Genomic DNA, 288,358 nt, shown 5'->3' with positions numbered 1-288,358 from the left:
TTGCTAGAGAGCACTGAAGGCTCCTCCTGGGATTTTCTCCCCCCACATGTGTGGAGTATAAACTGCAGTCCAGAAGGATTCCTTGAGAAACAGAGACACTAGGAGGAGTGTCCACAGCTAGAACCAGGGTTGTGAGTATATATGGCACCTGCCTGAGTCTCTGGGGAATGCCTCCTTTTGTTGGTAAGGAGCAAAATCTTGTTCTTGGGCTTTATTGTTTTACAAATACAGATCATCAACCATTTGTACCTGTTTCTGCATTCTGGAGATACTGTGCAACTGAGCAATGAACCTGTGAATAATATTTTATATATTTGTATACAAGTTACATGGGTGACAGGATTTTTAAATTAATAAAACAAATTATATTTTGTCTATTTCCTGCCTGCATCCTTTTATCCATAACATTGAATGGCGCAGCAGGCTACAGTGTGCTCAGTGGCACAGTATCTCCATAATATGTGATGTGAAATCAAAGACGTTGATTTGGAATGGACTAAGGAAAATTGGAATCGAATGGGCTAAGCAAAATTGGAATCAGATGGGACTAATTTTACAGAAATTAGAAGTGAGTACCACAGAGCTTTGCTGTGACTCAGTGACTGAAAGGTTAATTATAATCCTGGGATCCTGTTTAATTCAGGCACAGGAACAGTTTAAAATGTTCCTGAAAGAGTCACAGGAACAAGTTAAAACCTTCCAGAAAGGGTATGAGGAAAAGATTCGGTAACTGGAAAAGTAACTGAAAAGCAAAAAAATACAAGCAAAAAACCAAAACCAGTGGTACCCTACACCCACATGTCTTGCTGCCATTCCTGTGGCAAAGAGCCAGCACCCAAGAACCCAGAAACAGCAAGTGGAACAGGAAGCCTCCCATGTTGCAATCTGAACTTCAAGCCCCGTAATACTTTGCTCCAGTTAGCACTTTTGTTTTTGAAGCTGGCGTGACTGCAGCATAGTGTGAATAACAGCAGCATGTTCAATTCAATTCATGACAGCAGCTTTACTAAAATCCATGTACTCCGTATCCACAGCCTTTACCTCATGCTCTTGGTAGGTCACTTTATCATAGGAGATCAGGTTTGGCAAGCATCATCTATCTTTCATAAACCCATGGTGACTGGGTCTAATGCTCTGGTTGGCCTGGATGTGTTGCATGACAGCCATCAAGATGATCTGCTGCATGGCCTTCCCTGGCACAGTTTTCTGGATCCTCCTCACAGCCTTTCTTATAAATGGGCATCACATTTGCCAATCTCCATTCAAGTGAAACTGAATAATAAACTTCAATATTGTCTGATATTCTTAGCCACATCTTCTTTGTCAAATCACCACCAAAGCATGCCAGTTTTTGTCATTGGGGACAGTGAGATAAAGAGAATGGCTTGTTCTATGAAGGGAAAAACAAATCCTTGCAGATAAAGAGATTCATACTCTTTTGTATCCCCTGACTGTAACTGTCCCAAAAGCTTACCTTAGCACTGTGGCAGTACCTACACACACTGAGATAACTTTGTTAATCCTTCCTGTAGCTGCTCAGAACTTCCATGCAACTATCACCAGGCTTCTCAGGAGCTGTGATCTTTCTTCCTTTCAGACTTTCTTTCTTACTTTCAGGGACTGACAGGCCTTATAATTAGAGACTAGGCAAAGATGACATCACTAATCATGCCTTCTCTGTATCGTTCACCACCAGAGCATTCACCTCATTCAGCAGCAGGACCGTATTTTTCCTGGTATTTCTTTTCCTGTTAATGTATTTGAAGAAGCCCTTCTTGTTGTCCTTCACATCCTTTTCAGTTTTAATTTCAAGAGGTCCTTAGTTTTCCTTGTTGCATCCCTATGCTCTCTGACAATATTCTTATACTCCTCCTAACTGGCCAATTCCTTTCATCACATGCTGTGAACTTTCTTTTCCATTTGAGTTTTCACAGCAGTTCCTTACTCACAGAATCACAGAACACTAGGGGCTGTAAGGCACCTTGAAAGATCATCTTGACCAACCTTTCTGCCAGGGCAGGATCACTTAGAGTAGGTCAAACAGGAATGCATCCAGGTGGGTTTTGAATATCTCCAGAGAGGGAGACTCCACAATCTCTTTGGGCAGCCTGTTCCAATGCTCCATCACCCTCACAATCAAAAAGTTTTCCCTTATGTTCACGTGGAACCTCTTACGTTTCATCTTAGACCTGTTGCTCCTTTTCCTATCATTGGATATATTTTAGCATGTTCCAGTGTCCTGAGAGAGAGAACAAATACCAAACACAAGACAGGAAAAGAAATTGTGATGATATATCCTAATCAAAACTATTCTTTTGTAACTAGCACTGATGACAATTAATTCCTTTAAATAATTTTTACCTTTAAAATAAGACAACATTAATTTTAAGGATTTAGTTAGAAAAGACAGACAAACCACCCCATATGTTGAGGTAACAGCAATCTTGGGATTATGGAGAGATTGCAAAACAGAAAATGGTTTCAGGTCAAGAAAACCTCTCCTTCTAAGGACAATGATATTTTTATTATCAACCTTTACAAGCCTAATTAATCAGCACCTTACTTTTCCAAAACCCAAATATTTTCTACTGTTATCTTTTTTTGTTAAGTCTGTGTGCTTGTTGAAATATTTCCAAAACTGCAGGTTGTTAACATTTTGATATATGGAATACAGACTTTGTTTTGTTAAGAAAGTAATATTCACCTTAAGCAAGAATATTCACATACTGTTACTTCATATCAGATAAAAAGAACCCCTTCGTCTACTAGTTTGTGCAACTGCAGTATAATAGCCACAGTAGCAAAAATGAGCATGTTTTATTTGCAGGTTACAAGAAGCATGTAGTTCTCAATATCTGTATCTGTTTATACAGCTCAAAAAAAAATGTTTAGGTCTGGGCTAAACAGAACTTTCATTTATTAAATCTGCTGACACAACACGAGGTGATAGTAAAATATTCGATTCCTAGAGTCTGTAGACTTCTTTCCGCAAAGTAGCATTTAGTGTTACGGATAAAGAGGGGTAAGACAGGGATCATCATCACTGGTGATAGATCATTGCGATGATACAAAACTGGGGGGTTGCCTGACATCCTCTCAGGCTGTGCAGCCATCCAGCATGACCTAGACAGGCTGGACAGCTGGGTGCAGGCAGACCTCATGAAGTTTAATAAGGACAAGTATAAGGTCCTACATCTGAGGAGAAATAACAACAGGTACCAGTACAGGTTAGGGGCTGCCCTGATGGAAAGCAGCTCCACAGAGGAAGACCTTGGAGTGCTGGTGGACAGCAAGTTCTCCATGGAACAACAATGTGCTCTTGTGGCCAAGAGAGCCAATGGGATCCTGGGATGCATCAAGAAAGGTGTGTCCAGCAGGTCTAGGGAAGTTCTTCTACCTCTCTACTCTGCCCTGGTGAGACCACACCTGGAATACTGTGTCCAGTTTTGGGCTCCCTAGTTCAAGAGAGACAGAGACCTGCTGGAGAGAATCCAATGGGGAGCCACAAGGAGGATTAAGGAACTTGAGCATCTCCCCTATGAAGAGAGACTGAGATCCCTGAGGCTATTTAGTCTTGGAAAGAGAAGACTGAGAGGGGATCTGATCAATGTCTATAAATATTTGAGGGGTGGGTGTCAAGTGGAGGGGGACAGACTCTTTTCGGTGGTTCACAGTAATAAGACAAGAAACAACAGGTTCAAACTTGAACATAGAAAATTTCACCTCGACATGAGGAGAAACTTCTTTACAGTGAGGGTGACAGAGCACTAGAGCAGGCTGCCCAGGGGCGTTGTGGAGTCTCCTTCTCTGGAGACTTTCAAAACCCACCTGGATGCATTCCTGTGGGGACTACCCTTAGTGATCCTGCTCTGGTAGGGGGATTTGACCCTATGATCTCTTGAGGTCCCTTCCAACCTCTGATGTACTGTGATACTGTGATATATTATTTATTAATTTAGCTTCACCACCCATGTAAAAAGTTATGTAATATTACACAGGTTCATATATTTGATTGAGAATATCTTCAGAACATGGGAATGGTTACAAATAGTTTGAGAAAACAGTATTTGTAAAAGATATATCCAAAAGCAGTATGTTACCCCTAATAACAAAAGCAACTCTAGGAATATTCCAATTTACCCAGTATGCTCCTTGCTGGTATCTCTTTTTACTGGAAAATAATATAAAGAAATAATAATATAATAATATAAAGCCACACATGGGGGGGAAAAAACCTGAGAGAGAGAGAGCTCTGCAGCTCACCCATTTTAAGCATCCATGCTAATTTGTGTCATAAGGTACTAGAAAGTATGTCACAAAAGCTGAAAAGAGCAGAAAACTGATTACCATCAGTTCTCTGCTTAAACATGCCCAGGTTTGCCCCAGCACGAGGGTCTGTACCTGGCATAGGGGTCTGTGCCTGACACACTGCTTGGGGAGTAGGGACCATTTGCGTCCACTGACCTCAGCCTTGGGGAAGGGGAGATGCCTTCCTCTGTTCCCTTTTCCCAGCTTCTCTCTTTTCCCCCGATATTGGCTCCATAGGGTGGGGGAGGGGGTACTGCCACACTTACTAACATCAAAAAGTAAGTTTTTCTATGTTACTGTACAAAGAGGGAAGCAAAAGTCACAATGGAAAGCAGGGTATATGTGGAACCATATAGCTGGATGGACCTGAGGTAGAGGAAATAACATCACAGAACAAAAGAGAACACATTTAATAAAAAATGATCCTGGGTCCTTTTTAACTGCCCCTTACTAATTTAGGTCTTAGCTCTCAGAAGGTACAAATTTTATGAGAGTATATATTGGGATACAAAACTAATTATTTAATGAAGTTTATATTCTATAGGACCAGTATTCCGTCTGGACCCATTTATACAGAGTATGGGGGCAAAATCCCTTGGTAGTACACAATGCATGAAATGCTCTAATTACAGTACTACTAAGGAAGTGTGCTTGTAGCTTCTACTGTATCAGAAGTGAGATTCTTAGCAACGAGAACTTCATCTCAATTTTAGAACAGAACACATACAATCTGTAAATTACACATAACTGGGAAGCTTTTGAAAGTCTGGCAGAGGAGTTGTTTGGTTCTCTGAATCCTTGCTATCCTGTTTTATCTGAAAACCCACAAACTGAACTGGGTTGATCTGTGTGTGCAGTCTCAGCCTCCAGAGCTTCTCTGTCTCCACGGCAGGTCAGAGGACTGGCATGGTATGGAGTGATGGCTTCTGGCGAGCAGAAACCGAGTGGTGCATGGAGAGCGGAGTGTCCCCTTCTGCTTCCCTGAGCTGGTAACTCTTGTGAGAGAGGCAGGCAAAGCATGGGTGCAGCCACAGCTGCAGTGGGTGATTTAATGCCCCAAGAGTGCTGGGACCTAAGATCCCTATGCAACCCAATAAGCTCAGCAGAGGAAGGCCCTCTGTCACCTGGGTGTGTCGCTGAAGTTTTCTCCAGCTTGGTGCTGGAGCTTACTTGAGGTGTGATGGTGGCTACTTGGAGGAGGAGCACTGTTTTCCCAGCACCCACTAAAATGAATCTGGGCTACAGGCTGTGAGGAATGCCACAGCCTTTCATGGGCAACAGGAGGCAATGGTGACTGTGGTTGTGTGTGATATGAACAGGTTCATGACCTGCTCAGATGGGTGGCACAGCTCCAAGATGAAGTGATGGAGCTCAGGGAGGAGATGAGTAGGTTGAGAAACATCAGAGAGAGTGAGAGGGTAATTGATTATTTCCACAAAATGATCTCTACCAAAATGGAGTGAGAGGTAACTCTTAGTGGAGCAGAGTATTCCATATCCTCTCATCAGCAAGTCCCCCTGCCTTCTGTAGTATCCTACAGGAGTAGAGTCAATGGGAACAGGTCTCTGCCCAACAAAACAAATGGAACAAGCATGTACCATTAAGAAGCACACCACCTGCGCCTTGTGGAACGGGTATGAGGTGCTGCAGGAGGAACTGCTTTTGAGCAAAGACGAGGGAAGGCCAGAGGTGTCACCAAGGCTGACTTGCCATAGGCAGGCCATAAAAGCTGACCATCAAAAGGAAAACAGACAAGACATTTCAGTAGGAGACTCCCTCTTGAGGGAAGTGGAAGGCCTGATATGCAAACCAAATCCACTCCATAGGGAGGTCTGCTGTCTCCCTGGTGCTCAGGTACAGGACGTCATAGGAAAAATTTTCACCTTTGTGAGGCCTTCAGATTATTACCCACCTCTGGTCTTTCAGGTGGGTAGTAATGATATCAATGAGAGGCTCACAATCAAAAGAGATTTCAGGGCCATGGGGCAACTGGTAAAGGGATCAGGAGCTCAGGTTGTGTTCTCCTCCATCCTCCTGATATCAGCAATGGACAAGGGAGTGTATAGCAAGAGCCAACAGGTCAACTGATGACTCTGGGACTGGTGCCATTGACAGGACTTTGGGTTTTACAATCATAGCTCAGTACAGAGGGCTCTGGAGTTGCAAGTAGCAAATGGGTTGTCCCATGCACTTGTCCCAGAGCAGGATAAGGAATCTGGGGTAAGACTTGGCAGGGTTCATTGATAGGGTTTTAAACCAGATTTGAAGGGGGAAGGGATTAATAATCTCATGCCTGCCTGTGACACAGAGTGGGGCAGCACAAGAGGGGCAGAGGGATGGAGTCCTAGTATGGGATTTCAACTTGTGACCCTAAGTCAAGCCAGACACTGTACCCAAGGGGGATTCGCCTAAGAGGGTGACACCACCTGCCCAGCTGAGTGCCTCTATGCTAATGCACAAAGCTTACACAACAAACAGGATGAATTAAGGGACACTGTGCTGCTAGAATGCCATGGCATAGTGGCTGCTGTTGAAACTTGGTGGGATGATTCCCATGACTGGAATGTAAAACAGATGGGTACAAGCTCTTTAGGAAGCACAGGCAGGGTAGGAGGGGAGGATGTGTTGCCCTCTACATCAGTGAGCAGCTGGAATCAGTGGAGCTCCACCTGGGGAAGGATGATGAGCTGGTTGAGAACATATGGGTGAAGTTTAAAGTGAGGACAGGGTAAGGTGATGTTACAGTAAGGGTCTGTTACAGGCCACCTGACCACTAGACTAGCCCTATATAAGTAGATATAAGTGGTGTCATGTTCAACAAGCCCTGGTGCTCATGGGGGATTTCAATCACCTTCACATTTGCTGGAGTGGCAACATAGCAAGGCACCAGAAATGCAGGATGTTCCTGGTATGCATAGATGACAACTTCCTCCTCCAAATGGTGGAGGAACCAGCAAGAAAAGGTGCTATACTAAACCTTGTTCTCACTAACAGGGAATATGAAGCTCAGAGACAGCCTTGGCTGCAGTGACTATGATGTGCTAGAATGTAAGTTCCTCAGGGCACCTAGGAGGACTTATGACCCAAGCTTATAACTCTGAACTTTAGGCATGCGAACTTTGATTGCTTCAGTGACCTGCTGGCCAGAGTATCATGGAACAAAGCCCTAGGGGGAAGGGGGGCCCAGGACATCTGGTCAGTATTCAAGGATCACTTTCTCTCTGTCCAGGAGCAAAGATAAAGGCAGGAAGGAATGCTAGGAGCAAGGAGCTCCTAGACACACTGTCACACAAAAAGAAACTGTACAATGAGTGGAAGAAAGGACAGCTAGAATGGGGGCATCTAAGGAAGCTGAGTCCAGTTCTGGAACCCCTATTACAAGAAAGACATGGAAGTGCTAGAATGTGTCCAGAGAACAGTCATTAAGATGATGAGCTGGAGCTCCCCTCCTGTGAACACAGACTGAGAGAGTTGGGGCTGTTCAGTTTGGAGAAGAGAAGACTCTGATGAGTCTTTATTGTAGCCTTCCAGCATCTGAAGGGGGCCTACAAGAAAGCTGGCAGGGGACTTTTCATGATGTTGTGTAGTGATGGGACTAGGGGGAATGGATCCAAGCTAGAGGAGAACAGATTTAGGTTAAACATTAGGAAGAAGTTCTTCACCATAAGGGTGGTGACACTGGAACAGGTGGTGAAAACCCCATCCCTGGAAGTTTTTAAGGCCAGGCTGGATATTGTTCTGGGTAACCTGATCTAGTGTGAGGTGTTCACGCCCACGGCAGGGGAGTTGGAACTGGATGATCCTTGAGGTCCCTTCGAATCCTAATAATTCTGTGATTCTGTGATTTACTATCCAATAACTGTCGTAGCCAATCAAAATTAAATATATTGTAGAAAACATGAATTCATTATTTGGTTTGCATGGGGAAAGGGAAAGATTCAACTACCACTTAGGTTAGAATCCTTCTTGCATTTATATCAATGACATAATTCCCATTCACACTAATGAGAGTGCAATTACTCATGCTAATGGTTGTTTCTGTGAGATTTTTGTCTTAGTTTGCTGTTCAAGAATAATGTGAATTTCCATTACCTTAACCATTAAAATTTTAAGCCTGCAATATTCTGCATCTAATATTAACCTCTCTCCATTTAAGAGAGAATTGTCTTCAAAGAAAATTTTTAATTTAAAAGCTTACAATCTTTTGTGTGTTTCAGCTTTTGAAAGATCTGATAAAGTAGAAGGCAATTAAATTATGGTTATCCACACAAAATGCCTTAAATTTGTCACTGCAGTGTTACTGTGTTTTATTACTAGTAACTGCTCTTTTAAAGATTGCGTGCAATATTCAGTGAGTTAGTAATATTATGTGTTGTGGTATTTATAGCTTAAGATGCAAAGAAATGGTGGAATAAAAAATGTTGAGCCCGTTATAGTGCTAAATTACGGAAACTGTTGCAGTCCATTATAATGGCAGCATAATTAATTCCCAAACATCTGATATGGGCTTTGTTTTAATCTTTTCTTGAATTATTAATATATTTATCATTACTAATTTGTGAAATCACAATGATTAAAAAATGTAAATAAATCATTACAGTTGCTTCTAGTATTTCACAGAAAAAATAAGTTTCTTTACTATATTCTTGCCATCATATTTTGAAAAATATAACCTGGTATTTTTTCATATAATATCAATGTCTATTTTTAATCGAAAAGAATTTATGCAGTTGCAATCCTCTAAGAGCAAGTATTGTTTTACATCAAAAGAATATTAAAAATAGGTTATTAATTAATTAATTTCTATTATAATAAATTAAGCATATTTACTTTCACTTGATATTCTTATACTATAAAATACATTTAAAAAATAAACTTCCCTCTGAGCAAAAATCTACTGCACTGTTTCTTTGTATCTCAGTACATTATTTATCATAGGCATTAAAGTGACATTTTAAATAAAATAAAATAAATAAACTATTTTAAAATAAGTAATTCCATTATTTCCAATAGAGACAATGTGCTGTATTTCACTGGAAGATAGTGCTTAAAGCTATTTTAATTAATCATCCAAATTACAAATATGCTTATACCTGGTGTGGCATAGAAAGTGCTTATGTATGAGTATGCTGTATCATGATGAATTTAACCAAATTATTTGCATGTAAAACATACAAACAGGTTTGCACAAGTATTTACTCAATTTTTCTTTTGACTTTTTTTAAAATGCCACCAACTGTCCAATTATGTTGTTAATAATTAAAATTGTTTTCATGTAGGTGCAATTTGGGAATCCACATCAGAAACCCACTGTATGAGATAATATTCAGGTACATAGACCACTGTGTCCCCTTTGAAGAACATACTTGCAGTTTAAAACCTAACTGCAGGTTAAACCTCAACATTGCTTATTTTCGTTTTATTAACCAATTCAAACTTGGAGTAGTAAAGTTAGTATATAAATTGATTTAAAGAAGACATTACTTCCTCTTCCTCTTCCTCTTCCTCTTCCTCTTCCTCTTCCTCTTCCTCTTCCTCTTCCTCTTCCTCGTTTCCTTTTCTCTTCCTCTTCCTCCATGTTTGTTTCCTGTTTGTCAGCTAAGTGAGTTTTTGTCTCTATGGGGACACCCTGCCCCTGCTCTTCTAACACTGTCTTCTTGAAGAATGTCCAGCCTTCCTGTACCCCTTTGCCCTTCAGGATGGTCTCCCAAGAGACATTCTCAATCAGTGTCCTGAACAGTCTGAAGTCTGCCCTCCAGAAGTCCATGGTAGCAGTTTTACTGACCCCCCTCCTTCCTTCACCAAGAATTGAGAATTCTATCATTTGTGGTCACTAATCCTAGCACCCATGTAGTAAGCAGTTTCACAAAGAGTGCATATCAGAATCTCTTCGGAAGCAGTAATCCTCTCTTCACTGAAGGCACTACTATATTCAGCTAGAATATCACACAAGAAGCAGGAAAGATCTCATATAGGAAAAAATGTTTTAATGTGAGCGGAAATAGACTAGGACTATTCTATGTAGAAACATATTACTAGGAACAAATAGCATTGTTATTATTCTTTTATATGCTGTGGAATTTGTGTTATATGATTAAATGAAAGAAAATACAGTAAAATATCTTTAAATATTTGTCTTGACCTGATCAGCTAATTTAAAACAAAAGCAAGAAAAAAATTAGAAAAAAAAGACCTTAAACATAAAACACAAAATAAGTTCTATGAAAGAAAATAAAAAAACAAGCCAAACAAAGCCAAACAAACAAAAAAAACCCAAACAACAGTTGAACTATCTATTACTGTGGTGGTAAGGCTATGACACATGGCCCAGCACAAATCCCGACAGGCCTTAAGATGTCTAGACAGATGCCTTTCTAGGTCCCTTTCTCTCCCTTCCTTCCTGCAGGAAAACAGGGCAACGTGGGAAAAGGAACAAAGGGGACAGGACCCTTGCCTGTCTGGTAAACAAGATGCTTATCTGGGGTCAGAGCATGTAAGCTCCCCCAGATACAAGGTCCTTGCTTCTGCCTTTTACAGCAGCTTCTGCCTTTTATGGACAGCTACCCGTTAGCTTTAGTGCCCCTTTGGACCAAGTGACCACTGGCATTTTGTATGTGTACAAGTGGCTAGGTAACCTAGCCTTGCCTTGCTCATGATTGTCGAAGCCTTGCTCCAAGCCCTGCCCTGCCTCGAGTGTCTGGTCCAGAGCCCTGGGATGAAGCTACAAACCATACACGTGCAAGTCGGAGAAGTCAGCACGTAGACAGCCAGAGAAGCCAAGCCTGCTTCTTTGCCACCAAAATCGTGCCATGCCTCAGTTTACCCACACAGGAACCACGCAAGCGCCCGTCGCAAAGAGCGACGTTAACAGCCCACTGTCCGCTGAAGCCAGACCAGCCTGGGACCTCACGGTAAACCTTTCTTGCAAGCAATCAGCCATGCTGCACCCACGAGAGCGCCCCTAAAGCCATTACAGCAGCAGTATCCCTTATATGGGTAAAAATAGCTGTGAGTAACTAATTCACTGCCCTTTGGGTTTAACGGTTCTTATCGAGTCTCCTCCCCACTATAACTGAACACTCTTTCCAAGTTGTTGCCTCCTAATTTGCACAGAATAGTTTGTATTTGCCCTGACTGAGATTGCATAATTCCCTCTGTAAATATATCTTCCAACCGTACAAACGATCCTTTAATGTGTTTTGGCATATTTTATAATAAAAGGTTACTGTTTTATTAATACCCACTGCCATATCATTTTATTAATTATTGCTGTAAGGGTAATTAATAGATAAACCTCCCCTCAACCGCAACAATTACCTGAATTGTTCATTACTGATATAAATATGTAGATATACATTAAGGGATGTATTTCAGAAAATTAGCCAGTTTAGTAAAAACCATCCTTAATAGATGCATGTGGAAAGAAATATTTATGATATTTTAAAAAGATAGTGAAGAAATGAGAACAAATAAAAATAAAGCAAAGTAAAATAAAAGAGAAAAAAATACTGAAAAATTGAGAAATATTTTCTGCTAGTCTCTGAATGTAATTTTACCTCAAGGATGTCAGTTTAAGTAGCAGCTGAAACAGCTTTAACTCAGATTTACTTAAGCACGAGAAAGCTTAATGCTTTTGATGGTCCCCTAAGAGTTAAAAATTTTCGAATGAATAGTTTGAGGGCTTGTTTATGTCATTGACATTTCCAGAGCTGCTGTGTACCATTTCCAAGAGTCACACACAACACAGCACTTTGCTGTGTAAAGAGAGTAACCAATGTCATTCTTTACTACTTAATTTCTTCTGCTTATTCACAGGTGAAAAATCCTCCTAGTTATCACTGGAGAGATGGAGAGGTGAGACTGCTCCTGCTTCGCCAGCCTTAGTTATGCAATCCCAGGTTCCCTGAGAGAATAAATCTAAAGTAGATTTAAATTCTTTGTATTCCTGTTTGCAGTAAATATTTTTGTAGTCTGATGGAGAAGAGAAACTTACAACCTCGCTTATATTTTAACAGGGTGAAAAAAAAAGTCTTATTTATTTAATATAAACAATTCTATTGGGTCAGTCTTAACTTTTTACAGTTAATAAGATATTAGCACTTCTAATGGCACATCTGTTCACAGTTCTCTTCCTTTGCAGTCAGGCACATCTCTGGCCTTGAAACTGTCAACATCAATAGATTAATGAAATCACAGAACAGCCCAGGTTGGAAGGGATATTGAAAGAACACCTGGTCCAAACTTCGACGAGAAAGAGGCCTCATATGAAATTATCTATGTGTGTCACATCACATCTTGAAAACCTTCCATGATGGAGACTCCTCTGTGTTGCTGAGGAGGTTCCACTGATTGCTCTCATTGTAAAAAAATTCTCTTATGTTAAGATGAGATTTCTTCTGTGCAACAGGTACCCATTGCTCCTTGCCTTCTCCATGTGGCTTCTTTTGAAGAGAAAGCCATCGTTGTCTTTGTAGCTGCTCTTTAATTGCTTGAATACTGTGATGACGCCTCCCTGATCTAGCCCTTTTCCAGAAAGAGGAAACTTAATATTTTCAGTCTTTCCTCATACGACAGGTTCTTCAGATATTTGATTTTCTTTGTGTCTCTCCTTTCACCCTCCTGCAGCCTTTTTTGAGTAATGGAGAACAGAATTGGATGGAGTACCCCAGGTACACCGTGACAAATGCCGAGTAGAGTGGTGTGATCATTTCTCTGTCCCTGCTAGTAACACACCTGAGGATCCAGCCCAGGGTCCAGTTTGCCTTGGTTGGTGCAGTGGCGCACTGCTGATTCACATTCAGCTTGCCTACCAGGACCTTTAGATCCCTCTCAGAAAGACTGCTTCCTAGAAACAGAGATCCAAACCTGGGTTCTTTGGTTGTGGTCCTAGGTTCAGGACTTACACTGTTAATCTATGTTTCTTGCTAGCCCACTCTTTCAGCCTGTCCATGTCTTTCTGAAAGATGATTCTTCCTTCTGACACGTCTTCCTTGCCACTCAGTTCAGTGACATCGGCAAACTTGGAAAGGATACTTTTATTTCCCTCATATTTATAATTTATGAGGGTGTTCTAGCAAGTCAAAAGCTGGGGAAGAAGATGAGGGGGAGACAGGACTGTCAAGAAGGTCCATTTCTTTTCTTGCACCAGTATCATGCAATGTAAGTCTAGAACTGAGGAAAACATATTTCAGTGAAAAGCACCCAAGTAAAGGCATATGTTGCCACTGATGATGGTGAACATCTGAGGTGTTTTTAGTTTAGGTACTGCAAGATAATTTTCTCTAGGAGATGGACAGTTCTTCCACCATGCAAAAACCCATTTTTTTCTGTGGAACATGAGAAAGAAACAGGACAAGTTAAGGGCCACTGTGCTGCTAGGATGCTATGACATAGTGGCTATTACAGAAACTTGGGATGATTCCCATGACTGGAATGCAGTGATATATGGGTACAAGCTCTTTAGGAAGCACAGGCAGGGGAGGAGGGGAGGAGGTGTTACTCTTTGTATCAGTGAGCAGCTGGAAACAGTGGAGCTCCACCTGGGGAAGGATGATGAGCTAGCTGGTCAAGAGCATATGGATGAAGATTAAAGGGAAGACAGGGGAAGGAGATGTTACTGTAGGGGTCTGCTACAGGCCATCTGACCAGCAGAACCAAGCAGATGAGGCCTTCCACAGGAAAATAGAAGCAGCTTCCAGGTCACAAGCTCGGGGCTTTGTGGGGGATTTCAATCACCCTGACATTTTCTGGAGAGTTGCTAGGTACAACACAGCTAGGTAGCTGTACAGCATTCCAGGATGTTCCTGGAATGCATAGATGACAACTTCCTCCTCCAAATGGTAAAAGAACCAATGAGAAAAGGTGCTATGCTGGACCTTGATCTTACTAATAGAGAGGAGCTGGTGACCAATGTGAGGCTCAGGGATAACCTTGTCTACAGTAACCATGATGCAATAGAATTTAAGATCCTCAGGGCAACTAGGAGGGCACATCCCCAGCCTACAACCCTGGACTTTGGGCATGCAGACTTTGATCACTTCAGAGATCTGCTGGCCAGAGTACAGTGGGACAAAGCTCTAGAGGGAAGAGGGGCCCAGAAGCAAAGTATCTTCACAAAGAGGAAAGCAGGAAAGAATGCTAGGAGACCTGCCTGGATGAGCAAGGAGCTCCTGGTCACACAAAAACAAACTCTACAATGAGTGGAAGAAAGGTCAGCTAGAAGAGTGGCATATAAGGAAGCTGCCCAAGCAGCAAGAGACCTGGTTACAAAAGCTAAAGCTCAGTTAGAATTAAATCAGCCACAGAGATCAAGGGGAACTGTAAAAATTTCTAGAGGTATATTAGTGGTAAAAAGAAGACTACGGAAGGTATAAATCCTGTGAGAAAGGAAACAGGAGAACTGGTGACAAGTGACATGGAGAAGGCTGAAGTTCTCAATGACTTCTTCACCTCAGTCTTCACTGGCAAGGGCTCCAGCCACTCTCCTGGGATCACAGCAGATAATCTCAGGGACTGGAAGAAGGAACTGCCCATTGTGAGTGAAGATCAGGTTTATGACCATCTGAAGAACTTGAAAGTGTTCAGGTCCATGGGACTTGACAGGATACACCCACAGATGCTGAGGGAACTGGCGGATGAGGTTGCTAAACACCTCTCTATTATATTCCAAAAGTCATGGCAGTCTGGGTAGGTCCCCACTGACTGAAAAAGGGGAAACATAACTCCCATTTTCAAAAAGGGAAAGAAGGATGACCCAGGGATCTATAGACCAGTCAGTCTCATCTCTCTGCCCCATAAGATCATGGAGCAGATCCTCCTGGAGGTACTGCTGAGAGAAGAATAATGAAGAGGTGATTTGGTACAATCAGAACAGCTTCACCAAGGGCAAATCCTGCCTGATAATCCTGGTGGCCTTCTATGAAAAGGTCACAACATGAAGGCTGTGCAACTGGCATCATTTACCTCGCCTTTTACAAAGCCTTCAACACTGTCCCGCATGACATCCTGGCCTCCAAGCCGGTTAAGTCTGGGTTTGATGGATGGACCATGAGATGGATAAATAACTGGCTTGATTACTGCACCCAAAGAGTGGCTGTCAATGGCTCCATGTCCAGGTGGAGGCCAGTGACAAGTGAAGTCCCTCAGTGCTGGGACCAGTCTTGTTCAACATCTTTCTTAGTGACATGGGCAGTGGCATTGAGTGCACTCTCAACAAAATTGCTGATGACACCAAGCTGTGTGGTGCAGCAGACACGCTGGAGGGAAGGGATGCTATCGAGAGGGACCTTGACAGGCTGGAGAGGTGGGACCATGACAACCTCATGAGGTTCAACAAGACCAAATGCAAAGTCCTGCATCTGGGTCAGGGCAATCCCAAGCACCGATATAGGCTGGGCAGTGTCTGGCTTGAGAACAGCCCTGAAGAAAGGGACTTGGGGATGCTGGTGGATGAGAAGCTCAACATGAGCCACCAGTGTGCACTTGCAGCCCGGAGAGTCAATCACATCCTGGGCTGCATCAAGAGAAGCATAGCCAGCAGGTCGAGGGAGGTGGTTCTCCCCCTCTACTCCACTCTGGTGAGACTCCACCTGGAGTACTGCATCCAGTTCATGAACCCCTATTACTAGAGGGATATGGATGTGCAGGAATGTGTCCAGAGAAGGGCCACCAGGATGATCAGAGGGCTGGAGCACCTCTTCTATGAGGACAGACTGAAAGAGTTGGGGTATTCAGTCTGGAGAAGAGAAGGCTCTGAGGAGACCTTCTTGTGGCCTTCCAGTATCTGAAGGGGGCCTACAAGAAATCTGGGGAGGGACTTTTTAGGCTGTCAGGTAGTGATAGGACTAGGGGGATTGGAGCAAAACTAGAAGTGGTTAGATTCGGATTGGATGTTAGGAAGAAGTTTTACACCATAAGGGTGGTGACTTTGCATCATGCTACCACTGTCTTGCATTCCTACTGTGAAGCTTCTTTTTTTTCTTTTCTTTTTTTTTTTTTGTTTTGTTGCTTTATCTTTTTCATTACACTACATGTGGAATAATATTAAAACATACATTGAAAGCTGAAACTTCAAAACTGTAGCCCTGAAACAACAAGTAGTTGAAGAACTGTAAAACTAGGATTGGATTAGTCGTAGAGACTTACTGATTCCTTTAAAGTAATCTTTTATGTTTATTTTAATGAACGCTATTTACATTTTCTCTGATGAATTTGTTTTATGAGATTGAGATTTCCCCATTAACTAAAAGTTAAGACAGTGGCAGATCTCATGTGAGGGAGAATACATCTCTGACTAAGAAAGGTTAATGTGAAAGCTGCAGATACTGTAAGAAAAAAACCCAACAACAACAACTAACAAAAACAAATCCAAAACCTGAGAACTGCACATAGGAGCATAACTTTTATTTTTATATATACTCTGCCTCATGCTGAAGAGAGTCACTTCTGCAATGCAGCTCTGTGTTGCAATGACACAGAGCAGGCAATATTTCTGCTGGAAGAGTGATATAAAGAAAAAGATATATAAAGTAATACCAGAGTTTTATCAATGTCTAAGACTATGAGAATGCCATTACCAAGGTGAACAAGCTAATCATCCTAGGAATTCATGTATTTCAGGTCAGATGACCTGGAGAGCTAAAGATCACACCCTAGATGATAAATGCCATGTGTCTCAGGTTAGAATACAGCAGAAAGGCAGTGGTAAGAGTTAGGCATAATATTTAATTTCTTTCAGCTTTTTTTTTTACAAATGCTATGCTATGCTAATGAGGCTCCTGAGCTCTTTGTACATGAGTAGTTAATAAATCATGTAACCAAAAATTGAATTTGACTATTACTTGTACAAGGTAATTATAGACTTTATATTTCATAACTAAGATGATGTAAAATGCAAATATATTTGCAAACTGATGCTCTTCTGGTTCACAACCTTTTTCTTCATACAGCTCCTGCCATTACCCAAAATATCATCACAAAATATTTTTTAAATGTTGCTAATAATCTTTCCTTCTGAAAGGACAGAGTATGAGATTGGCGGGGTGGGGTGTTTTTGTTTGTTTGTTTTGGTAATATTTTATGTAATGAAGGCTTTGCCCTTGTAACTGCCAGAGACGTGTTCAGCCTTTCATAGTAGTTTATTTAGGGGTGTGTAGTAGTAGTAGTAGTAGTAGTAGTAGTTTATTTTGGTGTGTAAAAATGCACTGAAATGTTTTAGTTTGTTCCAAAACAGGAAGCAGTTTGGGATCTAATAAAGAGAGAAAGACTGGTCTTCTTTACAGTTTAAAAATAAAAATGAAGAAGGGAAGTATCAGAACTACAGAAAAATACCCATCACTAGTCATCTGTTCTCTAAGATACTAGATATTAAAAATTTCTATATTCAACAGAATTTTCATTTTTCAGTTTATTCAGTAGGATCTAGATGTCTCTGACATTTCAGTCAGAGATGTGTTTTTACATTTTTAGCTTCAGAGATACAATTACATGGACCATGAAACAAATTCTCAATTCACAAATCTCGGTTAGTACATTCTTTATTTGAATGATTCTTATGAAAATGAAATAAAAATAACATTGTTTTCTATTTTTTATCACTTATATAGTAAATTTAATTAAAGTACATAATAGCTGCCATTTAAAATGATGATTTGTGAATAATTTTAATTAAGTTTGCTGTGTTAATATTGGCATTGCCAGTAAGTAAAAAACAATTATCTAGTAAAGAAATTAATCCTTTTCTATCAGTAGCAGAATTAAACCCACAAAAGATAGCAATATGAGTCTATAAAATTGCTTCAGTAAACTCGCATAGACTTAATAAGTGAAGGAAGATGATAAATTATAAACTCTTGAGTCAGATATCAAGAAAGGTTAGAAGAAAGAGTAAGGATTGCATCAAATGTCTTCCAGATACAGCCATTTCACATGAGGACTTTTAAAAAATGGTTAATATATCTAAAAAAAAAAAAAAGTTAATTAAATAGTTACTTCTTTTTGGACAGTTTAGTTTATTTTGCACTACATATATACAACATTCAGCTCATTTACACTAGACAGGTTGATGGCTACACCACAGTTCAAAAATATCCTTTGACTTATAAAAAAGGACCGTCTTATTCATGACTTCCACTCATTAAAGCTGATTTCAAACTGCTCTTGTGTCATCAACAAACACATAAAAATTCTAATTGCAGCAGAAAATCTATTGGTGCTCTATGTATACATGTTACATATAGTTTGTATATATTTTTTGCAAATATGAGGTTTTACACTCTCCCTGTCGTGGACTGACACTGCTTTAGTCTAGTGCTTGGACTTATTGTTAGCAATATTGCATCTGGGAATAGTATGTTCATCACTAAACATAATCAACCTCTTCTTTACCCACTCAAGTTGTTCTTCTCTTGGGCATCATCACCATAATGCGTCTACATTTTAGTGACATCTATGTCCTTGTTTCTTTCCTCTTACATTCCCTTCCAATGGTCTTTCTGCAGAAAAGTGGACTAAGAGCTCAATTGAAATAGGCCATAACTATATTAATGGCACTCAGGAATAGACATTGTGTTTCCAGTAGTACATATTTACAATACATTTATCAATTTGTTTGTATAAAGCACTGTTATAGGTATGCTTCATCTGTAGAGAGTGTTCTTTTGGACAGGTAATTCAAACCTGGAAGAAGCACATAATGAACATTCAGTTAAAAACAATCACGTTTGTTGCCTTCTGAATGCCAGGTCACTGCTGGAATAAAACTTGTTTTCAACTTCACATATAGTCACAACATTGAAAACTTTACTCTATTCCCTAGCAGGAATAAAGCACTCAAAGAACCTGAAAAGATTCCCAACCTTAAGAGTGTCCATTTGGTATCTAAATTTGGGGTGTGCATTTTCTCCCAGAAACTTAGTATTACTATTTTCAACCACCACTTGTTAAAGGCAACAAGTGGTTGTATTCAACAGCAACAATCACCTCCTTCATTTTCACTTGTTCTTCAATGAATTAGAACCATGATTACAGGGTTTATATTTTAAGCTTTTCTTCCTATCTATGATTTCTTCAATTTCATTTTTACTGGAAAAAAATTAAAGAGTGAAGAGCTGGAATTCTTACTATGATATAACAGAACTTTAAAATAACTACTGAATAGTATTTTGAAGTGGAACAGAGTGAAATTAATTTTTCAGGCTTGTGCTTCACAGAGGAAAATTATCCTTTGTAGCACCCTCTCTTTATATAAATTGAGAGATGTTAAATGACACATTCTAGATAGTAAAAGCTTAGTGAGATGCATCCTATCCACTTGCAAATTATTGTATACCTGTTTGACTCAGAGATCTTTGTTCAGTCACAGACTCTTTTGGGTTGTTATGATTCTTTTTTTTTTTTGTTGGTTTGAATTTTCTTCAACAATTCTGTTACTTTGCTTTTGGGTGGGTTTTTTTGGGTTTCTTTGTATGTTTTGTGGGGACAGAGGGGTTGTGGCTTTTTGCTGGCTTTTTCTGGACTTTGTGTTTTGTTGTTGGCATGCTTTGGGGTTTTGGTTTGGGGTTTTCTTTGTTATTTTGGTTTTGGGTTTTGTTTAGTTTTGTTTCTTTAATGTCCCTTAATAATAATTCCCAAACAGGGTAATATTTTCAAAATACTTAAAGGCCTGCATAAGTTTTCTGATATTTATTGACCCATGGACTTTTAATTCCACCAATTAATTTTTGACTCCAGAGATACTGCAGAAAGTGCTCTTCTCCTTTAAAATTTCTCCAATGTCCTTGCCTAAAAGTAAGCCTTTATTTCAGTGTTGTTGTCTCTGGCTGGTCTTTTATTCTGTGGTAAATTTCAAACCTTAAAGGAAATCAAAGAAATATTCGCAATAAATTGTATAATTAATAATTGTGAACATAGTATTTTACAGTTTGGATTCATTACTTACAAATGAAGAATTTCTGTATGTTAACTTGGTGCAATGGTTGTTGTGTTAATGTCTATATGAGACAACAATTACAGACAATTTTGGGGCTATTCACTTTGACATTCAACAACAGCAATGTGATAAATGCATCATTGCACTCTGGTTTTCACTGCATCCCTGAAGTTCCTTAGCAGAGAAAATTAAATTAAAACTTATTTCTTTCAGTTATTTACTCCGATGTAAATGCAGATGAGACAAAATTTCCTTCGTAATCTACTATTAAATAGGATATTTTTGCATCCTGAATCAACAGGTATATGAATCTGCTTTGGTGTTGGAGAGTGTGTGAAGAGCAACAAAGCTGGTAAAGGGCCTAGAGCAGATGTCTTATGAGAAACAGCTGTTTGTTTAGCCTGGAGAAAATGAGTTTGGGGAGAGATCTTCCAGCTCTGTAGAACTACCAGAAAGGAACTTGTCATGAGGTGGGGGTCCCTTTCTTTTCCCAAATAACAAGTGAATAGGACAAGCACAAATGGCTTCAAACTGCATCAAAGGAGGTTTACATTAGATATTAGAGAAAATGTCTTCACTGAAAGTGTTGTAAAGCACTGGAATAGGTAGCTTGGGGAAGTGGTTGTGTGACCATTCCTGGAGATATTTAAAAGACAAATAGATGTGGTGGTGTGGTTTAGTTCTAGGTTGGCAGTTGAACTTCATGATCTTAAAAGTCTCTTTCAACCTAAATGATTCTGTGATTCTATGATTCTAAAGTACCTTTGCTCGTAACAGATATCAAGGACCATCAAGATGCATGAAAAAGTTTGTATGTAAATAGCAAAATGAATATACAGATATAAAAAGAGAATATGAGAATACTTACATACATGGAAAAGTTTGACTATATAATTCACTAGTTAGCAAAGCTATGTTATTCTTTAATGTAAATGTCTTGCAGAAATATAAATGCAGGTCTCTATGTAATTCCTCTTTGGAGAGAGATGCACATAGAGACATCAGAGGATACAACCCAGACCAAATCTCAAATCTGTTAAGAATGCTAGGAAAAAGGAGGGAAATTTCTAGTTCGTTGTTTAGAATGATATGAAATGATATGCTCTAATACATTACCTTGATTTCCATTTTAAACTTCTGCATGGGTTCCTGTGTCTGGTGGCTCTGTCCCTTTGGAATGTGATGCAGGGACTTCTGGAAATTAAATTAATATAGTTACATATAACTCAGTAAATCTTGTAAGTTAGAAACAGCCACCCTCTCAAACAGAAGTTCACAAGTGCCTTCCTTTCCCTTCTGTGATGGTTTTAAAACTGTCTTTTTAAGTTTTCTTCACAACGTTTGAGCAGAGAAAATGAAAGAGTGTAAATAAATCACTATTGGGTGTAAGAAAGCAAAATAATGATTATTCTAAACACTTCCATTGGGGAGATAGAAATGTTTAAGAATCTCAAAACAAAGTTGGGGAGTTGGGCAGTCTCAGTCTCAGCTTGCTCAGTTTCTGTCTGCCTGCTTCTTCTTTTCTGGCTGAAGATAACACACTGACCTTGACAAGCTAAGTCTAACAGCCTCTCTGCTTCTTGACTCTCTGCCTTCTGCCAGAGGGGTCTGGGGAGATTCCTTCTGGCTGCGGGGGGAGACTTCTTGGGGAAGGCCCCTTGGGGGAAGCAAAAAGGGGGCTTGGTTGTGTTTTTCTGTTGATTGTACATATTTGTAAATATTGTGAAAAGTGTATATTTGTACTTATTCATTTCATTTCATCACAGATTGTAGTTTTGCTTGCAAATACAGCTTTCATTTGCTTCCAGGCTGAGCTAGCCTTGTTGTTGTTGGTGTAAGAAGGGGTTTTCAGCTCTCACACTGTTACACCTCCCCAAGAACACCACCAAAACCAGGTTTTGCATTGCAGAATTATAGAAAAAGCAAGCCAAGGATTTGAAAAAGGTTTTGTCCTTTCATAAGACCACAAAGTCTTAATTTCAAGTCATGAATATTTCAAATTTTTCTTCAAAAGAAATTACCTCCTCCTGAATTCTGCATATGCTGTTATACCAAATGTCCATAGATTCTGGGTGTCTACCCTTGAACATCCACCAAGATATTTAGACACAATATACAAAAGACACTTGATTTTCAAAATGACAGAGATACAAAAGAAAAGATGAACAGTGGGGCATAAATGTGTAAGCCATACATTTAAAAGCCACAACTCAGCATTAAAATTCAAATAGTAATTCATTAAAATGCACATATATAACAATGTTTCACAGGATACCTTATGACATGACAGCAACATTGTTTCTAAATGCCTGTTACTGCTCTATTGAGTTTTTCTTTTTTTCAAAACTGAATTGGCAGAGGATAATTAGTCTTCTATGAGTTGACAAGAGGATTTCTCACCTGTCAAAGCCAGATAAACGCAATCTCTTTTAATCCAGTTGGGGATTTCCCCTGTCTGGATACAATCAAACACAATTTTCTCTGTTTCAACATATTCTAAATCAGACTTTGTTTTCCCAAGATTTCTGAAAAGCTTCATTGATAATTGTGCCCTGCTATTAAAAAAAAAAAAAGTTTGTAAGGAACATTTATTTTTTAATATAAATATTGATCCTATTTTGACGATTTTTACTCCATGAATATTCATTCATTACAATATATTTTCCCTCTGTGCAAACAGTTCATTATTGTTATGTATTATTTCTATTTTTTCATCATTAACTATTAAATATACCTTTTATCATCCATAGGTTCATTTCCATAAAATACCTCATAGGACAGAATGTCTGCTTCAGTGTTATTAAAGGCTTCTTTCTGATCAACATTTTCATCCTTATTCTTCCTGATAAGCTGACTGATGTATTGTTGTGCCTCAGGAACATCACAATATATGGTGTGAACCTACCATGGATTGAAAATTACATATTTCCTGTAAAGCTCTCACAACTGCTTGTAATTCATGCCATTCACAAAACATCTAGAAAAATAGAAAACCTATTCTTTTTCACCTGATACCATTCTCATGTTTCATTGATTTATCTTCTAAAATAATGCCAATTAAGTTAGTCTAATTTGTTTTCTGTAGGCTAACATTCAGTGAGTATTTGTAGCTTTAAATCCCTGTGTTAGTCTGAAAATCTCACCTGTAGCCTTTTAAAAAGTTTATATGAAAGACCTTTTCCATTTCAAAAATATAACAACAATAAACCTGTACTTTTTTCCTTATTGACTTTTTAAAAAATCCAGTAATCAATTTTCCATTTTCTGCAGTGATTGAGCTCTTACCTTTGTGACAAGAGTTTTCAAGAAAGATAGCACTGTCCTTTGAGGTTTCATTGTCTTGTTATACCTTCTTTCAGTTTGTAGGAGTTCAGTGACTTCTCTCTGTTGTTTCTGTAAAGATTCCTGTATCTTCTGAAGCACAGTGTGTGCTTGCCAAAGGTATCCATTTTCCAATGTCCATTCAGGCTTCTCTTCTTCATTAGTTACCTGTGGGGCAACAAACGTAACTATGCTAAACCAGGATCAAGATTTTTACTCCTTTTATATCGAATCACCATTGAGCAAAGTAGAGCAAAAATGGAGAAATGCAAAAGGAATATCAAATAAGGACTGCCTAGTTTCAAAATTCAGAATGTAGTTCTTTTATGATTCTAAGAAGTGCATCTTTAAAAGATTTTGAAGACAAATTTATACCATTCAATATTATAATGAGAAAAACAGCACGCTAGAAGTGATTCCAGGAGAATAACAATTCGTTTCACTACTGTGGTGTTTTAACAATTTATCCCAAATTTATCATTCACAAGCCATGTGTATATTTGCACACAGTTTTTATTACTAGTCCTGTGATTTACTTCAGCCTTTGCTAAAGTTGGCCTGATAGCCTTTGAAATACCCACAATAGTCCTAAAGGCAATAAGTTGCATTACAATTTGTGTGCTCACTTGTTCTGTTTTTAATATTGAAGCCTCTGATGCATCTGCTTTTTCTCCTTCTGCCTTTTCAGACTTCTGCTGAAGAATTTTTATTTGGACATTCATGTGATCCTGCACTCCTTCCACATATAGACTGATGTTGTGAAGTTCCTGCAAAGCTGAATTGAAAACAATAGAAAAAACAGGTAAGACAGCTTAAGCATGTTATCTAGGCAGGCCAAATTATGTCCAGTTAGAAATCAAGAATTATCATGACCTAATAAATCTTAATTTATTTATAAAAACTCAATTTTAAAGGGAGCACAGAATCATAGAATCATAGAATTGTTAATGTTGGAAGGGACCTCAAGGATCATCTAGTTCCAACCACTCCTGCCATGGGCAGGTACACCTCACACTAGATCAGGTTGCTCAGAGCTACATCCAGAGCCTTAAAAACCTCCAGGAATGGGACTTCTACCACCTCCCTGGACAACCTGTTCTAGTGTCTCACCACCCTCATGATAAAGAACTTCTTCCTAACATCCAATCCGAATACACTAATTTCTATTTTTGTTCCATTCCCCCTAGTTCTATCGTTAGCTTTAATATTCTAATAGCTTTAATATTTTTAAAGGAAAGCTACAAGTGATGAAAAGAAATTGCTGTAATTGTGCTAAGGAATATGGAGTTATGGAGTTATGACATATCTGTATCTTCACTGTTCCTTTATTACTCTGAGACACAGTATTGTAATAGAAAAGCTTATATGGACTTCAGCTAGTATGTAGCTCAGTGTAAACAGAAAGGCAAACAGAAAAGAAAGCAGAGAGATAAACTTTCTGTCTGAAATATGAAACTTCCTGTCTGAAATATGAAACTTACTCAATATGTGCTGACTATAAAGATAATCTAGGTTTTCACTCAGATTTTCTAGAATCTGGACCTGCAAGACAAGAAAAGAAGATGGTAGGATATCAATGTTACCAGTTTCCAAATCAGTTTCTTAGGGATGATAATTAATAATAATTAATTAATTAATGTTTCTACCTATAGGCACAGCCTACACAAATAGGCTGTTGTGAAGTAATTGGCTGATACTAGAAAAGAAAATACAGAGATAAACCAGAGCATTCAGTTTCTAGTGTTTTCACAAGAGCCTATTATACCAACATGTCAAACAGGCTGCCCAGAGAGATAATATATGGCCCATCCAGGCAAACAATCAAGGTCAAGATTGGTCTCTGAGCAACCTGATCTAGTGGAAGATATCTCTGTTTGTTGCAGGGGTATTGGTCTAGATGACCTTTAAAGGTCTCTTCAAATACAAAATATTCTGTGGTCTATGCTTTTGTTTTCTTTAAAATTTGTCCACATTACCAGAGTGAAAGCAGAGATAAAAAAAATACAGAAACTACTGAAACATTTGAAGAAAAACAGTTTTTGGAAGCACCGTCTTAAGGCAACCCAGAAGAAAATTTTATATGTAAAATCCTATCAGACTGTTTGGTGAAACAGAAGGTATTCTTTCTTCCTACAAGCCTTTGAACATTGTATCGTCATCACTCTTCATTATAATATTGTTACATTTCCTTGATATATAACCACTAGGCCAAAGAATTTGTAAAACCCACGATTTTTATTGCATTTTATCTATCAGTAATAGCCTATTATTGTGATGACTGTTCTTCAAAGTGTTTGGAAAGAGAAAAACCTTAAATACTGGTGCTATGCAAAATTTAAGTGAAAGGTGATGCTATGTCATTTGAAAAAAGAAAAGTTAAAACAAAACCCAATACTTGCCTGAGACCTTCACTCAAACATCATGCAGAAATCTGCGTTCGGTTTCATAAATGTGAAAAACAATCTGGCTCTGAGACTCCTCCCCTCACACTCTGTGCAATAAGGTTAGCTAAGACCTGCCTGAAAACTGGTTGTTCTAAAGCAATGCTGAAGATTTGCAAAATTACAGAAAGACCTGAGCATTCTATATGGAATAGAACACTATGCAGAAAATAGCAATTATCAGACCATGGATTCTATCTTGTGGAGTTAGATAATACCTGCATTTGATGGTCTTAAAGGTCTTTTCCAACCAAAATGATTCTATAAAATTTCTTTTTTTTTTTTTTTCACCTTTGTAGCCATTTCAGATTTTTAGTAAATCAAAGCTGCATTATTGCAGAGAATTTTGGAAAATGTGAGGAATTTTAAGAACATCTCTGTTTTATGGCAACTATTAAGTGAGGAAGTTTTTCTTCTGGATGAACTTGTTTCATTGCAGTGTTGCAGGGGTGAAGGTTTTAATGCTAATTGCTAACTAAAAAACTGTGACTTTAATATTCTTCAAAACACATAAGAAATTAAATGAGACAAATAACAATCTAATAACTTTTATTGGGAAGAATGCGGTATGACAAAAGAAAAACCATGTCACTTTCATTGGTGTTTAAATGCTGAAAAACTACTTGACTGCTCTGCAAAAAAAAAAAAAAAAAAAAAAAAAAAAAAAAAAAAAAGGAAGACAGGGGCATAGCAACTCAGTCTGAGATTATTTATATGTACACATCTAAATGCAGACAGAGTGGTTTCCACATCCCTTAACACGTGGAAGAAGCACATACTGGAAATTATAACAAGAACATTAGCTACAAAGCCAAAATTTTTTCCCCCAAAAGAAAACCCTTTTTCTTTACCTTTTCTTCTTCAAATTTCTCTGTTTGTTTCTTCATTTGGTGAAGAAGATCTTCCTTCTCTTGAATTAGTTGTCTGTTTCTTTCTTTCAGGTTCTGAAGGCAGCACAAAAAGGCAAAAGTGATTACAATTTCTACACCAGTGCTTATTTTTTGAAAAGGTCTACTATTCAGGATTTTTGTTCCACACATGTTGAGAAATTAAAATAATTTTGTACCAGGCAGCTAAGTCCTAGGGACCTTGCACAAAATTAACTAAAACTGACTGACTTACAATGACCTCATGTGAATCGAGGTGATCTGATTTTAAAGATCCTTAAGGCATGAATGTGCTGAACGTTTTCCCCAGTAGCAGGAGTAATAGGATAAACTTTACTATCTACTCATCCACAAAAAAAAAAAAAAAAAAAAATTACAAGTCTTATATACTCTGTGAATAGCTCTGTATTTTTGATACACAAATCCATAGTTATTTCCAAGTATATAAATACAGACAATATAGGACACCCCCACACTGAATTTTAACTATGGGCGTTAAAATGAGCCAAGCTACGAAAACTGTTTTGGAAATATACAGCATAAGAATTTCTTCATTTCCAAAAGCAGATAGACATAGTTATGTATGAATTTCACAAACTGTTTCTTTTCATTTGGCCACCTGTCCCTGAGGAGAAACCATTACTTATACAGCCTGTTCCTGCAGCCTTTAAATACCTGCAATTTTTACCCCCATGTAAAAATTCCTGGTTACCTTAACTGTATCTTGCCACTGTGTATTGCTCTTATTCATCAGTTCTTGGTAAGTTTCTAACTGGGACTTCAGATGCCTCGTTTTCTCACTATAATGTTTCTTTATAGTTGTTATAGTCTTCTCCTATATGACAAAAGTTTATTGAGAAATTGAATAATGAGTGAAAACATGAAAGCCAAGCATGGTAAAGAGAACAATTTTCACAACACATAGTGCCTGCTTCTCTTTTTTTCAATGTTTTTTATCGTGTGCAGATATTTCTTATTGATCACAGGAGGATTGTATTTTCACCTGCTGCAGACTTTGAGCACAATTTAACAATTTAATTGCCAAACGAATTTATTTATTTATTTATTTATCTACCTATCTATCCATCTATTTATTTATTTATTTTTGGTAGAAGTGAAAAATGAAAGACTTTCATAGAGTAGAATAGAATGAGCTCACTTTAAGCAATGTGCCCTTGTGGCCAAGAAAGCAAATAGTATCCTGTGGGTATTAAGAAGAGTGTGTCTGGCAGATCAAGGGAGGCTCTCCTTCCCCTGTATTCTGCCCTAATGAGACCTCACCTGCATCCAGTTCTGGGCTCCCCTGTTCAGGAGGGACAGGGTTCCACTCAAAATAGTCCAACAGAGGGCTACAAGGATGATTAAGGGACTGGAGTGTGTGTCTTATGAAGAAAGGCTGAGACCTGGGACTTTTTAGTATAGGGAAGAGAAGACTGAGAGAGGATTTAATAAATGTTTATGAGGGATGGGTATCAAGGAGGAGGGGACAGCCTCTTCTCACTTGCACCCTGTGACAGGACAAGAGGCAATGGATGTAAACTACAGCATGGGAAGTTTCACCTCAACATGAGGGAGAACTTCTTTTCTGTTAAGGTGGAGCACTGCAACAGGCTCCCTAGAGGGGTTGTGGAGTCTCTTTCTCTGCAGACTTTCAAGACCTGTCGGGATGTGGTCCTGTCTGAGCTGCACTAGATTATATGGTTCTGTTCTGGCAGAGGGGTTGGACTCAATGATCTCCAGAGGTCCCTTTCAACCCCCAGAACCATTGAATAGAATCACAGAATCAACCAGGTTGGAAGAGACCTCCAAGATCATCCAGTCCAACCGATCACCCAGCCCTATCCAATCAACTAAACCATGGCACTAAGTGCCTCATCCAGTCTTCACTTGAGCATGTCAGGGATGGTAACTCCATCACCTCCCTGGGCAGCCCATTCCAATGGGCAATCACTCTCTCTGTGAAGAACTTCCTCCTAATATCCAGCCTATACCTGCCCTGGCACAACTTGAGACTGTGTCCCCTCATACTGCTGCTGGTTGCCTGGGAGAAGAGACCAACCCTCACCTGGCTACAACCTCCCCTCAGGTAGTTGTAGACGGCAATGAGGTCACCCCTGAGCCTTCTCTTCTCCAGGCTGAACAACCCCAGCTCCCTCAGCCTCTCCTCAGAGGGTTTGTGTTCCAGACCCCTCACCAACTTCGTTGCCCCTCTCTGGACACGTTCCAGTACTTCAACATCTCTCTTGAATTGAGCAGCCCAGAACTGGACACAGTACTCAAGGTGTGGCCTGTCCAGTGCTGAGTACAGGGGAAGAATAACCTCCCTTGTCCTGCTGGCCACACTATTCCTGATACAGGCCAGGATGCCATTGGCTCTCCTGGCCTCCTGGGCACACTGCTGGCTCATGTTCAGCCTACTGTCAACCAGCACCCCCAGGTCCCTTTCTGCTTGGCTGCTCTCCAGCCACTCTGTCCCCAGCCTGTAGCACTGCTTGAGATTGTTGTGGCCAAAGTGTAGTACCCTGCACTTAGCCTTGTTAAATTTCATCCCATTGGCCTCTGCCCACCAATCCAGCCTGTCAAGGGCCCCCCTGCAGGGCCCTCCTACCGTCCAACAGATCCACACCTGCTCCTAACTTGGTGTCATCTGCAAACTTACTGATGATGGACTCAATTACCTCGTCCAGATCATCAATAAAGATATTGAACAAGATGGGGCCCAGCACTGATCCCTGGGGGTCACCACTAGTGACTGGCTTCCAACTGGAAGTGGCACCATTCACTACCACTCCCTGGGCCTGGCCCTCCAGCCAGTTTTGGACCCATTTCAGAGTCAATCTGTCTAAACCACAAGCTGCCAGCTTTGCCAGTAGCTTGTTGTGGCACACGGTTTTCTGAAGTCCAGGTAGACTACATCCACAGCCTGCCCCACATCCACTGGGAGGGTAACCGGATCATAAAAGGAGATTAGGTTGGTCAAGCAGGACCTGCCCCTCCTAAATCTATGCTGGCTGGGCCTGATCCCTTGACCCTCCTGTAGGTTCTGTGTGATTTCACTCAAGATGACCTGTTCCATAACCTTGCCTGGCACTGAGGTCAGGCTGACAGGTCTGTAATTTCCCAGTTTCTCCTTTTGGCCCTTCTTGTGTACGGGCATCACACTGCCCAGCTTCCAGTCATCAGGAAGCTCTAGTGAGCCAGAACTGCTGATAAATGATGGAGAGCAGCTTGGCCAGCTCATCTGCCAGCTCTCTCAGCACCCTAGGATGGATCCCATCTGGACTTGTGAGGATCCAAATGGCTCAGAAGGTCCCTTATTGCTTCCTTCTGGATTACAGGGGGACTATACTGGTCCCTGGGTCCATTTACCAGATCAGGAGGCCATTTGTCCTGAAGATAACCTGTCCCACTATTGCAGCAGCCAAAATGAAAGCGGCTCTGTGAAGAGAGATCACCACAGTTTCAATTCTCTCTTGCTATGCATCTGTGTTCTTCCTCTCTATCTGTGTTCTTCCTCTGTATCTGTGTTCTTCCTCTCTCTCTCACCCAGTGATCTGCAGACTCAGCTGAAAGTGTAAGATGCAACTGTGCAAGGGTGAGAGAAATGTAAAACTAGGCAATTTTTTCTGCAGGGAGTGGCAAGGAGCTAAGAGTTAGCAAAGAAGCAGTTTCAGATCACAGTAGGGGAAGGGGAAGAAAGCAGAAATGCTGAGCTAGGAAATGCACAGCTACAGCACCTTTAGAAAGGGGAAAATGTTGTCCAGATGTCCCTTTTCCCACTGACTCAGAGATCTGGGATCAGCAGTCAATGTGGGTTCCTTTAATGCCTGATATAAGGCAGCAAAGCCAAACCACGGCAGTAAAGGAAGGGGCACGTGGCAGCAGTGCTGTCGAAAAGCTGTTAGCAAGGTAAAAAGACTTCCACCTGCAGCAGCGAGACCATAAGCAAGTCCAGCAATGGCTGTGGGGTCCCAAAGCATGACCTCCAGCACTGCTAACACCACTAATCCCACGAGTGCAGTTTCTGTGCCAACTGCTTCTGCTTCTACCAAACCAGGTGCAAATTTCCAAGTGTCACCAGTGTCTGTAAATCTGGTTGCTGGTGTGGAAAAGGATCCTTCTGATCCAACTCCAAATCCACCTCAAGTAAAGCAAAGGCAAACACAAACAAACCAGTCTTGGATGACCCTTTAGAGGGTATGTCTAAGGCGACAGCTTTACTTGTTCCATTGCAGACAAGAAAGCCAGCCAAGAAAGGTGATAGTGATCAAAGTGATGATAAGGAAGAGAAAGTTAATTTTAAAGATATTGCTGAATTAGTGAAGCCACCAATAGATGATAAACATGCAAAACAGGGTAAGAATTCTGAGAGATCAGGAAACAAGGAAGGTGATTGTGAATGTAAGGGGATCCATTGTAGTAGGGAACCCTGGGAAAGAGGAAGATAAAGAAGACAAGGATGATATACAGTCAGCTGGTCCACCCAGGGAGGAAATTAGGCGTGTAAGAAAAGATTATCTCAGAGGAGAAACTGAACTAATAATGAGTTGATTGGGAAGGTGCTATGACAGAGGTGCTCCTCTTATAGTAGTAGGCAACAAGTTCCATTGGTAAAGTTTCCCTGTGGACTCGCCTTTTATTGGCTATGCTGATGAGTTATCCATCCAGGGATGATTTGCCCTGGAACCCACAGAAGTGGTTTATAATATATGAGGGAATCAAGCTTTTGAGAGGGTTTCTTGTGAGAGAAATAATTCATGGAAATCCTGGTATGCTGAATCCTCATGAAATTCCTGTGGGAACAGGTCTTGCCAAGAAACTCATTAAACTTGTCCCTCCTAATTATGCTTTTTATTTTGGCAAGCAGAATTGTGGCAACAAACTATGGTGGAATGCCTCCTACTGTTGGGTATTATACTGACCAAATGAGGCAATTGGAGGATAGTCTCACACATGTTTCTTTGGTTTCAGCCATTAAAACTATGACTGGAGAGATAAAGGATTGCATGAAAGAGTTGAAGCAGGAATTTGAAACCTGCATATCCAAATTGGTAAAGGGCAATGAGATCGTTCCTCCCTCTTCTAAACGGATACAAGTTTCAGCTGTCAGGAATAGATGTCTTCCTAGAAGGCCAGTTCAAACTAGGCCAATCCAAAATAGGCAGAAGCAATCACATGGGACTCTGTGGATACTCTACGTCACCAATTTCTTGAAAAAATGAAGAAGTGGTATGGTCAATCCAATTCTGTTCTTTCCAAGAGAGTGGGGACTGCAGAGTGGCAAAGCCAGAGATAACAATACCAGGAGGGTAGCTGCCACTACCTCAGTTTCCCAGAACAACTCTAATTGCTTCAACAGTGATTCAGACACTAACACTAAGCACTGTGTCAACTGTACATGTAAATGTAATGCCCATAATTTGGGGTGCCCTGTCTCCCACCATTGGCAGGAAAGGGATAATGGAGATAACAGAGTCTATTGGGATGTATACATTCAGTGGTCTGGCACTTCAAAATTCAAGAAGTATAGGGCCTTATTTGATGCAGGAGCTCAGTGCACTATAGTCAAGGGACAGAGTCTATAACTATTTTAGGAATCACTGGTGGGTCTCAAGACTTGACAAAGTTGCAGGTTGAAATAAGTTTAACTGGGAAAGAGTGGAAGAAACGTACTATTGTAACGGGACTTAATGCACCTCATATTTTGGGAATTGACTTTCTGAAAGAAGGGTGTTTCAAAGACCCTAAGAGTTACAAATGGGCTTTTGGAATAGGAACTGTAGAAATTGATGGAGAAAAATTAAGGTTGTCTATTAGGCCTGAGCTTTCAGATGAATCTGCAGTTATGGGAAACTTGAGGTAGGGGATGCGAAACTGCCAGTTGCATCTCAAACTGCATCACAAGGAAGACAGAACCAACTGTGACTCTTTCATGCCCAATCACAACCTGATTCGTCGGTTGGAAGGTCAGAAAGTCATCAGCAAATCTCATTCACCTTTCAACAGTCCAATTTAGCCTGTATGAAAGTCAAATGGAGAATGGCATCTGACGGTTGACTTCAGTGCCCTTAATGAAGTAACTCCACCCACGAGTGCAGCTGTACAGGACATGATGGAACTCCAATATGAGCTGGAATCCAAGAAGGCCAAATGGTATGCTACCATAGATACTGCTAATGCTTTCTTCTCTATTCCCATAGTAGAAGAATACAGGCCTCAGTTTAACTTTACCTGGAGGGGAATCCAATATACACTCAATTGTCAACCGCACGGGTGGAAACACAGTTCCACAATTTGTCATGCAGTGATCCATGATGCTTTGGAGAAAGGTCGAACTCCAGAACACATTCAGTTCATCAATGACATCATCATGTTGAGTAAAACTGCTGAAGAAGTCTTCAAGAAAGGTAAAATCATTGACATTCTCTTGAAAGCTGGTTTCGCCATTAAGCGAGACAAGGTGAAAGGACTTGCCAGAGAAATCCAGTTTCTGGGAGTGTGGTGGCAGGATGGTCACCATCACATTCCAATGGACGTGATAAACAAAGTCTCTGCCATGGCAAATGGGTGCAGTGGGATTTTGGAGACTGCAAATTCCTAGATACAGTCAGATTGTTAAGCCTCTTTATGATGTGACTTGAAAGAGAAACAATTTTCAGTGGGGTCCTGAGCAACAAACAGCCTTTGACCAGAAAAAGAGAGAAGTAGTCCAGGTTTGGGACCTGTTCAAACTGTTCTGGACATTAAGAACATTCTACACACAGCTGCAAGTGAGAATGGTCCAACCTGGAGTTCCAGGTGAGACACATGGATGTCCACTTGGTTTCTGGAGTTGTGGCTACAAAGGCTCAGAGGCAAATTAGACTCCAACAGAGAAAGAGATACTATCTACTTATAAAAGCTGCTTCTGAAGTAATTGGAACTGAGTCACAACTTCTTTTAGCTCCCAGACTACCAGTTTTGAATTGGATGTTCAAAGGTAAAGGTTCTTCACCACATTATGCAACAGATGCCACCTGGTCTAAGTGTATGGCTCTGATAACACAGTGAGCTTGAATGGCAAGTCTGGAAAGACCTGGTCTTGTGGAAGTGATCACAAATTGGCCAGAAGGCACTGACTGTACAAAACCTCCAGAGGAGAGAGTAACTTGTACTGAGGAAGCTTCTCCTTACAGTGATCTGTCTGATGATGAAAAGAAATATGATTTGTTCACAGATGGTTCCTGTCATCTTGTTGGAAACAAGCAGAGATGGAAGTCTGCAGTGTGGAGTCCAAGACACAGAGTTGCAAACGCAAAAGATGGAGAAGGTGAATCCAGCCAATTTGCAGAGGTAAAGGCTGTCCAGCTAGCTCTTGACATCGCTGAACGTGAGAGATGGCCAAAGCTTTATCTCTACACTGATTCATGGTAGCCAATGCTTCATGGGGTTGGCTAAAGGACTGGAAAAAGACTGCTTGGCAGAGGAAAGGAAAGCTTATCTGGGCTGCAGATCTGTGGCAAGACATTGCTGTTCACATTGAGAAAATTCCAGTGCATGTGAGACACTTTGATGCTTACAGACTTAAGAAAACCGCTACTGAAGACCACCAACATAATCGTCAGGCAGATTTAGCTGCAAAAGTTTCTCAAATAGATACGAACTGTAATCTTGACCTTGATAGGAAACATTGAAGTGAACTATTTTGAGCTTGATGGGCTCATGATGCATCAGGACATCAGTGCAGAGATGCAACCTACCAGTGGGCTCATGACAGATCAGTTGACATTTCTATGAATGCTATCACACAATTCATAAACGACTGTGACAATTGTGCTGCTATTAAGCAGGCAAAGTGAATTAAGCCCTTGTGGTATGGTGACTGATGGTCCGAGTACAAGTATGGTGAAGCCTGGCAGATTGATTACATTGCTTTACCTTGTTCTGGATCTGGTAAACAATATGTGCTGACTATGGTAGAGGCAAGCACTGGATGGTTGGAAATTTATCCAGTTCCTCATGCTACTGCCCATAACACCATTCTTGGTCTGGAAAGACAAATCCTGTGGAAACAGGGTCCTCCAGAGAGAATTGAATCAGACAACAGATCTCATTTCAAAAACAATCTCATAAAAAACTGGTCCAAAGAACACGGTATTGAGTGAATATTCCACATTCCCTATTATGTACCAGATTCAGGAAAGATTGAACATTACAACAGTTTGCTGAAAACCACCCTGAAAGCAATGTGGGGTGGAACTTTGAAAAACTGGGACAAGCATCTAGCACAAGCAACCTGGTTGGTAAATAGTAGAGGTTCTGTAAATTGATCCCGACCTGTGCAATCAGATTTGTTATGAAAGGTAGAAGGTGATAAAGTTCCTGTTATTTGAGAAAAGAATCTGTTAGGCGAAACTGGGTATTTTCTCCTTCAGGAGAAGCCAAACCTGTCTGAGGGGTGGTTTCTGCTGAAGGTCCTGGTCACACTTACTGGGTAATGCAAGACAATTGTGAAATTCAGTGTGTTCCATGAAGAAATCTAACTTTATCTGAGAGAGCTTCAATTCAGAGTGCATAGTACAAGCTGTTAGGAGTTTCTGTTTCAGGTACAACATCATGCCAAAAGGAAGAATTCATGAGGAATCTAGGGAACATGAGCATGAACCCCGAGTCACCTGGGAGACCCTATTCTTTTCTTCATCTCATTTGCCAAGAGACAAACTGTTTTCTTATTTCCTGTTATTTTTAACTTTTGAATAATCTACATCTGAGATAGCTGGAAGGGAAGAGGAGCTGAAGATATGGACTTTACTACTCATTATTGTAGATATCATTTTAGATTAGATGGATAGCTTCAGCAAAAATTGGAATTATGTAGAAGGGGTGGATGATTACAGTTTGAAGGGGGAACTTTAGTCTAGTCCCTGACTGCAAACAATTAAATTACCATTCAACGTAAAAGGAAAATAATGGCAAGGTCTATATAGTTCTTTGGATTGTTAATGGGAATATAGAGTAGAGGCATAAACAGTTTTTTCTCTTTTCTTCCGACACTTCTGGTTGCAACTTTCTTCTCTCTCTGCTGTGGCCTTTCTGGAGAATCATTGTTTTGACTACTGTGTGTGGTAACGGGAAGGAGAGAGGGAGGGAGGATGGAAGGAGGTGAACGAGTCCCATGGACCCATCCAGGGGAATGTGAGGAGTTTCTGTGTTGTATATATATATATTGCATATATTGTATATTTTGTACATATTTGTTGCATTTCATACTTCTAGATTGTAGTTTGCTTGTAAATACAGCTTCAACAGCTTCATTTGCTTCCATCCCAAACTGAGCTAGTCTGGCAATTTTATTTTGAAGGGTAGTTTCTCCAAATTAGTTGGGGGTTAATTTCAACCCACGACACACAGAAACATGTTTACACAAATATTGCAATGCTTGAGTAGACATGATATCTTGATAATAAGATGAAGTCCTGTTTCCTGCAAAATGATACCTAGCCTTTGTGTACTTCACACAGGGAATTCTCTCAAGTTTGCTGGGCAGTCTTAAGAGTTTGCTTACTTCCTCTTGGAGGAATTTTTGAATTGTTCTCTTCTGTGCACTCAGAAATAAAATAATTATTGGATGGAAAATGTATTTGCATAGGAATTAAGTGCTTGTGTTACTCTGAATCAGATAATGAGAATGATGTGACCAGTAAGTAGAAGGATGAAATAGTGGCTGCAAGAAAATATTTCTGAACAGTGTAGCCAAAGATGATATGGGCAATACATTAGTTTTGGAGAATTACTGAGTAATGGAATGAAGAAATGCTTCCATTAAGGAAAGCATGGTCACAGGACTGACAGCTCTGGATCCTCACTGTATCCTTGCCAGGGGTTTATTGGTGGAGTAATTCTGCTATTCTGTACACCATGTTGTAAAAGCTAAGTTCAAGGTGGAGGAGGCACTACCCTGCTACAGAGGAAGAGGCTGTAAAGCTTTGTCTTTGCTAGCAAGGGAAGGCAGTATGTCTTGGCACAACCCATTACAATAATGTAATTTTTGAGAGGCACAGCTTGAGTAAATGTGAATGTTCTAACCTCAGTGTCAGTTGTGGCATTTAAGAGGGAAGTTTAATAACAAATAAAGTTTAGAAAAATCTCTGCAACTGTGACAGACAAAAATTAAAACCATATTCCACAAAATTATAAGATCAATTGCATTTAAAGGTATGCTGACATTATTTCTAGAGATTTAGAATGAGTACCTGAATGTAGATGTAAATGTGAATGAAGTAGACTTTACCCCTCTGTGTAATTTTCACTAATGGTATGACAGAACAGTGGTGCTAATGCTCCAGAATAATTACCTGGTTTTCTTTCCTTATATTGTCTAGTTGTCTGATTATCTTCATGTGTTTTTTTTTCATTTGTTCCATATCTTTCACAATCTGTAGAGGATAAAGGAAATTGTCAACTCAGAGTAATAGCAACTCCAGTTACAGCGAACCAGCAAGCAAGTTCGAGATATGGTTCTCAAAACAACAGATACAGTGAAGTTTGATCTTGAAAACAGACAAATAGCCAATAGGACTGCACTCCAAAGCTTTCAACAACTAGAATATATGTTATGTTATTTAACAACAATCCTTATATGTCTTGAAAAGGATTTTCTTTTCCCATCCTGGAATTGCATCTTCACAGCTTCCTTTCTAGTATGGTGAATTGAATATGAAAGACATACAATTATTCTAAAGTTCTTAAAAACAAACAAACCGAAAACCCCAGCATTTTGAAGCTTATGACTAAGGAAAAAAAAAAGTGGCAAAAAGGTATGGCAAAGTAGAATATTGCAATTATTGCATTTAAGAGTTAGATTACACAAACTGGTGAGAGAATACACTTAATTTTATTTTGTACTCCACTAAAATTACCTGAAAAACTGAAAAACGTATAAAAATTCAATGTCTACTACAGGCCTTTTCCATACTAATGAAAAAAGATGTACACATGATGGAACACCAAAGTGAGTTTTTCTTTCCTATTTGAAAATGAGTCAGCTAAGCTTAAAATTGCATCAGGATCCTTAGTGAGTATATTTTATTAATTTTGTTGCTAATCTAATTCATAACAGTCATGGAACAAAGATTTCACTCTTTCCCACCCCAGCTTCTTCTGTTCATTTTTCTTTTGAAAAACTTCTCTGATAGGTATAATGTTAAATTACACAACACTGGTACTCATGCATCTTAAATGAGGCTAACATATACCTCTGGATGCATTATAGCAAGAATGTGCATGATTAAAGGTAAGTATAGAGCTTTTCCACAGATTTCCTTGATGTTATCTTTCTACTTAAGCTTAATATGATGCAAGTTTTGATTACAATGAGCAGCTCAGCTGAAATAAAACTAAAAAGGGAAAAAATAAAATCTGGGGGCTTTTTGGGTTTTTTGGGTTTGGAAGCTTTTTATAGTGGTGACTTGTACATTATTTGTATATAGTTGTGATTGTTAGCATGGATCTATGATAACAGATGAAATCTCTGTGATTATTTGCATGTAAATAATATAGGAGTGAAGAATATTTCCTATCTGACAGCAACAATGTTCAAACAATGTAAAAATAGTAAAGCAGAAATGTGGTATTGAAATCCACCATTCTGTTTACGCCCATCAAAGGCACTATCATCGAAGCTGAGGAATTTTTAAGTGACACAATTGAAAGGTTAAGGCATAAGTAAAGCTTTGCCGTGGTTCAAGCCTAGGCGGCAGCCAAGCCCCATGCAGCCGCTCACAGAAAGGCCGTCGCAGCTGCCTTTGTGGGACAGGAAGAAGAATAAGGAGTAAAAAGAACACCAAAGCCTTGAGAGGAGATAAAGATAGTTTAACAGAACAATACAAAAAGATAGCACGACAGACATGTGCTTACCTTTCCCAAGCCCAGAAGAGAGAAAACATAAGGGAAAACTTAGATAAAAGAAAACCAAAAGCAAACAATCAAACAAACAAAAACAATAAAAAAACCAAAACAAACCAAAAACCCACAGGAAAAACAAACAAACAAAAAAACCCCAGCACTCCACCCCTGGCCATCCCTTCTCTTATATAGTGGAAAATGATGTCTGTATGGTATCGCATAAACACTAGCTGGTTCAGCTGGCTGTCTTACATTTGATCCCAGCTTCTTGTGAAAGAAACAAAAAATTAACCCTATCCTAGCTGAACCCAAGACAAAGACCCAGTTTTATTTATCCCTCTTATTACCCACAGACCTCCGAGTCATCTCAATTGCATTGCTTTGTGTACTTGACTTGTTTATTACAAATCTAAGTGGTTTGAAGCCTGCCTCACAAAGGTCACTACAGAAAATGTTGATGCACAATAAAAGAACAAGAGTAAAAGAGCATATTTGATGGAGTAAATAATGCAATGAAACCAGTAAAACAGCATGTATATACACACCCATGCACACATATACACAGAGGTATCATATAAGCAGAATACCCAAAAATATGCTAGTTACTGGTACCAGAAATACTGTAATAGCAATAAAATCTCACTCTGAAAGTCAAAAGCTACTTCCATCAATCAAGAAATATGATGAGAAACATATGGGAAGGCAAGTGTTTTCTCCGTATACAGTTACAATTCAGTTTGTAATCTTTATACAGCCACAAAGTTCAAGCTACTTAATATCTGGTCTTAAGATGGCATTTCCATTTTAATATTTGTATTTTTATGTCAATATTCAAAATTCAAGTACACACTTTCACATGTGAGAACACCTACTAATCAATAAGGTGATGTGAACTGAATTTATATGACAAAAATAATTATCACAATTCATTCAGTATATCCTGCAAAAATAGGCAATTCTGTCAGCAACTGTTTGTATTATAAATAACTCATTCATGCTGGGTTTGTTTGTTTTTGTGGGAACAGGAGAGGGTGTTTGTTGAGGTTTTTTTACCTTGATGATATATAACATCGCCAACTTGTATGGAATATATGGCACTTTAGTTGTACATTCCTCCACCTCAGTTGTTTTGTGATCAGCTGCAGAACAAACTCCAGAAGTGTTCAGATGATCTATGGTATATCAAAAATTGCTTTATCAGTTGAAGTACTGAACTAAAATGTACGGCAATTCTGAACAGTATAAAGGTTTTATTACTAAAGCATAGTTTTTACATGCATCTTTTTTCTTTTTAATTTCTTTTTCTTCTTTCTTTTTTTTCCTGGTAACAAAGAAACTGGATATTTAGGAGAAGAATTTTAGCAATTGATTTGTCAGCTTTGATTTGTGGACACCATCATACACAATTATATGATTTTACAATTCTTTGTACCTGACCATTCTGATGTTAATTACATGCATGTATTTTTGTCATTAAAACTAAAAATGAAAACTTAGATTTTAAAAAAATCATGTAGAAATATGATGCCTTTTAAGAAAATTGACTTATGTCACAGCTAAGAAGAATGTACTTTAACAATTCTTTCAAAACTACCTCTAAAAAAAAGTAAAATAAAATCTTTACATTTCTTTTTATCTTCTTTTTTGTTGATTTACAATGATGTTACTTTTCCCCTTTCATTTTTAGTATTATAATCATTAACTAAGTATCACAATTAACTAATATATATAAGGTCAAAAGAGACTGATCTGATTACCTAGAATGGTGACTTGCATAAATCTAAGCCACACAACTTCATTCAATCAAAGCTCACATTAAAAAAAAAAAAAAAAAAAAAAAAAGAGCAGTGTTTCTCAGCACTTGTTCCAGAAAACAAGAATAAATTTTGCTATATAAATATACCTTTTCCTAAAGCTCTGTTTTGACTCCATCCAGTCAGGGAATTCAGAAACGACCACTTGTTTATATTCATTCCAAGCTTGTGCAACCATGAATTTCCATCTCCATCTGTTAACATAATTCAGGTGCTAAAATCAGGTGCAAATCACTGCAAAAAAATTCTCTTGATTCACTAATACAAGCAGTAAGCACTAATTCTGTTTGTACCAAAGGATTTTTAAATGAGTAAAAACAACACAAAAGAATGAGAGACTGGGAAGATACTGAGAGGATGCAATACTTGCTTGAGACTTGAATGTTTCCACCTGATCCTGAAAATAATATTGAATCCAAAGGCTGTACTCCAGATGTGTTTCTCATCTTCTGTCAAAATATTTTCAAAATATAATTTTGGAAAATTACAAAACAAACTGTATTTTCCCCAATACAGAATCATATAAACATAGAATGCAATGGATTGGAAGGGACCTCTGGAAGTTATCTAGTTCAATTCCCTTGCAGTAAGCATGGACATCTTCAACTAGATAGGTTGCTCAGAGCCCCATCAAGCCTGATCTTGCCTTTCTCCAGGGATGGGGCATTCACCACCTCCCTGTCTTTCAAAGTAAGTGGTGGATCACATGAGCAGCTTCCCTAAGTGTTACAGTGTGAAAGAAATCTTCTGACTCTTTGAACTGCCTGAAACTATTATCAGAAATTCAGAGGGTTTGTCCACTGGAGAAACCTAATTGTATAGCTACCTTTCTTCAGATTCTGAAGTAATATTAATTTACTTCCATGGTGCAGTGAATTTCTACAACCAAATATCTGCCCCTTCACGTTGGTTTTATTAGATGTTGCAGCAGACGGTACTGTTTTAAAATAGTCTATCCAGGTACTAGATGGAATCACCACCACCTATTCCCATACAGCCATAAAAGTCTTATTTTTCAAAAGCCAGATTTGTTGATTTATTAAATATGTAACTAAATAAACGTGTTTAGGATAGTACCTTTAGCTCAAGTTATTTTTTTCTGAATTATTTCCATCACCATATATTACAGTGGAATAGAAGGACACCTATTCTTCCACCGAGTAGGTCAGGGGCCTCATTCCTCTGCTGACCACTTACAAGAAGGCCTGAGTGCTTGTAGAATCAATAACAGAAAAATGGCTTGACCACAGTCTCACTCTTCCTGTTGTACACAATAGTAGAAATAGTGCCCTTGTTTCTTATCTAGCATAAGAATTTTGATACCAAATAGCAGTGACCCATTGATGGGTTTGCCCTCCTTGCCCCTTCCCACCCTGAACAGGCAACTTTCAGGTAAGAATTGTGACCTTGGTTTTGTCAGCGTTATGCATCAGAGATTTTATACTAGCAATTACAATCATATTTTAGAGCTGTGTAGGCCATCTGCAACTCAGTGTGTTGATTACTGTCAACCTTAAAGAATCTGGCTGTGCTGCACATGAACAAACTGTACAATTCATGCACGCAGCTGCTTCTTTTGAATGAAGCTGGACCCGCAGCAGGTAGGCTGTTCCTGCACGTGATGTCAAGCCTATAGTATTAAATATTAAATTGGCATATCTATTAAGAGGTAAGTCCAGCCATGCCTAGCCCCTCTAATTTCTGAAGACCAGCTAGAATGCAAAGGAATTTGTCTCTTATTCTTCACTAAGTGCAACAAAGACATCATCTTAAATAATAATATAGAATAGATATGTCTTTAAAGAATTCATCTCTTAGATCTACATCCTTTTGATTTATGTTTGACTTTCTTTCCACCACCTTTGAGACTATTTGAAGCCACAGTTATTCTTGAAAGAGCCCTCCTTCACATAATCCTGGTTGAGACAAAATTAACTACTAAAGCATTAGTGCTTGCATGTCAAGAGTGTACAGTCTATCTTTCCATCTAGGATAAAATTAAACATAAACCTTTAAGGGAGAACAGACATACAAACAATGTTTCCTACTGGAAAAAATGCATGGGTATATCACCTGCTGAAATTATTTCAATCTCCCCTTCAGACCGTAGAATCCTATTGGAAGAAAGATATTGGAAACTCTTACAAGTTAACTAATGAATGTTAAAAATCAGTCTACTTGTCTTCTCTTGAACTTGGCCTCTCATGGAGCATGCAACCCACAACACTACTGAATATGCCTGTTCACACCACTCTTGTGAGATAGATCACACAGAACTCTGTGGTATGGCAGGGACAAGGCATCTGTAACAGTTCTTTTGTTTTCAGTGCCATAGGTCAGAATGTCTCTCAAATGTCATTCAAAACACCACGGCACTTTGTGGTTTAATCCTTTTAGAATGTAAGCTTCCTTAAAACAGGGGTCTCTCTTTTCTGTGCATATGGAATGAACTTGGCATCCAAATTGCTGTTTCTAAATGGCTGCAACTGTATATTTTTTATTGTCAGAATTTAATGAGCCTGGTAGGTTTCACACCTTGGTTTAGAAGTTACAGATACAAAATCCATTAAAAATGTAGTTCTGTTTTGGTCACTTTGGTTTTAATGGGCATAAAGCCAATAGGCATCTTTTGTACCCAAGTACCTTGAGGACTGCTTCCATTACTTATATACTGAATAATGAATGGAACTCTCCCACTCATGAGAGTACACTCAGTCCATACTCATATTCATCCACACTGAAGCTTTATCAGTATTGATGATGCAATATGGATTACATGTACTTCTGCTTCCATGAGACTATAATATGTTAATGGAGTACCATTCCTTCCTTTTGTGGAAAAGAAAAAACTATACTCTCATTCTGAACATCTGAGGCACAAAGTACAGCTTACCCTCCTCCTCAGGCTTGTCATCAGTCATAACACTTTTAATCACACATGAAGCATGTTCTTGTATCTCCTCTGAATAATCAATAACACTGCCTGGTAGAGGAACAGATGAATGAATGGTGGTCTGTGATTCAGTTTGATGATTAATTCTTACTGAATCTTCAGGGACTTGACAGTCTGAAGGTATAACTCTTTGAAGCCTTGCTTCTGGAAAAATAAACAAAATAATCAGTGTTTTAAAATACTAGGAAAAAGTATTCATTTAAGTGGTTTAAGAATGGATATTGTGAAACAAGACCAGATTTATAAGATCACGCCCCAAAATGAGTTTAAGATAAATACATTACATAGCATCAGCCAATTTAGAAGTGAGTATGGAGGAATTTCATAGATAATAATGAGAGCGTACCTATAATTTTGATCTTTTTCTTTCTGTCTCATTTGAAATCTGATATGATTTGCTGATTTAATCTGGTGTGACATTCACATTTAGCTGAATTGGCAAACACATCAAGGTCCATGAAATAAAACTTTTAGAATTCGCTATCTACCCTGAATAAAACCTGCCACGTCTTGTGCAGCTTCCACCCAAAAGCATGTCATACATTCCTCCATGTGTAAATTTTGGCCAGCTTTTTTCTCTGGATCTCTTTAAGAAGTCTACTTCCTTGTTATGACAAATTTCCAGTGTTGCCACAAAAAAGTTTTTCTATTTGTGTAATTAAAAACAATAACAACAACAATTAAAAACAACAACAATTAAAAATAACAACAAAAAACCCCTATGACCACTCCCCAAAAAAAACCCCAAGCCAAACCAAACCAAACCCAAACCAAAACAAAAACAAGACACAACAAAAAATGACAAAATTATGTTTTAGTGGAAAGGGTGGGGTTTTTTTTGGTTTAGTTTAGTGCGGTTTATGTTTTCAGTTGTGTTTAATTTTGTTTGCCTCCTCATAACTTCCATACAGAAAGACACTGTGTTACCAGCTCTTCAGGGTGTCTGGCACAGTTAGATGTAAAGAAGGAAAGTGAACCACTGTCTGTGGCATCATCTCCAGTGAGATGGTTAGGGGACATAGCTGGCAGACTGTACAGAGAAATAGATTTACTTGGTTTGGAGGAAATCTTAATTTATATCTTGAAACTGTTGCCTGGGGAGCACAGATGGATTTTTTTTTCCTCCTAATAAAAAACCCCAATCACAATTTAAAATAGAAACAGTCAATCTGCTGGTGTATAGCATTCTCGGTTTATAGCTGAACCACCTCTTGCTCATATTTTGTGATTAACAATTAACTCTACATTTCAGATGCAATTGTAAGCTGAAAATGTCTTCTCCTATATCACACTACTTTTGTGCTCTTTACTGCTCTAAAATCTAGAGGTGACCTGCATAAATTCTGAGGTTTGTCATGGAGCTTTATCACATCCCACATTTCACTATTTAGCTGTTCCTTCCTATGTAACAGGGTATTTTTTTGTTCTTGCAGAAGTGGCTGGTAGCAATTCTGAAAGATGGATAGAAAGATGAATATATTCATAATACTGTTCAAAACAGGCAAACAAGATGGAAGTGGACCACTTATTCTGGGTGATACAGCTCCAAAGTCACATCGCTTTTATTTATAGTTTTTTTACCCAGTGCCAGAGAACTTTTTTCTCTAAAAGAAATAAAGACAAAGAAGCATACCAGCATAAACCCCACTACTATATCATTATTAAAATATTAATATTATTATATTGCACTATAAGAACACATTTTTGTAATGCTATAAAAGTATTTGAATATCAGAATATGCATTTTATGTGACCAAAACAAAGTAAAACATAAAAAAACATCATTGCACTGCATTGCCAATTTCCTCTTTCCTCACAATTAATACCTCTTGAAAACAGAGAAAAGATAAAACAGATGTTCCATGTTGTGTGCCATTACATTAAGAGAATGTTTCAGAAGATCTCAGGACAAAGGAAACTGGTCTAGCACTTGTTTTCTTTGAAGTTATTAAATATTCCTTATTTTTTTTATGCTTTGTAGTAACTTTGTTGAAAGCTATAAATGTTGCTATTGTAGTTACAGGAATAGTCAAAAAGAAAAAAACAGTTTATGACAAAGAAATTGTGTGTGATTGCTCTCATTAGAGCAAAGGAATGGTATTTTTGATTTAGAATTGCTGGCAACAGGACTGTTTTGATGCTGAATTTCATATTGATAAATAATCAATTTTTTTTTTTTTTCTATAACAACCAACCAGCCGTACTCAGCTACTGGAGAAAATATACAGATCAGGGGGCTGGAACACATCTTCTATGGGGACAGACTGAGGAAGCTGGGATTGTTCTTCCTGAAGAAGACTCCAGGGACACCTAATAGTGGCCTTCCAGTACCTGAAGGGGGCCTACAATAATGCTGGAAAGGGACTGTTTACAAAGGCTGATAGTGATAGAACAAGGGGCAATGGTTTTAAATTAGAGAAGATTTATGTTGGATGTTAGGAGGAAGTTCTTTACTATGAGGGTAGTGGAACTCTGGAAGAGGTTGCCCAGAGAGGTGATTGAGGCCCCATCCATGGAGACATTCAAGGTCAGGCCTGACAGGGCTCTGAGCAACCTGATATTATGGAGGGTGTCCTTGTTCACTGCAGGGATGTTGGACTAGATGACCTTTGGAGATTCCTTCCAACCCAAACTATTACATGATTCTATGATTCTATAATTCTATGATTCTATGATTTAAACCTCAAAAAATGTGTGTTTGGCAGAACTTCTAAGATGACAGCAATCAACTGAAATGAAACACAAAAGAAAAGCAATAGTTTGTTGCACCAAAAGTACAACCTGGATAATGCATACATATGCATAAATTCTGTGCATTTAAAATCTGGGGTTTTTTCATTATAACATCAAAATCTTCAACATTGACTCATATTCTGAAGACCTTCCTGTGTTCTCTCTCTTCAAGCAACACTTATTTTGTGAGATAGAAGAAAAAGAAAAGGTGGGGAAAAAAAAGTTGAAACGTATCAGGAATATTTTCACTGTTCTAAGGAAGTGTATCACAAATTTAGAGTTATTTGCTCTGACTATATCTAATCAGCTTCCAGCTATGGTCTGAGGGAAAATAGAAAGGGCTCTTGAAAGCCATAACTTCTGCCCAGGAAAGACTAATAATTGTCAAGACTAATTATTTCATGAATGTAATTTTTTTCTGCCTGTAAAATACATATAAAAATTAAGAATTAAATATAAAGTCACAAAGTCCAGATATAATAATTAATATAATTTTATTTGTCCACATTAACATCATATGAAGACAGACTGCTATCTTTTGAAAAAGTCACCATCACATTAAATATTTATGAGTGCTTCTTTATATCATCTGTCTCAATTTTCAGGAAATTCTTTCTTTCAGGAAAAATTACTCTATCGAAAATTCTCATTCTCTACAGGTAGGATATTTATATTGTCTATTGCATTGTGCAATATAGTTACAGAGGTCATGAAAACCAGAGCTGGATGTTAACCAGTCTTTACATTTAACTCCAGGTTTATCTGTAAGTTTATTGAGAAATGGAAGAAAGATAGAATAGGATAACCAGTTTTGGTAGAATTAGAGCCACATAAAGCAATCCTCTCAAAATTCCTCTATTATCAGTATCTCAGCAGCAAAGGACCTTTCTCAGGACCAGATTTTGTGAGAGGAGAGGTTCACACCCAGAAATGCTGCATGCCATCTCCATCATTGAAACAATCTTTAATTTAAAAGCTCAGGGACGTGGGATTAGACCGTGTGTATAAAGCTAGTGAGGTCTGCAACTTCCTTGAGATAAGAGTAGCTGTAATTTGAGTCAACATAAACAGAGGTAGTCCTCCTGTAGTTACAATCACTGTACTTTTAATGATCACAAGCAGTACACAAAAAGCACTGGCAAGTCAAACATCTTGTGCCGTTGTTGCCCCATAATACAAACCTATGGGCATCAACTGTGAGAACTTGCCTCAGGCCTATGCATGCTTTGCATACTGCTGCTGCAGAGTATTAACCGTGTTCACACAGGTGGCAGGTGTGTTTGTGTTCTGTCCCAAAACTACCTAGGGACCCACCTAAGTTGGCTAGTTGCAGCAAGCTGAGCATTTAGTCACTGAAACAGATGCTGTTTCATACAGTGTCATAATTTTCCACTGAAGCAGCACAGTGACTGCTAGCAGACAATTGTCTGATCCTAATACACAAAGGTTTAGCTGGCACATGAAAACAATGGGTCAGAGATTACTGTAGCATACATTCAAGTTTTCGCATTAGTCTTCCATTCTGAAAGGTCTATCACAATGCCAATGAGCTAGTGAGTGTCATTCTAAAGTCATGTCTGAAACTGATGACACAGCTAGAGCCTATTCTTCCAAACGGTCTTTTTTCCTCTCACACGCACACTGAAATATAAAAAGAATGGTTGAGAATTTGCTTGGAACCCTGGACATAAATTAGGACAGAATAGATTAGCTTCATGAAAAAGCTAGACTAGTATCAGTAATGTTCAAAAACTCAGATATGTGCTGTTGTCTTAGAGGTACTTCCTCCAGAGTAAGGAACAAGAGACCTCAAATCCATAGTCCTGGAGCTTTCCAGTCCAGTTTAACATGATGCTCCCAGCTCCACAGGTGTTATAGCTGTAATTAGAGCAAACAGGCACTACAGTTTAGATACTGAAAGGAGTGGTTCAGATTATCAAATAAATTGGACAGCTTGACATCTCTTTCTCAGGCTGTGTTTCAATGGTTTATAAAATTGTTTAAACTATAATTAATAAAATTCCACATCTTCCTTATAGCAGTGCCTTTAAACAGTTTTCTAACCATTTGGTATGTGTCAATGTTTGGGGGGAAAAAAAAGAAAGAAAGAAAACAAAGATTAACATTACCTGTTTTGCTTTGACTTTTATCAACAGAAGAAATTAAATTATTCTTCTTCCAGAACCAGGATTGTGAAGACAGGGGAATATTTTCTTCAGAATGAGGGTGTTGGTCTAAGTAAAAGCGAAAAGAAAAAAACAAATTAAAAAATAAAACGAAACACCAGCATGAAAGCCCAACTAAAAGATAGGACACAAAAAAATCCACCAAATCGCATTTTCTGAAGCAGTACTTTTTATTTCCAGTGGTTAGTGGAGATTTGTGTTAAAAAATAAAACAGACAGCACAGACAGCAATTCAGACAAGACAATTTAGAAATGATCATCAAGCACTCTGACAGACCGTGTTCATCTTGTGCATGTGGGCAAGAAAAAATTTAGTATTGTAACCCCACACACAGATTTTATACCTTTGGGCTAGTTTTAATATAATGTCTCCACAGTATGTCATCTTTTGCATACAATATTGACAGCTACAACATGAATTAATTTAATGCCTTTCAGATAAAAAAAACCCAAACAAACAAAAAACACAACCCGCCCTGAAAACCCCAACACTATAGAAAGTGTTAGGATATTAGGGACTCAGAGTCATCTCAGAGATGTACAGTGTTGCTTCTCAGGAGATTCCCTACAGAACAAATTCAGATGAATCTCGATAATCTAAAGCTAACTGAAATACCAACAGTTTATGCAAAATGTCATATAAGGAAACACCTAAAACAGTTCAGTGCCCTCAAAATCTGGGTAAGCACACTTCAAGCCTGTTCAGATGAGATTTGATAAAGGTGCTTTGTGAATCTCTGTATATCATCTGATACATAATCTGTTCAAATAATAAGTTTTGCAAGTGTGTCACATGGCTGGGAACTGCTGGAACTGCTTATATCTACTGAGAGGTGCTCCAGACATCAAAGAAAGGATGCTGTTAAAGGGTTAGAGAAAGAAGTCAGATTTGCATGGTATATATCATTGACTCTGCAAATGTGGCATTTAAATGAATAATGCACACGGACAAGCTGGAGAGGTGGGCTCAGGTGAACCTCATTAGGTTCAACAAGAGCAAGAGCAGAGTCCTTCACCTGGGCTGGATCACTCCCTCGCTATCAATACAGACTGGGGGATGAAGTGATAGAAAGGAGCCCTGAAGAAAAGGATGTGGGGGTGCTGATGGACAAGAAGCTGGACATGAGCAGACTGTATGCTTGCAGCCCAGGCCAATCACACTCTGGGCTACATCAAAAGACATATTGCCAGCAGATCCAGAGAGGTGATTCTGCCACTTTGCTCTGGTGAGACCTCACCTGGAGGACTGTGTGCAGGTCTGGAGCTCTCAATATAGGAAGGACATGGATCTGATGGAGTGGGTCCAAAGGAGGACCCTGAAAATGATCAGGGAGTTGGAGCACCTCTGCTACAAGGACAAGCTGAGGGAGCTGGGGTTGTTCAGCCTGGAGAAGAGGAGGCTCCAGGGAGACCTAATAGTAGCCTTCCAGTACCTGAAGGGGGCCTACAAGAGGGATAGAGAGAGACTGTTTACAAAGGCCTGTGAGCACAGGACGAGGAGCAATGTCTTCCAACTAGAAAAGAGCAGATTTAGACTGGACGTTAGAAACAGGTTCTTCACTGTGAGGGTGGTGGAACACTGGAACAGGTTGCCCAGGGAGGTGGTTTGGGCTCCATCCCTGGAGATATTCAACGTGAAGCTTGACAGGGCTCCAGGCAGCTTGATGTAGTTGAGGATGCCCTGCTTACTGCAGAAGGGGTTGGACTAGATGACCTTCAGAGGTCCTTTCCAACCCAGGCCATTCTGTGATTCTATGATTAATGCATCTCACCATATATGTATAATAAATCTCATACATACTAATTTCTCTATGAAATAGACATTTCAAGGCTGTCACATAAAAGAAAGGGAAATTAAAAAAAAAGAAAAAAGAAAAAAAAGATGAAAAATCAAGAATATCTCTATGGCTGCTTCTTGTTAGTAGTATTTCACTGTCCTTGTACATCTTACTTTGTTATCTATTGTATGCCAAGGTATAAAACGCTGCAATTTTCATCAAAATGGCAAAATAGTGGAGTGACTTTTGGAATTCACGGAAATTTCTCAAACCTTACCAATGAAGGAGTTTGTGAAAACTGTGATTTGTGAGGAACAGTTGGGACAAATAAACAGTGTTTTGTACTGGTCCTACCTATATGTTGTGAATAATTCCTCTAATTTTACTTACATATTTTTAGGGAAGTAGCAGTATATCAAAAAACATTATCTGCAATGACAGAGTAATATATATAATATGTAAAACAAATTTGTTTAATAAATGTGTATGGAGGGGCTGAGAGTAAACTTTTTTATTGCTCCCTGTTAAAGGACTGCTCTACCAATGCACAGACTTTCTGCAATCCAGTATTATCCATAGTTCAAATGTGTACACTAGGCTTTCCTATATCATCATGAACAGGCTGAATGGAACTTGTCCTACGCTCTGTACTCTGATGCAATACAATGAAGGGCTGTGAGAGAGAGGACTTTCAGGATTTGGTGGGAGTGTCCTTAAAGTATGGTTCAATAGAAGAGTCATAGGAAAAAGAGAAGACTGCTTCTGTGACCTGGGCAGATGTACAGACTTCTTTCCCCTTTAAAATGCAGAAAATGAGTCTTGAAACTCAATATGGATAAATAATAACTGTCCTTGAAGCCCTGAACAAATACATTGTTTTAATTTGTTCCTAATAAAAAAAGTGGAAATTGTAATTTTTATTGCTATTGCTGGTAACTCATATGAGCAGCCAGAATACAAGTGCCATATTCAGTACTCCCTGTTTTGGAAATGGGCCTTTTGGGACCTTGTCTCTTGTTTATGGGTGGAATGGTAGCTGCCTCTCCTATATACAGAAGGGATAGTCTTAGTCTGGTTCCTCTTTCTCATTAGGCACTGCATCACATTGACAACAGGTTGTTCTAGGATATTTAAATCTGCATTTGTAACAGTGATTGCTGCTTTATGAATTCTTCCTTTGTATTGTTAATATGAAGACTCAGCCTTTGAGAAGCATCTTTTATAACTCCATCCGATCAACTGAAAGTAACTTAACCATGAAGCCTGACATTATTTTACAGGTAGAAGTTTGTTTACACTGTCACCAGCTAGAACTCAGATTTCTTACAAATGCAAATTCATTATGCACACTTTTTTCTTCTTATTCATTCTAGTCAAAGCACATTTTTTTCTCTTAACATTCTCAGGTTACACTGCCTTAAGCAACAGTCTTGCACAATGGCATTACCTAACAGAGCTGGCAGTGAAAGGTGTGGTTTAACTTGTTATTCTTAACGTCTGGTGTGTCAGAGGGTTACACCAGAATAGTCACTTGCCTTCTTCTTTTAACATTAAAAATTCTTAATTATCTTAATATAGTACATGAGCATGAATTAAAAGACATATAGAGGTTGCCAGCTAACAATTTTGAAGAAAACTTGATGTCAACAGTTAGTATTACAGCTTGTTACCACAGACAGCAATATTTTTTTCCAGCTGTATTATGTCAGCGTTACCATTATTTTACCCTGAAAATCAAACTAAAAGCGTATATTTCATGGTATAAATCACAGAGATTACACTGGATTACAGATGAGAAACTGGATTTAACTTTCCTTGGAAAACTGTGTGCATTTGTATGTATATTTATAAACATAGGTATCACATTCATAATAGTTATATTTAATATTTCATGACATTCCCAGCCTTTGGTCATCCATTAGTCAGCTGCCTGAGAATACGAACAGATCACAGTGCCACACTAATGGAGTGCTATTAATCTCTAAATCATCCACAGCAAACATCTTTTAATCTTTAGGAGTATAATTAAATTTTAAGCTTAATACTTGAGAAGTATATTGCACATCAAGAAAACATAACTTTCATTAATATGTTTGGGAAAGGTTCAAAAATATTCTTTAATATTAGATAAGAGCAGACTGTTCCCTCTGCAAGTTGCATAGAAAAAGCCACAAATCATCATCTTTCTGTTACACATCTTCTCAGCAGCCTCCTCCCCAAGGCAGGGCAAGGTTCACTGTCTTGCCTTCATTACAGGCTTTGCATAACTGTTCATTTATTCTTCAGTTATATACCCTTGAACAGCACACACAAAATCTGGCCTTCTCTTTTACTTATCCAAACCTCTAAACATATATGCAGGAAAAGCCTCAAACTAAAAACAACTGTAAATGCTAAATATTTTAATTTTATGGCTTAACATTAGTTACCTGCTAGTCCCCAAATATGGCCACCTCAGGGTGTGTATAAAAAAAAAAATTAAAAAATTGAACACATAAGTGGTGTTCTATGTAACAAAAATTATTTTAACACTACAGGTGCAATTTAATGTGATTTTAAGATGCCACAGTTAGATTGTGTTAACACTGTGGAAAATCTAGTAGAAAAAAAACCCACTAAATTCAGAAATATACAATTTTTTATCCTTCTGTTGGCATTATGTTCTCTGTGTCATTGTCCTCTAGTAAAATTATTTGCCTCACAAATTATTTTTCAGCAAACAGATTTTAAGAATTTAAGGAAGAAATAAAGAAGAGGAACAGAAAGATCTGAGCAAAGATCTAAGCTTCAAAAAAAATATTCCTAAATAAAACACAAAATAAAATTAGGACTACCTGCTTAGCCTGTTAGAAACAGTTATACTCTTCATATTTTTTCCTCAGATTATTTAATGTAATATTGGTATGGCTCCACCCTTCTACTCTCAGCAACTGTGTGCTGTAATATAACATGCATGAACAGGGATATTTTACTAAATACACATTATGTCCTAAAAAATTACCTTCATCCATTATAACTGGTATGTTTCTCAGGGCCAGTGTTCCCACAGAAGAGTTAACTTCTGGTAATCCCTGACAGCCTCCCAAGCTGTGAACATAAATATTTAATCTATAAAAATGCAAGAGCCTCACTATGCTACAGGATACCTGCAGAAAGTAAAATGAGATATATGGATCAGGTTTCTTCTCCCTGTTTCTTGTGACTAGCAATGCCTGTTTTGCCAGAAAACCAAAACTTAGCAAATTAGTCTCAAAACTGTAGACAACTTAAATATAGCTGAAAAGAATGCAGGCTAATATTGTATACCTGAAAGCATAAATACACACAAGACTAGATGAGTTGCATTAGAATATATTTCAAATGTCCACACTTCCTTGTTTCAGCAGGAAGAATGTGAAATAGGATACTCTTGCTACATTTCCAGTAGTGGTGAAACTGGTAAAGATATAAAGGTTGTTTTATGATATTTCAGTCCTAATTTCACATAAACAGAGTTATGAAATGCTTTCAGATGAAACTGTTACTACATTAGAGCAAAGTTTGTCTGTTTTGGAGGATTGCTTCATAAAATAATATTGCTGACTCCATCTTCTGCTAATTAAATGTTTAAAAATTCATTTATTTGTGCCAATACCATTGTGCTGAGACTGGTCTCATCTAATGAGTCAGGCAGCTCATCTTGAACTGTAGATCGAATATGCTGTGCTCTGGAATAACTCTGGGCTCATAACTTGTAATCTATTCCTATATTTAATATGAACAACACAACAGCAGAAGCTGGGAGAAGCAAGTACTACTCAGCACTTGCAAAAGCAAATACAGGATACATTTTGCAGACTAGTGTGATCCACCTTAGGCAGGTAGAGACCGGTGGCTCAGGATTTCTACTTCACTGCCATTGTTCTGTACTCCACCCAGGGTCTGTCAAAAAGGATTAAAAACAGAAGATTGTCTTTAGGTTGTAGTCCAAAAGGAAGTTTTTTGGTATCACTAACTCAGCAAGCAGTTTCACTGTGGGTTTTTAAGATGGAACTTCACTGGGAATCTTCCGAATAATCCACAATTAATTAATTGTTATGACTGGTTTCTCAGGTGTTCTGTTTCTAATATATTATAGCTTCACTGGAATGTGAATAATATAGTATGTAGGCAAGGGGGAAAAAATGTTCTGAAAGAATGTTTTCCTTACATAAAATAATTTTTTGGGGGTGATTTTTCTTTTTATGAAAACACAAATATGAAGCTACACTTTTGCCTTATTTCCTCCCCCTTTGCCTCTTGCTAGAGGGGGAAAGAAGGCAAAAGAATGGAAAAGAAAAAGAAAAAAAGAAAAAAAGTAGCCAATCTGGACAACTGAGGGCATTTGATTTTAAAAAATCACAGTCTAACAAAGTTAAAAATTTTGACAGATTAAGTTTCAAAATTGAATTTTAAAATTTATTGTTTTAATTTTTACCTAAAAAAACCTTTAAATAATTCCCTTAGTAATAAAATATACTATATGTCTTTAATATACTATATGTATTTTTGTGAAACCACCATCATCTTGGGACTCATTATTCTATTCTGACTCTGGTATTTTATTATCAATAATATTTCATGCATAATTATGTGAAGGTAAATTTCTAAGTTTAAGAATCTTATGTTTCTCATTGTATATCTTTAATCATTTTGATTCTCTTGAAAACCTTGTAGCAGATCCAGGGATAAATAATTTATTTTAGTATAAAATTGAGCCACATTAGTAATGTGACACCTGCACCTGTCACATTAATGAAACTCAAATCAAGGTCTGAGTTCTGTACCTTTAGGCAGTTTTATAATGGGACAAATTACAACAGATACAAACATGCCTTGGAGTTTCTTCTCTTTGAAAGAAACTTAAATCTGCTCATGAATAAGTATGGGCTTGAAGATGTATTCCATTGTGTTCTATGTGGTATTCCCAAACAGCAACAGCCTTGAAGCAGCCCAGGCTGCCCAGCAGTTTTCTCAATTTTTAGCTGGAAAAACAACAAGCAACAGAAGCTGATAACAAATCTCCCCCATGCATATTATTTTGCTGAAAATCAACAACTAGCTTATATTTAAATTGAGAAGAAAAGTATGTAAAATGGAGTAGGCCAGAAAAAGTATGTCTTCAGATTGGTTATAGTTGGGGGGGGAAGTGGGGGAGGGGGCAAATCCAACCCACTACAAGATGAAATACTGCAATTTAGGTTGTTCTCTATCTGTACCTTGTTTTTGTGAAGGTTTGAGGGAAAAGCACATTAAGAACTTAATTTTGTATGAGTTGAAACTATTCTAGTGTTACACAGAACCTAATCAGTTATGCAGGCACTGACTAGTTGTGAATTGGATCTGTTTGTGCCACACAGAAATTTCATTCCTAATTTTGGCAGTTAAGCTACCCAGTGAAATGATAACACCCAAGCAGTCTGGAGCAGCTTTGTCTAACCACAGCAACGCCACATTAACAAGGAAACATTGTGGTTACAGAGACTGGGACGGTGTGCATGACTGGAACGCTGTCATGGATAGCTACATATACAGACCAGAAAGACGGAAGTGGTGTTCGCTCTTTGAGAGAGCAACTGCAACGTATCGAGCTCTGCCTAGTGGGACGTGAAGAGTATGTTGAAAGGGAGTAGGCTAATATGGTTGACACTGTTGTGGGTGTTGCCTACAGACTATCAGATCAGGAAAGGGAAGTTGATGAGGCCTTTCACAGACAGCAGAAAACAGCCTTACACATTGTCTATGTTAATTCTCATAAGAGACTTTAACCACCCTGATATACACTAGAGAGGCAACACAGCTAGGCACCAACAGCCCATGAGGTTCCTGAACTGATGATAAATTTCTGATACAGCTTTCAAAAAGGGCAGGAAGAAGGACCCTAGAAACTACAGGCCAGACAGTCTTACCTTCACCCCTGGAAAGGAGGTGGAAAAGTCCATTGTGGAGTTCTTCTCCAAGCATGTAGAGAAAAAGAAGATTATCAGGAGTGGTCAGCGTGGATTCATGAAGGGAAAACTGTGCTTGACCAGTCTGATAGCCTTCTATGATAGTGTGACCAGCTGGGTAGATGAGGGGAGAGCAGCGGGTGTTTTCTACCTTGACTTCAGCAAGATGTTTTACACTGCCTCCATTAAAACACGCTCACAGAAAGCTTAGGAAGTGTGGGTTAGATGAGTGGACAGTGAATTGAGATCTGGCTGACCAACTGATCTCAGAGTGTTTTTGTCAGTGCTGTGGCATCTAGTTGGAGGCCTGTGGCTAGCGGTGTTCCCCAGGGGTCAGTATGGGGTTCAGTCCTGTTCAATATCTTAATCAGTGACTTGGATGAAGGGACAGAGTATGCTCCCAGCATGTTTGCTGATGATGAAAAACTGGGAGGAGTGCTTGACATATCAGAAGGCAGTGCTGTCATTCATCAAGACCTGAACAGGCTGGAGAGTTGGGTGGAATAGAATCTCATGACTTTTAACAAGGGCATGTGTAGAGTCCTGCACCTGGCAAGGAATAACCCCACGTCAGTACAGATTAGGTGTTGATCTGATGGGAAGCCACTCTGCGGAGAAAGATCTGGGACAAAGAACCTGTCCTAGTGGACAACATGTTCCCTGGTGTTACCCAGGACTCAGCACTGGGACCAGTTCTCCTTAATATCTTTTTGACTGACCTGGACAAGGAATTCAGTGAACCCTCAGTCACTTTGCAGATGACAGTAAATTGGGAATGAGTGTCCTCTACTTGAGGGTAGGAAGGACTTACAGGAGAACCTGGACAGGCTGCATCATTGGGCAGAGGCCAGTAGTATGAAATTCAACAATGCCAAACCCAGGACCTTTATCTGGGTCACAACAATACCTTGCAACATTGTAAATTTGGGAAAGAGTGGCTGGAAAGCTGCCCAAGAGAGAAAGACCTGGGGGTGTTAATTGCCAGTCAGCTGAACATGAGCCAGCTGTGTGCTCAGGTAGACAAGAAGGCAAACAACATCCCCTGGCCTGAGTCAGGAAATAGTGTGGCCATAGGAAACAAGGAAGGGTTTGTCTCCTATATGCTCAGCACTGGTAAGGCCATGTCTTGTGCACTGTGATCAGTTTTGAGTCCCTCACTACAAGAAAAACATCAAGGCGGATCCAGAGAAGGTCAACAAAGCTGCTGAAGCATCTGGAGAACACGTCTTCTATTAAGCATCTGAGGGAACTGGGGTTGTTTAGTCTGGAGAAAAGAAGGCTGAGGGGAGACCTTGACTTCTACATCTAACTGAAAGGAGGTTGTAGCAAAATGGGCATTAGTTTCCCTGGTAAGAAGTGATAGGATGAGAGGAAATGGTCTTAAGTTGTACCAGGAGAGGTTTAGACCGAGTGTTAGAAGAAACTTCATTGCTGAAAAAATTATCAAGCATTGGGACACCCCAGGGAAGTGGTTGGATCACTGAACAGCAGTGGAAACTGAACTTGTTTTCATCTGAAGTGATTCTAAGTTTATGATGAGTCAGCAATGTGCTGTTGTGGCCAAAATACCAGTGGTATCTTGGGGTGCACTGACTGGGACCAACAGGTCAAGGAAGATTCTTCACCCCCTCTGCTCTGACCTAGTGAGGCCACATCTGGGCTCCCCAGTTCAAGAGAGACATGGAGCTACCGGACGGAGCCTAGTGGAGGGCTACAAAGATTGGGCTGGACTGGAGCCTTGCTTTTATGAGGAGAGAGACCTGGGGCTGTTTAGCCTGGAGAATACTGAAAGGGGATCTTATCAATGCTTGTAAATATCTAAAGAGTGATTGTTGGGAAGTGGGGCCAGTCTCTTTGCAGTGGGCCTAGTGATAAGACAAGGGGCATTAGTCACAAACTGTATAACTCAGGAGTTTCCACCTAAACATAAGGGAAAAGTTTATTTTTAGGGTGATAGAGTACTGGAACAGACTGGAACAGCAGAGAGGTGGTAGAGTCTTTTTCCTTGAGACTTTGAAAACTCTCCAGGATGTGTTCCTGTGCAACCTGGTCTATCTGAGCCTACTTTAACAGAAGGATTGGACTAGATAATCTCCAGAGGTCCCTTCCAACACCTACCATTCTGTGATTACCAGAGACAATTTAATGTCTAGTTTGCTCCGTATTTTCTGACTGTTCTTATCACACCTTGAAAGTAAACAATGAGCAAAAGATAGTTTATTATTATTCATTTGTTATATCATTCCTGTTTCAGTGAGGTAATGAGAGCCAAGCCTGGGCTATGCCACTCCAAACAAGCCTCAGCATGACTTGAAGTGGTTCTGAAGCTTCAGAATATGATACTCTACTTTGTAAACAGAGAGTAAGATATGCCTTATTGTTTTAACTTGGGTGTTTATTGTCAATAGACCCACTCACTGGTATGCATTTCAACATAGAGAAACAACTAAAGCAGCACAGGAGATATTTGGAAATGTTTAATACATTAATTTTCTTTAAAGGAAACTACTTTGGAGAACCAAATCAATTTCACAATGCCAAATAAGCTTTAAATCCCCAGATAGTTGAATTTGACTTACATATTGCAATACCACAGGTGCTGCTTCTGCTCATTAACTTCTTCCTAGTTGGTGTTGCTTCTTATTTCTTTAAAGTTACAACAACATATTTATATAACAGAATTCAGTCTGCTTTGAGATACACAGGACTGCTCATCCTGCTTTTTAGTCTCATACAGGACAGTGAAAAACCTATGCATTCCCATTTGTCTCCTTAGCACTTCCTGGCTTGTGTTGAGGGAGTTGTACTGAGTAATACTCTCCTCAGTTATTTACTATTTTTTGTCACAACTACTTCATTGCAGAAGTCTGTCTTGGTTTACTCTGATTTGGAGAAGAATTTGTGTAATCGGTTTCCAAAGGTGTTGTTTGGTGATTTGGTTTGGTTTCATTTTTTTTGTTTGTGTTTTGTGGTTTTGTTTTTTGTTTTGCTTTGATTTGCTTTGTTTTGGTTGTTGTTGTTGGTTTTTTTCCTCAGAGGTTTCCTAGAAGGTCTAGATTTTCCTCATCTAAATTACTTTGGCACACAATCACAGTGGAGTCAGGGCTTATGCCTGGAAGGCAGTCTAACAAGTTGAAAAAGCTTCTGGAAATGTTTCTCAATCTGCATGCCTAAGATGAATTCTTGGTACTGTTAAAATGGATAACAAAACTTGAGATCATTTAAGCTGAATGGGACTTCCAGTTCTCATAGAGATGATTTCCTAATATGACTTCATACAGGTATTCTCTCCATTTCTATTACAGCAAGATGAGCTTTTTTTTTGTTCTTGTTTGGGTTGGGGGTTTTTGTTCCTAAATGTAGGTGGCAGTTCATTAACATTTATATTATATGGATAACCAAGATTTGGTTTAACATCAGACTGAGACATGCCTTTACATTTCTAGAAATCTCTGAGGGTACAGAAAATTATTTAAGCCAAATAACTGAATAGTAAATATTGGAAATAGTGATTAAAGCATAGAGTTCCTGTTGCCAGAGAATCAATGTCAATTTGGTATTTCACAAAGCACTAATGAAATACCAGCCAATCCATGAAGAGAGAGGTGAATGATAAATATTTTGTGTGGCACAAAACTAAATAGAATTAATCCCAATTAAGAAATACCCCCCCAAATATTTATGAACTATATTGAATCAATATCAAGATGCAAGTGCACATTATCTGTATTTTATCTCATTTGTAAGGTTTTGAAAAGTCTGCAGCTGAAACAGGGTCTGGAAGGAAAATAACACATTAACCAAAATCAATCTTTTAATAAAGAAGAGATATCATGCAGTTTTGATTACGTGTCTTAAGAATACATTTTGTTGTTGTTATTCTTTAGATATGAAACTAAAAGAAAACAATAAATATGCATTTAGGTTTGAAGATCTATGCTACTCAGCCCAGGATATAGCATCATGGAGATATTAATGATCACAATCTGACTCTTGCAGATTAGGTACAAATGAAACGTGTAGGTGTTTTCACTGAAATTTAAATCTTTTTTTTTTTTTTTTTAATGTCAATGGAAGAGATGAAAATCTGAGAAGGCACTATACCCAGTTTTCAGAAAAGATATTTTTCTGAATAATGATGCTGAAATATGCTTCCTAATACAGGAATTCATACAGGAACCGCTAAATGTGTGTTAGTGGAAGAAGTACTGGCCTTGCCCTGGAATGTCCTATTGGAAGTATTACTGCTGTAAGGTAGTCCTACTGCTGGTAGGACTGCTGTAACTGAGACAGCAGTGACATTGCACTCTTCCTAGATATACATTGCCTATATCACTATCTCTCTTGAAATCTGAGAACAGCCAATTACCCTGAAGGTCCTGTCTGTCTCAGGAAGTGGAATAATATTTCTCCTCAGTTTCATAGGATGTGGATAAAAGCTACTGAAGATAAAATGAAGTCACAAGGTGCAAAATATGAATGAGGTAAATTCTGTGTGGCTCTGGCTTGAAATTAGCTGTCTCAATAACTCTTATGTTAGAAATTAGGTGTAGCTCTGTTTTATGACTTATTGTCTGACTCAGTACATCAAGGAACTCCTGCAGGATAATGCTATTTCATAACAATGCAATTTGTTAACATCAGTTTCCACTTAATGTTTATCTCACAGATAACATCAAGATTACTTGTAAAATGTAAAACATATTCTTTGGCTGAGCATGAGTCGAATGGTCTCTTCTGAAATACTCCAAATCTTAAGTCTTCCTTAAGGAATCCCAGGTAGAACAAACACACAGCTACAGCAAGTGAGGCATCACTCTTAAACAGATTCATAGATTGCATTGGGTTGGAAGGGACCATCAAAGGTCATCTTGTCCAACACCCCTGCAGTCAGCAGGGACATTTTCAACTAGACCAGGCTGCCCAGGGGCCACATCAAGCCTGATCTTGAATACCTCAACTTCATGATTCCTCAGCCTGTATTGATACCAAACCTTGCCCTGACCTAGGTGCAGGACCTTGCACTTTTCCTTATTGAAGCTCATGAGATTTTCCTCAGCCCAGCTCTCCAGCCTCTCCAGATCCCTTTGGATAGCATCCTGTCATTCAGTCTTATGAACTGCACCTCTCAGCTTGGTATCATTTGCAAGATACAAAGGTTGCTAGAGTGAGAGCAGAGAAGGGCAATGAAGCTGATGAAGGGCCTGGAGAACAAATCATATGAAGAGCGACTGAGGAGGCTGGGAATATTTAGTTTGGAAAAGAGGAGTCTGAGGGGAGACCTCATTGCTTTCTACAACTACCTGAAAGGATGTTGTAGAGAGGCTGGTGCTGGTCTCTTCCCATAGGTAATTAGTGATAGAACAGTAAGGAACCGCCTCAAGCCATGACTGGGTAGGTTTAGACTGGACATTAGAAAGGTTCTTTTCACAGAAAGAGTGGTCAGGCATTGGAATGTGCTGCCCAGGGAGATGGTTGAGTCACCAACTCTGGATGTGTTTAAAGGTTGTTTGGATGTGGTGCTTGGGGATATGGTTTACGGGTGAACTTTGTAGAGCAGGGTTCTCGGTTGGACTTGGTGATCCTGAGGGTCTTTTCCAACCTGAATGTTTCTGTGAAAGCAGATTTTATAGAAGTCTTCCAGTATTTCAAGGGATCCCACAGGACAGCTGGGGAGGGAATTTTTGCAAAGACCTGTAGTGACGGAATAATGAGAGATAACTGCTTCAAACTGTAAAAAGCAGATTTAGGTTAGACATTAGGAAGAAATTTTTCACCATGAAGGTGGTGAGGCACTGGAACAGGTTGCCCAGAGAAGTTGTGGAGGATACAACCATGCAAGAGTTCAAAGCCAGATTAGATGGGGCCTTGAGCAACTTAGTCTAATAAGATATGTCCCTGCCCATGGCAGGGCGGAATTGGAACTAAGTCAGCTCTAAAACCCATTCCAACCCAAACCATTCTATGATGCTATAGTCTCTCTCTTAATCTCCAACAAAATTCCTGACTCACTTTACTGTCATTTTGTATGGGATTAATTGCTTGGGGAAAATTCATCTGCACACTTGAGCAGTTACCATCCTCAAAAGAAATATTTGGAAAGGCTAAATTTGTTAGCTTACCAAAAGCAACTGTTCTTTTTTAATTTTTATTGAACATTCCTGTTTTTCTCATCATCAACTGTATTCCATAATACATTGACTTTTGTATCAAAATAGTGATACTAGCAGTATCTGAGAGATTTCACACCGAGTAAAAAAAGTAAAGAAAAAAATATTTTGTTCTCATTTATAATATAACAGTGGCTACATGCCTTGCAACTTCTGAATGAACAATACCAGGTCAAAAATAAACAATATATAAACTGTTACAACTTTATAAACTGTTACAACTTTATAAAACAAATGGTGGAGTTACTAAAAAAATTAACAATAAGCACTAAAGCTTCCTTCAATTAAGTTGCATTTTTCAACCATAAGCATTTTGTACAATAAAGCTATCTGGCTCAGATGGTGACTCACTCCAGCTTCAGGAAGATGGTGAGTCAACATCTCCCCACCCATTAAGAGAGAGAAATGCAAATGCAAAGAGCTCCTACAATGAGTGGTAACACAATGCCTTTGTGTCAGATCACTCTGAAAGTAGAATTACAGGCCTGAAAAACAATAAAATAATGAAGTAAAAAAATAAAAAAAATCCCAACCAGCCAACTGAACAAAAAAAAAAAAAAACCAAACAACCCATACCAAATACTACTATGATGAAAATGGCATAACAGCCAAATTACTGAGAAAATGTATTAAAGAGTTAATGTCTAAGTGTGTATTACTAAATTGTAACATACTGATTCCTACCCTTTCAGGTCTGCAGTAAGTGCTGCTGATTGTTTGTTTGGTTGTTTTGTTTTTGTTTTTGTTTTCTGAGAAAATGCAAAAACCATATAAAGATGCTCTTAGCCTTTTAAAAACAACTTTCTAGGCTATTTCCTTATTTCAAAAGACTCAGCTAGGTGCACTGGGGATATGCCTGGATGCCCAGCTTTTCTGTATAAAAAGACTGTAATTACCCATGCTCACTAATAGACAAGGAAAACTGTCTCAGAAAAAGAGTGTAGACAGGAAACATCTGACATCAGTGAAGTGGTAGTGTTGTACTGACATGGAAAGGGGAAGGCAGGAGTTTTCTGAACTTCACACATCATAATTAAATAAACAAATCCACATGAAACCCAACATCTTACAAGTGTCTCTTCTAATGCTACCCAGCATTTTATGTACGTTTATGAGAGGCAGATCAGATATACTTCCTCATTCTGTTCTGCATAGCAGCAGGGCCAGATCAGCAGATAGCAGAAGACAACCAGCTTCTTCTGTTAGTTTTAAATGCTTCTGGTTCAGGAAGTGGGCATCGTGTTTTGAGCTAATCTGTGACATTAGTGATGTGGTGTGCCAGATGTACTCTGGAAAATGTGTTTTGCTGGCCTGGAGAGAAAGTGCTTGCAGAAAACTGCTTCTGGCAGATTGATAAACTCTGTCATCTTGTGCAAACCACTCTTACTTTGAACTTCAGACTTTAATCTGATTGCTTTCACCTATTTCTAATTATGTAGGAGCCAGTTATTCCCCTTCTATTAAGCCTACCAGTGTCTGGGTGTTTCTTTTCCAAAAATAAAAAAAATAAAATTAAAATATTGAGGTTAGGTTTTAGTCATGTTTTATTCCTGGGGCATTTCTGCCATGGGGTTATATGAAAAAGAAGACCTTACAACCACCAAAGTTCAGTGAAGAGTGGAAGCCACTTTGACTGTTATAAACTCTTTTTTCTCTCAGTGTCGGAGATAATACATCTTGATATATTGCCTTTGAACTGGAACAAGAAATATCAAAAGTGAAAGGAGGAACTTGATTTTAATTTTCCTTTTTTAAACATTTTTATCTTATGATCCTCTAAAGGTCCCTTCCAACCCAGTGCATTCTCTGATTCTAGCCTGAAAAATTTATGGCAATTTACTACATGCAGAGATGTGGCCATGGCAGAGGAGGAGAGCTATTACAACACACTCATTGTATTTTCCCTTCTGAAGTATGCTCCTGCTTTTTCCAGCACATAGTTTTGCAAGGCGTGTTTGTGGTTTGGTGGTGGTTAGGGTTGGTGTTTTTTTTTTTTTTTTTTTTTGTGGTTCTGGACAGTACCCAGATTTAGCTGCTACAAAGAGCGGATGGTTGTTTGGGCTGTGGAAACACTGGTTGCTAGGTGGGGTCTCCTGCACAGACATAAAAGCAACAAGAGGCCATCTCTCTCTTTCTTCTGACTGTGCCACCCTGGAAAGCACTATTTTGAGAAACAAGGTATGTTTTTGTAGTTGTTTTGTGCTCTCTTTAGATCTGACAAAGTTTAAGAGCTTTACACTAAATTTGTCAAGTAACTTGGTGCTGTTTTCTGTGGCTTGGATTTGCTGGCAAGGTAAGAAAGAAATGGGTGTGGACAGGAGAAATTTTTTGTAACTTTTCAAATATGCAAGAGGGCTTGGGCAATTACTGCTTTTCTTTATGCAAGCAATTAAAACAAACAAAAAGTTTAAAAGATTAAAGGTAAACTCACTTAAATTTGACTGTTTCCTATGCTGCTGCTTTGCTTTTGTAGTAGGCTGCTGTGGTAATCTGCTGTTCCTGGAAAATTATTGTGCTTTCTGTGGAAACTTAAAAAAGAAGCAGCTGTTGTTTCAAAAACTGGTTGTGGCTTTAGGACTGTAAAAATGTCTTTGTTCATAAAAGTGATGAAAATGAGTCAGGAAAATCTTTCAGAAATATAAGAGCAAAAGCATGAGTTCATGACAAAGAATTTAGGGAAAACTACATAAACTGCATCATCTGGAATTTGTTCTGCTAAAACTTTCCACTGAATTTTCCAAGGATGAGGTTGTTTTTCAGTCTGATGGCTTCATTCATATTCAGTAGAATTTCCACTGCAAAATAAATTATTACTGAAATCTACTGCCTATTTTTCTAATAGAGTGCAATGACCTTTTTTACATCAAGATCCTGGTAACTATTATTGAAGGGTGATCCAAGATGATATATTTAATATGGTTAAATAAGCATGGAGAAATTGTGTCATTTGGGAGAAACTATAATGTAGACTGTAGAGTCTAGCTTATGCCTTTAAATATTTTCAATAAATATTGAGTATTGAGTTTTCTCAAAACTTTTTAAAACATACATGTACCTGTGTTAAAGGGACATTATTCTGGGGACTGGGGGTCAAGACTGGGAAGCAACATTAGAGTAATTCTTGTGAGGCAACAGTAGGGCTTTCAGTCTGTATCTGTTTTTTTGTATTCCAGTTGCAATGCTGATCATTCTATCTGAGAAAAATAAAATGAATGAAAATTGCCATGCTTTTCAAAATGAGAAATTTTAAGTTCTTGATCCTCCTTCTTTTTAAATGGGATGTTCTAGAAATTCAAGTTTGGGAACTGGGACACATAGCTTGGACATTATTTTATTAAATGGAATAACTCTAAAATTGTTATATGATAAAGTGCAACCAGGAAGAAGTGTCTCACTCTTTTATGGTACCTTTTGTTTGTACCACTGTCAACATACATACATTTTTTCCTTTTCCTGTTCAGAGACTTCATCCTAAACTCAAAAGCAGAGGAAAATATCTGGCAGAAAGCCATCAGTTCTTCCAGTTGTTTGCATACAAAATTAAAATCATATTTTGACTGAATTTATCCCTCCTGGATCCGGGTATTCTTTACAGAAGCTGTTTGCATTTAAGAATGACATGAGTCAAAGCAGTGGGAAAGACCTTAACTTAGTCAGGGGTTGGCTGACTTCATAGATTCCAGTCTTCTTTTGTCTTGGTAGCCATAGTTTCTTACAGTTTCATACGTAAGGCTTAATTTTCTGAGCCAATTCAAGCAGATAAGCTCTTTAGTCCCTCTTAAGAGCCATTGCTTACTTTGACTTCTATATCTATTGCATGATTTGTTTACTAGATGGAAACAGATGGATCTACCTGCCAAAGTGTCTTTATTTAAAAAGGAGGGGGGAAAAAGAAAGCAGATTTGTAACACAGAATTATTTCAGTATTTCTCTAGTTAAAGTAGCATAGACATAGAGATTTAGGAGGTTTAATAAATTCAATTCAGTGTATGCTAGCAGCCTTCTGTTCTACTCATCCTCAAGGACAACAAAACTTCCTGAGCTGGGTGTGAGCTGTAGGAACAGGCAGAAGAAATGGAGATGTTAGCAGTTCCCCATGAAAGCAGACTTTCTCCAAGAAGTATTACACTATCAATCAAAACCACTGTTTTGGTCCCACTTTTTCTCTGATCTGGTACTGTGAGACTGAATGTTGTTCCTTAGTTTTAAACAGTTATACACTCTCTGAATCCATCAGTCAACAGGCATACCTGTACACGTCACTGTTGGTGAGTCAGTGCACTTAGTATGGAGGCTGCTTATGCCTCTTTAGGGCATAAATAAGGCAAGCGTGTTTGCAGCTTAAGCTGCATTATTTTATGTACTTGTGTATATGAGTTACTTTATATGAGTTATGCCCTAAGACCACCAATAACAACTTGTTTCTTTACACAAGATTCAAAGATATTTCGGTTTATCCAGCAACATTACCTTTAGTTTGTTGTTCATAGATAACACTTTAAAACCAACCCTTCCCTGAAGTCTGCTATGAAAGTGTGTTTTGGGGAAAAAAAAATCTATTTTGAGCAGACTGAAAGGACTTTATCTGTTAAAATATTATTTTTTCTCTATGTTCCCTCACTGTTTCTATTAGCAAAATGAATATTCATACAAAGGGTTGTTATGAAGCAATCTATTAATTATTTTTGAGTGCTCAGTGTCAAGCAACATCACCATTGGTCATTATTCCCATTCTGCATGGTATCTTATGGAAAAGCTAGTAGGATTCTCATTTTGAGTGATAAAAAGCAAAAAAAATTTTTTTTCCCTACTTATTAAAGGGACGATTGTCAATTCTTTTGTAGAAAATGGACAAAATGTATAAGAAATAAGGAACAATATGACTGAAACTGTCCAACTTTATTTGTCTTCATTAGGATGGAGCTACTCAAAGAAATTACATGGGAGTGTATTTAGCAAGGGAATATCTTCTTTTTTTTAAATATAATCTACAAGAGTTTCAACCTCAGTACATAATTGGTCAAGAACTCTTGTTTACTCCTGAATTTGAATAGGGTCAAATATTTGGTAAGCTAAATGGTTGTAACTGATACCATAATTAATGGGTAAAAACATAGTTTAGTTTGTTTCTGGTAATGTCCTTTTGTAAGTCAATGATAATGTTTAGGTATTGCCAAAATATAGTAAATAAGCAAATAGTCCAATTAGTTTACTGTTCTTGTTCTAACTTAAAACTTCTCCTAGCACCTAAGAGTGTCGGAATGGGTGAGCAGTTTTGGAGCATTGCATCACTGGACAAACATAAAAGTTACATGTTTCCAACAGCACAAGCTAATTACTGCTTAGGAAACTAACTTCTGCATATCACAGTTCAAGAGAAAGGATTTTGAGTGGGGAACCTTAAGTTGCACTGTTGATGAAAATGATGAAAGAGTTTTGTAACTTAATGCATCTCTTCCCAGAAAATCTGTCAACATGGCTATGGTATCAGAATTCTTGAAACAGGCATGGTTCATGGAAAATCAGGAGCAGGAATGTATTGTAAGTATTACCACCTTTTGAGATTGTCATGTATATGGGGAGCATCATGTTAAGGGAAGTAAAACAGTAATAAGATTCCAGTGGGTTAGAACTGATTCCAGTTTTATTGTGGTTTATAATCTACTGTAATGTAATAACATAGTAAGTCTACTATCAGATGAAAAACTACTCTTATTTGCATGTATCAATCTAGTTATCAATCCAAATTCCTAGGCAGAACTAGTCACTTTAGTGAATTTATAATTCCAAGAGGCTGATCACTGAATGACTCAAGCTGTCATCTTTAAGATAGTCATCTGATGCACAGGTATGTGAACATGTTCGGATGATATACAGGAGAAAACCAGAGGCTCTTAAGCTAAGGTACAGGAAGCGATGATTTAGAACTCAGGAATGTAAAGGAGGAAATAAAGTCACTAGCATATGTCTTAGTTATCATGTCATGTGTCATGCTTACGGTGGAAAGAGTCACTGAATGAAATATCCTAGATGTTCAGCATAGATACTGCTTAGGAGGGAGGCTTGCAGTGGTGAGACATCAAGAGTTATTGCACAAAGTATTAAGAGTATTTGTGATAATGAGGTTGATTAAGATTTCAAAATGACTGTCAGGAAAGTTTAAATAGTGTAATGTGAATTTCTAGGAGATGCTGAAAGATCTTGAGAAAAAATTAACACAGAGGTGAAGATTTAGTAAATAAATTTTTCTGCTCTAGATGTTTGTGGATTTTGTAATTTTGGCTCCACTAAATTTTGTACATAAACCTTTACCTCCATCATTCTGTCCCCAAAGCACTATCAGGGTCCTGAGGTTACAGGCTTTTTTTTTTTTTTTTTATTGCTAGCAAATAAGTTTCCCATAGAAACCAGTATCCAAAAATTAACCCAGTACACCTGGGAATAAGTTCGATTCTGCTGTTGGCTTATCATACAAGTCACAGTGATTTTTTTTTTTTTCCAAACTGCACAAAACAATGCTTTAAGGGTGCAGTCCCTCTGCTCTCTTTCAACTCCTAGTGCTGTAATTGTGAAGGGTAATGAATATTTAACTATCAGATTTTGAAACTGTACAGAATTCTGTGTGTAAAACATTTATCTGTAAAATCTTGCTATTTCTCTTGGACTATTTAGGCAACAAAAGATTATTTTTAAAAATGGTGAGTTGTTGAAACAGGAGAAAGAGTTTAGACAATTCTCAAAAGGTTTAGCTAAACTACTGCTGTTGGGTTTTTTTGTTTTGTTTTGAATAAAATATCCCATCGTATATCACATCGATGGCAAATTTATATAAATAATTAATTCAAAATCTTAGGGCATCTTAGAGCTCCTATGAAAGAAGAGAAGTTTGTTAGGTATTGTTATTAGGTAATAGGTCCTACCAGTAGCTTGATGTGTCGTGTTGCTGATTTAGGGTAGGGCACATAATCTTATAGTATAGTGAAATTTATCCCCTGTAGTTATTCTCAGACCCCTTTAGAAATTGACTAAGGAGTGCCCAGATAGGACTGGATTCATCAAAGGTGACCCATAGATAACACCTGTGAAGAAATTGTGGGTTTTACCTCAAGTTTCAAAGAGCTAGGTAACAGTTCTCTCATTCCTTGTAGATTAGGCTTCAGTTCTTATCCAAGATCTTGTATGTAAAAAGTGCTATAGACATATAGCTATAGACATAAGTCATCTGAGAAGTCTCATAATATGATGCACAGTCCATTTGCATAAGAAAAGCATAGTGATTATTAGCACTTTATTGGCAGTACTTGTAGTATTTGGTTGTGGGTTTAGAGTCTTTACAATTTGGACATAATTGTGTATTAGGGTAATTAAGTATTTTCCCATGGAATCCAGGTTACCCTGTGGAACAGTCTTCAGTTACCTAAAGCAATATACTAAGTACTTTCTGTTATATGAGAGTTGTGAAAGGAACAGGTTTGATAAATATCCATTACTAAGTCTGTGTAATTCTCTGTAGTTACAAAACTGTGTATGTTCCTTGATAGTCCTAAAATGGTAAATCCCAAATATATGGTTTAGTAAGTATCTAAAATTATCTCTTTGCAAAAATATTCTGTGGAATGAGCATTTGTTTTTCTCTTTAAATTATTCTTTTTCTCCTCTGCAGAAAACTTCAAAAGGTGGTCCTGGAGTACAGTCATACCCAAATTTCAATCCATCAGCTGATGTTGTTGCTTTGGACAAAGCTATTACTGTAAAGGGTAAGAGGAGTAAATATATAATGTGCTACAATAGAACTCTTCCTTGGGAAATTCTGAGAATGACACTGAATAAAGTATCAGAGTGAGAGGCAAGAGCAAGCAGGAGAGATACCTCTTTTTCAAGCCTGGCAATACATAAAATTATGCCACTTGGTAAAGAATCTCAACTCTTTGATATCCTGAGGTTATATTACAGTTTTGGAACCTAATACTACTTTAAAGTCTTTGAATATGTTGACAGAAGGGTAAACATTTAATTTCTAGACAACAGAAGAGTATTATAACATTGCATATAGTACTAGTACTTTTTGATTTCCATAAAATCTCTGCAGGAGGCAGACAAAATGCTGATAATGTGCTATATAGTTCTATTGCATTTTTCACTTTTAATAATGAAATTCACATTTGGCGTTTTATCAGTAGCTCAAAACCTTTTTGTTTGGTGACTCATAGGTGTGGATGAAGCCACCATCATTGACATCTTGACTAAAAGAACAAATGCTCAGCGTCAGCAGATCAAAGCGGCCTATCAACAGGCTAAAGGAAAGGTAATATATATATATTTTCAACAGAAGCCCAGAATATCAGTGCTGCTTCTGGCTCAGATGGCCTATACAGCTTTAGCTTCATAGAACACAAAAGTTACATTCTTCTGACTTTGTGAAAATCATGACAGAACGGAAATGTCCTAGAACTATATTGCCAGTGCTGAGCCTTTGAATACAGTGCCCACTATTTTGAAATAGTAAAAAAAAAAAAAAAGTTTTCATTTTCCAGCTTTTTGAAAGCCATAGATATCCTTTAAATCACTAAATCACTGTGAATAAAGATATTTCACTACCACCTAGGAGACAGTTTGCTGAGAGAAAGGTAGAGATGAAGAAAAGTACTTTGAGGTATCTCTGAGTATTTAAGTCTAGAGGGAATACTAAATAGTGTAGGAAAGTTAAAGGACCATAACAATGTTTCATAAATATACCAACACTGGTACAGGGATGAGTGTACAAAGGGCAGCGTTGTTCTGCCTCTGAGTGATAAAGACTCCTAGTCCTTGGAAATAAGAATGCTGAAAATCACTGTCTATTTCTGGAAAAGGTTTTAATTGCTCTTTTATCTATATCAAATTTTCTCTAGCTGAACTTCTAGCTTTGAATTGTAATTATAATTCCATAGTCAGCACACCAGAGCTACTAATCATTTGCTCCTTGGAAAGTGATTCCTTTTAAAGACCAACTTAGAAAATAAGTCTTACAGCCCAGATTTCCTGTTTCTATTCAGGAGACTTTACTTGTGATTATCACAGCTGTCTCCCCCATCAGAGGAAGTTCCAGCCTTGCAATTGTATTTTTTAAACACATAAATGAAAATATAATTTCAAAGACACAGAATGAATAATACATTTAGATTGTTAGATACCCTGGTACCTGGCACATTATCAAAACCAGAACAGAACTACAGACACACTCCTTGCTTCTGAAATAATGTCTTTGAGTTAGGCATCCTGACAAAGGAAGTTGGTCTTCTTACTCTTACAGTCACAATCTGAATGCATAACTGGTGAAGAGAAAGACTGCTGAGCATTTCCAGATAAGAGGCAGAAAAAATCAGGGTGGTTTTTTGTTTTGCTTTGTTTTGGTAGGTTTGTTTGGTGTGTTTTTGTTTTTTAGTTAAATGTAGATCACATTAAAATATAGCCCAATTCTTAACATCTGGACTTGAAGTTTCATAAAGAGTGATATTATGCAATGCCCACAGAGTTTCTACTGCAAATTCTGTGTCCCTTATACAATAAATGGGTGAACTTGAACTAAGGTGTTATCCAGAGAAGCAACTCAAGTTATAATTGTAACAGCAATAGAAGATTACCTTGTCTCAAACAAACAGAAGAACAAGCACCCTTATTTGACTCATCTTCTGATACTGTAAAAGGATGAATAGGACTGAACTGAAATTTATGAAACCACTCCTGAATACTTACTGATGAACTCTGACACTATGACATAAAAGTGATAAATCAAAAAATTCAAGTAGGGCTTTATAATTCTTTCTAGTAGCTAAAGGAGTGATGTAGATTAACATTCATCAGAGATCAGACTAATTTTTTTTTGCTGTGGCTGAACAGCAGCTATTAACCATTCGCTAGTTTTTCATGTTTCTTATTCTTGGTGTCACAGAGTCTGGAAGAAGCCCTGAAAAAAGTTCTCAAAAGCCACCTGGAAGATGTTGTTGTGGCTCTGCTCAAAACTCCAGCTCAATTTGATGCTGAAGAATTAAGAGCCTCTATGAAGGTAAGGATGAAATAATAATATTTCATGGAAGTTTATTTTTTTCTTTCTTTTTCCACATGGGGCTTTTAAAGTCAAGTCCATAATTTTCATCTTATCATTTTCTAAATTTTAAGTTTCCTGTGTCAGACATCTCTAAAAATTCGATCATTTTATCAGGGGCTCGGAACTGATGAAGATACCTTAATTGAGATTCTAGCCTCAAGAAACAACAGAGAGATCAGAGAGGCCAGCAGATACTACAAAGAAGGTAATTCAGTGGAAAAAAAGAAATACCAACGGTATAATACTGTAGCGGACAGATTACAGTCACAAAAGCACTTCTCAATACAAGAAGGGTGCTCCAGTAGGCAAGTAAAGCTTCACATAGAAGTGAAAGATTTCTAGGGAAGGGAGGTTGTAATCACTTATTTTGACTTACAAAGATCCCAATACAAATTAAAAAGGCGTACCATTACAGGCAGAACTGTGGATGTATCTTGGATTAGGCCATTAATTTAGATACTTTCTAGGATGCAAGCAAAACCCAGCTACTTCTCTTCTAACTAAGCCTTGACTGATTTCTTAAGATCTCACTAGGCTTGAAAAAAGAAGCTTATTGTTTTAGGACACAGATAGCGTTAGTAATAGGAGCAATCAGTCAACTAAATAGGGAAAATCTTTGAGGATGTAACTAAAATGCAATGTAGCATTTCTTGTATTTGTAGTTAATACATACATATTAACTGCAGTCGATCAATGTTGTCTAAATAAATCATGTTTCGAGCGGTTATGGACTAACTTTTCCAAGCGATTTCCATTGAAACAGTCTTACTTAGAAGCCCAAACATACAGTTTGATTATTTTCAGAAGAGTTTTGTGACTGAGTTCAATGCTTATGAGAACAAACTGCAATAATAATGAAAGACAAGTGGATAAGGAAAACTTTCAAGCTTTTTTGTAGTTCACAAGCAAGTGTCCAAGACAGTGCTACCCACAAAACCTTAGATAAAGATTTTCTTTCAGGATATTTGGGGGTTATCCTCCAATTTCACAGCACATCTCAGGAATTAGAGGACATGTTACAAACACACTCCTCTAGAAGCCAATGAGAGAAAACTGAGAAAACTGCGCATCTAGTGGTCATACTTGAGTGGAAGATCAAGAAAGTCTGAAAATAATATAAGCATAGAATAGTTGGAGTTGGAAGAGACCCTAAATGATAATTTAGTCAACCTAGTTGACTAAAAACATCAAATTCTTTTGATTTCAGTGCTGAAGAGAGATTTGACGCAAGACATTGTCTCTGACACATCTGGAGACTTTCAGAAGGCTTTGGTTGCTCTGGCCAAGGTATGCTGTGCTTAAGTATTTTGAATGACACTACCCATAATAAAAAAAACAATGCGGTCAAGACTGTTTTTAAAAAGATATACAATAATAAGGAGTTAGGTAGTATTTATTTCCTTGCATAATTTTTTTTTACGTATTGTGTGCCACATGATATGGTTCTTAAGATATTTTATTTTATTTGTATTTTAAAAACATGGGTCTTTATTATTTTTTTATCAGTTATGCTTTTAAGAATTTTTTGTGGTAACTATAAGTACTTGAAAAAAACAACAACAAACATAGTGTCATGTTAATTGACTAGAAATAGAAAAAGAAGGAAGGCTTACAATTAGAGAAATAAATGGCTTGGTTTATTTCTTGCTGTTAAGATATATCTCTAGTAGTTAGATAATAGGGCAGAGTTATGGAACTAACAAGTGGACAAAATGTTTCGTGATTTATATTCCATAGTAGATGAGCTTAACACTGAAGCTGCCCAAGAAAAAGACCCTTTGAAAATACAGAAATATTTGATTCTGAGGTTGTTGAATGCATGCATATGAAGCTTGCACATGCACACAAGATATTTTTCATTATGTCCATGTGCACAATTTTTCAGGTTTTGGTTTCAAACCAGCTTGAAAAAGGTCTCTCAAATGGTAATCAGGGAGAAAATTGCGGCTTCTAAGCCTGTAACTTCACATTAGGAATCAATACTTTGATGTAGATTTTAATGTAGGACTTCAGAATTATGATGCTGAAGACCTTAGAAGTGTGAGTTCTGTTAGATTACAAATACCATAGCTTTATTAATGGAAAGATTGTTGTAATTGTGTCTATCTGCAAATATGTATTAAATTATGTATTAGAATGGTGGGGCAGAACTCTAAAATGCTGAGTTTTGGTGAATGGAATGATTGTGAGTACCATTGTAATCTTACTCGCTTCTTTATATAGGCTGACCGAAGTGAAGACCTTCATGTGAATGATGATCTTGCTGACAACGATGCCAGGGTAAGATTATACTTGGCACCCTCCAGAGCTTCTTCATTTAGCTTGAGTTTATGAAGTCTGGCGGTGATTATTCACCCCGAATCTTGTGTGTGGCAGACCTCACAGAATATGTATGTTATGTAGCAATTGTCTCTGAGGATACTATTTTACAAATTTCATGTAAGCTGTGCTATCTGAAGGGAATTAAATCTTCACCCTAATATCTAGCTTCAGAAACATTTCTGCAAGACCTTTTCTAGTTCATTGTGATGCAAAGAGACTAGACTACAAGGTTCAAGTAAAAATTTATGTGGGCTTCATTTGCAGGTTTGCCTTCAAGGCTCAAGCAAACAATTTGAACTTCGATACAATGGGAGAATGTGCTATTACAACTATTACAAGAATGGGCTATAACAACCTAAAAAGCACACTGAATATTTCATGTGTGGTATTTAATCACCTGTGATTACAAACTTAGAGCATGATAAATAATCACTTACCCTCCAGGAAAGGGCTCTCAATCCCATAAAATTGACATCGGCCAAAAATACCTGAAAATGTGTTTTCTATCTGCATGGTGTTATCTAGGTACTGTATATAAGAGAATTATGAAACATTGGTAAAGCTGCAGTTAGTTTGGGGTTGTTTAGAACCATAGAATTGTTTAGACTGGAAAAGGCCTTCAAGATCATAGAGTCCAGCCATTAACCTAACACTATCAAGTCTTCTACTAAACCGTGACCATAACCACATGTCTTTTAAATATCTCCAGGAATACTAATCCAACCCCTTTGCCTAGGCAGCATGTTCCAGTGCTTGACAACCCTTCCAGTGAAGAAATTTTTCCTTATCTCCAACCCAAACTTCCTCTGGTACAACTTGAGGCCATTTTCTCTCATTATATCATCCATTGGCTTTGCTATAATCTCCTTTCAGGTAGCTGTAGAAAGCATTAAGGTCTCCCTTCAGTTTCTTATTCTCCAGACTAAACAACCCCAGTTGCCTCAGCCACTCCTTATCAGTCTTGTTCTCTAGACATTTTGCTAGCTTCATTGCTATCTCTGGATCACCTCTAGCACCTTGATGTCTTTCTTCTAGTGAAGGGCCCAAAACTGAACAAAGTGCTTAAGGTGTGGCCCCAGCAGCTTTGAGCACAGGTGAACAATCAATTCTCTGGTTCTTCTTGCTGTACTGTTCCTGGTACAGGCCAGAATGCCGTTGGCTGTTTTGTCCACCTGAGCACAGTGCTGGCTCATACTTGGTCAACTGTTGATCAACAACCCCAGGTCTTTTCCTCCTGGGTGGCTTACCAGCCACTCTTCTCCAGGCCAGTAGAACTGCTGTGACCAAATTGCAGGACCTGGTATTTGGCCTTACTAAACCTCATACAGTTGGTCTTGACCCCTTGATCCAGCCTGTTCAGGTCCCTGTGTAGAGCCTGCTTACCTTAAAGCAGATCAACACTCCCACCCAGCTTGTTGTCTTCAAACTTACTGAGGGTGCACGCAATCCCTTCATCTGGAGCATTCATAAAGATACCAAAGAGAAAGGGTCCCAATACTGAGCCCTGGGAAACATGACTTTTAACCCAGTGAAGTGTCCACCCATCCAAACCATAAGCATCTAGTTTCTTCAGGTGGATGTTTTGGGACACAGTGTTAAAGGCTTTACTATAGTCCAGGTAAACCAACATTGAAAGTTTTACCTTGAATCACTTAGCAGGTTACCTTGTCATAGAGAGGAGATAAGCCCAATTGCCCAGTTGTCCTGCATGTTCTCCACAGTGGAACTGAAGATTATTTTCTGCATAACCTTCCCTGGTAGTGGGGTCAAACTGATAGGTGTGTAATGCCCTGGATCCTCCTTCCAGTCCTTCCCTTCTTGTAGAAGAGTGGCACATTTGCTCACTTCCAGTCAACTGGGACCTCTACAGTTCGCCAGTACTGCTGATATGTTATGGATTGTATCAAGGGCTAGAGTTCATTACAAACAATGGCCTGCCTCTGATTGGTAGTCTCAGAAGTACAGTATTTCTGTTTGGGTTTTGCTATACTGAGGTTAACTTTACTACATTATTTTCTTCATGACAGGCCTTGTATGAAGCAGGAGAGAAAAGGAAAGGAACAGATATTAATGTGTTTATCACTCTTCTAACTGCAAGAAGCTACCCACATCTCCGAAGGGGTATGTTGTATGAAACTGTCCTTTGCTGGAATGATGTTTTGAACATGACCTGTTCATAAACTCAGAGAAGACAAAGATTATCAACAAGTGACTCTGATGCTACAAAGATTTTTCTAATTGCACGCATACTTGCTGATTATGGATGCAGTTGGCAGTTTGCCTGTTCTTTCCACACTATTGATGGGCCCTATAGCTTAGGTTGTTATCAGAACTGTTACAGTGAGATCTCACATAGCTAGTGATCAGTGTGGCAGATGTTCTGCATGCTTTGCTATGTGATCTTGACTCTCAGCCAATTTACCGTGAGTAAAGAGATACCACCTAGTGTTACAGGCTTCAGTGAAGTCATTGAACCATCTTTATCTCTACCAAAGGGCACGTGAACCCTACCATCCTAACAAAGTTCCATCCTGCACCAGTCCATGTGCTAATACTGCACTTTACTGTGCAGTGTGATGGGTGAAGAAAATTAGAAAGATGGCCACAAATAAGAGCAGAATAAGGCAGAGGCAATGCAGGGAGAATACTATATTTTCATCACTATTCTCTGAAATTTCCTTCACTTACTCAGTTTTTCAGAAGTACACCAAATACAGCAAGCACGACATGAACAAGGTACTGGATTTGGAGCTAAAAGGTGATATTGAGAACTGCCTGACTGCCATTGGTAAGTGGTTCTGCAGATTGTAATCTACTAAATATACTGACCACATGAAAATGGTTTTCATTTCTGTCATGTTGATTCTGATGTATGATAATTCTGCGTTTGCCCTGATTCACTGAGAAACTTGCTAAATAATATTTTGGAAAATTCTAGATCTAGAATAGTGAGTTAATGGACTTATTTGTAATTGGTTAATGAATGGATAGAAATGTATGTGTAGAAATACTCTTCTGATATATAAAAGGGTGATTTGAGGAAAGCAGATGTGTCACCAATATAGGAAGAACTTTACAAGAAGCCAATAAGTCAAAAAAAGCTATCAGAACAGCCACAATTTATATCAAAAATCCAATGGTTTTAAATCTGTCTTCAAAACCACAAAACTAAACCCACTCTTTTGTAAATTTTATTTTTCAAAAGCATTTATCATTATTAAAAATGTAACAAATGACTTTTGATGTTTTGTTCAAGAAAATATTCTTATAAGATTTGTGATAAGACCCTTAACATTACTGTTCCTCATGAACAATAAGGGGAGGCAGTGACTCAGTTATATTACCCTTATTAGTAGACCAGGAATGAAATCAAGAGCTAGACACCCATCTTGTTCTTGTATTTTGTATTACAGTTAGGCATACTTTAGATGAAAAAATATGTCCCATCAGACCCCTCTTAGTATCAGAAGTACTTACTATATCTTGGTTTACAAAACGTTAAATTACAACCTCCAACTCTGCTTTAGAGGACAGAAATGCTTTCTCATTTTTTCTTGTAATCCACAATATATTTCATAATGTTGTGGTTGTGAGCTAATTAGCACAGTCTTATCTTTACAGTCATTTTTCTTCCCTGACTAAATTGCTTTCTGATTAGACAGAGGAAAAGGAGCTGATGCTTCTCCTGTGTTTTGAAGACAGATAACAAGGGAATAGATAAATAGGGTATGCTGGTAGGAATGCTGAGACTATTTTTAAAGTGTTTTCTTTCCAGATGTTTGAGTTGTTGCACGTATAACAGTTGTGACCTTATCTCATTATTTTATTACAGTGAAGTGTGCCACGAGCAAGCCAGCTTTCTTTGCTGAAAAGCTCCATTCGGCAATGAAGGTAACCTAAAGAAAGAATTCATCTTCTTAAAGAGGGTGGGTGCTTTATTAACTGAAACATAGCAAGCTAGCCAGAGATCTCTAAGCTATTTCTCTGATAAAAAAGGACTTCAGAAGAATGTTCAGTGTATGTCTTTCTCTTCTTCTGTTCCTTCCTTTGAAACCTCTAAGGGTTTTTCCATAGGAGGAGATGTCTGTTTGCTATAGACAAAGGCATCATTTACTCTAGACAGTGATAGAAAGCTAACTGCAACTTTTATTACTTACAAAACCACAAACATATTAGTTAAAAGTAAATAGAGCTGTAATTATGTACCTGGACAAGAACACTGTAGAAGTCTAATCTTTGACAAGGAATCCATGGTCCTTCCAGCAAATTGGGAACCTGAATTGAGTGAGGGAGCTGTTGGTCCTCAAAGAGTCTAGTAAGCAGGTCTTTTCATTTCTCCTGAGACTTGGATAGGAGCAGTACATGAAAAATTGAGCAAAACATTATGAAAATACACTCTTTAAAAATAAGTTTTAAAAGGCACTGAAGTCTAGCCTATATCTGGTGTTTAGCAAGCACAGTGAAGGATTGTCTCACTTTATGAAGCAGCTATAAGAAATATATAAAGAAAAATCCAGGGATGCAAATAGCCTGTCAGAAATTATTTATGCTCATAAAGAACAGAAGGGACCTCCCCCCCCCATGAGAGGTGTTAAAGAAACAGGATGTGGGCTCTGTTCACCCACAATGAGATCTTGATGTAAGGTGTGGCAATTATATAAATAGGCATAAGTTGGTATAAGTTTAGCAAGGGGGTTGGACTAGATGATCTTCAGAGGTCTCTTTCAACCCATAACAATTCTTGCTTCTGTGATAAGCAGCTTTTTTTTTGTTTTGTTTTCTTTTTAATTTTAGTTTTCTTCTTACTCTTTTTTCTCTTAACAGGGGATGGGAACACGGCACAAAGAACTCATCAGAATTATGGTTTCTCGGCATGAAGTGGATATGAATGAGATCAAAGGCTATTACAAGAAGATGTATGGCATCTCTCTCCGCCAAGCCATTATGGTAGGTTTTCTCTCAGGTAACATATGAAATGCAAAACAACCAAATTGTTTTGGAAGTCCAGTAATGGTTTGCTAACTCTTGCTCCTCAGTCACCAGTTCATCCTGAGTAAGTCATGAAGCTGAGTAACTCATGTTACCCATGATCCATAATTCCGTTTCTAGGACAATATTTATGTCACAAAAGCTATAGCAATTTGTTAGTGGTGGTACATGTGTCAGGATAACTTCTTATAGTAAAAGGCATGAACTGAATGGAGACTACAGTATCCCCAGGTTTCAGTACTTGGGCAGATATGAGATATATTGGCAGGAAAATGGAGATGATTGTACTGACAGCTCTGTGGGACCTATTTGATGCAACTGGCTATTGATTTTAACATTTGAAGTACATCTGCAAGTACCTTGTTCACTTGATATTTCTTTGGCCTGCTTTCCAGGTGACTTAACTAAGTAAGTTAAAGTAACAAAAAATATTTTTTTAAAGGAGAGGCCACCCAATGTATTTCCCAGGAAGTTTAAATCAGTGACTTAAAGCTAAACTTGTAAAGCAGCTTTGTGAAGACTAGTAGACAACACTAAAAAAAGAGGAAGTCTTTGTTGGACTAGAAACATACACCCTACATGTATCAAAATGCCTTTTTTTTTATTGGTGTCTACTACGTTTTCAGTTAGGCACCAAAAATTGCTTTTATTCTTCCCTCAAAAATTACTTTTATTCTTCCCTCATAAATTCATGTGACCTGTGATTTGGTATGCAATTATATCAACTCATGGTGTTCCAAAAAGCTGAGTGTATCCAAGCAGCTTGAGGTGTAGTGTGGTTAGACTACACAATTCATATGTCTCTGCAAAGTAGATGGAAATTTGAGGGAACCTAATATGTTAGTAGTTGCGCTGCATATTTAATGCATGCTACCCATTTTTTTCCCAAGCTGAATAAGCAATCCTATGATGAATCGAAAGTCACTGTACTATCAGGCTCTGTTTGCAATAATCCTAGATACAATATATGTAGTATTTTAATATTAATGAACAATGGACATCACTGGGCAAATAAAGCGTCTCATCACTTTATCTGGAGAAGAAAAGCTTAAGCTTCTGAGTGAGCTGAAATCTTCTGTTTCTCTTCTTTACTTACATCATGAGACCACCCAGCTTTGTCTGCCTCTGCTCCACTCTGGAAATGCATGCTTATTTATAGGTCATACAAATAACTTCAGTGAAAGTACTTCGGTCAAGCTCAGTCTGTGGCTAACGTTTCAAGTGATTAATTTATTTACACGAAGGACTGATATTTACTTCATACATGTTGAACACTTACTGAAAAGTATTTCACTTGAGACCATTATCCTAACAATTGTGGGATTTTTGTACTTGAATTGGCAGGATGAACTCAAAGGAGATTATGAAAACATCCTGGTGGCTTTATGTGGAAGTGATAACTAAGTTTCTTGTTCCTGTGAGGCATTCAAGACCTGTTGATGAAGATACTTATATTTGCCTCAACTGTCTGTATAAGGCTTTAAACAGTGAGTTTTCTCTGGAATGGTACTTAGTCCATGTATGTTATGTCAAAAACCTGTAACCTCAAATGTATTTTCTCAGTATCTTCATTCTGAGTGGCTTTAATACCTCTAATTGCAATTATTTATCCAAAGTCAAAGAATGCCACCAAGTTTCTATTTGCTTGATTAATTATGACAAAAGTAAAGTTTTTATCTATGCTGAGCAAATAAACTTCTAAAAATAAAAGCAACCTGAGTGGAACTTTGTATGTTTTTTGTTGCTTTTCTGCACTTCAAGTTGTCTGTGTACAGTGCATGAGAGAAAAATCAGTAAATAGCTAATCAAGCAAGCATGTGGCAATGTAAGACGGTATAGCTGAGAACGTGTCTTTTCATTTAACTTCAGACAGGTGATATGTAAGCAAGATCTAATAAAAAGAACTAAAAATAACTACTTAAACAGTTAACAATAACTCTTGTTAATTTTTGTTTAAATTTCAGAGTACATAAACCTGTTATCTTTTATAATTAGGAAAAAAAAGTAACTGAAACCCCTTTTCTTACCCCAGACAGGACTTTCATCTTTTTCCTGATGAATGATGATGCCATTTTTTGTTATCTCTGAAGTAAAAACAAATACTATCACTACCTCTATTTTTGAACAGAGTTCATGCTTGGCATTACCCTCCTGATTGTTCCAGATGATGAATAAATGAGTTCATTATAGTCCTTAGGTGCGCTGATGGAATTAAATATTCCTTGGTTCTTTGTTACATGCAGACATTGCTGATCTTTGTTACTCACTTGAACAATGGCATTCCCCAATTCAAGGGATAGAGATGTGCTGGAGAGACTCCAAGGGAGAGTCACAGGGATGATTAGAGGACTTGAACATCTCTCACATGAAGAAAGAATTAGTGACCTGGGGCTGTTTAATCTTGAGAAAAGAAGACTGAGAGGGGATCTTATCAATGACTATAAATACCTGAGGAATGGGTTTCAAGATGAAGGTGCCAATCTCTTTTCAGTAGTGCCCGGTGATAAAACGAGGAACAATGGATGCAAGTTAGAACACTGGAGGTTGCACCTCAACATGTGAAGACACTTTACAGTAAGAGAGATGGAGCACTGGAACAGGCTGCCCAGAAAGGTTGGAGGTGGGGGGGAGTGGACTCAATGATCCCTAGAGGTCCCTTCCAACCTCTAACATTCTGTGATTCTGCCTACAGCAGGTTAAACTATTGGGAAATCAAAGGTCATCTTGACTAATTTGCAGGAATCACTGCAGGCCCAATTTGGTTCACATTGGGATGGTTTAGGATAACAGAATAAGGTATCTGGAAAAGGAGAAGTCGTCTTCTAGAAGAAATATTTACATTAGTAGAGTTGAGAGAAGATTCCCATGTGCTTTCCACAGGGCCAAATTTTAATCTACCTCCATTATTTTGCAAGTTCTATACTTCCTACCCTACCATAGTTTATTTTGTCATAAATGCATGCAGCATGGGCAACGAACAGGAGGAACTGGAGATCTGTTCAGTGTCAATGCCATGATCTCATTGAAATTACTGAGACACAGAGGGATAGGTCACGTGACCAGAATGTTGTCATGAACAGCTGTGTACTGTTCAGGAAAGATAGATCAGGCAGGTGAGGCAGTGGTGTTACTCTTTATGTATGTAAACAACTGGAATTTATTGAGCTTTGCCTAGGTGGGGATGAAGAACCAGTTGAAAGTTTATGGGTAAGAATCAGGGGGTAGGCTAAAATGGGAGATACTGTTGCTGTTTGCTACAGACCAACAGACCAGGAAGGAGAAGTAGACAAAGCCTTCTACAAAAAACTGGAGATAGCCTCAAGATAAATGCCTTGGTGCTTATGGGCAACTTCAATCACCCAGATATTTGCTGGAAAGGCCACACATTTAGGCACACACAATCCAGAAGTTTCCTGCAGTGTATTGATGATAACCTTCTCACACAGGTGGTGGAGGAGCCAACATTGAGAGGTGTGCTGCTGGACCTTGTAATAACAAACTAAGATGGATTGATCGGGGATGTAGAGGCCAGGTTTAGCCTTGGCTGTAGGGACCATGATGTGGTGGACTTCAGTATCACACAAGGAAGGATAGGCAGGATTACAACCCTAGACTTTAGGTGGGATAACTTTGTTCTCTTCAATGACCTACTTGGAGGAATTCCATGGGCCAAAACTCTAAAATGTAGGGGAACTAGGACAGGTGGTTAATATTCAACTTCCTCCAAGTTAATGATAGGTGCATTTCTTTGAGTAATAAATCAAGTAGAGCAGTCAGGAGACTTGCATGGATGAGTAAAGAACTGCTGAGAAAAGTGATGTGGAAGAAGTTCAAAGTATGTGGAAAGTGGGTCTGGTCGCTTGGGAGAATAATAGGAACATAGACAGGTTATGCAGAGATGCAGTGATCAAGGCCAAAGCCTTCTTAGAATTAAATCTGGGGAAAAAAAGCAAAAGGGCTTCTTCAAAGACATCAGTGGTAGAAGGAAGAACGGCAAAAATTTGGGCCCACTGCTAAATGAAGGTGGGACCCTGGTAACTGAGGATGCAGAGAAGGCAAAGTTACTGAATGCCTTCTTTATCTCAGTCTTCACATCTGGGACCACCCCCTAGGAATCCCAGCCTCTGGAAGTAAGAGAGAAAACCTGGAAGAAGAAGGTCTCTACACCTGTCAGAGGGGATTGGTTTAGAGATCATTTAAATTGAGCATACCTAAATCCATGGGCCCTGATGGGATGCATAAATGGGTGATGAGAGAGCTGTCTGATGCTGTTGCTCTACCACCCTCCATCATCTTTGAAAGATTGTGGAGAACCAGAGAGATGCCTGACGGGAGGAAAGCCAGTGTCACTTCAGTCTCCAAAAAGGCTAAGAGGATGGACCCGTGAAACTACAGACCAATCAGAGTCACTTCCACCCCTGGAAGGGTGCCAGACTATTCTTCAGCTTATTCTGAAGGTCATTTCTAGGAACATGGAAGAAAATAAGATTATCAGCAGCAGCCAACATGGATTTACCAATGGCAAGTCATATTTGACTAATCTGATAGCCTTCTGTTGTGTGTCTGAAAGGGCAGACACAGGGAAAGCAGTGGGTGTTGCCTTCCTTAACTTTAGTGAGGCTTTTGACACTGTCTCCCATAACATCCTTGTGGGAAAGCTCAGGAAGAGTGGCTTGGAAGAGTGGCTCAGAAGAGTGGACAGTGGAGATGGATCAAAAACTGGCTAAACAACAGAGCCCAGAGGGTTGTAATCAATGGAACAGAGTCTAGTTGGAGACCTTTAGCAAGTGGTGTTCCCCAGGGGTCACTGCTGGGCCCAGTCTTGTTCAACAGATTTGTTAACAACCTAGATCAAGAGATGGAGGTTATCCTCATCAAATTTCCTGATGATACCAAACTGGGAGGAGTGGCTGACACACCAGAATGCTGTGCTGCCATTCGGTGAGACTTGACAGACTGGACAGCAGGGCGAAGTTGAACCTAATGAAGTTCAACAAGAATAAGGGCAGAGTCCTGCACCTGGAGAGGAACTCTTGAAGGCGCAGGAATGGGCTGTCCCAATGTGCTGGAAGATGAGCTGACAATGGAGACAGCTGGACTGGATGGGCAAGGAGCTTCTAAAGGAATTAAGGGGAAAAAAGAGGGCATATCACCTTTGGAAAAAAGGGGAGGTATCCCAGGAAGAGTTTAAGGACGTTGCTAGGTCTTATAGGAAAAAAATTAGAGAGGCAAAAGCCCATTTAGAACTTAGACTGGCCACTGCTGTAAAGGAGAATAAAAAATATTTCAGTAAATGTGTTAATGGCAAAAGAAGGGAAAGGACAAGCTCCACTCCTTATTAGGTGTGGAGGGGAATATAGTAACAAAAGACGAGGAAAAGGCAGAGGTACTTAACACCTTCTTTGTCTCAATATTCAATAGCGGGACAGGTTGTCTTCAGGACAACTGGCCGCCTGAACTGGCAGATGGAGCCAGGGACCAGTATAGTCCCCCTGTAATCCAGGAAGAAGCAGTAAGGGACCTGCTGAGTCTCTTGGATCCTCACAAGTCCATGTGTCCAAGGGCTGTTTAGTCTAAAGAAGAGAAGGCTACGAGGGCACCTTATCAATGTCTACATACCTATGAAGGGTGGCTGTCAGGAGGATGAAGCCACTTTTTTCAGTGATACCCAGTAAGTCAGGGGGCAAAGGGCATAAATTCCATCACAGGAAATTCCATCTCAACATGAGAATTTTTTTTTTCTTTTGACTATAAGGGTGCCAGAGAGGCCGCTCAGAGAGGTTGTGGAGTCTCCTTCTCTAGAGATCTTCAAAACTGGCCTGTGCATACTTCTGTGTGACCTGCCCTAAGTCACAGGGGGGATGGACTAGATGATCTCTGGAGGTCATTTCCACCCCTAGCATTCTATGTTTCTATGCTAAGTGGAAGAGAAAGATTCTGACATAAGTTTATGGAACACACACATGGTAGGTATCAGTTAAAAAAAAAAGCACATAAACAGCCAGGCATATACACAGAGGTCGTGGGCTGAGGGATCTGTTCGAGTTAATTAAAAGCTTCAGAGAAAACAAAACCAAACAACTTTGTATGCTTTGAGTGTGGCAGTAGCAAAAGATGCATTTTTTAAAAAGGCAAATATCAGGAGAATGCAGTTCCCCAGTCCTTTAGTCCATATAATGATGAGTTGGAGGGGTTGATTGTGATAATAAAAGTTGATTGGAAAGTCTACCTTCACTGAATGAGAAATGAAGATTGCACTTTGATTTTTTCCTAGAACACCCTTGCTTCTTTTCTTACTAAAGAAAATGCACACAAGGGAATAATTAGCTGCAGTGGTGGTTTCCTTTAGAACTTGTTATGATAATCAAATATGTTTTGATTATATAAATTCATAAGAAACATATATGCTTTGCTGACTTTGGTATGGCTAAGAACCTTTTAAAAGTCAAGAACCTTCAATGAATGGAATTCAAGATACTGCCTGTGTTGTTGGCAGGACCTTTGAAGAAATAAAAAACCCATAGAACAAACCTGTGCTCAGTGGATAGGCTGTAGCCAATTAACTTGTAACCAGTAGATTATTAGGACTAATGGTGAAACTTCTGTTTCAACATTTCAGTCATTGTGAAACTGAGAGGCACTGTAGCTATGCAAAAGGAAAGAATCTGGTTTCATCAGCATAGAAAAGAATTTTTTTCAAGAGATATACTCACCAAAGTCGCCAAAAATCCATAAAAAACAACATAGTAATTAAAAAAATTATTCCAATTAAAGTTGAAGAGGTGACTGAAGATTTAAGTTTATTGGAAGTGACCACTTTCCTTTAGACTGAGTTTAAGAGGGTCTCAGCAGCAGCATGTTTTTTGTGAAAGTCCAGCCTAACTATTCAACTTTAAAATGCAAACTAGAGCAACAAGGATTTACCTTTAAAGAAGAGATGGTTTGTAGTTAAACATGTTGTTAATATAAAGTTTTCTTACATGATCATGATTTTTTCAGGACTGTACAGCAGAAAGAAATGATTACTGTACACTTTACAGCTCTCCCAATTTTAAGTTATTTTGCTGTTGTGAAATTTTGTGCCCAAAGAGGCAAGAGTAGCTGAATTTGCATTGTACTTTATTTTGCTAATGACACAATACTGGCAGGAGTGGCTGATGCACCTGAAGGCTGTGCTGCCATTCAGTGGGACATAGGCTGGAGAGATGGATGAAGAGAACTTAGTGAAATACAACAAGGGCAAGCATAGAATCTTGTAACTGGGATAGAGCAACCCCCTGGACCATCATAGGTTGGGTACTGACACATTAGAGAGCAGCACAGAGGAAAGGGACTTGGGGGTCCTGGTGGATTGAAGGATCACTATGAGCCTGCAATGTGCCCTTGTGGCCAAGAAGGCCAATGGTATCCTGGGGTATATTAAAAGAGGTGTAATTAGTAGGTTGAGAGAGGATCTTCTCCCTCTCTGCTCTGTCCTGATGAGGTCACATCTGAAATATTGTGTCTAGTTCTGGGTATCTCAGTTCAAGAAAGACAGGGAACTGCTTGATAGAGTCCAATGATAGGACAAGGGACAATGGGGGCAAGGTGAAGCATAGGAGGTTCCATGTGAACCTAAGGAAAATCCTTTTCACTGTGAGGATGACAAAGCACTGGAATGGGCTGCCCAGAGATGCTGTGCAGTCTCTGTCTCTGGAGACATTCAAAACGGTCTTGGACACATTTCTGTGTGACCTACTCTAGGTGATACTGCTCTGGCAGGGGGATTGGACTAGATGATTTTTTGAGGTACCTTCCAACACCCAATGTTCTGTAATTCTGTGGTTCTGCGATTCGACAAACACAAATGCTGCTTGTTTTGAAGAGGAAGGATTAGTGGAGATCTGTGTCATGGTAAAGAGTCACAGCTGTACTATCACTGCAAGCCAGCTGAAATCCCTTAAGCATTCAATTCTGTCTGAGAGGTGCACCTTTCTATACAGCAGGGATACTTGTATACATGTGTAATAAAAAAATCCAGAATCTTCTAAACAGAAGTTTTACTTATATGGACATTTTACAAGTGTCTTACATGTTATGACACAAGTCCTTATTACTGTGGGAAATTTGCAGAAATATTTCCAAGTATTGCAAAAGTGGAGCTTGGGTTAATACTTGTGGAACAGAGTGATTGCAGCACCTGTTTCACTGCCAGAAGCCTCCCTGATGGCCTGAGTCAAAAGGGAGGATATTTCTAAACTAAAAATAAATATGGTTTTTAGTTATAGCAACACTTAAGTAGTAAGATGATTTCTTGACATTAAGAAAGGCAATCCTTGTCCTAACAAGCTATGATGCATAATCAAGCAGGGAGAGAAAGAGCTGAATGGGTTGACGCAAATAACGCAGTGTTGTCTATACAAATGAATCAGAGCATCAACAGAACAATGTAAGCAAAACTAAGTATAAGTCACTCTAGTCAAAATATTGTAAGAGAAAGTGGGTTACCAAAGAAAATAAGTAAACAAAGGTCATTTGCACTTTATTGAAATGTAAGTCCCTAAGGACTCAATTTTGTAGCAGGCTTTTGCATTGTACCAAGGAGGGATGTTTGCATGTTTTCTGCAGCTGTTTTCCTAATCTATATTAGAAAGTAAACATTGGTAAAGGAAAAAATGAAATTAAGGGGGAAAAAATGTTCAAGTCTTTCTAAACTTATCTCAAAACCAAACAAAAAAATCCACCACACCGAAGGTAGACTGTGAAGAACCATTCAGTACTCACTCAGGCTGTCTGGAGGAAGGCTTGCTCAGGCATAAATCAGCATGCTGGAATTTTCACCAATATTTAAGTAAAACACCATATATGAATTTTGTTTTTCCTCTTCTGAGGTGAAGGAAGTAATTTATAGCAGCCTACAAAAATAAAGAAGCCTTTAATCAAGTGTAAACAGGCCATAAAAGGAAAGAAGCTCATGATGTTTTGAAGACTTTTTTAGGGAAGATATGCTTTAGTCTTCCAGGAGGGTGGGGCATTTTGCATTCGGCTAAGAATTCTGAGTAATAGTAGACCACCCACTTAATGAGTAACAGCCATCCATCCATTTAAAGTTTATGAAGGGGAGGTGAGGACTGAAGTCAGGAGGAAAGGAAATGTCAGTAAATACACCACAGTAAAGGCCATAATGAAATTCATAAAAAGGTTTCCTTGCATTGATATAAGTTGATGGGAAGGGAGGTGAACAAATGGTCACAGAAAAAGCACCCACGAAGATTGCAGGGTGAATTTTTCCATCATTGTGCACTTGTAGACTATAAGCGGAAAAGGTCTGTGAGAACACAGCTTCAAAGCAGCTCTGTAAATGAAAGAATCATGTTTCATCTTCAATGATGCAAGACAGAAAAACCTTTTTTAAGGGACAGTGAGTTTTAAATCAGCTAAAACTGCAAATGTTTGAGTAAGTTTTACATGTTACTTTCTGATCAGCCATTCCCTGCTTCAGTTGGACTGTTCTATTGTTTCTCTTTCACTGTGAATGCTTTTTCTAGCCTTTTTGGCTATGCACTGGCAAAACAGCAAGAGGCTAAACAAACACATCTGGAGTTTCTGTATGGTGTTTCCAAAAATTTGAGCTCTGGTGCCACCTCTTTGAATTAGTCGAGATCAAGAATGGGAAAATGTGTTAGGGCAGAAATTCAGACTCAAACAAATGAAGACCTTATCCAGGCACTGTTTTTCAGGCTGTTGGAGTGATAACTGAAACAGTTCATCTCATAGAAAATAGAACTCTTTTTCTTTTTCTTTTTCTTTTTTTTCTCTCTGATTTCAAGGAAAGGGGAAAGTGTACTAGAACTGACTAGCCCAACTGACTAACCCTGTTCATCCTAGGGAATACAAAGAGAGGCTTCTCAAAGCACACATAGTCTCAGAATATATATGTATATAAAGCAAAGCAAACCAAACCAAAAACCAAACAAAAAAACGCAAAACACAAGAAAACCAACCAAACAAAACACCCAAATGCAAGAAACAACTAAAAACCCCCTACATATCCCCCCACAGAATTAACTAGATTGGAAAAGACCTTTGAGATCAAGTCCAACCTATCACCCAACACCATCTAATCAACTAAACCATGGTACTAAGTGCCTCATTCAGTCTTTTTTTAAACAATTCCAGGGACTTCCAGGTGACTGCACCACCTCCCTGGGAAGTCCATTCCAATGGCCAGTCACTCTTTCTGTGAATTGCTTCCTAATACCCATCCTCAACTTGGCACAGTTTGACACTGTGTCCTCTTGTTCTGTCACTGGGTGCCTGGTAGAAGAGACCAACCCCTTCCTGGCTACAACCTCCCTTCAGGTAGTTGAAGAGAGTAATGAGGCCATCCCTGAGCCTTCTCTTCTCCAGGCTAAACAAACCTCATAGGGCTTGTGTTCCAGACCCCTCACCAACTTTGTTGCCCTTCTCTGGACATGTTTGAGCATCTAAATATCTTTTTTAAATCGAGGGGCCCAGAACTGGACACAATACTCAAGGTGTAACTGAATCAGTGCTGAGTACAGGGGAAAAATGTCTTCCCTGGTCCTGCTGGCAACACTACTCCTGATACAGGCCAGGATGCCACTGGCCTTTTTGTCTACCTGGACACACTACTGGCTCATGTTCATCCAGCTGTTGATTGGTACCCCCAGGTCCCTTTCTGCTTGGCTGCTCTCCAGCCACTCTGCCCCTAGCCCATGACCCTGCATGGGGTTGTGGCCAAAGTATAGAACCCTACGCTTGGTCTTGTTAAATCTCATCCCATTGGACTCTGCCCATCTGTCCAGCCTGTCAAGGTCCCTCTTCAGAGTCCTTTTACGCTCTAACAGATGGACACTTGCTCCCAACTTGGTGTCATCTGCAAACTTACTAATGGTGGACTCAATCCCCTCATCCAGATCATCAATAAAGACGTTAATCAGGATTGGGTCTAACACTGATCCCTGGGGGACACCACTAGTTTCTGACTGCCAACTGGATGTGGCATCATTCACCACCACTCTCTGGGCCTAGCCCTCCAGCCAGTTCTTGACCCATTTCAGAGTGAATCTGTCCAAGCCACAAGCTTCCAGCCTTGCCAGAGCTTGTTGTGGCAGACGGTGTCAAAACCTTTTCTGAAGTCCAGGTAGACTACATCCACAGCCTTCCCCACATCCACCAGGCAGGTAACCTGAAAATAAAAGGAGCTCAGGTTGGTCAAGCAGGACCCGTACCCCCTAAATCCATGCTGCCTGGGCTTCATCCCTTGGCCATCCTCTAGGTGCACTGTGATTGCACTCAAGATGATCAGTTCCCTAATCTTGCCTGGCATTGAGGTCAGGCCTGCAGTTCTCTGGCTCCTCCTTCTGGCCCTTCTTGTGGATGGGCATCACACTGGCATCTTCCAGTCATCTAGGACCTCTCCAGTGAGCCAGGAGAGTGGCATGGTGAACTCATCTGCCAACTCTCTCAGCACCCTAGGATGATTCCCCCTGGATTACAGGGGAGCTATGCTGCGCCCTGACCCCATCTACCAGCTCAGGAGGCCAGCTGTCCTGAAGACAACCTGTGTTACTATTGAGAATTGTGATACTTGGTCTTATGGAAAACTGAAGGTTTTGTTAGTCAATCACAAATCAACTAGGTCTGGAAACAATGCTATAGTTAGACGGTTTTCCTTTGTGTCAAATGAACATGTGGCAAATCACTTAAACTTGTTTAATTCCACTACACAAAATGTAAATCTTAGAATCTATCTAGTTCATTTCATCTGTATATGTATTTAGCCTATTAATAAGGAAAATGCACAAAAAGCATGTGAAACTTCTACAAATAATCAACTGAAAATTTACAATGACAAATTCTGCTCTCCATAGATCAAATTGCACAAGATAAACCAAAAACAAAACAAAACAAAAAAGTCCTTTCAATGCTTCAATTCTGTTCTGTTAATTACATCACTCTGCATTGGAGAAGATTTTTGTCTTTCCCTTTAAAGCAGAGTGCAAAATGCTTTCCTCACAGGTTTTGGCTGGAGGAGAAATTGCCTATACCGCTTTGAAACACTAGATGTAGCTGTTGACATTTAGAGGAGAAAGTCGCTTGCCAATCATTCCCACCCCCCCACCCCGCCCTGCTGCACCCCTCTAAAGCAGGAGGGTTTATGTGATGTTTTGGATATTTTTTTTTTTTTAACAAATCTTCATATTGCGACTTTGTTTAAAATATTAGGAGACATCTTTTGCAGTCAATGAATTTGTCAGTTCCTCTTCCATTACATGTGATATAAAAAGGTAAAGTTTGAATTGTGTTCATGGAATAATTTTAAAGTAATGGTGCTGGAAAAGAAATTAGTATACAGGATTCCAGCCATTGGCTTGACATTATAGATAGAGTCCGTGTAGCACTGGTTTCTCTTGCAGCAGCAATGCATTTTAGCATACAGCAGTAATCCGATCAGCTGCAATTGCCACAATACCAGATGAATCCCTAAAATTAGAAGCCTTCTAGTAATCTGTATAAATTATTGAATTCAGTGAGCAGTTGACAATTTATTTGGGAATACTTGCAGAACTGAGTTAAAATATGTAATGAGGTTTTGTTTTCAGTGAAATATAGAGGTCTTTCATACTCTGTTCTACTACTTTCATGTGAAATGAGTTTATAAGAATATCCAATCAGCTATACTGATTTTTGAAGTATGTTTACAGGCATGTGTATTTGTATTTAGTTGCTTTTCTAATGCATAATTGTGAAATGTATCTTTAGGGAGAGAGACAGAAAAGATGAACATGGTGGTAGACAGTGTTGTTAATTTTCCTTGTCGTTATGCCTCATTCATGTCCTGTGAATAAAAAAAGAACTGAAGCCAGAGGTCTGATATTGCTTTTCATTTCTAGCTGATAAATGCAAACAAATAATTACTATAATAAAGTGGCAGGCACAGAAGAGCATTATTGACTGACTGTTTTCAAGCACGTGTACTGGTAGATCTATGAATATTAGTAGGAGAGGTGTTTGAAGATTTGAGTTTAGTTTAGTGTTAGTGTTCTTTTGTTATTAACATGAATTACATTACACATAAAAACTAATAGCTGAAACATGACATCGACACTTCTGTCTGAATGAAAACAAACACTTTGAGGATACAAATAGCCTGTCATGCAACACTCATCTGCTACCACGTGTACTTGTCCCTTGAGCCCATCTCCTGTTCTTAGCTGTGCTTCTGTGACTGTTTTTAGTAGAGCTCTTGTGGTACAAATACACCTATATCAACATTTCTAGATCTATATGTGATACTCAGCCTCCACTGTGCCCAGCTGATTTGCACAGAAGCACTGATAGCTTGTCTGGACATTGGATGGCTAATGACTAGTCCAGGCAGAAGTGCAAATATATTGTCAGCACAAGGTTCTGCTACTCTCCTCTCCTCTCCTCTCCTCTCCTCTCCTCTCCTCTCCTCTCCTCTCCTCTCCTCTCCTCTCCTCTCCTCTCCTCTCCTCTCCTCTCCTCTCCTCTCCTCTCCTCTCCTCTCCTCTCCTCTCCTCTCCTCTCCTCTCCTCTCCTCTCCTCTCCTCTCCTCTCCTCTCCTCTCCTCTCCTCTCCTCTCCTCTCCTCTCCTCTCCTCTCCTCTCCTCTCCTCTCCTCTCCTCTCCTCTCCTCTCCTCTCCTCTCCTCTCCTCTCCTCTCCTCTCCTCTCCTCTCCTCTCCTCTCCTCTCCTCTCCTCTCCTCTCCTCTCCTCTCCACTCCCACTTCCTGTCCACAACTCTATTTAAGTGGGATTTAGCTTCCTGCATCTTGCCCTTTCTCCTGCCTTTGGCTCTGCAACATCTTCTGTGGCTGCTGTTGACCACATGGTTTGGGCCTGCTTCATGTGGCCAGGTCTGGCCTACCTCCATGTGTTTGGGCCTGCGTCAAGAGAATCCATTGCCAGCTGGTTCTTGTTTTGTATGCATATTTTTATTTATCTCTTGTCTTATACCTCTGTAACTTTCCTTTCCCTTAATTACTATTTATTTTTTGTTAAAATTACCTTTCCGACTTCCACATCAGTGCAAGGCTGCTCTTTGGTTGGTTTACCTTTGTTTCCTCTCTTGCCTAACTTTTTCACATGGGGAGAAGGGGAAAGGGGGGGCAACCTAAATTCTGTTCTATTGGGCTTTTGGGCTCTGGGAAAGCTTAAATAGCTACATCTACTTTTGTAAATATTATTTTGATTTAACTTCCAAATTCTGTGCAAGTGTTCTTATTTACTCCTCCGGGGTAAATCCCAAATTCTGACTGGTGCAAAACAACCAGAGAAATCTCCAGTGTGATGTCTGCAGAGGTAAAATAACCAACTCTGTTTTTAAAGCTGAAATTCCCCGCTCTGTTCCCACTTCCTTGGAGCTTACTGATGCCAACAGAATTCTATTTGCATAACTCTGCTGTTACTAAAAAATCACTAGTCTGTGGCAGATTTAAGTTCATTTGGTTATTACCCTTCTGTAGTGTGCTTAGAGGAACACTATACTGTGCTGTACTGAGTTGTGTGAGATAAAAGTATCTCTGAGATACTTTTATCTCACACATAAAAGTATCTCTGTTATTCACTGAGATAAAAGTAAGAGTACTCATAAGCAAATTAAATACTAGAGCTTGCAGAATCTGTTAGTGGCATAATACATCAACTAGTAACAGATAAGCCTGTCACTACTAGGTTGTTTTCAAACACAGCAACAGAAATATCTGCAAACCAGGAAAGCAGCAGGTTGCAATGTGACGACTTGCTATAGAGGGAAGAAGTTGTGGGTTTTTTCAGGTACCTATGTAGAAGGTTCTTGTTACTGTCTTTTAAGAGTCAAAGTTGTCCCTTTTTTTCCAGCTTGTAATTATAATGACACAAAACCCACACAGGTAGTCAGTTGACACCCAAAAATCTATTAAAACACCCTAAACATCTTTGATCTACATGCCTGACATTGGCAAAGTGTTAGAAGTATGCATAAAGCAACAAGACAACAAAAAAATCTCAGCAACAAAGAATTCCTGTGCTATTCTTTTTTATCAAATAGAAAATCTGACTGTAATAAAGGATGGTCTAATCAGCAAGGAAACAAAGTGATCCTATGTCAGTCTCAGTGAATGCCAGCCTGGCAGGAAATACATTTCAGCATCTTCCTACCAATTCTTGCAGCTGATTGCAATGGCTTTTGATTGTAATGGTTTTTAGTCATTTCATATTATGGGAATTGTGAAAATCTGAATTGTACACATATGTTTGTAAAAATACTTATTAGGAATTGCCACTAACACAATCTGTAGCCTTCCTACATACTAGATGGAAGTAATCTCTCACCACATTTTACCCTTCATTTCTGCATTTCTCTGTCTTTTATTGTGCGATTGTAATAATTATTTGCTTTCAACAGTTTCATTCTGAGGACCATTGTGCAGATCTGGGATGTTCCTGCCAGGAATAAAGTCTGTTGTAACCTAGGAGCAGAGCCTCTGGATGATATGTAAATCATGCAACAAAGGTTACACAAGGATCACATTTTTGGCCTCCAGATGACACATGATTAGAAAAGGAGCATTTAAAAAATGCTATTTTTTGTATGGCCATTTCCAAGATGTTGTTATGTCAGAAGAAATACTGACAAAATACTACGGCGCACTCTTAAAAAAAAATTCTCTTCATCTTCCTTATGTCTTTTTCTCACTATGACTATTTTCTTCTCTTTCTCTCTTTCTTAGAACAACACGGTAAGCTATCTTTAATCTTTACTTGTCTCTAGCATACGACATATGGTTTTAACTATACCACCATTTCTTAAGTTCCTGAGTATGACAGTGTGATGAAATAGTTCCCCCTGACCAAGCATGCAACAGCACAGTAGAAAAAGACCAGCACCCCAAAACTGGAAACCAGAAACTGCAATGAGAACAGGAAGCCTCATATTACAATCTGAACTTTAAGCCTTTACTCCAGCCAGAACTTCCATTTTGAAGCTGGTTTGGCAGCAGCATGGTATTGAATACACATGAGCTGATTCAACTAAACCCATGACAGACAGTGAAGAGAAATTCCATAAGGGGTATATTAGCTATAAGTTAGGAAAAAAGTAGATTAATGAAAAATGTTCAGCTACAAATCCTATAAAAGTTGCATAACCCAGACTAATCTTCCATAGTGTGGAGTAAGATATAAGAGGAATATATGACAGCAGTGTGTCCAGGTAACCAAGAACGCCAACAAGATCCTGGCCTGCATCAGGAATAATGTGGTCAGCAGGGCCAAGAAAATGATCATGTCCCAGTACTCAGCACTGGGGAGGCTGTATCTCAAATACTGGCTTCAGTTTAGAGTTCATCTCTTCAGGAATGACATGAGTTGCTCCATCATGCCCAGATAAGGTCAGCAAAGCTGTTGAAGGGCCTGAAGAATAAGCTGTACAGGGACAACTGGGATTGTTCATCCTGGTGAAGAGGAGGCTCAGGGTAGACCTTACTGCTCTGAAAGGAGGTTGTAGTGAGGTGGGTGCTGGTCTCTTGTCCCTAGTATCAAGTGACAGAATGAAAGGAAATGGCCTCAAGTTGTTCAGGGGAGGTTTAGATTGGATATTAAGAAAAAAATCTCTATGGAAGAAGTGGTCAGGTGTTGGAATAGCCTACCCAGGGCATTGGTGGAGTCAGTGTCCCTGGAAGGGTTAAGAAAGTGTGTAAACATGGCACTTTGAGACATGGTTTAATGGTCATGGTGGTGCTAGGCTGAAGATTGGACTCAATGAACTTAGAAGTCATTTCCAACTGAAACAATTCTGTGATTCTATGAATCTAAGATGTAATAAGAATTCTTTATGTATACATCAGCCATGTATTTCAATGGGATTTGCTAGAAATCATGAGAAAATTTGCTAATCACTTCTGTTCTAATTGCTTCTGCTTTCATTTAAACAATTTTCAGTAATGTAGAGTTGTTATGGCCACAGTATGACTCCAAATGATCAAAAAATGTGCAGCTGTTATCAATAAAGCTGTCTGCAAAACTGGAAACATACTTTCAGTACAATTTGTCAAGACCGAGTCTAGCTCTATTAGAGAGAAACTTAAAATGCACATTTTTCGCAGTTCCAAGTATTTTCACAGTTTCCCCAAAATGTTTCCCTGCCCTTCTCCCTTTATTTTTCTTTGCAGAGGAATAATAGGCTTGTTAAAGGAGAGTTATAAAGCATTATACTTTTCTACTGCATTTTCAATGGGAAAAAGAGGAAAAGGGGAAAGAAATTCTCAAAAATGCAAAATTCAAACTTAAATGATTTTTTTTATCTAAGGAAACATCTTAACTTCTTAGCTGAAAATGATTAACAGAAATACATTCAACTGCTCTTAGTAATAAAGATTTTCAACAGAGAACAGATTCCTTATCATGTACTAACAAGCAAGGTAATGTTCATATTCAAGAATAGTTATTAGTATTATTTGCTTAATAGGTTCTTTTCCTCAATAATTATTATAAAAGATGCATACTTAGAATGTCTATTTTAAAATGTAATAGTAACAGTAACAACAATAGTAACAGTAACAATAATAATGAACTCAGCCCTGCATTGACAGTAAAGAAAATCAGCATAACTACTGACACATGTAATTTGAAGAGCAAGAATATTTCAGCAGTATGACTTTTTTTCTATTTTGTTATTACAAGTTTGAGTCTATTTACTAATATCTATTGAAGAAAGGAGGCTTCTGAATCTAGAAAACAGGTTTATGGATTGTTCAAAAAGTGAGAACTGTAATTGTAAACTACAACCCGGTCTTTTCAATTTTACAGTTTGAAATAATGAATTGCACCATCCTTATCTACTCCCTCTCTCCCATGAGCCTATGTAAGTTCTCTTGGTTCTTCTCCAAGCTCTTAACATCAGCCAGGCTCCATGGACACCCTGAGAGGTCTGTCTTAGATTTTCTACATTTTTCCATCTTCAACAATTAACACTGTGATAAAAAGAGTTAGAGAGTTTTCTAGTGAGGCTCTTTGTCACCACTTATATTTGTCTTTCTCTAACATAGAAAGCTGATGTTATTTTCAAAATCCAATGATATTCTTCCTTTTAAGATTAAAAATTAATCACACACCCCCCTCCCCCAAGCCTAAATAAAACTAAATCTAAAACATCCTTCCTCTTGCCCCTCTCTGTGAAGACTGGTAACTCTGTACTCTGAACTGTACTCCAGATGTTATGGTATTTCATGTGCAACAGTAGCATATAATCAAAGTTGAGAGTGGAAATTCTAAAGAAAATTATTTTCTATTCAAGCTTAGAAGTAATTAGAGAATCATTGGAAAAAACATGTATCTAACACAGAACTTGAAAAAAATACTCTGTTGTGCTCTCTCACTATTAAAAAACCCTACTTACTCGAAGAGACTCTCATAAAGGGAAGAACAGCAAGTAATGTTTTCCAAAGCTTTATTCTTTTAAAACATATGTGAAAAAGATGAAGTTGCTTTGTGTTTGTTGGTTTTTTCTTTTTTCTCTTTAACCATCTTGAGGTTTCTTTTGTAATGATACACATGTAGCAGTCAAGGCGAAAAGAAGGAAAAACAACTTTTGATTTTTAGGTGTATAGCAAAGCTCCATGACTGGGCTAGAGGATGATTCAGAAACCTATGAGGAAATCATAGAAAGAGAAAACTGTCTGCAATCAACATGTAAAACCCCACACAAACTAATAAAACACCAAGAAATCTGAAATATAATTTGATACCCCTGTGCTTTGTCTTGCAATTCTTAGTGTTGAACCCAGCAGTAATAAGAAAACCAATATTACAGTGTTGCCCTCATGACTAAAACAAACTGTAGGACTGCCTGACTTACAAAAATTCTCCATCTGCTTCCTTAGCACACCTACCTAAAATAATGGCAAAGCAAGGGCAGGGCAAGCACAGTCAAGGGAAGGCAAGGTGAGGCAGAGGTATTTCATTGCAGGTCTTAAACTGAAAAATTTTTGTGACATTCAGGATACTAAATGCTGTATGTGAATTTTTGATATTCCAAGTAGAGGAAAACATGCTTTCACAGCAGAACACAGATAATAGAGAAAGACTGTAGGATTTGTAAACAAACAAGAATCTGGACAAGCTTTAGGTACTGTAATATTACCTACCACTGTGCTGGTACTAGGCAGTGGGCTTTAGCTTTTCTTTGCTGAAGGAATCAGATAATAATGATGGAGAATATGAAAGTTTAGTAAATAATCCCAGCAAGAGCCATGGAATATAATTCCTATCTACTTTCCCATTTTGTGAGAGAAGATTAATAGAACTGCTTTTTCCTGCTTTTAGGGCTAATGTTCGGACTAAGAAATTCTGTTCATTCTGCCAGATGATAACAGACTCCAGTAATTCTTATGGTTGATTTTTTTTTAATCTTAGATTCACGTAAAGGGCTTACATAGAGCTATTTCAGACTGCTGTGAAGGACTTGGACAGAGCACCTGTCTCACAGCCTGGCTTTGCTGTTCTACCCTCTAGGAGTTGTTCCTTTGTGACTCCCCTATTATAAAAATGAGGAAAGTGAAAATTTTCAGATTGTTTCTAGAACTGTTATGGTGGCAATATTCTTGATTTAAAAGAAAAGATATCCGAGTCGCATTGAAAGTGATAAATTCACTCAGGCTGAACTGGGTTTTGGCCTTGTTTTGAGTCTGCTTACATTTACCATTTTAAGAACCCCTATGTTCTCACTCAAGCTCATGCTCAAGCTAAATTTGCTTCTTCCCTTTCCTTATGTGAAAGGACAAAGTTTCTGATGTGGCCCAAGCCTAGTTCAAATTCATTCTCTGACTGCAAACTTGAAGCAGTTAAAAAATTACAGGTATTTTTTCATGGATACTTCCTAATTTCTAGTTCTGAGGCATGGGATCCTTTTGATTGGAAAACAAAGTGAGACAAAATTTCACACACAGGAAATTAAAGGCTCTCTATTTTTGAATGTTCAAACCCAGAACATTATTGTGCAAGTCTTTCAACAGTGTTGATGTTTTTCTTTCCTGCTCTTTTCTTTAATTTTTTTTTTCCAAATGAATCTTCTCTCTCATTTTTAAATTGATGCTAAATATGAGTACAATAATATAAATATAATAAATTGTATTGATGCTAAAGTAATTTTGATTTTCTCTAATTTTTGAAATTCTGACACATTCCTGTCAGACAGCTAGACAGCACATTATTTTTAGAAATTAACAGTACTTGCAGATAAATTATTTAGAAACAAACAAACAAAGAACAGTGTTCATGTGTTTCAAAACTAGTTAATACTTTATTTTCTGCATTTCTTTTGTTGCACTTATTTATTAGAGGATATCTTCTGCAGTAGCTCATTTGTGGTGAATTAGATTGAATGGTAAAAGATGATTCAGAAAACAAGAGGATAAAGGACACCCAGTCTGCTCATTAGGAATGTAAGACTACAAATAACTACCTTTTGCCCTCTAATACACATATTCAACTTCCATTGAAATCAGCAGCACAGAGATCAATGGAAAGTGTGTGTGTGTATATGGGTGGATTTTTTCTTCAATCAAACGTTTTGTGCTTTGTACTTTGTATAGGAAGAGATTACAAAAAATCAGAAGTTTTCAGAATGGTGATATAATCTATAAATCCCCTTAATCCTGCTGTTTATACTTGACTGTACTGGAGCATTCTTGACATATATCTACAATACACATTAGAACAGATTCAAAATAGACATATCTACAAACACATGCAGCACATTTCACCTATGCTATATTTAAGACTTTATAGCAGAAAAGAGAGGACAAGTTTCTACTATTTCTTTTTACTATGATTACTTTTTTGTTCTTTTGCAATCTGCTACTTATGTTAGAGATTATTACTCTTCTCACTTGGACTGTATTCCTAGTCCCTCAGACTTTGATGGTGAGTTTTGCTTGCACAGTGATACAAGATCAACCTTACCTACACATGCTAGAATGTCTGGAAAATAATTCTAAGAGACCACCAGAAAACATGAAATGGTACACAGATCAGTGGAGAATTTAGCAGTAATATTTAGCTTGTAGAAATCACAGACTGTTAGTTATTCCTTCACAACCTTATTTACTGTACACTTGGACTTTTGAGTGAAGGAATGGCAAACAGTTAATAAAACATTTGATGAGTATTAATTACTTTCCACTTAATTACCTGCCATGTGGATCTTGTTGAGCTATTGATTACTGGCAAACATACATCCCACTGGGAATAGTGTGATTTAACTTCATCCAATGAGTCAATTAGTCCAAGCAACACTGGGAGAGCAGGGGATTTGCCTCAGTAGCTGGGGTTTCTGGCCAAGAATGGCAGATAAGCTATGTATTTGTTCATTAAAACACAGTACTATTGTCAACAGGAGGAACTTACCAGGTGTTACTGAGACTGGAAAAATGTCACTGTTTCATCAAAGATTAGCAGCAGTTTGTAGCTGCAAAGTAGGTGAAGACTCTCCTCTGATTTGAAAGCAGATTTGAAAGCACAGATGAATGAATGAATGAGATCAAGATGTTAACTGCTATTTGCTTCTGATTTGTGAGAACTTCATTTACAAATTTGCATCAGCTTTCCAAAGTGAAAAACATTTTTCATTGTCATTAATTCAGACTCTGAACAGTGGCATGTGACATTCAATTAATATAACCAAGAGAGAAACACTTGCCATGACCCCCAGCTAACCAAAACCAAATACTTCTCCATTATTCACAGAATGACAGAATTGTCAGGGTTGGAAGGGACCTCAAGGATCATCTAGCTCCAACCACCCGGCCCTAGACAGGGACTCTCATTCAATGTGAACAATATCCCTACATAGCAAGAATAAACTGCTGACTTCCCATGAATTAATAAAAAAATGAAAATACCTTTTTTTCTACTCCTAACTTGTGATTAAAATTACAGATACAATAAGCCATATTTCATATTATTTCTCCTAGCATATAACGGAAGGTACAAAACCCACCTCTTGGATGGAAACCATTAAAAAGCAAAGGAACAAACTAAGCAAAGAAAACCCAACAGAAAAATATAGCTACAGAATTAAGTTTGTCCAAATAATTCTTTAAGAAGACTATGAATGGGTTCATTTTAAGAAAGAAAATGGGTGTTCTAACCTGAAGATGTCTAGAGAAATTAGTTTGTTTTTTCAGTATGAGGATTTAGTTAAAATATAATTTGGACATGTTTATATATAGAATCATAGAATCAGTCAGGGTTGGAAGGCATCACAAGGATCACCTAGTTTCAAAGCCCTGCCATGGGCAGGGACACCTCACACTAGATCAAGCTGGCCAGAGCCTCATCCAGCCTGGCCTTAAACACCTCCAGGCATGGGGCCTCAACCACCTCCCTGGACAACCCATTCCAGGCTCTCACCACTCTCATGGGGAAGAATTTCTTCCTCACATCGAGCCTGAATCTCCCCACTTCCTGCCTTATTCCATTCCCCCTAGTCCTATCACAACCTGATAGCATAAAAAGTCCCTCCCCAACTTTCTTGTAGGCCCCCCTTCGGATACTGGAAGGCCACAATGAGGTCACCTCGGAGCCTTCTTTTCTCCAGACTGAACAGCCCCAACTCTTTCAGTCTCTCCTCATAGGAGAGGTGCTCCAACTCTCTGATCATCCTGGTGGCCCTTCTCTGGACATGTTCCAGCACCTCCATATCCCTCTTGTAATAGGGGCTCCAGAACTCGACACAGTACTCCAGGTGGAGTCTCATCAGAGCGGAGTAGAGGGGGAGAATCACCTCCCTTGACCTGCTGGCCACACTCCTCCAGATGCAGCCCAGGATCTGGTTGGCTTTCTGGGCTGCAAGTGCACATTGACAGCTCATGTTGAGCTTCTCGTCCACCAGCACCCCTAAGTCCCTCTCTTCAGGGCTGCTCTCCAGCCAGTTACTGCCCAGCCTGGATTTGTGCTTGGGATTGCCTCAAACCAGATGCAGGACCCTGCACTTGGTCTTGTTGAACCTCCTGAGGTTGGCTTGGGCCCACCTCTCCAGCCTGTCAAGGTCCCTCTGGATGCCATCCCTTCCCTCCAGCGTGTCTGCTGCACCACACAGCTTGGTGTCATCAGCAAACTTGCTGCAGGTGCATTCAATGCCACTGTCCATGGCACTGACAAAGATGTTGAACAAGACTGGCCCCAGCACTGACCCCTGAGGGACTCCACTTGTCACTGGCCTCCACTGGGACATGGAGCCGTTGACAGCCACTCTTTGGGTGTGGCCATCAAGCCAGTTCTTTATCCATCTCGTGGTCCCCCCATCAAACCCATGTGTCACCAGTTTGGAGACCAGGATGTGGTATGGGACAGTGTTGAAGGCTTTGCTCAGGTCCAGGTAAATGACATCAGTTACTCTCCCCTCATCTATTAATGTTGTGACCTTGTCATAGAAGGCCACCAGGTTTGTCAGGCAGGATTTGCCCTTGGTGAAGCCATGCTGACTGTACCTAGTCATCTCTTCACTATTCCTCTGTTTCAAACACAATATACCTGAAAGATGAGATAAATTGTCTTAGTAGTGGTTTTACAAAGTTATTCCAGGGTTAGGATCTTCTAGGAAAACAAAGCAACAAATCAGCACCCACCAGAAGTGCTGGTTTACATTAACTTAGGTATATAAATGGTTTAATAAAAAAAAAAATACATAGGAAAACATCCTTAAATTTTTAATTTTCAAAGAGTCACAGGGCAGATTTATTTGACAGTGACCAGCACAAGAGTTTGTGTTTTCCATATCCATGAAAAATACTGAGGAAAGAATCCAAGTTCTGTCACCTGCCATAAATGAATGACATAGTCTACCTATACTTTATATACTTTGTATTGGCACTGGTATTAGTGGTTTTGTTTCATTAAACCCATTTGCTTTTCATCCCATGGGTCTTCTGTCCTTCTGCCAATTCCCTTTCTCTGCTGTGTACACAATATCCTGTTGAGATCTCCATTTAGACATCAGTTTGCACTTTAGAGCCTTTTGAATCAATTCTTTAAAAAACACGTGGTTTTGTTTTTTTTTTTAAGTATGTTTCCTGTGTTTGTAAAACTTTACATGGTTGTAACAGGTTTTATAAAGCTAGATATGTAAGTAATGACACATTCCTATAAGTTACATTATTTACACACACTGATGCATTACCTAGAATTTTGGATTGTTACAAGCAATTGAGAAGGATTAGGCTGCAAACTGTTGCTAACTACAAGCATGATTTATAATACTATTCAACAATGTACTGGGTTTGTCTGTGCTAGAGGTAGCTTTCTTTGTAGAAAGTGTGTTTTGCACTGGTGGCAAGAACCCTGTTGACAGCACTGTTTTGGCTATTGCTCTGCAGTGATCACATAGTATCAAGTCATGTTCATCAAGCACCCCTTCCTCCAACAAGGCTAGGAGGCTTGCCAGGAGACAAGAGTCTAAGAGTAACCCCAACTGACCAGAAGGATACCCCAAGACATATGACATCATGCTTAGCAATTAAAGCTGTGGGGAAGGAAGGAGGAAGAGAAAGAGTCAGAAAGGAGCTAATGATATTTTTCTTCCTGTAACAGTGTGAGAGCTGAAATTCCCCCCACTGACAATAACCAGGCTAGCTCAGTCTGGAAGCAAATGAAAGCTGTATTTACAAGCAAATCTACAATCTATGATGAAATGCAATGAATATGTGCAAATATACAAAATTCACAACATTTACAAATATATACAACCAACAGGAAAGCACAACCAAGCTCCCTTTGCTTCCCTCCCAAAGGAGCCTTTCCCAAGGCACCTCTCTCCAAGGGGCCTCCTCCTCCCCACACGCCCTGGCAGAAAGCAGAGAGTTAAGAAGCAGAGAGGCTGTTAAACTTAGCTCGCCAAGGTCAGTGTGTTATCTTCAGCCACAAGAGAAGAAGAAGCAGCAGCCAGACAGCTCAGCAAGGAAGTTGAGAACTCTGACTCCAACTGCCCCAACTCTGTTTTGAGTAGTGGTTCTTAAACATTTCTATATATCCAATGGAATTGTTTAGAACAATCATTATTTTGCCTTCTTACACCCAATAGTGACTTATTTACATTCTTTTGCTTTCTCTGCCTGAACTTTGAGAAGAAAAATTAAAAAGACAGTTTTAAACCATCACACTTCCCAAGCAACTCCTATGCATGTTAGGACCCTGCTTCCCAGGAATTGGTTGGACATCTCCATGATGATGAACAGCAGCAACTAAATTACCACGTGCTTTGATTCCACATATGACATTTGCTTTTGTGATTAAACTGCCTTTATCTCAACAATTGAGCTTCTCTATCTTAACGTCTCTTTCTGTGCTGTTGAGAACAGAGAATGAGTGAATGCCTCAGTAAGAGTCTGGTAAGGTAGCCAGCCAAGGACAACCCATCACAAATATCTATGACTGTAATTTGCTCTTGGAGGGTTTGCACACAGGGAGTGAATACATGGTCTGTATATTTATGTAACCAACTCTCATTTTCTACTTAAAGGTATTGGAGGACATTAGCATGTGATATTTAGTTAAGTCATAGCCTTCTCTGCAATAAAACAAAGCTCAACTGGAAAGACATGATCAATAAAATATTGCCTTAACTGCTATAAATCTCTCTGACATACTCAAGGCATAAGGATAAGAGTGGAACTTCTAAAAGTATCTATTTTATGTAATTTTTAAATGCAACATAGGTCTCACTGTATCATAAAGCTCTGGAAAGCTGTGAAATAACGTAGGTGAGAAGCAGGGGATGAGGCAGAAATTACTATAAAACATTCTTGACTCCCCAAGTATCAAGTTTCTGTGGTGGTAAATTAGCATGTTAGAATGAAAGCAATTGACCTATTTTAGATTGTGGTGGAGTCTGTGTGTATATTGTGGAGGAATTATTTAGTGAAGTGTTGTGCTTTAATGTGTTTAATGGTAGTACAAAAGGGGAAAGGGACCTTGTTTTCTGCTTATGCAGTAAACAAGGTTTCAGGGGAAATCCTTTGAAGTGCTGAGATCTAAGCTGGTCGGTTTTGAATACCCCCTGAGGTACTACAGAGGAACAGTAGGTATCTGATAATGTTTGCACTTCGAGTAAATCTTTTTGGGCATCAAACACAGTGTTGACAAACAAGATAAAAAGTGGATTATTTAAAAGTGCTGCTTAAGATAAATAGGATAGTCATATGATCTGTGGTCCTGAAGTTTTTAAAGTCTCTTAGAAAAAAGAACGTAAAGCAGTAAAGGACTAGGTTTTCAAAGGATCTCTGTTCATGTTTTCACACCAAGATCCACAGCTGAGTGTTTGAAAAGACAAGGATGTATGCACAATGAGGTGTGCTACTGACATCATCGTAGGATTTCATACCTAGATTGCTTATCTCTTTCTAAAAACTAGATGAGAAGCACAGTGGCTTTCCCTGACTCTTGAATATTTCCAAGGATCTGGTATGAATCCCAGCATTCCTTCCAACAATCCTGACACCTGCCTTTTTTTGCACCGTGTCTGCCTATTTAAACACAAAGAGAATAGTAGAGTTACAATGCTGTGGTGTTAGTACTAAGATGGAAGCATCACTGATGTCTGCCAGCAGGGAGCACCATCGTTTAAACATAGCCTCTCAAGAGGGCTTACAGATTTTCCTGCAGACAAGCATAACTTGCACCATGATATTACAAGCCCATTGTCTTTTTCTGTCTCAGTAAGAGTTTCTTTCCTACTAGCACTGAAAAATAAAATCATAATAAACCACTGGCATAAACAGTTGTGAAATATTAGGTTTGATTGTAGTTATTATATTGTTTGTACTTTTATGAACATGTTCCAGTTTGGTTGTTTGCAGGATCACATCAGTACCCATATATAAGGCAGGAATAAGCTTCTCACTCTGTACTGTTAAAAAATCATAACCAATATTGTCCTGTTTATTGGCAGGACTATGAAGTTTTCATTACATCTTCCATAAAACTCTCCTGTGATAGGCTATTATTTCTAAGAGGATGTATTTGACCTGTTATCCCAGTAGCATCACCAGGTATCTAAGAAGATGAAAATTATGGAAATTGTAGCTAGTGGGAAAAAATCAAAAGTCTTCTAGAGGACAGGTTTTCAATATTGCCCCAAACAGTAATTTGTGGCTCAATCATAACTGCTGATAGAGACAGTAACCCAGCAGTGCACAATGTTTCCACAGAATGAATTTTGTTGGTTTTTTAATGTTAATGCCACTTATATTCACAAAACAAGTGGTGAAATAGAAGATTGTATTCTCAACTTCATTTCATTGCAGCAAGACACAGGGCTCCAAATTTTCAGTGTGTTGAAACCAGTATGTAACAACTTATTACAGTGTTGTCATGGAGAGGGGGATTAGTAGGGATGGAGGATGACGGCTATTAATCATGAATTATGAAATAGGAATTATTAAAATTATTATTTATTAATTATTATAATTATGAATAATCGATTAATCACCTTTTATATATTGATTCAGATGCACGGTTGTAACAATATAGTCCATAAGTGGTTCAGTATATACAATTATACCCAATTACAATATTTACAGTCAATTTCTAACTAATGGAACGAAAGGTTGCAGTTCCGCCGCTTGTCCACTAGATGGAGACTCGACAAGACGCTTGCAGCTTGTAACTATGTACAAAGATATTTATAATGTTATCACGAGGCAAGTTAAGCTGGAAATATCACGCGGCTACTCGCGGGCGCTTTGAATAGAATGTTACTGAATATTGCACACATGGAAAGATACATTCTGTCTTTGTAGCGAGGCAAATTGCTGGATTACACAGGCTTCTTGTCTGCTGCCGGCTTTCTGCCCGGGGCTGGTCCCATCCGGGCGATGCCCTTCCTTCTCCTCCCATCTCAGCGGGTGGGGTGAGGCTTGCTTTCTCCTCCTGCGGTCACAGGGAGGGGCAGCTTGCTTTCCGCCTATCGGCGGTTTCCCTTAGCAGGGTTGGAGCGTCTCCCTGAAAAGAGGATGGGCCCGGCAGGGCCGGTCCCGGGAGTGGTCTTCCACGACGGGGCCGGGTCAGGTGACGGTTTCTGGTAGGCAGGGTCAGCCCTCGTGATCGAGGTGGCGGTTCCCGGTAGGCGGGTTTCAGCAGGGGGTGCAATAAAGCGACATTTCCCCCTCGGCTCGGCTCGAAGTGAGCTGATTCTGCTGAATATCGGCGACTGCTTTCTGTTATGGTTACAAAGCAATCTTGGGCTTTGACTTAAAAGGAGGGGATGTTTTCTCTCCCTCTTTCTCTCGGGGAAATCCCGGGTTGCATTATCCTGGCACTGCTTTGCAGAGCAGAGACAGTAGGCGGCTCCTTTTCTCTCCCGCAAACGGCGGGGGTTGTGCAAGATGAGTTTCTGCTTTATTAGCTGTTTATGGCCTGCACCTGGTAGATGAGGCACTGGTTCATGGGAATGAGATAGTACAGAGGTTATCCTCAAAATTCTGGAGCCAAGCCATCACTGTCTCCACAGACCATGTGTCCTCATCCAATTAATACACCATCACTAGGATGTTTGAGTATGATGCTGGAGCATGTTGTATCGCTTTCGTCCACACAGCATATATGTATGTGACATCCTATGGATCTGTGGAGACATTCTGATTATCTCACCACAGATAACTTCCAGCACTTCTAGTTCTCTTAGGCATTGGATCCCTTCATCTGCAGTGTTCCACCTCCCTGGATCGCTCACAAGGAGTACCTCCTTGCATGGGTACCTTGCTCTCATGCTTACCAGGAGTCATCTCCAGAGGCTGCATATGCCTGTTCCTTTTCCAATTCCTTTTTTAATCCCTCTGTTTCTGGCAGTGGGTCCCAGTTGTTGGGCCTCTTTCCCTTCTAGCAGTTGACTATTAGCCTCATTATCCCAGCACTAGAGCAGCCAAGCAGCAATGTGCTCTCCTGGCTGGAAGCTACAATCCTTGAACATGTCTCTCAGCTCTGCTGAGGTTAAGGACTTAGTAGTCTCTTCTTCTTGCTTGATCTCACTCAATCCCTCTGATCTCCCAGCTGATGGACCAGCCACTTGATCAGAATCTTCCTCATCTCTTACTAATCGATGATAGGGACCTGTTGACCTTCTTGCCCATTGTTTTTTTTTCACTACTGGGGCAATCACTCTGGTTGCTGTTTGGGTCTTCATCTCAACCATGGTATCCTCAGATGATGTTTGGGTGCCCGCCTCAGCCACAATCCTCTTAGAGTACTGAACTGTGACTTGGTAAGCACAGGACAGGCCCCGGTAAAGTGCAGGAAGCTGCTAGTTTTCATTGGGGTAAGCAAGGCACCCTTCTATCAAATGGTGTGTCAGTTTACCAGGATTGTTTGCCTCTTCTGGGATCAAGTCCCAGGCTATGGGAGGTGAGATGCCCAAACCTGTCCACACCCCCTGCTACCCAGGGACTGGCTGCCTCAGGGCAAATTTCAGTATATCCCCACCCAAGGGCTGTGTCCTTTCATACCATGATGGCACCAGATTCCACAAAGCCCATAACATGCCAGTGATGTTGATCAGCAGTATTAAAGAGCTCACGTAGGGATGAATCAAAATCTTGGGGGCCTGCATAATAAAATCATCTTGATTCATTTCAGGTGGGGAGAAGGGAATTATAATCTTTCCAGCATAACTTCCACAGAATAGCAGGCCTACAATCATGAGAAACACATTGCCATGATTTGTATCATCATGTTCCCAAACAAAGGAAATATTTCCAAAACAAAGCAAATGTTACCAACAAGCCATGTGACCAGCACAGAAGCTTGTGTCTTAATCTGGTTTATAGCAAAACTACGGCTATGTTTTAGTTGCCCTGGTTCGTTTCCCAATCAGGGAACCAAAAGGACTGTGGTGGTTTGGCCCTGGCTCGGGGCCAAGTGCCCACCAAAGCCACTCTATCATTTCCCTGTAGATGGACAGGGGAGAAGGGAAAATACAACAAAAGCCAGCCACACAATAGAAGCAATTTAATAATAATGATAAGTAAAAGCAATAGACCATGTGGAAGTGAAAGCAGAGAGAGAGATGTTAGCCTCTACTTCCCATCAGCAGGATGATGGTCGGTCTCGGGAAGCAGGGCTCTGTAAGCTTGGTGGTTCCTTAGGAGGATAGATGCCATGGACAAATCCTCCCACTTCCTTCTTTCACTTTATTCTTATATCTAAGCTGACATCATATGGCATGGAATACCCCTTTGGCCAGTCTGGGTCAGCTGGCCCAGCTGTGTCCCCTCCCAAAGTCTTGCCCACCCTCAGCATACTCTTGGGGCAGGGAAATGCTGGAAGAACATAGCCTGGATACTTGTTCAGCAGTAGCCAAAACACTGGTGTATTATCAACTACTGCTGAAAAACACAGCTCTAGAAGGAAGCTTTGAAGAGAATTAACATCAGGTCAGCAAAACCAAATACAGCCAGCTGGAAGTGAAGACAGAAAAGACATAATGAAATGGTCAGATTGATCCAGAGCTACAAAAGGCACACTGTCTTCAGCAACTCCTGTCACTTCAGAGACTTCAACAAACATGGAGATAAAAGGTTAAAATGAATCCTGTTACTTGGTCCTTTCCAAATATAATGGACACCTAAATGGCAGTGATATATAATTCTCAGTTGGATTTACAGTCCTGTGTGAAGTATATTCTCTAGCCTTTGGGAAGCATGATTTTGCAGCACAGTGGACTATACAATGGATAAGGATTTCCATTCCTTCATTCTGTTGAAGAAAACACCACAGGTACAGCTATTGACAGTTCTGGCTTTAGTGATCTCTCCTATGTCATACAAAAGTGGAAGAAAATCTCCTCTTGGACTGGTAATGTGAGTTGTCTGTGATGGTTTGGACTGAGTTATTGTTCAGAGGTGCTGCAGAAAGAAAGACAAGAAGAGATTCAGACCTGTGAACTGGTCTCCTAAAAGACATAATGCATCCATAGCTATTTCTCCTTAGTCTGGGCAGACTTTTTGAGGAAGTTTGCAATGTTATTTTGTGTTTCACACATTAGGACAACCCTTGCAAGAATCAAGAGTATCAAAACCTCAACCTAAGAGAAATATTCCCCAGGCTTATACAATTTGTGTAAAAAACCATTACAAGTAGATAAAAGGATGCTGTATGCTTTCAAAATTATTGGAGAACGCCTTTCTTGGTTGCTTGCTTTACTCCTTGCACCACAGGTAAACCCTGTCACCCTGAGTTTACAATGTTACAAACAGATCCTCCCCAGACAGCAGAATAAAGTGAGAAAATTGTAAAGCTATGTTGGCATACAGGCACTTTGTGTTCTGCTACTAACAGTCACATACAGCCTTTTTGTGAGATGTAAATTATTCACATAAGTAACAGTACAACAAACAAGTAAAATAATTTACAGAGATGTAAATTATTCACACAAGTAACTAATATATTTTATAGCTTCTGAGATTGTCCAACAGCTCTGCAACATCTGTGAAAAAAAAATGAGTATTTGGAAATTGCACTGGGAGTTATTCTAAGAAAATATTTTTGGTTTTAGAGAAGTCCTTGGAAAACTATTGATTTTTCAGAATCTGAAATTAATTTTGCTAGTCATTTAAATCATGTTGCATCAAACTGCACTCCTACATGGTCAAGTACTACTAAAATTGTTCACTTTCAAATTGTGTATTATCTTCTCAGTGATGCTCAACAACAGGACAAGGGGCAATGGGTGGAAGTTGAGGCATAGGAAGTTCCATGGCAACAAGAGGAACAAATTTTTCATTGTGAGGGTGATGGAAAACTGGAACAGGCAGCCTAGGGCAGGTGTGGAGTCTCCCTTTCTGGAGATATTCAAAACATGCCTGGATGTGTTCCTCTGTGATGTGGTATAGGTGATCCTGCTCTGGCAGTGGGGTTGGACTGGATGATCTTTTGAGGTACCTTCCAACACCTAACATTCTGTGATTCTGTGATTGTCTACAGCCTACCTAACTGTACCATGCACTTTTTATGAGATCAAGAGGACCTTCAGGAAGAAGTTGTGAAGTGTTCTGCCTATTGTATGAAAGCACCAGATCACCTATCACAGAACTTGAACCATCCTGTTGCTTGCTTCCAGCTCTTTTTTTTTTTTTTTTTTTTCCTCTTCTCTTTTTTTCTTTTTCTGATCTTTCTGCTTGGAACAGTTTATGGCAATGAGATGGAACTTGGTAACTGGATGTGTAAAGTCCTTCATCAAATGCTATTGGGTGGAGAACCAAAGACCTTAATACATTTTAAAGTTATCCAAAATATAATCAGGATACTTTGAAATGGACAAGGTGTGTTTAAAATGTGGTTGTTTTAAAAAACACAGGACAAAAAAATCCCCTGATAATTTCATATTGCCTTACTGAGAAGCTCAAGTTTTCGTCAAGGAGAATATTGATGGTTTTCTTGCTTAAAAGAATGCAGGAAATAAAGTGGGATTTCAACATCCATTAAAAATTGTACTCAACAAAAGTCCTCAAAAATGTTTTCATATATTTACACTCAGTTTTGCTTACAGAAAACTATGATAAAATCTAGTATTTATGATTTAAAATTTTGAATACTTGAGACTGATTTAAAACACAGACATAAATAGAAAAATGTTTTTAATATGTTCACTTAAAATTATGCCTATATTACATAGATAAGCTTTTTAAATCTAGGAGAGTAGCTGTTAACAGACATATATACTTTACCTTTAAAGTATAATAGGATGAGACTTTGTGTAAATGAGATGTGGAGTTCTAAGAAAGATTTTATTAGTGTGTGTTCAAAACATATTTCATTGGAGCTTAGCCACTGTAGAGACTCTTCCTGCAGAAATTCCAATAGATTTCTAACATGCTACATGTAGTTTATTTATATTCAGTATTTTATGACCAAATATTTTGGGAAAACTGCAGAGTTTATACTTCTAACTAGCTCTCCTGTACATATCTTTCTACCTGCCAAAAGCAGGCATCATAACCGTTACGAGGTGAGGAGAGCAAGAAATTCATACCAAAAATTATTTGCAGTGATCTGAGGAAGCTTTCTCTAAATTACAATACCTGCTAAATATATCATCAGTGTATGTATAAAAATAGCCTATCAACTACCTTTTGAAAAGGAGATTCTGTCTGCAGTGGAGCCATCCTGGCTACAGCTTCCACAAAAATTTCCCTTCAAATATTCCCCTAAAAGTGAAAACTGAAAAAAAAAAAGAATTTCCTCAGAAATGGCAAGATAACAGCAATCAGGCTCTTCCCACTACCCAAAGCCTTCAAATGCTTTTTTGAAAAAGCACCATAGCTTTGCTGGTCTCACCACATTTTGAAGACATATAAGAAAACTGCTTTGGGGTGAGCATTTTGGCCATTTCATTTTCAATTACTTGTACCTCATGTACCATGTCTTTTGTAGTTCTGTTTGTCTGTTTGTACCATGTTGGAGTTATGTTGATTTATATAGTTAAAGACCTGTTCCACAGTATATAAATCATATCTATCCAGACAGACGTAGCCACAGAAATAAACATTGTATCTTGAAAAACAGATTGCATGAAATGCAGCCTTTGAGAAAAAAATCTGTTGTTTAAAGCAAAGACAAATGCAATTAACACTTAGAAGTTACCTCCTCTAAACAGTTGGTCAGCAGGACACAGTATACTTGCAAGAAATATGCAATTCCCATTTGTCACCATAAACACTGTGGGGTTTACATCTCTATGGGTGAAAACCAAAGTCTGTTAGCATACAGATGTGTGATACCTTTTAAAATTGCTGCAGTATCTTCCTACCTGCTGTGCTTAATTTCAGATTCAAGTGCTGTCATTAAAGGAAGGGGAAAAAAAAAGAAGGCAGAAAACTCTTTTCTCCTTTATCAGCACCTTACACTGCATTGGCTTATCCTCCAATATTTTCATGGTGCTGTAGGTCCCCAACATTTTATGAATATTTGATCTTTAGACCCCAGCTCCCACTTTACTTTTTCAGCTTAGCACATGTCTGTCTGACAGATAAAATCACAACTTTTAAATTGTTCTCTTACAAGCAACTTTCTTGCAAGCCTGTCTTGGCAACATTCTGTAGGGGGGGAAAAAAAAATCTCTACTGTGAAGTTTCTATTTAGGATTGTAAAAAACACTATTACAATCTGGCAAGCCATAAACTCCTTTCAAAGATCACTTTCACTAAGTCTAATTCTCGTTTTGATTTATTTGACTTTGGATATAATGGTATTAAATTAGCAAAGACAATCAATGAACAAATTCCCTGGAGATGAATTAGCCATTGTATCCAGTCCATTAATCTCTTCTTCAATTCTTGAGAATTGTGGCTCACCCAGACCCAGAGATCAAATAAAATGCCTAATTGGGAAAACCTTAAACAAGCGTATCCTGCAGAGCTTGAATTTATTTGTCAACTGTTCAAACAACTATGTTGTTTATATGTCTTTAAAACCCTGATACTTTTCCACCATTATATCTTAATCCAGATACTTTAAACACAGGAGGGTGATTTGGAATTGTTTTCAATTAACTGGAATAGGGAGAGATACTTATTCTAAAAACAGATAGTTGTGTTGTGAACATTCTGCCAAACATGCTGAGAATTTTAGATCCAAACATCGGTTTTGAGGGATGCTCTGAAAACTCTTTGAGAGTAGTAGTAAACAGAGCTAATGGATATTCTCTTCTTTAAGTATCATTTGTGTTAAGCACAGTGATTCAATAACAGGAAGAAATACAGACAGATAAAAGTTCATACCTGGTTTTGAGTCTAGTAGCATTCCATATTCCCATTGATACTAAAAGAATAAATAATCATTAGTCATCTAACATGAAATAATAAAATTTTTGACAACATTATACTCATTAGTAATCTATCTCTGAAATAAGAAGTGTATGGAAAAATCCGTGGCCAGAAAACATACGATGAGGTTGTTGGGTTTTTAACCCCTATTTATGCTTTGCAGTCAAAATCATATGTTTAGATTTCATATGACATAGAGTGCGCAAGTGCTATATGAGTTAGTGTCTCTTTCTTGCTATAGACTATCTAATGCTCTTACTTTGCAGTAACAGTGATCATGTGATTAAGTTAATTTGCTTGAAGGTTGTATAAGTTACCTCCAGCATGATTTTATTACATATTTTAATGGTATCCAGAGGACGATCACTGGCAATTGTTTCCCTAAACTAAAGGGAGGGCCACAGAGATCTATGTATGACAACCCTGTTGTTCAAGTCCATAAACTTCCAGACAGATTACTTTGAAACAATCACATTAATGACAATCTGTACTTCAGGATGGAAGAAAACATGTCAGGGTTAATGTAAGTGTAGTTTAGGACAGATTAAATGACTACTTAAAGCCCCTTCTTCCATGCTGATTCTTTAATGATTGCATATCTTTATGTCTATCAAGTAGTAGTTAAGTAATGAAATAATAAATCTAATAAGTAGTAACTTTACAGAAACAAAAAGGGGCAGTTGGATCATACGCAACTGATAACATATGTATTGCTCCCAAATGTCTCCACACCTCCTTCAGTGTATGCCATAAATACTGCTCTGTGAAGTCTGCCTTGAAGTGTTAAATTATCCTGTTGTATATTGTAAAGTATAACATGTTTTGACTCTAATGACACATAGAATTTATTTATATTCATAGCCAGACATTCAAGGGACAGCAAATAACATTCAGAGTTTGCTTGCTAACAGGAAAAGATGTTCTCAATGTCAAGTGCAATTCATATATTTGTACATATACAATTGATGCTCTCTTGTTTCCACACTAGTAAATCTTTTCTTTGTTGATCTGTGACTCTTGAATTTGTCACTTGGAGAACTATAGAGTAGTTGCCAGGGCATATAGGAAGACAACAACGAAAGCCAAAGCCCTCTGACAAAGGAAGTTAAACAGAACAAGAAGGGCTTCTTCAAATATATCAGTAGCAAAAGGAATAATAGGGGTAATGGATATACACTACAGCACAGGAAGTTCCACCTCAACATGAGAAGGAACTTCTTCAATATGTTACAGAGCACTAGAACAAGCTCCCCAGAAAGGTTGTGGAGTCTGCTTCTCTGGAGACTTTCAAGACCTATCTGGATGCATTCCTGTGGGACCTGCACTACATTCTATGGTCCTGCTCTGGCAGGAGGGTTGGACTTGACCATCTCCAGAGGTCTCTTCCAAACCCTAACATCCCCTGATAGTGTAATCCTGTGATCCTGTGTGAAGGAGTTTTGAGACTATACACTGGAGAACTGCAACATCTTCTTGGTACTCTTCATGTTGTTGAATTTATTTTATTTCTTTTACTTCATCTCCTATTCCACGATATCTCCTCAGAAAGAGAGAAGGAATCTACAGAAAGAGAGGAATTCAGACACAGCTGGAGCAGTGAGCACTCCTCTTGTAATTTGAATATCTACATTTCATTTCCACCTTGCCCTTATAATCAGAGAATGCAAAGGGCTTGAAAGATGTCATAAAATACATATTTATATTTAATATTTTTGGTGGTGATCTCTTCAAGCACTGCTGTATCTTATTTACAAAGTATACTTACAGTTTTTTGTTATTCGATTGTGGGTAATATATTCCACATACACCTCATGTTTAGGTGAAATCTTCTATGTTCAAGTTTGAACCCATTGTTCCTTGTCTTATCACTGTGAACCACTGAAAAGAGCCTGGCCCCCTCCACTTGACATCCACCCCTCAAATATTTATGTTGATTTGATCCCCTCTCCGTCTTCTTTTCTTGTGGTGATTAGGGATGGAGGATGGTTATTAATTTATGAATTATGTAATATGAATTATGAAAATATTATTGTTTATTAATTATTAAAATTATTAATTACTGATTAATCATCTATATATTGATTCTAATGCACAGTTGTAAAAACACATTCCATAACTGGTTTAGAATATACAATTTGACCCGATTAGAATATTTACAGAATTAATTTCTAATTAAGGGAATGAAGGGTGCAGTTTCGCAAGTTGTCCACTAGATGGAGACTCGACAAGACTCTTGGCGGCTGTAACTATATACAGAGATATTTATAATGTTATCATGAGGCAAGTCAATCTGGAATCTCAGGCAACTAGGCACGGGCACTTTGAATTAGATGGTACTGAATGCGGCACACATGAAAAGATGCATTCTGTGTCTTTGTAGTGAGGCAAGTTGCTGGCTTATGCTGGCTGCTCACTGTCTGTTGGCCCGGGGCTGGTCCGTCCAGGCAGTGACTTTCTTTCTCCTCCTGCCTCTGCGAGTGTGGAAAGGTTTTCTTTCTCCTCCCGTGGGAGGGGCATCTTTCCACTGATCGGTGGTTTCCCTTAACAGGGTCAGCCTGGCAGGGCCGGTCCGGGGAAGTGATCCTGTGCGACAGGACCAGGTCCTTCAGGGTCAGGACTCATGATCGAGGTGACGGTTCCCAGTAGGTGGGGTCAACTGTCTCTGATCCCAGAGACAGGTTCGGGGAAGGGGAGTAGTGAAGAGGCGCTTCCCCCTTGGCTCGAAGTGAGCTGACAATGCCGAATCTCTTGGTGACTGCTTTCCATTAAGGTTACAATGCAGTCCTTGGCTTGATGTCAAAGGAGAGGCTATCTTTCTCTCTCTCTTTCTCTCAGGAAATCCCGGGTTACATTACCCTGACAGCACAGGGCTGCGGAGTGGCTATGGTGGGCAGCTCCTCTTATCTCCTGCGAATGGTGGGGGTCATGTAGAATGTGTTGCTGCTTGTCAGCTGCTTATGGCTCGCAGCAGTTCTGGACTGCCAGGCTTGGGCTAGTCCCTCCCTTTCAGGGCTAAAGATTACCCTTGGGGTGTCCAGTCCTCTCAAAGATGCTACTTTATCGGCTTTATTTTTTACTCTATATTGAAAAACTATATTAAAGCAAAATTACAGGCCTAGATTAAGACAAAATAAACCAAAGTAAAGGATTATGTTTCATTCTCAGCCCATTTTACCATGTTTGAATCTTTATATTGCATGTTTCTGTGCTTTCCATTATTGGGAACAAGACAACTTCACTTAGAAAAAAACACTGTTTGCCATTTGTGCTTGCATTATATTTTTGTAGTGTTTTTATTATTCAGTGCATGCAGATCTTGGATGAAGGAGAAGAAGGCTAGAGGAGGGAGGACTCTCCACAAGTCAGTGAAGACTGGGTTAGGGATCAGTTACACAAAATGAATATTCACAAGTCCTGATGAAATGTACCCAAGAACGCTGAGAGAGCAGCATGATGTTGTTGCTCTCCCATTCTCCGTGATTTTTGCAAAATCCTGGCAGACAGGAGAGGTACCTCAGAACTGGAGGAAAGCCTATGTCACTCCATTCTTCAAAAAGGACAAGAAAGAGGTTACAGGAAAACACAAATCAGTGAATCTCACTGTGCTGGTTTGGGGCCAGACAGATCGTCTCTTGCCCCGAAAGGGACAAAAGAATGAGACTCACACAAACGGATTGGAGAGTGATGGAAAGTTTAAATGGAAAAGCAATTGGTGAAGCTACAGAGAACTACAAGCTACAAAGCATAGTGACAAAGAGTATCCCAAAGCGTACAGAGCCCATTACATTAATTCCCAAAGCTTCCCAATCCTTCCCTTCTTCCCACCTGAGGGTAAACCCAAATCCCCCAGGGCTCTTTCTTCCCCCTCCCACTGCTAGGCAAGTCTCAGGCTGGCCAGGTCTGAGACTGCCCCCCCCTCCATTCTCCTCCTGGCATTAGGCCTAGACAGGCCTAAGAGGCCTTGAGGATACTCCCCCGGCATTACCCGATAAGAGAGGACATCTCCCGTGGGAGCAGAGAGGGAAGAAAGAGGAAGAGAATGACTTTGCAGATGGCCTTATAGGGTGCAGGATTTATGGGTACAAATATGTCTTTTCCTGTGTCCACCCCTGTGGGTGGGCACCCAGGACACCAGAGGTGTATCTCATGCGGCAGTGGCAGGGGGCACCCAGCCTAAACTGCCACACTCACCTCCACCCCTGGAAAAATGATAGAGCGGCTTGCTCTGGAGGTCATCTCTAGGCACTTGGAAGAGAAGGAGATGCTCAGGGGCAGTCAGCATGGATTTACCAAAGGGAAATCATGCTTGACTAATCTGATGGCCTTCTGTTGTAACTGAATGGGTAGATGCAGAGAGACCAGTGGATGTAGTCTACCTTGACCTTAGTAAGGCTTTTGACACTGTTTCCCACAATATCCTTGTGACCTCAGGAAGTGTGGGACAGAAGAACAAGCAAGGAGATGGATTAGGAACTGGTTGCACAGTACAGTGCAAAGCGTGGTGATCAATGGTGCCAAGTTGTGGTGAAGGCACCATATGCCCAGAATTACGCCCCCAGATACCAGCAAATTTGTCCCAACAGGTTTTGGTAAGGCCCCCCCTTTTCCACCCTCCTGAAAGGAGAGCAGGACAAAGGCCCAGGCACCAACCTGTCTCCTAAGGGGTAAACAACTGCATGCACCCATCACATGGCATGCTCATGCTCTTTCCATCTAAGGGCATAATTCTAGCTTCACCCTTTCCATAGGTCAAAGCAGGTTGTTGACAAGTGTGCCCATTGGCCAGATCCAGCCTTGAGAAATCTATAAGTACTATTCCATTTGTTTACCAACTTGCTCATTCATTTTGCTTTCTCTCGCTACATAAGTCTTCTCACATGCAAGCATACTAGAAGCCTCTGCAACACGGAAAGAAGCCAGCCCACTGAGCTGCTTGAGGAACTAGCACAGGATGATCCCTTCGCTGAGCTACAGAGAAAGCCAGTGTCGTAAGCCCAGTCGAAAGGACTGTGGAAAATCCCAAGAGGGTGAGCTTTAGCCCAGAATGGGAAGGACTAGCCAAGCCTGGCAGTCCAGCACAGCTGCAATCATAAGCAGCCATAAGCAGAAATGCATCTTGTGTGATCCCCACTGTTTGCGATAGATAAGAGAAGCCGCCCACTGTTGCCTCTCCGCAGCCCCATGTCGTCAGGGTAAAGAACCTGGTATTTCCTGAGAGAAAGAGAGAGAGAGAGAGAAAACATCCTTTCCTTTAAGTCAAGTCAAAGACTGCATTGTCACCTTAATGGGAGCAGTCAAGGAGGGATTCGGCACTGTCAGCTCACCTCGAGCCGAGCCGAAGGGGAAGCGCCGCTTCACTGCACCTCTTTCTGAACCCATCTCTGGGATCGGAGACACCTGACCCTGCCCACCAGGAGCCATCATGTTGATCGCGAGGGCTGACCCCTGGACCGGCCCTGCTGGGCCAACCCTGCTAAGGGAAACCACTGATTGGTGGAAAGTCGCCCCTCCCCGCGGCTGCGGGAGTAGAAAGCAAGCCGCTCCTCCCATGGGAGGAGAAGGAAAGTCATCCCACCTGCTGAGGCAGGAGGAGAAAGAAAGGCACCGCCTGGATGGACCAGCCCGGAGCCAACAGGCAGGCAGACAGCCGACAGACAGCAAGTAGCCAACGTAACCTAACAACTTGCCTCACTACAAAGAAAGACACAGTGTATCTTTTCATTTGTGCAACACTCAGTAACATTCTATTCAAAGCGCCCACACGTAGCCGTGTGATATTTCCAGATTGACTTGCCTCGTGATAACATTATAAATATCTCTGTATATAGCCGCAGCCACCAAACATCTTGTTGAGTTACCATTTAGTGGACAAGAGGTGGAACTGCACCTTTCTTAATTAGAAATTGATTCTGTAAATATTATAATTGGGTAAAATTGTGTATACTGAACCAGTTATGGAATATATTTCTACACCTGTGCATCAGAATTAATATATATAAGGTGATTAATCATTATTCATAATTTTAATAATTAATAAATAATATTTTTCATAATTCATACTTCATACTTCATAATTAATAACCATCATCCTCCATCCCTAATGACCCCACAAGTCCAGCTGGAGAGCTGTAACTAGTGGAGTCCCCTAGGAATCAGTGCTAGGTCCGGTCGTGTTCAACATCTTAATTAATGACATTGGTGACAGGACAGAGTGACGGAGAGCTCAGCAAGTTTGCTGATTATACCAAACTGGGAGGCTTGGCTGATACACCTGAAGGCTGTGTGGCCATTCAGAGAGACCTGAACAGCCTGGAGAGCTGGGCAGAGAGGAACCTAATGAGGTTCAACAAGGATAAGTACAGAGTCTCACACTTGGGAAAGAATAATAAACTGCACCAGTACAGGTTAGGAGGTGATCTGGTAGAGACCAGCCCCATGGAAAAGGACCTGATTGTCTGGTGGATAACAAGTTTTTCATGGGAGAGCAATGTATCCTTGTGGCCAAGAGGGCGAATGGTGTCCTGGGATGCATTAAGAGGAGTGTGTCCAGAAGATCAAGGGAGGTTCTTCTTTCCCTCTACTCTGCCCTGGTGAGGCCACACCTGGAATATTGCATCCAGTTTGGGGCTCCCCAGTTCAAGAGGGACAAGGATCTACTCAAGTGAGCCCAACTCTGTGAGTAGTGGCTGACAGCCCTGGGACTATTTAGTCTGGAGAAGAGAAGACTGAGAGGGGATTTAATAAATGTTTATAAATATCTGAGAGCTGGCTGTCAAGAGGGAGGGGACAAGCTCTGCTCATTTGCTCAATCTGGAAGCTAATGAAAGCTGTATTTACAGGCAAAACTACAATGTATGATGAAATACAATGAATATGAACAAATATACACTATTCACAACATTTACAAATATGTACAATCAACAGAAAAACACAACCAACCCCTCTTGGGTCCCCCAAAAGAAGGGGTTGTAGGGGGTGCCTACTTCTTTTCCTCCCCACTCCCAAAGCAGGCAAAAGGGAAGAAAGCCAAGAAGCAGGGAGAGGTTTGTTAGACTTAGCTTGCCAAGGTCAGTGTGTTATCTTCAGCCAGAAAAGAAGCAGGCAGACAGAAGCCAAGCAAGCTGAGACTGAGTGACTTTGGTTTGAGTAGTGGTTCTTAAACATTTCTGTCTCTCCAATGGAAGTGCTTGCAATAATCATTATTTTCCTTTTTACACCCAATAGTGATTTATTTACATTCTTTCACTTTCTCTGCTCAAACTTTGTGAGAAGAAAAATTAAAGACAGTCTTAAAACTATCACACATTTGAATTCTTTCTAGAGAGACACCCAGATACTATTTTAATTTCTGAAAGAAATTTGAACCCACATATTGATCTTTAACAAGTTAGCCTGTAGAGGTATTTTTCTGTGAATCTGATCTGGAAACTCATTGATTTTTATATACATGGCAACATGATCTAGTGCAACAAATTCCTAAGACAAAGCTTAATGCAAAGTGGTGGCTCGGAACCCAAGTATTATGTGGATATTATGTGATGTGAAGAGAAGTGCAAAGTAAAGGGAAAGAAGGAATAAGAGAAAGAGAGGAGTCAGTAGAATGCTGAGAAGAGGCCTGTCTGAAAGCCTATGATTATGCTACATATAATTAAATTATACAATCAAGTATGTAATATCTTCTATTCTAGTATTATTAGGTAATAAAAAAATATAATTGTTTTTTATTACTACTTTCAAAATAACCAGCAGTGTACTAAATTAATATATTTTTTCAGATGTGAATGAGATGAATTTCCAGATGAAAGTTTAGGAAATTTTGGCAATATCAGGATTTTCTTGCTGGTTATGATACAGAGGAGACCAGCAACATATAAATGTGAAGATTTTATGCTTTTCCTTGGAAGTCTCTTGGATACTTTGGGAATGACCATATTTATTAAAGAAAAAACAGTCAGATTAAACTGACGTCCAGGGTTTTAATGATATTTGTGTCCACATTTGGAACATTTAGTAAGCTTCAATGTGGCTACTGATATATTTATACTTTCTAGTGCAATGTTAGACAGACATAGACACATATTAGACCAAAGCTTACCTGAGGGATGCTTCGCTTCTGAGGTAGGTTAACAAGCCAAAGTGTATTATTCTGATAAATTCTTCACAGGTTCCAGTGTCACAGTTGGTCAGTGTATAGATATCTTAACAAATGTTAATGACAGTGAATGCAAGCACTGGAATAAATCTTCTGGAGCAGACAAGTCTCTTCATGCAGAAGGGAAGATCACAGTGCAGTGTTTCTGCAGTGTAGTGCAGCATGTCATGACCTATATCCCATATTTTAATCTCCATAACCATTTCCTCTTTGAGAAGAGGTGTGAACTGGATAAACACCTTGTTCATTAAATTCAAAAAAGTCCTTCAGATAAAATTCCAAATTACTGGCAGTTATTTCCATTTCTTGAGCATGGGGAGAATTCCATTTATTTCAATGATATGATAAAGATTTCTAGGGATGTCGTATTTTTCTATTCTTCTGATTTCAGACAACTGGTAAAAGAAGAAAAGCCTTTGAAAATATTTATATGTGCTATGTCTCACTACAAGAAAAACACTGAGGTGCTGGAGCATATCCAAAGAAGGGCAACAAAGCTGATGAAGTGGCTAGAGAGAAAGTCCTAAGAAGAGTGTCTGAAGGAACTGGTGTTGTTTAGTCTGGAGACAAGAACGCTCAGGGCAGACATTTTCACTCTCTGCAACTACCTGAAAGGAGGTTGTAGAGAGGTGGGGTTCAGTCTTGTCTGCCTAGTACTAAATGATAAGACAAGAGGAAACAGCCTGAAGTTGCATCAGGGAAGGCTTAGGCTGGACATTAGGAACAGCTTTCTTCTTCAAAAGGTTGTCAAGGGCCAAAACAAGGCCTAAAAATTCTGTGATTACACTGTATCTACATTCTAAAATTTATCTTCCAGCTAATGTTTTCCCTCTGCTTCTGCTTAAGTAAAACATACTACTAATAAAAATCTTTAGTTTTGTCCATTGTTTGTGCTATATCTTTCTTTTACATTTTGCTTTAGCAATAGTTTTCCACTGCAATTTCCCAAAAAGAAAAAAGAACCAACCAACAAAGAAAACAAAAAAGCAAAAGAAAGAAAATCAAACACAAGCAAACAAACAAAATACATCTGGTCAGTTTAGATACAAAATTTTAATTAAAAAGAGAATGGATCCAATTTCCAATTTCTGCCATGATCACAACTGCCTTGGTGAGATGAAGATGCACGATAAAGGTGAGTCTAGCAGTAAAGACAGGAAATATGGAAGGTCTACCTCAGAGTTACAGCTGAGTGCACAGACAGGAAAGGATGAATCCTCAGTTTTATTTTAAAGAGCAAACAAGGTGTAGTTAAACCCTTAATTGTATCCTTGTGTGCAGGGCTCCTGTAAACCAAACAACCTTTCTATATTCAGTCAGCATATGAACAATCACCCTTGGAACTCAGCAGAGGTCATTTCCAAAATGTCTTGATTTGGTTATCCAAACATCAATATATGGGAATGTTGGTTGTCATTTCAGAGACAGTAACTGGGAGAGGCATTGACATTGTATGTTTTCTGAAAATAATTTTCCTTGGACTCTTGACAACAGAAAGAGGAACCAAGCTTCCTTGGAGAAGACAAGGTAATTAATAGATGAGGCTATTTTAAGATCTCACTACTGTCTGTAGTATTTAAAATAATTACATTCTTTCACTTTTAGTGAGAAGCTGGACATGAGCAGACAGTGTATGCTTGCAGCCCAGAGGCCAATTTCATTTTGAGCTGCATCAAAAGCAGATCCACAAAAGTGATTCTGACTCTTTACCCTGGTGAGACCTCACCTGGAGCACTACATCCATCCCTGGAGGTTTCAACACACGAAGGACATGGACCTGATGGTTTGGTTCCAGAGGAGGGCCACAAAAATGATCAAGGGATTGGAGCCCCTCTGATACAAAGACAGGCTGAGGGAGATGGGATTGTTCAGCCTGGAGAAGAGGAGGCTAATCGTGGCCTTTCGGTAGCTGAAGGGGGCCTACAAGGACAGGGAGGGACTGTTTACAAAGGCCTGTAGTGATAAGACATGGGGCAATGGCTTCAAACTAGAGACTGGATATCATGAATAAGTTCTTTATCATGAGGGTAGTGGAACATTGGAACAGGTTTCTCAGGGAGATGATTGGGGCCCCATCCCTAGAGATACTCAAGGTAAGGCTTGACAGTGCTCTGGGCAACTTGATCTAGTTGAGGAATCCCCTGTTTACTGCAGAGGGAGTTGGACTAGATGACCATTGGAGGTCCCTTCCAACCCAGACCATTCTGTGATTCTGTGTGATTCTGTAAATTTATTTCCTCTTGCAGTCCAGTACATCTAAGCATCCCACACTATCTTCGGACATAAGTAAGAGATGATAGGTGTGATGAATATAAGTAGTGATTTGTGTTAAAGGGTGAGTTAGGAGTAAAGTTCAAGGAGCTAGTTTTGAAAGATTGTAAGAAGCTGTTTTCGAAAAGCTCGAACAAAGACTTTTAAATCAGGCAAATCAAACTCCGGAGGCATCAGACCAGAGATAAAAGCTGTACCAGCTTTGCCAGCTTTGTCTTGGAATGTGAGGATTTCAGATAAGAAACCTGAGGAATGGCGCATGCTTTAGGGGGAGGTTATTCAGCAGACACTGTGAGGAAGATTTCTTACTTCATCCTTCTACCCCCCCCCCCCCCCCCCCAGAAGACTCCTGCTAAGCAGAATGCGCATGAGCACCCCATTGAGAACTCATTATCATATCCATGCCTTCTATTTAGCATAAGCTTGTTTGTGTAGATAAGGTAGCTATATAAGATGGAAGAAGCTATTGTAGTTGCTGCTGTGATTTGTCCCCCCCCAGCCCAGCGTGCTGTTTGCTTGCTTTTATTCCCAATAAAATTTTAAAAGATACTTTTTTTTGGCTAGCTTATTTATAACTTCTTTTGGCTAACTTATTTGTAACTTTCTACCTTGTGCAATGCATGGATTTAATGATATACTTGGAAATAGCATTTGGGAAGACCATTCTTTTCGTAAGACAGAATTAAAGCAGTCTTAAATGGAGTTCACGTTTTTAGTTTTGAAATATTGCAGAAGTTTCATATCAGTTTTGCTGCATTACAGCTTAAAGAATGACATCAATAATTTACTTATATTCTTCAGTAAAAATAGGTTAGATTGATGAGTAATTGTATGAATTGATGCTCTATACTGTAATCCTTCATGACTTTGTGGAAGTCACAAAGCACTGCCTGTATGCAGACTTTCCTAGTCCTGCAGTACAGACACTTTTTACTTTGCAATAATGATTTTTATGTGACCTCTAGAGGGTGTGGTTATCATAAAATAATCACACCCTTGGGGGATTAAAAACACTTATCTCTATATCACAACTTGTAATACCCTACGGGTGTGATTATCTCAGGAAACTCACACTCTCCGTCACACCTAATAGCTTAATTATTATAGTGGTGAGTTCACACTACTATACAGGAGAAATGTGTCAGCATTTCTCTTAGAAAATTCTGAACTACCATTAAAATCTGCTGAGACTAAAACTGGCAAAATATTCTTCCTGGAAGCAACTATCTCTATCAGATTTCTAAAAATTAGTTTGCATTTTAATGGTGTCAGTGAGAAAAGAAAGTTAACTGTGTGTGTTCATAGAGATAGTAACATTTAGATAGTCCTGATATTGAGGTCCTGGGCATGAGCAAAGCCTTTGATATTGTCCCACATGATACCCTGATCAAGATGGTAAAATATGGGTTTGGTGGATGGACCACTCGGTGGATAAAAAACTGGCTTGACAGCCTCACCCAAAGAGTGGCTGTCAATGGATCCATGTGTAAGTAGAGGCCAGTGACAAATGGAGCCCCTCAAGGATCAGTACTGGGACCAGTCTTGTTTAACATCTTTGTCAAGACATGGAGAATGACATTAAGTTCACTGTCAGCGAGTTTGATGATGACACCAAGCTGTGCAGTGCAGCAGATATACTGAAGGGAAGGGATACCATCCAGAGGGACCTTGACAGGATGGAGAGGTGGGCCCAAGCCAACCTCATGAGGTTCAACAAGACCAAGTGCAGGGTCCTGCATCTGGGTTGAGGCAATCCCAAGCACAAATCCAGGCTGGGCACTGACTGGCTAGAAAGCAGCCCTGAGGAGAGGGACTTGGGGGTGCTGGTGGATGAGAAGCTCAACATGAGTTGTCAATGTGCACTTGCAGGCCAGAAAGCCAACCAGATCCTGGGCTGCATCAAGAGAAGTGTGGCCAGCAGGTCAAGGGAGGTGATTCTCCCCCTCTACTCTGCTCTGGTGAGGCCCCACCTGGAGTAGTGCATTCAGTTCTGAAACCCCTATTACAAGAAAGACATGTACATTCTGGAACATGTCCAGAGGAGGCTCATGAGGATGATCAGAGGGCTGGAGCACCTCTCCTATGAGGACAGGCTGAGAGAGCTGGGATTGTTATTTGGAGAAGACAAGGTTCCAAGGAAACCTTATTGCGGCCTTCCAGTATCTGAAGGGAGGCTACAAGAAAGCTGTTGAGGGACTTTTTAGGATGTCAGGTAGTGATAGGATCCAAGCTAAAGGAGGGTAGATTTTGATTGGATGTCAGGAAGAAGTTCTTTGCCATAAAGTTCGTAAGACACTGGAACAGATTTCCCAGGGAGGTGGTTTAGGCCCCATCCATGGATGTTCTTAAGTCCAGGCTGGATGTAGTAACCTGATCTAACGTGAGGTGTCCCTAACCATGGCAGGGGAATTGGAACTAGATCCTCTGTGGTGAAGGCACCATATTCCCAATATTATGCTTCCAGATACCATCAATCTTGTCCCAACATGTTTTGGTAAGTTCCCCTTTTCCACCCTCCTGAAAGGAGAGGAAGACAAAGGCCCAGGCACCAACCTGTCTCCTTAAGGGGTAAACAACTACATGCACCCATCGCATGCATGCTCATGCTCTTTCCATCTAAGGGCATAATTCTAGCTTCACCCTTTCTATAGGTTGAAGCAGGTTGTTGACAACTGTGCCCATTGGCCAGATCCAGCCTTGAGAAATCTATAAGTATTTCCCATTTGTTTACCACTTTGCTCTCTCCTTTTGCTTTCTCTCGCTGCGTAAGCTTGCGCTGTGTAAGCTATAAGTCTTCTTACTCCCACATGCAAGCATACTAGAAGCCTCTGCAATGCAGAAAGAAGCCAGCTCACTGAGCCGCTCAAGGAACCAGCAAATAGGATGATTCCTTCACTTGAGCTACAGCGTCGTAAGCCCAGTTGAGAGGATTGGACCCTGAGGGTAAGCCTTAGCCCAGAAGGGGAGGGACTAGTCCAAGCCTGGCACTCCAGAACTGCTGCAGCCATGAGCAGCTAATCAAGCAGCAATGCATTCTGCGTGACCCCCGCCATTCGCGGGAGATAAGAGGAACTGCCCACAGTTGCCGCTCCACAGCCCTGTGTCGTCAGAGTAAAGCACCCAGGATTTCGCAAGAGAAAGAGAGAGAGACAGACATCTTCTCCTTTGAGACCAAGCCAAAGACTGCATTGTAACCTTAACGGAAGCAGTCGCCGAGAGATTTGGCATTGTCAGCTCACTTTGAGCCAAAGGGGAAGCGCTGCTTCACTGCACCCCTTCCCCAAAACCCATCTCCAGGATAAGAGACAGCTGACCCTGCCTACCAGGAACCATCTCCTCAGTCACAAGGGCCAACCCAGAAGGACCTGGCCCCGTCGCTCAGGACCAGCCCCAGACCAGCCCTCCCAGGCCAACCCTATTCAGAGAAACTACCAACTGTTGGAAAGTCACCCCTCCCACAGGAGAAGAAAGTAAGCCACCACCTAGACGGACCCCAGGCAGACAGCAGGCAGCAGCGAGTAGCCAGCATAACACAGCAACTTGCCTCGCTACAAAGAGAGACACATCGTATCCTTTCATGTGTGTAACATTCAGTAACATTCTATTCAAAGTGCCTGCGTGTAGTCACGTGATATTTCGAGCTTAACTTGCCTCTTGGATAACATTATAAATATCTCTGTACGTAGCTAGAGCCTCCAAGTGTCTTGTCGAGTCTCCATCTAGTGGACAAGTGGTGGAACTGCACCTGTCGTTCCCTCAATAGAAACTAATTCTCTAAATATTATAATTGGATCAAATTGTATATACCAAACCAGTTATGGAACATATTTTTACAACAGTGCATTCAAATCAATATATATAAGATGATTAATTGGTAATTAATAATTTAAATAATTAACAAAAATATTTTTTGTATTTAATAATTAATAATTAATAACCATCATCCTCCATCCTTAATCACCACATCATCCTTAAGGTCCCTTTCAACCCTGACGATGGACTGAAATAAAAAAATATATACTTGTAAGTATGTATTCATTCAAATAGCGGAATGACTGATAAAGATTTTGGGCAAAAGTAGAAGTTGTTCAAATATTTGAAAATTTTTGCCACTTCAGTAAAAATCAGGAAGGGACAAACTTATTGAGTTGCAGTACCTATGAATGCAATTCAGTTTCTACTTACTAAGTTCAGTACTAATCGTTAAGTAGGAATGAATTTCTTAACCAAGTTTAGAGATTCACTGATAACATTGATCCACACACAGAATTTCTATAGAGCAAGTTTCAAAATACAGATATATATAGTGAGTCTAGTTGAAAATCCTGCTAATTAGTATTTGCAGAGGTGGGAATCACTGCAATTTTAGTGGAAGCTTAAAAATCAGTATACTGGTGTTCTTGTAATGTAGCTTAAAGATTAAAGTAGTAATGATAATGGTAATAGTGCAATATATTTCATACCTTCAGCAATTGAAAATATTCTTCCTATTTTGTACAAAAAACATTTTCCGAATGTTTATTTAATAGGCTCATTTTAGACAAATAGAATTAAAACACACAATATATATTGCTTCTTTTTTATTTTAAGAAAATGCAAAAATCTCCGCTTGGAAATATTTATATATAAAAATATTTTATTAATAATTATGTGGAATAAATATTTATATGGCATGTATAATAATATATTTTAAAACAATTATTTATGTGGAAATGGTCTGTTTACAGAGAATTTGGAAACTGGTTAATGCTATAATTCTTTTTTCTTATAAAAGAAAATGTAAACATTTATTATCGGGTTATGCATCTCATATAATATTAACTAAGGTGCAATTAGTTCAAGGTAAAACTCTGTCTTTCTGCCTATATATTTGCTGACAAAACAGCACCTGAACTTGACTGGAATGACAAGACATAAGATGTAACATAAAGGATTTTTAAACAATATGCATACATGTATTATTTGTTGATTTTCTGAAAAACAAAATGAATAGGTATGTTACTTATTTTTTATAAACTGGATAAGGCTGGAGTGAGCATACAGTGAAAATTCTTGAAAGCCACCGCTCACAATCCATGTTGACACATGTTCTCATACCCTACCTATCATGCAAACAACAGGCAGTTTTATAGTATGTACGTTCTTGTCACAGAATAGTATTCACAAGACCTGGAACATAAAAGGAAAACAAACTCCTGGAAGCAGTTTGTCAGTGAGTAGAATAGCTCATATAGTAAACCAGTTGATAGCCTTAGAACAGAATTCTCCAGAGTGAAACACTGAAGTGATAGGTGGATTATGTTGATGGGTACATGTGTGTTATCAAATATAGGTCTACTTTACAGCTCATAAACAAGAAGCTTAAAAAATAATCTAAGATGAGTGAAAGGGTAAGTAGGAATGCAAATAACACTATGGCCCATTAAAAAGTTGACATATTTTCATATAACTTTTTTCATATGGTGAGATTAATTAAAATGTTGATTTCATGAGGACAATTTTGACAAGTTTACAGAAGGTATTTGCGTTTCATTAAAAAGAAAAATATTTAGCTCAGTAAAACTTCTTAATGTCAGATCTCTCATATCAGTGAAACTGTTCCATCACTGTGTGCTGGATTTTCTGCTTCAATACTGTGTTCATATTCAAATGAAAAATATGAGTTTAACCATGGGAAATACTGACATACTTTGCTTCAAAGAAATAAGGCATTGTGTATAGTTTCTACCACATATTAAGACTTTAATCCATCTTGCCTGAAGAAACACAATCCTGGAGAGAAGGCTGAATGCTGTGGATGACTGATCATGCAATACTTACTTGATACTGCCAGCAAAGACAGTTTAGTCTGATCATTTTGCTGTTGCTTTATTTCTATTTTCTACTTTATTATTCCCTGCCTGACATTTTTATTTCTACAGGATGTTCCACCTGGCAGTGTTACGAGAATTATACAGATGTATTGACAGCCAATGGGTGTTAAACAGTGGAGAAAAACAGCTGATGTTTTTGATTTTGGAATTTAAGATGGTTCATATGGAAAAAATATTAATGAACATGAATAGTTGCAAAGTGAAATGACTGAATGTGTAAGATCCTGGACTCATTTTTGCTTCTATGAAGTCTTTTTGTTATGTACTACTAGAAAAACAGAAGTCAGATTTGGACATAAAATGCAGGAGATGGAGAGATAAAATTTCATAGAAACATGGAATCATAGAAATGTTTATATTAGAAAAGACCAATTTTGTGGTGAATTATGTAAGTAGAGAGGAATAAAATTACATGTCATACTAAGTACATTAACTAATGGATAGGGAAATATCAGAAGGTGCCACTGTGGAATGAAAGATGAGTATTTCTTTCCCACTGGTCACAATTATTATGAAGGCATGTTTGGATTATGATCTTTCATTAAGAAATTCCATTTAAAAATACTCACTGTGAGTAATTGGTGTCTGGTTATGATAAGAGATAACATGTCAATTTCTGACATCAGTTCTGAAATATTTTTGTGAATGTTCATGTGTATATAGAAAGGAAGCAAAAAGTGTTGTTAGAGGACCGGGAAAGGACAGAGTTGTGTAGCACAGCAGGAGAAATGTGAAGAGCAAGAGAACCAGGGAACAGAAGAAAGCAAGAAATTCTTCTTGTAAGCAGAGAATAAAGGGACAAAACCCCAATTAAACTGCAGGTAACTAGCATTTCACTTTTTAAACAAGTTCTTAATCTTAACTTTTTAATCAACTTTATCAGCACAAAAAGGTGAGGTGAGAATCCATGAGGAGTAAGAGTGAGAAAACAAGAATGAATGAAATAAGGAGAAATAAAAGATAAGCTGACTATGGCTTGCCAACCACATTTCTGGTATGTAATAAGAGTTGTGGTTTGGCTGACTGGGGTGTTTTGCTGGAGCGTTTTACAGGTGCGCATTTGAAGATGAAAATACCTCGATAGTCCTGTGGAATTCCCGTTCTGATCCTGGGCTACTAATAAAAATCAATTAACTTTTCTTGAGTATTTTATTTTCCTTTTTTTTTTTTTTAACAGCTGCAACAGAAAACTAGTATTAAAAAATTTTTAATAATGATAGAACTGAAGTTTTGTATTTGGTCCAATGTAAAGGCTTAGGTAGCCTTACTTGCATAAACAGTGATTGTCAGTCTGTGACAGCACTGATGATTTGGTGCCCACTTGTGGCTGTAAAATGTTAATACTAAACATGATTTTAATTTCTTTTTTTTTTTAATCTCATGTCTTCCTGCTTGGTTTTGTTTGGATTTGTCTTTTGATGGAATAGTACTGGTTTTAACCTTCATAGGAAAATTGTGGTGAGCTCATTTCATCTCAGGGCCAAATAATAACATCCACAAACATATACTTAATTTTGACTATGATTTTGATTTTTATATTTCTAGGCATCTTTTAAGTTCAAAAATATTTGGTAATCTCATCTTTTCAGATTTCTCTGGCACTGACATTTTAGAAAGCCAGTTTACTCATCCTACGAAAATCATTCTAAGTTTACTCTTTTTGAAGATCACTTAATACAGAAAAAATGTGATAGATCCATCCCAAGAGTCCTGGCTGATCACAGCTTAATAACAGAATTCATAAACATAAAAAGGAGAAATGGTCATGAGAATTTAAAAGAAGAAGAACAGGCACTATTTAAATACAGAAACATATTAGGAAGTAGCATTTAATAGGAACAGGTCACACTTACATGGTCTTTTATTCCCCTAATCATTGGACATTCAATTAAATTAAATGGTCAAAATATAACTACAGTTATCAAATGGATGTTTCTTAACACAGAAATTCAGGAAACTGATTCTCATTGCTGTATTCTATTTGTTTAGACCTGTTCTTCAGTTTCACTTGGTATATTGTTTGCTTTTTAACTACATGTGTGTAGTATGAAACAGACAAATAAATACAATAATTTCTGTTCAGATGGAGGGGGGGAAGGGATGGGAAATAATGGATGAATTACTCTAACCATTATTTCCAGAACAGCATCCTTTCCCCAAAGTACTGGAAACATACTTTCTTACTTTATTAAAATTGTCACTAGTTAATCTCAGTAGTTAATTTGTCACAGAGTTAATCTCACTTTGCAAACCTATTTATCAAAGAGTTTGCAGGGTTTATGTGTTCTGAGTGTTGATTATACAATCAAATAAATTAATTTACTTGTACTTCTTGTTTTTTGTATTTTTCTTTGTGTTAGCAATACCATATCTAATAGTAGCTAGTACAGCAGAGTCAGATGTGAAATATGTTTGTTACTTTGCTTAGTAAGGAGACAAGCATTATTTTCTCTATTTTATTCTTATGATTTTTTTCAGCTATATGTTCATGATCTGAATAAATAAATTGTGGGCAGCTTTATATAATTCTTCTACTTCTCAAAGGTTTTGTGAGGATAAAGTATATTTAAAAAAGAATTAATCTATCAATGTAAGTTTATGAAACAAGAACAAGAGGTAAATCATATTTTATTGAATGATGATAAACCATTATAAACTTCGTTGCTTCAATACATTTTGGCAAGTCAGGCCATATGTCTAACATTAACTATACAGGTTCTTCTTAATGAATTTGGAAAATATGTTACTAAAAAATGCAGCCCAGGACAGCTGGTCAGTATTCATGGACCACCTTCTCTGTGTCCAGGAGCAATGCATACCAACAAAGAGGAAAGCAGGGAAGAATGCTAGGAGGCCTGCCTGGATGAGCAAGGAGCTGCTGGATACACTGTCACTTAAAAGGAAGCTCTACAAGGAGTGGAGGAAAGGACAGCTGGAATGGGGGTATATAAGGAAGCTGCCCGAGCAGCAAGAGACCTGGTTAGGAAAGCCAAAGCACAGTTTGAATTGAATCTAGCCAGGGAGGTTATAGGGAACACTAAGAATTTCTACAGGTATATTAATGGTAAAAAGAAGACTAGGGAAGGTGTGGGCCCCCTCAGAAAGGAAACAGGTGAAATGGTCACAAGTGACCTAGAAAAGGCTGAGGTTCTCAATGACTTCTTTACCTTGCAGTATTCACTGCAAGGGCCTCCAGCCACACTCCTGGAATAGTCATGGAAGCTAATGGCAAGAACCAGAAGGAAAAACTGCCCATCATAAGTGAAGATCAGGTTCCTGATCACCTGGAGAACCTGAAAGTGTTCAAGTCCATGGGACCCAATGGGATACGCCCACGGGTACTGAGAGAACTGGCAGATGAGGTTGCTAAACCCCTTTCTATTATATTCCAAAAGTCCTGGCAGTCTGGGGAAGTCCCCACTGACTGGAAAAGGGAAAACATTACTCCCATTTTCCAAAAGGGGAAGAAGGAAGAACCAGAGAACTACAGGCCAGTCAGTCTCACCTCTCTGCCTGGTAAGATGATGGAGCAGATCCTCCTGGAGGCACTACTGAGACAGAAGAATAGTGAAGAGGTGATTTGGTACAGTCAGCATGGCTTCACCAAGGGCAAATCCTGCCTGGCAAACCTGGTGGCCTTCTATGAACAGGTGACAACATTAATAGATGAGGGGAGAGCAACTGATGTCATTTACCTGGACCTGAGCAAAGCCTTCGACACTGTCCCATACCACATCGTGGTCTCCAAACTGGTGACACATGGGTTTGATGGGGGGACCACGAGATGGATAAAGAACTGGCTTGATGGCTGCACCCAAAGAGTGGCTGTCAATGGCTCCATGTCCCAGTGGAGGCCAGTGACAGGCGGAGTCCTTCAGGGGTCAGTCCTGGGACCAGTCTTGTTCAACATCTTTGTTGGTGACATGGACAGTGGCATTGAGTGCACCCTCAGCAAGTTTGCTGATGACACCAAGCTGTGTGGTGCAGCAGGCATGCTGGAGGGAAGGGATGGCATCCAGAGGGACCTTGACAGGCTGGAGAGGTGGGCACAAGCCAACCTCATGAGGTTCAACAAGACCAAGTGCAAGGTCCTGCATCTGGTTTGAGGCAATCCCAAGCACAAATCCAGGCTGGGCAGTGAGTGGCTAGAAAGCAGCCCTGAGGAGAGGGACTTGGGGGTGCTGGTGGATAAGAAGCTCAACATGAGCTGTCATGTGCACTTGCAGGCCAGAAAGCCAACCAGATCCTGGGCTGCATCAAGAGAAGTGTGGCCAGCAGGTCAAGGGAGGTGATTCTCCCCCTCTACTCAGCTCTGGTGAGACCCCACCTGGAGTAGTGCATCCAGTTCTGGAGCCCCTATTACAAGAGGGATCTGGACATGCTGGAACATGTCCAGAGGAGGGCCACCAGAATGATCAGAGGGCTGGAGCACCTCTCCTATGAGGAGAGACTGAAAGAGTTGGGGCTGTTCAGTCTGGAGAAAAGAAGGCTCCGAGGTGACCTTATTGTGGCTTTTCAATATCTGAAGGTGGCCTACAAGAAAGCTGGGAGGGATTTTTTAGGATATCAGGTAGTGATAGGACTAGGGGGAATGGAATAAAACTGGAAGTGAGGAGATTCAGGCTGGACGTGAGGAAGAAGTTCTTCCCCATGAGAGTGGTGAGAGCCTGGAATGGGTTGTCCAGGGAGGTGGTTGAGGCCGCATCCCTGAACGTGTTTAAGGCCAGGCTGGATGTGGCTCTTGCCAGCCTGATCTAGTGTGAGGAAGGTTGGAATTAGATGATCCTTGTGGTCCCTTCCAACCCTGACTGATTTAAAAAAAAAAAAAAAAAAAAAAAAAAGAGAATCATAGAATGGTTTGGGTTGGAAGAGACCTTAACTAGTTCCAGCCCTCCTGTGGTTGATATGGACACTTTACACAGTTGCTCAAAGGCCTGCCTAACCTGGTCTTGAATGACATGATCTGTTACTATGAGTGAGCATATAGAACCAGGAGCTGTAACAAAAATGGTAGTCAGGCAGGAATTTTCATTTCAGTACAATCCCTAAGTAATCTTTAATTTATTCCAAGCATGCAATTTCTTCTGCTGTATGTGATGGACATAAAATTAACTGAGAAAATATTAAGAAGTGTTTCAAACTCTGAGTTTTAGTTTTCATGTAAAACAGAAGAGAATGGGGTAGATTGTAGGTAGGAGAGGAAGATTTGGAAGAACTGAGATGAAGTGTGAGTGCATGTAAGATCGGGTTTATTCCATTTTGGACCATTGTGTTAGAAATTATGTATGAAAAATGTGCTGATATTTTGAAAATGCTGCTGAGTTCAAGCAGCGGTTCTGTTCATTTTGGGTGGTTATGAGAAATGAACAAAAAACAGTTAACCCAATGGACTTTCTTCTAACTTTTGCTTAGCAGAAGGAGTCAAATCTTAGCAAGAATATTTGCTTTTTCACTTCCTCATAGGAGAACTTTTCTTTCCCAACTTTTGGTACTCCAAATAGTACCAGTCATGCTCTTATCACCTGAGACAGATATGACAAAGATAATAGCACTTGTAAAGAGCATCAGAACAGATTTCTATTAGATCAAATAGCCCTATGTATTTTTTCCCCATTTTTTTTTTAGAGGTTGTTTGTTTGTTTGTTTTGGGAATTTTTCCTTTTTTTTTTTTTTTTTTTCAAATGGCAGCTGTAGTAAGAACTCAAAAAATCTGTAAATGATGTATTGTGCGTGACAGCCTTTATATAATAATTTATCCTTCATGACAGGAAGGAATTCCACAAGTGTCACCACTTATTACAGTTGTCACAGTTCATAGAGCATATAGTTGGAGGGACCTTCTGGGTCATTTGGTGCAGGATTCAACCGATGTATTAGATTTTCTCACTTAACATCTACTGTCTCCTTGAGTGCATGCAATGGAGCTTTAGTGACTTCGTTGTTAGCGAATGCATTAACCCATTGATACCTAACTTGAATTTCTTCCATCAAATTACTATTTTTTGACGTGATTCCAAATACAAGCTTCCAGCTTCCTGAGAAATAAGGGTTTGGGTTTTCTTTTAAATAAACAGTTATGGTGAAATGTCAGCACATATCTATGCTTCCTAAGACATATTAAGCCTAGTTGAAAATATTCAGTTAGCTTTATAATAAATGGGACTGTAGAGTCATTTGAGACTGTAGCTTCTTGAAATTCTGATTATTTTCTATTATTTTTATTGGCAGTATCTGTGATGACAATGCCAGTCAGAGACAAGTGCAAGTTTCTTCAAGTTCTTCTAACAACTGGCATAAGGTAAAAGACAGAGAGTCTTGCCTACTAAAGTGGAATTCACAGAGAGAGTTGCTTCTGCTTTAGAGAACTAGTGCTCAAAAAAGCTCTACAAATTTTGTTTGGAAGGGTTTTTGTTTCTTAGTAGACAAGAAGCAATCTGAATGTCTGACAGCTTCTAAGGTTTTTTAAAATCTATTGAACCAAATCGTTCTATGGCAAACAATTGTTGAACTGATCAGTTCAACAACATATTTTCTCAGTATTTAATTTTGATGTTTCCTCCTTATTTTTTTGTTTTGTTTTAAACTTCACATCCTTTTAATTTGCTGTTGTCCTTCAGTAGAAGAAAAATTGACATGAATATGCCTTTGTGTTAATTTTATGAGAGATATTCTTGATTCCCTTGTTTTCCAGGGTTTAAAACTGAGATGCTTTTATTTCGATTTTTGAATCTTCTGCAGATTCCAAGAAAATGCTCCCACTGATCTGTTGTCTGGTTTGTCTTGTATCAGTTCAAGGTAGCATGAGTTATTTTGACTGATTTAACGGTTATCACATAGAATGTTTTGAGTTTGTTTGTTTATCTGCTTGTTTCTTGTAATGTGTTTGCTTATTTACAGCAAAAAAAGAATGTGTACTCATCAGCAGATATTTTGCCATCTGGGATTCATCTTCACACTACTACCTTGACACAAAACAAGAGATTTCTGAAGAGTGATCTCTACAAATTTCACGGGACAGATATTATACAGAAAAAAAAAATTCACAGTAATGGTAAATCTGAAAAATTAGAATCCTGTGTTGGGATAGGAAGTGCCACTTAGCAGAGAACTAATGAAAATTTCCTTGATAATCCACCTTTGACAGACAAATTGCTAGGCAGCAAGGTCTTTCTTTCAACTACCTACTTGGGATGAACTCCAATTAGAAGAAGAAATTCTGGGGAAGATACCATGTTTTAAGCTATTTAAGAGATAAAAAATTGTATGTGGCTAGTGTTAATTCCCATGTGACCTTCTGAAGGACAGATGAGTCCTTTCTCAAGCATAAGCATCTTACTGTTTCAAGGGAAACCTAACACTGCCTAAACTGGGAGTTATAGTTGCCTAACTTTGAGAAATGTCTGATCTGGTTTTGATGTCACTGAGTAAAGGTCAGCCTGAAGCAGACCATCAATATGGACAGTTTTAACTTGAAACGCTGAAGTCTGACCAAGATATATAAACCAAGATAGTTTAGGCAGTCTTAATATTATTATACTATGCTCCCTAGGGGAAAAAAAAAATCTATCAGTCAGTGCTGGCTATGCCTTGATGTCACTACTATCAACATAAATATTTGCTCTGTTACAATCTCCTGATTTCAATGTAGATAACATCCCTTTAGAAATACTGCTGCAAGAAATTATATGGGCAAATGATACATTAAAATAAGGAAAGCCAAATGATTATTGATTAATTCTTAACATTTTGGCCATAATAACAGCTGATTTAAATTATACACTTTAATAAATGATGTGAAATACATCTTGGTTGGTTAGTATATTGAGACAGCACTAGGAAGGTGTGCGCTGCAAAAAGTACAAAGTTTTAAGAATTAAGGTTAGATTAGCTTTCTGCCAAGATAATATATTAGTGATGAAAGTTGACATTGACAGCTACAGGAAAGTGATAACATACTTAGACATTGTACAGTGAAAGATGTACGAAAAGGCTCTTCTGTCTGCCAGTTTCTGCTGAAGGGCATTTGAAGTCTTTTCCCCTATTGTTGTACTTGTTGGTTGAAAGGAATTCCAAACATGGACTCTGGTCTTTTGCCTCCTTTCCCAGAACTGTAAAGGAATGATTAATTCGATCTTCTCACTCGTAGATTTGTTTGAAAACCAACCAAACTACTTATCTACTATGAGATGTAAATCCCACAGGATTTCTTTGGTTAGGCTGGTCATATATTGAATTTGAAAGCAGGAAATTAGATTGGAGAAAATGAGGCTTATGCATACAGGTCAGAGTCCCTGTAATGCCCTTCTGCAATATCAGAGTGGAAAGTAGTAACAATAGTTTTCATGAACAGTTGCAAGTGAAGTTGCCACTCAGATTCCTCAGAAAAAGTATGACAGATTACTACACACGTTACATGTATATTATGCATTTATCTCTTTCACAGATTAAATATATATATATATATATATATCAGGACTATATACCCTCTTTAAACACAAAAAAAAAAAAAAAATTGAAGTACTGAGGTAATTCTTTCCCCCTTGGTGAAATTAGAGGTAAATGCATTTTGGCTCACTGTGAAAACCATTTAAATGTCACATGTTTAAGAGTTTAATTTGGGGTCATTTTTATGAACATCTTATTGAAGGTGCAACCATGAAAAATGGATAGCAAAAAATATGGCTTTGTATATCTATGTGTGTCTGTATATGTATGTATATATTGGTGTCAACATACATAGAATATTCTAGGTTTTATTTTTAATACACACACACAGAAACCACAACTGAGAAGTAAAGTTCTACAGGACAAGATTAATAAGGTACCAAATGTTGTTTGCTGACGGAAACAGCGTTAAGGATATATTTTCTGTGGAAAACGGAGTAAGATGTGGAAAGATTATGAAAATGTAAGCATCATGTATAGCAGTGGAAATGAAGTATATGACTTAGGCAGTATTTAGAAAAGATTCAAGGAAATAAAAAGGACAAAGAAAAAAATTGTTCTCATTCAGAGCAGGATTTCAGAACAGTATGTCTCTGCTTATGTGTGAAAATTCCCTCTATCCTGAATTGTTGAGTATACTCAGAAAGAAATCCTTTAACCTTTGCTATCCCTGTTTCAGGACACTGAGAAACAGAAAAAGGGCAAGCAGGTTTTAAGCTCAATTCTTGGCATGGCACTTTAGGAACGGAATCTACTATAATCAATGATCCCAATCAAGATTATAGTAGTATTTTACACAGAACTGTTCATTTTACATACAACTGTTCAACTCTGAGAGTACATCCTAGAAGTATCCACATCAGATTACTCTAGTGTGTGGTGAACAGGGTACTCTTGGGAGATAACACTCTAAATCATTTATCACATAGACATCAAACACCACTTGTATTTCATAACTCTGTGCATTTAAAGCTATCTTGTGGCTAAAAATGCAATCAAATTCAGATCACGTTTGTCCACAGGAAACTAGGGAAGTGTTTTTCAAAAGATGTCAAGCAAATAGAAATATGATACAGTTTCTCATTCCAAAAGAAGAAGGGGAAAAAAAGGCCACAAAACTGAAAGCCATGACATTATCTTACTTTTCACAAAAGTGAATACCACAAATGCCACTGCTTTCCAGTCATATGTTTATTCAGGACTGTGGCGAGAGTCAGAGGTGATGTGAAACTTTTAGAGTAGTCCCTGTGACTCAATCTGCTTTTTGTATGTAAAGAATAATGTTGTTAATTTATTAATTATGAAAAATGAAAATTATTTTTATTGCTATAAAATTATTAATATCCATTTATCAGTATTTATATGAAGATCCTAGAGCAGGTCATGAAATATATCCCGTAAATTGGTACAATATAATGATTTTGAACCCAATTTAAAAAAATATGAAACAGATATTCAATTAAGAACTGAGGTTGCAATTCCATTGCTTGTCCACCAGATGACGACTCTACAGACACGGCTCCTAAACAGCTAGAAGAGTCAGAATGTCAGGGTAATGCAATCAAAGGAACCTTTCAGAGACTTAAATCACTTATGTTCATGAATTATAGCTCCAGGAATGCTGGGGAGGCTGCTTGTAAACCATAAATTACAATACTACATGAGCTAAGGTGTGGGGATTTTAAACAGAACCAAATCTGGTGTTAAACACATGAATGCTGAAAAGATACAGTTTCTCTTGTAGTTAAGCTCACTGCTAAGCTACTGCTAGGATGGCTGCCTACGCTGCCTCTGGGGAAAGGGACCTGGTGGGGGCTGCAGCTGCTGTGGCTGGTCATTGCCGAGGCTCAGAGGCTTGCAGAGACCCAGCGCTGGCTCCTGGGAGCAGTCCCTCTGGAGGTGGCAGTGGGGGCAGCTTTTTCCTCCTGCAACTGCGGGGGGTGGGGGTGAGATGTAGACTTCTGCCGACAAGAAGGTTCCCTGGATGGGATCTGGGGCTGTGGTCCCTGCAGGGGTTGACAGGGTGCTGTGGGGAATGTGGTTCCCTCCTGGAGCTGCTAGAGAGTGTGAGGGGGATGGCTTTCCCCTGGCTTGCTCTGGGCTGTGCAAGCACTGCCGAGGTCCTCTCTGCGACTGCTTTTCCATTTCTAGGGTTACAGGTGATGTGAAATTTAAATTCTCGCTGAAAACGAACAAGAATGATATTTGTAGAGGTTTTATAAATATTTATTTACACTATATTGCAAGTTATTTACAATTGATATTTACAGGTTCTAGTATTCAGTTGGAAAAAATCAATTCTGCAGAATGTATATATATATATATATATATATGGGCACTTTAAACAGTTTGAGGAAATATAGAATTTTAGAAAGTGAAACTAATTCAGAAAGAGGTGGGGGGGGAGTGAGTGCCTGTTGGGGATCAGCAAGCCTACAAACAGGCAGTTTGGCACAAACTACTACAGAAACTCTATGAAGAAATATATAGCTTACTCACTAACTGAAGAACTTCGCGAGGTCTTTTCTTAATACTGTTTTGTATTTCTGGAAGTTGTAGCACGGCTGTACCGTAATACAGAAATTGAAATGGCTATGACCGCGTGGTGCTGTGCCGCGTGGTTGCAAGCTTCTCTGGGAACAAAAGGGTCCTGGGATTTTGCCGGTGAGCTTCAGAGGTTTTTGCAAGTCAGTTTGTGAGGTGTGCTGTGTAAAACGAGCTTGCCGCTCCAGGGGAAAAGCCTTGTCGCCACGGTTGCAGGGCAAGGCATAAGTGGCTTCTCTGTGAGGCTGAGGCAATCTTTTCCGCTATCTGCAGGGATCGGCCGGGGAGGTGTTGGTCCTGCCAAAGCAATGTCCCCACCTCAGGGCGGCTGTAGCGATCCAGGATGGGTGGTGCACACAGGTTACCACGGTTCGACTCAGTGGTCACTCGGGCAATGGTGGCAATCCGTGGTGATGCACTCGGACACACCAGTTCGATTCCTGGGCAAAAGCAGATCTCTCGGCAGTGCAAGGCGCAAGGCAAATACAGGCACACATGCAGGAACAGGCACAGGTACAAGCATGGAGCAAGGAGCACGAAGAAAGGAGCACTGGTTTACCAAAACAACCCCTATTTAACATTTGCCACACGAACACTAGTCAGTGAGCATCCTTGGTAACCAGAGCTATTAACCAATGAAATGATGTTGTACCAAATGTATTGTGAGCATGACCCTTAAACAAAGCCAGCATGAGCAGGTCACCTGAGCTTTGTTTACCCCATCGGGCCCAGGGAGATTGTTTACCCAGAGTAAGTGGTGCCAAGACTTCCCCCCCCACTCCACAGGGAGAGGGAAGAGGGGGTTCAAGCAGAACATGTAGGGACGTGTCCTGCCACTATTTGGGATGTAGTCTTGGGCACAGGCATCATTCACCACAACGGGTCAGTCCTTTATAAAGCTATATGGAATGCTCACAGGAGGTCCTGGCTCTGAATTGCCCTAGGTCAGCTTTTGATTTAGCAGGCTGTGGAGCAGCAGTGGCTCTCCTCTCCTGCAACTGCGGGGTCCTTTGTTATGAAGCAGGCACACAGAGGGCTTTGGCTCACAGGTCTGTGGCTCATGGCTGTAGCAGACTATGTTAGGACTTGCCGAAGGGCTAAGGTTAGTCCTTCCCCCAACTGGATCAGGCTTACAGGTGACATCTCACTAATCCCTGAAGATCTTGATCAGTGGGGAAGCTTCACATTCTCCCTGTCGCCTCTGGAGTTTTATACCTTTTCCAGTCCCATATGTAGTCACACTGTCCCAAACAGTTGATCTGGTGTCAGTGCCAGTCCAACAGTTATTTACCGGTGCCAGTCCTGGTCTCACTGTAACATTCCTGAGAGCAGAACTTGTGGCCTCGTCTGGTTATAAGCTGCTATTGTCACAGAACTTGTGACAATGATGTGGAAACACCTTGGGAAACTGCTCTGTCAGTCAGCTTTTGAGAGTCCTGTCCATGAGGACGTCCATGAAAACTTATAGTTCCACCATCCGCTGGTTATGAGCACGGAGTTTGTGGTCTTGTAGATAAGAAGAGATCCCTCTGAGACAACAGTGTGAAGGCAAACATGAGGATGTGCTATTTTGGGTAGAGTCCTGTTTACAGTGAAACTCAGTGTCGGCACAGAGCTTGTGGTCCTCTGGGACAATGATGCGAAACACTTTGGGAAGGCAAAAAATGCTCAGGCAATTAGAGGGAGATGAACATAACTCTTTACATCACCCTGTGATTCAGCATTGGTCCAAGGTATTTCAAAGTAGCCTTCTACAATGGCTATTTGAGTATAGTGTACAGAGGGGGAAAGCAAAGAAATACAAGCAGCAAGGCAAGTTATCATACATTTCACTATGACAATGCTAACCAACAAGAACAAACAATCTGAACGACCCATTCCCCATACCCCATCAGTCCTGGGGACTGGAGAATTCCAGATACACATCTTCCACCAAACAAGTCCAAAGGTATCAGGGAGTGGTGAATTTCCCGTTTGGTCAGAGACCATGTGCATTTTGGTTCATGCTTCCTCGATAGTGGTACTTGCTAATAAAACAGACACTGACAAATTTAGCATTCCACAAACACCATTATCTCTTAATAATGACATATCAAGAGCAAGGTGGTTTTGTAATGCCATTTTATGTATTTGTTGTAATTGAACATTAGCCTTCCCTAATGCATTTTTATTCCAATTGGACAGGGTATGAACCTGTCTGGTTAAATTTAAAAGGCCCAGCCAAATTCCAGAAGTTAAGGTACCTGGTACAAAAAAGGCTTGTAAGCGTAGTCCTCATTTTTGTCCCTCTGTAAACCAGTCAGGATAATACATGGATATTTGTGTGACATGGGTCACCTCTCATTTTCCTCTGGTTTTGGTGGTCCAACTGGACTTTCTACTTGGGCAGAGTGATGGAACTACAATACAACATTTCAGTCCCACATGATTAACCAGTTTGATCATAGATTGGAACTTCCCATCAGAACAACCCCATGCCAGTCCCAGAGGGTCTGGGTACATTGTATTGTGGCAATCCCATTCATTTACATTGTCATGGAACTGCAAAGGTTGAGAGCTCCAAGCACCAGAGGTACTCTCCCAATACTGGGGAAGTCAACTAGCGATGGCTGCCCGGGAAAATGGGATGGTCTGTGAGGATGGTCCAGTCTGTTAACCATAGGAACCAGAGTTGGTGGCTTTGGTCAGAAAGCTGTAAGCTTAGGGCATCCATTTATACTCCAGTGGTCATTTACACTCTTGACTGTGTCCCACAAGTGTCCTGACCATCCAACTTCATGTGGTTTCAAAAATCTTTTTAATAGGCCATTTGTTCTTTCTACTATCCCATTTGCCTGAGGATAGTATGGAGTGTGGAATACCTACTGAATTCCTTCATCTTTAGCCCAGTCTTGGACTGCTGTTGTTGTAAAATGAGAACCATTGTCTGATTGAATAGATGTTGGTTTAGGAAGAGAACTAAACCACATTTTTAGAATCTCCATGGTGTTGCTACCAGTTGCTCATTAAGAAGCCGCTGCCTGGACTGGATCAGATACTACCACCGCAACCAACACACATTACTTCCCTTCTGACCTTCATAAATGTCCAATGTAATCAACTTACCAGGTCTCCCAAAAGGCCTTACCATCTTGAAGGTGTAAGTCTGCTTGCCCGAAAGGGTGCCTATCTAGTCAAACTCAGCACTGCTCATACTCAGGGATGCAGGTGGAACAGGCTTCCTTTGTTAACGGCCATCCTCTGCTTACAGCTTCCCTGTATAACTCCTGTGTACCTCTGTGTGTAACAATTCCAGCAACCTATCCCACTTCTCTTCTATGACTTCCGTGGTTACTGAGGCTAATCTGGCCAATTCATCCACTGCATTATTCCAGTGACTAATGGGAGCATCGATCTCCTCGTGTGAAGGTACCCATCCCACAGTAAAGTTTTCTTTTACTTGCTATATTAAATATTTCTTACCACTTTTCATTGCTGCCAGACAGGTACTCGATTTACATCTCAAATGCTCTATTCCCAAAATGGGAGACACTGGGTACAACCTTTAAAGACAGCAAATAAATTAGTGTAGATGAATACCAGATCTGTTGTTTCTGCTTTCCAACTAAACACACTCCAGACAGTTATTAATTCTTCAGTCTGAGCACTCCCTTCTCTCTTTGTGATGATTTTATCTTGAATATTAACCTGTAAGGCTACTGCCCTGAATTTCCATGGTTTTCCTTCATGTTTTGTTGAGGCATCTGTAAACCAACAGACAAAGTTCCTCAGACAGAGGTGGTGTGATTTAAATTGTTGAGGGCAGAGGGCCATCTGACTTCTCAAGTGTGGCTTCTTCCAGTATGGGGAGCACCTTTGGGTTACCTTTGGTCACTTGGAAAATAGTACAATAATGATCAATTTGGGCATACCATTTTTGAACAGTTGCACACTCTGCCGCTCCTTCTGGAGGGGGAGTTCCAGATAGTACTGCCTTTATTACCCTAAAGGGTCCTCTTAATACAATTGATTGCTTCTTTTATAACCAGTATGAAGGGTTCTTGGAAGGGAAGATTTATGCCACATTCATACTGACATTCTAAATGACCTCGGAGAGTGAAAAACATATTAGACTTCCTCCCATTTTACTGATTCTGCATCCTGTGTTGCCATCCACATCACAGTGCAATTATTTCTCCAAACGTCAAATCAAGACCCACACCTAGAAAAGTATGTATTATAGAATCATAGAATTGTCAGGGTTGGAAAAGACCTCAAGAATCATCTAGTTCCAACCCTCCCTGCCATAGGCAGAGACACTTTCCACTGGACCAGGTTGCCCAAAGCCGCACCCAGCCTGGCCTTAAAACTTCCAGGGAAGGGGCATTCACGACATCCTTGGGCAAACCCTCCCAGTGTCTAAATGCCATGGAAAGATTGCCCAGACGTTCCAACCACAAATAAAACACCTAATTTTATAAATAGGTCTGCATTCATTCTCACAAACATACAAGTTCCAAAAACATTCATAAATAACACAGCACAATATACTAAAAGCAGTAGTACAAAGGGACACACACACCCTATGAGGGCCACAAAGTAATGAAGGCGTGACACCTAAGAACTGTAGCACTACAGTTACAATGGGTCAATTAGCATCCAAAAAACAGTCAGCAAGCCACCTTGCTATACCAATCCCCCTATCTCTCTGTGCTCCGGCAGCAGGGTGAGAGATAAGAGTCAACACAACCCTCCTGTCACTGCTTGGGAAAGGAGAAAAAAGAAAAATTCAGACTCAGACTTACACACAGATAAAGCCAGCTCTTCATCCTTACAACGCAAACCAAGTTATGAAAAGCCTACAAATAATTTCAACAGACAGTTCTCAAAAAAGCATGAACTCCAATAAGGTGTCATAATGCAAATTTCCATTCTTGGGCGATTTTGCCCCATTGTCCAATTTATAGAGAATCCACCATCTATTACAGTATTTAATTGAAGTCTCCTGATTCTCAGGGTGTTCTGCTAAAGCCTATTTTCAATTTTGTCTACTTTATTTATTCTCTCTTTTACTTCCTTTAACAGCCTGAGGGTAAATAGACTGGGGGCTTATTCCCCGTTCCGACATTGATACATTTGCCTCTGCAAAACACCCATCCCTTTCTTCCAAAAGTTTCTCATTAAGAGCATTTTGTGATACACTAGCATGCAGTTTCTCTTCCTCTAATTGTGGCTGCAGTGTCTTCACCGCATCCTTTAACAACGTAATAATTTGGTCCTTTTTTTTATTAGCTGTTACCATCTGATTTATGGCAACACATTCCTGGTTGTGCTGTTCATTTGCTGCCAAAAGGACAGCCCCCAGGACCACACATAAGACAGATTTGCTTTTTCCTTTGCGAAACTTGGCTTCTGCCTATAAAGCAGTTATTCAGTTCACTATTGTTTGGGGCTTATTCCAGGTTTTTTTGAGCCCATTCCATTCCTGGTAGTGAGAGCTTAAGACTTTGTTCACAAGACTTTCAAAGATTATGCTCAATTCAGTTTCCACAATAACCCGTCTCAAGGGAGGTACTTCACTAAAGAATATTTACCAAATGGCTCACTCCCCTCTCCCTTGAGCATTGTCCATCTTAATTGAAACGTAAAAATTATTGTTACTGTTCTTATTATTAATATCACAAGTTACTGTCTTCCTGACCAGGCCTCAAAAAGCCCTCCCCTGCTATGCCTCTCCCATACTCATGTGATGTAGGTACCAATTCAGCTCACCAGCTCCAGGGTGAGCCAGACTGCTCCAGACCCAGATTGACAGCATGAGCAAGGCTGAATGAGGATTCTCTCCCCTGCACTGACATAAGGCTCCATGTATCCACGCAGGAGCAAAGAGGGAGGAAAAATGGGGAGAAAGTAGCCATGAAGCCAGTTTTATATGGGAGATGCAGACATTGTGGGAATGAAATAACAAAATATTACAATTTCCTTCCACCCTCGGACACTCAAGACCTCCTGGAGGTCTTCTCCACGCTTTCTTAAAGGAACCCAGTCTCAAACTATGACAGGGAGACAAACATAACTCTTTACACCATAACTCCTTACACCCTGGCTTGATAAAGAAACAGTCAGAGGAATTTTTCTTTGGAGAATGGTATCCAAAAGAGAATTTAAACATGTTAAACAATAGGCAACAATCCAGGCAAAGCTAGCAAGCATAGATATCTGTGAAGGATGCAGTTACCAAATGTAACAAGAGCCATGGGGAACTAAGTATTTGGGTTTTAATGTTTGTTTGTCAATTTTCTTGTCAATATACAATTGTCTTTTGGTACAGTGGTAGATCTCAGATACTGCACTCATAATTTTCCTGTACATATGCAGATGGAGAGCCTAGAAATGAAGTCTAAAGCAACTCTTCCTTACTGAGTCATTGCGTATATCTCAGTGCAGAAGTTTCCCATCAGAGCGGAGCTCCAGTTTCCTGAAGGATTTCACTGTGTGGTGTGAGGTAGAGGGATGGTGGGAAATCTGCAGATCCAGCAAGACAGGGATTCACTCCTATGTGTATCTGAAGGGTAGAAAACTTCTCTTGCCAAAGTTGTTCAGCTCTGTGTTATTATCTCTTAAATAAAGAGGATTTGAGCTTTTGGCACTGTTAGAAAAGGGACCCTATGTGCTTAGCTGCAGTCAGATGCACTTTGCCCTACAAGATTCCCCTGTGCCAGCTCATGAGTGGCATATAATCTGGATAAATGGACCCTACAAAGTTTAACTTGTAGAGCCCTTTCACTTCAAGACTGTCTACTCTTTTGTGTTCCTCTGCCCTTGAACTCAGTGTTTTCAGAAACGTGTTCATGAGAACTTACCTCGTATCAGTTACAGAGGCACTGAGGTGCGTTTAGAAGCTCTGAGGAGACTGGTTTCAGTGCTCAGCTATGTTCTAATATTGTCTTGCCTAATTTTGGCATTCACTCAACTTTTTGCTGCTACTGGCATAGTGTGGAAAGATGGCAAGTCACTGAAAACGGGTTATAAGCAGCCCTTCTGCAATAAACTTATGCAAGTCTTTGTGTTACAGGAAGTCTGTGTATTTTCACAGTAATAAGATATATCATGCTCCCTCCAAGAATATACTTCAGTACTGTTGCTTCAAAATGACTGTTTTTGCCCCTTTTTTTTTGGGGGGGGGGGGGGGGGGTGGTGTGGGGGTGGGGAGGATGGGAGGTAGGGGGTCTCTGTGTGTGTGTGTGTGTGTGTGTGTGTGTGTGTGTGAATGCCATCAGATATTCAACTTTCTCCAGCTGAGGAATCTGATACTGCAGACTGAAGAAGGATATATTGTCAAAATGTAGGTCTTATGGACTGGAATGATGAGAGAAAAATGAAATCTTTATATCCCAGCAAAAGTTACAACAGAGATTTACATTTCCCAGAAAAAAAAAAATTACTTTCATAGATCTCTTAGGATTTTGTATTGACAGGCAAGCAAGGTACATCTTGGACATTCCTGGCAGATGAGTCAAGACAGTTATCCCCAAGATCAGGTTCCCAGGAGGCCAGGTGTGCTCCTGTGAATCTGACTGGTGTGGTGTTATTCCCATCTGTGTGGGCATCTTACCAGTTGCTCTTGACTAAAGCAAATAATCCAAACTCTGCCTTATTCAGGGTTTTAGGTTTTAAACTATTTGTTTGGATAGGATCAAAGAATTCCAGTGTCTGGCATATTTAGTGCTGATCCCCACTTTGTGGTGCCTTCTTTCCTGCTGCTTCTCTTATGATTCCTGGGTTTCAATGATAATTACTATTTGACAATGTTCTTAGCTTTGCCCTTTGGTCTGTTGTTCCCTTTGGCTAGTACAACATATATTTTCTGACCTCAGCCTGGCCTTAACCACTGGGTATGACTTATCACATCTTGATCAAGAGTCCCTGCCTCTGCCGATACCCTGAGCAATGAGATTGGAGAGCAGCTGGGGGTTTTTGAATTAATTTGATTCAAAGTCTTACAAAGACATGAAAACATAACAAAATGTATTTCTAGGCCATGATGTCAATGCAAAGCTAAAGATTATTTCCATTTTAAAAAGTTGCCCAAGAAATAAAACTTATTTTCATGCAAATCATTCCATTCATGCTGAATCATCCCCATCTGCTTTAAAGAACAGACAACCACAAAAAGACATATTTATTATAAGCCATATAAGAAAAACACAGATAAATACTGTAAACTGAGAGCAGTTCAGCAGCATCTGAGAAGTCTTTCCTCATGTTTCACTAATTATGCAACAACTGCTTACTCTTCTAATGTGTTACATTTATAGAAGAAATAGGTTTCTGTAAGAATTCCAGCATTGTTGTACTTCTGAAACTACTGAGACCTTTTGCTGCATGTTATCATTTTACCAGGACTGAGGCTGACAGTGTTAAGACTTTTTATAAATATTAGTTTAGAAACTGATTTGTTGAGGTGAAGTTCAATATCAATATGTACTGTTATTTGTAAAAAAAAACCTTTTAAAAAAGAGTTAATGAAATTTGAATGTAAGGAGAAATGGACATTTTTCAGCCTGCAGACGTGTGTGGAATATTGAGATTTGCAATATTAGTCTTACATATAAGTATAATAGTTCCTGGATGGTTTTGCTCTAGGTGGTTGAGGTTTTAAAAATCTGAAAGAAGAAAAAGAGGTAAAATCTAATTTGTTAGATAGAAATATATGGGTATGTTGAATGGAGTCATGATGTAAATCCTTACTTGTTTTATTATTGCAAGAAAAAAATTGAAAAATACACTCTTGCAAAAAGTCAGTCTTAATTGGTCTCATTTTTACAGAAGGCACCTGATTTATCTTCTTTTTTAAAATTTTATTTCACATTGACATTGAGTAAAAATGTTCATCAAAATAATTTTTAGTTTTTGTATTTTCTGTGACTCACTTGCAATTATGAATTTACAAATGCTTAATTAACACTTGCTCAGCTTTTCTATGATATACATTCACCTGTCTGTATTATGAATTTTTTATTTCTTGAAAATCATAGCTAAAAGAAACATTTTTTATTCCAAATCATTATTTCACATGAAAAATCTGAAATATAACATTTCAATTAAATGAATAAAGTGGTAAAATAGTTTAGTAGTCTTTAGTTTCACATTGTAGCTTTATACTTTCACAAATACTTCATTAGCTGATACTAATTTAGTCATTTTATTTATGAATAAATTATTTATGAATAAAATATCCTACAACTATAAACCTTACATGTCCTCTTCATCCCTTCTGCACTTTTAAAACACGTTATATGTCACAGTAAGCCATAAATTAAAAATGTCTTTTGCTGCTGTGGGTTCAAATATCTCAACCCTAAAACGCAACTCCTCAGTTACTGTGTCTGTAATACGCATGTATAAAAGTCAGTTTATGTAGGTACAAAGAGAAAATCCTGCCTGCCAGCTGTGCTGCTGACATAAAACTTCAGCATTATTGTGGAAGCTATTTTGAAATTGTATCCCCATCATAATGCATGCAAAAGTGAGTGTCATGTTGCTGAATGATTTATTACAGTTTCAAGGGCAGCGTATGCTGCTATGAGCTTTTGCACGGATGGGAGGAGATCTGGTATAAATAGGCTAGAAACAGCAGTGTTTGGCAAGGGACAGTCTAGGCCACTAGGTGACACTACTATATCACAGATGGGCAGGTTGAATATTATTTATCCAGCAGATCAAAAAAATGCATAAGTAGCAGCTTTTCCTAGAGTTTATAAAAGTTTTCAGACCTATTTTTAAATATAAAGATCATTTTCCTTTTTATTTTATTTTTCTTTCTCCAATTCGAACTCCTGAGTTATTTTGTGATGTTTTTTTGAAGAGTTAAGTTGGGGCATTTTTTGTAGAGGCACTACAAACCAAAATGTAAAGAAAGATTATGTTTTCAGGGCGATATAAATCATGTATGCTTTTTCTTACTAATACCACTATCGCTGGTGAAAATGTCAAGGCAAAAAAAAAAAAAAAAAAAGACTGCTTTTTCTTTTCTCTCTCTCTCTCTTTATTTTTTTTTTTTTTTAATTTAAATAATATTTCACTAATATGTGTAATACTGAGTATGAATGCATCTTGTCTGTCAAACACATCTTTAAGTGCCTTGGACACTATATGTATATATAAAACCACACAATCTTACTAAAGCAAAATAACTGAAAATCAGTATGCATAATGCTAAGACAGCATTCTGTTATTTGAAAATATACTTTGAAAATACTGTCAGAAGAAGTGATAACTGGGCTCAAGTTTGTGTGACAGGGCCCCACAGAATAGATACAATTACAAATGATAAAATAACCTTGACAGTGTTCCTGTCCAATTTGCCACACAACAGTTAATATTGTTATGAGGTTGGTTTGGTTTTTTTCCTTGCTCTTCTTGTTTGTTTTGGATTGTTTGGGGTTTTTTTTAACCCTTTTCATTTCCTCATTGGACTTTTCCCAGAAGTGTTTGAAGCTAACAATTTTTGATGGATGATAGCAACTCCATTTTTCAACAACCACATTCTTCATGTAGGAACAACATGCTTTGTTTAAGGAGGTGGAAGTGCAAATGAAGAACTGTTATTCTCAGGCAATGCTAAGCCTGCAACTCTAAAATGCAATATTGAACTGTCCTCAGTACAGTGTAGACAGAAATCCTATTTTGTTTTTCAAACTGCAGGTTTTGCATCCATTAGCTACATGGTTTATAATTAGTGTTTGGGCCAAACAAAGAGTCAATATGATGTCATGTCTAGACAACATGTAAATTAATATGAAAGCAATTGAGTTACAAATTCTATACTAATACAAATTAATCTGAATTAAGTTTAATCCACAGTTATTAACTGATTAAATGTGGCTGTTGGTAGCTACAGGGTGCTGACTTCCATCTGTGATCATTAGGGGCACAGCTTAATAACTCATTCTACACTGAGAAATATTTAAAGCAAATGTCATATATAGTGACTCTTCATGCTTGTTCACTGAATGGAACATCTAAGAATGGAAACTGTAAACCTACAATTTAAAAATATGTAGAAGGTTTATCTTGATTTTCGTAATTAGATTCTGGTTAGAAACAGCTTGATGCTTGTTCTGCTGACTGACTGGCTTTGTGTTTTCTCCTTTAAGAAGTGCACATCACTAGATGAAATTGCAGGATATTGTGAAAAATAATACAGATTTCTAATATTTTCCCTATTATTGTTCAAAGTATGTGAAATATTTTTGCTAGAAATAAGCAGGTATGTGTCTGGCATAATCCCATGCTACCAAAGCATCAGAAAGCTGATTACATTTCAGAGCTGGATATTTAGTAATGTAAACAACATAGTGACAGACGTGTCCACTAAAATTGAGAAAATGTTGATGGGAGCTGACAGGGCAAGGACCAGAATAAATTCAGTGTAGATTTAGGTAATCATCTACTAGGAAAAAAGTGTATTTTCCTTTTAGGCTGCATATATTGAATTGAAATTGTTTCATATTCTTTATAGATTTTCAGTACTGCTAGTATGTAATACTGATATTTTAAAAATATAATAGAGATGGAAATTATCTCAGTACTGAAAACTGCACTGTCTGATTTATCATCAAAACAAAACTCCTGGTATTTTCTGTGAGAATTTTTTGGTTTGTATTGTGGTTTTTGTTTTCTTCTTTAATAAAAAAAGCAACAGCTACAGAGGTTAGGAAAAGTAATTTATCTCTTCTTTCTTTGTGCCTGAACAACTACTTCATCAGAAAATTGTCTCAAAGCTTTGGAATCTATTATGAACCTATCATATAGTGTATACATAGCTGATAATTACAACCTATGCGATATCAAAACCAGGGTCATTCTCTTCTATAGACTCTTTTATAGACATCCTAGTCATTGCTGTAATAACTGAAGCTGTCATGACAGTGGTCTGTGCCTAGCATGAAGCCTTAAACAATTCTGACAAGCTGCAGCTCATTAAGGGACAGTCATTTTGTTGAAATGTCTATCAGCTCTCAGGGATGTACCAAGATGAATAGACCCTAAACAATAGCTCCATTTGTTAGAGCAGTAGCTTCTCTAATATATGATGAGACAATCAAGCCAAGCCGCCTTCAGCACAAAGACATAATTAATCAATTAGACAAATGGTTCAAAAATTGCTCTAGTGTATTCTGTGGTGGACAGGAGTTTCCATGGAAACATTGGCATTTGCATCACCGTTAATGACCATTCTGTACAACGAAGTTCCAAAAGAGAGAGCCATGGAAAAAAAAATTAAAAATCTGAATAAATGAATAAATAAATAAATAAGAATTAAGCGATAGGTAAAAGGAAGAGTTTGAAAGTATAACTCTGGTATGACAGAGAAGTTAATTACTTTATTTTCATATATTTGTAGAATTCATGGGTGAGATTGCCATTATGGTCATCCTGTTTCACCTCTTGCATAACACAGGCCAAGGAACTGCACCCAGTAAGCTTCACATAAAGCTTGTAACTTCATGTGGAGTTAGGGCATATGATTTAGAAAGACATGTAGCCTTAAGTAAAGCATTGGAGTTGAAGAGTCTATTGTATGCCTTCTTAAAATATGCCAAAATTTCATTACACTGTGAAGAATTTGCACCTTATTTTTTATTTTGCATCCAATTCGGTCTTTTAAGCAGTTCTCATGCTTTTCTGAGAGAATCTGCCACATAAAATCTATTTCATCTTCACCTATTTCTTTTACAATTCAGTCAGTCTTAGCTGTCTCAATACAAGACATATTTTTCAGACCACCACAGCATTTTGTTAGCTCTTCTGAAAGCTGCTGATTTGGAAAATTTATTTGAGGAGTTAATTATTTCATTCTAACCTAATGCTTCCTACACAGAGATAATATTACTTTCTATATAATATGCAAAGTTTATTAATGTGGTAGAGATAACACAAAATTTCTCTTAGGGGAAAACTAATGATCAAGTATAGGCCTTCCTTCCTGAATTCCTGAATTAATTCCTTCTTGAATCCCTCCTTCTTGAACTCGTTTCTTCCTGAAGAGTACTCAAGTCATGTTGAGAATCCGTTCTAATGTAAAAGTACATGCATTCTGTTCTGGAAATGTTGAAGTGGATTTCTTCAATATTTTCTCAAATCCACAATTTCCTTTAAATTCTCACTAGAAATTAATTTTAATTGAGTACATGACATTATAAATGCCATTGTTTCCACAGGACATCAATCTAAGCAATTCTTTAGTTTTTCTGTGATTTTCCTATTTAGCTGTATTTTTTTAATTAATTTGCTATAATCTGTGTACCTGTGATTTCACCATCAAGAACACTGATCATGGAAATCATGTTTGTTTATTATAACTGACCTTTGAAATAATTGTTATGATAATAAAATAATAATAAAATCTTATAATAATTAAATTTATAATAATAAAATCTTGTGGATTTTGTTTCAGTCATTGTAGTTGTTGACATTCTTGTTATGCCTGTTTTCTAATGTGCAAATATACACATAATTATGTCCTGATCCACAGCTGTTCTGAACCATGGAGGGCTCTCCTTGTTTCTCTCTGAATGTGCATACAATTCAAATAATCTTTGAGGCTATCCTGGAGCTTGAGAATGAATACACAATAGTGCTGACACCTAGTAACGATGTCTTGTGGTTTATGTGTGTGTCCCCACCTGCTGGTGGAGAGATCTGACTTTGTCCTAGGCCATACATTTGGTAACCTCTGTGACAACGTTGGAAGAAAACTTTTAAATAATCAATTTGTGGTGACAATCTTTTTCAGGGCTTTTAAAGAAGAAGGTGAACTGTGCTCAAACTCACAAAAATGTGACTTTTGCTATGTCTCCCAGGTGTGAGGTTGCTAGAGCATCCTCTTCCCAGTTTTCTCCAGTAAAATCAGGATGTATGATGTCCCTTGGATATCATTCTTACGAACTCTTTGTTCCTGCAGGCTGCTGTGCAAATCCAGATAAATGAATAGGTGCAGGTTTCTTACCCATCTACTACTGACTTGACCAGCAGCAGCATCTGCCAGGCAGAGGTGCAACCACCACTGCTCCAGAAAAAAAGAAAGGCTGTAGAACTGGGCAGCTTATGAGTGTATTTTGTACTTAAGAGATATAGAGATGAAAGAGATAAAAATGTAAAATTTAATTACAGTAGAAAAACAATTTCTATAATTAGAAATAAATATGAAGGCATAGTCTTGAGGGAAAAGAGTATACAGGTTGAGTTCCTACTAAGTGACAGTAATTACTACTGACACAAAACCTGCAGTCCTAGAAAGAGATATCATGGTTCATCATAGTAGGTTTTGGATTAACAATTTGAGTATAGCAAATAAAGACAAAGCATGGATATTGCAAGTGTCCTTTATTGCAGTGACAGAAATATTGTTTCAAATGAAGGAAAACATCGCTACATTTGCCTAGACAAATCCCAAAGACTTGTACAAATAAAGAGAAGACTGAGAGGGGATCTCATCAATGGGTATAAATATCTGAAGGGTGTGTGTCAAGAGGAGGGCACCAGGTTCTTTTCAGTGGTGTGCAAGGAACGATGTGTACAAGATTGAGCAGAGAAGATTTCACCTCAACATGGGGAGAAACTTCTTTACAGTAAGGGTGACTGAGTGCTGGAACAGGCTGCCTGGTGAGGTTGTAGAGTCTTTTTCCCTGGACATATTCAAAACCCTTCTGGATGCTTTCCTGTGTGGACTACCCTACATGATCCTGCTTTGCCAGGGGAGTTGGACCTGATGGTCTCTGGAGGTCCCTTCCAACCTCTAATGTACTGTGATACTGTAAAGATTCCCAGTTTCATTCTATGCCCTTTATCTGAATGCATAGCTGAGTGTTTACCTGACAATGATTTTCACCTGATCTGTTGCTTTCTACAATTATATTAAATATACATTTGACTTAGCAATCTACAACCTTTCTAAATGCTTAATAGACTTAAGTATTTTTTGTTTTATTAATACAGTGCCACACTGAAAATGACAAAAGTCAAGTCTTTCTTTGCTGATAAAAACCTAGTCTTATGCATACCAAGATTTTTTGTCACATAAATAATCCTTGACAAATTTTCCCCCTTACCACATTTTGCAAAAATTCATATAAGACCTGATTCTACTTGCATTTTGTAATAATTAAAAACCCCAAACCAAATAAACTCAAAACATGTCCAAAGGTATTCAGGTTCTTTCTTTGCAGAAACTCATTGAAGTAAATTGTCTAGATTTTTATATATTGTTGTATAATTAAAACGAGGCTCTAAAAGTTTTTAATTTAACACTGCTTATATTCTATACTTCTCTGGAATGTTAGCTTTATCTGGATTTTTTTATCTTTTTCTTTCATTTGGTAAAAAGAGTATATTGATCCAATTATGTGGAATCAACAAACACTACCTACATACCTTTCACATTGTCACCTTAGAAATCTGCACTTAGTATATTTTATCCTGTCCCATGTCAGCTATTATAATTTCAACACTAATGGTCTTTACAATTCTTGAACTTCACATGTTAACAGCCTTACCTTGTGCTTTAGGAGAAGGGTAAAGCAGGGAGAGAAACTGAGAGTGAGGAAAGGGGGAAGACTGAAAGAAAAATAAATCATGAATAAGATATTCTTTTTTTCAACATGAGATTAAACTGTTTCAGTATGTTGTATTATTTTGTAAGATTGGCATTTTTATATTACCATCTTAAATATTAGTTTGATGTACTTTCTAGCATGTTAATGTTGTTTTTCTCCTCTCACTATTTCATTGATCCCTTCGATTCAAAATGACAATTATTCTATGGTGCATTTTAAATAACTACTATAGCATTTTCAGAAATAAATACCTCAAAATTTTATTTATTGCACAAAGTGAATTTGTTGTTTGTTTTTTTTCTGATAATATCACACTGCAAACAAAAAAACCAGGTAAATTATCAACTCTCAATTTTCTACTTCTACCTGTATGTATGAAGAGACACTTACCTTCATGTATTGGTACCATCCCAAAAATCAAAGAGTTCCCACAAATTAAACTATAACGCATTAGGAAAATATTTGCTGAAAACCACTGTAAATTAAGATCGTGTGGGATTTTGAGAATATTTCTCCAGTAATGAGTAAATGTTAGCATCTAAACATTTTTCAAGAAATTTTGGAACTAGGAAAGGCAGTATCAACTACACTTGCATTTTCAGGATAACCACTGTAACTCTACCAACACAGGCAATTCATTGAGCTTTCAGTGTAGATAGGTCCATAACATAAAAAGAGTCAACTGACTTCATTATGCACATTGGTGATGATGACACTGTAATCTCTTAAGAAGACATTAATCTGGTATTTGATTATATTGGGATGGGAACTGGGTATTGCTGAATAAAGCAATGCATTTCCTTACATAATTTGGTTGTTAGGACTGAAGCAAATGCAAGTGCTTTAATCCTTACCTGGTTTTGTCTAAGTAAATTGATAAGCTTTCTAATGGCTCAGAAATAGAACACATTTGATAACGGAAATTTCTTGTTTCAGTAGTTGAGTGTGTGGGGTTTTTTTACCCTTTGTGTATATCATATTAATATTTCTTAAAATTAATCAAATTTCTTTTGCAAAGCTTTTTCAGAAACGTGAATATGTGCTTGATTTTCAGCCTAGTTGTAGTTTTTTAAAAGATTCCTATGAAAAATATGTGAAAGTCTATGCTTCTTCTGTTTTGTTTATTTTTGTTTTGCTTTTCTTTGGTTTTGTTTGTTTTTTATCTCTCCAGAACATCTTTAGAATATGCTGAAGTCAAAAAGGTGGGCTTTGCCTGTAATCAGCCCCATGTGATTATTTTGTATGTGGCTGACATTTCTAATTTCTTCCTATATTTTTTTACTACATATGCTTTTAATACTAATTTGTCTCCAGTAACAGGATTTTAATTTTTTTTACCACATTCAGCCTTGGTAATTATTGAATTTTATTTGCCACTTTCTTCTTCCTGAACAAGATATACAAGAGGATAGAGATCTCTTTGACTTTTCTACTTCCTTTTGTCTCCTTACTTCTATTTAAGATCTTTTGAGGGGAAGCAAAAACTCACAACTATATGGAATATATGCTGTTTAGACTATCATAAGTAGGACAAATACTGGAGTTATGGAAGCTGCTTTAAAATTGCTGTGGTACATAGAATAATCACAGAATCAACCAGGTTGGAAAAGACCTCAGAGATCATCAAGTCCAACCTATTACCTCATACCTAACACCTCATGACAACTAAACCATGGCTCCAAATGCCACATCCAATCTTTTTTTGAACACCTCCAGGGATGAGAGCAATGAGGTCTCCCCTGAGCCTCCTCTCCACCAGGCAAAACAACCGAAGCTCCCTCAAACTCTCCTCACAGGCATTGTGTTCGAGACCTCTCACCAGCCTTATTGCCCTTCTCTGGTGGACGCGTTCAAGTGTCTCAATGTCCTTCTTAAATTGAGGGGCCCAGAACTGGACACAGTACTCAAGGTGTGGCCTAACCAGTGTTGAGTACAGGGGCAGAATGACTTCCCTTGTCCTGCTGGCCACACTATTTCTGATGCAGACCAGGATGCCATTGGCCTTCTTGCCCACCTGGGCACACTGCTGGCTCATGTTCCGTCGGCTGTCAACCAGTACCCCCAGGTTGCTTTCAATCTGGCTGCTCTCCAGCCACTCCGACCCCAGCCTGTAGCTCTGCATGGGGTTGTTGTTACCAAAGTGCAGAACCTGGCACTTGGACTCGTTAAATGCCATCATGTTGGACTCTGCCCATCTATCCAGTCTGCCAGAGCTTCAGAGCCCTCCTACCCTCTAACAGATCAACACCTGCTCCCAATTTGGTGTCGCCTTATTGCTCTCTACAACTACATGAAAGGTCATAGTCAGGTGGGGGTTGGTCTCTTCTCCCAGGCAACCAGTGGCAGAACAAGAGGACACAGTATCAAGCTGTGCCAGGGGAAGTTTGGGCTTGAGGTGAGGAGAAAGTTCTTCACAGAAAGAGTAACTGGCCAGTGGAATGGGCTGCCCAGGGAGGTGGTGGAGTCATCATCCCTGGAGGTGTTCAAAAAAAAGATTGGATGTGGCATTTGGAGCCATGGTTTAGTTGTCATGAGGTGTTAGGTATTAGGTAATAGGTTGGACTTGATGATCTCTGAGGTCTTTTCCAACCTGGTTGATTCTGTGACATTTCCATGGATGCTATCACGCAAGTCAGACATGACTGTGACATTTGTGCTGATATTAAGCAAGCTAAATGAATCAAGCCCTTGTGGTATGGTGACCGATTGTCCAAGTACAAGTATGGTGAGGTGTGACAGATGATTACATCACTCTACCTCATTCTTGGACTGGTAAACAATATGCGCTGACTGTGGGAGAGGCAAGCACTGGGTAATTGGAAACTTATCCAGTTCCTCATGCTATTGTATGTAACACCATTCTTAGTCTAGACAATCAAATCAGATAACAGAACTCATGCTTGGCATCGTGCACAAGTGGATATTCCACATTCTCTACTATGTACCAGCTGCAGGAAAGATTGAATGTTACAACGGTTTGCTGAAAGCCACCCTGAAAGCCATGGGAAGCAAAGCTTTGAAAAACTAGAAGAAACATCTAGCAACCTGGTTGGTAAACACTAGAGGTTCAGTAAATCGAGCTGGACCTGCACAATCAGATTTATTACGAAAGGTAGATGGTGATAAAGTTCCTGTTATTTGAATCTGGTAGGCAAAACTGTTTGGGTATTTTCTCCTTCAGGAGAGGCCAAGCTTATCTGAGGGTGGTTTCTGCTGAAGGTCCTGGTCTCTTGTATACTGAGTAATGCAAGAGAATGGTGAAATTCAGTGTATTCCAGAAAGAAATCTAACTGTAGCTGAGAGAGTTTAAATTCACAGTGTATAGTACAAGCTGTCAGGAGTTTCTGTTTCAGGTACAATCTAAAAGAAGAATCCATGAGGAATCTACAGCACACAAGCCTGAACCCTGAGTACCCTGAGTCACCTGAGAGTCCCTGTTCTTTTCTGCATCTCTTCTGCAAAGAGAAAAACTGTTTTCTTCTTTCCTGGTTTTTGAACTTTTGAATCACCTACATCTGAGATAGCTGGAATGGAAGATGAGCTGAAAATACGATCTTTACTACTCATTATTGTGGATATTGTTTTAGATTAGATGGATAGTATTAGCAACCAATGGAATTATTTGTTCAGGCTGTTCCTAGAAATTTTTCCACAGATCTTGAACAGAAAGTAGTAGAATGTAAATAAATTTTCATTGAATGTAAAAAGGAAAATAAGTTCCAAATAATCCCATTGGATTGATATCTACCATAAAGCTAGTTGTGTACACTAACTTTCTCTCTTTTCACTTCCTTCATGCTAGAAGATACTAGCTCTGGCTTCTGATGTCTTTGCTGACCTTGAATGCATTCTTTTTGTGGTTAAGTACTAGCAAACAACTCTCTGCTCTTCCTCTTGTCCAGTGTACAGGAGGGAGGGAAGGGAGCAGGGAGTAGGGAAGCTATTGGTAGCTCCCCGGTTTGTCCAGAGGGTTTCTCGTGTTGTTTATAATTGTAAATACCTGTAAATATTGTATATTTTGTACATATTCATTGTATTTCATATTTAGATTGTAGTTTTCCATGTAAATACAGCTTCATTTGCTTTCTAACTGAGCTGGTCTGGCAATTTTATGTTGGGGGCAATTTTCAACCCACCGCACTCCTGTTTTATATACTTCGAACAAGTAGTATGGGTTATCTTTGCTGCACTGGACTTCTAATAAGCTAACTATAGTTTTATGAATTGAATCATTTGTTCATTAAATATTTGCTGGAAGCTAAGTGGTTAAAACTATTTTGCTTTCAAAACCTGCACAATCTCTGTATTGTTAAATTTACTTTTGCCTCCTTTATCTCACATCTGCCATGAAGTTCTGGTATTTTAATATAAGGTCATTTGGATACTCAACAGTAGATGGATAAATCAGACATGTTAAGAGCATGAAGAAAGTGCAAGGACAGCAGGACTGTGACAAACTAGTCTAAGCTAAAGGTTAGAGCTTTGGAAGCACAGGATAGAAATGCCCAAGAGGGATATGTGAAAGAACTGCAGAGTCATGAGATACTAACTTTTGGGAATATCTGTAGCTGCCTTTAACCTCAGAGTAGTAATTTATAATAAATGTTGCCTGTGGGCAGTTGTTTAATTCAGATGGCTGACTAGACAGGTGGCCTCACACAGAATGAAGACGTTGAATAATACACTGCAGAGCAAAGCTGATCACAAGTTTAGGATGTGGTAAAGCCAGCTGCCTGGACAGAGAGGACAGAGGGGTGTTCCTTTTTAGCCAGAATGTTATTTTTGCTTAAATATACATTTACATTGTTAGTTCTAAGTGTCCTGGGCTTGAAGTCTGTGTCTGGTAAAGGCAATGAAAATTAACTGTTAGTGGTTTGTAGGGAATATTATGTGTGGTTGGAAGAGTACAGCAAGTAATCAGGAAGTAAAACAAGAAAAAATATCTAATTACTCTTATAACAGCCAATCAGAATCACTAGAGGGAAGATCCTAGTTTATATTCAAGCCCATTATTTATATAACATTAAGAAAAACAGTGAAATTTGTGGTGCCAATCACAATCCAACCAAAGTCTGAAAAGAAAAAGGAATTGCTCTACCTAAAGAACTAAATATTCACACAATTTAATATAAGGAAATAATGTCTATTTTTCCAAGGTCTGTGCTGAATTTATGTTGAAAAAATATGTAAGACTAAGGAGGTCCCTCAGAAAAGGTGTAGATGAATTTATATAATAGAGATTCACAGTATCAAAGTATCACAATATATTAGAGGTTGGAAGGGACCTCAAGAAATCATTGGGTCCAACCCCCTTGCTAAAGCAGGATCACCTAGGGTAGTCCACACAGGAGTGCATCCAAAAGGGTTTTGAAAGTCTCCAGAGATGGAGACTCCACAACCTCCCCGGTCAGCCTGTTCCAGTGCTCTGTCACCCTCACAGTAAACAAGTTTTTCCTCATGTTGAGGTGAAATCTTCTATGATCAAGTTTGAAACTGCTGTTTCTTGTCTTATTACTATGCATCACCAAAAAGGGCCTGGCCCCCTCCACTTGACACCCACCTCTCAGATATTTATACACATATTATAGAGCTATTTATAAGATTTATACACATATATTATACACATATATATTTATACACATATTATACAGAGATTTATAAGATCCCTTCCCTTGTCATTACTGGGACCAGACTTGCCTGATATAAAATAGGGTTATATTAAATATACAGAATAGAATGGGAATTTCTTTAGGGCGCTTAGGGTATTAAACTGCTTAAATCAGAGTATGGGTCATATCCACTCTATAAGGACTGCTAAATAACTGGTTATTCTGCTGCTACAGTACTACATTGTAAATGCTTACCCTTTGAGTCAACTTATTATTTTAATTAGCATCTACTAAACATTCAACTAACTGAAGGCAACTACGTATGGGTCCTGTGGTAGACATGTTGGGACAAGATAGTTTAGAAAAATGTCATAGCTCTGAAAATTCATTATCATATTCATTTCTACATTTAACCTACTCCAAGTTTTTTTGAAGTATGCATCCTTCTACAGAGGGATGAATTAAATCTGACTGTTCAATAATACACAAAAGACAGAGATAAAGCTATCTGTTCATGTCTCTCTCTTGAGGAGAGGAAGTTTTCTTTATGGGTGTTTCTTTACTTGAAGGTGGTGAGGATATATATTTGTTGTCCTACCTGAGGAAAGATGTAATGGCTACGCATAAACATAATATCACAGAATCCTAGAATCCTAGAATTGCCAGTGAAGCAACCTCAGAGATCATCAACTTCCAACCCCTCTGCCATGGGCAGGGACACCTCACACGAGGTCAGGTTGCTCAAACCCATCCAGCTTGGCCTTAAAACCTGCTAGGGATGGGGCTTCCACCACCTCCCTGGGCAACCTGTTCCAGTATCTCACCACCCTCATGGAGAAGAACTTTTTACTAACATCCAATCTGAATCTACCCACTTCTATCTTTATTCCATTTCTTCTAGCCCTATCACTACCTGACATCCTAAAAAGTCCCTCACCAGCATTCCTGTAGGCCCCCTTAAGATACCGAAAAACCATAATAAAGTCTCTTCAGAGCCTTCTCTTCTCCAAACTAAAAAAAACCCAAATCTCTCAGTCTGTCTCCACAGGAGAGTTGCTCCAGCCTTCTGATCATCCTTGCGGCCCTTTTCTGGCCAGACTCCAGCATGTGCATATCTTTCCTGTAATAAGGCCTCCAGAACTGGACACAGTACTCAAAGTGGGGTGTCACCAGAGTGGAGCAGATGGGGCGAATCACCTCCTTGACCTGATGGTCACAGTTCTCTTAATGCAGCCCAGGATATGAATGGCTTTCTGGGCTTCAAGTACAGCCAGTACTGAAAAAATTCGCCTGACACAGCTCAAAATTTCAATGTGAAAGTATCCAGAATTCCTTCATACTAGCCCATTTTCTTCCTAGCTACTTTCTGTTATACAAAATAGAGCTCCTATGTCTTTATTTTTTAAAATGTCTTGAATTTTAAGTGCACAATGCTTGTATCAGTGAAGTCAAACAGAATGCATAAGGTGCTTCTGTGTCTAAGAATGTTGGGATCTCTGTGTCAGTAGTAAAACTGAGTGGAGAACAACTTGCTTTTGTTTAGTAGGGTTTTCTGTATACCCTCAAAGATAATTCATGAATGTTATTGTTCACTCAAACCCTCTTCAGATTTGTGTTAACATGACTCAGGCTAAGGCATCTCAGCCATTAGGTCAAAGCAAGAGCACCACTTAACCAAGACACGTGGCCAGAAAGAGCTAAAAGACAATCATTATCACTTTCAGATTACCGCCTTCTGCAGCCATAATCTTTTCACACTGATCATTGGGCAATTTTGTCAGAGACTGTTAACTCATAGAAATGGTATAGATCAAACTTCCATACTAGAAAGTATAAAAATGTCATTTTACTCAAAAGTTTTGAAGCACATCCAACACCAGCTGGACTGCTGAGGCTTTTGTGCTTCCTGGCGTGATACAGGGGACACTTACATTATGACTGAGAAGAAAGGACGAGCATCCTCATAGTCATCTGGGTAACTATTTTAATCATAGACAGAAGAGATAAGGTTGATGGGTTATAAGTGATTAAACCTTGTATCTTAAGTGGTGAATAAATAAATGACTATTCTGTGCAAAGGGGATTGACTGGGGTTTTTTTGTTTGGTTTTGTTTTCGTTTGGGTTTTGTTTTTTGCAAGACTGAGGTTCTGCAGCAAATGAAGCAGGACTATGGAGGGGGAAGATGCAGAAAATGTTTCTTTCCTAGGGAGAAAATCTATCAGAGCTTTTCTTTAGTAGTTGTACTACATTTTAACTCACTTTCCAATTCTGATTGGTAACTAAAATCTAGGATTATTGGAGCCATAATGTTTTCAGAAAGCACATCTCTGAAAACATTAGAAAACCTATTTGGAAAAAGCTGATTTTTTAAAAAACTCAGAGCTGCAGCTTTATATTTTGTATGATGGGAAGAAAGGATAGTATGGAAGTACTTCACCATCTTCTAATTTTTTGGCTTTCCAACAATTATGCTGAGGAAGAAAATTTTGGGTACCATTCTTTGCTTTGAATAAATTCAACATACTACCCATAAATATTATCTCCACAGAATGCAAGAGTTCTTGATCACTGCGTGTAAGAAATTAATCAGTGTGGTCAAGAGACTAACATGGCTGAGCCAAGACCTGATGCTTGAATTAAAGGGCAAGGAAACACATAGGTACTGGCAGCAGGGACAGTAGTCCTGGGAAGAATATGGGGATTTGTAAGGATGAAGTTATGAAGGACAAGGCACTGACGGAGCTGAACTTGGCAAGGGATGCAAAGAATGACAAAGTTTTCTAGAGGTATGTCAATGAGAGAAAAAAGGTAAAAGAAAGCATACCCCCCTGGATGAACAAGAATTGGGTAACCACAGATAAAAAGAAAGCAGAGTCCCTTCCACTCTAAGAGATCAGTTTGTGACCATCTGAGGAGTCTGAATGTACGTAAGTATACAGGACTTGATGAGATATTCCTAGAGTCAATGGAAGTGGCTGATGTAGCTGGCAAGCACCTTTCCATGGTATTTGAAAACTCATGGCAATCAGGTAAAGTCCCTGATGAATGAGAAACTGCAGCCTTTTTAAAGGGACCCTGGGAACTATTGACCTGTCATCCTCACCTCTGCACCTGAGAATATTATGGAACAGATCCTTCTAGAAGACCTGATAAGGCACGTGAAAGACAAGAAGGTGATTTCAGACAGCCAGTACTGTTTCATCAGGGGCAAGTCTTGCCTGACCAACCTAGAGGCCTTCTAGGATGATTGCATCAACTGACAAGGGAAGAGCTATGAGCGTCCTCTATATCAAGTTCTGTAAGCCTTTTCACTCAACATCCCCTACAACATCCTTCTCTTTAAATCTGAGAAATGTATATTTGATGAGTGGACTGTTTGATGGATGAAGAACTGATTGGATGGTTGCATCTAGAGGATAGTGGTCAACAGATGGAGATTGTCCAGATGGAGACTGGTGAAAAACACTGTCCTTCAGGGGTCTGTTCTAGGACCAGTGCTGTTTGATAACTTTATGAAATAGACAGTGGGATCAAGTGCACCTTTGGCAATTTCGCAGAAGACACCAAGCTGAACAGTGTGGTCAACACACCAGAGGGACAGGATACCATTCAGTGGAACCTGTACAAGTTGAGAACTGGGCCTGGATGAACCTCATGCAAGGTCCTGCACCTGAATTGGGGCAATTCTTAGTATCAAACCAGAATGGAGGATGAAGGGATTAAGAGCAGTCCTGCAGAGAAACACCAGTGGGTCAAACACTGGACATGAGCTGGCAACACATGCTTGCAGATGAAATGGCAAAGCAGACTTTCTGGCAACATGGAGCGTGGGGTAAACATAGCACAAGCACTTGTTTACCGAAACAACCCCAATTTAAAATTTGCCAAAATGAATACTAGGCCAATACCAAAACCTGTACCCAGAATACTTAACCAATAACGTGGTGTTTTACCAAATATAGTATATGCATGTCAAGTGCACAAGGCAAGCATGAATAAATTGTGTGAACCTTGTTTACCACAAAGGTGGAAAACATACCCAGGAAGGCTGTTCACTGGGCTCACTGATGCCTCATTCCTTTGTCTATTTGGTGCCAAAATTCCCCCACTCCTGAAGGGAGGAGGAAGAGGGGCATTGACCAAAACATGTAGGGACATGTTTTGGCAATATTTGGGGCATAATTCTGGGCATAATGCAGCCTTTACTACAACAGGCCAGGATGCTGTTTGCTTTCTTGGCCATTTAAGCACCCTTTTGGCTCATGTTCAACTGGCTGTCTTATAGCACTCCTAGGTCCTTTTCTGCCAGACAGCTTTCCAGCCACTCTTTCCAAAGCCTGTAGTTGTGGGATCGTTGTGACATGGGGTTGTTGTGACACAAGTTCAGGACTCCAAAGCTTGGGGTTGTTGTGACACAGTTTCCGGACCTGGCACTTGGGGTTAAACCTCATACAACATGCTTAAGCATCATACAACTGACCTTGGCCCATCAATCCAGCCCTTCCAGATACTTCTGCAGAGCTTTCCTTCTTTTGATCAGATCAATACTCCCACCCAGCTTTGTGTCATTTGGAAACTTACTAAGGGTTCACTCAATCCCATCATCCATATAATTGATAAAGATGTTAAATGAGACTTGCCTCAATACTGAGCCTGGGGGTTATCACTTTTGACTGGCTGCTGTAAGAACTCAATGATTCTATTGTCTCAAAACAGTGTGTGACATACCTGATCTGAATAGACAGGGCTATGGCTTTGATGGCCTTAATAGATCTGGAGGAGAGCTGCTGGCTAGGCAGACACCTTAACAATTGTGGCAGTTTAGGCTGGGTGCCTCTTGTTACTGCCACATAAGCTACACTTCTGGTGTCCCAAGTGTCCAACCCAATAAGGTGGACACAGGAAACGGCGTATTTCTACCCACAAATCCTGCACCCTATCACTCCATCTGCAAAGTCATTCCCTGCCTCTTTCTTCCCTCCCTGCTCCCATGGGAGTTGCTTCCCTATCGGGTAATGGTGGGGGAATATCTCAAGGCCTCTTAGGCCTGTCTAGGCCTAATGCCAGGAGGAGAAAGGAGGGGGGGCAGTCTCAGACCTGGCCAGCCTGAGACTTGCCTAGCAGTGGGAGGGGGAAGAGGATAATTTCTTCTGAGGTGGGAATTCTCTCCTTAAAACCACTGCAACAGCACCACTGAAAGGCCAATGGAGACACTGCACTGGATTGAACTTTTCATGTACTCATGCACCTCTCTTTGGAGTTTGTAGAGACCACCCCTCCTGCACTTTCCCTACCTCTCTCACCAAAAGGGTGTAAAAGGACCATTATTTCTGGGGGCCATGTGCTACATCTACCACAGAAGAACCTGCTGGAATATACACCTACCACTGAAGGACTTGGGCTCTGAATCCAAGGAATGGTGAGATCTTTCTTTTTCTCGACCTTCTTAACTCTCTCTCTCTGTCTTTTTCCCTCTCATTTTTCCTCCCCCTTTCCCTCTTCTCCAGTCTGTTATTGAGAATTTTCATGGTCTTTAATAATCCTAACTCATCAGATGTTTAGTGTCAGTTAATTTACTCCAAGGGAATTTCTGAATCTTAACATAACCTCCCCTTCTTCCCAGGGTTGGTTTGGGATACCAGGTTGTGACATCTGTCAACAGGATTTAACTCCATTCACCTCAATTTTTTGGGCCCAGCCATACAGTCTTTTATTTAAGCAGTGAAATGTCCATCCATCCAAGCCATTAAGAGCCAGTTTCTCCAGGATGATGTTATGGGAGACACTGCCAAATGCTGTGCTGAAGTCCATGTGAACACTATCCAGAGCCTTTCGCTCATTGAATAAGCAGGTTCCATTGTCATAGAAGGAAATCAGGTTCATCATGGATCTACCCTTCATGAACCCATGCTTACCGGGCCTTATCACCTAGTTGCCCTGCACAGACTGCATAATGGACCAGCTCAAGAAGATCTGCTCCATGGCTTTCCCTTGTGCAAAGCATATATGGTATTACAAAAGGCAAACAGCTATTTGGAGTGGGAATAAAGATTTTAAAGTTCTTGCCATTACCCTTCCCCCCCCCCCCCCCCCCCCCCCAGTTTAACAGTTTCTATTGATACTGGTATGTGAATGCTTTTACTCATCATATTGAAAAATGCAAGGTAAAGGGTACACAATGTACCCTAACTCCTTTTACAGTCTTTGGGACTTTAAAAGCCAAAATCTTCCCCTTGGGACTACAGGCTTTTGTACAAATTTACTAGTGAATGATGTCAGATTGTACAAGAAGATTTTTAGTTTCTTTGCTGCTGATTTAAGAAACGCACTGGTTTTCTCCTGAGCTGAGTTCAGAATTCTCTCTACCAAAGGACAACCTGTAAAAGGCATATATAAAATCCCAAACGCCCTCGGTGTTTTTCTGAAACATAATAGATGGAATGACCAGGACACTGTGCTGTTCTCAGTACTCTATTTCCTCTCCATTTGCTGATGTCACACTGAGGTGTCAATTAAAGATGATATGTGCAAATCATTTAGGGTTATAAAGAGATAAAAGAAAAGGTTACAAAACACGAGGTCATGACTTGGCAATTAAGGAGGTAATAAATGAAGATGATTTATGAAGGGAAATTAGAGCAGGTAGAGATGGAAAGCCGTGATTAATTCATTAATTTAAACACATTCTGCTTAGATGTGACAGAGGAGCCCCTCTGTACAGTTGAACAGTACATTTTTTTTCACATTACCTGACTTGTATGACAAATTGTTTAGCTGAAAACAAAATCTCACTCTGAGTTTGAAAGGGACATTTAACAATGGAGAACTGCTAAAGATTCACTCCTGAATTAGCTGAGGTCCTCATATACAGGGAAAAAAAAAAAAAACAACTAACAAAACAGAGATAGTATAATATTCACACTGCAAAACACTGCCATAGAGATCAGTTTCCAAGCAGCCACTCTCCCCTTCCTCTCTCATAAATGGGGATGAGACTAAGAAATAACACACATTATCAGAATCTGGAGAAAATAAGTAGGATCAAGAAAACAAGACCATACTTTCTTTCACAATACAAGAGAACTTGGTTAGATGAGATAGTCTCATTTCATCCCTGTTCACTTTCAGTTGGGTAGTCCAGCAGATGTGATCTGTTCCTCATAACCTCTACTTCTAAAACTAGAATAATATCTAAAAAGATCTGTTCACAAGGAAGAAATTTATCTAAAAATTGACTTTTCATATCCTTGTTTGAGATAGAATCAGAACCACAGAATGATTTGGCTTGGAAGGGATCTTTAAAGGACCTCAAACCACTTGCAATGAGCTGGATCATCTTCAACCAGAACAGACTGTTCAAAGCCCTGCCCAACTTGACTTTGAACACTTCCAGTGATGAGACATCTACTGTCTCTTTGGGCAATCTTTTCCAGTGTTGCACCACTCTCACCATAAAAAAATTGCCTTTCTTATATCTATGGTTGTCCTTCTGGGGTACAAGCATTCATTGCTGCCTCATACTCAGTTTTTCATCCACCGTTGCTCTCAAGTCCTTCTCTGCAGGGCTGGTCTCAATCACATCATCTCTCAGCCTGCATTATACTGGGCATTCATAAATTAGATTAACCAGTTGGATGAGATGTGTTAACATCTTCACAGTCTTTTGCAGGCTCTGGAAGCAGAGTTTACACATTCTCCTTCCAAAAGTGGAATGAAACTAGAGAGAACTAATTTTCCACAGATGTTGCCCTAGTCCCATTTGAACATCAACCTGCCATAGTTGGAGGAGTGCCCTCAAAGCCTTTTTCTGAAGCTTGTATGTGAATATGGGTCTCATCAGGGGCTCTCTGTATCCATTACTCCCTTTCTATGGACTCAGTTCCCTCTCAATTGACAGATTACTTTTCCTGCCTACAGAGGAAAATCACATTGGTCAAACAAACCATTAACCGCATTAAGCAAGTTTGGAACCAAAAGTAAAGTTTGTGGTAATTGATTAGAAAAAAAAAATCTTTTGGGTGCAGAGAGCAAACTTCACCTCTCTGATACCTTTAGGCCGTGTTTCCTATAGCAATATCATTAATAAAAATCAAAACCCAAAAAAAATTTCTGGGTAGAAAAACCACCCTGACTGAAGGTAGCCTATACCGCAAAGTTATAAGTTATCACAGACACGATTTAATTTCTTTATTTTCTTAAAGGTATGGGAGAATGTTCATTCATAGATGTGTGACCTCATGGACCAGGATGACCCTTTTTTTCTGCTTCCTTTCAATCATGTTTTGTAGGATATATCCTCAACTGTTTATTGTACTTAAGGTAAATTAACATTGGCCTACAAGATATAGTTGATTGCCAGTAGGGGGCTCCACTGACGTTGCCAACCTGCACATAAATAAATTCCACACACAGTCGTGACTATACATTAATCATAGAGCTTTCCAGTCAGTTTAATAACTCAGTGGAGACTGATGTAGTTGTGAACGTTTGCCAGAGCTGGGGTTCCCAGAAGACCTGCAGGGAATCCATGAAGGAAAAGCAAGGTGATCTGTCTTAAGAAAATAAAATCCTGAATGAATATTCACTTATATTAAAACATCTCCATGCCACGTATGTATATATAAATAAGCATTCATGTATATGCATATATAGGTATACATGTATGTGTGCATGTATAGATATACATGTCCGTCTTTATATATGCATACATTACGCACATACATGTTAACATTTTTTTTCATAAAACACAGTTCTCCTATTCAATAATCAAGGGGTGGAGGCATTTTCAGAAAAAATTTTAACCCTGACTCCTGAGCTTTTTATTTTTCTCCCCTCCAGCTCTCCTGCTGTAGATAACAAGCCATGATCATGTCTTTAAGAACTCTCCAGGTAACCGACAGTCAGAGCTTTCAAGCTGCTCTGTTCATGTCTTAGAGTTGTGTGTGACTTTTCCTGTCTCTCTTGTCACCTGAACACCAATTTTGCTTTTTCGTTCTGATGAATTTCAACCACTTGTGAATAGGACTTGGCCCTTCTGGGATCTTCCCAATTACCCCTTCACCCCCACTTCCCTCCTCCCCCTTGTCCCTCCCATTTTATAGCAAACTTCACTCTGGTATTTGAAGCCATTGACACACTGTTTGAGCACATGTTCACTTCTCTGCACAGAAAATCCCTTTGGGTCAAGCGTAAAACCCACTGATTCCTTTTTATACCAAAGAGAATTCTTAAACTCTGTAGAAACTCTGCAATTTCTAAAGTCAGGGAAGATAAAAAAATCCATTGCTTTCATAGAAAGTCAAAATGTAAAAGAATAGAACTCTTTTAGATGTTCTGAATGTAGTTTTCCTGTTTTAAAACTCTGTCATACCTAATAAAGCAGAATACAGGATGTGTGTATTCACATGTTGAGGAACCTGGAGTCTGCAGTAGATAATCCCAGGAAGTTACATAACCATTTCAATTTGTATGGTCTTTAGTTTTGCTTCTTATGATAGTTTGGAGTAACTCTAGAATAAAACTTCTTTATCCTTTGTGCTCAAGTTTAATGATTTCTATATGCATGTTGGAAAGAAAAATAGTAATGAAAAAGATCATTGTTTATAATAAAGAACTGTGGTATTGGGATTATAGCAAACATACAAGTTAAGCGCATAACCATGTGGAATATCATATGACAAGAATAATGCTTGCCCTTTCTTTGTGTTATGTGGGTGATAAACTATGGCATCAGACGGTGAACTCTGCTTGTAACTACTGAAGCACCTAACACTGCCAAACTTAGGTCATTCTGCTCTTGTGTGTAATGACTAACTAAATCTTGCTCATAAATAATTGACATCTACCACCTGAATCTTCCTTCTATACATGGTAAAAAGTGTCTTGTCAGCCAAAATAAATGGCTTATAGAGATTTTTTTCGGCAAAGACGATGAAAACATCCACAAGTCAGGGTATTAACAACAGGCACTTCCTACAGAATTTTGAGAAAAGCCACGTAGGATTAAGTTTTTTGCATTCTGAGTGGTTTCCACCTAACATAATAAAAATAATATTTTTTTTAATTACATCTTTTCAGTCAAAGTTATTTGCTAACATCTGCAAGATGATATTAACACACTTTAAACTCTAGGCAATACACTGAGGGATAAAGGCATCATACTACCATAGTAGTTAGCCAGACTTCTATTATCAAAGAGAAAAGTCTTCAGTTTACTAAAGATTTCAAAGATAATTAGTAGGATCTACCAATTATGGATACAGGCAGATTTGGCTTCTTGAGACATAAAGAAACAAATAAGTGACCAAGAGCCAAACTGACTCAAGAAATAAATGAGTTTTAACTGGTTTTCCTGATATTTCTACTCATAAACAACCTAAGATTATGAATTGTAAATTCTGGATCAGTTTCTAGTCTACTCTGTGAACTCTGCTTTATCAATAGCACTTTCAGTCTTCTGCTTGTGTTTTACAAGTGTAGACCAAACATCATTCCTTTGAGTTCTGTGCTTAGTCTCTTTAAGTTCTACAAAAAAATCTTTTTAGTGAAATAAACAAATATATCCAGAACTAAGTGCATGTTTAATATCTCTGAGTTTCCTAACCTAAGCTGATCTTGCAAATTCCCACCACAATCAATATAAGACACATTTGCTGGTTTTGCATGAAACTTCTCACTGGAGGACTGTTTGCCAGGATCTGTGAAATAGAAATATGTAGAATACACAACATGTATTTTGGATTTAATAGGTGGGAAAGGAAATTTTATCCTCCAAGGACTATGTCATAAGACATTCTGTGTTGGCCTAGAAGTGCTGAACATTTGCATTAAGGCACAAGGATGTTCATCTTGTTTTTACCAGAGATGACCTTGATCTTCCTTCAGTTTGTCCACATCTCTGATAAGATTGCCAGGAAGTTTACTATTTCTAGACTGACAGCAGAGAAAAAAGAAATATTCCAAGCGTTATTCTGCATGTGGTAGTCAATTTGAAATATTTCTTTTCAGGTTCCCATACTGAACTTTCATTTGCTATCCTCACTGTATCAGACAATAAGAATATCCACAGGGTTGTATTGGCTTTACAAAAAGAAAAAGAAAAAAAAACAAACAGTTTGGGGGTACAGGGATAAATGTTTGTACTCAATCCCTTCTCTCCTAAAATCTGTGATCTGTGAAATTTACTGGCTTTGTAGTTATGAAGCAGAAAAGCTTTCTCAATTACTTGATATTACTTGATATTTTAGTCTTAATGTGTTCATTTGGGACTCTTGCCTATGCTTTAGAAATTCCTCTTGCCTCAACTTTTCAGCAGGACATCTGCCATGAAAATACGTGCTTGATAGATCAATGCAGCTTCCACTGGATGTGTTCTTGGGCTATCAGTTTCTATTTTTCATTCTTTTCTTAATGGTCTACCTTACAAGTAACTACTCTTTATCTATACTATATGAAATTGATTGTTAATATTTTCACACTGGAAATGTATGATATGCTACATACTAAAGTTTTTCTGGATTTCTTAGTGTGTTGTCTTCTCAAGACAACCTATAAATAATTTGAAATTGGCTGCTGGAGAAGAGGCACTGGATAGTCTTTGGACGTACTTGCATTATAGCAGCAGAAAGGGGTATCACGGACAGCAAACCTGGCTTGAGCTGATACTTAAAATTCTGTTGGTGTCCTATCCTTTCCCCATACATGTCCGTACCTAGTTATTTATTGCATATTTTTGCTTGCTTGCACAATTGACTGTCCTGCTAGTCCTGTTTCTTGGTAGAGGTCAGAAGGACATAACTGGACTATTTGTTATGTAGTAATATGTTTTAACAGAACCACTAATATCTTGAACCTGTAAAAGCATGATATAAGTATTGTAAATAATCTAAGAAGATGATTTAGACATAACAGTAATCATGGTACTCTAAAGTATATGACATGATGCAATAGGATGCTTAGTACATATTGAGAATGTTTCTTTTGGCTGTTTTGCAGTTATTTAGACAATATTTTATGGGAATTACTCCTGAAGGGTTATTAGGTCTGTTAGTAAAGAGAGGCAATGGATGCGGAAGATGCAGACAGTAGGAAAAAGAGAGTTGAGAGCAACCTGGAAAAAGGAATAAGGTACCTGGGAAACTATGATTAAATGAGAGAGGAAACAGTGGAAGTCAGACCTTTGACTGTTTGGGGTTTTTTGGTTGGATGGGAGGGGGCTTTTTTTTTTTTTTTTTTTGGGTGGTGGTAATTTTTTTCCTCTATAAGCTGCTTTTCTGAAGAAAGCAATGTTGCAAGAAAACTTTGAAAAACATATAGTGTTGTGGCAGTTTAGGCTGGGTGCCCCCTGCCACTGCCGCATGAGGTGCACCTCTGGTGTCCTGGGTGCCCACCCATAGGGGTGGACACAGGAAACAGCGTATTTCTACCCATAAATCCTGCACCCTATAAGGCCATCTGCAAAGTCATTCTCTTCCTCTTTCTTCCCTCTCTGCTCCCACGGGAGATGTCCTCTCTTATCGGGTAATGCCGGGGGAGTATCCTCAAGGCCTCTTAGGCCTGTCTAGGCCTAATGCCAGGAGGAGAATGGAGGGGGGGGCAGTCTCAGACCTGGCCAGCCTGAGACTTGCCTAGCAGCGGGAGGGGGAAGAAAGAGCCCTGGGGGGTTTGGGTTTACCCTCAGGTGGGAAGAAGGGAAGGATTGGGAAGCTTTGGGAATTCTGTGAGGGGTTCTGTACGCTTTGGGATACTCTTTGTCACTATGCTTTGTAGCTTGTAGTTCTCTGTAGCTTCACCAATTGCTTTTCCATTTAAACTTTCCATCACTCTCCAATCCGTTTGTGTGAGTCTCATTCTTTTGTCCCTTTCGGGGCAAGAGAGGATCTGTCTGGCCCCAAACCAGCACAAGTGTCCTGGGTTAACACAGCCCACTTTCATTCTGTGTTTGGGGCTTTGCCCACACAGAAGGGAAAGTAACACAAAAAGTCTCTAGGTTGAGATAAGGATTTTAATGAGATTATGCAATGCACAATCACCTTAGGCTATTTGGAGAAAAGCTCAGCAAAATGCAGAAGGAGCAGCAGAACCTATCGATACCCTTCCCCGGGAAGCCAGCATAGCAGAATAGACCAGTAACTCAAAACCATAAACCATAAGCAGCAACTGGGAACAGGAAGCTTGTCATGTTACAATCTGAACTTCAAGCCCCATGATACTTTGCTCCAACCAGCACTTTCATTGTAAAGCTGGCATGAGGTCAGTAAGGTATTGAATATCATCAGAAGATTCAACTCAGCCCATGACATATAAGAAATGAGAAATTTAATACAATAGAAAGGAAAAAGGAGGTGAAAATTTTGCAATTAGAATCTTGGAGGCTTGGTTAAGAAATAAAAGAAGCAATGAGAGAAACTTAAACTGCAAATTATGAAGAGGATCAGGCTGTACAGGAGATACTTTAGAGATGTATTGGAAAGCGTGCTTCCTAGCTGAGACACTAGGTAGGTGTAACAGTGTGAGAGCTGAAATCCCCCCCACACTGACAATAACCAGGCTAGCTCAGTCTGGAAGCAAAGGAAAGCTGTATTTACAAGCAAATCTACACTATTCACGACATTTACAAATATGTACAATCAACAGAAAAGCACAACCAAGTGCCCTTTGCTTCCCCCAAGGGATCTTCCCCAAGGGGCCTCCCCCCCAGCCAGAAGGAATCCCCCCAGACGCCTGTGGCAGAAGGCAGAGAGTCAAGAAGCAGAGAGGCTGTTAGACTTAGTTTGTCAAGGTCAGTGTGTTATCTTCAGCCAGAAAAGAAGAAGAAGCCAGCAGACAGAAAACTGAGTGAGCAATTCGAGTCCCAGACTCCCCAACCTTGTTTTGAGTAGTAGTTCTTAAACATTTCTATCTCTCCAATGGAAGTATTTAGAATAATCATTATTTTGCCTTCTTACACCCAATAGTGATTTATTTACATTCCTTCACCTTCTCTGCTTGAACTTTGTGAAGAAAAATTAAAAAGACAGTCTTAAAACCATCACAGTAGGGTTAAATAAAGGCAATGTGTTAGGGAAGATATTCATGTGATGAATACCTTCTCTGGATTAGACCAAAATTTAAAATCTTATTCAGAGAAGCAGGTTTCTGTATCAGTTTCTTAAATGATAGTTGCATTTAATGCACCTCTGTATGAAAGTCAGTAAGAGAAGGTCCAGGGATTGAGCTTCACAAAACAGCCTGAAAAATTAGTAAAGTAAAACCCATTGCTTATGCAAAGAAGAATATTAGTACTGTCACAGTGAGAAGATCAATGAGGAATGTACAAATAGAAACACTGACACAGAATGGGGTTTGGTTATGTACTTTGAGAATTTCAGCTCTGCGCACCTGAGTCAGCTTAGATGAGTAGGGGATGCAATTAATGATAATCTTCTATCCTATGTCCTTCATAAGCATGCAAAGTACTCTAAAAACCCTTCTGAAGCCAATGTTGCAAGCTCATAAGGGTAGAGAGGATAATTTACCATTTTTAAGCTTAATTTTGCTTTGACTCCAAATCAATTACAAAGTCAAGCAACGAAATAGGAAAAGTTAGATTAAAGAATGTGGTTGAAAAGTTAATTTGGCTCCTTTCAGAATATAATTTATTTTTATGAACCCCAGGCTTTTGCAGTTTTGAACTTTGACATGTTATCAGGCAAGTCAGTTTAAGTGCTTGGAATGTTTTCCACATTAAGGACTCTAGGGAGAACATCTAGGATTTTTCTCCTTATTTCTATCCTTCTAAGAAAATATTCTAAAGCAGATAAAGATGCTTCACTCTTATAACTATCCACATAAAAACATTCCTGTCCTCATGGGATGATTTGGAAGAATAATTGAACATTATTAAAAAAAAAAAAAGATGTGTAAGAAATCCCAAGGTTTAATAGTTTTGTTGGAAGAATGAACACTAACACAGGAGATTTTCATCAGTTGCAATGGAAAATACTTACCTTTTTTTTTTCCCCCCCACTGGAAGGAATTTGAGGAAAACATATTCCAAAGTACTATGTTAATTGTTAGCTGATTTTTCGGGTGAATTTCTGTTCAGACTTAAGTATTTAGAGTTAAGTGATATATTTATCTGCAACAAATGTGTCTTCACAAATAATTGTAAAAGCTTGTAAGAAAATAGCAGAAATATCATGCAAGAATATGACATTGCCTCAGAGTAAAATATATTTTTGTGTTTGGTAAATTTTGACATTGAAGCATATTTTTAGAGCTGGCTAGTGTAAGTCATTTGATATGAAATCATTTCTGTTCCTTTGTGATTTGTTTTCTCAGCCTGGTGAATATGTTTCTGAGACAATATTATGGCATCTACATCTATTTTATGAAAGAAGCACATCTTCAGATGTTTAAATCATTTAAGTATCAAAGTGCAGTGAAATATAGGATTAAGATGAAACTATCATTTATTGTACATTTAAAGATTTATAGCAGTATCACCTGTAATTTGAATCAAAGTTACTTTAGATTTGACTTTCTTTTTTGTGAGATCAGAATTCAGCTGTTTATTGTTTATAAATGTAAATGTTATGCAAGAGGGCAGTATCTCATCTATTTAGACAGTTCTCCAATACCTCCTTCTTTCAAATTTTCAGTCATTTTTTAAAAACCCAACCACCCAATTAGCAAGTTGTTTTCTAAAAACTAACTATTTGTCCTCATAACAATGTACAAAATAGAGTATCAGGGGTTTTAATTCCACCTCAAAGCCATGTAATAAGAAAAATATGTAATGTAATACAAATGTTTATGTCACTTGAAGCTCCAACCATACTACAGCTTTTCTAGAGATTAACCATGTGGAAACATCATTTTAAGACAGTATTCTTGCTTTTTTTCTAAGCTTTCTTTTTTGAAGCAAAAAGCAATGGTTGAACAGCATCTGCTGTTGAATTCAGCCAAAGATATCAAATGTTAATCCAGGATTTTAGATTATCAGTTGGTGATTTCTTTTGTTTATTTGGTGTACTGTCTTTAGAAGGATGTCATGTGCTACAGAATATGCACTTCTAAATGAGCATTATTTTAAGACTGGACAATGTTTGTAACATCATAGTCTTGTAGCTGTCTTATTTTGAGAAGAATTGCACATTTGTTTACTGCAATTACAACATTGTATCAGCATTTCTTTGGCATCTTGACGAAAGTTACTGGGCAATATCTTTCAACTGTCTACATACTGCACTGTTGAATTGCAAATATTTTCATTACTTACAGAACAAGACTAAAGTGTGATTGTGAGACTGGAGATTCAGATCCAGCCTCTTTAAGTACTGTGCAGGGGACTTACATTCAAAATTTGCAGGAAAACTAATTCTAGTAGAATGATGTCATGGTAGGGCCAAACAGGCCCAGCACAAAACCCAGACAGGCTCTAAGGTGTCTAGACATGGTCCCCCATTTCCCATTCCTTCCTGCAGAAAGTCAGGGCAACGCAGGGAAAAGGAACAAACGGGACAGGACTATGCATGTCTGGTAAAAAAAATTGTTTACCAGGGAAGAGCATGTGTACTGGCCACTGCTCCTCCAGAAACCAGGCCTTTGTTTTGCCTTCTATGGCCACAGCCTGACAAGGCCATTTTTATTGAGTAACCATGTGCTGGCTTGAATGCCCTATTGGCCCGAATTAATCTCATGCAAGATATATATATATACAGGCTGACTTGTAGTGGCCTTGCCTTTCTCTTTAACCTTGCTTTCAAGTCCTGCCTTGCTCAAGCCATGCTTGAATTGCCTTATTGGACTTGCCTTGCATTAAGCTACCTCAAGTTGCCTTGCCCTGCCTCGAGTGCCTGGTCCAGAGCCGGGGATAAAGCCATGAGTCCACAGCACAGCAAGCTGGAGAAGACATAAGCTTAGGAGCCAAGTCTGCTTCCCCTTGCAACTGGAATCGTGCTGTGCCTCGGTTTACCCAGGACAAAACAAGTGCCTGTGGTGAAGAAGCATTGTAAACCGCCCACTGTCTGCTGAAGCCTGACCAGCCCGAGTGGCACCTTCGCACTGGCAACCTACTGTGCCTGGCGCCCCAAAGCCTCCTAGCTAACACACTGCAGCAGCACTCCCTGTGTGGGTAGAATCAGCTGTGAGTAATTAATTCGTTGCCTCCTGGCTTAAAGATTCTTATCGAGTCTGCCCCCCACCACACCATGGTCAAGCATCATATTCGCTCCTGGGGTTACTCTCTTTTCATGTTATTTCCTCCAGGTTTGCATAGAATTATTGTTGTATTTGCCTAAAGACTGTACATTCCCATTGTAAATTTATATATTCCAACCACACAATGATCCTATTTAATGAGCTTCGGCAATTTTCCATGTTAATAAATGGTTACTAACATTTTTATTAGTACCCTTTTGCCACATCGCTTATTAGTTAACACGTGAGGGATAACTTAAGGGAGTTGATGAAGTATAGGTAGAAAGATTCTTTAAAAAGTTTCAAACTTTACAGCATGGTGATAGAATTGACAGGAAAATATTTCTCCAAGAGCCCTCTAATGAAGTTCCTTTCAACATTAATGTTTACAGTCCCTGTTTTATTATTTATGGGATAGCTCACAAGAACTCCACAGGGAAAATACTCTTGAATAATTACTCATCATGAAATCCCTATTATTTCTTAACACTTAGTGCTGTGGGTACAATAAACATGGTGTGTCTGTTCAGATGTTTTTAAAATCATGTATGTTAAAGTAATGAAGAGAACATTTAATAACAATAAGTAGGTTAATTTACTCATCAGAAGGACTGTCATTGTCTCACACCATTACAAGTTGTGTAGCGGAGAGGTGGGACTGGATTTAGAATTTCAAGTCTGTAGTAATTCCATCAACTTCAGTGGTCTCTTGGGCCAAATAAGTTATTAGTGAGGTAAGAGCAAATGAAAAAGGTCCAGAGCACTATAAATGTCATTCCAGTTGAGAGTATATATTAGCTGTGATTCGCCTAGAGGTGATTATGCTTGTAGAGGTAACATTTTTTTTCACACTGGCTTTCCCTTGCTTTCTTTGAGTATCAGTAGGAAAATTTGCACAAACATGAACCTCAACATTTTTCATCAAGACAACTATCTAGGGCAGGATTCCACTACAACCTGGAGCCTAATGAACTTGGTTTGATGCATCTATTGTAGCACACATTGAGAATTACCTAGATTGGAAAAGAACTTTAAGACTACCATTAACCTAACACCGACAAGTCCTTGGCTAAACTATATCCCTAAAGCGCTATGAATACAGGACTCTCAAATACCTCCAGGGATGGGGATTTCCCTGAGCAGCTTGTTCCAATGCCTGACCACTCTTTCTGCACAGAATTTTTTACTAATATCCAATCAAAACCTTCCCTGGCACAACCTGAGGCCATTTCCTCTTGTTCTGTAAATAGACTCTAGGGAAATAAGACCAACATCCCCCTCACTACAATTATGTTTCAGGTAATTATAAAGAGCAGTAAGGTCTCCCTTCAGCCTTTTTTTCTCTAGGCTAAACAACCCCAATTCCCTTAGCCACTCCTCATAAGACTTGTTCTACAGGCCTTTCACCAATTTCATTGCCTTTCTTTGGACATGCACGAGCACCCCAATGTCCTTCTTATAGCTAGGTGCCCAAAATTGAACATAGTACTTGAAATAAAGCCTTACCAGTGCCAACTACAGGGGTAAAATCACTTCCCTGGTCTTACTGGCTACACTATTCTTGAAACAGGCCAGGATGCTGTTGGCCTTATTGGCCACGTGAACGTACTGATAGCTCATATTCAGCTGACTCTCAATCAACATCCCTAGGACCCTTACTGCTGAGTATCTTCCAAGCCACCCTCCCCAAGCCTGCAGTGCTGCCAGGGGTTGTTGTTATCCAAAGTGCAGAAATCAGCATTTAGCCTTACTGAAACTCATAGAATAGGTCTTGGACCATTGACCTAGTCTTTCTAGATCCCTCTGAACAATCTTCTTATCCTCAAGCAGATAAACGCTTCCACCTAGCTTGGCATCTTCTGTACACTTACTAAGAGTTCAATTAATCTCTTCATCCAGAACATTGATAAAGATGTTAAAAACAGGACTTGTCCCAGTACTGAGTCCTAGGGAACACCACTTGCATGAGATGATTTTATAAATCCTAGAGAGCTGTGCTGCCTTCTAGGAATGTCTGTGTCCTTTGTTGTATAACCTCTCTTGACTCCACACAGCTTTTACTGTTATGTTGCCTTCTGTTTGCTTCTAGCAGGCAAATCCAGTACAATTTGACATATTCTTAGAGAAGAGCTAACAGAAACATAAAATGTGTTCCTTTTGAGATTTCAGTATGCCACCTTGTCAAAGCTATTTCCTCCTGTCAGAAACTTGAATCAGTTCTATTTACCCTGTATTAAAAGTCTCTTTGGTATCCTTATGGTACAAAAACTTCACTGTGTAAACAAGTCTTGTTCCTTGGTCCTGGCACTTGCTATTCTCCTCTCAATATAGATTTTTTCATATAAGGAAGGATACTGATTTCTATTTCCATTTGGCCATGGAACTTTCAGTGTGAGGGTATTACTATTTTAATAATAAAATTATTATTAAGATAATAGTTTTCATTATTTTTATTTTCATTAAAATATTTACTGTCTGTTGAAATTCCCTGTCTTCAGAAACTGTTAATTGCCATACTTGGTTGGTTTTACTCTTGATAATACAACCTTTAAAGCACTACCTTTTCCCCGACCTGCAGCTATTTTTCCAGTTGCCTTCTGAAATCCAGCATTTTAGATTCTCATTTGAGCTTGCTAACACCTTAGTCTTATGGGAAACAAAACAAAAAAATAAACCAAAAAAACCCCCAAAACAACCAGTGTTCAGGTGATTGAAAATTTAATTTGCATTTTGATAGCCTCTTTTCTAGTGGGCCTGCTTATGTTTCCCTGAAATGGTAGAGAGCAGAGCAATTGTTCAACTATGGCTTTAAAGATGCAATGACCATTTAAAAACGTAATTTCAATGTAACAAAAATTCAGATTGTTTGCTACATGTTTTTTTCTACAGGCAGATTTCCCATCCCTGACAAGTTTAGCCTGCATGTGAATTATCCATACCAAGAAGTAGGTTTTTGTTAATGCCTAATTTCTTCCTGCTGTGATTTGGTGACTTCATGGAAGCTTGTTTCATTTCATTTGTATTCATATACAAATAAAATTAAAATGATTGTGTTCAGTTACTCATAATCTTATTGTTTGTATTGTGTTTAGCAATTAAATAAGATGAAAGTCTTTCCATCTCTTGATTTACTGGCACAACATTTTATGAGCAGGAAATAAACATTTCTTGTATCAATTACAAAGCTGCATTTTTGCATTTTTAAATTTTTTCTTGGAGATGTTTATTTTTTTGTGCGTGCATGTGCCCACTAGAATCTTGAAAAGAATAACCACATGCCAATCTGCAATTGGAACTCATCCCACTGAAGAAGGTATGAATAGGGATGAGTGAAAAAAAATCAAAACCAACAAAAACAAACAAACAAAAAAAGAAACTTAAAAAAATACCAAACTGAAGAGTTTTTAAGACTACCGACCAACATGCAGTATTGAGAGTTATCTACTCTCAATAGTAGAGTAAATTGGGGTGCAAATTTACGGTACAATGGATGCTGCACATTAACTCCCTGTGAGAAACAGTGTGAGGCAACTTACTCTACCTTAAAAGCAACTTGTATAAAGGTGCTCTTAATATGGGAAAGTCAGTGTACTGTAAATTCTAACCCAAGCTTATTAACATTAAGCTGTTTGAATAGCTAAGGCCTTATTTGTCTGTCTTTAATTTTCAGACATTTCTGTGCTCTAGACAAATCACTCATCAGTGTTGACCTTTCAAAGTCACAGTCATAACATCTTTGTGTTTGTATTTAGACAATGATGTATTCATTGACTATTGACGTTCATACTCATCCTTCTGAGTAATCCTTATGTACCATACAGTAATAAAAGTAACATGCATATATATAGTAAATATAATAATGTGGTGAACTTTGAGATGTGGTCCACCTGCAAAAGCTAGCTACCAAATACTTTTCTTCTTGAAATGGGAGTTTTAGAGCTATCTATCTCTACAACACTCTAAGCTTAAAATCATGAATCCAAACTCCTCCAAAGTTTAAGAAAGTTGACATTGCCACTTTTCTCTGTCTCAAAATGGAGATCATGCAGGGCATCTATTTACTTCTAAAGAAGGATCATGATTGTGGTGACTGTCAGTGATTGTATTTCTTCTATTATTTCCAAAAGAGTTTTGGAGTCTCAAAGACAGGAAGTCCATTGAGAATGATTGGGAAACATTTACCACTGATTACCATGACTATTTTTTTGAGCGGATAATGAGCTGTGTGAATGATAAGCATTTGTACAGCATGCATGGTTTCCAGCACTGACATTTTGAACACTCTTGGTACTTTTTCCTCTTCAAGGTTCAATGGATTATAATTCCACCACAAAAATCTGTCAGTACATGGAAGTAAAGAATAAGAAACTGGAGACGGTCTGGAAACTATTTCAGTGGGAATGCTATTTGACAAAGAACTAGGAAAACTGGAAAGAGAACCTTTGTTCCTCCTTTCTGAGAAGACTGGTAAAGGCTTTTTTAAAAAAAGGGGCAGTTTTTGTTTTTGTCAGTAATCCTATCTTTAGTAAAAAATAGTTGACGAGTGGAACAAAATATAACCAGGTGGTATTTCATGATATTAAGGATATTAATGCTTCACAAGGAAAAACAGAACAAAGAGTTTCTTTGTTCAAAGTTTTGTAATTTTTTTTCTTGAGGACTAAAGGTAAATGTACGTTGCCAAAATCTATTCAAATATTAATTGATTAATATTCTTGATTTCATTCTACTTAAATGTTCTATAAAGCTTCCTACATAAAATAGTAAGGGTTTGAAAAAACCCCAAAACCTATTCTAAGCCATCACACTGAAATCCAGGAATGACAAATGCTTTAAGCCAGCACAGACCTCACTCATTGTTTGTAGCTGAAAAGAATCATATAGGCTTTGTGTCTTAGTGATATCCTAAGGAGATAACTAATAAGAAATAACAACTATTGGTAACCTGCCTGGAATCACTTTAGTTTCCAGAGAATGCTCTGGGTTTGACAGCTCCAGGAAAGGGCAGAGGCAGAAAAAGAGTGTAATATGTCTAACACTGCTTTGCTGGCTTTTCTTTTTCCCTCTCAGTGTCTAAGTAAAAATACATTACCATAGATCTTTTAAACCTGGACCAGACATTTGAACTGTCATTTTCACCTCTGATTTCCATCAAGGTTCACAAGCCTTTTTATAGGCACTTAGTAATATATCCTGTATATCAAGATCCAAAAAAAAAAAAAAAAAAAAAAAAAAAAAAAAAAAAAAGGCAGCAGCTCTCAGAGCTTCTGTTCTGAGGTGGTGAGAGGCAGCATGCTGGACTCTTTGTAGTCCACAACTAGGGAGTTCAAAAGCACTAACAAAGGACTTCTATGCAGCCAATACGTTTTTTTCTGTTACTTTTATTCTGAGCAAAATGTATTCAGTTAACAAAGAATGGGAAATAGTGGCCTTAAAACAATTTTTCATGCCAGAAACCGGATTTTTGGTGATATAATGAACTGATGTCCTGTAAAAGGTTAAAAATAATTAGATCAGTGAAAGCATTTGATATTCAGAAGGAATGTAGCAGATCTGTATTTGTACATGCTTTTTCGGTAATAGGACTGTCCAGTTATTCTAATATAATCACTAGGAAAAGTCAGACACATGATGAAAACTGGTTCCAACTCTTTCTATGTGTATGCTATGAAAACACGGAATTACAGTTAGGATAGGCTATTAGAAAACTGAAGTGAAGCCATTCGTTGAATGAACAAGGGCATGAAAATGCTCTATTTCTTAATTTACTGTTCACACAAAAGCTTTTCACACAAAATCTCACAAAAGAGATTTTGACATCTGCTTCAGAATTCACGGATCTCCTGATTTATTCTCCAATTAAAGTCCATGCCCAAGTGTCAAATGAAAGGCAGGAAAGTGGAAACACTTGGGAAGTGACAACAACTAGTAAAAAACACCTGCATATGAAATACATACATCAATTTCTTATTAGTGAATCTGTCAATCCATAGAGATGCCAACCTTTATTCTCCCTGTCAGAACAGGGACATGGAGTTTTGCCCTCTGTTCTTACCTAGGCCCTTTCTTGATAAAAGGTGGTGATCATTCCAACAGATTTTCATCTGAAAGCTTTAGAACTCTGGCTCTTTGTTCCAATGTGGTTTCTGTTACGTTGTAAAATGTCCAATAGAAATAGTCAAAATGCCACTTGATCACTGAGGTCTATCATCCTTAAGAGCTAACTGTATCTTTTTACTACATAGTTATGAACGTGCTAGAGTGCCATAGAGGATCATCCTCACACTAAAACATGGGATAAATCTTATTACTGGAAGCTCTAGTCTGGAGATTCAAAGGATTTGTAGATTGCTGTTTCTGGAAGGAAAAAAAAAAAAAGAGAAAAAGAGATTAGATGAAAGTGGAACACTGAAATGAGAATAAGTAAATGAGGCTGAAAAAACAATCACAGTTTAACTTGGCTGTTCTTGGTTATTACTAATAGTTATTGCCATCTGAGAAGGTTGTATATACTGGTCACAGAGCCATTTTGATTATCTATATTGAAAATAATAAATGCTTTTCTTCTTCATAGATGGTTTTAATCCACTATTGACCTGACCATGGAGACCTGTCATTGGAGAATGCAGTTCTTGAGTATTCATTTCCAAAATCACAACCAGTAGAGGACAGTATTTTCAAAAATATCACAAGTAGGACTGACCACAGAATGCTGACCAGCTGATGATATCATTGTAGATCACACTGCTTTCAGCTCGACATTTCTGAAAATGATAAAACATTTCAGGGTGTTTATGGACCACAGACACCACAGAGAAACACTCCTGGAAAACCGTAGTCTTTTGGAAAGTCTGCAGTTTGATTTTCTAAAGTGCTTTATCTTCTCACCTTCAGATAAACAAAAATATACAAAGGAAGTAGTGTGGTTACTGACAAAAGTATTCCAGCTATAGTTCTGTACTATAAGTTATGGGGTTTGCATTGTGGAGTTAATCCTTGTTTCAGAGCGTTCTTTGGAAAGTCAAATAGTGTTTCTCTCCATTCGTCACTTTTTTTTTTTTTAATGTTTTTTTTCTAGTTTTAATAGAAAATGGGTATATAGGGGTTGGGGGCTAGAATATAAAAAAACAAAACAAGACAAACAAACAAACATTGTTCACTTCAGATATGAAATCTGAAGAAAAGAAGTAGATAGAAAGGAAGTAATGTTCTGCTGTACCATTTAGTAGATAAAAATTAAATTTCACATGAAGGATCAAATGTGTAATTGTTATGACTTTTTATCTTCTTAAAATCAAAGTTAATTAAAGAGAAAATATAATAATATGCAGTTAAAATATCCACAGATGCAATTCTACCTGCAAACAACCCTGTTTAGTAACAATAAGCTGTTCATTTGTATCCCAGACTTCTGTAAAAAATAAAAGAAATTCTAGAAAGTTACCAAAAACTTTTTGTGGTTTGATTTTACCAGCTCATCCAAGCACAAAAATTATGTTTGAAATGAACAACCCTTATGAAATTTGGCTGGGCATTCATTTTGAAAACTGCTATTATTAATTTATTATGTTAGGTGGAAAATTGAGTTGAAAGAAAATGGTGCGATAACCTCTAAGACTTTTCACTATTTAGAGACAGGAGAATAATTTGCATAAAAGGCTTTTCCTTCAGTTTTTGAGAGTTAAATACAAACTCGTGTTTGTGGAAACAAGAAAACAGTTCTTACCTGCAGAATATTCTATTGCTTGAATTAATGCCTATATCTTTAGAGCTGTAAATTCAGGATGTTTAGCATTCATTTCTTATACGCATGTGAGGAGCAACATATTGCCCTCTCAGTTCAATTTGTCCTTCATAACCAAGCTGAGGCAGTTAGAACTGTCTTTTCAATCACAGAATGTGGGAAGTAAAAAATATTCCAGATATTTATATGGCTCTTGAAAGGAAACTTAGTTCATTTTGACACGTTGTCAAAAGGCTCAGCTTTGTTTCCAAGTTAATCAATGGAGAGTTGTAAGCTTCATTAGGAAATAGGACTGTTCCCCCAACAATTTTGAAAGCAATCCTGAAATTGAGATCAGAAGTGCCATGTAATGCAATGATGATGATGCAATGACATGATGAAAACAATTGTGTAAATCTGTATTTCCCTAAAAGCAGGGTAAAGCATGGAAAAATTGTCCATGAGAAATGAAAACACTTGGGAGTGTTGCATGTTAAATCTAGACAAGATCCTCTCCCCTTAACGAGAGCCTCACATGATGTTTTTTTTCCCCTCATACTTATGTTTCTCCTTTGTATTTGACATTTATTATGCAGGTACATGAAACATAGCCTTTGTTACGTCTCACATGCAAGCCTGAACATAGAACAGAAATCTAATATGCAGCAATTAAATCACAAATCAAACTCTTTCCTGTGACATGGAGAAAACCATTTTCCCTAATTCATTTTTCATTGTTCGGGATTTTTTGGGGTTTGATTGTTTGGTGGGGTTTTTTTGGTTGGCTGATTTGGTTTGGGTATTGTTTGTGGGGAGGTTATTTGCTTGTTTGGGTTTGGGGCTTGTTTGTCTTGTTTTGGTTTTGCTTGTTTGGCCATTCAGATTTTAGAAATTAGACTGAATTGCATAAAAAACTGCTAGATGCATACCAAAAAAATTGCAATGTGTTTTGCACTATGTTTTTTTTCTAAGTAGGTTTAGAATTTCTCTCTTTTAAAGTACATTTCAAAACACATACTTTCACTATCTGCCTCTAAATTTATCAACTGAATGTTGGGACAAACTCAGAAAAGTATAGGATGTTGGAAAATGTTTATGTCCAAATCTTCTGATTTTCTTTAGATAATGGAAAATGTTGCAAATGTACGTATCTCATGTCTAACACCTTGCTACCACATAGAAATCTGAGAAGCACTAGTGCTTATCACTGCAGTCCTGATTTATGACATCTGGCACTTCCACGAGTAGCCCTTGGGGATTTAAGGGGGGATTACTTCCGTGAGCAAATGCTGCCTAAAGTGCAAGATGCCTATAGAAATTAGAAATAAGCCTCCCTAGTGCATAATTTTTCCCTGATCACATTCCCTATATGAAATATTAAAACATATTTTTTAGGTGTTAATGCTGAAGGATCTTCTCTATTTTATTATTTTTTTCATCCAGAGGAAAAATGTTTCTCATACTGCCATCCTATTTTATTGATTGTGTAGTATTCCACAACAATCATGCATAAGTAAAACAGATCTACACTCATGTTTAATGTATCATTCAGTTATTTGATTTTGTTCATGATAATAACTCTTACTATTCTTACCATTGCTAAAGACTTAAAAAATCACTATGGTTGTAGCGTTAGAAGACAGAACACAGACAGTGTTTTATAGTTTGTAATTTCACAATTTTTGGGTAGTGTTATATAAAACTTGTACAGCAAGTTGACAATTATTAACCATATTTTTTTCCCTATTCTGTTTGTGCAGCTCTCACATTCATAGACGGTTACAACTGAGTTAATTTTCCAAAAGAGTGTCTGAAAGAGGTCTTGAGTTGGGCTGTTTACAAACACAGTCTTTTCTTTTATTTCTAATTAGTGTGAAATAGTTCCAAACAGGAGTCAGCACTGCAGAAGTCTGCACTGCACAATGCCAGCCTTGTTAACAGACACAGGGAACAGTTTGTTTTGCTGAATAAACAACTTTGTCATAGCGCTTTTCAAAAAGAATACAATCCAGTGTACCAGCTGCTCTCTGAATGTGCATCTGGATGTCTTTCTTGGGGATTAGCAATCTTTATTCCCATTTTGAATCCCAGGTCTACTTAATGAGAGATTCAAAAGTGAATCAGTAATAAAAGCACTTTTAATTTTTTTAAACTGTTACCTTTTTTATTCATAGAACTGAACTGAAATCTCATCATTGCTTATTATTTCTTAAACTTTCTGTTGTTTCTTGCATAGTCAGAAAGTACTGCTTGCTGGCATGTACTGATTCTTAATAGCTGAGGAAAAAGCTTTAGCAGAGGTCTTATAATCTAAGAGGTCTAAGAGTTTTATATCATGAAATGTTGTTCTGTCTCATGATAGGTAGTGGAGATGATCTTTTGGAGCTTCTGCATTAAAGCAGGTTCTACAGATTTTAATTGTCCCAGAATACTAGACCTGATTAGATATTTTGCTGACATTACTATAGTAATTTTCAGAAGGCAAGGATAAAGTCTAAAACTATGCATATAGCTGTCATTAATATTGACATCAGTATTGCCATTAAAATAATCAATTCTTTATATGATTTCCTGTTTGTGTGGTTCCTTTTTTTATAGATTTCTAAGGGTAGTAGCTTTGGAATATATTGCATGATTTTAGTTACCTAACCTTGACTGTTAGCCTATAATCATCATATAATACAAAATGAGGACTAGCTTGAAAACATAATTTAATATTAGGTAACAATTTGAGTACTTTAGTGAAAGTGTCTCATTAAAGAAATTTTGCAGAAGAGCAAAGCGATTGTGAGTGTGAATATTGTTAGTAGCAAGGATTTTTGTGGACTCATTATAATTTCAATTATACTTCCCATATAATTAAACTGATTTCCTGTTCTGCAAATGGAATTGGAAGTTGATCCTTTAAAATTTAAAATTTCTCTCTCTGCGATCCTGAGATTCAGAGTTGTAGCTGATAGAATGCAAGAGGAAGCTTTGTTATGAGAGCATTGTATCTCATGTAGACACAGGTGCAAGAAATATCTGTCACAACAGCAGGACAAAAGGATAGTATTATGTTGAACCTCATCTCTTCTAGGCAATGCTGGTGCCATTTTGTGCACTGTGAATTGTTTTGAGCATACGTTGCATACCTGTTTGCATGTAAACTCTCACAGTGAAGAAAGCTACTGATCCTTTAAGAAATTATGTGACCACTGTTTGAGAGCACCTTTTAGGAGATCCTGAGATGTTCTGACTGTAAAACTTGCAGAAGTGACAAAAAGGGAAAAGACAAAATGCTGCATGAAAGAAAAAAAAAATCTTCAGTGCTTCTGCATTGAGGTTAAACTGAAATGAAACAGTCTTGTTGCATCTGTAAACACTGCTTTTGTTCCTCAAAGTTGTGTTGTCAGAATAAGCAGACTAAAATTCTGAGACTGCCAGGTAATATGGCAATAAAATGGGGAAACAATTTATGTAATTTTCCAAAGGTGACTGTTGATCTGATCTGGATAGTAAAGTATAATATCATTTATTAATTCAGTGTACCATCAATTCTTCCCCCTTCTTCTTTTTTCTTTTTTCTTCATTTGCTTTGGCTGATTGGCTTTGTTGTTGTTGTTTGTTTCTTTCTTTTCTTCATTTGTTTGGTTTTGTTGTGGGTTTTTTTGTGGCTTTGGTTTGGTTTGTTTTTTTTATTTTGTTTTGTTTTGGTTGGTTGTTGGCTTTGGTTTTTCTGGGTTTTTTGGTATCTTTTTTCTTCACCCAATATTTTTATAATATTAATTGTTAATTCTGTCTATTTTATTTTTTTCTTTTTAATTCTGTTTTTCTTGGACTTGCTATATCTCTGCCTCCCCAGTCTGAGTATCTGTGTTTATCAACACAGCAGCAAAAGAGAAGGAGATAGATTCAGAGTTCTCTAGTAAGAAAAAATGAATATTGAGGCTACAATACAAGCATGCAACTCATAATTTGATAGAAAAGGAAGCGCCAGTTGTCTCAGCTCTGTATCATTAAAATAGAGTTCAGAGGACAAGAAAAGTATCTTTTCATTTCTAACCACTTTACAAATGAGCTATATGAACTTGTTGACCATATAAGGAAGCTGAAATTAAAATTTATACATAACATAGCAATATTGTTGTTATGAAAGTGTAAATATACCAGCTTCCTCCCTTCTTTCCTCCCCCCTTTCCCTTACCATTAGTCAGAATGCCTGGGGCTTGTTATTTCATTCTTGATAGTACAAAATGTGAGATTCATTTACTTCCCTGTATTAAAAGGTTTAAAGCACTAGATATCTTTATCTATGTCACAGTGAAGACAGACATGAAAGAGATACGTGAATCTCTCTACTGAATGCCCCTCCCTTTACTATATGATTCCCTTACCTGTAGTTAGCCTAATTAAACTGAGTAAGGGGACTGTTCTTAATTGGTTCCCTGCTCTATTAAGTAATGCAGATTACACCGTTTAAGAAATTTGCATTACTTGGAACCTAATCCATCCTCTCAATGGTCGGCTTGGATTTCTATTTTTGTTTGGTTGGTTGGTTTGTTTGTTTTTAGATGTTTGTGTGAGAGGTCAAAGTCCCTAAAAGACATCACAGATAGCTATTTTCCAGATAGAGTGGAAAATAAATATTTTCTAGTAATTTCTTTCTTTCTTTTCTTTTTTTTTTTTTAACTCCTCTGTGAGAAGCCTGTTACCAGAGGAATCAAGAATCAAGAATACAAATGTCCTCACATTTCTCCATAACTGAATTAACAGGTCAGATCTGAGGAGACAGAAAAATATTCATTTAACTGGAATATGACATTTTGGAGGGTTCTGTGTCCTTCAGTACAAACATCATAGGTTGTAGTATAAACAGCTGTCTTTAGAGTTAGATCTTCAAAGAATTCTGGGCACTATTATTGTTTTCCAGCCAGCTTTTGTAGACAGAAATAACCATAGGATTTTAAACCAGAAATTATTCAGCTATGGTGTTGAACTGAATGACCTTAATTGCCCTTTCAACCTAAATAACTCTATGATTCCATAAGGTGACATTCTCCAACAGCTAGAGTGCAGTAGCATTCCCCAGCTCATACAACATTTTCCAGGGCTTTAGTCAACGTGTGTTCAGTTTTCCCCATTTCTCTATATATCTAGGAAAATTTATATTAATTTCCACTGAATTTCTTTGTAGGCAATTTCTTTATAGATGATGATGAATTGTGCTTAACTAATAAATGATATGGTAAATGGGTATTAATAGAAATATTTATAACCTTTTATTAATGTGGAAAATTGCCAAAACTTGTTAAATAGGTTTGTTGTACAGTTGGAATATACATTTACAATGGGAATATACAGTCTTTAGGCAAATACAACTTTCTGCAAACCATGAGGAAATAACATGGAAAGAGAGGATCCCCAGGAGCAAAATGGTGCTCAACCACAGAATGGTGTGGGGGAAGACTTGATAAGAACCTTTAAGCCCAAGAGGCAATGAATCAACTACTCACAGCTGATTTCACCCAAGTGGGGAATGCTGCTGCTATTAGTTGTGGAGGCTTTTGGGCAGCTCTCACTCAGCACTGCCATGGCAGGTTGCCAGTAGGAAGGTGTCACGCTGGTGCAGGGCTGGTCTGGCTTCAGCAGACAGTTTACGATGCTTCTTGTGACGGGCACTTGTTTTGTCATGGGTAAACTGAGGCACAGCACGATTCCAGGCACAAGTGGAAGCAGGCTTGGCTCCAGCTCCTAAGCTCATAGATTCTTCAGCTTGCTTTGTGTATAGGCTCATGGCTTTATTCCAGGCTCTGGACTGGACGTTCAAGGCAGGGCAGGGCAACTCGAGGCAACTTTGGCCCTACCATGACAATAGGTAATTTATTTAGTCAGCCTTTGTCTGAGTTCATATTTCATGCTTTCAGGAAGGCTTTATCACCATACATCATTTCAAGAATCACCTTCAGGATCACCTAGTAGGAGACTTTTTGATGACCTATGCTAACTTTTAGACAGATTTCCTTTTCCCAGCACCATTATGATCTTATGTTCTTCTGCACTCTAAGGACATCGTTTTCCTTTCTGCATTTGCTTCTTAATTGCACTCTAGTGTTTCAATAATGTTATTTTTGTCATTTCTTTATAAGGCTCCAGAATATCCCACTGTTACTGCCTGCAAGGCTAAGAAAAAGGAGGCAACAGGATAATGAGTTACTTCCACAGAAGCCTTTGAAGTCTTTAGAATACAGAGGAGGAAGAGTACATAGAACAGATGATTGGAGCAAATGTCACTAGGAGAGAGAAGTGGTGAAACTGATCTTTCAAGAAAAGGAAGAGGTTAGCTTGAAGAAGAAATCAAGATACCTGTGACAGAGAAAGAAAAAAGAAGTAGCAATGTAGAGAGAACAAGATACTAGAAAAGATGGAAAGCATGACATAAAAAGTATGATTTAAAAAACTGTAATACATGCTATTCTTGAACAGTATCCTGGCTAACTAGAAGTTCGTATACACTGTTATCCAATTGTTTTCATATTGCATATTTGCTTTAGACTTTTAATTATATTGCTAGCACTTGCAATTGGTTCCCAGTGTTTCAGAAATAAGGACCAGAAAATGATGTAAGACTGCACCATTTCATATATGCAATGTCTTCCTTTTATTATTGGGATATTTTCAAAATCATCAAATACAGAAACTGTGAAACCTGTGAAAGAATGTATTCCTTATCTTTGCCCTGGTTAGCTATTTGAGCTTTTGCCATTATCTGAATGAGGAAACGTCTGAAAAAAAAAACTCAGTGATTAGGATTAGTTTCCAAGTTTCTTCATTGAACTAACGAACTTTGAAGAGATTTCTGAAAGAAAAGCTTTTTGATTTGATAACATCATTGCTGTACAATAGTTTTTATTTCATCTACCATTACTGAATTCCTAATGATATAACTCTGAATAGGAATGGTATCTTAAATCTTCTTTCAGTGTGAGGTGAGTAACAAAACACAGATCTTCATGCAGTTTTAAGAGAAAAAGTACTGTGATTGGCAAAAGGAATACGTTTGTTTTTGTTACAGCCAAAGAGATTCTCTTCTGCTAATAAATTTGCCCATTAAATCTACACTTGTATTGTATTATTACTTGTTTAGAGTCAATTCAGTAATGTTGCTCTCACAATGATGGCATTGAAGCTGCTCATCTGATTTGTCTCTTGTGCCAGACATGTAATGCACCCTTGTGTTAAAGAATGGCTTAATAATGCTCACATTTAAATAGCTTTTATGGGATTATTAATAAATTTTAAATATTCTGTGTCTTCACTGAAAATACATATTCCTGTGGAACAAAAGGTCTTTCTGGGCAGACGAAAGTTTATTAACTGGCAAAAGACTTTATCTCAAATATGTTGTGTGTACACTTAATTAGCCATTGAAATCTGAAAATACTGTGTGTAATTTGAAATGAACTCCTAATATTTTTTTATCAAACCACCACCTCCTTTTTGAGTCACCCTGGATATCATTATCCTTCCAATATCCAGGTCAAACTTGGTGCCATCTTTGTCTCTTCTGTCCTCCTTCTCTTGAATCCCATCAATCCTTTTCAGAAAATAAACAAACCTAATCCCTTCCTCTCAACAAATAATGAGAAGACATTCCTTTGCACTTCTATATACCCTTTTTCTTTACATGTGTAAACTTCTGGTGTCTCTGTAACCCAGTTTTATCAATCTGCACACTCTTTGGTAGTAGAAAAGGATTCTATTTTGGATAACTTTTTTTTTCTTTTTTTTTTTCTCCATAATTTTTCCTTCAGTCCAAATTGTGCAACCATATGTAAAAATTTAAATCATGCTTGGGAAAAAAGAATTTTTACTGATATTCATTTCAGTTTTATGAAATAGTACTTTGGCAAATTATAAATACTTTGAATTTCACAGTTTAGTCTGATCTCACTCACTCTTTTTGTGACTGCTCTTCCTAATGGGGCTCTGATGAAACTCAGAATGGTGAATCGAAAGGAATCAACTGCATCCTTATTTCTCTCTATGGGGAATATTATGCTGCATTTGGTGTTTTGCTGCTAATTTTTATGACGTCATTTTAAAAACAATCCTGATGGAAAACACTTTTTGTATGTCATGTTTATGGAAAAGTTTTCCAGCTAGTACATTTTTTTAACCCAGTTCTTGTATGATGCTGGGCTACTCACAGTCCCTGAATGAAGCAGGTAAAGGGATGTACTGAAATGATATGGAGATTATAACAGAAAGGTAAAAGGACTTAACATCTAAAGAGGTGCAAGGCTAAAATAAATGCAAAGTGAAAAATCATGCTCCAGGGGGCTGTCAAAAAAACATGCTGACTAATTTATTTTGTGGCCTTTGTACCATATGAATTATAGTAATGATTTACACCTATACTTTTTCCAACAAACTCAATTGTCTTAGTGCACAGATTATTTTAAACTCAACACAGTGAGATTACATTTGGAGTTTTTATTGTTGTTAAATTCTAGAAATTCTACTATTTTCTTTGCTGAAGAATGAGATGAACACTTATTGAAAACTAACTTGGCAACAAGTAATCTGGAATGTAGAGATGTGCCTGATCAAATTCCTAAACTTTTTTCAATTCATTAGACATTTAAGAAATAAAAGAGGATTTCTTGTTGATGTTATTTGTTCAGTTTTTTTCCAGCACTATGACATTTCAGTATGGACTAGATTCATTTGGTCAAGGGAATGAATTGGAAAGATGAAACCGAAATGTCCATAGAATGGAGCAGGAAAGAGTCTGCATGTCTACTTTGTGCTGTTCTATAGGAATCACTGAACAGAAAGACTGTCTGGTCCAGATGCACTTATTAGTGGTCTTATATATGTAAGCTGCTTTGGGGAGCACCACTGATTTTCATGGGGTCACTGATGACTTACACTAAACAGAAAAATATTTTCAGTCTTTCCCAGGACCTGTTATGTATAATCTACAGTATTTTGTTCCCCTCTCATGGTAAAGTTACACAGTATGTGCCTCTCCCAAGCTTTCAGCATTTTCCCTGTTCTTACTGCCCACAGTCCTCAATATTTGGTGTATGTGTCAGTGGAAATGGGGAAGAATTAGAAACAGTGATTAGAGGGTTTTTTTGTTTGTTTGTTTATCCAAAGGACATAAAAGATTAAGGGGGTGTTATTTTTCCTCATGGGTCTCTACAGACATGGAACATGGTAAGATGACAAGAAATCCTGATTCATGTCTATCACAGACAATGCATCTCACAGAATTTATATGTATGATCCATCTTTCTATTTTGACTTCTTGCTGAAGACATGAACTCCAAGACCAGCAACTTATTCTTTATCCTCACATAATATCCTTGCTAGACATGACTACCTTTAGAAGAACAGCACTAAAATCCTTGAGTGGTCAGAGATCTCGCCCCTTATTGCTCCTTAATTTCTTTTTCATCTGCCTTGTAATACCCCAACATTTTCTTCCATGCTGCATTTTCTTCTTTGCTTTCTTTCTCTAGTCACAGCATCTATTCCACTGATATAAACAGGAAGGACCATTCACCCGTGAAGTTTCTTTCTGGATCCTTCTCATAACACCCATGCTTGGATGTTTTTTTGAATTTGCTTTTGCAAAGATTTTTTGATTCCTTTTAAATGAACCATAACTTTTAGCTTTCATCCATAGCTGTTCAACTGCTTTTGGCAAACTCAATCATATATTTCCTTGAAAAACCATGCCCTTTGGGATTCTCACTGGTATCGAGTCGTCTTTCCTCTTTCTCAGGCATTTGTTGCAGTGAAAGCTTTTCTCCCCTCACTACCGCTCAATGCCTTTGGTTTTCTACAATTTTTCCTTTATATCTACTTTTTGCATGATTTTATCTACTTAAATACCTCAAAATACTGTCTCTATGATATTAACATAGCAATTCAAACAACAAAGGCCATGAAGTAAAAGGGGAGAAAATCTTAACCAAGAAATATTGGCAGATGTTGTCCAAACCCCCCAGTCAAATCCCTTGAAAATGCAGCAGTTTGGAAAAGCAAGCAAAATTAATTTTCATCTAAAATTTCTAAAAATAATTTTAGTGTTATATTTCCTTCTGATATCCTTCATTTAGAAAGTTCTGTGAAAACATGGAAAATAAATACTTTTCAAAATATGTTTAAAGCTAGTAAGTAAACATTATCACATTTTATGATAAAAAGATGGGGAAAGAAAAAGTCTAAGCCCAGTATTTTTTATTTTTAAGAAGACTCAGCATTAAGGAAAATGTGGAAGTGTTAGTTTACCTTTCTGAAATCTGCCTGTTTATAGAAACAATATTTTTGAGAAAGCAAAAGGAAAAAAATGTTAAAAAATCAGAATAATCCTGTTAGCTGTCATTATATTATCTTTTTGTCATTTAGCTCACTGCACATTCTGATACGATTTTGATTACTAGTACTTTCTGATTACTCTTGCAGTATGCAAAATGCAAATCATTGCTGGATCAAAGTCTCAGGTGATATCAGAAGAAAACATCTGACGGCAATGGAACTTTAAGTTGCTCAGCACTTTTACAAATTGTACGGGTGCCTTGGGCTTCTAATTTTGAAATTCCACTTCTACAAAAAGAATACATTATTTTCTAATTTTTATGTTAAAAATCAAGAAACAGACTGAGAAAGGAGCTCAGCGTTTCCTGTGACAATCCTTTTCCAGTAAAATTTTTATTCAGCACGTATAAATAGCTTGTTTTTCCTTAATTTTACTATTATCCTTTATACCAAGGTGTGCACTGCTGGATAACAATTAAGCACACAAGCAGACAAATGAAGGAAAATACAGCTATTCCTGTACATATAGTAATGAAGTATTTTGTTTCACTTACAATACTGCACTATCAGTGGTACAATGATGGTTTTTTACAGTTATCAAAATTTCATCATTTACATATTAATTAAGGAAATATTTCCAATAATGGTAATCACCTTTCAGCAGGTGTCTGAAGAAGATACTTTGTAACAAGAAAACATAAAGACAAGAAAATAGGTTTTCAAGTATTTAAGAGAGGACTTTGAGTAAACTGTTCTTCTTACCCTTGAAGGTTGGTGATTTTTTTAATGATAAATGGCAGTAGGATTTTCTTCACATTTTTTTACTTGACACTGCTTCTGTTGCATGACAGCAAAACTTCTACATTTCCAGCTGAGACACTACAAAGCTGCACCTCAATGCAATAGATTTAGATAAATTAAAAAAAAATACAAACTCTGTTTCTTTCCTTACATACAGTTTTCTAAGACTGATAAGGACCAAACAGGCTTTGGTTTATCAATTTATACTCTGTAGAAAGTTTTTGCAAAGTAATAATTGGAGTGCTGTCCTTTTTTTTACCCTGAAGTAGGACAGAAAATCATTGCCTTTTGCTAATTCTTTACTCCATTGTTTGATAAGCTAGCTTTTTTTTCTTTCTTTTTTTTTTTTTTTTATTTCTGAGCTATCTGGAAAATGAATGGACTAGTAATGAAGCATAATCTGAAAAATGATGGCAGGAGGTAGAACTAGGGAAGCTGATTCTTAGCATTAAAACCCTGTACAATCCTGCCTCAATAACAGAGTAATTAATCAACTGGGCCTAACATATAATCTGATTAAACCCTTCTTTGCTAAAATGGTATAAACCAAACCCCAAAACTGAGTCTGAGTGAGCAGAGAAAGGTATAGAAAGCCTAAGCACTCCAGGAGCTGCCTCCCAAATCTTCCAGATGTGGAAATTAGAAATTCTTCATAACTTATAGGTTTCAGAATGTTTGCCTTAGATTTGCACAAGACCAGAAACCAGAACTAGGATTCTGAGATCAGTATTTGTTTCCAGTGGTCAAATAGTTGCATCTTAGGTAAAGAATTTTGAATGATGCATGATCATTACATATTGGAGCTGTGTAATATCGAGGGTACAATTCAGAAGGCTGTATTTGTGAATTGCTTGATATGGTTTCCTGAAATCCAATTGCATCCCATATTAGGAGACAGAGACACATTTTACTCTTTCATCTTAGTGTTGTTTCAGGTACTGTACCAAAATATTGAGTGCAGTAAAACGTGTAATATGAATCCCATACAAAATGGGTTGGAATTAGCAAATTCTGTTACTGCTTAGCATTGGAAAATCTCAAGCTATGATTTCACTTCATAATGTTGATAGGTAATGCATAAATTAACAAGTAATTCACCACAGAGTATGTACTATTGACTAATATAAGATGAATAGTAGTCTGGTGCAATTTGAGTTCACAAACAAGATTTATTCTGCAAATCTAGTTTATATTCGGGAAGTGGGGGATGAGGGTTTTTTTTTTGTTTTTGTTTTTTTTGGGGTTTTTGTTTGGTTTGGTTTGGTTCTTTCTTTGTTATAGTGGGGGGGGTTGTGGGTTTTTGGGGGAAGGGTTAATAAAGGTTTCTTTCTATATTTCTATTAAAGGACTGCAAAAATAAGAATTCACGAGGGAGGATGAAAACTAAATTTAACTCTTGCAAGTTTACAAATTTTTGGCTTTTATAGAAGTTGGAATGAACTCATCAGGAGTTTTCATTACTTATATCCTATTTCAACCATTTCTTTTAGCAGACAGCTACATAAAGTACATCATGTCAGTCAGCCATAATCCTGCATTCAGGCTACCTCATTAAAACCAAAGAAGTTAGAATTCACACAGCTTATAGATCTTGATAACAGTTACGCTCTCACATCAAGTTTGAGCTAGCTATATCTCTCTGAATATGTTGTGCTCCTAGGTTTTATATCAGTTTAGCTGTGAAGTTTAGTGGTCCTAAACTCATGAAAACATCAAACAGGTTTAGTTTGTCTTTGTGTTGTAGTACAGGTTGAATCTCATTCCACTTAGACCTAAACTGAGTAGGTAAAAGAAAAGTGGGGAGGGGAAAGGGCATGGAAGGGATGGAAAGGATACCTGTCAGGGAAAAGTAACACTGCGCATAAATATGAGGGGCCCTGAGACGACAGCTACAAAGGGAAAAGTAGCTATCTTGATTGTACTTAGGTCTCCCAGTTCTCTGGGGACAAGCAGAATAACAGCACAGTAAGTGCTGAAGCCTACATTGCAAAAGATGGCAGTGCTGGAGCCCATACTTTGATTTTCTGTGTGACATTAAGTTCTTTTTACCTCTTCCTAACTTCTGCAAATGAAGCTTTGCAAGCAATCTGAGCAAAAATATAATTCTGGGTTTGGATCCATTCTCTTATTCACTATGCATATTTCCACAAATTTTGATGATTCTGTCCTTCATCTTTGAACCTGTCCAATTAAAATCCAGGAGCATCTGTAGAATAAAAATGGTGTGATTTTTAATAAAGTTACTATGTAAACAACAAAGATCACTATTTTGCATGATGATGTTACCTCTGAATGGCCTATTAGCCAACTGGCAGTGATAAAATATGATCTTGACACTAAAATCAGTGTGATTTTTATTTGTCACAATAATACAGGGTCAGTCTCTTCTCTCTGAATTCCCTTTGCTTTGTTATGCTGGTGCGACTGTCAGTTCCTGGCTATTGGTAACTATGAGCTGATCTTTAATAAGTTGGTAAACCACACTTTAAAAGCAATTTAAATTGCATTGAACTGCTCTGCAAAGCAACCACCCTATGGAAGAATCTCATGAATGGAGAAGACCCTCAGATGTGTGCTACTACTTGAGGATATGTCATATATCAAATAAAATTGAAAATTAGTGTTACAGGATTTATTTCTGTTAATCAGCAAACAACATTGTTCAACCATAGGAATGGACAGGCAATTAATTTTACATGTCCAGGGGCACAGCATATTCTAAAGTTAACATAGACATGACATAAATGGTTTCCCATGTTTTAAATTATATTATGTTAACTTTCAGAGGCATGACTAAATTTTGTAAAGTATTTAATACATGCAAAAAGCTACAGTTGCTCCTAGTCTTACTTTTCTTTCCAAATTCTGATATTACAGTTAATAGTGCATATGTATTTAGAACACTGGTCACTGGAAGACACTGTTCTTGAGTCCTGAACTTAACACATTCATCTCTCTCTCCTCTTTTCCTGAGTGAGTGGGAAATATTAATTTACTAAAAAGGAGATCCCACTGCCTGTTTTTGAGTTCTCTCAGTCTTCAGTATAGGAAAAAACCTTAACTGAAGTATTTGATACTGGCATAGCTGGACATATAAGTAAGTGGCTAAGGGGAATATTGTCATGCATACTTTCTTTTATAAATAATCTGTTCTTACCAAATACCTAGGTGAAGTTTCCAACAGTATCAGCAGAACTTGCAGGTGGACAAGGTCATAAAGTATTCTTAAAAGTTTAACTACAGCCAGTTCAGCACTACTGAGCAGAAAGTTCAGGACAATTCTGAAGTCAGTCCTTGAATTGGTTCTGAATACAATTGTTATATAGCATCCAAAAAGCAAGAGATCTCTGTGAAACCTTTTGAGAGATTTTCATCTTCTCTAGAGGTGTGTTAAAAACTATAAATATAGAGTAAAAGCCTTGCAGATATTCAGTAGAGGATATTTGCAAGAGAGTATTCTGTAATAAGATGAGAGCAGACAAGTTCTTAACAGTCAAATTCTGCTCCCCTTTAAACTGTTAAAACTGAACAGTGGTCAGATATTCAAAGAAAGAAAGAAGAAATTAAGGAGGAAAACTATTACAAAAGAATAAGAAATTTTATAAAAACTGTCATGACATTTTATTTAAAAATGTCATTAATGCTAAGCACTATTCATAATATGCCATATTTGCCTTATGTTCCCCTATATTATGGAGAAGTTGGATTATGTCAAGGAGTTTTTCCTGGATTCCAATACTCATGTAAGCTAATGTTTCTAATGCTAGTTAGAATGACATGAAGTGAAGAGAAGGCTCAAGACCATCTAAAGGTCCTGAAGGTGCACAACTCCATGGGGCATGACGAGATCCACCCATGGGGTCCTAAGGGAACTGGCAGATGAAGTTGTCAAACAACTGTCTATCATATTTGAAAAGTCACAGCAATCTGGTGAAGTCCCTGCTGACTGGAAGAGGGGAAACATAATCCCCATCTTTCAAAAAAAAAAAGAGAGAAAAAGAAGAACCTGGAAACTATAGGCTAGTCAGTCTCACCTCTGTGCCTCGCAAGATCATGGAGCAGATTCACAGATTGCACTAGGTTGGAAGGGTTGGAACTGACTCTCAAAAATCATCTTGTCCACCCCCCACTTCAGTCAGCAGAGACATCTCCAACTAAATCAGACTGTCCAGGACCACACTGAGTCATATGTTGAATGTCTTCAGGGACAGGGCCTCAACCACCTTCCTGCACAACTGGTTCCGGTATTTTAGTACTCTCATAAAGATCTTAATCCTTATGGCCAAACTAAATCTACACTACTCCAGTTTAAAACCATTGCTTCTTCTCCTATCACTACAAGCCCTTCAAAACAGTCCTGCCCCAGCCTTCCTGTAGTTGCCCTTCAGATGTTGAAATGCATCTATAAGGTCTCCCTGGAGCCTTCTTTTCTAGAGGCTGAACAACCCCAATTCTTTCAGCCTGTGTTCATAGGAGAGGTGCTTTAGCCTCCTTCATATTTATGGCCCTCCTCTGCAACCACTCCAGCAGATCTACACCTCTCTTTTGTTGGGGGCCCCAGACCTGGACGTAGTAGTGCGGTAGAGGTCTCATCAGAAGAGAGCAGAATGGCAGAATCACCTTTCTAAACCTGCTGGCCATGCTTCTTTTGATGCAGCCCAGGACGCCATTTGCCTTCTGGACTGCAAATATGCACTGTGGGCTCATATCCAGCTTCTCATCCACCAGTGCTCCCATGTCTTTTTCTGCAAGGTTGCTCTCAGTCTCATCATTCCTCAACTTGTATTGATATTGAGGGATGCCCCAGCCTAGGTACAAGACCTTGCACTTCGAACCTCATGGTATTTTCCTCAGCCCACTTCTCCAGCCTGTTCAGGTCGCTTTGAATGGCACCCTGTCCTTCAGTCTTATCAACCACACCGCTCAGCTTGGTATCATCTGCAATCTTGAGGGTGCACTCAATTCTACTGTCTACATCACTGATGAAGACATTGAACAGCACCAGTCCCAATATAGACCCTTGGGGGACACCACTTGTCACCCATCTCCGTCTGGACAGAGAGCCATTGGCCATTACCCTCTGTTTGTGATCATCCAATCTATTTCTTATCCATTGGACAGTCCATCCAACAAATCTGTATCTCTCCAGCTTACAGAGTTTGTTGTGGGGGACTGTGCCAAAAGCTTTACAAAATTCAAGATATATGACATCTGTTAATCTTCCCTTGTCCACTGATGCAGTTACACAACTGTAGAAAGCTACAAGGTTCATCAAAATTTCTTGAAGGCATATGGAAAACGAATAAGGGGTGATTGGTGGTAACCAATGGCTTCACCAAGGGCAAATCATGCCTGACCAACTTTCTGGCTTTCTATAATGGAGTTCTAGCATCAGTGGGTTAGGGAAGAGTAACTGATGTCATCTACCTGGTCTTGTATAAAGCATCTAACACTGTCCTGAATGGCATCCTAGTCACCAAGTTGGAAAACAATGGGCTTGAGGGATGGACCATTCACTGTATAAGAAATTGGCTGAAATATAAGAAAGTGATAAGAAATCACTTAAAGAGCTGCAGTCAACAGCTTGATGTCTAAATGGAAATGAGCGAGGAGTTGGTACTGGGACCAGTGTTGTTTAACACCTTTGTCAACTATATGGACAATGGGATAGAGTTCACTCTCAGCAAGTTTATAGATGACACCAAGTTTTGTGTCCAGTTGACACACTGCAGAGAAAGGATGCTATCCAGAGGAACTTGGACAGGCTTGAGAGGTGGGTGTCATGAAGTTCAACAAGGCCAGGTGTAAAGTCCTACAACTGGGTCAGGGCAATCCCAAGCACAAATATAGGCTGGGCAAGGAGTGGCTGGAGAGCAGTCTTGAGGAGAAGGACTTGTGATGAAACACTCAACATGAACCAGCAATGTCTGCTTGCAGCCAAAAACTCCAACCATATCCTCAGCTGCATCAAAAGAATTGTGGCCAGAAGGATGAGAGAGATGATTCTCCCCCTCTACTCTCCTCCTGTGAGTACTCACCTGGAGTACTACATCCAATTCTGGTGTCCCTAGCACAAGAAGGACATTGAACAGCTGGAATGGGTCCAGATGAGAACAACAAAGAGGGCTGAAACACCTCCCCTATGGGAAAAGGCTGCAACAGTTGGGGCTTTTCAGTCTGGGGAAAAGAAGGCTTTGGGGAGACTTTATAGCAGGCTTCTAGTACCTGGAGGGGGCCTCCAAAAAAGCTGGGAAGAGACTTTTTACAAAGGCTTGTTGTGATTAGATGAGAAGAAATGGAATGAAGCTTGAGGAAGGGAAAATTGTACTAGATATTAGAAATTCTTTACATTGAAGGTGGTGAGAGATAGGAGCAGGTTGCCCTTCCCTGGAGGTGTTCAAGACTGGACAAGACCTTAAGCAATATGGTCTAGTGGAGTGAGTCACTGCATGGTAGGGGAATTAGAACCAAATGATCTTTAAGGTCCCTTCCAACTCTAACCATTCTTTGATTCTATGATTCTGAATTAGATTTGTTTGTTAATTTTCATTTCTTATACAGATTTCCCACTTGTCTTTTTTTTTTCTCTGTTGAAAAAGCTGGCTAATCATGGAAAGTGGTATACCAAACACTGAGTGGTTAGTGGTCTGATAGCCTGTCCGTGTGGAGTGGTAGTGACAGAATGTGAGTTGAAACAGAGGAAGCCAAATGACTGAGTGAGGAACCCTGTTAAGAAATATTAGATACAACCAATATTTCACTACGTTTTAGTATTGTTTTATTTTTGAGCTGATATTTTCTTGCTACCTCTATTTTTAACTTGTCTTAAAGAGTTCACTTTGATCATTTAAATCGTGACATCCATGAGGAAATAAAGAGGCATTAATTAAACTCATACCTTTTTTCTTTTCTTCTTCCTCTTCTTTTTTTCCCCATGTATTTCCAATCATGATATAGCTTCGCAGGGATCTAAGGTAGTGTGTTATGTAACATAAAGAGCTAATCATCACAATTTTGACTCCTGCACATGAATGTGCATTTTAAAAGAGAAATAATATGCTTTCTGAGTGAAAATATGCAGTGTTAAAGGAAAAAATCTTACTATCTTCACAATGCATACTCAACACTCAACATAAACTATCATGCCTCTAGTACAGTCTTTAGACACTGTTTCAAATATTTTTTTTGCGCAATCACAAGATACCTCTGAGAAGGGAATGTTTCTAAATATCCCTGTCCACATACACTGTCACACATACACACGAGAGAGAGGATTATACGTATATATGTATACATGTTTCTCCCAATGGCTGCAAGGAAAGTTTTAATTCCCACTACATAATGGTCCATTTGCCTGGAGTGTTTCAGAATGGTTCAATAATCACTAGCCATGTGTGCAGTTTGTTGAATTATTTAGGCTTATTTCCAGGGGGAAAAAGACAGGGAGGAAGGCAACTGATTCAATGCAAATGAAAAGCTTTTGAAGCTCCCTATGGTGAAGATGTGATTACAGTCAGACAGTTAATAACATAGACTTAGAAAAATCTGAAGGTTTTAAAACTGTCTGGCCAGTGAGTAAATGAGGTTTTTCCACACTATCAACCAACTGTCATGCATTGTAACATCTTCAGATTTGTTTGGAGTGTGAGTGGACCCAAAAAAGAAGAAAGGATCCCCCTGCTTCCTGATTAAGAAGAGCAGTTGGCAAATCTCAAAGGTTTTCTCCTGGATTTGTGCTCATGCCTTCAGCCTTCAATTGCGTACTTTCTTCTAAATTCTTTGGAGATTTCACTGGGTTGTCCAGCTCCAGGCATTTGAAAGAAGAAGCTGGTTTATCTCACACTTTCTTTTCAGGGTTGACAGCATCTTTTTGCTTCCCCATCACTGTCCCCAGTGCTCCTCGTCTCTTGCTCCTCGTCTCTTGTTCCTTGTCACAGCAACTCCTGTTGGTTAACCTTGTACATTTGATACCATTGAATGACTGATGGTGGAGGCAAAAAATTAAAAAAATAAAAAGGAGTAATTCTACCTCTAAATGCATGTAAACAAGTCTGACGTGTTCATAGTCCCTCAACAACAATGAAAGTTGCGTCTATAATCTAAGTACGCTACATAGTAGATGGCTCAAAGCTATTTCAAAAGGATGCTGTTAGCCAGACACAAAGAACAGCTCTATTTGTGGGCATCCTGGTGAAATTAAACACTGAATCTCATTTCCAGTGAGCTCCATTATAAATCATCTGTCTTGATCATCTTGTCCAGTGTGCAGCCACGTGGAAAGATGTAAACACTTACCATCTGTGCAAAATGTTAGGAAAAGTGCAAAATACTGTCCATCCTCAAGCTTCCTCCCATGCAAGAAATATCGTACTAGTGCGTGCTGCAGAGGACACTGAGGATGTGCTATCATGGAAAAGTGGGGGGTCATTCCCTCTGACAGGTAGCGTGCCTGCAGCAGCCTGACCAATGCATAATCTTACACAGTGCCTGCAGCCCAAGGCTAAAGCAGCCACAGATACCTTTAAATTATGTGCCAGACTGCTTGATGCCAAGAAATCATAAGCAATATCAACTGATGGATGTACCCACAGGGAATGCTTTCTACGTCCCACCCTCCAGAACTGGCCCACAGGGACATCAATCTTTGTAGTGCTTCCTCAGTGACAAATTGGATGCTGGTAGCCTTCCACTTCTTGCTTTTGATTTCCCTGAAAGTTTCCTGGAAGGGGACTGCAAGGCTGGCGTTGTGATTTTGTCTTGTAAACAATGGGGTGTGCTGTTTCTCTATACCATGGAACCTGCAATTTTCTTTCCTTAATTTTCTCCTTCCTTTTTCCCCAGTTTTGGCAAAAATTCCAAGCCACAGTCACTGCCTTAAAACCCTGTTAACCACTGCTATTGTGCATGTTGATTGAGGAGTGATAAATCATTGTCATTAGTGTTGAAAATTAACACTAACATTTTTGAGTGAAAGGAGATAAGCTTCCTGTTGCTCTTTTGTTTAGCACAGACATTACCAAAATGCAGAAATACAGTGCTGGAATAAAGAATCTGGAAGTATATTTGAATTATCTCATTCTCTACAATAATGTTTTTTTTTTCTTTTTTCATTTTCTTACCTCCAGTTTAAGTTCAGCCTTGCTTCTTTTGATTTCTCTGATTTTCTGACCATTTTGCTGTTAGGCAGATTAACCTTATATTTTTCTCATGACTCAAGTGGTGTTAGATAAAGTTTGAGCTCTTATTAATCTCCTGTGACTGTTGATTCTGTTCACAAGGGATTTTCAACCTACTTTTCATATATGCAATGAATAATTTTTTTCTGATGAGATTTTCCAATACAAACTGCCTATCTTTTGCTACCTCTGTTTGAAATGGGTGGATTAGGACAGCATTCATTTATTCAGTCAACTTTAATTTTTTTGTAAAAAAGTTGTGTCTACTAATAGAGTAAGGTTTGCATCCTCTCAAAGAATATTTTCAGGTGTAAAACAGTTTGGGAGATCATTCTACAGCAACAAATGTCCATTTACACTGGACATTTGGCAGAGAATTTGTATGGATCAGATAAACAGTTCTTGGAGAAGCAAAGAAGTGGGGAAGCAGAACTACTACCTTGGACTTCAAACAGGCAGACTGAACATTGGACTGTTTCAAAGACTGGTCAACAGAGTCCCTTGGGAGACAGTTCTAAAGGGCCAATGAGCACAGGAAGGCTGGGCATTCTTCAAGAAGGAAGTTCTTTAGTCACAAGTACAAGGCATCCTGGTGTGCTGAAAGATGTGTTATCAGGGAAGAAGGCTGGCCTGCCTGAATGGATAGATTTGGTTGCAACTCTGGGAAAAAAAAGGAGAGTTTATGGTTTTTGGAATAAGAGGCAGGCCATTCAGGAAGACTACACAGTTGTTGTGAGGCTATACTGGGAGAAAATTAGAAGGGAAAAAAATCAAGCAGACATTATTCTGGATTCAGCTCTTAAAGAGAACAGGAAATCCTCCTACAAATATATTAGCAACAAAGAGAGGACTAAGAATGACAAAAAGGTTGAGATAATCATAACTTTTTTTGCCTTGATCTTTAGTAGTAGGATCAATTTTTCCTTGCATACCCAGCCTCCTGAGTGGGAAGAAAGTGATGGGGAGTAGAATGAAGTCCCCATAATCCTGGAGGTGATGGTTAGTGACCTGCTGCACCTCTTAGATATGCACAAATCTACAGGACTGAATGGCACAAGCATCAAAGGATATTGAGACAACTGAGAGAAGTGCTCACCAACCCACATTCCATCATTTATCAGCACTCCTGGCTAACTGGGGAGGTTCTAGCAGTCTGGAAATTGGCAAATGTGATGCTCATCTACAAGATGGGCCAAAAGGAACTACAGGCCTGTGTGCCTGACCTTAGTGCCAGGGAAAGCCATGGAGCAGATCACCTTGAGTGCCATTATGCAGCATGTGCAAGACGACCAGATGATCAAGACTAGTGAGAATAGGCTCATGAAGAGTGGGTCTTGCTTGCCAAACCTGATCTTATTCTATGACAAGATGACCTGCTTAATGGATGAGGGGAAGGCTGTGCTATTGTTTACCTGGACTTGAGTAAAACATTTGACCCAGTGTCTTACAGTATTCTCCTGACAAAACTCATGGCTTGGAGCAGTGGACACTTCTCTCGGTAAAAAATAGTTGGATGGATGGGCCCAAAGAGTGGTTATGAATGGAATTAAGTCTAGTTGGCAGCTGGTTACAAGTGGTGCTCCCCAGGGCTCAGAATTGGGGCCACTTCTCTTCAATATCTTTATCAGTGATCTGGATGAAGAGATTGAGTGCAGCCTTAGTAAGTTTACAGAACTGGGTGTGAGTGCTGATCTGTTTGGCAGTAGGAAGGCTCTACAGAGGGACCTGAATGGGTTGGATAGATGGTCAAGGTCAATTGTATGAGGTTCAACAAGGCCAAGTGGCAGGTCCTGAACTTGGGTTACAACAACCCAAAGCACAATGGCTGGAAAAATGTCTATCAGAAAAGGACCTGGGTGTCTTTATTGACAGCTGGCTGAACATGAGCCATCAACGTGCTCAGGTGACTATGAAGTCCAAGAGCATCCTGGTGTGTATCAGGAATAGTGTGACAAGCATGACCAGGGAAGTGATTGTCCCCCAGTACTCAGCACCGATGAGGCCACACCTTGAGTACTGTGTTCAGTTTTGAGGCCCTAACTACAAGAAAGACAATGAGGTGCTGGAGCTGCTCCAAAGAAAAGCAATGATGGTGGTGAAGGATCTAGACAACAGGCCTTATGAGGACCATCTGTGGGAACTGAGTTTGTTTAGTCTGGAAAAGAGAAGGCTGAGGGTGGGCCTTATTATTCTTTACATCATCTGAAAGGAGTTTGTAGCTAAGTGGGTGTTAGTCTCTTCTCCCTAGTAATAAGTGATAAGATTAGAAGAAATGGCCTCAAGTTGTACCAAATGAGATTTAAATTGTATATTAAAAGAAACTTGTTCACTCAAGGGGTAATCAGACACAGGCTCCACAGGGAGGTAGATGAGTCTCCATGCTTGTATGTGTTTAAATGATGCACAGATATAGTGCTAAGGGACATGATTTAGCACCAGACTTGGTAGAGTTAGTTAACGGTTGGATTCATTGATTTTGTCTTTTCCAGCAGAAGCAATCCTATGATTCTATCATTCTGAAACTCTATGATTCTAACATTCTGTAATTCTACGATTCTAACCTTGCATACAGCAAAGCATTACACCACCTCATATGCTGAAATTTATAAAAGAAGATTCAAAGAAAGAAGATAGAGAAGTTTTCTAATGAAAATTTCAAAACAAAGGAAAAACAATATGCATCTTTAAGTAAATAGATGATGGTCAAAAACACCACATAGCAAACTATTCATGTGATTAGTTCATGTAGCTGTTTTTTGCAATTTGAATTTGAAAAGGTAAAATATTACAGACTATATTAAGTGTTGTCATTAAAAATAAATACAATTATAAAATACATAAGTGAAAGAACTGTGACATTATGCCTCCAAGAAGACACTGGGAGTGTTTGGTTTTCATCAAATCTTAGGGGTCTTTTGCATGGCAGATGCTAAGTGGTGAGCTTTTTCCTGTCAACTTTGAGTTAGTTAATAGTGTTATCAACTGAAAAGTTAAAGGTTTTAGATAGCACATATCGATGTCACTACTGGCCAGTATAGATAAAAAGATTGCACTTCTCTTTTGAAAATCACATGCCAAGCTTTTCAAGTATTAAAATATTAATCTGCAGAAGGGTTACCACAAAGAGAAATGGTGTTATTCACGGTGAACAAATACTGAAGATAATGTGAAACTGGTGTTACTTGAGGCTTTACAGAGAATAGAGGCAGCAGGACCTGGAGAAGTAGAACAGCCAAAAATGGAAAGCTTTAATTTCACACATGCCACTCTTTAACTGACAAATCACTTTACCTTTCTTTACTCATTGAGCTGAGTTTTAAAAACGTTAGTCTCACAGCATTTTAAAAATTCTCTTAAGTGCTATAAAGTAATATGTAACTTATATTTAAAATAGCAATAAATCTATAAGCTTGTGATGAATGTTGCATACTTTATGAAGTGTTGCATCTGAAAAGTTGTATGAATTCAATAATTGTCCATGGTATAGCATTGCTAGTTTCATAGATTATACTTTGGGTGGGAGTCTAGGTACTTTTATTGAGACAGTTAATAATTTCCAACACAAATATATCCCTGTGCAGCAGATTATGAAAAGAGGACCATTTATGCAGGAAGAGTCAAATTTTATTTTCATTTCTCATGTTCTTCTGTGCTCCGTAGAAACTTTACCTTTTTTATTTCTGATTTATTTACCTTATGATGATGCTTCTAAAATCTGCTGTGTTGGATAAAGATCACACTATTTTAGCAGCATTTTAACTCTCATATCCTAATCCTAGTAGTAGTGGATGCCTACAGTTTTATTTACACTAGTTAAAGACCGTGTGAAATCAATATATATAAAAATATATTTATATTTTATATTATAATGCATATGTAAAATATATAAAATAAAATAAAACTTTTCAATAAAAAATCCTAAACCTAGCAACATGCAGGAATGTGGGGTTTTGACTGAAACCAATTTGGTTTAATGAGGATCTAAATTTTGCTTCCTTGCTGCATTTATTTTGGGCAGTATCTAGTTAGAGGCTTTGAGGGTTTTTTGGTTTGGTTTGGTTTGGGTTTTTTGTTGCATTTTGGTTGTTTTTAGGTTGGTTTAGATTTTGTTTTGTTGTTTGGGTTGTTGTTTGTTTTTTTTTCCCACTTTCAGTTATGAAATCCTAATTGTGTGTACAATATTTAAGTCCAAACATTAATTTTTGACACTGTTGTCTTCTACTACCCAGGCACATGAGAAGCTTGTAATGGAGATAACACAACTGATCACAAGCTTGATTTTTCAAAGCAACCATAACAAAAGATTTTTTCTGCCAGATGAGAAAAAAAAATGTGGATTTCTCTTTCACATAGAAATGAGCCATGTGTGTTTTGAACTGAATCAAAACATCAGTACTCGAATAGAGACGAGATGCAGAGATTCAGTCAGAAAAATAATCAAGCCTTCCTGATGAATAAAGTGAACCACCAGATCTCAGACAAATTGTTGAATGTGGAAGTTTTATTTCAAGCTGTGCGTTAAGAAAAACGATCTTTTAAGCAGGACAAAACCATGAGTAATTTTTAAATTTCAAGAATTGGCTACCTATCTATGCAAACTTCTGTGCTTCATATAAGAAAGGAATGAGTGTGTTACACGTTTTAGAAACTATTTTCCTAATAGGCACAGCTGTTTGTATTGCATTAAAAGCCCTGATTGTTGCCTCAAAGAGAAAAGAAGCAGCAAGTCTACAAACCAAGGAAGTCCAAGGGATTTTTATATTGGCCTGTAATTAAATAATAGTTCATGCTGCCTTCTTCCACTGGGAATTACATCCTTTTCACTTCCCCTCTGCTAAAGCAGAGACATCCATTACGATGAGTAGCTACAACACTTGTCAGATCCAATCAGCTCCAAACGACTGAAGAGCAACTGACGTGTGCTCTCTTAAAGCATGGTTTCTTCTCCCCCAAAAGCCCACTGTCCTTTCACGTGCATGTAACAGTCAGAAGAGATCACATCACACAATGAAGAAAAACAGAAGCATATGGTACTAAGGGGCCTCTGCAGGAGATGGCTAAAATGCCAAGGCTCACACATAAACAAAATATATGCAAAAATATGTGTTCATATAGAATGCCAAATACAAGCAGATGACAAAACAGCAGAGAAAGGCAAACTTTGGCCATCATTACAGTTAATTCAGAGGGTTGGGGTTTTATTTGTTTACTTAGTGTTGTGTTTGTGGGGTTTTGTTTTGGTTTTGTTTGTGTTCTTTTTTTTGGTCAGTTGGATTTTCATTTTTTTTTTATTTGTTTGATTTAAAAAAAAAAATGTTGTCCAAAGTGGTGCACAAAAAAATAGCAATCTCAGACACTTAGCTACGTATAAATAGCTGCATAGTTCACTTTTCCAGCATAATCTCAAGCCACATATTCTTCACACCACATTTTTCTCATGTCTATAGTAAGTTTTAACGTGACAACTGAATTGCAAACTCTAAGTGACTGCACTGGCAGATTTCTCATTCTTATCCCATTGATATTAAACAGTGTATGTAAAAGCAGGAACATCCATTCACTGCATATTCTTAACTAGTATGTAATTCTCTCTGTCTCGGGAAGAACGTTGCTTAGTGCTTCTTATAAGTGAGATAACAGCATTTTCTGAACTGTTCAGTTCAGGATTAGGTGTTTTGCAAAGAAAATTGATGTGATGAGGATTTTTCCCTCTCCCCATTGACTCTGTATATGTAAAGTACTTCTGCTGCAATAGCTGTGTTAAAGAACAACATGTACTAAAGATGGTTCTTTTATCATGTTACTATAAACTGAGGCAGCAGCTGTTTCAAGAACACTGTGAAGTGTATAAATTGATAGCTGCATAACTTGTTCTGTAAACCATAAATTTACTATATATATTAATTGATAGTTACATAGCTTGTTCGGTAGACCATAAATTAACTAGAAGCTCTAAAATGTTATTTGTTGGAGAAAAAAATGTTTATTTTGGTTTGTAATTCCACAATAAAATGTGATTAAAGGAAACTGTATGTTTACAAAGACGAGATTCACAGGCAGAGATGCTTTTTGATCCATAAAATGTATCTGAGAGCATTATTTGTTACAATCTTAGGTGATGCCACTGTTAAATTAACACAGAAATTAACAAATGGTTTATGCAGAAGGACTTTTACTTCCATCAGAATCAGTGACTTTCCTTGTCACAGTTTATGAACATTTGCATATTAAATGAACACACCTTTGAAAGCAAAACAAAAATCCCAACAAAAATACCTTTCTAATCCTCAAAAATATATGCTCAGTGTTTTGTAGCAATGATCACTTCTCTAATTCAGGATGTTAAAAAATTACAGCACTTTTAACAACCATCTGTGTTGATTTGCACAGATTAAAATTTTTCCATTTAAAAAATGGCATAGATATGAATATTTTTCAAATGGATTGAGACAGCAATTGATTTTAATTTTAAAAAGATTCTTTGCCTTGAAAAGATGCATTGGGTGGTGTAGGATTGTGTTTCAATATGAATTTTCATCAAAACATTCCAATAAAACTAGGCTGTTAAAAAGCAGCTGTCCCAATGTCACAAGTTATGCTGTGAAAACTTTATTATAAAAAAAAAAAAAAACCAGCAACTTGGATTCAGAATATTCTACATATATTTATCAGTTTGCTGAATTCATTTTGTTATAATATACATTAGTAGAGAAGTAATTTTTTTTAAAGAAAAAAATGCTGTAGAAATATAATGAAAAAATGTGAGATTTGGATGATTCCCCAATCTCAGTTGCCATTTAGCTCTGAAATTGTGACATTTAGAGATGGGTTTCAAATCAGGCAGGTATTTTTACTTCATCTGACAAGTGGTGGTATTTTCTTTCTAAACTATCCTTGATACATAGGTTTGCTTCATATTTTCTATAAATACAGAAAATACAATAATCTTTCAATTCAATCATGGCAAATTATGAGGGAAGGAAAAACCTGACAAAAATAATAAGTCCATAGTTTCTGGTAGGAAGATACAATACTAATGAAAATATCTGCAAAGGATCACAGGATTAGTTCCATCTTCCTCTTAATAATGAAGATAAAGCATCTTTTTTTTTGCTTTCCTTTTACTTTAGTATTTGAAAGAAATATAAGAAACATTGTCTTTGAATGACATGAAGTTATCGGTAATTCTATGACTAAAAGAAAAATAGGGATCGAAGGTGCAGGATTATTTTTTATTTTATACTTGGTAAGAAAAAAGTAATCTGAAATCCTTGAAGAGGCTTCAAAATCTAACCCATATCTAGTTAGTCTTGCCTTGTGGATAGGTTAGTCAGCATTTGTAGGAAGCACCTCTTGCCTGTGGCACAGCCTCGTATTGTTGCTGCTTTCTTCTACCTTCTGCTCCAAGTTATCCTATACATTGTTTTCCCAAGTTTGGGCTGCTTCCATAGTAAATGATCTACTTTTGAAGTGGTTATATAAATTTCTGCATCAAAATTATAAGCTGCATATGTAAAATGAAAACTGGCACTTTGTATGACAAAAGTATTTTTATCACACTGTTGATGTCAAGCATTTATGATATAAAACACGGTTTATTCACACCAGAACTTTTCTCTGGTGAAACATTCCATTTTTAAAATGACTCTTTTTATGGATTACTATGACAGGGTTTTTTTCAGCACAAGAAGCAGTTGCACTTTTTAAGCATGGAAGCTCTCATTACCAAAAAAATGTAAGACCCATCTTTCCTGGTGACATCAAGCTTATGGCATCTCCAAATGAAATCTGTCATTCTGTTTTCCTGAATGTACCCGTGTTTTGCAACCTGGGGAACTGGGAAACATTGTAACCATTTTCCAAATCTTAATAGTAAGGCCTCCAACAAGTGATAAATATTCTAATATTAGTCTAAATGCAAGTGATAGAAAGGTGTGGCATATAGTTCATACTGCTTCATATTACAACTTTGCTATCATATAATTCATTCTCTTATGCAGACTTTAGCACCCTATTTTTTTTAAGTTATTTTACTTTACTGAGAGCAAAATCAAAAATACCTTGTCTTTATACACAAAATCCTATTCAGAAAAATAGAATGTGTGAAGTAGAAACATTGAAAATGTCACAAGTATGAAATGAAACTTCTTTAACTTTTATAATATTCTCAAATATAAATTTTGTGTGTTAGACATACAGAGGTTGAGGAAACACAATAAATATGAGAAGTTTTTGTTTGTTTGTTTGTTGTTTTTTTTTTAACAAAAGTTCAGCTAGGAAGGACACTCAAGGCATGTGTTACTGTCAGGTAACAGAGTGCTGGAAGGACGCAGTAACTCAAAAGTGAAGCAAAACTAAAACTGTGGTTTGAGTTTAAAATACAATGTAGCAACATTTCAGGCCCGCCAAATGAAAACAAAATCTGACATTAGCATGAAAGTCTGAGTCTGCAGTACCTAAATAATGACTTTTTTTCTCTTTCCAACACATAGACGTATTCCACATATGTTGTTTCCAAACAGTATTGTCTAATATCTGAATACAGACAAAAGTGATAGTTGCTAGATATTAATTAAATACCTGTGCAATGTTGATATATATTTTAAAAATGGTTCACTGAAGGTCCTAGAGGTTTGGTGTGGGTTTGGGGTTTTTTTAATATATATTCAAATTGAAATGTTGTGGCATGTACAATTCAATATGAAATAGGGATAAGTGTGATTATGACCTGGACATACTGAGAAGGATGTTCTATTCCTTACAAAGAGACAAGGATATTCATTGTCCTTGATGTTATAGTTCTGTTCAGATATGAAACGTCATTTACAAAATCAGATTTATGTGTTTACAATGTTTATAAGGTTTCCTTTTTCATCTCTTGGTTTCAACCCTAATGCATAAGCATTCCAAACACTGGTTTGGGAATTGGCAACTTTATGTATTTTAAGGTTTGTGTGTCTCACCGAATCCCACTGACTAGAATAATGGACTCTAATCTTACTGTAATGATAAAGCATACAAGTATCTTGTAGTATTGCAAAGAAATACCACAGTTCTGGAGGGTTTTGAAATCAGAATCAAAATAAGTTGACAGGATTTAATTTAATGTCTCACTAGTGTGAAATATGGATCGAGAATTAGCAGCTACACTGGGTACAAACTGACGTCTTAGCATGACAGGAACAAATTGCAGTGAGAATCCTTTGTTTCACTACTAGCTGGCAACAAAACTCTATCGGATTGCCATATAACATTGTATTCTGCTGTGTAAATCACATGTGACATACATCTGAAAGTTTCCCAACATGAAGGTGAATAAATTTAAACAGCAAATAGCAATAGAGTCTAAACTCATATCACCTATTTGTACAGGATCTTGTTTACAAAAGAAAGACTGACATAAGGGAATATAAATAGCTATTTCTCAATAGGTATTCAACCCACCTGTTTGTACAGGGGTTTTTATTCCGAAACAAGAGTGCAATTTGTTATTCATTTGATAGTGAATTAAGTTGATCATGTGAAGATTTTTCCATTGTGCACTATAACTGATTTCATACAGAATAATTGTAACCTACCATACTTTCACTTAAATATAGGCTTTATTGTTAAGGCACAGATTTAGAAATCTGCACCTCCTTAGCAGTCTCTTCAGTCTGTGCCAGCCTGGCCATTCTCTGATGGCAGTTACATAGTGGTACCCATTTGAAAAATGCCAACTGTCTTCATCTAAAAACCAAGAAGTACTTTAGCTGTATACTGGCTCACTTTGCCAGATTTGGACCATGGCTCTTAGAATCTCAGAAGACTGATTTCTGAAAGACACCTTTATGGTCAGCACATGTCACTTCCACTGCATATGAAGTAAAGCACTGATATTTCATATTTTACATACCTGGGGGGGGGGGAAGAAAAAAAAAGACTAATTAGTGATAAAGAGATAGCTAATGGATTATTATTGTTGTTATTATTATTATGATTGTTATTACATGTGCAAAATAAAGGATTATTTATTCTAATTAATTATGTACAGATACTCTAGTTTCACACCACATTTTCATTTTACAGGTAAATAGTTGAAGAGTGTAGGCTTACATCCAGCCCATGAAGATTTGGAATGATTCCATGGAGCAGGTTCAGGTCAGCTAAGTTCTTTCCTTCAAAGCATCATGGGTGTCTGAGCACCATTGCAAGCTTGCTCTGGCAGTAAGCCAGGCTTCAAAAGCCTTTCACTGTACAGTCACTGATTCACTAATGGGCAACTGCAGGCTTTCTGATTTTCATTTCGTTTCATGTGTTCATTTGACATAAATTTAATTAAACTAAATCTGGTGTTAAAGCAAGAAGAGATAAAAGTGATATGTCACAAATTAAAGAACTATGAATGACACAGGAAACATGACTTTTTCTGAAGAATATTATCAATTTTAGTAATCTCTACTTAAAGTCTGTACAAAATGTACAGATATGCATTATTAAGAATAATGTTCATCTAGGGTTAGATGAAGGTCTCAGCCCTATATTCTCTGTAGTAAAACCTTTCAGATAATTCTTATACTTTCTTTAATACCCACACTTCAGGTAGTCACCTCTTCACAGGATATGAGACAAGTTTGCCCTTCTGCTGGTTACATATCCATAGTTGTTAGACAGCTCAAAAGCATACAACAGCAGAAAAATGAAAAGATCACATATTAAATATAAAAAATCATCATTTTTCAAAGGTCTCTTTTGCTTTTCACTTAAGGCTAAGGAGGTGATAGTGAAAATGAAAAGGATCATGCTGTTAAAAAGGTTTCAATTAATTGCTTTGAATGTTGCTTTAGGAAACATCGAACCTTCTTGTTCTTTTAAAAAGTCTCCTTTTGCAAATTAAAGGAAAATTCAGACTGGAAATATACTAATGTGATCAGAAAGGCTATTTTCAAGCTGCCCAAAGATGTGCTGAGCCAAATGCATTCAATGGGGTTCCAATACTGTCATTTCACAGGAACTATATATAAGTTCCTATCACTGAAAGCATTAGCACTGCAGGAAAGAACATGAATAGCGGAAGGACAATCTAATGACCAACGAGCTATTTTTGTGGTTTCCTATTTGTTCATGTGATATATAAGCTATGACTGGATAAAATTATGCAGAGGACAAGCTAGTGATCAAGCTGGAGCAAATAGGAGCTTATTTATCATAACATCAGCTCTCTGGTCAACTTTATTTTATAGATGATCATGGGTGCCTGTTTTTTTCAGGGTGGATAGGCCTTCAACTCCTACAGCTACTAATGCCTATGCACTGAGGGCTGGTAATGTAGAAGAGGCCACGTCACAACTGACTAAATGGAAAGTCTTCTTAGTTGCATCTGTACTGTGAGTGAAGGTGGTTTTGTGGTGTTTCCACAGCTGCCATCTCCAGTTTCACCCTGACTCCTGTTTAAGGTAAAAGGAAGCTATATATCACCCGTGGCAGCTCTTGTCACCTGTGAAGGGAAAGCCTCTATACAGTCCACTTGGCTGGGCAATCAAAGCTCATGAGAAAAAAAAAATCCAGAGAATATAAACAAAGTTTCTCAGGGCAGGATGCTTTATTTCTGTTTCAAAGACCACATAAAGCTTTTTCAGGAGGGGAAAAAAACAAAACCAAAAACACCACATGGATTTAAAGAAAACAATTAGGACTGCTTTCTTTAGAGGAGATGTTACCTTCTAGAAATGGTAAAAATTATGCAAATGGGACAGATAGAATTGAACATTACCAGAAAAATACAAAGAGTTTGTCCATGCTTAAAGATTTCTTTTCCCTCTTCCTAATGAGACAGAATAATATTACAAATATCAAAATCAAAGATTTTGCTTTGAATCATGAACTTGCTTCTTTTGTAAAATCTTATTTACTGACAAGTTGTTCTAAAACTTTGAGTAGTTCAAGCCAAATACAGGTATTTTAAGAAGCTAACATTTAATTCCATAGAATTTCGTGAACATTATATGAAAACTAGAACATGTTTATGCTTTTCTAATACAAAACAAAACAATGAACAACAACAACAGAAAAAAACCCCAAATATAAACCAAATAAAATAACAAAAAAGAAAAAAAACACCCAAACAATGTATGGAAAACAAAACTGTTTCATTTAAACAAGCAGCTTCTGCATTAACCTAATTCTCAATGGGGACAAATTTAGCATTTGACATAAGCAAAGACTTAGGGTATATTTTTTAAAGCAACTACTGCTGTTTACCTGTGCAACTCCTTTTGACTTCCAGTGTTTGACTCCCCTGGCACTTAAGAAAATCCAAACCTGTTTTTCACAAGTAAAATACTACAGAGGAATTGAAAATGAAGACTACGAAAGGAAATTAATTAAAACTCAGTGCTATCTTTGCCATAGACTGTAGAAACTGCAATCATATAGCGTGGCAGAGTTGGTGACCTGATTTAGGAAAGTGCTATTTTTAACTGAAAATTCTAGATTAACTCATCACTGTAATAATGAAGGCCTAACTCATCACTGTAACAGTGAACACCCTAACAAAATCATACTGGGAAAATTAATGGATATATATGTTTATCTTAGTTTAAGAGTTCACTTCCACAGTGGGTGTGAGTAAATCTGATAGCATGTGCAAGTTATACTGATAGTCAGACCTACAATCATTGTATGATATTGGAGATTTACCCAGGTGAAGCAGCTTTTTACTACAAAGTCTGCAGCTGCCTTCATTTAATGGCAATAAACTTATAAAGAAACAGAGTACAAAAGCATGTGACAATATATGTGTTGTTTCATCTTCATTCACAATTTATATTTATCTTTATATTTTTAGAAAGGCTTAGCCAAGTTAGGCAGAGGCATTCCAACATTTAAAAAAACTTACGTTAATCCAGAAATGCTGTAACTCCTTACTAACATTAGAAGACAGAATACACAGATAATCAGCCTTCTTTGTTTTCTGTATTTGCTTCACAGTAAAAACTGATACCAACTGAAGCTGTCCCAAATGTCTTCAGCTAGACCTTCTCTATCTCAATGTATTCCCTCAAACTTATATATTCTTTAGAAACAAAAATTCTGGTAGGCCTCTAAAATGAAACCCATCAGGTGGATAATAAGGATCCCAATTTAATTTTCTGTGATCTGTCATGGAGAGATAATATGCAAACCCACAGCCTTCAAATAGAAGAGTAAAAGTACAATCTGTGATTGCTGAGGATGAGAAAGAAAGTGAAGGCTAGTTTGCCAAACCAAAAAAGAGAAAGACACAAGGAAGAAGGCACAGCACCAGACAAATGACTTGAGTTTACATTAACACAACAAGGACACTAGAAATCTGGAAATGGACCTAAAAATAACAAAAAATTTCATAAATTACTAATTTGTCTAAATTTACCTTTATATAAATTGCTAATTTGTCTGTTACCAAAAACATGGTGTTCTGTTCTGTGGCAAGAATCAGACCTGGAATTTATATTCAGAGATTTTTTTTCCTCATCTTTCGAAAGTGCTGATTTTCCTTTTACTCAGCAGGCACCTCCACGAGTCCTGCTTTTTCTGAATATTAAAGGTCTCAGGGTCCCTTGTAGGAGAGAGGAATGCATGAGCTTCCTCTCTTTATTCTTTGACATAATGTCTTCTAAATACAAGATGTGTATAATTTTGTACACAGACTCATTGCACATTTAGATTTTCTATCTTTACTTGTCTTCCTGACATGTGAGAGACAATCCCAATTGTAAAGGCCTTTAAGACAGTGTTATTTTTCCATTTAACTCAGTGAAAAAAAAAACCACTATGGTAGCACATGCCAAGGTAAAAGACACTGTGTAATCCATAACAAATGTTAAATACTGTTATTGTTAGACGAAAGGCCTTTTTGCCTCAATTTTTCCATTAGGACTATTTTCAAATGTTAATCCGTGTTTCCTATTTTCCTACTTTCCCTGCCAGCTGAACAGACCAGTTCTGTCTTTTCTGTCTTTGCAATATGAAATGGAAGGAAGTAATAAAGGTGCCTGAAACCGTTTGGCCAAAGGGAGGGGAATGTTCTGTGAAAGCTCATATCTGCTGCCCTTTCAAGCAAAACACAGAGACTATTTAGAACAAACTCACTGTCCCTGATCTTCAATATGTTCATGACATTCTCACCTCCCCTTCAGCAGTGACACTGCAGCAGGTCTTCACCCATTGTGCTTAAACACAGCCTTTTAGTAAAACTCTTGCTCCTGCCCCTTGCCAGAAGGCATGATCTATTTTAAGATTAGGTGGAGGTAGGCACTAAAGAGCTGTTTACAGAACTGTGACATCAGGAGTGGGAAGCTAATGATTTGTGGTAAAAACCAGAGAAGTGGTGCAGAGGAACTTCAGAAAGTCTTGAGAGTTCATCCAAAGGCACACACCCTACAAGCTGCCTTAAAACCTCACTTAAAGTCAAAATAAGATTTGTACATAAAGGTTACAAAGTTCCATACAACTTCCTCTCAGGACAAAACTTTTTTTTCTGTAGGCATTGAATCTAGCTTAAATATACGTCTCTCAGGATTTTTATTGAGTGAAAGCCTAGAATATTGCAGAAAGCAAATAAAATAATGCATTTCAAATAATTTACAACAAAGACCTTGTTACCTCTGGGTCTAAAGTCGATGACTTGGTTCCCAACGGCACATTACCTACAAAGGTGGAAATACCTTGCACAAGAATTTTCAGGGGAAAATGAAAAATGTTGCAAGATTTTGTATATATGATTTGAATCCAAAACATCTTGCTGAGAACATATATGGTGATACCTTTAAGAAGTCATGCAAGAATTAGGCAAGGGAGACAGTAATGTTTACATGAATGTGTTAGGAAAGAAAACTCCTGTTTAAAATACCTATAACTCAGAATAAGTAGAGCACACATGAAGCAATCCTCTGAAGTTTCACAAATTACACTGTTATCACTGTCTTTCTCTCCTATGGTGTGGTTTAATCACTTCTCTTTAATCGGACTACAAAGATTCCATGTCAAAGACTGTGTTTTGCCATATATGTTTGCACAGGGTCTAGCACAGTAGGTCTTCGATACTGCCTGGCACATTAAGGTAATACTTCAGAGTAATATGCATACTATTTTTGGAATATTATATAGCCACCTGCAAAACAGGTCAGATAATGAATAGATCTGAATAATTTATTTTAAGCACAAAATTCTAATTAATCAGATAAATTACCAGCAATTAATAATTTAACAAATCTAACTGTAGGGAGCAATCTTTCTCTTGCAGGGAAATGAACCAGATGACCCAAGATCTTTCTAATTCTCATTTCCTAAGAAATAAAAAAAATTAAATCTCAGTTACAACTGAGAATTTTTGCATGAGCAAAAATGAGCAAATCTCACCCAAACTACAATTTTCCTGAAGGTAGAATGAGACCCAGGAGAATGGGCACCACAGAGTCTCCTAAGAGACTCAGAAAGTGGAAGCTGCATGTCAGCACCTCTGGAGAAGAAGTGTTTCCTTGATACATTTAATAAAAACAGCAGTGTCAGATTGTGTTCTTGATGTCTCACCTTACGTTGTAGCACTCTATGAAGAAGCTCTTTTCTCCGAAGCTCCACACAGCTGGTAAATCAAATCTGAAACTGACACTCAGAAGACCTTTCAGTTACACATGGTAACGTTCTTGCAAATTGGTGAACACAGTGCTACCACCTGCCTTTTCTGGATTGATGGAAAGGAAAGGAAAGGAAAGGAAAGGAAAGGAAAGGAAAGGAAAGGAAAGGAAAGGAAAGGAAAGGAAAGGAAAGGAAAGGAAAGGAAAGGAAAGGAAAGGAAAGGAAAGGAAAGGAAAGGAAAGGAAAGGAAAGGAAAGGAAAGGAAAGGAAAGGAAAGGAAAGGAAAGGAAAGGAAAGGAAAGGAAAGGAAAGGAAAGGAAAGGAAAGGAAAGGAAAGGAAAGGAAAGGAAAGGAAAGGAAAGGAAAGGAAAGGAAAGGAAAGGAAAGGAAAGGAACAAGCAAACAACAACAACAAAAAAAAAACACAAATGCAAAACTGCATATTTGATAACTTCATAACATACTTTCAGAGACACTTTTGAACATGTTCGTTTGAAGACCACAAGCAAAAACATTATCTACAGACAGATACTCTCTAAGTAGAAGGCTAAGTTTTCTAAAGTGTATTAGCTGCTACAAATTTTTCACTTAGCTCTAGTTAGTCTCAAAATACTGGGCTTCTCTGTGTCTGGAGTGGGAGCTGAACCCATTTGATAGATAAAGCAGTTGAACTGTGCTGATGAGCTCCAAGCAGAGCCAAACATCTGTCTCCATTTTGCTATTGCATGTTCCTGACAGATATTTATGCATTAAGTCTCTCCATCAGACAACACTTTGTCTAAGCCAAGATATAGTCAACCATCATTCTTCTTGTGGAGAACGATCTGGTATTCCTGATGGACAACAAGTTATCCATGAGACAGCAATAAGCCCATGTGGCCACGAAAGCAAATGATATCCTGGAGTGCCTTAAGAAGAGTCTGTTCAGCAGGTTGAGGGAGGTTCTCCCTCCTTTCTACTCTGCCCTAGTGAAACCCCACCAGGAATATTGCATCCAGTTCTGGACTCCTCAGGTCAAGAGCGACAGGGATCTACTTGAGAGAGTCCAATGGAGGGCTACAAAAAGATTATGGGACTGGAGCACTGCCTTATGAGGAAAGGCTGAGAGACCTGGGGCTTTTTAGTCTGGAGAGGAGAAGACAGAGAGGGTCTAATAAATGTATATAAATATATGGGAGCTGAGTGTCAAGAGGGAAGGTCCACCCTCGTCTCACTTGTTCTCTGATAGCACAAGGGTCAATGGATGTAAGTCACAGCACAGGAAGTTCCACCTCAACTTCTGAGGTTTTCTGAGGAAAAACTTCTTTACTGTAAGGGTCACAGAGCACTGGAATAGGCTCCCCAGAAAGGTTGTGGAGTCTCCTCTGGAGAATTTCAAGACCAATCTGGATGTGTTCCTGTGTGACCTGTGCTAGATTATATGGTCCTGCTCTGGCAGGGAGGTTGGACTCAAAGATCTCCAGAGGTCCATTCCAACCCCTAACATCCTGTGATCATAAAAAGGTGTATCATTAATACAGGAAATATGAATCATTGCTACTTTGATAAGATACTCATATCAGAATGCAAACATTGCCATTTAGCTTATCTTCAATATTGACAGGTTGTTTTCATCACTTGTAAACAAGATTTCTTATAAGAGTGATATATTCACAGTTATGCAGAATTTTCCCTCCATTTAGGGGGGACAAAAATGAGATAGTGCTGTCCTGTGCTCTAGTCTCACACTCACTTTCATCTTGAGAAATATGCAAGTTCCAACACAGAGTATTTCTTGCTTCTTGCAACTGTGCCTTGAGTGACTACTCTGTATAAAACAATGAGGTTTTAAACATTACAGTATTGACAAGAGCAGAAAAGATTGCAGCAGTGTTCCCCCTGCTCTGTTGTACATAGATATTTTTATTTAACATGTAAAAAAAAAAACCTTGTGAAGAGAAAGTATCCCATTGTATATTTTTCTTTCTTTTCAGACAAGATTTTTGGTGGTACTAGATTTACTCAGCCTTGAAATATGATTCTGTTTTCAAGTCATAAGTAATGTTGAATATTAAAAGAATATTAAAATGGCAAAGTCTCCATCTTTTAGCATCATTACTATATAGTTGCAATCTCACTGATTGTGGATGAGAAAACAAGTTGACAGCATGTCTCTTCCAGCACTGTGACTTGTATCTCCAGAAGTTTTAGCATGAAAAGAGCCATTTGTGAAAATCTTCAGGTGATACTGAAAGTTTCTGAGCACAAGCAATATATCAGCCTAACAATACCCTGTGATGTGAGGTCATTGTTTCAAACCTGGTTTCTTCCACTCTTCTCTTCAGACAGAAAGTTTAATACCTAAAGGACTGAAATAGTTCAGTCTAACTAAAACATTTGGGGTTCATGTGTAGTTAAAATGGTATATGCTGAGCAGGACTTGTTAATGATTCTTTCATGCTTGAAATCTTATGATGTTAAAAGCTGTTGTTATTTGTTTCACCAATTGTTTTTACCATGCTAAGCCATCAAATTAATATTGGGAAAGTGTATATAAGTAAGTATCAAGGGAAAATGTTGGTACAATAGGAACTAGCAAACGAAGAGATGAAGAAAATTGCAATCTAGAAGTCACTATTCTGAGATTCAGTTTTGTGGAAAATGCTCATAGTGAAAAATCATAAATTTGAAGGATAATAATACAAAACATGGTAAGTTAGTAGTTTATATAACAAAGCACTCCCATGTTTTGTAAGCAACAAGAACAATATTTTGCTTTTTAATATTGTCCCAGTCAATAACTTGTTTGGGACTGAATTTGGAATAAGTGAAATTTCCAGACCAAAAAACTCAGAAAATATAAAAAGAGGAGACTAAAGAAGGCAGAACAACTGTAAGATAGCAGAATAAAACAAAAGAAATCAAGGAAAAAAAAAAGGAATCTTTGTCTTTTGTATTTCGTCTTGGCAATCAGTGAAATAAAAACCATGAGTTAAAAGCATAGCATTGAAATACCAACATAGAGACACTACTTGAAATACGCCATGGTATTTTTAAAATCTGTGTATTTTGTGCAAATCATATGTTTCATAAAAGCCATTCAGGACACTCCAAACAGTCTATTGCAGAAATTCCTAGTTTGTAATACAGTATTTTGAGGTTACCCTGAAATAATATTAAAAATAATTTTTGAATAATTTAAACTTACTACAAACACCTATTTTACAACCTCTTGCAATTATTACCACAATTTTTTTAAACATGTACAAATTTGAATTCTATGAACAAATAAGACAAACAGTCTTGTGATTAATAATCTAAAAGTAGATACATGAAATTCCCTTTTGTTGGGCAACTCCACTTTACTAACGCAGCGTTTAGAAACTTGAGAAGAGGTAAACACAAAGATGAAATATCCAAATATACTGCAGATAAAAATTGCTGATAGTATGTTAAATCACAGAGAAATAACATATGCACCAAAAAAAAAACCAACCAAAAAACCCCACAAAACACAAACAAACAAAACAAACAAAAACCCCTACAAACCAAACCAAAACAAACCTGCTGCTAATACAGTCCCTGTGTTTAACGGAAGGGGAAAAAAATCTGGAGGAAAAAAGCACCATGAATACAGTATTCCTACACAAATTATAGCTGAACATCAGGCATTATACCTCCAGGGCAATCTATGCATCTTTTTAATACAAACTCTCTCAGATGGGCTTGTCTGGAAACACTAAAAGCACTTAGGCCAAGAATGTCAGCATTAAAAATACAGAAGTGGCTGGAAATGCTGTTGTGTGTCAACCTTTATTTGTCCTATAAACCAAGAAAAAAGAACAAATGTATGCCTGTAGGCCAAATACATAACGATTGGGGTTTTTTTCTTCTCTCCTTCCAACTTAGATGAGATTTGTACAGTGAATTGTAATAGATGGTTCAGATGACAAAAATTACAGTGGTGTAGCTAAGAAAAATACCCATGGGGCTTTCTGCTTCCCTGGTGCCTGGCCTGAACTATCAGATCAGCCTTCTGGACTCAAATGTGACATTGTCAATAGGAATACATCATCTTTTTTTGTGGTGTAGAAGAGCTGTCGGTTGCAATTCCCATTATTCCAAGGCCAGGATTTTCCATTAGCGTAGCCACCTGCTGGGTTTCTCTACTCAGGTTTAATGGAGTCTGAATTTGAATTTATCACCATCTGTGGGAAGACAGGAAATGAGAGGAGCATCACTAATTCCTTTCTTCATTTACTAAGCATAAGCGTAATCTTTGTAAGGAGATAGGCAGAAGCAGCAGTGATCAGGGAGACAGGGAGAATATTTTAACTCATATTGACATCAGACTTTTAAACCAAGAAAAATGCTGTCTGTTCCTCAGCCAATTCCAGCAACAAGAAGAATGTTTTAATTTCCTAAGTAATGTTGTACCAAAATATGGAGACATGAGATATTTTTTTGGTTTTTCTTCCAGAGAGGTCTCTAAAGATTTAATAATTTAGACTATTAAAAATATAAATAGATAAATAAAGGGCTTAGAATGTGAATAAGTTCTCAGGAAAAGTTAAGAACACAAAATGATAATATGTATTTATGTTAAAAATATCTAAAATAATCAATTTACACATTTTATTCTTGTTCTGCATCAAAACAAAGATTTGAAACAAAGCATTGAAGAAGAGAAAATGGAAGCATTCAATTAAAAGAACAGTCCAGTGCAAGGGTATCATGAAGAACTCAAAGCAAAATATGATAAAAACCCAGAACTTTATTAACATGAAAAATTATGTACTTTTGTTATAAAATATGCAAACCAAAAAATATAGAAATAATTTTCTGCCTAGATATGGCACTGTGCTCAATCTGGAGTCACCAATGGGCTAGGAACCGTTATTCCAACCTGCCTAACCGTACAAATTCTTGTTTCTACCTCTTGAGATTGAGTTCTATATACCTCCCCTGTTTGAACATAATAATTGGTTCTTTGGAGTGGGCAGAAGAGAAGGAAGAAGTTTAAAAATATAGATTTTTTAAAATCTTATGTGATATCCATCTGCACTTCTCAAAGGGGTGCTGACATCCAATCTGCATTCATGAAAGGCATGTTATTCTTTCTCAAGAATTTCGTCCATGTTTGTGATCTCTGGATTTATGATCTTGAACTTGTAAGGCTGCTCTCTTTTCATGTGGGTCAGCAAAAGGAATTTAAGGGACTTAGATAATCATAAGGAAATTATATTTACTACATTGATTACTGTGAAGAAACAGTTACAAGGAGGAAAAAACTAACCAACCAACCAACCAATCAAAAACATAAAAAACCCCACCAAAACAAACAACAACAATTTCCCCGAAAAGACCACCCCAAGTCCCCCCACAAAAAATAATGCAACAACCACAAAAACCAAGAACAAGTAAACAAACAAACCCACAAACAAATAACCATGGAAGACTTTTTTTACCCCTCCTTTTCACTTTTAAACTACACAAATATACCTTTTGTCAAAGGCATTTTGTGCATTGTACTCTGACAAAGCACAAAACCCCTCATGTTATCTGTTCCTAGTGAAGATTATCTGATGTTTGGTCCATAATTTCTGATTGCATTCTTGTTCCACTTGATGATTAAACTAGACAGTTACATTTAACTTGTTTTATTGTAGCATTGATAGTTAAGAATTTGTGAGTTGGAGACCACTTGGTCTTGCAATACCAGCAAAACTTGTAACAGCTGATAAGCCTACTATGCTTTTTTTGCAGACTAGTATTAGACACAGAAATGGCTCTTGATCATTCTTATATGGTCTAGGTATTATATGTTTGTCTCTCATTATTCTGTTACAGTTACTGTGGAATTGGTCTAGGTTTAAGCATCATCAGTGAAACACTAGGATATGCATGTTGATCAAATGACAGTTTTCTCATTAAAGGTTATGATTTGTCTTTAAACATAAGTATCTTGAGATGTGGTGACTATTTTTTATTAATTTATCAGGGATCCACTATTGTGGAGTTGTAATGAAGCTTTGAAATGTGTACAGCCTACATGTCAACTATATTGAAGCCTTTTTTTCTCAAAAAGACTGATTGTTCAACAGATTTTTTCAATGAGAAACAGCTCAAGGTTTTCAATCAACAATATGAAGAACATAGCATTCTAAAAGAAGTTAGAGACATAGTTTTGCAGAACAAACTCTAATTAAAGTCCTTTGTACTGAAGTTTTCCTTGGTTCTCCATTTATTAAAGCTGAAGCCTACTGAAAGTTTTTCACCTGTCTTCAGGTAAGCGGACAGTGAAGGACAAGATTTTTAATTCCTGCATACAAGAATCCCATCAACCTCAAGTGTCTTTGTAGAGCCAATCTTGGATGGCTCTATCAATCACCCCAGTGCCTCCTACAGATGTCTTTTTGTTAGTGAATTATTTTTATTTACTTCTAGAACTAAAACAATAACGAAGATATAAATTAATTAATTAATTAATTAATAAGATATAAATCAATTAATTGGCCAAAGAATTTACAACATTTGTTGAACATATTTTAACTGGCAGTGTACAACTCTGTGGGTTTTGATGTAATACTACCCAAAATCTGAGGACCTAGGAATCGTTTGAAGGCTTGTGTATGTATACAAGACTCAGAATCCCAGATTGCACCTCAGCTGTATGCCTGAACCCTAGTGTCACAGAAGAAAAACAATTAAGGAGAAGACAGCAAAATAAATGAGTAGTTAACTGTGACTTGCCTGTTTTTTATGATGTCACACATATGGTTATTGTTAATCATACTGAGGGTGGCAACTTCAGTGATTCAAGACTAATACAAGAAAATCTGTCAGCCCTAGTTAAATGAACGTTGTTATTACCTCAGGTCAAGCAGATGGAGGGCAAATTTCTCTGTTGGATTCAGCTGCTCTTTAATTAATGTCCACATTTGTTATGTCAACATGATGCATCACATTTAGTTTAAAGGTTTGTTTTATTCCTAATAAAAATGCTTACAGAATTGAATTTTCTACCTTCTAAGAGCTAAGAAAAACAGGGTCCTGAGAAGGACAATGATTCCTTCAGTTACACTTTGGAAGAAATAGAAGAAAATTGTTTAACCATTCGGTGATATTTCTTACACGTCCTTCTTCTTCACATAATTGTTTAATACTTTATTAGGAGAAGTTTGTTCATCAACAGGTATTTTTTCTCTCCAGAAAACATTTTTTAATAATGTTTGTATGAATTTAGTATTGCAAGTTTGCAATGTTTATAAAGAAGTGGTTTTCCTGCAACTTTTCAGTTTGGTTGTGTTTGGGGTTTTGATTTTGTTTGGGTTTTGTGTGGGTTTTTTGATTTTTTTTAACAGCTTCAGTTAGACTTAAACCTCATTGGATAGTTGGCAGGATTGGAGTCTGCCTTCAGAGGGGTTGCTGTGTTAATTACATATGGTAAAGGACTGTAGATGAGATTTGAAGAACTGTAAATTCATCTTGCTTATAGTCTTGGTCAAACTTTTCCAAATGAAGCAAGTGTTGACATTCATAGCAGACATTTGCATGTGGTCACTGCCTTCTACAAAAGAAGAAATGAACAGAACTTTTATCTTATGTAGGAATATATTATTATCAGAATAGCATCTTCACTTTACTACTTCTTTTATCCTACTCTTTTCACTCGCTAAGCTCATCATAAAAAAAAAATAGAAGATCAGATAAAGCTGTCAGAAAAATACTAATCGGTGTACATTATATTAATATATTTTCTCATATAGACATATTTTTCCTATATATCATATATATAGAGAGAGATTTAGTATGAATTCGTATTTCTCAAAAAGGTCAATGATGCAAATGTTCTTTATATTCTGACATAATACTTTTGTTTACATATAATCTATTATCACACCCATTTTCATTCACCTAGTGAAATATTCTGCTTTGAAAATGCAGATTTTTTTTCCTGTTTTTTGTTGAAAGCAAGAGAAAAATATTTTCAGGTTTGGAGTGGAGCTACAGGACAGTGAAAAGGAATATACATCTCCAAGTTCAAAGATATATGAAAAAGATGAAGAAATTCTGATATTTGTTTTTTGTAATCCTGCAGGTTGACTTGCTTAAGAAATTACAATATAGACCTCAAGTCATCAGAAGTCTTAGCTGTGTAGACAAGCTTGATACTCGTCTTCTGGCTTTATAATAGTAGTTTTCATTTTGTCTCTCCATTCTGTCTGCCAATTTTTCAAAACTAGCACTTCACAGTAAGATTTCCCCCCCCCCCCCCCCTTTATTAGCTACCTTCTCCTTAGATCTGAACAATATAAGGAGCAGAAGTGATAACAGTTGTGGTAACAGTCCAATGAAAATTCCTTAAACCAAAAATCTGTTTTGGAATTGCCCTGGTGCAACACAGTCTGCTCTCACAAGCAAGCGTCTCACACACAAATAGGAAGGGAAAGTAACACAGAAAGCCCAGGGCTGAAATAAGGAATGCATTGAAACTACTACAATGTAGCCTGGAATTGTAGCAAGTGTGAAGATGCTTTGGAAGTACCTTCAGGAGAATCAGAAAGAGTATCAGTTCTTCTGCTCTTTTTGGGTGATTCTCGACTGGAAAGTGGGGCAGCGTTCTTCCAGGAAGCATTCCATGTAATTCACAGGCTCATGCAGCTATGACTGAAGTGTGGTTTCTGTCCCATATCCACATGCCCTTACCACAGTCACATAAGTAAAACCAGGGGGTGCACCATGGTGCGTACCTCCCAGATTCTCTCCTTTGGATGAGGAAGTGCATGCTCCTCATAGTTGAAACACGGAGCTATACAGGTGGGAAATAAGTCATGTTCTTTTTGAGTTGATAGATCTCCTGGGCTATTTCCTTCACAGATGACACACAGGCCTGTACAGAGGTAGAGAGACTTCCCTTGCACTGCTAGTCTTTTCATCCACCTTTTGCCCTTGGCTATCTTTCAAGGCTGGGGATAAAGACCACATGACCACCCCTGGCTATTCATCCTCATCCTTTCTGAGACAAACTTTCTTTTTCCTCTACAGGGGTGACTGACACTTATACAGGCTGGTTCTATGGTGCTGCTGCCATGCCTGCTGTTGGGGTTCAAGTAGGTATGGTGCCTGCTAGTCTGCCTGTAGGCCCAGAGACCTTCTCTTGTTTCTAAGCACTCTGAACAATGATGAGAAGTGTTCAATAAGTATGGGCCAGGCCCCAACACATCACAATGATTTCTGTCTCTCAGAAACTTCAGGGCTGACAACATAATTTTTTCAAATAATTTACCAAGATTTTGCACTTTTCCAGGTGTGAAATTCCAAGAAATCGGAGGTGACCAGCATCCTAGGCAGTTGCTCATACTCTCTCACACACTCTGACACTCATAATTATCCAGCCTCAGGGCATATCTCCAGGTGATATTCTTGGGAAAGACTTGTGCTACTCTGCACAAGACCTGGCTCAGCAATTGGGTCTGCATCAAGTGGCTAGTGGAATAACTATACTGTAATATTCCAGCAAGTATCCAGCACAGAACCACCACAGACTTAAGCCATTTCCCTGAGGTGGTAAGTACCACCAGAAAGCATATGGAGTAGAGGTGCCTAAGTTTTTTTGTAACTGTAACATAAGCAGGGCCAGGCCCCAGCATATTGGTCCCAGCCACCCAAGGAAAGCAAATACATCAACATGGCAAACATGCATACAAAATTCTTTGAACAAGTCTTAATTGTATCCCCTCATTACCTTGCTTCTTATTATCTCAACTCATTTGCTGCACATTAGAGAGCCAAAATAGACTGTCCTGGTTTAAGACATCCTACTCTAACAAGCAAGCCCTCCCCCTCCCCCTGCCCAAAGACTGGGAGGGGAAGTAATGCAAAAAAGCCCTGGACAGAGATAAGGCGATTAGTGATATTATTGCAATGTAAAATTACCTTAGTCTATTTTGCAGAAAAGCACAGCAAAATGAGAAGCAGCAGCAGAAGCCTGCAGCAAATGATCCCTCCACCCCCAAGCCTGCAGACAGTACATTGGAAAAGACCAATACCCCAAAACTGAAGCTTGGAAGCAACAAATGTAAACAGAAAGCCTCCCATGTTACAAAGCTGAACTACTAGCCCCATGACACTTTGCTCCAGACAACACATTAGTTTTAAAGATGGTGTGACATCATCATGGTATTGAATATTCATCAGCAGATTCAATTGTCTAAACCTATGATAGGAATCATGATTCAGTATCAAGTCAAAATCTTGTAAAGAGCATCTTTCTTTGTAGTTTAGTTTCCTCATGCTGGCTGTGATTAGTCTATACCATCCTTCCTTGTTTCCCCTTAGGATATCTCACATGTTATCTCCTATGTGATTTTTGCACTAATTACCTTCCTAAACCTTTAGTCCATGTTTACAATTTGACATAGACCGAAAACCAATTTCTATGTTATTAGGTTCCACTTTGTTATTGGTGGCCTTTAGACCCTATCCAATACACCACAATACACCCCATCCTGTCTCTAGTGGGGTCCTCCATGGAGCAATATTGGGCCCAACATTTTTTAATACCTTCTTTAGTGATTTAGATATTGGAATTAAAAACACCGTGATGAAGTTTGCTGACAACACAAAAATAAATGGGCAAGTTGACATTCCAGAAGGGAGAACCACCCTCCAAGAAGACCTTGACAGGATGGTCAAGTGGGCAAGAAGGAATCATATGCAGTTTGATAAGGTCAAGTGTAAGGCCTTGCACCTGAGAACACATAACACAGGAATGCAGCTTAGATTGGGAGCCACCTGGCTTGAGAGAAGCACTGTGGAGAGGGACCTGGGCGTCTTGGTGGAAAAAAGGCTCAACATAAGTGAACAGTGCGCTGTAGAGACAAAGAAAGCCAACAGGATACTGAGTTGCATTAACAAGGGTATCACAAAAAAGATAAAGGTGTCTTTCTCCCACTCTACTCAGCTCTTGTCAGGCAGCACCTTGAGTACTATGTACAGTTTTGGTTCCCATTATACAAGAAAGATGCAGACAGGTTCAAAGGAAAAGGTTCAAAGAAGGGCCACAAGAATGAACAGAGGACTAGAAGACCTGTCATGTGAAGGAAGGCTGAGATAACTGGGTTTGTTCAGCCTTGAGAACAGAAAGCTTAAGGAAGAGCTCATAAGCATGCACAAGTAAAAAAGGGTGGCTATCAGGAGGAGGGAGACTCCTTTTTCAAAAAGAGTCACACAGTAAAGACAAAGAGTAATGGGTACAAGCTGCTGCTGGGGAGATTAAGAGTAGATGCCAGAAAAAAAAACTTTCACCATTTAAACTATTAAACATTGGAATAAACTCCCACAGAAAGTGGTGGATTCCCCTATATTCAACAATTTCAAGGCCTGGCTTGACAGGGTGCTGGGCCATCTCATTTAAACTATATTCTTACCCTGAAAGGTAGGACTGGGTGATCCTTGAGGTGCCTTCCAACCTTTTATTCTATTATTCTATGAATTTGTGAATCTTAGGTCTCCTGGCCCAACCCTGCTCTGCAGTTCCTGGTCTCACTGTACTTTTACATCTGCTCTGGTCAGTTCTGTTTACTTTCTGTTTCCCACAGCAGAGAAGGTGAATGAAGGGACGCAAGTGATTCTTTACCTCCCTTTACGGTGCTTCATCTGGCAACTTTTTAGATCTCTGTGTCCTAGCATTAGTTTGTACTAGCTAAACCCAGAGTATAAAGAACAGAAGGTTCCCAGGACATGTTTTTAGCATGAAATTCTTTGCTTGGCTCATCAGATAAACTAGATGTCAAAAAAAGAGTAGAGAGAATAAGAATCTAGTACCTGCCTTTGAAACATTATTGATATTTGTCCCAAAAGGTTAACAATAGCATAATATTTGATAACATTAGGATGCTTTCACTTGCAGGAGTTGAAAAATATTCCTGTGGCTTCATTGTTACTACTTTCCCCTGTCTGGTAACCACAAGCCATACCATTTCCTTCTATTGAAAATGTACATAGAAGACTGCAACTTTGACATAGTTAATATTTTGTCTCTTTCCTATGTAGAGAAAATTGCTGTCCACAAGGGTTTCCAGACAGCTGACACAGAAGTTAAAAATAAAAACAAAACAAAACACAACAAAAAAAATACTAGTTCAGGAATAAAAAAAAAAGCTTTGTGAGATATCCTCTGCAGTTACAAAATGAGAATAAGACCGTTTTTGCAATGTGGTATTTAAAAAATAGCTCTGATAAATTAAAGGTCAGAGGTTTCCAGACCTGAAACTCCTAACAGAAAGCTTCCTCTAGTGAACCACTCACTCAATGTCTTTATTTCATCTTTCCTTCTCCACAAGCATTATTTGCCCCCATCCCTAAAGTCTTTTATTGTCCCTTGTTGTTTACTCACTGAATTAACCTGGTTCCCTCTTCTACCATTGTAATCTTGCTGAAAAAGTTTTAGCAAATACCTGCTTATTAATTTTCCCCAGGTCTTTTTCAAGTGCACTAGCCTCATTAACTTTTCCTAATTTGTCTTCCTCCAATTACACAGTTAAAATTGTTTGGGAGCAGTGGTGAGAGCACTGGTTCTGAGAGGTGACTTGACAAAATTATCAAGGCAAGGTGAGAAATTACCTACTGTCTTCTTTTGGTGTCGCTTCTGAAACTTTGAAGATCAAATGCAATAATACTGATATTCTATGAAAAGCATGCGTGGTTACATGTATGAACTTAGATGTTTCTACTGACTGAATATTTGGATACAGAACAGTAACATCTCCAGAAATATTTTAAATTGCATTTGTTTTTATGTGTTCCCTCTAGTAAACATATTACCTCTTTGAGCAGAAAAATGTCATGGAACATTAACTTGCTTTTTAAGTATGAATGTGTTAAATTTTAAAGCTAAATTTGAATACATAAGTATAAAATAGAAGAATTAAATTCTTCATTTATCAAAATTTCTGCTCATCTCTGGCACACAAAACATCTGTCCAGTGTGTTTCTAGTGCAAATGTGGAAAGTTAGCTATCTTTACTTCTAAAAGGCAGCTAACTCATCAAAAGAAGTTGGTTGAGGCTAAGCTAGGTGGGTTCATGTGGTGGGTTGGAAATTCCCCCCCAACATTAAATTTTGCCAGACCAGCCCAGTTGGAAGCAAATGAAGCTGTATTTACAAGCAAAACTGCAATCTACAATGAAATGCAATGAATATGTACAAAATATACAGTATTTACATATTTACAGGTATTTACAATTAATAAACAGCACAATTCATAAACAGAACCCCCCTGGCCAAATACCAGGGGAGCTGCAACAGCTTCTCCCTCCCCTGCTCCCCTTCCTTACCCCCCTGTACACAAAAAGAGACAAGAGAAAAGAGAAGAGAAATTGTTGTTAATACTAATCACAACAAAACAGTGCAGTCAAAGTCAAGCTGAAGTGAATTAGTTATCTCCCAGCCCAAGGAAACAAGAGAAAAATTATTTTGTACAACTAGTTTAAGTCTGTTATTTCTTCCAATGGGATTCTTTAGAATTATCATTGTTTTCCTTTTTACACCCAATAGTGATTTTTTACATTTTACCACTTCCTGCTCAAAATCTGTGGAAGATTTTTAAAGGTATAACCTAAAACTACCATGGTAGACTAGGAATAGCATTCTCTCTGTTTCTTTAGCCTGTTTCTGCAGCCAAATTGTGATATACTGAGTGACGGAACAACTCACAATTTTCACTGCCACTTTTTTGGCAATCAGCTGCACTCAACAATATAACAATATTTGTTCACATCAAAACCAACATCTTTTCTGAAAAACTTCTTGCAGAACTTAATGGTACACATGTTCCATTTAACCAGTCATTTCCTAAAGGCAGCCCAATAAATGTCCCTTCTTCTTCTCACAATGTGAATTAATTAAAATTGTTAATTCAATTTAAAGAAAAAAAAGTATCTTGATACTCTGATTTTAATCACTGAAATAAATCACAAACAGTGGAAATCATCTTCCACAAGCAGTTTAGTATTTGAGGCTGCCAGTGCAGCTCTTAACACAAAGATTGTCAGAAATTGTTCTGTCCTCTGAATCACTTTCTCAGCACAAATTTATTCAAATCTGAAAACGTTTACAAGGCTCATTCTGTGAAGAACAATGAACATAATATGGAATGGCTTGAGCTGCTATGAGCATAGCAGAGACTTCCAAGTAACATATATTACAAAGTTACAACACTCCAGTAACTATGATCAAGCAAGCATTACCACAGGGACAATGGCGTCCATTCCTGGAACTGTATCACCTAAAATTGTTATCTAAATAAGAATATTTAACCACTAGAAAATTTCCTTGCAAACAAGCTTCATTGAGACAAAGTGTGTTCTTGTTTAAATCAGTCTTGTATTTTTGTGATGTTCTTTCCACATGTTTTCAGGGAAGAGATTCTCTGTGAACTTTGATGATCATTCGACTTCAAAAAAACCCCAAAAAACCAAAAAAACCCAATCAAGCCAAACAAGCAAAACAGAGTATCTCCAATAATGATAACAACAAGCTCAATTTCACATCAAGCAACATTAGTTGCACTTGCAGCTTAGAGGAATTTACCAGATATAGCTGTATTTCAGTGGGCCATGGAGTGGGAATGGTAAAAGTTTGTCTACATGCATTGCTCACCAGAACTAGTCTTTCAACTGAAATATCACAGAATCATAGAGTAATAGAATGCACTGGGTTGGAAGGGACCTCTAGATATCATGCAGTCCAACCTCACTGCAGTGAAAGCAAGGACATCCCCAACTAGGTCAGGTTTCTCAGAACCCCACCAAGCTTGACCTTGAATGTCTCCAGGATTGGGGTCTACATCACCTCCTGGCTAACCAATTACAGTGTTTCACCACCTTCACAGTAAATCAGTTCTTTCTAATGTCTAATCCAATTCTACTCTTCTCTAGTTTAAAACATATATTATAGTTTAATCTATGCTATGCGAACTGCATTTTCAAAAGGAAAAATTCTTATTTTAACTGAAATAGTAAAAAAGATACATAATTATGTCACAGACCTTAATATCCAGTCAATTAAGGTCAATAAAGTATTAAAAAAAAATTAGTTTACAAACCTTAACACAGCAATCTTTGCTCGACTCTTTACCACACTATGTATTTATTTTCAAACTCTGCTAAGAGATCTGAACAGGCTGGATCAATGGGCTGAGGTCAGTTTTTTGATGTTTAAGAAAGCCAAGTGCAAGATCCTGCACGTGCATGACAACACCCCATGTAATACTACAGGCTTGGGGCAGAGTAGATGGAAAGTTGTCTGGTGGAAAAGGACTGAGGGGTGCTGGTTCACAGCCTCCTGAACGTGATCCAGCAATGTGCTCAGATAGCCAAGAAAGGCAACAGCTTCCTGGCCTGTATCAGGAATAAGGCAGCCAGAAGCAGTAAGAAAGTGATTGTGCCTCTGTACTTGGCACTGATGAGGCTACACTTTGAATGCTCTGTTCAGTATTAGGCCCCTCACTACAAGAAGGACTTTGAGATGCTAGTGTGTGTCCAGATAAGGGCAACAAATCTGGTGAAGGGCCTGGAGAACAAGTCTTAGGAGAAACATCTGAGGGAACTGGGATTGTTTAGTCTGTTATAGTGGAGGCTGAAGGAAGACCATATTGGAGGTTGTAGTGATATGGGCCTTAGTCTCTTCTCTCTAGTATTAGGTGATAAAATAAGAGGAAAAGACCTGATACTGTGCCAGGAGACATTTAGATTGAATATTAGGAAAAAATTTCTTTATGGAAAGAGTGGTCAGGTATCGGAATAGGCTGCCCAGGATTTTGGAGGAGTCACTATCCCACATGACATGGAGGCTGGGGAGCTGGGTGCAGGCAAACCTTATGAAGTTTAATAAGGACAAGTGTAAGGTCCTACATCTGGGGAGGAGTAACAACAGGCACCAGTACAGGTTAGGGGCTGCCCTGCTGGAAAGCAGCTCCATGGAGAAAGACCTTGGAGTGCTGGTGGACAGCAAGTTCTCCATGGAACAACAATGTGCCCTTGTGGCCAAGAAAGCCAATGGTATCCTGGGGTGCATCAAGAAGGGTACGTCCAGCAGGTTTAGGGAGGTTCTTCTACCTCTCTATTCTGCCTTGGTGAGGCCACACCTGGAATACTGTGTCCAATTTTGGGATCCCCAGTTCAAGAGAGACAGAGACCTGCCGGAGAGAATCCAATGGAGAGCCACAAGGATGATTAGGGGACTTGAGCATCTCCCTTGTGAAGAGAGACTGAGATCCCTGGGGCTATTTAGTCTGGAGAAGAGAAGATTGAGAGGGGATCTCATGAATGTCTATAAATATCTGAGGGGTGGGTGTCAAGTGGAGGGGGCCAAGCTTTTTTTGGTGGTTCACAGTAATAAGACAAGGAACAATAGGTTCAGACTTGAACATAGAAGATTTCACTTCAACATGAGGAGAAAATTCTTTACAGTGAGGGTAACAGAGCACTGGAACAGGCTCCCCAGGGGGGTTGTGGAGTCTCTTCTCTGGAGACTTTCAAAACTCACCTGGATGCACTCCTGTGCGGACGACCCTAAGTGATCCTGCTTTGGCCGGGAGGGTTGGACCCAATGATCTCTTGAGGTCCCTTCCAACCTCTAATACACTGTGATACTATGATGCGGTGATACCATCCCTGGAGATGTTAAAGAAATTTATGGATATGGGACTTTAGAACATGGTTTCATAGCAATGGTGGTGTAGATTAGTGTTTGGACTTGATCTCAGATGTCTTTTCCAAACAAAACAATTCTATGGTTCTGATTATATAAAGCACCTATAAATTAGTAGTCTGTATGCCTGGAACTCAATTAAAAGATAAAAATCACAAAAAAATCCCCGAACCCAAACTCCCCAATAATCATATTAAAGCAAGACTATGAGGCAAGACAAAACATCAAATCAGAGCAGCAGGGAGGATGAATTCCCCAATCTATTTTAGAGGAACTTTCTCCTGCTGCTATTAACTTCCCCTGACAGATGAGAAAATAAGGTACGTTCACAGACATCACCCTAAAGTTAGGACTAAAGTGATATTATCTGCTAATTTTTTTTTCTATTCTTTAGGAATTGATGATCAGGACTACGAATTTTCTCCAAAGTTTGTGGGGTTTTGAATCCTGTAGACTTGAAAAAAAATCTTTGAATACTGGTAATCTTCAAATAATATTAAAATAACAATATTCAGGTAATATTAAATAATATTCAACCTATTTCCAGTGCAGCTGCTGTTGGTAGAGCTCCAGTATTTATTAAAACAGTGTCTCCATTGTGATGACTTGCATGATCCCTGTTTATCTGTTTGCCCTAGAGCTCTTCTGTGTTTCTATTAAGCATTTATTGTCAAATACAATACATGCCTTTTAAACAATAGTCAAAACAATAACAGGTCAAAGGTTCAGTTCTCTGTTTAATGAAAATAGTCCTTGTGCTTTGTATCTCTTGAAGAATTATTCCCATTTCAAGTACAGATTTCTGGTGCAGTGGCAGGACTATGTGAATTTATGTCTTGTCACTGTTTTGTTCGAAATTTTGTTATTGTGTTGCTTTTTGGTTTAAGCAGGTGAAAAGGTGCTGTTCCTTTTTCAAATAAATTTCAGTCTAAAATTATGTTTAAGAAAGTTTTCAGCATATGCTTAATTTAAAGAATAAATAACAATAATAATAATTTTAAAAAATACAGAAATGAAGAACCAAGAAAATAACCATGATGTGATAAAAATGTACACTGTGCCACTGCAATAGGAAGTCATTAAGAAAAAGATTCTCAGTCTACTAGTTAAAACTAAGTAGTTTTTCAAATCTTATCAATTTCTTCTAGCTTACAATGCTTGATATCAGTGTTCTCTTTCTTCAGCTGGTTAGGAAACACTGTCACACTTAAAACTATGATAATATAATCATACACCTCTTTGAAGACAGCAATATTACGTACTTTTCCCTGAAACAGTTAAGAAACTAATACATTCCCTTTTTAATCCCAAATAAATGCTGTCTTCTTTTCATCTTTTGCTCATAACCTTGTGTATGCTCTCTTCTCACTGGTAATCTGAAGAATATTGCTAAACAGTCCAAGATATCAGCCTGTATTTTCAAAATGGTTGATGTTTCCAGCCTAGAAAGAACATTTAAAGCTCCACCCTAAAAGCAGTTAATCGTTTTCCATTTCTTAGACATAGCATTCTAGTGGGTATCACAGCTTCAGTCTTGTAAAGCACAAACATGCAGGAAATGAAGAGTTTATTCAGAAGGAAAATTAACTATGCTTCTTTTCGCTTTTATTTTTCCTTCCCATAATAAAAAGGCTCAAAAGGGATCACAGAATCACAGAAACATCAAGTTGGAAAAGACCGTCAGGATCACCAAGTCTAACTGATAACTCTACTCTACAAAGTTCATCCCTAAACCATATCCCCAACCATCAAACACATCCAGGGTTGGTGACTCAATCACCTTCCCGAGCAGCCCATTCCAGTTCTTGATCACCCTTTCTGTGAATTTTTTTTTCCTAATGTCTAGTCTAAACATACCCTGTTGCACCTGGAGGCCATTCTGTCTTGCTCTATCATGCACCTGTGAGAAGAGACCAGCACCAGCCTCTCCACAACAAGCTTTCAGGTGGTTGTAGAGAGCAATGAGGTCCCCTTTCAATCTTCTCTTTTTCAAACTAAACAGCCCCAGCTCCTTCAGTTGTTGTTCATAAGATTTATTCTCCAGACCCTTCACCAGCTTCATTGCCCTCCTTTGCACTCACTCCAGCACCTCAACATCTCTCTTGTATTGGGGTGCCCAAAACTGAACACATTCACCTCTCTACTTCTGCTGGCCACATTTCTAATACAAGCCAGGATGCCACTGGCTTTCTTGGCCACCTGGGAACACTGCTGGCTCATATTCAGATGCTTGTTGATTAGAACTCCCAGCTCCCTTTCTGTCAGACAGCTTTCCAATCACACTTCCCCAAGCCTGCAGTGTTGCTTGGGGTTGTTGTGACCCAAGTGCAGATCAACACTCCTGCCTAACTTGATGTAATCTGAGAATTTACTATTGACACGCTCTATGTCTTCATCAAGATCATCAATAAAGATGTTAAACGGAAGTGATCCTAACACTGAGCCCTGAAGAACACCACTTGTGACCTGCTGGTAGCTGGATTTAACTCCATTGACCACTGTTCTTTGGGCCCGTTCGTCCAGCCAGTGCTTTATCCAGAAGAGCGTGTGCTCATCCAAGCCATGAGCAGCCAGTTTTTCCATGATAATTCTATGGAAAACAGAATTTGAGAATGTTCTAATTTATCTATTATAAAGGAGCAATACATGTATTACTGACTATACTATAAACAGATAACAAACACTCATTTTCAGAGAAGAAAAGCTCTCTCCTAAAAGACACTGTAATTGTAGATGTGTCATCATGGAATGGTTTGATTTGGAAGGGACCTTAAAGATCACCTAGATCCAATCTCACTGACATGAACAGGGACACCTCCCACTAGACAGGTTGCTCTAAGCCTCATCCAGCCTCATCTTAAACACTTCCAAGGATGAGGCAGCCACAATTTCTCTGTGCAACCCATTCCAGTGTCTTACATGGTAATGGTGTGGTGAAGGCACCATATGCCCAGAATTATGCCCCCAGATACCAGCAAACTTGTCCCAACATGTTATGGTATATAGTTTTACAACTGTCCATTAGAATTAACATATAAAGGTGATCAAGCAATAATAATTTAATAATTAATAAACAATAATTTTCATGATTCATATTTCATAATTCATACAATAATAACTATCATCATCCACCCCTAAACACCACAAATGGTTAAAGAATCTTTAATAATATTAAATACATGGAAGCATTTTTCAGAGTTTATAGTCTAAATAAATAATGATCCAATTATAAAGTGAATGACTCAAGACTGCATCACTGAGGTAAACTTTCGACTACAGAAAGGGAAGAGATCCTCTGCATAGAGGGATGGTCACATTGTGTAGTATATAGCCAGAGAAGCTTCTTTCTATAGTCAGTGGAAACAGAATCACCTGCAGATATTGACCAGAGAGAGCACCTGAGCTGTCTCTTGCTGTCAGTAGTTCTCTGGAGAAGCCTCTTAAACTTGAGAACCATCCTTGTGAATCTAGCCAGCTAATTTAGCTATCATAGAGTGGTGTCTGAACTTAAGGGATACATATACTTTCTTAAATCCTGTATTAATGATTCAACTGTGTTATCAGTCTGCCATGAAGTCAGTATATGCAGCTATTTGTTACTTTTTCCGCTTTCTGTAAGAGAGCAAGTTTTAATAAAAATACTGTAAAGTATGTTTTGAAAGTATCTTCTGTGTGAGTAGACTTCTTGTCTTTGAATTTATATAATTTTCACCAAAAATTTGGCACAAAAGATGTCCCTTAATATAATATTTATTTCCATACTTCAGCCTTCCCTTTTGAATGTTTCCTTCACAGTATTTTCATATTATTTTTTCCAAATCTCTTCTTCATATATTTTCTTTTTATTTCCCGCATATATTTTTAATCCATTTGCACAATGTTTTCCATTTCATGGTTTTCTTTAGCCTAACATTGTGCTGGAAACATTTTGTCAACAAAACGTAGGATATTTCCTCTTCGGTTTGTATTTGACTACAAGACAGTATCATCTGTTCTCCCTCAAAGTCAGGAACAACTTAGGTTTTTTTAATATTTTCAATTTAACTATGTTCACTATTCTTCACTATTTTGTATATATAAGACTTAATCAGACTTATTATTTGTGCAAATCTCTTTTCAATCATTGTCACTACTGAGGTTTATAAACTTTATAAACTTTGCTCTTTATTTTTTTGTTGTTGTTTTTCTGCAAAGATTTTTTTTCGGGCAGCTCTCTATTTTTTTTTTCCTGCATTGCTTCTGTGCAATGGCAGAAAGACATCTGAATTCTTTGCCTAGAAAGAGCCACGACATGCCACTAAAGATAACCAGGCTTAAAGCAATACCCAATTTTTTTTCACACCCTTGGAAAGCCCAAGTGCAATCCCAGGCCAGTAACTATGAGAAGGTTTTACTCCTCACAGTGTGACTACCAAGTTAATAGTTCCAAGCATGGGTTAAACCCAATGCTGGTCTTGCAGTCTTAGCCAACCTTATTATGCTCTTCAGAGAGAGATAAAATGTGGTGGCATGATTTTTGTGTTTGTTTGTTGTGAGGTTGGTTGGTTGGTTGGTTTTACTGCAGATCTGCTTCCCTACTATATTCACAACAATTTCTGTTCTACTGTGTTCCAGTCAGGTTCTGTTTGTTGGGTTTTTTTCCCCTCTCCAGACTGACTAGAAGTCTTGAGCAACCAGGGTGTTAGAAAAGATGGAGAGCAACATGAATTTATTCAAGAAATCATTCATAGACTGTGGACTCCCAAAGCACACATACTTTATTCTAGAAGCATAGATACAACTTTTTATTATAACAGAGTGTATGTGTGAGAAATGGAGAAAGGTTTTTCCCCACTTTCTTGAACAGATTTTAAATGAGCAAGCTTATCATTAGCCATACGCAACCTGTTGTGAGAGACATCTTTCCTACAAGCTACAGCTAGAAGATAATTCTTAAAAGACTGTGTTACAATTTTTTTTCAATTTAATATGAAAATATCTAGATTGTTCTTTTATAAGATAAAAATAATGTGAAGAAAATAAGAAAACTACTATCAGTAAAACACTAGATTCCAAATATTCCCTGGTCAAATCTCCTGGCTTGTCAGAGCTGTGTACTAATAAAAGCTACGTATACTAGTGAAACACATGCATGGTGAAGAAATAAACTACTTATACTTAGATTTAATTCATACCTAGTTTTAATGTTCTAACTATTCACCTATATGTACATCTGATTATAAGAAGACAGATAAAGAGGCTGAAAGATTAGTGCTTTCCAAAATAGACAGAACAAGCTGCAGCACGTATAGAATGGCGTTATCCGGGCATACTGCCAGAGTGACATCACATACAGTCTCTGTAAATGTAGATGTTTTTGTCAGCTACATACAGCTATAACATTCATGTACATGCCTTCTTTTATTGTACAATAAATCCTTTAACTGCTATTTATATGGCATAATTCATATAATTCACCAAATGAACTATTCATCTTTAGAAAGAACATTATAGTAGCCTCATAGTAGCACAGTGATTCTGAATGTATTCCAGCTTGATTGAACTGAGTTCAAAAGACAAGGATTAAATCGGATTGTAAATGGAAACTACAAAAATTATTACTTTTATAGTCATCTTATATGGCTTATCTCTTGGGCCTTTGTTATAAAGAACAGTAAATTCTTTAAAATGAAGAAGAAAATTAGAGGAATGAAGTAGATTGCTTCGTTACCTATACATATGTCTAGATTATTTCCCATTAAAAAATAAAAAATTATCGTCCCTCAATCACAGAGGTGATCTAATATCACAAGAACAAAAGAATGCTCATCTCACATCAGAAGAAAAATTGCATTACGTTTTGCTCTGATATGGTGCAAACACTCTTAAATATTGACTTAATTAAAATCTTTGATAAAGTTGCTATATATACTCTGTCCACAGGCTCTTTCCTTTATTTTTTGCCATCTTCAGACAACTTGAGTTATGAGATTTGCTTCTGTTCAAGCTGTGGTGTCAATCTTCATCCATTGATTACTATTTTGAATGTTGTCCATCAATGCTGAATTTGCAAGCTTGTAAAAATTATTTTGTGTTTGAAAACATATGTAACAAGACAGCTGATAAATGTTTTTAAGAGAGGCTTGACTTCTTATTGCTCAAAATTAACAATATTATTCAGTTAATGGGTTTTATTTTTACTATTGTATGTTTGCAATTTGAGTTAACATCAGAAATACAGAATTTTCCAAATTCTTGAGAAGAATAGAGATACATAGTTAGAATATTATACCATGCCACCCACTCCAAAATCCTACACATATTGGCATTACACCATATTTTTCTGAAAATCCCCTGCATAGCATCAGAAAGACAGATTTCTGTACCTTTAAAAATTTACACAGATAGGCATATTAGATTGACAAGGATGGGTTTTGCCTATTCTAAATCAAAACTTTTGCATTCATTGTCTTGAAATTGCAATTTCTGACACTGAAGATATGTATCCAGAAAGGGTAGTTAATTTAAGTAATTTTGTCTTTTTCTCTCAATGTACAAGGTCATTAATTGCTATTGGGACTTTCATAAACCCTAGTCTGCTGATGGAGTGAGAACTCTATTGTTAAATGTATTATGGCAGGGCTGTCTTTGGAGATTGCCTGCTTGATTGCTTTGTAAAGGCCCAATGGCACACAGCAATTAAAATCCATAGACCTTTATAACCTTACTGATGTTTTATGGGTCTTTTTGTGTCCTTCAGTGTGGTTTACCATTTGTGTGTCTCCCAGTGGATCTTCTTTTCAGAACTCAAAGTGAATTTTTTTTTTTCTGGAGTGATAAAGCTAGTTATACATCATGTGAAAGGTTAATGACTATTTTCAAAAAGAACATATGTTTAATGTCATAAGGTGAAAGTTATAGTAAAGAACAATTAAGTAAAATCACTTGCCATTTTCTCATTCTCAAAGTATTTGATGGTACTACCACTTACGTACAGTCAATTGAGTTCATTAAGCGATGGGTGATTTAAAAATATTCAATTAATTTTGAAACAGAAGTTTCACTTGTTCAGTAGAACTAATTCTTTAAACAGTTTGTGTGCATCCATATCCATATGAAATGAGAAAATTCCAACTCCAGAGTATGATCCTCAATATCTACAATGAAAATGTGCCTTCAGTGAGATACTAGGAATATCACAGTTAAAGCAGCAGACAAAGGCAATAAGCAATGGTGGACCCATGTTATATTCTCAGAAGTTACACAGATTCGTATTGCCTCATTTAAATGTTTTTTCTTGGTGTCTGTTAACAGTGGACCAAAGAATTCAAGTAATTCAAAGCAACTATCAAGTGAATGAGTCACATCTTTTTGGCATGCCTATGGTCTCATGATCAAAAGGTTTTTCCAATAACACTTGAAAACTTTGGAGCCATACTCAATGAACTGTATAAACTTCACCACTATCGATCTTCATGATAAAAATTTTAGCTCTTTTTTTCTGATTTCTCATGACATATTTTCAGGGAGAAGAGAACTGACTTGTAAAATTTGGTACGAAATAACCAGTAATTAAGACAGCGTCCGTGATTTAATGGATCAGGAAATGCCTACCCTTATACTAGGAAACAATTAAACATTTCCTAAATGTTTAATTTAAATCTCATAAATGAATTTAAATCTCATAAAAACTTAAAAAAAAAAAAAAACTTGTTTCTGTGTATGACAGAACAGGTGCTTTCAAAGAACTAAATTACTCAACAATACATTATTTCTAAAAAGACATGCAGGCAAAGATTGATAGAATGGTAGAAAAAGAAGTAAAGACAGAACATGAAACAAATCAACAGTTAATTTGTTTTAAAGAAGCCTTTTGAGAACACAACAATTCACATTTGCTATGAACCAGACAGGTTTTATTGCCTAGTAAATAGGAAAAGGTCTATCAATATGCATTTCTATTAAGAGAAAGGACTATTTTAGTACAAGATACCTATAACTTCCCAATTTCCACATAGAATTCACACTTTGTATATATAAATGTAGTTTTCCTTTAGTTCTCAATAACACTATAGGCTCAAAATTCTCTTCAGTTATCTTAATTCTACCTTATTGTAAGTTGGAGAGGATTTGGTGGCTAAAATACACCTTCAGAGATTCTCAGAACAATTGTTCAAGCTCAGTTATCATAATTAAAGACAATGGACTTCAAAGATGTAGCTGTCATCCAAAACTGGTCTATGAGATCTCTATTATTACCAGTGTCAAGCAAGATGATGATTGTCAGAGGCCAGAGAATGTGTAAACCAATGATAGCAAAGGAAAGAATATCTTTGTACTTTAATTGTATTTCATATGGAAATCAAGAGGACACAATGAATAAGGAACTTCACAATGCGTAAGTAACAATGCCACTTTGTGACTTGGTCGTAACAGATGAAGGTCTCCAAACAACTCAACAGTTAGTCATTTGGACCTAGCTTATCTAAATACGTATTTGATCTTCTCATGTCATGACCCACAGCATGCAGTCAAGTATCGTAGTCTTCTTAGCTTTTTAGCTGCTATTATTCAGGGTTGTTTGATTATTAAGCGTGCCAACTGACAGAGAATGTATTTTGTGGTCCTGGATTATTCTCACTTTAGGAAAGAACAGCAGTATGGTGTCTACCCTCACAGCAGGAAATCATTCTTTGTAGAATCCAGTTTCCACTCCTTGTTTGACTTATAATAATTGGGACCATATCCTGTAAGAAAATCTGTGAACCTTCAAAATAGTATTTGTTTTGGCCCTAGCAATTTTCATTATTTAGGCTTTGTCACTGAGGTTTGAGACAGAGATTAGAGTCCTTGGTCCATGTTTTGATAAGAAAGATTAAGCAGTTGATCCAGCAGCATATTTCTTCATAGCTAAGTTCCTAATATGTGTCTGAAATTAGAGGGTCGAGCATTATTATGAAGACAATTAACTGGATCAGAAGTGTCCTCTAGCAAAAGAATGGATTTCTTTTTTTTTAGGTTTTTCTCATTTCCCCTTTCTTTTTATAGATTTATGCCTACAAGTCTTTCTCCCAACATTTTGCTTGCTTGTTGCTTTTTAGAAATAAACATTCAATTGTACATTAAAAAACACAAGAACACTTATTTGCTGGGTAGAGGAATATAAGACAGATTTGAAACACCAATATTTTTCATGTAATGAAAACCATACAACTATAACTGCTTTATTGACGTATCAACATATTTTTGTTTGGGTCTTTTTTGTTGTTGGTGGTGGTGGTTGTGGTGGTTTTGGGTTTTGTTTTGTTTAGCTTTGTTTTGGTTTCTTCTGTACCCAGATCTTCATGCAAAGCTAAATTAAAAGCAGTAGCATGCTAATGACAAATTCTAAATGAGAATATGTTCCTTGGAAATGCAGTCTTTCTTTTATCTATTTATGAACAAAAGACTAAAAGAGTAAACCTAAAGAAAATATCCATAATATTCAGATATCTTTCAGGTTTGTGCATATTTTCATCACCGCATCGTTCAGAATGCTTTTGTAACAGCAAAATACTCTAATTTGCAATGCACCTTCACACAAAATATATGAAGTCATGCTCTCTTCCCTCACTTGTTACAGTTTAAAATACAGCTGATCAGAAGGGTTTTAAGCTATGTATTCTAGCAAATATGAATTAGTTCAGAGTAAGGAAAAAGAATGAATTAATGATCTAGTTCACCAGGTACCTCTGATGCATGAATCTAGATAATAACTGTGAAAACAGATTTTCTATCTGTTGGAGGGCAAGGCATTAATAGTACTTATGGTGTGCTTCAATCCCCAATATGCCATGGTGGTTCCTAAATAAAATGTGAAGATACCGACCAAAAAAGCTATAGCATGTTTAGTACCTCATATATGAAACTACCACAACTCAAATGTAGAATAAATTTTCTTCCAGTAGGAAGAGAGCTCTGGATGGCAGTTACAGTAGCATGTCATCCTAAAGATCAATCAGTATTCTCCTCAAATTCAGGAGAGAACCTTTTAAGCAGAATATTTCCTGAACACTTCAGTACTATGAAAATTGGTTTTGGAGAGGCAAAATATCTACAGACACAGAGCAGTGTTCATTGAATTCAGAAACATATACCCTGAACTTCAAACTCTGGTTCTTCTTCAGCTACAGTAATGACAGGATTTAATTGGACCTCTGTACTTCAATTATGAAACTATTGAAGGATAGCGACTGAAGTACTTGTGCAGATGTTTCTTTCTAGTAATGAGAGGAACCTGGCTGGTCTAGCTTTAAGTAAAATAGCTGAATTAAAATCTAAACTAAGGCTTTCTGACATGGATGATCAGTGATTGAAAGCCAAAGTCTTGAAATTAGTTGACATTTCATATGGCAATAAAAATGGATTCAATGAAGCGACTGAGCTGTCCATTGAGGTCCTCTCCACCATGACATTCATTCAGGAGAAGTAACTCATCAGAAACAGTTTGATGAAATCAGTTAAGACACTGTGGGAAAGCATCCTTTTGGGGAAAATGAATCCATTTTGAAAGATCTTAAGGTTGGTGTTGAGAGATTCTGAAGGTAGCAGGAACTAGACACAAAAGAGAACTGCATTCAGTAGCTGAAATCTAAGAGAGGACAATTTTCTGACCTGATAAACAAAAAACAATAGGTTTTGTTGCACAGTTATACAAGGCAGTGGTGAAACACACTATATAAAAGGCCATTAAGTAAGTTTAAAAATGCGTGAAGCAAGAGTGGAAGTTCATGCAATTGTTTCTAAGTAACCATTTTCTAATTTTTAAAGATTATGAAAGCTGTACAAATGAATACTACTGAATATTGACAATACTTACATGTGCACTTGCAAAACTTAAAGTCAATGTACGTTTTACGTAGTCCAACAAGCAACCAGTTTTGTTTCCAAAATATATATCTGTTTACTGTGACCACTTAGATATGCAAGGAATACAGATATTATTTTTTTAACAGTCAGGATTTAGTTTATTATTCTCTTTAGCATTGATGACAATCAATAAGTAAAAAAATGTAGAGTTCATTATAGTTTGAAACAGGCTTCATTGCATTTTTTTCCCTATATGTTGTACTGCAATACTGTTTACTGTTGCCTCTGTATTGTAAGTAGCCAGCAAGTTTCATAACAAACCGTGAACAAGATAGATTTGGGGCTTTTTGTTTACATTTTTATTTACTTATGGAGACATTCAATGAGCTGAGGTTAGTCAAAGAACTAAAGGGAGAATGACTAAAATAATATTAATAAGGTTTGTTTTTATTTCAAATCAACAGCTGGTTTAAAATTATACATTTCTTTAAAGCTACAAGCTAAAATGATGTGACTTTTAAGATAACATTCAATGTTATTTTGAAACCAATTTTTTTCCTCATTGAAATGACCTAAAAATATATATACATATTTTTCAGACTTAGTATCTTTACAAACATAAATATACACAAACATACTGCTACCTTAAAATATAAGTTGAAATTCTTCAATGTTAATTGTTATACTCCATAAAAGATATAGGTTAGAGAATGGTGACAAAATATCTGTCCACATTTGACTCTTCTGTGTGCAAAGTTGTGCAATAGAATTAACTGGGGTTTATGGGCTAATACATGCTAAAGAATATTTTTTTTCACACCTTTCTCACATTTTCCTATAGTCTTTTGTTTATCCTAAGCTATTTAAGACTTAAAATACATTATTTTATTAGTCTCACAGTGTGCCTGTCAGAGCGTCTTCCTCCCTCTTTGCTATGCAACATCTGTTGAACTACCAAAAACTATTCTGATCTTGCCACTGGAAAGTCACCAGCAAGTCTGAACAGCTGAACAGCAGAGGGCTCTACAGCATGGTGCTTTTCCACAGCAGGAAATACCAGGTCCAAGCTTTACTTTCAGATCTCATCTTATGCAGTTCTTATAGTGCACTAAACAGGAGAGAGATATTCTTCTTGGAAGTCATGATTAATTAAAATATAATATAATCAAACCCTTTTGGTCTTGAATGTGTATTTTTCATAGCTTAAGAGAGAACACTGAGAGAAGGTTGTAAGGCTGCTCTTAGGATTCATGAAGGTTTTAGTTGCATGGATAAAAAATGTAAAAGCTTTTATTTCTCAAAGGTGTACACCCCCCAGATAACAGTCTCCAATGGACATTTAATTAGATGATTCCTAAAACAACTCAACTAATTATTTCCTCTTTTTCAACTCCGTCATATACTTACTCATCTTTCAAACACAGTGAAACCTAGAACAACATTAGTACACATTCCCAGAACTCAGTAATTAATATAGAAACTTATATGTTCCTTAAAGAAAAAACTTAAGAATGCAAACTACTTTTAAGTACTGCTACACTAATGTGAACTGAGAACAGAAACCCAGGCTGTTTTTTGTCAGAAATTATCTTTGAGATGAGCCCATGTAATGGACATGACCTTATATAATCATACAATAGATTAATATCTTCCTATCCAAAAGCAGAAATATGTTACAGTTGAAAAGTCTCAGGGTAATCTCATGTAAATAGCAAAAATAGAAAACTAGAGCAATAGATAGATAGATAGATAGATAGATAGATAGATAGATAGATAGATAGATGGATAGATACTCAGCTGTCACCATTTATTAAAGAATTATGCAATACATTGTCAATAACAAAGTAAAACTGTTCCTTACAACACAGTGGTGCCTGAGGGATATTTCTGGATTATGGAGTATTTCAAGAATAATTCAGGTTTGCAGTCCAGTAGACCAATACAGAGGCTAAGTAGTTTTACCATGAACAAAAAAGGTAAATGTCTTACTCTGTTTTATATCTCACTGCTTCTAAGCTCCTAAAAAGTGACAGAGCAGGCATTACTGTCTCTGAAATGACAGGAAAGTGATTATATGCATAACAATTGTTTCTAGGTTCTACTATGGCAAATGTCTTCCTACTAAATACATCTGCAGAGCACTGCTGTTACCCATTTCCCTGGTCTTTAATTACTTCCTTTGTGTGCAACACATTCCCTTTTCCCCTTCTAGAAAGAGAATATAATATATTTTAGCAATTCAGGTATTTAAAATTAAAAAAGAAAAAAAAAGGCATGACCCTTCGGAAAGGAACATCTTTATGTGTTAAGGAGAACTTTATCTATTATGAATAGGTAATATATAAGTAATACACAAATATATTTCAGATTTTAAAAGCAGTGAGCCTCATAATAAACCTTAAATCACAGTATGCCTTTGTGGGCTTAAAATACTATGATCAGATTGGAATCGGCTGCCCAGGGAGGTGGTGGAGTCACTGTCCCTGGAAGTGTTTAAAATAAGACTGGATGAGGCACTTAGTGCCATGGTTTAGTTGATTAGATGGTGTTGGGTGATAGGTTGGACTTGATGATCTTCAAGGTCTTTTCCAACCTGGTTAATTCTGTGATTCTGTGACTTTTTACAATATAAACAGCATTATGCTCAAAATCTCACTCTAAAGGTATGGTAAGATTATTACATATAGTGCCAGCTACATTATAAACTCCATTACTGTGATGATTTATCTCTAAATGTACATTATTCACTATGCACAATACAGTCAGGCACAAAATGAATATTATTATCTGAAAGGTTAAGGTTCTGTGAGCCAGATGCAGAGATACAACTGGGTAGAATATAAGAGACTTAAACACAGTGTTCATGGATTTGTATGTGCATAAATATCTAAAGATCCTACAATTGTACAAATATCTCATGTGTGTGCATTTGCTTTATATTATGGCATCACAATTCCTAAAAAAATGTGAAGATAAAATGTTCAAAACAATATTAGTGAAATTTTTAGTGAAAGAGGAAAATTTATCATTTATTTTATGTGGGCTGAAGTGTTTGTGAAATATGGGTGTTTGTGAGCAAGATACATACAAGTCACAGATTCACAGATTTCATTGAGTTTGATAGTACTCTCCAAAATCATCTTGTCCTGTAGTCAATAGGGACACCTGTCTTCAGGGTCAGCCTGTCTTCATAGAAGCATTGAGCCCTCTGACCATCTTTATAGTCCTCCTCTGGACCAGCTCCAGACGGTCCGTGTCTCTCTTGCATTGGTGACCCAAGAGCCGGACACAGTACTCCAGGTGAGGTCTCACCAAAGTAGTGGCAGAATCACCTCTTTCAACCTGATGGCCATGATTCAAGGTGTGATTTGCCTTCTAGGCTGCAAGTCTGCATTGTTGGTTCCTGTCCAGCTTCTTATGCACCTGAAGTCCTTTTCTGCTGGGCTGCTCTCAATTTCAACATCCACCATCAAGAGAAGAAAAGAAAAGAAAAGAAAAGAAAAGAAAAGAAAAGAAAAGAAAAGAAAAGAAAAGAAAAGAAAAGAAAAGAAAAGAAAAGAAAAGAAAAGAAAAGAAAAGAAAAGAAAAGAAAAGAAAAGAAAAGAAAAGAAAAGAAAAGAAAAGAAAAGAAAAGAAAAGGGAAAAAGAAAAGAAAAGAAAAGGGAAAAAGAAAAGAAAAGAAAAAAGAAAAGAAAAGAAAAGAAAAGAAAAGAAAAGAAAAGAAAAGAGAAAAGAAAAAAGAAAAAAGAAAAAAGAAAAGAAAAGAAAAGAAAAGAAAAGAAAAGAAAAGAAAAGAAAAGAAAAGAAAAGAAAAGAAAAGAAAAGAAAAGAAAAGAAAAGAAAAGAAAAGAAAAGAAAAGAAAATGGAAAAGAAAAGAAGAGAAAAGAAAAGAAGAGAAAAGAAAAGAAGAGAAAAGAAAAAAGAAAAGAAAAGGGAAAAGAAAAGGGAAGGAAAGAGAAGGAAAGAGAATGAAAGAGAGGGAAAGGAAAGAGAAGGGAAGGGAAGGGAAGGGAAGGGAAGGGAAGGGAAGGGAAGGGAAGGGAAGGGAAGGGAAGGGAAGGGAAGGGAAGGGAAGGGAAGGGAAGGGAAGGGAAGGGAAGGGAAGGGAAGGGAAGGGAAGGGAAGGTTTGGGAAGGGAAGGTTTGGGAAGGGAAGGGAAGGGAAGGGAAGGTTTGGGAAGGGAAGGGAAGGTTTGGGAAGGGAAGGGAAGGGAAGGGAAGGGAAGGGAAGGGAAGGGAAGGTTTGGGAAGGTTTGGGAAGGGAAGGTTTGGGAAGGGAAGGTTTGGGAAGGGAAGGGAAGGGAAGGGAAGGTTTGGGAAGGGAAGGGAAGGTTTGGGAAGGGAAGGGAAGGTAAGGTTTGGGAAGGGAAGGGAAGGTTTGGGAAGGGAAGGTTTGGGAAGGGAAGGTTTGGGAAGGGAAGGGAAGGTTTGGGAAGGGAAGGGAAGGTTTGGGAAGGGAAGGGAAGGGAAAGGGAAGGGAAGGTTTGGGAAGGGAAGGGAAGGTTTGGGAAGGTTTGGGAAGGTTTGGGAAGGTTTGGGAAGGTTTGGGAAGGGAAGGGAAGGGAAGGGAAGGGAAGGGAAGGGAAGGGAAGGGAAGGGAAGGGAAGGAAAGGGAAGGAAAGGGAAGGAAAGGAAAGGGAAGGAAAGGGAAGGAAAGGGAAGGAAAGGAAAGGAAAGGAAAGGAAAGGAAAGGAAAGGAAAGGAAAGGAAAGGAAAGGAAAGGAAAGGAAAGGAAAGGAAAGGAAAGGAAAGGAAAGGAAAGGAAAGGAAAGGAAAGGAAAGGAAAGGAAAGGAAAGGAAAGGAAAGGAAAGGAAAGGAAAGGAAAGGAAAGGAAAGGAAAGGAAAGGAAAGGAAAGGAAAGGAAAGGAAAGGAAAGGAAAGGAAAGGAAAGGAAAGGAAAGGAAAGGAAAGGAAAGGAAAGGAAAGGAAAGGAAAGGAAAGGAAAGGAAAGGAAAGGAAAGGAAAGGAAAGGAAAGGAAAGGAAAGGAAAATCTTTCAGCCTGTTTATTACACTGAAGACTGTAATCAGTTCCCATGGAGGGCTGAAGGACTAAATGAGGTTTTCAATGAAGTGATGATTAATACTTTGTCCTGTGGGTTAATTTGTTGGTGAAACTATTACTGGTGGTGTTTCAGAAATCTTTGCCCCCTCATATGACATAGGTTTTTCATCTGCCTTCTGTAAAATAATTTTATTTTATTCAGAATAGAAGAATTCAATCTCAGTCACTCATGTCTTTATTCTAAGGTAATAATAAGTTTTTCAATATAAATTATTACTCTGCATTTCAGCACCAAAATTCATACCATTGAAATACATTAATAAAATCCCCAAGCAGTGAAGGATAGTTGTTATTGAAAACATAGTAAGAAAAGTGTGACCATCTCATGATCAACAAGCTCATCCATAGCTTTTAAAGAAATGGCTTGTAAAAAATCTGTGGGATTTATTTCTGCTAGTAACTTATTAATAAGTAAAACTAAAAACTTTTGTTAAAAGATGACTTACTCAAATGTATGTCAGGACAGAGTAGGACAGAGCAGAGCATCATCTTTGATGCAAAAGATGAATTAGTGGGGCAAGAATTGGCAGGGTTCATTGACAGGGCTTTAAACTAGATTTGAAGGAGGAAGGTGTTAATAATCTCCAGCTGGCCAGTGACAAACAGAGGGGCAGCTCACCAGAGGCAAAGGGATAGAGAGCTAGTGAGGGCTCTCAACTTGCTGCCCTGAGGCAAGCCACAAATGATGCACCAGGACACTCTGTGGAAGTCAAGAGAAATTGGCACAAGAGGAGGACAGGGCCAGCCCAGCTGAAGTGTCTCTATGCAAATGCACACAGCTTGGGCAACAAACAGGATGAATTAAGAGCCACTGTGCTGCTGGGATGCCATGACATAGTGGCTATTACTGAAACTTGGTGGGATGATTTCCATGACTGGAATGTAGGGATAGATGAGTACAAGCTCTCTAGGAAGGATAGGCAGGGAAGGAGAGGAGGAGGTGTTGCCCTCTATGTCAGTGACCAGCTGGAATCAGTGGAGCTCCACCTGGGGAAGGATGAAGAGCTGGTTGAGAGTGTATGGGTTAAAATTAAAGGCAAGACAGAGGAAGGAGGTGTTACTGTAGGGGTCTGCTACAGGCCACCTGACCAGCAGAGCCAAGCAGATGAGGCCCTCCACAGGCAAACAGAAGTGGCTTTCAGGTCACAAGCCCTGGTCCTCATGGGTGATTTCAACCACCCTGACATCTGCTGGAAGGACAACATAGCAAGGCACCAGCAATCCAGGATGTTCCTGGGTTGCATAGATGACAACTTCCTCCTCCAAATAGTAGAGGAACCAAGAAGAAAAGGTGCTATGCTGGACCTTGTTCTCACCAACAGGGAAGAGCTGGTGACCAATGTGAGGCTCAGAGACAGCCTTGGCTGCAGTGACCATGAAGCAGTTGAATTTAAGATCCTCAGGGCAGCCAGGAGGACATATTCTAAGCTTACGACCCTGGACTTTAGGTGTGCAGACTTTGATCGCTTCAGGGATCTGCTGGCCAAAGTGTTGTGGGACAAAGCCCTAGAGGGAAGAGGGCCCCAGGACAGTTGGTCAGTATTCAAGGACCACCTCCTCTGTGTCCAGGAGCAATGTATACCAACAAAGAGAAAAGCAGGGAAGAATGCTAGGAGGCCTGCCTGGACGAGCAAGGAGCTGCTGGACACACTGTCACTTAAAAGGAAACTCTACAAGGAGTGGATGAAAGGACAGCTGGAATGGGGGTATATAAGGAAGCTGCCCGAGCAGCAAGAGACCTGGTTAGGAAAGCCAAAGCACAGTTTGAATTGAATCTAGCCAGGGAGGTTATAGGGAACACTAAGAATTTCTACAGGTATGTTAATGGTAAAAAGAAGACTAGGGAAGGTGTGGGCCCCCTCAGAAAGGAAACAGGTGAAATGGTCACAAGGGACCTAGAAAAGGCTGAGGTTCTCAATGACTTCTTTACCTCAGTCTTCACTGCAAGGGCCTCCAGCCATACTCCTGGAATAGTCATGGAAGATAATGGCAGGGACCAGGAGGAAGAACTGCCCATCATAAGTGAAGATCAGGTTCCTGATCACCTGAAGAACCTGAAAGTGTTCAAGTCCATGGGACCCGACGGGCTATACCCACAGGTACTGAGAGAACTGGCAGATGAGGTTGCTAAACCCCTCTCTATTATATTCCATAAGTCCTGGCAGTCTGGGGAAGTCCCCAGTGACTGGAAAAAGGGAAACATTACTCCCATTTTCCAAAAGGGGAAGAAGGAAGAACCAGAGAACTACAGGCCAGTCAGTCTCACCTCTGTGCCTGGTAAGATCATGGAGCACATTCTCCTGGAGGTGCTACTGAGACAGAAGAATAGTGAAGAGGTGATTGGGTACAGTCAGCATGGCTTCACCAAGGGCAAATCTATGACAAGGTGACAACATTAATAGCTGAGGGGCAAGCAACTAATGTCATTTACCTGGACCTGATCAAAGCCTTCGACACTGTCCCACACCACATCCTGGTCTCCAAACTGGTGACACATGGGTTTAATGGGTGGACCACGAGATGGATAAAGAACTGGCTTGATGGCCACATCCAAAGAGTGGCTGTCAATGGCTCCATGTCCCAATGGAGGCCAATGACAAGTGGAGTCCCTCAGGGGTCAGTCCTGGGACCAGTCTTGTTCAACATCATTGTTGGTGACATGGACAGTGGCATTGAGTGCACCCTCAGCAAGTTTGCTGATGAAACCAAACTGTGTGGTGCAGCAGACACGCTGGAGGGAAGGGATGGCATCCAGAGGGACCTTGACAGGCTGGAGAGGTGGGCACAAGCCAACCTCAGGAGGTTCAACAAGACCAAGTGCAAGGTCCTGCATCTGGTTTGAGGCAATCCCAAACACAAATCCAGGCTAGGCAGTGACTGGCTGGAGAGCAGCCCTGAGGAGAGGGACTTGGGGGTGCTGGTGGACAAGAAGCTCAACATGAGCTGTCAATGTGCACTTGCAGCCCAGAAAGCCAACCAGATCCTGGGCTGCATCAGGAGAAGTGTGGCCAGCAGGTCAAGGGAGGTGATTCTCCCCCTCTAGTCTGCTCTGATGAGACCCCACCTGGAGTACTGAATCCACTTCTGGAGCCCTTGTTACAAGAGGGATATGGATATGCTGGAACGTGTCCAGAGAAGGGCCATGAGGATGATCAGAGGGCTGGAGCACCTCTCCTATGAGGAGAGACTGAAAGAGTTGGGGCTGTTCAGTCTGGAGAAGAGAAGGCTCCAAGGTGACCTCATTGTGGCCTTCCAGTATCTGAAGGTGGCCTACAAGAAAGCTGGGGAGGGACTTTATAGGATATCAGGTAGCGATAGAACTAGGGGGAATGGAATAAAGCTGGAAGTGGGGAGATTCAGACTGGACATGAGGAAGAAGTTCTTCCCCATGAGAGTGGTGAGAGCCTGGAATAGGTTGTCCAGGGAGGTGGTTGAGGCCCCATCCGTGGAGGTGTTTAAGGCCAGGCTGGATGAGGCTCTTGCCAGCCTGATCGAGTGTGAGGTGTCCTTGTCCATGGCAGGGGGGTTGGAACTAGATGATGCTTGTGGTCCCTTCCAACCCTGACTGATTCTATGATTCTATGATTCTAGTGTACAGTAGGCATCATGCCTGGATGCCTGAAAATCAAGAGTATATTTGCGTTGCTGAGTGCTATCTCCTGACTAAAGCATTCTATAAATATCAGCACACCAATGGACCTGTCTCACAAAGCTGATACAAAATGTTAGCTAATAATGCAGTTTTCTTACTGATGCCACTAGAGATATAAAGTGTGATTTAATGTGTGATATTAAAAACTTGGTTTGTCTATATATGTTCAAAAAATGCAACAGGTCACTGTGATCGAGCAGGGATGTGAAAGATGGGATGGAAAAGACTGGAAAAAACCAAGGTGTGTGACTACAGTAAAGTGAGTGGTATTTAGTTCCCACCTGTACTTCTGTTGCTGCTCCCAAACTGTACGTAAAACAGCATAAGCGGGGGCAGCGTCTCGTCTGACTCTTGTGGACTCTAAGATACAGGCATGCTTCTCATGCCTAGTTGATTTGTTGGCAGAAACTTGCCAACTAACTTATTCAAAGTGAATCCTAGTGTCATATTTAAAATTATGCATACAAAACTTCACAGCTCATCTCACCTGAGTGAAATCCACCTTGTAAAGGATCAAACTGTGGATTTCTGTGGTTGCTAATGTTGTCTTGATTCTGAAAGAATCATGAAACACTGGGAGAAAGACATTAAGAGAAAGAAAAGTGAGGAGCCCAAAGACACAAAATGTCATGGCCCTGATAACACAGAATGGTATCTGACCAGCCCGCCCCATGGCTTCATACCTTACTCTGCTCAAATGCCCTGGGCCTCCAGCACAACTCAGCTGGCGGATGTCAGTCACTACCCAAACTACCTTTCAGGGCCTGAAGCTCCCCAGGAGCTGTAAAGGCTCTCCATGCTGCAGGCAGAACATGGTCTCAAAGCTAAGGCACTTAAAGCATCCTTCATAATGATGCAGTGGTCTGTGCTTTGCAATGGACTGACTCTTTGATAGTAGGATTTGTTCTCAAATAAAATAATACAAAATTTTATGTTGGTTTCCTTTAAATTAAGATGAGAATATATCCCTTTCTATTGCTCTTCTTCTATTATAAGAATAATACATTTTCATCAGAAATCAGTTCACAGTGCTAAAATGCTCTGATGATAAATTCTCATCTGTGTATGTCAACGTGACTTAAAATTGTGTCATGTATTTTTAAATGTGCACTACACTCCTTGAGGATACTCAAAGTGGAAATGCAAGTAACCACAGCCCTAGTTTACTTGTTCACGTGTAACAGATATTCTCAAAATTGGAATGCCACGTTAGTTTCTATTAAAAGAGGTTTGGTGAGAGGATCTATTGTTTGAAGTCTGTCTGGATTGTAGGATTGCACACACTAGAATTAAACATAAGTCTTTTGAAGACAATTCATTTTCTATGGCACTACATTTTCAGATGTATACCCTAAGGGTTATCTTTGAAAAAATGAAACAAATTTAACATGTCTCTGTGCCCCTCTCCTTCTGTGCAGATTAGAGTGTGAGTAATATGAAGGGAAGCCTTCTTCAGGAGCTCTCTCTCCCAGAAGAGAGAGCCTGCAGCTCCGCGTGATACATTTCTTTGCCTCCAGGTTCTGCATCTCCAGATGCTCCCCCCTCTGCTCCCACTGCCATGAAGATCCCATGGATCAGAATTACTTCTTGATCCTACTGGTGATACCACTTGTTAGGAATTTTTAGATTTTTTTACAAAAAATTGTGTTCATTTAGGCATTCAGTGTCTCAATTCTTGTGCTGTAGCAACTTTCTGCTTGAACTCCAAGTCAAGAGATGGCAGTGTACAGGGAAGAGTCTTCTTGACTGTTTTTAGAATTTGAGATTGCTAATCAAAGCCATGGTGGACTGAAAGAAAAAGTTTCTTATCCTTATCTTAACAGAGTAGAGAGAGATGGTATTCTTTGTCACTGCCCAGAGTTATAACTCTTTGACTTCATGTATTAACTCTCAACAGTAAAACACTGTGGTGATGGATCCCATCCCAGCACCCTCAGCAAGCTAAAGAGTAAAGCCTTATGTAAAGAGCCTGGCCTTACCTCCCTGAGTGAATGAGGCTCTTTTCAAAAATAGATCTTGCAGTTTCCATAAATTATTGCCACAGAAAATTATTTTAAAGATAATGCCTGTTCTAAATAGAAAGGGGACAGCATCTTCAGTATTACTGCCTGGTAGCTCTTTAAGAATACCAAGTCTCTAATGGTAACTACATCTTTTTTTCTTTTAAGTTTACTTCCTCTCTACCAAGAGTATCTGCTTACAGTGTTGTTTGTTTTTTTATCGTCAGCTCTTCATTGGCACCCATTCGATTGTGACTGTTTTGACTTTTGCTTATTGTAGGACAGGTACTCAGTGAAATCATGATTTCACTAATACTGGGAAAGATAGATGAGGCTATGAGGTAGAAAAATTTGGTCTTCTTTAGAGTTCAAAATGAATTAACAAGCTCAAGTGGGTAGCATATTCCCCTACTCTATGAAAGAAATAGAAGTATATTATTTCAGCCGATCTAGAGAAATTTTCTTCCTTGCCTTTTTTTCTTTGTTGCAGCAAAAAACAACAGGGAGAAAGGCAGGGTCAAAATCTGCAACTGTCTCTATATTCACTCAATTTAATTCTCAAGAGTTTAACTGTGAGAAGATTTGCTCATGATGAAAGAAAATTACTTTTTTTTAAATTGTTGTTGATTCATGTTATTGTTTGCTTGTTTGTTTATTTTTCTCCAGATAGTGGGTAAGCATGCATCTCCATGCAGTGTCTGTTGCCACAGTATTTAAGTGCATCACAGGTCCCTGAATGTATGGCTTTCATGTCTTTCTTTTTCCATGTCCAAAAATCTACCTCTACAGTTAATGCCTTTTTCAATGTTTGTACTGTATTGATCAGTTATTTCTACCTTATCACTCATATCACCCAGGAGATATACACACTTCTACACAGTGTGCAGTAATGTCCTGAACTTCTTTGGGCAGCAAACAGACTGAATTGGAGTGCAAGTATCATTGTATGTGTAGAAGTAGAAGAAAAATCATTATTTTGAGGCTTTAAATTGCAGGCAGGTTTTCTCTTCACAGATAACTTTTAAGAAATAAAAAATATGACATTTTTCACCATCAAAAGAAGAAATAGAGAATGGTAAAGGCAGGAATTATTGATGTTTTCCACTCTGAATGATAGGTTCTCTGTTTGAGCAATAGAACTCAGCTTATAGCCCAGAGTCCTGGCTCAGAAATTTCATCATTTCATCATTTATAGTGCCAATTATATTCATTTGCCTTCAGTTTTGTGGGGAGAGGGAAGCTAGGAAGGGAAAATAGAATGGGAAGGAAAAAAAAAAAAAAGAAAAAACCTGACAGCCATGTTCTCACTGTGTTATTTTTTAAGATCTGAAAAAGGTTGTGCTCAGATCTCCATATTCATCTGTTAAGGCACAGTTCCAGCTGTGGGAATTCTAGTAGTGAAATGGTTATTACCACTTTGCTAAAGGCAGCTATTACTCTACTTATCTAAAGACAAGACAAGGCCTTGCAAAAATGAGATTTTAATCACTGTGTTGTTCTATTTGATACCAATTTTAATATTTTTTTCCCCAGAGCTTCATTTTTATTAAATTACAAAATATAAAAAGGACTTCAACCTGATAGAGGTTTCTGATCTAAGCTTCTGAAGTTGGATACTGTAGGAATAGAAGAGCTTTTCATTGCAAACCTTAAAACTCCTCTTCTACCTGAAGTCCTTCTGTCTTTATAGAACTGTACTCTTATTTACAAAACACTATTACATGGTACATGAAGCTTGGTTAAATACAAGAAAGTCAGTTTGGAATCAGTAAGACCAAAAGCAGTCTGGCATTTTGACTTAGCATGCTGTGTAGCTGCGCTTGCATTTGGAAACTGAAAATGGTTTTCTGGAAGCTGCATTGGTACGTGTATGTGGCCTCTAAATCCACATACTTCTCACTGGTTCCTCAGTGTTCCATTTCCTTTTTTTTCTTTTTCCCTGTTTCTTTTAGCCATATGCTGTCCTTTGTCACCACTAGATTAAGATTATGGGGAACATATGTCTTTCACTAATCAGCCTGAACACAAAAACATAAGAGTCAAAGCTAATAAAGTAACAAATATGTTTAAACAATAGGGGAAATCCAATGCTTGCTATGTTCATTTAGAAATTGAATTCTGATCTATAAAGGTGGCAGAATTTCTCAGCCTGAGTAAACTTTTATAGGAAATAATATTAGCTAGAATCTGAGATGGTAATTTAGAAGAAATATTTTGGGAATGAACAGTTATTTCTTTTAACCTCTGTAATACTAATGTGTGAGTCACTGTTTCCTCTGCATTCTGAAGAGAATGCATAATGTAGAAATTAGACTTGAAGGCAGAATTGTTAGGTGTTTGTCTTGAAACTCATTATACTCAATATGCTTGACAATGGCTAAGGCATGATACATTTTAAGACCCTATTCTTACAATGGATACCATGGATAAGGGAACCTTTGTAGATTAGAACACCATACAACTTCGAGGACTAGCAAAATAAATTATAGCAGTGGGTGAAGCTTCCTGCACAGAAAGTCCCTTCCAGATCTTCAGGGTTCCTTCCCTCATCAGATGTGAAATATATGACCAGTATAACACCTATGCTGGAATGGAATAGAACATGGCAATCACTCTGCTGTTTGGACTGCCAGTACTAATTCCATGATATCAAAGTAATTTCCTTCCTTTCTTCTTTCCTTTCTTCTTTCCTTCCTTCCTGAATTCCTGAATCCTTTCCTCCTTGAATTTGTTACTGAATTCCTTCCTGATTTCCTCTTTCCTGAATTCCCAGATTCCTTCCTGAATTCCATAGTTGCTGAATTTCTTCCTGAATCCCTTCCTTCCTGAAGTGTTTTTTTCCTTCTTGAATTCCTGAATTCTTGAATTCCAGAATTCATAAATTCCTTCCTTCCTTCCTGAATTTATTCCCGAGTTACTTCCTCTAACTCAATATTTTTCAAACTAGAAAAATAAATTGTGAGAAGATCTATTAGTGATACTGGATTACATTAGAATCTTATTAAAATTAACAGCTGAAGTCATTTGCTTCAGTGATACCTAGATTTCAACTATTGTATTTCATGAAATGAGTACTAATTGAAAAGGGGAATAGGCACAGTTCTTCATAACATTCTGGGACTGATATAATTGTTTAAAAAAAAAAAAAACAACGAAATAAACAAAAAGCCACAAACAAAACCAAACAAAATAAACATTCCAGCAAAAAGGGAGCTAGCAAATCAGCTACCACTCCCACATGCTTTATTGTGCAGCTTGATTGTTAGTGTGATTATTCTGAGTATAGTCCACACTTTTAAAAATTTGCTAATTAAAATTCTGAACACAGCTCTGTTGATAATGCATCACTATTTGCATTCCCATTTGTCTGCCTAACTGTGCAATATCAAAGCTGAAAAAACTAGCCTTTTTCACTCTTTTACCATCCCTTACCCTTTTAGGCATGATAATGGAAATTTTTCCCTATTATGGAGAGATAATGCTTCTATGGTTATAATTCTATAAAGGTAAAGTAGATCTATCAAAATAATGGGGAATTTCCATTAAGGTCAACAATTGCAGGGACAGGCTGACCTGAAATGAGTGAACTCTTAATTTGCTTTTTCTTAATGCTTTACTTTCCTTTCTGTGCGTGGACATTCAACTTAGATATGCTGACAGAGCATGTCCCAGGAATGACATATTAAATCTGAGGTCTGAAATGTTAATGTATCAATTTATGGGACTACCGAAGTTCTGGAGTCATGCACAAACTTACTTTTATAGAATCCTTCTACAGCTTAAATTGCAAAGATAGGGAGATACACAATGTTAAAAGCATACTAAAAAATACAAGATTGTGTATTTTTGTTTGTTGGTACTCAGTGGAGTTAGCACTTGTCGTTACCAACAGAACTGGCTATGAGCTGTTTGTTGTTTTTTCAGTAGACACCTACTGACTGTATCTCTGAGTGTTAAAGAAAAATCAATGTGAAAGGTACATGCATACTAGTAATCATTTTCTTGTTTAGTACTTTTTTTGACACCTAAGACGTACAAGCACTGCTGTCCTTTCTACTAGTTACATGTATGTCCTTAAGCATTTTTCAGGTAAACAGCCTGGGTAAAGTGACCAGTATTTTGCTATTCTAAGACATTTCTCTCAATATTTATAATGTTTCAAAATTTAATTATTTGCTTTGGATTTTATCTATTGATGTCCAGCACAATCATGTTTATTATTTTTTTTCCCCTGAAAAGACTGGCTGAATGAATCTTTTTTTTTTTTTTACATGCTCCTCTTAGAAATTGTAGTGGCTTATTTTTCAAATTGTCCAAAGATATTCTGAAGTGAGAGACGTATTTATCATGAATGTGCCTTTTAACATGCCTGAAAAAATTCCAAAATTAAGATGATTTGGCCCTGAAAGTCTGTTCTTTTCCAGTCAGTAAACGTCTCCTGTTTTCTAAAGATTTCACCCATGCTACACTTCAAAATCCTATGGACACAACAAATTGCCATCAAACATGGTAATGGCAACCAGGAAAACTGCTTCACATGGATACATTATAAAAGCTGTGCTCAAACATATTTGCATGTGTTGCAAAACAAACAAACAAACAAAAAACCAAACCAAAACCAAAACCAACCCAAAACCACCAACCAAAAAACAACAAACCAAAACAAACAAAAATCCCACACAAAACACAGTAATACAACGTTTCCCATTTGAATAGTTTCCTATTTCAATTTGCATTAAATCTTTTCCTAAGAGACTGGAATTTTGTGCCGTGAGTCAGTGGCAGGGATCTAAACATTTTTGCAAGTAGTGACAATAGTGGAATTATGTTTTATGTATGGAGGCAAACAAAAAAAATCACTTTAAGAGAAATGCTGATGAAATGTTAAATCCCTCATTCAATTGGAAGAAAATGTTTGAAATAGGATTTCTGTTCAGCTTTAAAACACACAATCATAGAATGACAGCAGTTATAAGGGGCCTCTAGAGATCATGAAATCTGCTTCTCTTGATGAAACAGGATCACCTGGGGCAGGTCACACAGGAACTCATCTAGATGGGTTTTGAAAGTATCTAGAGAAGGAGACTCCACAATCTCTCTGGGTAGCCTGTTTCAGTGCTCCATGACCCTTACAGTAAAGAAATTTTTCCTCATGTTGAGGTGGAACTTCCTGTACTCCGGTTTGTAGCCATTGCCCCTGGTCGTATCACAGGACACCTTCACCTTGGCAGGATAGTCAGACATGATAGTCAATTCTTCCACCTATAAACTGCATTGTTTCCATTCAGTTGAATGACTACAGCCTCTTTCATGTTGTAAGGTATAAATTTTATCTATCACATCTCTGGTAGTTACAGGATATTGTAGCCTACAGTTATGTGCTAGCAGAAGCTTACCAGATGAAACTTGCTCTAAAATATTTTAATTTTTGTCATTTATAGTTACTGTGTGTCTATAAAGATGAATAGTTTTCCAGATATCTACCACTGCATTTGAGCAGAAAAAAAAAAAAAAAAAAAAAAAAAAAAAAAAACAGTGAGAGTTTTGGGAAACTGAAAAGGTCATACTGGACAGGGGGAAATTAACAAAGCTGTCAAAGGTAGAATTTGTCCTTTATTTCTTTTTATGTGACTTCAGTTACATATAGAACAGTTCTGTGTTCAGTGGCCACACTAAAACACAAAATTACTCATATCTATAATTTCCCTCTCTTATTTTTTTTTTTAGAAAAACAAATTTAGCCTTGTTCACCTATCAGATTTCCTTAGACATTTGTCAGTGAGGCATACACCCTAAAATTTGTAATGGTTCATGAATAAATTCAACCTTGGGAGACATAGTGCTTACTTTCTGTGACTCTGTTAATTGCTTTCCTTGCTAGCATTCCATGTCCCATCTGTGATTCATGCTACTTTGTGATGTGTTTGTTGCATCCACTAAATGCCACATTTTTGATACTAGTCAGAACTTAAAGTTCCTCACAATTGCTTTGTGTTCAATGAATGACACTACAAAAGAATTAATTTATTTAGTACACCTGCCTGCAGATGTAGGTTGGTTTCTTCCTGTACAGGGATGTTACTACTGTAAAAAGAAAAGGGATCTTTTATAAATAATTTGCTCAGAAGATATATATTTATTTTAATGTGAATCTATAATATGTTGCAAAAAGTTTATTTCTCTTCCTGTGGGTCCACAATGTGTGCTGTACTTCCTTTTGTAGCTCATCCTAACATATGTGATGTAAATTCAAGATTTCTGTTCTTTATGTGCCTTGTGAGTTTGGTGCTCTTGTAACACCAAAGGATTCAGTCATCTTCTACCCCTAGGCCTCAAAGTAAAACTTCTAGACTTTCCTCTGTGTCATGGGTTCAGCTACTGGTGAGTATTCAATACTATGCTGAAGTCGTGCCATCTTTAAAATGAAAGTGCTGTCTGGAGCAAAGCATCATGGAAGCTTCGTATTTCCAGTTGCTGCTTCTGCTTTCTGGTTTTGGGGTGTAGGTATTTTCAGATTTGCTGGCTGTGGACTTGGAGGTCAGAGGGGGTCATTTTTACTTCTGGCTTCTGTTGATCTTTCTGCTTTTGCTGTACTTTTCTGTGAAAAAGGCTAAGGTAATTGTACATTGTATCATCTTACTAAACACTCCTTTTTTAATGTTATTTTCCCTCCCAATCTGTGTGCTACAGTGTCTTACTTGTGAAAGTGCACTATGTTCCACTGTGACACTCTGTTATGTAATTTCTAATTCCTAAATACTCAGCATTTTTGAGGTTACATCTTTTGCAATGGTTTAGACTCTCAAAATCAATCTCGCTCTTACATATCTTTTTAACACAGATTTTAGATGAAGATATTATAGACAATTTATATGTCCCATGTATTTCTGGTTCCTAGTTTATGTGTTTTCCAGACTGATGCCTAGTTATCCATACATTTACCAAACTACCTAATGTAACAGCCCTAAATTCTGCAGATACATGCTTCTTTCCTTTAGTGCCATGTATCATATTGTGATACGACTCAATCCCCTGTTTCAAAATTACAAGATGCTGTAATGTTATTTTTTACTGAAGAATTTTATTTAGAGTCCTGTGGTGGGTTGAAAATTTCCCAACAACATTAAATTTGCCAGACCAGCTCAGTTGGAAGCAAATGAAAGCTGTATTAACAAGAAAAACTACAATCTACAACGGAATGCAATGAATATGTACCAATGGTATTTTTAATTTTAATGCTAACAGTTCAAGTCACTGAGATAAAGGATCATAGATTCGATACCAATTTAAGTTATCAGATGCTCTTTTTTGCCTTTTTTTTTTTTTCTACAAATTTTATGTGGGATTACATTTGAAAGGGGAGAAGTTAGCAGGATTTGGTCTGGGGAACTGCTGGGTTACTTTCAGAAACACCTCCATTTGTACCTGTTTCCTTGTTTGTGAATGTACAAAAACATATATCCCAACATAATCTAAACCAGATATACTGATGCGTTGTAAAATCTCATACTCAGTATTCTGTTTTGCAGGATGTGCAGTATCCTTGTTTGCACGAAAAATCAAAGCTGTTAAATTTAATTAGTTCTTGGTAGGCTTAGAATAAATAAATGAAATAGTATACACAATCTTAAGAATCCAAAGAGCAACTCACTACTGAAGGAAGTAATAAAGTTTAATACTGCAGAAGTTTAAAAAAAAACTCATATATGATAGTTCTCTTTGTACAAAGTAAGTTAAAGTAAGTACTTTTGGGTATGTAATCATACTCCTTCAACACAGGAAGGAATCCTCTATCATGAATATCGTAACACAGTAGATGGCTGGTGGCTGAATCCTATCATCTTCAAGAAATTGTTCTTTTCCCACAAAAGGAGTACTCAACATTATTTCTCGTTATAAAATCGCACTCAAACACTCAAAGGGGAAAAAGATGGATCCAGGAAACTACAGCCTCACTTCCATCCCTGAAAAGGTGATGGTACAGCTTATTCTGGAGGTCATTTCCAGGAACATGCAGGAAAATAAGGTTGTCAGGAACAGCCAACATAGATTTGCCAAGGGAAAGTTGTGTTTGACTAATCTGACAAATTTGATGATGGGTGTGACTAAATGGGTGGACAGAGAGAGCAATGGATGTTGTCTTCCTTGACTTTAGTAAGGCTTTTGACACTGTGTCCTACATCATCCTTGTTGGAAAGACCAGGAAGAATGGCTCAGAAGAGTAGACAGTGAGATGGATTGAGAACTGTCTAAACAACAGAACCCAACAGAGGGTCATGATCAATGGCACAGACTCCAGTTGAGACCTGTAGCTAGTGCTGTTCCCCAGGGGTCAGTCTGGGGACAATCTTGTTCAACATATTCACCAACAGCCTAGATGAAGAAATAGAGCATACTTCAGCAAATTTGCTGATGATACAAAACTGGGAGGAGTGACTGCCACATGGGAAGGCTGTGCTGCCATTCAGTGAGAGCTGGACAGACTGGGCAACTGGTTAAAGTGTAACCTAAAGAAGTTTAATGAGGGTAAGTGCAGAGTCCTGAACCTGGGGAGGAATAACAACGTGTACCAGTAGAGGTTAAGGACTGACCCGCTGGCAAGTAGTAGCTCTGTAGAGAAGGACCTGGGAGAGCTGGGTGATAATAATCTACCAATGGGAAAGCAATGTGCCCTAGTGGCCAAGAAGGCCAATATTATGCTTGGGTGCACTAAGAAGAGTGTGTCTGGCAGGATGAAGGAAGTTCTCCTCTCCTTCTACTCAGCTCTAGTTCGACCACATTTGGAGTATTGTGTCCAGTTCTGGGATCCCCACTTCAGAAGGAATAACGAACTGCTGGTGAGAGTTTGATGGAGAGTTATGAGCATGTTACAGGACTAGAGCATCTCTCTCTAACCAGGAAAGACTGAAAGACCTAGGACTGTATATTCTGTGGTAGAGAAGGCTGAGAGGGGACCTTCTCAATGTTTACAAATATCTGAAGGGTGGCTGTCATGAGGATGGAACCAATCTCTTCTCACTGATACCCAGTGACAGAACTAGAGGAAATGGACATAAACTCAGTCACAGGAAATTCCGTGTCAATATGGGAAAGAACTTTTTTTACTGTGAGGTTGATGGAGCACTGAGATAGGCTACCCAGAGATGTTGTGTAGTCTTGAATAAAGTTCAAAGAGTCGTGATCAATGGTGCCAGGTCCAGCTGGAGAGCTGTAACTAGTAGAGTTCCCCAGGGATCAGTGCTCAGTCCAGCGCTGTTCAGCATTTTTGTCAATGACATTCATGAGAGGACAGAGTGTCTGCTCAGCAAGTTTGATGATGACACCAAACTGTAAGGCTTGGCTGATACACCTGAAGGCTGTGCAGCCATCCAGTGAGACTGGAGAGCTGTGCACAGAGGAACCAAATGAGGTTCAACAAGGACAAGTGCAGAGTCCTGCATCTGGGGAGGAATAATAAACTGCACCAGTATAGTTTGGGAGGTGATTGTATGGTCCTGCTCTGGCAGGGGAGTTGGACTCAATGATCTCTTCAGGTCCCTTCCAACCCCTGACATCCCGTCATCCTGTGATCCTGTGATCCTCTTTCTCTAGAGACCTTCAAGAATCATATGGATGTGTTCTTGTGTGACCTGCCCTAAATGGTCCTGCTTTGTAAGGGGGTTGTACTCAATGATAACTACAAGTCACTTCCAAATCCTAGCATTCTATGATTCTATGAAAGCAATACACACTCCCATTGTGTATTGTTATTATTTTTAATTTTCCAAAGATTCCATCATGGAAAATTAGATGTAATAGGAAAGGATGTACTCCGATGTTTTGTTTTGTTTTGTTTTGTTTTGTTTTTATTTTCTCATTTATATATATATGTATATATAAATTAATTTCCTAATTCTCAATAGGTCAGCAGTATTTTTCAGGAGTTTTTCAAAAATAAGTGGAAATGGCTGAAGGAGCTGAGTTTTTGGCTGTTGATTGTTATCGATTTGCTGTTTGTAACTTGGTTTGTAACTTGGTCAGTCTCTGAAGTGGCTGTACCTTGTTGAATTTAGAGTCTTAAGTATTTTGAGTCAGACAAAAACTTACCTGTGCAGTGCCAATCTTCCTGCTTTTTGTGACAACTCACCATTCAAAGGCAGACTCTGCTAAAGGTTATGATGATAGTTTTGGGTCAAGGCATGATGAGTTGCTATTGCCAGCCTTACTGCTCTGACAGGATAAGAGAAATTAAATTTTTGTTAAGAAAGAGGTGGTACATAGTATATGTAAACATTGGTGTCCTGAAGGGTCAAACCCCAAAACATGTCCTAAGTCAGACAACGGGTTATGCACCTGTGAATGTGCAAACCTGGTTAGTTCCTGGGGTCCAGGTGGTCCAGGTAAATGTGTAGCATGTGTAATTAACCTTGTAAGCACCCGTGAATGTGCAAACCTGGACACTTCCCAGTCCAGATAAACATGTAGTAATTAACTTGGTAACACAGCTGTGAACTGTGTGTGCTCCTGGCCATGTTTAGATATGCTGCATTCTATAGGTTCAGTTATCAGGTTCCTCTGTTACCAAAGGGCATTAATTGTCTCACCCAGACAGCAACAAGAGCCAAATGCAGCTGAAGATCCTGCTCTAGTAGGCCATCTACACCTGGGCCTTGTTCTCAACAACAAGCAACAGGAGCCAGATGCTGATGGGGTAGCTGCTGAAGAGCTTATTCTAACAGGCAACAACTACACCTGAGCCTAGCACCTGAAACAAGGCAGAAATGGGAAAGCTTCAAGAGAATTGAATCCCAGAGTAGCCATGGAAAGGCTGCAGACCAGTGGTGGAGCACACAAGAGAGAGGCTTCCTAGCCCTCTCTGAGCCAAGGGCAAGCTCCAGACCATAAATGGGACATTAAGAGGAGAGAGGTCCCTAGTCCTCACAGATCTGGGAAGATACCATACAGAGGAGCAAATCATGAGTACCAGGCTAATCTGCCACAGAATCCCATTTGTGGGAAACTGCATATTGCAGCACCTTTATTTCCAATTTGAATCATCGTATTGGGAATTCTTAGATCTGTGCTCAAATCATTTAACTTGTCTTTATATCTGTAATGTAATACCTACAACCAAATAACAGAACCTGTAAATATACTTTGTAAATAAGTTACAGCAGTGTTTGAAGATACCACTGCCAGGAAATATTAAATATAAAAATATACATTTTATCATATTAATGACACATTATTCAATATTGGGCTAGATAGATTCACAAGATAAATTGTGTAATTATGGCCCCAGATTTAGAATGGGCAGGAGGAAAAAAGGTTGCCCACTACAAACTACAGAAAGCAAGGGAAATTTTCTACAGCCAGCAGCACAAACTGCAGCTTAGAAGAGGAAGCTCTGAGCTACTCCCCACTGTGCAAAATATGTGGAAAAAGCAAATTTGGGTTTGGTATTACTGAACACAGTGGCAGCAGCAGCCCACTGCGAAGAGAGCCAGGAAACAGACTTCACTGTAAAGGACCACGAACCACACAAAATAAGCCTGTCAACTCACCAGAAGTCAAAAGGCAAAACACGGGGAAAATCCACATCAGAGAAATACTCTCCAAAAATGGACTGCAGCTCCAATGATGACACTCCAGAAGAAAAGCATGAGTGTCCCATTCTCAAGCAGTTTAATAGTTTCCAAGACCTGAACTACTCGGACCACGTTGTAACGGAGGACGTCATTATTTATCAGCAGAGAGCTCAGCGACTCCGTGTGCCAGAAAGCAGGAAGTGTGCCATGCAAGAATGTCCCATGCTACTACAGCATCTCCAAATCCACATTCAAGCCTGGAGCAGAATGGATGTTACACTGAAAAGACCAGAGATGCAACTCTGATCACAGCATCTGGGAATCACCAAGGAGTCACACCAAGAGCTGCAGAAAGAACTGTGAATTTAGAGGAGACTCTTTGTCCCATGCTGAGTTGTTCCAGCAAGCAGTCACACTGGGCATACCTGCTAAGGTGATAAAGCATTTGCCTGACTGGAAAACAAAGGACATGATAGAGACAGGGAAAAAACTGGAAACCTGCTGAACTACAGTGACCACAGCGGCAGCCCCATAGTGGCTTCACCTATTGCCTCACCTAACAATGGAATTAACCCTTCCTCCACCACCTGAGTTTCATGGACAGCAAGTGCTTCAGCAAGCAGAGACATACCAGCATCAAGAGGGTGAAAGGTGGGGATCATCAAGGACTGAACTCAGGGCAATCACAGGACTCTAGTTAGAGTAACTGTGAGTGTATATGGTTTCATATAGTCATGTATAATGTTTGTATTTTAAGTACACTATAAGGCATCACCATATTTTTATGGGGAGATAATTCACAAAGATAAACCTTACTGTAAGGGTGATTATCACCCTCAGCAATAAATGACCATTGGCAATGGGGTGATAATGTCCTGTAGGGTCAAACTCTAAAACATGCCCTAACCCAGACAATGAGCTAAGCACCTGTGAAGGTGCTAACCTGGAAACTTCCTGGGGTCCAGATAGTCCAGATAAACATGTACCATGTGTAAATAACTTTGTAACACATCTGTGAACTGTGTGTGCCCCTGGCCATGTTTGGATATGCCCCATGCTATAAGTTCAATTATCAGATTTCTCTGTTACCAAAGGGCATTAATTGTCTTGGGACAGTATTTAAACAAGATGAGAAGGTAGGCAACTAGCCTTGCTCTCACCCAGACAGCAACAAGAGCCAAGTGCAGCTGAAGAGCCTGCTCTCATAGGCCAGCTACACCTGGGCCTTGTTCTCAATAAAAAGCAACAGGAGCTAGATGCTGCCAGATAGCAGCTGAAGGGCTTATCCTAACAGGCAACAGCTACACTCAAGCCTTGCATCTTAACCAAGGCAGAAAGTGCAAAGCTCCAAGAGAATTGAATCCCAGAGTAGTCATGGAAAGGCTACAGCCCAATGACAGAGCACACAAGAGAGAGAGGCCCCCTATCCCTCTCTGAGCCAAGGGAAAGATCCAAATTGTAAATTGGGCATGAAAGGTGAGAGTCCCATAGCCCTCTTCAAGCCAAGGCCAAGATCCAGACTGTGAACTGAGCACGAGAAGAAAGAGGTCCCTAGCCCTCTCTGAGCCAAGGGCCATTTGAATTATAGTCACAACACCTGGGAAGATACTGGGCAGAGGAGCAAGTCCTGAGTACCCAGCTAACCTACCACAGAATCCCATTTGTGGGAAGCTGCAGATCACAGCACCTGTATTTCCAATTTGAGTCACTCTACTGAAAAATCTTAGATCTGTGCTTAGATCATTTATCTGTCTTTATATGTGGAATGTAATACCCATAACCTGTTTAGAACCTGTATATATACTTTGCAAATAAATGACAGAGGTGTTTGAAGATACCACCACCAGGAAATATTAAATATAAAATATATAAAAATATACATTTTATTACAGCTAAGCAGTCAGAATAATGAGTTGAGAAAAGATTGTGTAGTGCGTATTGTTAAGATGAGAGAAGGAAAAGATCTAGAAAGATATGAGTCTGATCATAAAAATTTTCGGAACTGAGATCCAAATGTTGAAGGAAAGTTGATTAAAGACTTTTTTTTTTTTCCCCCTCAATGTAGTAAACTTTTGTATGAATTATGTAGCTACAGTGTTCTTTATTAACCTTACAATTTTCTTTTATGTCCTGCTTGCAAATAGGATTCCAGTAGACATATGCTACTTAGGTTTGCTTAATCATTTAAAATAAGATTACAAGCAAAATTGTAAATGAAAGAAGCTGGCCAGTGATGATGCCCTAGACTGAAGGTTGAGATAACCAATTTAGGAACATTGGAAATAAAAATAAAATTGAATAGAACATAAGTATCTCGAGCAGAGATTATATTTTGAGATTGCCAGTCCACTGCTGAGTTTACTTGAACCATTGTAACAGTAACTTCACTGAAAGTATTCACAAAAGTCAATTTGATGCAGAAAGCTATTAGGTATATAAAAGCATTAATAGCAGCATCAGCTACAACAGGACAGACCTGGAGGAACTTCTTTTGGATAATAAAATTATGTTTCAGGTTTACTTTCCTCTTAAAATCCTTTCCAATATTGAAGCCACTAGTGCAGGCACCATTCAGAACTGCTGTAGTGAGGTTTGAGCTGAGGGAATGTCCTTTCTTCTTCCCTATTTTGGCTATTAAATGATAAAGTATTCTGTAAGAGGTCTTCATGTCAGAGGAGCTGTTAAAAACTGACTGTCAAGGCTGTGTTACAAGAATAGATGTTGAAGCTAAGAGGTAGCTTTTCCATCTTTCTCTATACAGGTCAGCAGAGTGCCACAGAAATTGAATAGAATTTCGCAGAAAAGCCAAAAGAAATCATTTTAATTGAGCCAGGTATCTTAAAATAGAAAATTTCCTAAAGTAGAATGTTCTAAAAGAGCTTGAAAAGTGACTTTTAATACTGACCTCAGGTAAAAAAAAAAGTGTTCTCTTTTTAGATCTATCTAATCTTCGTGGTACAGAGTTGTGTCACAGAAATCTTTTCCACCTTTTCTTTTTTGCTTTTGAATTTGTTATTTCCACTTGAACCCCAATTAATATATGAAGATTTAATTCCAATATGTATGGCATTAAAAAAAAGGGGGAACAATAAAATGTAAGTTTAAAGATCATGATTAAGAACCGAAGAGAAAATATTTAGATTTTTATTTTAAGTTAAGCACAAGATAAAACTGCATGATTTCCTTGTAAAATGTATTTGGTTTGTATGAATATATCTTTACTCAATTTATACTTATAATCCTATTAAAATCACTGGGAACTTCAGAAAGAGTATAGTCCTAATACCAAAATTATGTCCTCAATTGCCTCTATGCAATAAGGTTTGAATTAGCCCCTGAACATCAACATTATCTCTAAAGATAAGGTCATGACATTTTGTTTTTTACTTTTTTTTTTAAATTTATTTTCAAATGGATTAAATTTACTTTTAAATTCAACAATATTTCTTAGTGGTATTTGTGCATTGCAGGAAAACACAAAATCTTTCTCAGTGGAACAGAACATGTGGAAGACAGAGACAGCTGACTTGATGTGAATCTAAAAGTCAGAGAAAACTGTAACTATAGCATGGAGCTGTACTGGTTAATGGAGCCTGAACATTGCAGCTACTAATTATAGTCCAAATCATGTCCTTGGGGATCTCTTTTACCAAGCTGAAGGAGCATTTCTCCAACTCTTTCACTACTAGAGCAAGGTACTGTAACAAACAGGGCCTCCAGGGATATGGCTGCAAGTAAAAGGAGAAATGTCTTGTTCCTCAAGTGTTCCCTGTTGGAAAAAACTCCTCTGGGGAAAGAAAAAAAAAAAAAAAGGACATTCATAAGCAATCAACTTAGCCACCATTAGTCGTGGACAGGGAATATGCAAGACAGCTAGGGAATGTCGTTATAATAACTCATATTTACCAGAACTATGCCAAAAATAAACAATTTCTTGTTTCAAAAGAAAGTTCAAACACAGTGGGAATTTTTCAGTATGATCCAGCTTTCAAATCTGTGGTTTCAGAAACAGGCTTCGGATTCTACTATTTAAACCGTCAATTTGATAAATCTTAGCCATCAATTAAAATAAGAGATAACACGAATAAGAGGTAACATGAAAGAATATTTTTAAACACTGAAGATACTATGGACCCCAAAATTTACTGAATATCTGCCTGCAGATGTTTTTAATATTCAAGACAAAGTGTAAAATATTTGTGTTATGAAATTGCAGTCAAATAAAGTGTGCTATTGTAAGCCTGCATTGAAGGATTGTGTCATTTTTAGTGTAAAGAAAATATATACATAATGCAGAGAGAGCCAGAATAATTTCCTTGTATGTAGTTGCTTCATAGTCTAAATAGTTAAAGTGGCACTTAGATATAGATACCAATGCCACCTCATTGAGCAAATGTGAATGAACAAGCGTATGGGCTCCACACTAGGCTGTTTTTCAAGCGTTGGATTGGAGAAGTGTCTTTGGATTCTGCTAGCAAGGGAAAGGAAGATTCCTATGTTCTAAAGATGAAGATAACAAAATGCTGTGACATAGACTTTTGACTAGAGTTATCACTTCTTCTAGCAGGATAAACACAGTAAAGCTACAAGCACATTTCATTTTGCATTGGACGTATAATTTGAGGCAACTTGCATAGTGAGGTAAGCAGTCTACACTCAAAAATCTTGGCTGAGGAGGGCTTCTGCACAGATTTTGTATGCAGGAGGGCATTGTGCTTCCTCCATGTGATGACTTTTCTTGCATTGTGTGTTTGCACATTCATTTTTATACTTTATTTTACTAAAATTAAGAATATAATTTGATCAAATATGTCTCTAGTAGTATTACAATGTATTACAATATGTTGAGAAATACACAAGAAGACTTTGTCAAAGTTAGGAAGAAACTCCAGGAGATCTGTATTCTGTTCTATCATTTTTTAGAGCAGTTCCTCTTTGAGAGGGCTCAGGATTGTTCTGCACTGTATTTATGATTTGGTTAAAGCTGCCTGCAAACTCATGAGATGTAGTTCTTCACTACTGGCATAGTGCCACACACAGCCTGCCTCCCTTGTCTTTTCATATATTTTCTTTGTGTTCACTATAAATCTAGAAAATACTTTTTTTTTCTAGATAAAAAACAAGTCACTATAGGCATCTATAATTGGTAAATAATATAACAGGCATGATACCGATTGACAGTAAAAGTAGCAGAAAATTTTAATTTGCAACATATTACTCTAAGATAATCAGGTTGTATAAGCATTCAAATATACTATTGTTGAATTATGTGATGGTCAAAGCTCATCCACGTTTTTTTGAGAAACAAAAAGAGTATCTTAACTGCTTAGTTATGTCTCCGAACCACATCTACTATGGAGCTACACTGAAATGGTATTAGCAATTTCTGACTAATCCAGTAATCTAATGATTGGTTCTGTGGTTGAAAAGTCTCAATATTTCAGTATTTTATAATACCTGCCCATTTATTCTAGTGCAAAAATGTATAACTCCCACCACAATCTATGAAGCACGTATTCTTAGAAGCCAAGTTGAAGAGCTGAGGCTTATGCTGAGTCTAGGCTGTAAGAGCTGTATCACTGCTGCATCCTTTAACTTTGCAATTATTTCCAACCACACATGTATTTAAAATAGAGTCTGGTCAATTTTAAAGTCATTAGGTACTCTGTACATCTCTTGTTACTAGACACAATTTCTGGAATTTAATATTATGATAAGCTCTTTCCCATTTTTCTTTTTACTTTCAAACCCTGGATGTGTGTGTGTGTACATACATGTGTGGGCACACGAGTGGGGATGGTAACATTAAGTATTTGCTTATAACATTTGTTTAAAGTCAGTTTCTCACATTTTCAACCATTTAAAGTACTTCCAAATTGTGCATTGATGGGTATGTAAATGACAGCAATAATAATGATAAGGATAATTTCTGCAACTTGGATGCAATTTTTTCTAAGTTCAGCTATTCCCATAGGATTTTGTTTGCATGTAAATTAGGTATAGAAAATAGGCCCATCCTGGGTTTGAAAATCGCCTGAAACTGAAGTAGGCAGGACTTTGAGAATCTGATTTTAGCTAAGTAACCCTAGAAATTTGAAGAAAGCTAAGGCATGGGCAAATGCATTCATAAAAATATTACTGATATCTAAGTGCATAGTCCTTTAAAATGAGAAGTCATATTTATTTAGTCATAAAAGAAGTAAATGTGGGATGAAAGAAGTGTATCCCTATGTAATTAAATGCACTCACAGACATAAATATGTATGCACACATACACATAGAGGTATATACACTTGCACATTTATTTAGCTTCCTACAAATATATGTAAGGAATGGGGCGAGGGTTAGTATATTAACTTTTAGTTTTCTAAAAATGCCTTTGGGATCTGTTTTATCTCTGTATGTAAAAACTAACTTCAGAATGATCCTTACACACTATATATTGTTATTAAATAATTATACTTTAACTGATCTTTGGAATTAATGAGACCATTACTTGTAAAGAGACAAAATCAGACATGGGCTTGACAAGTCCTGAGGTGAACACACTCTGTTAGACCCCTGATTTATTTCTATCAAAAAGAAATGTATATTAGCTGGAATTCTGAGGACTAATCTTGTTTCATGTCACTGGTGTTCAACTCCTGTGAAGTTAATGAGAGTTGAGGATACGCAGCACTTTGTAGGAACTGCTAGACAGCTCATGGGAATGTGTTCTTTGTTAATTATATTTTCTTTGAACTTCAGCACTTAAAATTCAGGCCCCCCATCTTGTAAACATTTATGCATGAGAATGATTCCTCACACATATATACTGTAACTAGATTCAGTGGAGCTATTCAAATATCAGAGAGTTTGTAGAATCAGGACCATTATGTAAAGATCTGCATCCAAGGAACCCAGTGAGAGTTTTGCCCTCATAATTTTACCAGTGTCATAGCAATTTCTCCCAGTGCTTTTGTGACATTACGACAAAAAGAATGCATTTAAGACAAAGTAAAAATTCTGGCATTATGCATGCAAAATTTATTCACATTATTGAATTAACACATATCTGTTTCAGATGATTCTTTCCTTATATGAGTGTCTGACAGGAATAATTAGTCTTGAGGAAGAAAACACTTTGAGAAAACTCAGGGGAAGACAGGGTAGGGGAGAATGAGGCAACCAGAGCTCAAAGCACTTGGCTGAACTTTTCTGCTTCTTTCTTGAAGAGTTGCTTCTTTTTGAAAATCTTTCAAAGTTTAATCATTATCTTGTGGGATATGGTAAGAAATTGTTAAAAGAAAATAATTGCATACAACAATTGCAAATGAAATGCATTGAATTTGAAAACAGATTTTTACTACAATCTTCCTTTAAGACTTATACAAGCAGCAATTTTTGTGACAAGATTATATTTATTATTTATGATATAAATTTAGTTATAAAAACGTTGCAGTTAAAAAATGCTTTAAAAATTAATCTTAGGACACAACCCAAAGTCAGCAGTATAGAGTAAATATAAGATAAAAATTTTCAAGATGTCTTGTGACATATTTCAATCTTCAAGACTTCACATCTTAATGAAACCAGGGAACGGAATGCCATGTTCTATTCCCAGCTCCTCCCAGGTATCACATTGCCATAGTTTCAGCAGCTCCTCAAATTGTCCAGGAAAAGTGTGATTTGTACCCATAAAACATTTGAAATCATGGTAAATTAGGAATGAGCCCACAAATTTATATACATTCAAAGGCAGACATCCAGGAACAAAATAGCCTCAGAACAGAATGCAAAAAGGCAACAAAGCTGATGGATGAGGGAACTGGGTTTCCTAGCTTGCAATCTGAAAACACTTGAAGATTCTTTATTTTGCCTGTAGGTAGCTAGGTGTCTTAAAGAGAACTTCAAACTAGCCTCAGAAACAGTGATCCACAGAAACCAAGCCCAGGAAGGCCAGCCTTCATAGGGGGATGAAAAGGTGAGAAAGTGTTGTCATAGACCTTGCCACAGGCACCAGGCTTCTGACTGTACTGTACTGTACTGTACTTCTGACTCACTGTCTGAGGGCCCAGAAGCTACTCTGAAGATACACTGAGGGTGCTTTTCTCTTTAGAAGTGTCATCTGGAGGGTGAGGTCAATGCCTGCCTATTCAAGTATTAGGTTTAGGGGGTTTTATCCAATAATTGCTTTATGTAGCATTCATCCCATATAAATCAAATTCTGCCTAATTTTTTTTGTTTGTTTTTACATATTGTCCTTGGTCATTTCATCTGAATTTTATATAGACAGCATGTTATTGATATTAAATAATTTACTAAAAGCTAATTAATTTTCATAATATTTATGCAAAAGTCTTATAAAAATGTTTATATATTATTTTTATCTTATATTTTAGAGAGTGTACACACTATTCCAATGCCATTTCACAGAATGTCCGATATGTATGAACGTGTTACATTTAAAGTTTAATGGAAAATTACATATATGAAGCAAAGGTAAAATTTTAAGGCATAAAACGGAAATACCACTTGAAATTAATGTTTCTAATGAAAACTGGTGATTGTTCCCTGAAAGTGTCATGGGTATATATGACTTTTTCTGTTTCTCCTATTTCAGCTGTTTCAAAATACACTGTAATACTACATCCTTGAAGTTATTTTTTCAACTTATAAAAGATGACTTCAGAACCTTTCTTTAGCTATATTCTATTCTTCTTGCAAAATTTTGGTTTTGAATGAACTAGACTTCACCATGGTCTTTGTGATGGAGCCCAGACTCAATGGATACACTTTGTGGTGAATCTTAAGTACTGTTCCTATTGTTTGAGACTGGGAACTAGCCTATATTGCAGAATACAATTTTTCTAGCTCATCTAGCTCATCTTTCCCTCAGAATCTCTCAAGAGATTTAGAAATATAGGTTTCATCCTGACGTGTCAGTGATATCAACCTGGAGCACAAACTTGGACCAAGTATCTGAGATGTGTTGTAAACTTCAAGCAGAACCTGTGGGAGTCCATGAATGGCCATGTACTCTTTATTGAGGCTAGTGAACACTGAAGGGAGGGGTAAAATATGGTGATTGTGTCTGGATAACAAAATCAATTTAAATTTCCTGGGAGACACTTCAAATACTCTAATTTTGCAACTACCTTCTCATTCAGAATGATGTGGATACTTAGACAGAGAAAGTAGCCCCATGAAAGCTATCAACTGATTACCTTAATACATATAGATATAAAAATAGCTGCAATAATCCATTCTCGGTGACCAGGTGCGAGTGGAAGTGACCCACAACAGACTTTTTATGTCTTTCTGTGCTATGCCTCAAGTCACACATTTCATATAACTTCAGTACTAAGTCCAGAGCTTTTAGTCAGAAATGTCAGTTGCTTCAAGAAGTATGCCTTTACCATTAATTACCATGAGTAAAAGAGTATATTTGATTAGGTCAGCTTACAGTAAGAAAGTTCACAAACAAATTTTGGATTCAAGGTAAGATCTACATGGCAGTGTTAGAAAAAAAAAATTGTCTTCAGCATCCAAGCTCCTCTTTCACCAATTCCCGGTGGTGTTTAGAGATTCAATTAATCTATTTTTTTTTTTTAATTTGCCTGTAGATCAGCTAATAATCAGAGGAGTAAGCCATGAGATGTTACTTTATCTTGTTGGAGACCACTAGTGCCATTTTGTGTGAGGCATGAAAAACACAAAAGTAACCTCACTGTAATTGAAGTCAATGACAACATTTATCAACCTGAATCAAAGAGAGCCCAGAAAAAGATGCTTTTTATAAAAAGAGCTTTTTATATTTCAGTGTACAATGAGATATAGAACCAAAAGTTCTATGGTTCTTGCAGTACGACTATGATTACAACTTCCAGATTGTTCCCATTGATTTTCTCTTTGTGGCTGTATGCAACCAGCAGGATGAGAGCCTGGGTTCTCCCCCTCTACTCTGTTCTTGTGACATCCAACCTGGAGTACTACATCCAGTTCTGAAGGACACCCAACTACTGGGACAGGTCCAGAGAAGGACCATGAAGATGATCAGAGGGTTGAAGCCCCTCCCTATGGGGACAGCCTGTGAGAGTTGGGGCTGTTTAGCCTGGAGAAGAGAAGGCTCCAGGGAGACCTTATAGAGACCTTTCAGTACTTGAAGGGGGTCTACAAGAAATCTAGGAAGGGACTTTTTACAAAGGCTTGTTGTGATAAAACAAGAGGGAATGGATTGAAGCTTGAGGAGAACAGATTTAGAGTAGATATTAGGAAGAAATTTTTTACAGTAAGGGTTGTGATACACTGGAACAGGTTGTCCAAGGAGGCTGTGTAGCCCCCTCCCCAGGTGTTCAAGGTCATGTTGGACAAGACATTGAGCAACTTGGTCTAGTGAAAGGTGTCCCTGCCTATGGTCAGGCAGTTGCAACTGGACGATCTTTAAGGTCCCTTCCAACCCAAACAATTCTACGATTCTACAATACTGTGATTTCATGACAGAGTATTCCTGCCTTTTGCCACTTACTCACACAGCACACCTGTAGCCTAGAGTGCTGTGTTCTTTCCCTTTCCCATTTTCACTCTAATTTACATTAAGCTTATGTTAATTTGGTTATGTACTCTCTCCAGAGTGGAACATATTACAGATACATTCATCCTGAATAGAACTTTTGACACTGTTGGTTTAGCTACAGTTATACAGTAAGTAAGATACCACATTTGATGAAGAGTCTTATATAGTCAAAGTCTATCTAATCAATACCCTTAACAATACTACTTTAATGGACAAGTGAGACCGTATTTGTAGTACTGGAACCAGTTCTGGGCTTCCCAGAACAAGCAAGACAACTTCTGGAAACAGGTCTGTGAAGGACCAGTATGCTACTTAAGGGATGAGAACATTTCCTATGTGAGGAAAGACTGAAGGTGTTAGGACTTTTCAACCTGGAGCTCATGAGTGTGTATAAACATCTGAATGGAAGGTGTAAAGACATTTGAGCCAGACTCTTTTCAGTAGTTCAAGTGACTAGACTAAAGACAAAGGGAGAAAACTGAAACACAGAAGGTTTCATGTGAACATCAGAAAACACTTTTCCCCATGAGAATGACTGAGTTCTGTCACAGGCTGCCCAAAGAGGTTGTACAGTCTCCATCCCCGGAGATACTAAAAAGCCATCCAGATATGGTCCTTCACAACTTATTTCAGGTGACCTTCCTTCAGCAGGAAAGGGTAGGACAAGATGAACTCCAGAGGTCCCCTTTCAGCCTCAACTATTCTGTTTCTGTGATTTCTGATGAAGAGCCATATTTTAACAGCACAAACTTCCTCAAAAACGAAAATTAGGAAAAAATCCATTTGAAAAGGAGGTAGAGATGAATGTGTTTGAATTAACTACTGAAAGCCTGAAAAGTAAATCAAACCTTCAGTAGCATATTTACTGCCAGTAGGGTTAGAAAGGAGAACATTGACATTAGCAGACTGAACATGTCTTGAGGCTCTTTCTCTCTCTATGTGCTCACATCTGAGCCTGTGCACTAACTCTCTGTGACTGCTTTGTGGCAAAGCAAAAGCGTAATTGACATTCTAGTTAACACAGGCTGAAAAATGACCTCAATTCTTCACTTTGTCCCTGGCTTAGCAGGGTATGAGGGCTATAGAAGGTCACTGGATTCACAATCTGCCATTATTGCATCCTAACAAGTGCCAGCCAATATCTTAGTTGTTGTGTTCTTTACTAATGAATTCACTGAGTTAAGTGAATCCATTGTCCAATGTTAAAAGAATTAGAGTCAGTTCCCAGAATAAACACATTCTCTCAATATTTTCAAGTTTAGATCCCATTTTACACTATATATTTTCAACCATCTATTCTGGACAACGCCCTGGCAAAGACGACACAGATTTGATGGCAAGATGCCTAGTTTTTGTGGTGCTGTGGTCTGACAGACTGTCATTTCTCTGTCAGTCTCATTTATATATAAAAATAGGAGTGGATTTTGAGTCAGACATGGAAATGAGACAGTATCTGTAGAGTAGGCCTGGTTTTATTTTTGCTGTGCTTGAATTCAAGTAATTACATGTTTCCCAGACTTCAGGATTCAGAGGATTTCAACTGATCGCATGCAAACATTGAAAGGAAGATAGAGAAATACACTATTCATTGTGTAGTTTGTTAGTAAGCTCTCAGACTACTGGGAAATCCCATCAAAAGTTCATTGCTTTTGCTAAAACAGCTGCTATCCAAACAGTCAACAATATTGACCTTTAAATTATCACAATCTATGCATGTTTCAGAGTATCACCTTAAATATTTTCAATTTAGTGTAGATTTCCTTCCAACAATGAAAGCAAAAGATATAATTTGCTTTTAACAGAGGATATTGTCCTGACACAAAATTTTGCAACAATGAACAGCATTTCTAGAAAAATTTTCTGCTGTGGAATATTGCTGAAAACTTTGATCAAAGTAAAAAAAAAAACAATAAAAAAGCATTAAAATGCATTGTTATTCACATATTACTTCTTCTTCTTCTATGACATCTAAAATTTCAAGAAATACTCTGTTTTATGAGGTGAATCATATTTAGTAGGTGCCATTTAGTATTGAATGTGTAAACCTGGTTGGTTTCAGCAAAGAGCAGAATTTGTCAGAAACTGTTAAACACAAATCTTGTAGGAAAAAAAATGGTTTACAGGTCACTAAAATGGAAATAAAAGCAAACTGAGAAACTAAAATGAAAATGCAGAAAGTGTACAAATATCGAGATGTCATACTACAGAAAGATTAGAAAAGTAGTGTGGTATGAAACTGGTTTGAGAAGAAATGATGCATGAGTATTAGAAGTATTTGTATAGTTAAAAAAAAATATAGCAAGTCTACAAATACCCACAGTAGTTATAAGAAGGAAACAGCAGTAAATGACAAGGGAAAGTGTAAATTGAAAAGAATTGACTGCAGGAACAGAAAGGGTACATGCTTTGTACATGTGCTGCCTAGAGTAGATGACTAACATAATTAATCTACACTTTGCAGTGGGCCAGACAGGGTGTGGTTCCTTGATGCACATGGTGAATAGAGTTTTTGAATAAACTAAAGGAGGGAATTGCTGTTGCAGCAATATTAGAGCCTTCATGAGTAGCAGGGAAGTGCTTTCAACTTATCATAGCTGCCTATGTCTTGGGGAGAGGACAGGAATCCGATCTGACTGCTTATGACCTAACCCGTGTCCTGCAGAGCTCATAGATGAGAATGTAGCGATGTCATGAAGGGGAGAGAGACTGGCTGCCTGATGGCAAAGCTGGTGGAAATCAATGTCTTTCTGCAGAAGTGTGTGGTATTGCTGCTGGGCTTGGAGGAATCTGTCAGTTCAGCCTTTCCCTATTTTTTGGTGTGGGTTTTTTTGTATGTTTTATTTTATTAGTTTATTTTTGTTTCTATGTTTGTTGGTGTTTGTTTGTTTTCCCTATCTTCTTCCACTTTAAAAGCAAGCTCCTTAAAGAGTTGTGTGTAGCTTTGGCTATTAAGACCCAAGTATTTATTTTAAATGCCAATGTCTTAGCAAAAAAAAAAAAAAAAAAAAGGTGAGTGAGTAGTACTGGAACTTCCTGAAGATGCAGTATCTAAAGCCCATTTCTTTGCATTTTTAATGGAAGTTTTTCTTCATACAGGTTAAGAACTTCAAATTTCTGGTTGCTCTATAATTTCAGGAAAGCAACAGATTACAAAACACCACATGATTCAAGCTACTACATTATTATACAGAATACAAGGTGTGGGTTTTTTTTGCTTGGTAATATGTGGTTTTCTGAGATGTTATTATGAATATCAAAGAACTTTTCTGGATTTCCTTTGTAGAACTCTTAAATTTAGAAATAACAATAGAAAATTGGGGAAAAAAATAAAATCCCAGGTTAAACTAGTTATTAGTTTACTTCCTCAAACCTGTAATTTACACATTTATAGAAGGAAAGCTAAGGAAGATCAACAGCTGCTAACAGTGCTAAGAAAATAATGAATAAAACCCAAGACATCTCATCTGGAATCTTTATTTAAAGACAGTGGTTGAAATGTTTGCCTAATTTATGGAAAATAAAGTTAGTTCCTGAAGTGATGGACAATTGCAGGTTGTAATTTATTGTGACTGATTTTGAATGTTTTAATAGTGTTCATATTCTACAGCACTAATGTAGGTTAGAGATTGTGTCCTACATAGAGATAAAATTCCTGAAGAAGATAGAGAGTCCAAGGGTCTGGATAGTCCATCCCAGAGGGTGGATACAGGAAATTGTAATTTGTTATTCCACCCCATAATCCTGCAATCCCTATATAAACTGACCTCACTGTCCAGTCTCTCTCTCTTTCTCCCTCTTTTCTGCTGCAAGGGCATGCAGCACCTGCCATCTCTTTGGTTTGTGGGGGAGTGCATCCTTCTTGGCAAAGCCTGTCTTGGCAGGGGGAGAAGTTTGGCCTGTTCTGGACTTACTGAGGCCTAGTGTTGGAGGAAAAGTCTTGGTCTGGTTGTGGCCTAGCTGGAGAGATAGGCCTGAACTGATTGTGATTGTGCCTTTTTACCTTTTGTGTTTGATTTACTTTTGCAAACAGAATTTATATTTCGCCTCCAGTTCCAGGAGAGTGTTTTTATTTTACTCCTTTGAGGTGAAACACTTTCTGTCTGGATCTGTTTTCCAGCTCAAACCAAAAGAGC

General features: G+C 38.3%; 1 protein-coding gene across 1 annotated transcript; it reads left to right on the top strand.

The window, feature by feature from the left end:
• Positions 1-64,513: 64,513 nt before the first annotated feature.
• On the top strand, positions 64,514-81,471 carry ANXA1 (annexin A1). Its single transcript, XM_054397416.1, has 13 exons — positions 64,514-64,546; positions 67,831-67,909; positions 70,032-70,125; positions 70,579-70,673; positions 72,300-72,413; positions 72,570-72,660; positions 73,663-73,742; positions 74,679-74,735; positions 76,805-76,898; positions 77,470-77,565; positions 78,610-78,668; positions 79,602-79,724; positions 81,111-81,471. Exons 2-13 carry the CDS (start codon positions 67,844-67,846, stop codon positions 81,168-81,170), a joined length of 1,029 nt encoding a protein of 342 aa, XP_054253391.1. The 5' UTR covers positions 64,514-64,546; positions 67,831-67,843; the 3' UTR covers positions 81,171-81,471.
• The last annotated feature ends 206,887 nt before the right edge of the window (positions 81,472-288,358 follow it).

The sequence above is a fragment of the Indicator indicator genome, chromosome Z (genome assembly GCF_027791375.1).
Source record: "Indicator indicator isolate 239-I01 chromosome Z, UM_Iind_1.1, whole genome shotgun sequence".
Classification (NCBI taxonomy): Eukaryota; Metazoa; Chordata; class Aves; order Piciformes; family Indicatoridae; genus Indicator; species Indicator indicator.
This window is presented reverse-complemented; position numbering and strand designations above follow the sequence as displayed.

Bases quoted from the DNA above. Each gene is read 5' to 3' on its own strand.
- ANXA1 (XM_054397416.1), top strand. From the start codon at position 67,844: ATGGCTATGGTATCAGAATTCTTGAAACAGGCATGGTTCATGGAAAAT. The intron at 67,910-70,031 runs GTAAGTATTACC...TCTCCTCTGCAG, and splicing joins ATCAGGAGCAGGAATGTATT to AAAACTTCAAAAGGTGGTCC. The intron at 74,736-76,804 runs GTAAGATTATAC...TCTTCATGACAG, and splicing joins TTGCTGACAACGATGCCAGG to GCCTTGTATGAAGCAGGAGA.